The sequence below is a fragment of the Notechis scutatus genome, chromosome 1 (genome assembly GCF_049901735.1).
Source record: "Notechis scutatus isolate UNSWTSFEM ecotype Mainland chromosome 1, rNotScu1.2, whole genome shotgun sequence".
NCBI lineage: Eukaryota > Metazoa > Chordata > Lepidosauria > Squamata > Elapidae > Notechis > Notechis scutatus.
Window position 1 is genome coordinate 162,074,539 of NC_142009.1, and position 282,540 is coordinate 162,357,078.

At 39.0% G+C, this 282,540-nt stretch overlaps 1 protein-coding gene across 1 annotated transcript; it reads left to right on the forward strand.

Annotated features, from left to right (window-relative positions):
- Positions 1-62,544: 62,544 nt before the first annotated feature.
- COL6A3 (collagen type VI alpha 3 chain) lies at positions 62,545-174,689 on the forward strand. The gene is made up of 45 exons (XM_087949339.1): positions 62,545-62,943; positions 84,508-84,642; positions 86,515-87,132; positions 91,290-91,889; positions 95,091-95,693; positions 99,301-99,897; positions 100,620-101,183; positions 104,742-105,338; positions 105,837-106,436; positions 110,767-111,369; positions 112,745-113,091; positions 113,570-113,648; positions 115,273-115,418; positions 116,934-117,026; positions 118,372-118,425; positions 119,778-119,849; positions 120,561-120,587; positions 120,724-120,768; positions 120,893-120,946; positions 121,318-121,380; positions 122,101-122,166; positions 123,100-123,153; positions 125,436-125,471; positions 126,557-126,619; positions 130,429-130,491; positions 133,084-133,146; positions 134,616-134,678; positions 135,008-135,058; positions 138,269-138,304; positions 138,398-138,460; positions 140,842-140,904; positions 142,263-142,295; positions 142,385-142,421; positions 142,528-142,539; positions 142,723-143,216; positions 145,168-145,264; positions 146,223-146,918; positions 148,333-148,426; positions 153,717-153,769; positions 154,530-154,796; positions 156,024-156,131; positions 160,435-160,605; positions 160,720-160,770; positions 172,622-172,792; positions 173,830-174,689. Exons 2-45 carry the CDS (start codon positions 84,555-84,557, stop codon positions 173,868-173,870), a joined length of 8,796 nt encoding a protein of 2,931 aa, XP_087805465.1. The 5' UTR covers positions 62,545-62,943; positions 84,508-84,554; the 3' UTR covers positions 173,871-174,689.
- Positions 174,690-282,540: the final 107,851 nt, after the last annotated feature.

Below are 282,540 nucleotides of genomic sequence, written 5' to 3' on the forward strand. Positions count from 1 at the left end.
CTTTGTAGACTCAAAACATATAAACATACCCTGAAGTCTAAATTAAATGTTATCAACCTTGGCAATTTTAACGTGCTGGGAGATGAAGTCCACAAAATTAAATTTGACAAGTCTGAAAAACATTGTCTTAATTGATCTGAAAATAGTAAGAATGGACCAGATAAATCTCAATCTGCATATTAAATAGGTGCCAAGGCTCTGACTAATGAACCCAAGCAAACCAGAACTCTAAGACTTGATTCTTTCTCAAAGGTCTTTTTTAATGAGTACATCGTATCGGCACAGCTTCAGTGGAAAACCAAATCTAAATTAAACTAGGAAATAACCCCATCCCCAAGTGTCACAGGTCCCATTGGCCAATTGGTGGGCTCTTCAGGCACTCCTTCTGCAACCTTATCTGTTGCCGGTAGAGATGACCTGCTGGTTCTCATGAGAAAGTGCTTTGTTGTGTCTAGTAATGCATTCCAACCTCCTTCTCCCCTTCCCATCTGTGTGGCAACTGAGAAAAAGAAAGATGGCTGCGACCAGGTTCAGTCCGAAGTTGATGATAGGGTTCATAAGAGTGAGAAAGGCTGATCATTGGAACGCTTCTCAAATTGTTATGGTTTGAAGGAATTTAAAAATGAAATAACCCAGCATAGAAGTCTGGAACATTCAAGACAATGTGGAACACCTGGTTTGTTTTAAATTTTAGAGCACTGCACGCCAGAACAACTAGACACAAGAACAGTTTTTCCCCGAAAGCCATCACTCTGCTAAACAAATAATTCCCTCAACACTGTTCAACTATTTACAAAGTGTACACTACTATTACTGTTAATCTTCTCACCACTCCTTATCACCTATCCCCTCCCACTTGTGATTGTAGGACTGTAACTTTGTTGCTTGTATCCATACGATTTATATTGACTGTTTCCTAGTATGATTTTGATTGTTGATTGTACCCTATGACTATTATTAAGTGTTGTACGTTATGATTCTTGGTTCTTAATGAATGTACCTTTTCTTTATGTATATTGAGAGTATTTACACCAAGACAAATTCCTTGTGTGTCCAATCACACTTGGCCAATAAAGTTTTCTATTCTATTCTATTCTATTCTATTCTATTCTATTCTATTCTATTCTATTCTATTCTATTCTATTCTAAACTTTAGACCAGGAGTGTCAAACTCGCATCATCACATTATTGTTACATTACATATCATGACTTTTTGCCCTCCACTAAATCGGGGGTGGGCGTGGCCAGCGCATCCAGCCCATGGGCTGCTAATTTAACACCACTGCTTTAGACTATACTTAAAAACACTGGATGTTCCGAACTCTTAAAACAACCACCCAATTTACTTTGAACCTACTAGCATTTAAGGTGCAATTGGCTTTAAATGTGGAAATAATCTTCAGCCACTAACACTAGAGGTTGTTGATACTCCTTTCTTCTATTAACTTTTTTATTGTCAGCTTTTAAAGTAATTTGTGGAGAAAATATGGATAAAAGCAAAGTTTTATATTTAGGAAGAAAAATGGAAGAAGATCACATCACTAAACCGGCTTCTACTAGCATCCTCAAGATTATTTGCCCTGAGAATAGAATGTTACCAGTTTCATGCTTCAGAGTTTCTCAAAACATCGACTCAGCATCACATTGGCTGGCTAGGGGACTGGTCATGGGGGGAGGTATTGGGAATTGGAAAGAATAGCTTTGTGTTTTGTATGGGAACACCAGATTCCCGTCAGATTGTGCTGCAACCAGTTTCTTTCACTAAAAGTTTCATTGCTTCAGCTAAATGGAGTCATGAGTCCTACTTTCCTGAGAGAGCAAACTGGGCAGGCCTGACAGCTATTACTCCAGGAAGAGGTTTGATAAATAAGAGGAGAACAGATCCTTTTTACTTATGGCATCAACCCTCTGGAATACCTTCCTTAAGGCATACCTACATTTTATTTTACCCAGGACTTTGAAGAAATCTTCAAAAAAGACTGAACCAAGGGTTATTTATCCCCCTGCCAATAAACTGGTGTTTGCATTTGTTTATTTGCTCTGGTGCTTTGTTGTTTAAATCTGTTTTACTAGCCATTTTGAATTCCCAATAAAATATTTTAACATAAATGTAAAATAATTAGTAGGGAAATATATATTATGCAATAATGCAAGTGCTCCTAGCAAAGTCACCTAAGGAGAATCCAATTTCTGTTTCCAAATGTGTGGGTAGTTGATCATTGATCTGCCCGTCAAGTTTCCATTTATCTGGCCTGTGTCTGGAAACAAGCTGTTTTTTTGGCTACTACAGCTTTTCCGTTGCTCAGTTTGCTGGAACTGCTATGCTACTGGCTGAAGATGAGCAAGGTTACTTAGCAATAAGGTATAAATCTAACAAATACAATAAAGTAGTAAAGAAAGATATTTTTCATTAGTTCTTCCCTTTACTGCAGGATCTGATAAATTCAGATATTTATTTAGATATAATAATATGTATCTAATATATATCAATGTTTCTCAACCTTGACAACTTTAAGAGATGTAGACTTAATAATTCATAGGGTTAAGTTATTTGGTGCAATAAATAGCATTAAATCTCTAGAGTTCTGGAGGTCAAAGATAGGTAGGTCCGTGTGGAATGCAGACTTGCTCTGCTGGTTCTGCAGGAATCAGAGGTGGTGGTGAGAGTTCCCTTGGTTTGGGACATTCTAAGACAGGAGGGGCGGGAAGGTCAGTTATGTTTTGGACTGTTTTCAGACACTCAAAACAAAATCAACTCTCTTCTGAAAAAAGGAGGAGACTGGTCATGCTAATTTCTGCTTTCTGAGCATGTCTTTGTAAATATAAAATGTATTTATCTTAACAACAAAAACAGTGGCAAAAATGAGGCAAAACAGAGTATGAGAAAAACAACAACCTTCCCCAACAACAACCAATTTAACAAAACCAATACAAATATAAAATTGTATCAATACATCTGCAGGAAACAATCTGTGACTTCAGTTCTTTCCTTTTCATGCAAAATTTAATCCAATTAATAAAAAACCCCTTAAGAGTTCTTGTTACTTAAGACAAGAACATTAAAACAAATCTTGCTTAGATTTATAGTATTGGGCTCCTTTTCAGGTTTATTTTAAGGCAGTTCTTGTTATGTGTCTTTGTAGTTCTTCGGGGTCTTGTGAGAGGAGAACATCATTTGCAAATGTAAATGATTTAAAAAGGCACAATTGATTTTTATTCCATTTTTTCCCTAGCATAGTTTGCCAAATGCTTCTTCAAGGCAGGCTGAGAAAAGGATAGATAATATTGTTTCACCTTGTTGTAAACCTCATTTAGTTGATTTCCACTTTAAGATCATTAAAGCAAATTGTGCCATTGTTTTTTCATCTATTGATTGTAATAAGTTTGTGTAAGCAGTGTGTACGCCTTGGTTGAGCAATACATTATTGCTTGCTGGAATACTGAGTCAAACACATTTTTGTAAATGAAAGACATTGGTGTACTCATTGTGTCTTTCAATGACTTACTGAACAACCTGGATGTGATCCATTGTATTGAAGCCATTGCTGAACCCTGCCTGCTCCTTTGGCTGTACATCGTCTAATGTTCTCAATATTCTTTTTGCTATTACCTTGGTGAAAAACTTGTAGATGACTGAAAAAGGGCTTATTGGGCGATAGTTCTTTAAATCATCTTGGGCCCCTTTCTTATGTATAAGAATCTCTTCAGCATTTTTTTCATGCATCAGGATTTTTTTCTGAGTTATCTCAAGTATAGTTTTGCTAATATCTTGTGTATAGTATAAACTGTGACTGCCAGATTTCAGCATTTCACCCATAACACGGTCATTTCCTGAAGCTTTATTATTTTTCATTGATTTTATGGTACTTGATGCTTCCTCCACTAAGATATGTGGCATTTCCTCTTTCCTGGGTGTTGTTACTTTTGAGTGATCTTGATCTATGTGTAGCTCTGAATAGAATTTTTCAATTATGTTTAACATTTCCTATCTTGTTCTACCCACAGAACTATCTTCATGTTTTAATGCAGAAATCTTTTTTGTATTTAATAAGCTTCTATTTTGCTCTATTAATCCCTTTATTTTCTTCAATTGCCTTTTTTACAAGCTTCATGTTAAATTGATGTATTTCTTCTTAAATAATGTTTTCTTATGGTGTTTCAAAGTTCAATGTATTCCACTTTATTAGTGAAACTCCACCATTTTTCATTGTCCATCATTTTTTATTAAAGCAATAGTTTCATCAGAGATTTTTGACTGTAGAAAGTGTTTTTCCAGAAGTGCTATAGATGTAGCAGATTCAAGGATATTTTTGATTATTTATTCATTTTAGTCCATAGTGTTAATCTCTTCCAAATCTTGCAATAGATAGACTAACTCAAAATTCTAACAGCTTATCACTATTTTTATTTTTTATTAGGTCTTTATCATTTTTATATGCTCTTTTCAACAGTTCATACCATTCTATGATTACTTTCAAACGATTGATGACTATACAATTGCAGAACATGGTTTTATCACTTGACATGATGTAGTCAATTTCGCTTGTGTACTCAGATGGACTATTCAATGTCTATTTTCTACTAGTTTTATTCCTTGTAAAATAGTTCATGATATAAAGTTTCTATCTTTCATTCACCACTTCCATATGGGTCAGTCACTTTTTTCCAGGTATTTTTCTTCCTATTCTTGCATTAAAGTCACCCATTAGTATTTTGTATCGGCATTTTTCTTTGTCTTGAAGATGGTCCACACCATTGTAAAACTCTTCAACCTTCTCATCACTATAACTTATTGTTGGCGCATAACCTTGGATGATTTGAAGCATGTATTGTTTGTTCAGTTGTATGATGCATTGGGCTACTCTGTCTGATATACTTTCAAATTTTACTACAGAGTCTTTCAGCTTTTAATTGATGAAAAAACCCAACTCTGCCACATAGTCCATCTTTGGTACCTCTAGTGTAAAGTAGATGCCTAGTCCAACCAAGTTTAACTAATTTTTTATTTTTTTGTTGTGTTTCACATAATCCAATGATATCCCAATGTATATTGTTGAGTTGAATAAGCAATTGTTCTAGTCGAGCATCCATTTTCATTGACTGACCGTTCCTAAGTCCAAAGGCAGCCTGATTTAACCCAGTGATTCTTAGCCCCTTCTCCCTTGGACTGTGATGACAAACCTATGGCACGTGTGTGTGTGTGCGCACTTTTGGCACGTGATGACCAAAAGGTTAGCCATCACTGCCGTAGGGCCTCTTAGGAACGAGAACTGTTTTTGAGCTCAAAATCTGTTTTAAAATGCTCTCTCTGTGAGAGAAATTGGCAGAGCTGGGGAGAGGGGGAGGAGTCAAAGAGGGAGTTAGTGTAGAATCTTTATATAGAAGAGAGCAAGGTCTGACCCTCCTCTCCCCCCATCCTTGCAAATGCTGTTGAACCTTATCTAATCTAGCCCGGGTGCAAACTGCCAGTCTGGGAAGATTCTTCTGAAATAGGCATTGAGTAATATGAAGTAGCTAATTTGAATTCTTCACATATGTGTCTGGTTGTTTGACATCGCCTCATTTTATTCCATGGTATTTACATTGGGGGAGTTAAAAATTATGGTTAAGTCAATACATTTAAGTGTTTTATTTGTTTAAGGGATACTCAGATTTTTTTAAACTTTGTGATAAAAACAACATGACTATGGAAAAAGACCGGAGGCATACGTATCAAAAGAAAGGGTTCTGACTAAATTCAAAGTTTAAAATTCAGTCTGTTTTGTCATATGCTACAGAGTTAGGATTGGCATCTCTATTCACTGACAAGCTCTCTCTCTCTCTTTCTAGGAAGTACTCATTCTCTTATCCAGACTTGAGAGAGTAAGCCTACTTATTGAATTTGGCTAGGGGAGGTGAGTAAAAAGTTCATTAAAAAGTATTTTCCACATTTCTAATATTTTCGTATAAAGGAAGTAGAAAAAAAAGATTTGAGATGGGGAACGACCAAAACTGAAAGGTTCATGAATTACTAGATAAAACAACTTCTCAATACAAATCCATTATTGAAAACTGTATCCTACTCCAAATTCAATACTTTCTGATTGCATTAGGTAATGCCTCATTTTTCCCAGCCTGGATTTGATGATTAACTACTACTGGTATGGAATTATGTAACAGATGGTGTTTGCCCAAAGGAAAGATTCAGGATTAACCATTTTAATCTCCAAACTCACATCATTGGCATCATTCCTTTCATTAAAGTGTAAGTAACTAGAAAGCTCAGGACTATATTGGTTGGAAACATGCAGAAAAGACCTTCATCCTGTAGTGGATAGACAATGGCTAAGATGATGATGATGATGATGATGATGATGATGATGATGATGATGAAATTATTCCTGTCATTTTTTTCATCTGTATCATTCTACTGTTTGTATTAAAAGTAGAACATGCCAAAAGTGAAATACAGAAATACAAAATGTAATTTTAATAATACCATTTCCTGCCTACATAGTGTACAGATGTGTGGCTAGAAGAGATTCAGCCCTTCTTTGGGAGTTAGACCAATCCCCTAAAAGATAAATAAAAATAAAGCTCTTTTTTTTTTAAAAAAGGAAGAAAATGTAACATATAAAAGTCTTCTAAGATTATGAAAATGTATGGTATAAGTGGGCAGCCAAGCCATCCCCTCATATTTACTTACAGACAGCAATACATCGCAGATATGACCTTGTTGATGATCCTCACTCTGTCAAGGACCTTGGAGTTCTCATATCGAATGACCTAAGCACCAAAGCTCACTGCAACAGTATTGCCAAAAAGGCTTTAAGAGTTGTAAATTTAATTTTACGAAGCTTCTCCTCTGGTAATACTGATTTGCAAACTAGGGCATTCAAAACTTTTGCTAGACCAATACTTGAATTCAGCTCTGCTGTCTGGAATCCGCACTATATATCAGACATAAATACAATTGAGCGAGTCCAGAAGTATTTTACCAGAAGAGTACTATATTCCTCTGTTTGCAGCAGAATACCCTACACCACCAGACTTGAGATTCTAGGCTTAGACAACCTTGAACTACGCCGGTTAAGATTGGACTTAAGCATAGTACATAAAATCATATGTTACGTCTTACCAGTTAATGAATATTTCAGCTTTAGCCACAACAACACAAGAGCACACAACAGATATAAACTTAATGTAAACCACTCAAAACTTGATTGCAGGAAGTACGATTTCAGCAACAGAGTGGTCAATATCTGGAACTCACTACCCGATTCTGTTGTTACTTGCTCAAACCCCCACTCCTTTACCCTCAAACCCTCTATTGACCGCACCCCATTCCTAAGAGGTCTGTAAGGGGCGTGCATAAGTGTACAATCATGTCTACCATCCCTGTCCTATTGTCCCCAATTGTTAGTTCCTATTTCTTATATTTAAACTTATGTTTATTCTTATTTCTATTGTAAGCTTTTGACAAAATAAATAAATAAACATAAATAAATAATACAAGTTCCCCACTTACAACCATTCATTTAGAGACTATTCCAAGTTAGAGTGGCACTGAAAAAAGTGACTATGACCATTTTTTAAACTTACAACTGTTGTAGCATCCCCTTGGTCATGTGATCAAAAAGCAGACACTTGGCAATTGGCTTATATTTATGACAGCTGCATTGTCCCGAGATTATGATACGATCACCTTTTGTGACCTTTTGACAAGTAAAATCAATGGGGAATCCAGATTCTTTTGCTACTGTGCTACTAACACCTACAGTGATTCACTTAACAATTGTGGCAAGAAAGATGGTAAAATGGGGCAAAATTCCCTTAACAACTGTCTTGCTTAGCAACAGAAAGTTTCGGCTCATTTGTCATAATTTGAGGACTATCTGTATTTGCCTTTCAGTACATGCTCTTTTGACTGAGATAGAGTATAGATCCCCATGTACTCTGAGATTTAAAATACTGCTCAAGAGAAAAATGGTTTTTTTTAATTGTCTCTATTTAATGGGGCTGACAATTGAGAACCAAAGTTGAGAAGAGAAACAAGATCTACTCCATCTCCCCAGCACTGCCAGAATTAACTAGGTAGTTGGAATCATTAGGGATCTGGAGAGGAAATCCAAGATTAGTTGAGGCAAAGGAAAATATTTTCAAGAAAACAGCTGTATTTGAAAGTGAAGACAAAATAATGTTTTGTTAGATTCATTTTTATTTTGACTACTTGTGTTTAAACTCTTAATGTTTACCTCTGCTATTTATGTTCTGTGTAGAATCTAAGTAACTGTATGCTTTATGCAACTGGTAATGTTTTTACAGCAGAATTTCTATATTAGTAACAGGCAGGTATATGGGTTTTCTTGAAGTTTTTCTTTTTCTTTTGTAGGAGAGGTCCTTTTAAATTACAACCCATGGTATGAAAAAAAAACCCTATAGGTTTTATCTTCTTTGCTGGAAGATATGTGCTTGCTTATGAATACTTACATCCCAAAAGGAATTTTTCAAATCCTTAATTGACTTTAAAAAATACATTGGATTTTATTTAATCTCTTATGGAATTATTATATTTCCCAAAATATAGAAAGTAGATTTCCTTTTTTAAAATTTTTATTCATAAACATTTTGAATACAGTGTATTGTCAGGGCATATTACAAATAAGCTAACATAAAGATAAATTTTCTTAAAATTATTCTGTTGCATCATTGCTATTGTTATTAGTATAGGTATTACTATTTCTTCCCCCCCACCCCTTGTTTTTCCTCTGTAAGCGATATGCCCTGAAGATTGATTTCCTAATCACACCTCTCAGAACTATAGAATAATGAAGAGTGCTACAGAATTTATTTAAATTTTCCCCATTTTTGGTAACCTGCCCCCATCTATTTCCTGCCTCCCGAGTCCCAGCTAATTGGCTGGGTCATCTTTCGTTGCCCTGCACAGGAGAACGGAGCTGGAAAGCAGATTAGTGAGGTGGGGAGGGAATGGGATATTGCAGTAATGCCACACCCACCAAAACACACCCACAGAACCGGTAGTAAAAAATTTTGAATCCCACCACTGCATGAAACCCACATATTGTATATATATACAATTTCCATCAGCCTTGGGCAGCATGATCTAAGGTCAAAGATGATGGGAGAGACAGTAAAATGGCATCTAGGAAACAACAGTTTATGGAAGGCTGGTCTAACAGCTTTCAAAAACTATGTTGTTATTGAGGCTCTCACGCTCACTCTTCCTGAAGTCACATCTGACCTGCTTTCTTCAGCATCAGTATAGAGGATTTATCAAAATGGTCATCAAGATAGTATTGTGGGTCTGTTAAGATGACTGCATGTGGGGGAAAATGTTATTGCCACTGAAAGCAACGCCATCCCTACCACTACCCAAAATCTAAATATGCCCTAGTGAGTATTTAGCACCTGAATACTTAAAATAAAATGTGCCTCATCAATCTGTTTGTTTGCTGGGCAATATTAGGAAAGCTCACTGAACAGTAGATAACACATGCAAGTTGTCAAGTTATTACTTTACCCATTACTTGGTATAGCATCGGGTAGAAGCCCTTGACATCACACCCATTATCACACAAATATTGTGGATTATGGAGTCCTTGTTGTTCTCTGAATTCAGTTATTTGCTTGCAAGCATTTCATTACATGACTAGGTATCCTCATCAGTACTTTGATGGTGAGCAGTATACTGATTATGTTATCTAGTCTAGTAACAAAACTTCTGCAAGCATACAACCGAGTTCAGAGACTAAGGACTTCACTGTTCAGCTCTGAGCTAGAGATATTCGCTTCTATTGTAATCTGTAATATCATTTGATTGATGATGTTAGAAAGTGGTCAAATCATTTTTGCCTCCTTGATCCCGGTATGCACACATATTCATATAGTTGGATTTAGTTTGCACTGTGCAACTCCAGGGCACCAAGCCTCAACTTGTTTTCAAAAAATGAGTCAGTGATTTCCCTTGTTTCTTATATAGGAAATATAAAGTACATAGTTCATTTGGACCTATGGGGGCCTTAACTAAAACCCAGAAAATAAGAAGCCTTATAAACATCAAAATACTGTGTAATACATCTCTTATTGTTCTGGGAAGCATCATCATAAATCATTATGATTTACTTTTCCTGATGATGAAGCTCTGCAGCTGTGGAAATGTTTTTTTCTTAATCCACTAAGGATGGGATTCACTATCTTCCACAAATGTAAGGATATTCTTTGTTTATACAAATAGGAATAAAATTTGCAAGCATTGAGAAGCCCACTTAGTCACATCTTATTTCCTTTTTCATCCTCCAGTTTGCTATGTAAAAACAAGGCATGATTGATTTACTGATTCATGATACCTTTGTGATAACGGGCTTAATAGTAATGATGCTACTGGTACTAAATAACAGAATATTTACCGTACCCACACAGAAAGATATTATTCTTTGGGTGTTAGTAGATATCCAGATCTATTATGTTCTATGGAGGGAACAGAGATTCTCAATTTCAAGGCTCCATCAACATCTATCAAGACAAATATTATTCCTGCCAGCCTTTAGTGGCATTTATTCAACTGAGAAGTCATCAACAATGGATGGATTAGTAGCTGAAATGGACCCAAATACTTGAAAAGGGTGGCACTAAGGTCTTTTCTATAATAGATGCCTAATCAATTAGAAACTAGATTTCTATTTACATCAACTTTTATATATAAAAATGTTTGTCCCAGAAAGACACTGAACCCAACTTTTGGGTCATGGAGAGTGGGATAATAATAGCTATGAAGGTTTTCCTTCCATCTATCTTTTTGCTGTTTTTAATGTTATTAATTTCTGTTCAAATAATTGTAAATAAAACAATACTGTAATGCAAGTATTAAGACGTTTCTTCCCCAGCTGAAATTCAGCCTTATTTCACTGGACCAAGGATTTCGTGATGCTTAGGAGAATAGATCCCCCTCTCTTTTAGTGAAAAAATATATTTGGTGAAAAAATACTACAAACTACAAAAGGTGTGCTTTTGCCTGAGTTATATGCAAATGATATAAATAACCATCAAAGAGATCAAATGTTGTTCTTTTAAAAACTGTATTATGTTTCCAACCTAAATGGACTCAGTTTTTCTGTTGAAATCAGGATTTCTTTGTAGTAGTTTTCTTAACCCAAATGCAGCTCTGCTTTGTCTCATTGAACAAAATAGCAAGAATAACTTTGCCAGAAAGAGGCATTTCTTTTACTATAGGTTGTGTAATACTCCATTAAAATAGGAGGAAACTGTACAAAGCTTTCTTCTAATGGCATAATCAGGCAAGGAGGAATTAATGTGAGTCCCAGGAGCCAAATTGAAAACATCTGTCTTTAGTCTCTAGGTTTTCTTGAATAGGCCAAGTTCTTAGGACAGCTGCTCAGAGCTTGAGGCATTTATTTCATAAACTATGACTATGAGAAAATTAGCTTTTCAAATATCTTTTAAACCCATTTCTTCTTCCTCTGACATACATACTGTACGTTGTTTGCTCTTTTTGTAGCTGTTTTAATTCAAGATTCAAAAAAGAGATCTACATAACAGATGGAAGTCATCACCCATTTAATTTTCCATATACTCAATAGAGAGTTGTTTCACACAAGTATTACAGCAACATGGAGTGCTTAGTTGACCCCGAATAGGTATGTCATTCCCATGACAGAGTCTATAAGTCATGTTTAAATTATAGTTATGGGTTTTCTATCACAATTTTTATGTACATCCAGTTTCACTCTGTAAAACCACCCAAGTGTTCCCCGAAGCTGTTTTCCTTCCCAAAGGGGATTCCAGTGAGTTCACTGAAATGTTTATATTGCTATTTAGCTTTGCAAGTCCTTACTTTCATTTCTACCCTCTAAAAAACAAAACAAAAAAACCCCACATGGTTGTAAGATGCTGAAGCTGAAAACTTCAGCTATTCATTGATTAATCAACTTAAATGCAGGGCTTGTTTGGGAGTGAGGTAAGGGAGATAATTTTACATACAATTGTAGTAGTTCTACAAAATGTAGAAACTAGCATTTCATTTAGCAGAATTGGGAATATGTTGTAAAATTCATAATTATGAACTAATTTTCTTTTAATATCAGAAACCAGATTTCCATTTCATTGTGATGGTGAATCTTCATTTCCATGTACATCTTCTTGTTTTTCTTTCTGAGGAAAGATCAGTGCAATTCAAAATTAATAAAAACAATTTTGCAATTTGTTATTTCAGTTAGTTTATCTGGACTATTTAACATGCAGAGAAAAGAGGATCTAGTAAATGTAAAATTGATTCTCTGTCTCCCTATATGAGGAAATCGCCCTATAAAGGTTAGATTTTGCAAATACAGTAAAACTGTTTTATATTTAATGGCTTAAATGGGATTAGAAAGATGTTCTTTCTCTTTGCCTTATGAATACCATAGTATCATTTGCATTTATTCTAATAATTATGTTAGAACCAGAATAGGAATAGACATTCAGTCTGCTTTATAGTGGGAAAAACTCAGCCTTTCATAAATTTTTAGAAAACTTGCATTCACTGAAATGCTTGCTAATATTTGGTAATTTCCATGCTTTATTTCTCCACAAAAAAACAAATGAAATATCAGTTGTGTAATTTAGTTGGCAACAGACTCATTTCAAGCATGAATTTTGATTTAAATCAGTTTTTTTCTGTCTTTTTTACTTTTTCTGATGACCATTGTAATCTACCAAAGCTAAAGTAAGTTATATAATGCTTTCCCCAATGGAATTAGCCCAGTTTCAGTGTTCATATCAAATCATAAGCTTTTCTGACTGGTCAGCAAATAATAGAAGAATCTGAAAGTAGCATGTAAACATTCCTCAGAACTTGATGATGAGGGACAAAGATGTGCCTGTCCAGATTATATGAACACAGGAAATGTAGCACAGCTCTATGCTTCTATGTAAGCAGTACACAATGTTTATATAACAATGTAGATAAATCATATAAAGAATGTGATCTGGGAGAAGATTCATTACTGTATTGCTCTTTCCATGAACTATTAGAATATGCTCTTGCTTATAATCTGGAGAGTGCATTTTAATGGAGAACAGGAGCGCTCGTCAAATTCAGATGAATCCAAACCAAAACAAGTTTCAGACTGATTTAAAAACAACCAACAGCTACCTAAATAAAAGCGAAGCATTGTTTATGAATCCATCTCAAACTTTATGAGTGATTCAGTGGGACCCAAAATGCATCTGCAGAAATAGACACATTTTGTCACTCTCTTCAGGGAAACAACATACTCTCTAATAAACAATTTGGTTTCAGAAAAAAACTATCCTGTAATCTGCAACTCTTACACTGCAAAAACATATGGACTACACAACTCGATCAGGGTAAAGCAATAGACGCAATCTACATAGACTTCTGTAAAGCCTTTGATTCAGTGGTACATGATAAACTACTAATAAAACTAAAATCTCATGGTATCTCTGGACACCTACATAATTGGATAGAAGCATTCCTGTCAAACAGACAACAAATGGTCAAAATTGGGAGCGCCCTATCAAATTCTGTACTTGTCAACAGTGGTGTCCCCCAAGGCACTGTTCTAGGATCAACTCTTTTCATACTCTACATAAATGACCTCTGTGATCATATTAAGAGCAACTGCGTTCTCTTTGCTGACGATGTAAAGCTATTCAACACCACAGACAATACTACTACCCTCCAAAAAGACCTTGACTATGTATCAGAATGGTCAATCAAATGGCAACTTCAAATCTCAACATAAAAATGCGCTGTCTTATATATTGGCAAAAAAATATATATCAGAAAATAAAATACAAGCTAAATAATCAAGACCTAAATAATCAAGATCCAAACTTTGTCAAGGACCTTGGAGTACTCATCTCTAATGATCTAAGTGCTAGAGCCCACTGTGACTACATAGCCAAAAAGGCATTAAGAGTTGTTAATCTAATCCTATGTAGCTTCTTCTCTAGTAATATCACACTACTAACTAGAGCATACAAAACATTTGCTAGACCTATACTTGAATACAGCTCATCAGTCTGGAACCCATATCATATATCTAATATTAACACAATTGAAAAAGACCACAAATATTTCACAAGAAGAGTTTTCTACCCCTCTACTCATTGCAGAATACCTTATGCCACCAGACTTGAAAATCTAGACCTAGAAAATCTAGAACTACGCCGCCTCCGGTCCGATCTAAATATAGTATATAAAATCATACATTGCAATGTCCTCCCTGCAAATGAATACTTCAGCTTCAACCATAACAACACAAGAGCACACAATAGATACAAACTCAAGGTTAACCGCACCAAACTTGATTGCAGGAAATACGACTTCAGCAACAGAGTGGTCAATGTTTGGAATACTCTACCTGAGTCTGTGGTTTCTTCCCCAAACCCCAAAAACTTTAACCTTAGACTGTCTACTATTGACCTCATCCCCTTCCTAAGAGGCATTTGCCTACCGTCCCTGTCCTATTATTTCTTTTTATTTTTATTTTTCTTATAAGTATCTATCTCATGTATTCAAAACTATGTTTATTCTTATACCTGTATATTGTAAGCGATTGACAAATCAAATAAATACTAAAAAAAAATACTAAATTTCCAGAACAACAATATATTGTTTAGAGACGGATAACTTTAGTTTTGAAGTAGCAATAGCTATGTTGTCCAGGAGAAAAAGAACATCTAATTTTTTTTGGGGGGGGGGGGGAAACGGTCAACTTAATTTTTTTAAAATAGTGACAAGCTTTCAGATTTCTAAGAAGATCTTTGAAGAAGTTTAGAAGAAGAACACTGTACTATGCTAGTCCTATTCTAGATCAGAAATGAACTTTCCTTAGGTATTTAGAACCCTTGCCTTGAGGGAGAGCAAAGACCTAAATGCTTACTTGGTTCTTGCTCCCAATTTAGAAGGCGGCAGCCTTCCATATCTAGCCCTCTGGTAACTAGATGCACATTCATCAGCCTTTAAAAAAAATCAAGGAATGTTTTCATAATTGTCACATATTCTCCTGGATTTTAATACAAAAATAAAGGAAGATTCTTCTCAGTGAAGACATTGAATCTATTTTTTTTCTGGAAAAATATATTCCATAATGGGTAAGAATCATATACTGTACCTGGTTTGCAATGATCAGGAGCTATGAAATATACACAGCCCAATATTTTTGCTGCAGTTCTCAAGTTCTCAGTGCAGGAAGGAGCTTTTCCTTTTTCAGGAGTTAAGAATATTTTTCCAGAGGTAGAGCATTCTCTATTATAGTGTTGGAAGAAATATCCTTCTGGGTTCAGTTCCACGTGGTGAAAAAGACACTGGAATCATGGAAGTTGCTGGGAAAGAAAGCTTATTGATGAACAGGATCACATGCCTTGGAGATTTTGGGCGAAGAAAAAAATGGGAAGAGATACTGAAAGTGCCTGGGTTTTATGCCCTCTTGGGGCTTTGAACTTCCTGGGGCACAGGAAGAGTATCCTGATTGGTTGCTGTCAGAGGTCATAGCTAACTTTGTAGGTTGTCTGTGTGCTAAGTTTGGTTGAAACCTGGTGGATGGTGCAATGAAGCGCAATTAAACGGCTCTGCCTGAAGGAGGTAGATGTTTGTTATGTAGAATAGACTGGCCCGGGCCTTAATGGCCCATTAACAAAGAGGGGTGGGCTGAGTTTCTGCCTCTCTTGAGTTTCTACTTCTCTTTTAGGGGAAATATTCTGCCTTTTTAGTATATCCTAAAATACTTCATTTTTCTAGGAGAGGTTTTAACTTCCAACAACAGTCACTTAACAGAAGGGCAATATCTTGGCATGAAGCTAGTATATTTGTTTCTGTCCTCTCAAGTGATGAGTTGTCTTTCCTGACAGCTGCCATTGAATGGTGTGAGAGGAAAGTGGAGATGCATTTGTTGGCAATGTCTGATCTGTTAGGATTCCTTCATCCAGCTCTACTACCTGCCATGGGTGGAAGGAGAAACTAGCAGAAGCACTAAATAAAAGGAAGACTCTACTGTTTTCCAAACAGGACTTTGCCTTCTAGGATGTGGAGGGCAGTGGAAGCAGGCAATTGAAAGGCAGGGTTGATAACCCACTCCTTGCCCCATGATGAGTAGGATGCATGAACATGGGTGGGTAAACTTTTCTGGTTCAAAAATATCCATCTATCACTGCTTAGCTGAATTATTTTAACTAGATTGCTTTCCTAAGCACATATGTTCATATTTGTGTTACCAAAGGCCATGCAAGGCTTCCTGAGGGAAAGACAAAAAAATATTGAAAAGAAAATAAATGACAACTAGCTTGCAAATAGTTTTTACTTGTTTTTTTTCCAGCTAGGCAGAGATGGAGTGAGTGGGAGTCTCCAAGTGCACCAATGGAGCCAAATTAAAATGGGACCCTCTTTCCTTTTATTTTTGGTGGTTTAAAATGTGATGGGCTGGATCTGTCTACAGCTTCTGGGAGCAGAAAAAAAAACACATATATCAAATATCCACAACAACTCTATTATAAAATCCCCAGTGTGTTTATTAGCTCATGAGCTTAGGCTGAGTGTTTAGCTGCACAGAGGATAATCTGCTGTCAGTGAGACTTCCACATCACAGTTGCTATTATTTTGAAAGCCATTACTTCTGTGCAAATATAGTATCTACATATGCACAGTCCCTACCTCTTTCTTTCATTAAAGTCCTGAGGAGGTAAAACAATTGGTTTATTCAAAAGAGAAGGAGGGAGGGAGGGGGGAGAGAGAGGGAGAGAAAGAGAGAGATGAACAGGAGGAAATCTACCCAGTGAGTAGGTTTGGAAGGTGTATCTTTTTCTTCCTTCATGTAGCCCTACTTCTATACCCATTCACCCCAATAATGATTACTTCAAATTTTATAAATAGAATGATTTAGAATATCACTTAAAGGATGAAAATTAAGCCCCTTTTCTAATCCAGTGTATTTGTATGCAATAGAGAAAAAGGAAGTCTCAGCCATTATTGATCATGGCTGAATTCACTGAAAATGAAAACAGTGGACCTTCCAGAAACTTAGTGTGATAGCATCACCCTGTGGAGAAATTTTACCGTGCTATCATGTCATGGAAAACAAGTGTAGTATGTATCGTGTAGAGATGGCTAGTGAGCCATTTCTGGGTCTGCCATTGACAATTTCTGCAATAGATTCAGCATGAGGCACATTTACCTTTTTAGTAATGTATCACAGCTTTGTTGATGTACTTTACTTATTGCGTATATTTTATTTGGGGAATACTTTTGGCTAAGATGTTTGTCCAGATGTTTCATGTTGACATTTTTATTTCTGCAGAGTGAAATTAATGATATAGTACTGAAATGTATAGATCAGCTGAGAAATTGACAGCATATCGTTAGAGACGATACTGCCATGAGAGGAACAACTGTACAAGACGTACTCTACTGCCTACATTGTTGCACGTCGATTCAGTCTTCCCAGAAGGAATTCACATAAGCAATATTTTCTTGCTCTAATGCAGCATATTTTCCTGATTCCAGAAAAAAAACTTGCCTGTTTCCAATTACTTCATTTACTAGAAATAAAATAACCATAAGAAGAAAATGACATCTGAATTGTGCAGAATGAGGCCCATTATACTGTGTGTAACCTCAGAATAGAAGATTCATATTTAAATAAAAACATTTAGATTAGATTAACAAAGTTGGAAGGGACCTTGTAGGTCATCTAGTCCAACCCCCACCCCAAGCAAAAGACCCTACACCATTTCTGACCAATGGCAGTCCAATCTCTTCTTGAAAGTTTCCAATGATGAAGCTCCCACAACATACATTTTGCCTCTCAAAATAGAAAATTTTTACTATTTACAAAATATAACAAAATATAAAGTTTTTATTATTTTGCTTTCTAAATCTGGTTTTTATCAACAAGCTGATAGGATGTTTGTGGGAACAACCTGTTAATTTGGAGCAATGACTTTTTAATTTGTTGTTCTATATGCAAAAAGACAAGATTAAAAGAGAGAGTTCTCACACCACCACCCCCCACATCTAATATACTCAAGAAAACCATTCTTACATATACATATCTAGTTATATATTATTAATATTTATTAGTATTTAACTCTATTGAAAACTAAAAAATAAATGGGACATTAAACATAGAAGCTGGTGCTATGTTTTGCAATCCAGATATTGCCAATCTGATTTGGGATTCAACTTTGGATTTTGCAAACCTATTATTTAGCATAATTGGGTCAGAATTGTTTTTTTGCACCCTCTTTTGTGTTTACTTTCTTAATATACTAAGTAAGTGCATTTAAGTTGCAAACAACCTCAATAATTGCTCATTTTTAACCCATTTTTAATTGAATGATGTAAGGTAGGTAGTTGGAGTAGGATTCTCAGTTTGTTCCTGGCCATAAAAAGGCACTAAATGGTGCTTGACAATTGACTGCTGAAGAGTTTCAAAAGTTTCACAATATTTATTTCCTGACCAAAATAAGTATATTCAAAATGCAAGCATAATTTTCTAATAGAAATATGAATGATGAAATCCAAGCTTGATTCCAGAAAAAAATAGTTTAAGAAATCTGACAAAAATTATTTTAGGGAAGCAATGACTGCCGTACAAATTAAGTACAGTTGAACTTAACCAATATTTGAAAAACAAATCAAGATGTACCTCGTAATATGCCTAAAGCTATTCTTCATTTGGAGCCTGCCTTCACTTCTGTTGAATCTCGAGATATTGGCTAAAACTAAAGCTAAAGCTAGATATTGGGAGCAGGTCCCATGTTCAGTCCATCCCTGTTGGACTGAATATATTTGTCTTCTCTTTCGTACAAGAACTGGGGTGCTTTTATCTTAGCAAGTTTAGCATCCCTTAAGATTTTTGAAGGAAGGTGTCCCTCCGTTCTCTTCCTCTGAAATCTTATATCCTTATTTGGATGAAACCTAAGGGATTAAATGAAATTTAAGGGATTAAAACATCTGCTGCTGTAATATAGTCTCCAACTATCTGTCTGTCGGTATGTCTGTTGATTAGATTTTTATCTGGCCTTTATTACTTTATAAGTTACTCAAGGCAAAAAACATTGTACATTATTTATTGATTGATTTGTATTACTTTTTACAAATAACTCAAGGTGGCAAATGTATCCAACAGACCTTCCTCCTCCTAATTTCCTCAACAAGCCTGCGAGGTGAGTTGGGCTAACAGAATCACTGGCCTGACATCACCCAGCTGGCTTTCATGACTAAGGCAGGACTTGACTTTATAATCTTCTACTGTCTAGCCTGGTGCCTTAATCACTCATTAAACCAAACTGGCCCTCTATAATACTCCTCTCTCCTTCTGTTTTCCCCACAACAGCAATCCTGTGAGATGGGCTGAGAGAGAAGAGGGAGTCAGCCTATTCTCTGGGGCTGGAGGCAATGGATGGAGACTAATTGGGGAGAGAACCAACCTAGCACTGGGGAGAAATTTCCTGACAGTTTGAACAATTAATCAGCGGAATAACTTGCCTCCAGAAGTTGTGAATGCTCCAACACTGGAAGTTTTAAAGAAGATATTGGACACCCATTTGTCTGAAATGGTATAGGGTTGTAGGGGTTGGACTAGAAGACCTCCAAGGTTCCTTCCAACTCTGTCATTCTGTATTCAGAATGACTGGCTCAAGATTACTCAGCCAGCTTTCATGCCTTAGGCAGGGCTAGAACTCATGGTCTCCTTGTTTCCAGGCCAGCATCTTATCCATTGGACCAAACTGATTTTCAATGGTTCTTTGCCATAGAGGACTAGAATTCTGTTAATGCACAAGCCCTTTTCCTCTGGCAACACAACTCAAAAGCAACAACATGGTAATATTATTAGCAGAGACAAAATGGCTGCAAGATAGGGGAGTTCTCCATGCATATAGGAACATACATTTGCTTGCTTGCTGTAAAGATTATTTCAAAACAAATTAATTTATTCTGTAAGTTACTGATGGTATTAGAGAACATAGAAAAACACACACCAACAAAAATGGAGCTGCTTTTGGTTTACTAATTTAAGATTATTAGATCAAATGGTTTAAGTAATTTCTCTATGCCTGAGGAAATAATTCTCCAAAGGCATGAATTTCGTAGAAAACAAATAATCAGTGGAACAGCTTCCCTTCAGAAGTTGTGGGTGCTCCATCCCTGGAGGCTTTTAAGATGAAACTGGACAGTCACTTGCCTGGAATGATATAGGGTTTCCATCTTGAGCAGGGAATTGGACTGGAAGACCTCCAAGGTTTCTTCCAAGTCTGTCATTCTATTACATACATACAGATAAATTAAGAATAATAACTATGCAGAGCCGCCTTAAAGCAATCTAGACAGAAATTGCATTCTTCAGTTTGGGACAGAGGTGGTATTCAGCAGGTTCTGACCAGTTCTGGAGAACCGATAGCGGACTTTTTGAGTAGTTCGGAATACTACCTCTGACTGGCCCCGCCCCCATCTATTCTCTGCCTCTCGAGTCCCAGCTGATTGGCTGGGTCTTCTTTTGTTGCCCTGCACAGGAGAACAGAGCTGGAAAGCAGGTTAGTTGGGTGGGGAGAGAATGGGGATTTTACAATATCCTTCCCCTGCCACACCCACCAAGCCACGCCCATGCCCAGAATAGGTAGTAAAAATTTTTGAATCCCACCACTGGTTTGGGAGCAACAAGAAGGTGGCCCTCCTGTTGTTTTGATAAATAAGTCTTTGAAAAGAAGAAGTTTTAAAAAGAGACTAGTATCCAAAGACGATCTAAGGTCATCTTGAATGTGATCTCTGTGGCATCTACTTTTTTTCAAAACAATATATCAGTTGCTAAAAATCCTTTAGCAAGTCTTTTCTCTGTGATCGAAACATCCTGAATCTTCACAATGAATGTCCTCATCCATGAGCAAGTTTGGATGAGGACTGAACTGATTGTCTCTTTTTCTGTACTTACATGTGCAGGGCATGTTGGATTTTAAGGCAAGGCATGAATTTTAGTTCATAGTCAATATGCTTAGAAATAGGCTTTTGAATCATTTTCCAGTTGCACCTAGGTAGTCATGCACAGTGTTGTAATGTTGAACTTTTTCCTAGGTAGGTTTGTGCAAGAAGCTGTAGTTGCTTTTGGGGGCTCCCTGAGATGTATCCTTGAGTGCCTACCACTGGCATCTACCGTATTTGCCGGCGTATAAGATGACTTTTTTGCCCCAAAAAACATGCCTCCAAGTGGGGGGTCGTCTTATACGCCGGTATATCCACTGCCGGCTTTCGGAGGCTTGTTGGACGCAGCGAAGGCGCCTCTGGCTTCCTGGATCCCCTGCGTCGCTTCCGCTTCATCCCGCTCGCCTCGCTCCACCCGAGGCTGCAGCCTTACTGCTCTTCCCACGGCCCCTGGCACTCTGCCCTGCCGCTGCAGCCCGGGGATTTCTGGAGGCGTTTCCGGTGGTGGTGGGGGTCGTCTTATACGCCGGGTCGTCTTATACGCCGGCAAATACGGTATTTTTTTTATCACAACTGAAATGCATCCCTGAAGACGATGACCAACATTTGCATTTTGATCCCCTGTGCTTGAAACAGGTGTTCCACTCTTGCCTTAAACTTTATCAGAAAACCTTCAATATCGGCATAGGGATTTAAATGCAATCCATTGCAATGCTCACTGCTGCATTTGTGCCAATTGAAGCTTCTGATTACAGAAGAATAGTCTCAATAGTAGCCTCCTGTGGAGGAATATTACAGTAGTCTAATTGGGACATGTAAGTACAAGGGCTGCCAACTCTGGCTAGCTCAGAAATAATACAGTTGACTCACTAGAAGTAATTTGCAAATATGTTCCTCAAAATGGCTGCCAGCTAAAAGTTCAGACAGTGAATAATCAAGGAATGTTCCCAGACCACAGAGCTGCTGATTCAGGAGGAGGATAATCCCACCTAGAACCAATTGGTTTAAGTTTGGTCCTTTCTGAGAAGCAGCACCTACATCTCATCTGGATTTAATTTCAACTTGTTAATGTTTACAAGCTCATTTAATCTGGACAGTGATTAAAATTGAAAACAACAACAACAATTAAGCTGGCTATTAGCAATGTATTGGCAGTTCCACTCACTTGAAAGTCCAGAAGACATCTCTCATTGGTTTTGTGTAAATATTAAACAGAGATTGGGAAAATGGGACTTTGGCAGAGTACAAAAACTAGTACCCAATTGCATCCTGTATCTCGTTCCCCATAAGGTAGATGACTATTGTCTTTTAACTTTGGAGGATGGGTGAAGAAGATTCAAGAGCATGGATTTTTTAAAGTTTACATGTGCTTCAGACACTTACAGATAGTTCTCAACTTTCAATAGTTCATGTGATGACCCCGGGGCTGGGCACGGAAGCATCGCAGCCGGAACAAAGGCTCCTTTATTGCTCCAATTTCCCCCCAAAAGTCCCACTGTTCACGGCAAGTCCAGGAGCCAGCCTCTAAACCAGGGGTCTTCAAACTTGACAGCTTCAAGACTTATGGACTTCAACTCCCAGAATTCCTCCTCTAATCATGTTAGCTCAGGAATTCTGGGAATTGAAGTCCACAAGTCTTAAACTTGCCAAGTTTGAAGACCCTTGCTCTAAACACGCACCACCAATAGGTCTTGGCTGCTATTAGTCCAGAGGAGCAGCACAGTTCTAAGAGCAGCCACAGTTCAGGGAATTTGGTTCCAGGGAGTCCTCGTCAGAGGAAGAGTTCCCTGGGACTGCAGCACCACCTGGAGCAAAACGTTGTCGATTCAACTCGCACATAGCCAGGCCAGGCAAGCAAGACAAGGCAAGCAGGGCAAGGCACAGCAGAGTATCTAGATGTCGATATCGACACGTGAGACTGGAAAAAGGCAATGCTTGTTTCCAACAAGCACCCCTCCCAACAGCGTCTCTTTCAATCTCATTCCCCCGGTGAGCCTTGTGAAGAGGGGCAGGGTGCCCTCCTCCCGAGTCGTTGGGTCAGCCTGCACTGATCCCACCCCTCTCCATTCTCTGTGCTCTAGGACTGGGGGGAGGTAATTGTTCATCACTGGAGCTGCGTCGTTCCTCTGCTCCGCTGCCTGCCCGCTCTCCTTTGCTGGTGACCATTCCCAAGCCTGAGTAATCTGGGACTGCCTCGTCCTGCTCCTCCAGTCATTCCTCTGTTGGCCTTAACTCCATTTCATCCTCCTCCTCGGACCCAGGCTCTGAAGGGGCCATGACAGTTCATTTAGTGACGACTTGAAGTTACAACGGCACTGAGAAAAATTACTTATGACCATTTTTCACACTTATGATTGTCACATGATTTACATTCAGATCAGAGGTGGTATTCAGCAGGTTCTGACCAGTTCTGGAGAACCGGTAGTGGAAATCTTGAGTAGTTTGGAGAACCGGCAAATACCATCTCTGACTGGCCCCGCTCCCATCTATTCTCTGCCTCCTAAATCCCAGCTGATTGGCTGGGTCTTCTTTTGTTGCCCTGCACAGGAGAACGGAGCTGGAAAGCAGGTTAGTGGGGTGGGGAGGGAATGCAGTATCCTTCCTCTGCCATGCCCACCAAGCCACGCCCACCAAGCCAAGCCACGCCCACCAAGCCACACCCATAGAACCGTTAGTAAAAACTTTTGAATCCGACCACTGATTCAGATGCTTGACAACTGACTCATATTTACAATGGTTGCCATGTCCCGGGGTCACGTGATCCCCTTTTGTGACCTTCTGAGAACCAAAGTCAATGGGGAAGCCAGGTTCACTTAACAACTGTGTTACTAATTTAAGAACTGTTGTTCACTTAACAACACTGGCAAGTAAGGTCATAAAATGGGGGGAAAATCAATTAATTTTCTCACTTAGCAACATATATTTTGGGCTCAATTGTGGTCATAAGTTGAGGAATACTTGTACTTGTTTCTTCAAATTCCTGAATCCCAGTCCCCCTCCCCAAAAAAAGACATGGCCTTACATCACATGTAGTGCTTTACATTCCTCACAAAGTGTGGTGTGACCCTTGAGCCAAAAGAGTTTGTACATTGTTAGGAGTTTTTGAATTTTCATTCTCTTCATTTGCCAATTGACTGCTTATGCTATACCTCTGGGTTTTGTAACAGGGCCTGGTGAAGTCTGAAATATTAAGCTGCATGTGCTCAGGAGGATAAATGTTGAATTTTTTCTTGTAGGTATAAAAAGCCAGACACCCAGAGTTTGCAAAATTGCAAGGAAGCCTGCTGCTAGATCAGAAAACAGGCAAGAGTTTGGGAGTGGGTTGGGCCAATGAACCAGCTAAAGCAGTGGTCACCAACCAGTGGGCTGTGGCCCACTGGTGGTTTGCGAGAAAATTTTGGTGGGCCGCAGAGAAATGTCGCACCCAGAGCATCCCCCAAAGCAATTCAGGCTGCACGGGAACACAAGGCTACGCAGCTCACATGGCCTGCGGGAACCCTCCCTGCCCACTCACTCCTTACCTGGTAAACTTGCTATTTTTCCTTTTTTTTTTCTTTTTCTGACCATTAGCTGTTCTGCTGTGCCGGGAGATTTAGATTAGCTAAAAAGCAGGAAACTATTGGATTTCTTGCTTTCTAGCTAATCTTTAACTCAATCTACCTGCCTGCTTTGCCTGATTTTAGGTAAAAGTTGTTTTTTTTTTAAATAAAAAAATTCAATATTTACATAAATATTTATAATATTTACATACAAGCCATGCCCAGCCAGTCACATGACCACCAAACCACACCCACAACTAAGGCCACGCCCACAGAGCTGGTGGTTAAGAAATTTAAATCCCACTCCAGATCTCTCCCCCCCCACCCCCGTCAGTAAGCCACTGTCAGTCAAAATTCATATTAGTGGTCCCCGGGATTTAAAATTATGAGTTTGGTGGTCCCTGAGGTCCAAAAGTTTGGCGACCCCTGAGCTAAAGCACATTTTTTTCAGAAGTTGGATGGTGGCACCGGAGATCAAACCCTGGATGAGAGGCCCACATTAGACAGAGGACTGGGATCCAGATCCAGGGAATATGGTACTGGTAGCCTGGACATTATGAAAAGAAAATATTTTCTTTCTGAGCTTCATATGCCAAAGTTCCCCCATCATTCTTATGCTCCAAGCACGTGCCCACCCTCTTCACCAATCAGCAACTTTGCTTCTCCACACCTTTACCTGCCAATTGTATGACATCCTCTGGGTGATTGCCAAGTTGATCAGCTGGGCATGGGAGCAGGAATTTTAGAAACATTCTTGAAACATTAACCTCTGTTCCTTGTACTTTCTTTCATTTTACATGTATTATGGTTTGGGATTATGCCGCTTATATGAAATTGCTTGCATAACGCATATGTGAATCACTGAAAGGAGCTCATGAAATGTTTGTTTTCTGCATTTGCAACACAGGTCTAAGAAGTTAATAAATTGGGGAAGTTTTCTCACGGTCTCTACATGTATGTGTCAGTTGAAAAATGAAATGAAATTTAAAAAAATACAACTGCCAATCTTTAACGGAAATACAGGAAGAGATGAAATCTAATGAACCCTAAAGATAAGAAAATGTTTGGGCAACTTCCACTCCTGTTACTTTGACAGAGGAACAAGGACTGTTTTCCATTTTAGCCTTTTGGCTGAGTCAGTGAAGAAACAATGACTATCGATTGATTGCAAATGTATTGCCATCCAATTCCAACAACTCTGGGAAGTTTTAACATTTAAAACAGTAAAAAAAAAAAAAATCAAAATAAAATCCCAAACATGGCATCATTGGAGGGGAACAACAATTAATTTTCCTTCCCCATCTACAAAGATTAAAAACCTTCATGGCCTGGATAGCATCACTAGTGTAGCAGATGAACAGGCTGAGCCTGAGGGAGGGATCAATTACACCATAAGTTACAAGTCCTTGCACATCTGCAAGAGATCGCTAGTCCAGCCCCCCTTGAATGACTCTCTTATCTCCCACACATTTCCCTTGGCTGCTAGTTGGTCAGATTTTTGTAGAGAGCTTAAGCTTGCAATAAATCTTTGTACTCATTTGAACTGCCCGAAACTCCTGGTTTCCCTGGATCTGGATGGGATTTCCTGTGATTAAAATTCCTACAGTAATTTTTCTATTGTGGAAGTAAATGATTTCTGCAATAAAGAACTTTAGGTAAACATTTAAGAAAAATCTTCATTCTTGGTTGTTGTTTAAATAGCTTTGTGGAAAATTTATGTAAGGGTTTTTGTTTTCTCTGAGAAACTTTCTTCAGATCGATTTCACTGATAGGGTCAGAATTGCTATAGCTTGCTCCACTGGGACTTGATAATAGTCTTGTGTAGATGACGATAAAAAAAATAAATGAACACGAAGAGAGAGAATCCTGTGTTGGTCTTTATCTCCATGTGTCCAACTGACTTTCTGAATACTGTAGGGGAAGGTAATTTATAACTTTACTAAATTGCAACACCCAGCACCCCTCATAGCAGGCATGCTGATAGAGACTGCTTGGGAATGGTCTATTTAGAGCTACATGGAATATCACAGACTGTCTACCATTCCCCTGGATTTTATGCAGCTAGAAAAATAAATCATAAAAAGAAAATGTCGACATAGTTTTGCAAGCATAGCTCTGTGCAAAAAACCAATACTGTAAGTGTATAGAGGTCAATCAAATTTGCTATAAGTCGAGCAAATCTGGAATGGATTTGTTTTTGGCTCTGTGCGAGGCAGAAATATTTGCATATTTATTTCAGAATATTGTGCAGTTTGAAATATGTATAAGTTTGTAATTTTTAACTGCTTCGACTGGAGGTTTTGCTTATGTTTTTGAAATTTTGAAATTCTTTATTATATATTGTGAAGTCGTGCATCTTGAGACTGAGATGCAATTGTTAACCAATTGATGATGAAGGATCTTGTGAGATGATAAGAATCCAAAGAAATCTACAGATGAGAGGAGAAGACTTCCACTTAAATGAATAAGAGAACTCATTCTCGCTATGCAGAACATATGACTAGTGACTTCTCATCTCCTGAACGATTCAACCTTTTGTATAGCAGAGAAAGAAAGAAAAACAGATACTATTTTAAAAGGAATAAATAGCTTCTAGAACCATGATGGTGAACTTATGGCATGTGTGCCAGATGTGGCACGCAGAGCCCTCTCTGTAGGCACATGTGCAGTCGCTCCAGCCCAGCTCCAATTGCCTTTCTCCATCATGTTTCATTCAATCAATTCCAACTTCTCATGAAAGAAAAAGATCTTGCAAAGTTGGAATTGATTGAGTGAACTTTTTCACTCATGCACTTCACAATGGGGGAGACAGGGTCCAGTCATCCTCCTGAAGCCCATTATGAGGCAGAGCCACAATGCGACCCTGGGTCGGCTCAGCTGGAGAAAAAAAAAGCCATTTCTTTTCCTGCAGAGCTGTTTGTGTTGGGATACCTTGCCTCCCCACTGGTCAGCTGAGCTTGTTCATGCTGCTCCTGAGTTATCGGCCTACAGACGTCAGATTCTCACCACCCAGCACCACTTCAGGGGTTCCTTCCACCACCACCCCCCAAAGAGAAAAACAGAAGGAGGGAAAGAGAGAGAGAAAGAGAGAGGGAGGGAGGGAGGGAGGGAAAGAAATGATATTACAAAAGAGAGGATTCTAATTGACATTCATCTTTTCAGTACTAATGGATTAATTAGAAAAATGAACCTTACTGGAGAAAACACTGGTGGATGAAGTATCCAACAAACACTGTCGTATTGATTTCAAGGCAGTAAATGATACAACAATTGATATATCTGCCTGTCATGTCCCTGGTGGAGACTGACTCTGAGGGAGAGGAGGAACAGCCAACAGGGAGTGGAAGTGTGGCTCTGGAGGTTGTGGTGGAGGGTGGGGAAGGGCAGAGGCCGGCTGAGCAGTCAGAGGAGGACCCAGGCCCATCCCCTATCCATCCTAGGGCATGCAGGGAGGAGAGGATCAGGGAAAAACATGGTCTACTCGGGAGGGGCCATGATATTGATCATGGGTTGCAGGTGTGAGATCTGCATAAGAGTTTGGACCTGTGTGCTAAAAACCGCTGGAGACAAATTAGTATTTTATTCCTAGATGAGGTTTATCTTGGTTGGCATTCTTCCAATGGACTGTACCTGGTTATCTTCCTGAAGTTTGTAATTATTTATCCTGGTCTGTCGTGGAACTTTATTCAGTGTGGTTTGTTTTTGGTTTTTCCTTTGTTATCTGCTCTTTGAATTTGAACTGTGTTTCTTTCGTTTGGAATGTTATTTTGAAAATAGTTTAATCTTCAACTGTGAACAATTGAACAGTGAAGCCAAGTTGAAGGCATTAAAGGACCTTTATTTATGTTTTGGTTTTTGTTATATTTTTGATACACTCCGGGTCATCACACTGCCATTCTTCTATTATTTCCTGATTTTAGCTAAAATATAAATGTTGCATTTCTATGGTAATCTTATGCACAGGGGAGAGATTAAGGCAGCACTCTGAATTTGCAGAGGAAAGGATGAATTAGAGTGTAAATGAGCCCAGGAAAGCCCAGAAGCTCCTTTAAAAACACTAATGCCCACATATATTTTATTTATTTAGAAAAATTATATCGCCAACTATTTGCATATGGCGACTCAAGGCAGGTTACAGGATATAATAAATAGCACAATATACTGTAAAAGAAATAAAAATAATAAAAAAGAAAAATAATAAAATAATAAGCCTCATCCCAACCCTAGGGACAACAAACATTCATACCAGCCATTTAATGGGCTCCATCCCACTCTGGTTTTCTCAGGCCCATTGGCAGAACCACGTCTTCAGGGCCTTCCGAAAGAGTGTCAGAGTGGGGGCCAGACTGATTTCTGGCAGGATGATGTTCCAGAGGGAGGGAGCCACCATGGAGAAGGTCCTTCCCCTGTGTCCTGTCACTAGAGCCTCCCCACTCTAATGGATTGGGTAGATATGACTGGCAAGAGATAGTCCCTCAGATAACCTGGTCCCAAGCCATGAAGGGCTTTAAAGGTGACAACCAGCACCTTGAATTGCACCTGGAAGCAAATCAGCAACCAATGCAGCTCCTCCAGGAGAGGTAACACATGTGCACACCGAGGTCTGCGCAAAACCATGCGGGCCGCTGCATTTTGCACCAACTGGAGCTTCTGGATGTAGAGTACATCACAATAGTCAAGACAGGAAGTGACTAGGGTGTGAGTGACCATGAGTAGGCATTGTTGGTCCAGGAAAGGGCATAACTGGTGCACAAACCACCATTGTTTATTGTTTATTTTATAAAACAGTGTAGATTTGGAACAAACAAATATAAAAGTTAAAAGTTGAGAATAAAATCTTGTTTTAAAACAACTTATGGAAATGCAAAGGAAGCACTAATGAATGAAATCTCAGTTGGTTATTATATTAGATTGGGATTCTTTGGCATATATAAGTGGCCAAAATGTGCTGGCAAATTTATTTCTAATGAGTAATTGCTGAAATATTATTGAGATAATTGATTTATATTCATATTATGCTAGTGTTTTTCATATATTAGGCCATGGCAACTAATTCTGTTTCAAATAAAGTAACCATAGCACCAGTATATCTATCACCAAATGTTCAAAAACAAAAATCTGTACCCTCTTCTTTCTAAATAAAGTTTATATTAACATGTTTTTAAATAATACAGTTATTTAAACTTATAAATTCAAAACACTGATATAACATTTGTGTACTGCATTGTTTTCTATATTTTATTATACCTCCCCCAAATATAGTATTTATGCAACCTTACAATCTATGTCTTCTAAGGAGGAGTACATATTTTATTTTTATGCAAACAGAAAAAGATTAAGGAAAGAAAGAAAGAAAGAAAAAGAAAGAAAAGTAGAAAATAAAACAAGAAAAATGCAAAAGAAAAAGAAAGCAAGCAAGAATGTTCTAGTATGCATACTCCCAGAGAGTTCTGCCTCATACAAGTTGACAACTATCAATACTATTGATGATTGTCAAGATTAATATGCAGCAGATTCTTTATGTCTTTTTATGAAAGTATTGAATAAAGGGAATAATTATTCTTCTGCAATATGCTGACTCTGTAAACTGCTTAGAGGGCTGTAAAGCACTGTGAAACGGTAGAGAAGTCTAAGTGCTTTTGCTGGTGCTATACTATGACACACACCCTTGTCTCTGTCCGTCTGTTTTTCATTCTTCCTGATTATTTCCTTAATTTTATCTTTGTTACCTCTCTTTCCCTCTTTACTCAGTAATGTAATTAACTACATTACTTGGTAAACAAGCTTCTCTCTTCTCAGCTTGTTGGAAGAAAATTCTGGTTCGGTTCTCATTCCAAGCTGGGAGAAAGATGCAGAAGAACTGAACTGTAGGCAGACTGCATTTTGGAAAGGAGGTCTCTATTTATTTGGTAGTCAGAGACTACAATGATAGCAACATGTTTCTAGGATGGCTGACAAAATGGGGTTCAGAGTAGGTGGGCTTTTATACATTCTTTGAGGCTTTGTGATTGAGTTGCCTGTTCTTGTTCAAATATGTCCTTTAATATTTTAATGGCTGTGGCCAGATTCTTATAGGGTCATGTAGGGGTCATGTCTGGCTGTACAGGCAAAAGGGGAAATACAAATCCTAGGTGTTTTGTTTGAGCTAATCTTGTCAGTTTTAGCTCTTTGCCTTTTGTGTTGCTTATTCAGAGTTTCTGGCTGCTTTTTGTTTATGAATAGAGTGTCCCAGTTTTCTGAATGGATATAAAATATTCAGGCTATTCAGGCTTCTGCTTGAGGCTATTTTCCTATGGCAGAAAGACCGGGGCTGCTTTCTACCTTTAAAATGTTTCTCCTCTTCTTTTTTAAGAGAAACACAATATTTTGCCTGTCAGATTGGCCCCAGCTACTCCTTAGGAAAGAACAACCTTTGATTCCATAGGTTTTAGAGAAAAGATAATTTTACTAGAAATGCTGAGTGCAGCATCGATAAGGCAAGCTCTGAGGAAAAACCGTGCAAAATTGTACATTGAAAGCAATCCCCAACCAAAAACCCTTTCCTCCCAAGAGAGCAGCCCAATGTTTTGGGAACTCAATGCCTCAGGTGCCAATGTAAATTCCTTTCCCAGGGCTAGCGTCCTTGAAGCTCAGCAGATGGCTCAGTTTGGCACCTCTGATTCCTGTTAGTGTCCATACTCCTCAATTTCCCATTGGATTTTTTCACATCTCCAGCATGTTTCCCCTTCCCAATGCCCCTTCCTCCCTAGTTATGGCAGTTGCTAGCAGGCTTCAAAGAAAGCAAGGATGAGCAGCTGACACTACCTCTTTAATATTAAGAATAAAGAAAAATAAAGAAAAAGGACCTTGGAATACTCACCTCTAATGATCGAAGTGTTAGAGCTCACTGTAACTACATAGCCAAAAAGGCATTAAGAGTTGTTAACCTAATCCTACATAGCTTTTTCTCTGGTAACATCACACTACTAACTAGAGCATACAAAACATTTGCTAGACCTATACTTGATTACAGCTCATCAGTCTGGAACCCACATTACGTATCTGATATTAGCACAGTTGAGAAAGTCCAGAAATATTTCACAAGAAGAGTTCTCCACTCCTCTACTTGTTGTAGAATACCTTATGCCAGGTATAGAAAACCTTGAATTATGCCATCTTCGGTGTGATCTAAGTATGGTATATAAAATCATACATTGCAATGACTTACCTGTCAATGAATACTTCAGCTTCAACCATAACAACACAAGAGCACACAATAGATACAAACTCAAGGTTAACCGCACCAAACTTGATTGCAGGAAATACGACTTCAGCAACAGAGTGGTCAGTGTTTGGAATACTCTACCTGACTGTGGTTTCTTCCCCAAACCCCAAAAACTTTAACCTTAGATTGTGACGGCAGGGGATAACGAAGCAGCCGGGTCCCTATCTTCCCCCCTCACTCCCCCACTCTCTGTGTCTGTGTGTGTGTGTTTGTGTGTGTGTGTGTGTGTGTCCCTCAAAGCCACAGCTGGGCTTTCCTTGGTGCTCTTCACTACTTTCTTTTTGGAATCCAGACTGGTTGAACAAGGATCGCCAGCCGCGCTGGAAGCGTCCCTTCAGGCGACCCTCCTCCTTCTTCTCGTGTGTGCAGGCCACCCTCCCGGACCCGCCACAGCCGCCAGTTGTGAGAGGAGGAGGAGAAGGGTCGCCCGAAGGGACTGGCTGAACAAGGATCGCCAGCCGTGCTGGAAGCGTCCCTTCAGGCGACCCTCCTCCTCGTGTGTGCAGGCCACCCTCCCGGACCCGCCACAGCCGCCAGTTGTGAGAGGAGGAGGAGAAGGGTCGCCCGAAGGGACTGGTTGAACAAGGATCGCCAGCCGCGCTGGAAGCGTCCCTTCAGGCGACCCTCCTCCTCGTGTGTGCAGGTCACCCTCCCGGACCCGCCACAGCCGCCAGTTGTGAGAGGAGGAGGATAAGGGTCGCCCGAAGGGACTGGCTGAACAAGGATCGCCAGCCGCCCTGGAAGCATCCCTTTGGGCGACCCTTCTCCCCCCCACCCTCCTCTTGCGGCCGGCGGCCGTGGCAGGTCTGGGAGAGTGGCATGCACATGTAAGGAGGAGAAGGAGGAGAAGGGTCACCTGAAGGGATGCTTCCAGTGCAGCTGGCGATCCTTGTTCAGCCAGTCTGGATTCCAAAAAGAAGAAATGAAAGTAGCGAAGAGCGCTTGGCCCAGCCATGGCTTTGAGATAGAGAGACAGAGACAGAGACAGAGAGAGAGACATACAGACACACACACACACACACACACACACACACACACACACACAAAGAGACAGAGAGTGGGGGAGAGAGGGGGGAAGATAGGGAGAGAGGCAGAGAGAGAGGCAGAGAGAGACAGAGATACAGAGATACAGAGGGGGAGAGAGAGCCATAGAGAGAGACACACAGAATGGGGGAGCTAGAGAGGGATAGAGAAAAAGAGAGGGAAAGAGAGAAAAAGAGGGAATGAGAGAGGAAGGGAGAGAGACAAGGAAGAAAAGAGAAGAAAGAAAGAAAAGGAGAAAGGAAGCGAAATGAAGAAAAGGGATAGACAAAGAAAGGGAAAGATGGAAGGAAGGGACAAAGAAAGAAAAAGAAAGAAAGTGAGGGAGGGAGGAGAAAGTGAATGAGATATATGGATGGATAGATAAATACATGGAAGGAAGGAGGGAGGGAAGGAGGGAGAAAAAAGGGAGAGGAAGGAAGGACACAAACCCTGGCTTCAGAAGACTCTTTGAAGCAGCACAGCAATCTAGGACTGGCCTGCAAGGGATCTCAGAGGTCATCTAGTCCAACTCCCTCCTCCAGCAGGAGGAGGGATCATAGAATAGCAGGGTTAGAAGTGTGTGTGTGTGGGGGGCTGTCAAAACTCCAAAAACAGGTCAAGTAGCTCTGGGGAGATCAGTCATAAATTAGAACACTTGCTAAGCAATTGGCCATTAAATGATGACCACTTGTATTTGGTTTGCCAGTCACATGGTCACCTGGCCACGCCCACCCAGTCACATGGCCACAAAGCCACGCCCATCTGGTCATGTAACCACAAAGTCATGTCATCTGGTCATGTGACCAACCCATGCCCACCCAGTCACATAACCACCAAGCCATACCCACAAATTAAGCCATGCCCACAGAACCAGTAGTAAAAAAAATTGAATCTCACCACTGCTGGGTAGGTACAAAAATTACAAATCATTTTTAGTCAATGGGCAAGAAAACTGTGTCTATGAAGTCAACAAGAACTTGACAAAATTTTCTTCTAAAACATCTAAATTTACATGTTATGGTTTCAAGTAATGCTTCCAATCAATTCAAGACTCTTGAGGCCATGGCTTCTTCAAAAATCCTGTTTATTGGGTACATCATATCGGCATGGTAAAATGTGAAACCAACACTGAATAATTCCCACACTTTGGTATAATTAAAGAATAGATATTGCCCACCCACCCCTTGTGTCACAGGTCACATTATCCAACCAAGCAGGTGATGAACTTCTCAGCACTACCTCCTACCATTGCTAAGGCACATTGATCTGGCCTTGGTTCTCAGGAACCTTATAATTGTTATGTCTGGTACATTGGAGGAAAACACTCTACATTCCATAAATCCCCCCCTCAAATAAGTATGGCAACTAAGAAACGAAGCAAGAAAAATATGGTTTCAGCTACAGTCGTTTCAAGAGTTGACATTACATTTGGCAAAAGTGGAATCAGATTGTAACCTAATCCCTTTCTCCCATATGCTGATCACCCAAAATTTAAACCCTTTCTCCCATATGCTGATCACTCAAATTTTAAACTTGCAGATAAATATGATTATGGCAAGGAATGGAAAAACAGATTTTTACTTTTATTTTACTCTATGAAGTAAAATTGCTAAGGGGGAATCTACCACTGCTGAGTTAATTTATTTATTTTTGAATTTTCGAACCTGTTCCTGGTTTTAAATGAACGCAATTCAGTCCTTTGTTCTTTAGGTGATTCAATCTTACCTATATTGATTTTATATACATTTAAGACCAATATATAAAAATACGGAACAAAATATATCTCCAACCCAACTTCTTCTAGATATGTCTTTACAGGCTTTTACAGTGGGACTACACTGCATTTTGTCTATAAAAAGAACCAGAATACCTGTGCAGTATCAGAAGAGTATAGATCTGCTTTCTAGTTATGTCCATAATACTTTGAATTTGAATGTTTGTTTTCCACAGAAGACTAGAAAACAAAGATATATCTAGCGCTAAAGCTAAAAATCCAGGAAATTAAACCCTTCTTCATCTTATGAAAGCTAAATTAAATGAAATAAACTTAGATAAAGAAAATCTGGGTGCCGTACATTTTTAATTGGATCAATAGTATTTAAAAATGTGGAAAAGAATACTTGCTGAAAAAATTAACACAACAAAAATTGTGGAAAATCTGTGTTATGTTCACATTCTGGGCTCCATTTTTATTCATATCAAAGTATTTTAATGGAGTATATCTTTTAAAAAGTATTTTATTAGTACTATAATGCTAATTATTTGTACAAAAGTAACAAAAAGCAAAAAAACCATTTTTATCTCAGTCATTTACACCCATCATAGCAGTTCTTTCTTTCTACATGACGAGGGAATGTTTTATGATATGTTTATAATGGAGAAATGCCCTGGCCTTAATTTTTTTTCCACTGGAAATTATTCACAAAGGACATTGAATTCTAGTAGGAAAAGAGCAATAGTCAATATGGGCAAAGGCAAGTTATTCATCGTTCTCGGGAATCCTGCCTGAAATGGTTTGAGAGTCATATTTGTCATTTGAATGATGTTGGGTGGTGGTTGCCTTGAAAGGCAGGCAGGGATGGAAGGGGACAAATGTACAGTGTTCTGATGCTGTTGGGTGCCACACCTTTGATATGCATCCCTTCCTCCTGAATAAATTTATGGTAGGTCTTGTACATATGATTTTGTTGTGTTTTATGGTGAAAGCTGAGGTTCTTTTTCCATTGCTTTGACCATAGAGGGTGGGAAAGGTTGGGAAATAGTAACAGTAACCATGTAATGCTGCCCTACCTCTTCCTTGTTCAGAACAGGTCGGTCTTGCATGACAGAGTACACCTCAAAAAAACAAACCAACACCCTTTAATGAAGTGGTTAACTGGAGTCTGTCTGACTCCATGTAGAATATTCCAACAAATCTAGTTGCTCACTTTGGGCAACAATCATATTTCTGTGCAAAGGGCTAGCCTAAGATGCTAGGACGTCATTTGCTCATTGTTCCTTTAAGACTTGGTCACATTAAGGATACGTGGGTGGCCTTTGAAAATTCTCAAGGAGGCAGAGGATTCTTCACAGTTTTCTGTCCAGTTATTAGTTGTGCATTTTATCACCTAATGCCAACCCACAGTATAAACATGAAAAATCCAACACTCCACCAAAAGGAAAGAATGTCTAGCAAGGCAGGAATAATGTGCCAACAAAAATTGTAAGCCAAGGTTTCATTAAAAAAAAAAATATCTTCAAAAGCTCCATAGTGATGGAATGTAAAGTAATGGTTGGACAAGAACATGGAATAGATGGAGATGTAGAAGGAATGACTGATTGAAATTTTGGCTGGAAATCTCTGTAGGAGAAAAAACATGTTGTCCAAAATCTACTATTTTATACTTGGGCATATATGAACCAAATTCCAATTCAGATTTGAGAGTGGCATGATTCCATTCAGATTGTGATTCAAAGGCAATATATTTTGAGTTGAACCAATTCAAGAGTCAAGATTTCATGATAATTTATATTGGGGAAGTATCAACACATTTTGTTGGTTACCTCTCTTGCAACTTCTGCTTAGGGATATGACTTTCAGGAATTCTTTACTTCTCCAGCTAGATGAAGTTGTATGAAAGATGCATAAATAGATGTTTAAGTTCTACATGAAACCACTAGAAGAGGTCATCTGATAGTTCGGGGGAAGGAGGAGGAGGAGAGGACGGGGAGGGGAGGAGGAGTAGTGGGAAGGGGGACAGGGAGGAGGAGAAGGTTTGCAAAAATTGGGGTGGGAAGCAAGGAGTTCTAAATAGAATGTTTTATTTCAAAAGGTCCCAGAGAAGAGCTTGATTTTCGGTGTTTTAACTTTCATTATTCCAGGAATGTTAATTGTCTACTTGATTGTTGTTTATATAATTGAGTTGCACAAATTAATAATTTAACTATTTAACTATTTTTATAATTCTATAACAGCTATAAATGTAGTTCATACAATTTAGAAAAGCCTGAAGCTTCAGAAGGTGGCCAAGGTAACAGCAAGGTGGAGAAAATGGTAGCAGAGGAGCAAACAGTTTGCAAAAGTTATAAGATTCTGTAAGGAAAGGAACCTTGACAGAAACCATTGGAACCATTCTAAGAGCTGAATTGAACCGTAGGACACCAATTTAAATTAGTGCTGTAAGGGAGTTTTTGTTGCTTCTAATCTTGGTAATACAGTACATAATAGAGCAGTTACTGTTCTATATTAACATTCTCCAAATCCTGAACTCTGATTAGTCCTCACGGACCGCAACCTGATTGGCTGACTAGACAACCGTGATTGGTGCGCTAAGAGTCTACCGCAATTGGCCGAGCCGATCATGGGAGATTCAAAGCGTTGTCATTGGCTGCCGAGCCGCCGGCCAGCGCTATAAGAAAAGCCGCGCGGCTCGCAGTTTTTGTTCTGAACTAAATATTAGATAAAGAGCTGACTGTTCACTGTGAGTCTCGCGTCTCAATGAACCCGATCTAACAGTTACTTCTGCAGTGGAGATTGTTGGGGAGGGATGATGGGTTCTGTAAGCAGACATGAGCAATTGACCAATAAAAGTAATCATCTCAGTAAATTCTCTGATTCTCAGAACCATTTTATTATGAGTTGTGTTCTTGCTTTTTCCTGCTCCTATGCTTTTTCTCACTCTCTGTTAGAATTGGTTTCCTTCTGTCGCGGCTTTGTTTCAAAAGCAGAGGTGGTATTCAGCAGGTTCTGACCAGTTCTGGAGAACCGATAGCGGAAATTTTGAGTAGTTTGGAATACCACCTCTGACTGGCCCTACCCCCATCTTTTCTCTGCCTCCCGAGATCCTGATCAGCTGGGTCTTCTTTTGTTGCCTGCACAGGAGAATGGAGCTGGAAAGCAGGTTAGTGGGGTGGGGAGAGAATGGAGATTTTATAGTATCCTTCCCCTGGAGTGGGGTGGGAATGGAGATTTTACAGTATCCTTCCCCTGCGATGCCCACCAAGCCATGCCCACAGAACCAGTAGTAAAACATTTTGAATCCCACCACTGTTCAAAAGAGCCTGAGAAAGACAAATATTCAATGGTTGCCTCTTTGCTGGGTCTGTCCATTTGCAGGATCTACCATTACGGTTGAAAAACATCTATCTTTTTTCTGTGCCTACCTTGTCATAATGATCCAGCTGGATTGTTGAGTGCAAGAGTACAAGAAATGGGTTTTTACTTCTCTCATACCTGCCAAGGCCCACTTCCTGTAAACAGATTCAGTTTGTGCAATCATGAACTTGACTTGGCACTGTCTCTTTCTTCACCAGGCTGCCCATTTCTGCTAGCTTCACTGCCTGGCTTCCCTGTTTCCACCCACCCACCTTCCTGCAGTTCCACTATCTTCCAATTGCCAGCCAATTGCTTCTACTAGCCCCACTTGCTTATCTGGCACATTTCTCTCAATTCTGAATTCATATTGCATGACCACTATACATGCTTGGGTTAGTTATGGTGATCAGGCAAGGTGAAGAAAATTGGCACAAGTAGATAATGCCAATTAGAATTAAGAGATGGTGCCAGCCACAGTTGACAGGCTGACGCAGGGGGAACAAGTAGTGACACATCTTTCCATTGATAGGATAATCAAAGTTGACTGCTCAGCTCTCTGGGCTGATAATTAAACATTTCAAACCAAATTTTGAATTGTAAAGAAATCCCCTACCCAGAGTAGAATATCTCCTCAAGGACAATTTCTCAAAAGAGAAGAAAATCCTCTAAGAATAGGCAGAAAACCACTCCCCACCCAACTTACCAGTTGTCCCGGTTCAGATGTTATCCACCTCTTTCTTCCCTCCTGCACAAATCTTAGTCCAGCTGAGTCGTCCTCTTCGGGGTGGCCATTTTAGACCACCGCTGCAGTCGTCTTCGGGAGGAAAAAAAACCAAGCCCAGAGGGGGGAGATGCGGCTCCCCACAATCAGGCTTGCTGCTTCCTCTTACTCCGCTGCCCCTCCAAGGCAGTTTCAGCCCCTAATCAAAATGATTGGGGCTCTCCGACGAAAGAGCACGGACGATAGCCGCAGAGAGTCGCGATCTATCGTCCGTCGGCGAGGAGGCTTCGCCTTCTTCCTCCAAAACTTTCACTTCTTAACTTCCTCCTGCACTTTCTTTTCCAGATGAGTGCTTCTTTGAGGCGGCCATTTCTGACCGCCGCTCTTACCGCCTTCGGGAAAGGGAGTTTAGCCAGCTGAGGAGGAAAGATGCGGCTTTCCTCGACCCTGCTGGAATCTCCCCCCTCTTCACCACCTCTATGGGGTGGCTTAGCCCCGAAGCCAGCTGGCTCGGGGCACTCCAGCGGCGAGCCCAGGCAGAAACCGCGCACGATCATGGATTCCTGCCTGCCGCCGAAGCCCTGCAAACCGGAAGACTATGTGGTGTTTTTTTGTAGTGTTTTTTCTAACTCCTTAAGAGTATGTAGTAGTTTAGATTGTTCTCCTTTTTTTCCCTTGTATCTACGTGTATTATATGAAATTGCTAGGCCCCTGATGTATGCTTTAGTCGTGTCCCATAGGTTTGGAATTGATGTTTGTTGTTTTCCTTCAGAAAGAGCTCCAATTCTTTTTCCATCATCTTAACATTCTTTTTCTTTTAGGATCTCCTTGTTTAGCATCCATCTTCTGTTTTTTTTTCAATCTTTCCAAATTATTTTAATGGGATTATGGTCTGCCCATATGTTAGATTCAATTTCTATTTCTTTTATATTACGTTCGATTTCCCCATTTGTCCATAACATATCCAATCTTGACCATTATGTGTGTGGTGCTGAATAGTAAGTATACAGTTTTTTGTCTGGATTTCTTTCTCTCCATATGTCTTTTAATCCTAATTCTTCCGCCATTTGATAAAATACTTTTGGTAATGTTTTCCTTTTCCTTTTCCCTCCTGGATTTTCATTATTGTAATCTTTTCCTAAATTTTCTATTGCATTGAAATCACCTAGCAGACATATGTTCTCATATTCCTGTTCTACTAATTTTCTGTATAGTTTGGTATAAATTTTTTCTTGTTTCTTGTTCGCCGTATATATCACTGTCAATAACATTTTCTTATAATTTATATAAATTCTAACATCAAAATCCTACCCTCCTTGTCTGCATATACCTGTTTTGCTTGTAAATGTTTCCTAATATATATTGCTATTCCCCTCTTTTTTTGTTGGGCTAGAGATACATATGAATTTCCTAACTTTGGTGCTTCTAACAGTTTACTTTGATGTTTCTGGATATGTGTTCCTTGAAGGCATATAATATCTAAGCTCAATTTCTGTAGTTTATCATTTTTTTCCTCTTAATTTGTGAATTTAAACCATTGATGTTAATGGAAATCAATTTGATTTCTTCTGCCATCTTACTCTGTAGTTGTTTCTTGTTGAAGCTTGTTTGCTCTCGTTTGGTGTCTCGTTCTTACGTCTTCTCTTTCCACTTCTTCCTGCTCTCTTTCCTCTTGTTCTGTTTCTCTTTCCTCCACCCGATATTCTTCTTGGCTCCTACTTTCCATGTCCACTTTGCTGTTCTGGTCTTCTCCTGATACCACATACAGTTCAGATAATTCCCTCGCTTTTTCTATATTGTCTATTTTAAATTTTTTATCCTTCCATGATATTAACATTCCCTCTGGGATGAGCCATTTGAACAGGATGTTATTCTTATTCAGTTGGGCGGCCAGGCTTTCAATTAGCATGAGTGGCTGCTCTTAGTTTTCATCTCAGCTACTGCATTTGATTTGGGGGTGACTTTTTTTTAAAAAAGGGGAATGGCTGTTTTAAGTTTTCTGCATTGTTTTAGTGGTTCCCGACACTGTTCTTCTGGGGTGTACTTCCCTCACTCTTTTTGAAAGCCTCTAGTGATGGAGCCCCCACAACTTCTGAATACAAGCTATTCCACTGGTTGATTGGTCTCACCCTTAGGAAATTTCTCCTTAGTCCTAGGTTGCTTCCCTCTTTCGTTAATATCCATTCATTCTTTCTTGTTGTGCCTTTTGGTGCTTTGGAAAATAGATTGACTCCCTCATTTTTGTAGGACCCCTCAAATTTCTTGACAGAACAATTATTCAGTGGAACAAATTGCTTCCAGAAGTTGCAAATGCTCCCACATTAGAAGTTTTAAAGAAGAGATTGGATAACCATTTGTCTGAAGTGGTGTAGGGTTTCCTGCCTAAGCAGGGAGTTGGACTAGAAGACTTCCATGGTTCCTTCCAACTCTGTTATTCTATTCTATTCTAAATATTGGGACAGTGCTATTTTATTGTGTTATTTTATTGTGAGTTGGACTAAGGAGAAATTTCCTAAGGGTGAGACCAATCAAGTTGGCCACACCCACCCAGTCACATGACCACCCAACCATGCCCACCCAGCCACGCCCACCCAGTCATTAGGGCAGATAATCGGTTGTTAAATTATTTGAATCCCACCACTGGAGACTGTGTTTCATTTAAAAGGATACAATGCTTGCCCATAAAACTAGACTCTCATTCAGAAAATACAGCTAAAGTGACCTCTGAATACACAGGCCAATTGGATAAAGGGCTGAAATTGATTATGCAGGCTAGGTCCCAGAAAAAACTGGGGGTTATAACTGTAGATCTGCTGTGCAGTCCAGCTGTACGCTTGGTCACTGTTTGGAATAGGAAGGTGACCAAGGGTCTGGATAGGATTGCGCACATGTGACCTCTCCTCACCTGTAGATCTCTCTGTCCTCTGTGGTATACAGAGGAACTGAGGGGAATGAAATGAATGAAGAGACGTCCACAACACCCCTGGTGGAAGACAAGGGATGAACTCAGTCAAACATGGGTAAGAATTGCTATTAAGGCCTACTTCGTGATTTGTGCAATGAAGTGTAAATACTTCTCTACAGTAATTCCATCTGCAGATAATCAACCAGCAACCGTCTTTAAGGTGAACTGTCTCCTCCTGGAGATTGAGGTCTATCAGAGTTTGCAGTAATCCAACCAGCACACAAGTAAATAATTCAGCAGGATTCATTTATGTAAGAAACTTCTTTATATACAATACCCTACAGCAGAATCCAGAATCAGAACACAGAATCCAGAAATACAGAAGCAATAATCACAGAAGCAACATAAACACAGAAACAGGATATTACAGAGGCGCGCACAGAGAGAGAGAGAGAGAGAGAGAGATCAGTGAACCTAAGCCAGGCACACGCTCCAAGCTGTCTGGGTCACCAAACAGTCCCCATTGGCTGACCTGTTACCATGTCTATTCCAATTTATGAACCTTACATACTGACAAGGTCCGCCTGAAGGGGCACGCCGATGAATTTGCAGATTTTCTGGAAGACAAAATTGCTCAACTTTGTCCCCAGTTAGATGCCGACATGGTGGCTAGTTTGGTGGAGGTGCCTGTGACAGGTTCTTGCCTTGTTATCTGGGAACAGTTTGACCCCTGTTGCTCCTGAGGAAGTGGACAGGATCCTTGGGAGTATGCACGGAAGCAGCGGTGTTTTAGACCCATTACCCTCCTGACTTGTGAAAGCTTCCCAGAAGGGAATAGGCTGGTGGACTCTGGCAGTGATTAATGCTTCCCTACAGAAGTGGGTATCTACTCGCACTTTAAGAAAGCTGTGGTCTCTTTTCAAGAAGCTATCATTGGATTGCACCCTGTTGGATAATTTCCAACCTATCTCCAATCTTCCTTTTGGGGGGAAAGTTGTTGAGAAGGTGGTTGAGTGGCAGCTCCAGAGGTTTCTGGATGAAACAGATTATTTATACCCCTACTATTCAGGATTAAGGCATGGATATGGGAAAGAAATGGCATTGGTCATGCTTATTGATGATCTCTGGCAGGAGCAGGATGGGGCTAGTGCATCCATCCTTGCTCTACGTGACCTCTTGGCAGCTTCCAATACCATTGACCATGGTCTTCTTCTAGAGCGACTTTGGGGGTTGGGAGTGGACGAGCTCTGTGGTATCCAGGTTCACTTCCTTCTTTGGTGACTGCTTCCAGTCCGTATTAATAGGAAATGAGAGATCCAGCCCTTGCCCACTGCTTTGTGGGGTCCCACAAGCCTCGGTACTCTCTCTGCTCCTATTCAACATCTACATGAAATGGTTGGGTGAGATCATCCATCACCATGGACTGAGATATCATCAATATGCTGATGATAGCTGTATATTTTAGTCCATGTGAGCAAGTGATTGAAACTGGACCTTGGCAAAACTAGTGGCTCTGGGTTTGGGGTTCTTTGGCCCATGGAGAATTGCCACCTTTAGTCTTGGATAGGGTGGCACTGCCCCAAAAAGACCCTGTGTGTAATCTGGGGGTCCTCCTGACTCACAATTCCTGCTCAAAGAGCAGGTGACAGTTGGGCTAGAAAGGTCTTTGCACAATTGCAGGTTGTGTGCCAGTTATGCCCTTTCCTGGACCAACAGTTGGATGGACATAGATGGATCTTGACAGACTAGAACACTGGGCCGTGTCATACTAAATGAAATTCAATGTAGAGTAAAGTAAAGTCCTACACTTAGGCAAGAAAAACCAAAAGTGAGAGGGATCTTGGAGTCTTAGTGGACAACCAGCTAAATATGAGCCAGCAGTGTACAGCAGCAGCCAAAAAAGCTAATGTAATCCTAAATTGCATTAACAGAGGGATACAATCGAGATCAAGTGAGGAAACTACTCTATAAAGCCTTAGTAAGATCACATCCTGGAGTACTGCATCCAGTTTTGGTCACCACATTATAAAAAAGATGTTTAGAGTCTAGAAAAAGTAGAGAGAAGAGCAACCAGGATGATTAGGGGACTGGAGACTAAAACATATGAAGAATGGTTACAGGAACTGGGCATGGTTAGTCTAGTGAAGAGAAAGACTAGGTGTTGTGGTTAGCCAGCAGCAGGTGCAGACGGTTGAGGAGAGCGAGGACTCAGATGAGGAGCCAAGACCATTAGGGAGTGGACTGCTGCCTTCAGAGATTGTGGGGGCTGGCAGCAGCGATGAGGAGGTTCCTGAGGAGCCTGTGCCAAGTGTGCGTATGCGCAGGGCTGCTCACAGGGAAGAGCAGCTGCAGCAGCACAGGCGACTCAGGAATAAGGCTGCAAGATAATGGCCCCTCCTTCAAGAAGATAAAAGCCAGCTGTGAATTGGACGTTCTTTGTTTTTTGCAAAGATGTTTTGAAACTCGAGTCTCGTGGACATTGCAGTATCTTAAGTTGGTATTTGAAAACTCTTGTGTTGTAAAATATTTCTAGGTAACCTTATCTTGGCAGCCTCACAGTTTTGGCGAGGCTTGTGCTTATCAAAGTTAATTAGTTTGCAAAAGCCTTTTAACCGGGGATTCGTAAAAATCATTAAAAGGTTTCTGTTCCCTTTGGTTCGTGTTTGTTTTATTGGAAAAGGGTTTGCGTCAGAAAACTAGGGGAGACATGATAGCAGTCTTCCAGTATTTGAGGGGCTGCCACAGAGAGGAAGGGGTCAAGCTATTTTCTTTTTTTAAAATAACGTTTATTAAATTTTCACCTTTAAAAACAAATTCTATATACATTTTTTGCAATTATTTGTGACATCAGTTATACCATTCTCCTATACATACATATGTACATTATTTACAATTATACTTGAAAGCACATTATAAACGTTTGCATTATATTTTCTTTCTATTTTCTAACCACACATATCATTTTCCCCAGGCCATATAGAATTCTTTATCCTCCCTCTCCTGCAATTCCATTGTGAATTTGTTCATTTTTGCGCAATCCATTACTTTTTTTTTATAATCATGTCATCTGTGGGTGTACCATCTAATTTCCAAGTTTGAGCATATATTATCCTAGCCGCTGTTAAGATCTGTATCATCAGACATTCATTCTCTTTCATATATTCTCCTTTGGTTATCCCTAATAAAAACATTTCAGATTTGGGTACTATCTTTAGACTTGTTATTTCCTGTAGCCAGATCTGTATTTTATTCCAGAATTCTTTCGCTTTTGGGGCAAGTCCACCACATGTGAAAGAATGTAACAGGTTTCTTTTTGCATTTCCAACCCTCTGGTTTTAAATTTGGATGGATTTTAGCCAATCTCGCTGGTGCCAGATGCCAACGATAGAACATTTTATATAAATTTTCTTTATATGAGGTTGCCAATGTTAATTTATAATTTTTAGTCCATAGTCTTTTCCAATCTTCCAATTGTATGCGGTATCCAAAAATTTTTCATCCAAGTTATCATGGTTGGTTTTACTACCTCCTCTTCTCTATCAAATTTTAAAAGATAATTATACATTTTGGTTATAAATTTTTCCTCTGATCCTAATAATATTTTGTCTAGTTGTTGTGGCGTTTTTTCTATATACCGAATTCTTCTACGTCTTTTTTATATTTTGTTTGCAATTGTAGGTAGGGCCACCAATCTATCACTATGCCTTCCTCTTTTAATTTTTGATTTGGTTTCAACATCCCTTGATCATCTAATAATTGATTGTATCTCATCATTTTATTTATATCTAAATTATTGGGGTATATCATGGCTTCCATGATAGAAACCAACCTGATATTTTAATATAATTTTTTCCTAATTCTGTTCCAGATCTCCAGTAGTGCCTCTCTTATTCAGTGGTTTAAAAAGTGAGAACTTGTCTTATTTCTCTTCTCCCACATAGCAGCATGCCAACCAATTTGTAGATCGTGTCCTTCAAGAGTTAATAGCCTCTTATTACTCAAGATGATCCATTCTTTGATCCAAATTAGCGCTGCTGCATGTTGGTACAATTCCCAGTCCGGGAGTCCAAAGCCACCTCTATATAGGTCTGTGAAAAAGCAAAATGGTTGGCAAATGTTGTAAGTGCTCAGAATGGAATGCAGTACTTGAAGTAACATTGTCCAGTGCAAAATAAAATAGAATGGTTGTTTCTGATTTCTGAATGTCTGTGGAGATTCTCAGTCATCCAAGTCATATTTGTCTCAAATGTGCTTTATGCAAAAGGCAACTGGAAACTGTTTTTTTTCCCCTTGTGGAAGAAGAACAAAACATTTTGTTTCTCATTCAAGAAATTTCATCAATTCCGCTGGTGAGGGATATGGAAAGATAGGTACTGACACTTGAAACCAGATGGTGGGGGGATGGAAGGATAGGAAGGATGGTGGTGGTGGTGGGAGTGGAAGGGTTGTACATCTTTGCAGTCATCTGGTCATTAGCACTCTCCCTGAGACCTCTTGAGGCCACTTGGGGTTTATCTTTGCCCCAAGATAATCAGAGTACAATTGGTTATGGAACTGCTGCAAGGGCTGTGTCGTAAACTAGAGAAAAGTGGTGTTTTATCCCTTCCTGTCTGTTAAGAGAGGGTAGTGGTGGGGTTCAATTTTTTTTACTACTGGTTTTGTGGGTGAGGCTTAGTGGGCATGGCATGGCTTGGTGGGCGTGGCAGGGGGAGGATACTGTAAAATCCCCATTCCCTCCCCACTCCTGGGGGAAAGTTACTGCAAAATCCCCATTCCCTCTCCACCCCACTAACCTACTTTCCAGCTCCATTCTCCTGTGCAGGGCAACAAAAGAAGACCCAGCCAACCAGCTGGGACTCGGGAGGCAGAGAATAGATGGGGGTAGGGCCAGTCAGAGCTGGTATTTGCCAGTTCTCCGAACTACTCAAAATTTCTGCTACTGGTTCTCCAGAACCGGTCACCTCTGGGCTGCTCAATGTTAACATAAATGGCCTCTTTTACCCCTCTTTCAAACCAATGATCAATGGATAAATCAAACCTTTCAAATTTTTTGATTTCTGAATTACACTACATATAGTCCTCGACTTACAACAGTTAATTTAGTGAGCAAAGTTATAACGGCACTGAAAAAAGTGACTTATGACCGTTTTTCACACTTATGACCATTGCAGCATCTCCATGGTCACATGATCAAAATTTAGACACCTGGCCATTGACTCATATTTATGACAATTGCAGTGTCCTGGTGTCACGTGATTACCTTTTGCGACCTTTTGACAAGCAAAGTGAATGGGAAAGCCAGATTCCTTTAACAACCGTTTTACTAACTTAACAATTGGAATGATTCACTTAAGAACTGTGGCAAGAAAGGTCATAAAATAGGACAAAATTCACTTAACAACTGTCTCAGCAACAGAAACTTTAGGTTCAACTGTGGTTGTAAGTCGAGGATTACCTGTATTGTTGATACTTCAAAAACTTGATTTTTTTTATTGTATTGGATTTTATTTTTTGCAGCCATATTACACTATTGAGTCATAAATGGCCTGCAACCAATGATAGTTTGAGATCTTTTTTTCAGATATGATTGGCAAGCCAGAATCCTTATTTGGTGCCAAGGTTTTTAATTTCTGCACTAAGGGATGAACTCATTTTTAATTTCATTTTGTTATTTTCATGCCATTTCTGCAAACTGAAAACTAGATTTTTGTTTTATTTCTATCCTACACAATTATGTATCATTTGTACATCTGATGACCATTTTCTCTATCACATAACTCAGATCATTCATGAAAATGTTAAAGAATGCTGGCTTCAGAATTCATTCTTGTGGCCTACCACTAAATACCTTGTTCCAGTTTAATGGGAAATCTTTGAGAAATGCTGTATAATTTTCAGGCCCTCTGTATATCAATTTAATGTCATACCCTCCAGCCCAAATCTAGTTTTCTAATCAGGAAGTCATGAGATTCTTTGTCAAATGCTTTGCTGAAAAACATTTGTTACATTGTCTGCAGCATTTTGAAAACAATGAAAAAAAGAGATAACTTGGTTTAAAAAGAAAAAAAGAAAGATTCACTTGCCAAATCCATGTCCATTTCTGGTAATTGAAAACGCTAAGATCAATTCTCTTTTTAATTGAGCTTCAAATCTGGTGACTACAAAAATATCCATATCCAGGCAATTTTCCTGGCAACAGTACAAAAATGCCCTTTTCAAGACTCTCTTTTATCTTCTCATTCTTTATTCCAGCCCTGGAATCTTTTAGTACTCTCAAGCCTTAACAACCTCCAGTTCAACTTAGCTTTTGAAGATCAGCCAAGGTCTGCTGGATGTTCTTTCTCCCAGTTGTTTCTCCTGACATTTATTATGCTCTAAGTTTATTTAAAGCAAATATCAGTAGGTTGGGGCAGGCAGGATTGAGCTAGAGAAACTTCAAGTTCCCTTCCAAACTTTTCATTGCATGATTTTGTGAATGCTGCTTTCTTGAAGCATTTGAAGCAAATACACACATTTGAATCAATTTTAATTTCTCTTACATTCAAAATTTTCAGCACCCCATTATCAGTTTTTCAGTTTATGCCACAGTGCTTTCATTTTCTTGCTTAAACCATCTCTATTAGTTAGCCTGAGATTAAGGATAATTGCTCTTCCTGTGCTTTCTACCACAGACTCCCAGTTGATATTGAGGAATTAAATTATCCTTTATCAATACATCTACTATTACTCCTAGTAATAAAAGCAGGATAAATAACAAGAACAACATAATTGAAACAAAGAATAACTGAGCATCTAGAAAAGCACAAAAACATCAGAATAAAGCTGTTTGCATTGAAGCTAGTTCTAAAGAAACAGCTAGCACAAGCATTAAAAGATACAAATACTGCAATATCAAGTATAAGCACCAACTCACTGTAAACAGCAAACTAACTAATGTACAGCATAGATGCAGTTATAATTGAATACCTGGGATGCAAAAACAAGAAGGAAAGAAAGAAAAACCAAACAGTGCACTACAAAAATAGAAGATTAGACTGGAAAATAAGACCAGCAAGTTGAGATCAGACACAAGCAAGCTAGAACAGATGAAAGAAAATAAGCTGAAGTACAAGAAGACCAAAGCATACCTAATCAAGAAATACCACTTAGAAACAAGGAAGATTGAGGATGCACTGGAAATAATAAAGCAGCAAATAACAGTTATAGCTAAGAAGATCAGCAGATGTGAAGTTCGAATTGCAAATTGTAGACAGAGCCTCCACTTTCAATCCAATCAGAAATGTTTCTATCAATACATCAATGGAAGAAACCGCGCAGTTCTGGGCGCAGATATGGGATAACCCAAAGAAATACAACAAGGACGCAGCTTGGTTAAAAGAGGTGGATAAGAATAAAAACGAAGTTGAAATGAAAGAATCAGTAATTGTGGTGGTCTCTCATGGAAAAAAGACACAACGCAAGGTTGTCCCGGGATGAGAGCTCAGAGCAAACTCCGAAACCCTCTTTTATTAGAAGCAATCTTTGTTAATGTAGCAATTTTTGTTAACGTCCTATCACAAATGCATTACATCACACAACATGCTCTGATCATTCGCATAAGCATACAAGGCTGCAAAGTTTAGTTTGCTACAGTTCTGGTTAGAAATGGCAACAATTTGTCCTTGCTCCTTGCCTCGTGTTCCAGCCAACCACCAGAAGGCTCCGTTGTCCTAGCACGTACACAAAGAACAAAGAATAATTCCCACATCTCCCCTGTTTTTGTTTTTTCATGCCGACGTAGTCCTCGGTAGGTTTTTGCAGACAATAGGAACTGATCCCTTGAGGGTTTTGTCACGTCTCTACATGTCGTTAGCAGTCCAGGGAGACATAGAATACAGCAATAAAGGAAAATGAAACATACAGCAACAATTATAATGCCTATAATCATAGATCGAAGCCAAGCAGAGTTAGGAAGCCAGGACCAAAAGAATGCCCAAAAATCAGAAGGGACCCCATAATTCAGCAAAGGATTCTCTCTAATGGATTCCTCCATGTGTTGTATAGTGGCCGTGATGTTAGGGGATGAATCAGTAATATACATGCAGCAGTGTGCATGTATCACAGCACAAACCCCTCCTTGTGCACAACAGCCACAAATCCTGACTGATGATATTTACAGTCTTGTTGTCCTGGGAGAAAATAGGCTGAGCAAGTCCCGAAATCATGTTGCAAAGAAACGGGTTGCCTCCCGTGGTTACACTTGTTGGACAGTCATTCTGTATCCGAGGGCAATTCCCAGTGACTAGCGCAGCACAGTCATGTCCAGTAAAGTTGTGCGCAAATACATTAAGAGCGTTATTTAAAAATGTGTTATTGCGCGTTGTATTCTGTATTGTCAATGTGTAATTACAATGGGGATAACGACCAAGATCTGTTAAATTTCCATGGCCGATGTTATGAGTCCAACATACCCCAGCAGTTTCTTGTATACAGCTGCCCAATGGAATCATGGTCATGTTCTCATCCGCAGCTTGTAACACCTGATAACTAGAAAAATCAATGTTCTTCCATTGCGACTCGTTCAAAGGAACAGCTACCAATGGCAATCCTGCGGTTTTATGTGTAGGCATATGCATACATACCCAGCAATCAGTTTTGTTCTCCAGTTGAGCAATTCGAGACACATCCTTAACATAAGAGGTTTTTCCCCACATCCCATGGTTCTTCCCTTTACACTTCTGGCTTGTGATAAGGGCGGACATGACGACCAGGAACCCAAACGACTTCATTCTTGTCTTCAACTGCTGCATAGCCACGACCCCACGTTATCAAGGAAGCTGGCCCCCTCCAAGTGGGGTCAGGTAGTTTTCTGTATAACACCAGTGGCCTCGCGCCTCCTGCAGAAGGGAAAGAAGAAAAATGCCTGCTGGCCACCATAGTGGCTGGTGTACCAGTCAAGTTGAGAAAATTTAAAGTATATAATGCAATATTTAAGGTATTTTGTAACCCTGGCAATCCGTGCCCCATGTCCCCTATTTTTGTTTTTTGATTGTCCAATGCGCGCTTGAGAGTCTGATTAGCGCGCTCCACAATAGCTTGACCTGTGGAATTGTAAGGAATGCCAAATTTATGCACTATGTTCCAGGTGGAACAAAAGGTGGCAAAAGCCGAACTAGTGTATGCAGACCCATTATCAGTCTTCAGCTCCTGAGGGGAGCCCAAAATAGTAAAGGTACGCAAACAATGATTAATAACATGCTTTGTGGCTTCACCCCTTTGAGGGGTAGCCATTATGAAACCTGAATAAGTGTCAATTGAGACATGTAAATATTTCCAGGGGGAAAACCCAGGATACTGGGTGACATCCATTTGCCACAGCTGGCAGCATTGCGTCCCTCTAGGATTGACACCCTTAGGGAGAGCAGCTGCTTGTAAGCTGCACGTAGGACATTGTTGTATAATAGCTGCAGCCTCCTCCGCAGGAAGGCGAAACTGTTTGATAAGGGCCTTTTTATTCTGATGAAAGTAACTATGACTATCCCATGGGGTTAAGGTTGCCATGGTTAAGCTTTTGAGCTGTGCTTGACACAGGAGTGCTTAAGACTCCAGTAATACAAACAATGTAACTGAAAATGCAACTGGTTTGGGAGTTTAGAAGGAATAGAAATGTTTAAAAGAAAGCATCTGAACAATAGTTCAGCAACAACTGAAGAAATATCAGCTGACATAAATGTGGTATTTATATTAGGAGACATTGTCAAAACAGTGAAAACCAAATAAATCCAACAGTTACGATCACTGATGGTGGAGAATGCAGGCAATTTCTCAGTGGTTAAAGGCCATTGGTCCACCCACACAGGAACCTCGGACAATAAAGTTAATTTTAGCATCTCAATCCTGCAAAAAGTTATGGTAGCTCCAAATTGAGAAAGCAAATCACGGCCCCATAAATTGACATGCAAAGGCATTACCAGTGGCTGAATTACAGCCTGAATTGCCCCTGGCCTCCTGTATTCATGGGTAACCACAAGCCATTTAACACTACTTTTAGCAAATTGCATACCTCCTACCCCCCTTACAGCTGGAGAATCTTCCGTAGGCCACTCTTTGGGCCATTCTTCTTGCCGAATTACTGAAACATCTACAACACCGGAAAACAATTTCCCTTCTATAAGAAAATTCAACTTGGGCTGAGATGGCTTAATGTTTTTCACTAAAGCCAATAGCTCTGAACAACATTCTGTAGAGCCAAAAACCCCTATCCGAGGCTTCCCTACCAACGGATTAATTGGAGTATAGGGTAACACTATCAATTGTGCAATGGAGTCTCCAGCTGCAAGATTAGCAGGTACATCTGAATAAAATTGAATTTTTATAATATCTGTATAATCCTGATCAATAACCCCTGGAATCACAAAAAACCCTTTCTTAGAAGCTGAGGAACGAGGCAAGACCAACTCTTCCAAAAAAGAGCAGCACCTCCTCCTGGGGCCCGGCATTGGGCTTTGAAATGCCCAGGCTTCCCACAGTTGAAGCAATTCCCAGTAGGTTTAAGACCCTTTTGCAAAGCTACAGCCAAGGTCTCCATGTTATAAAATTGCGAACTTACTACAGCACAAGCTTTAATCAAATCTGCCAAGGTTGCTTCCCCCCGCGCGACCAAAGGCTGCAAAACCTGCTTACAATCTGTATTTGCATTTTCCACTGCCAATTTCATCAAAAGTTCTTTTGCAGCTTCAGGATTAGAAATTTGCCAAGAATGGCATTTTGGAGCTTCTCAATGAAATCTGCATATGGCTCTGTAGCTGCTTGTTTGATTTATGAAAAAGATTTAGTAGGCACTCCTGCCTCCTCCGCTCGCCTCAGCGCTCCCATAACAGCAGTCATAACAACCGGGAAGCAGTGATCAGGCAAATTTGTTGCCTGCTGCTCCACAGTTGCAAACTGCCCTGCCCCATAGATTTGATCAGGTATATACAAACCCCCTGAATTATTTCCTCTGTTAATTGCTTCTCTTTGATATTCTGCATCAAATACCACGTATTGTGTTCCGTTCAGAATCATTCTCATTAAGTCTTTCCAATCTTGTGGAATCATCTTTTGAGCTTGCCCCAGACTGTGAAGCAAACCCTGGACATATGGACTTTGTATGCCAAACTCCTTCACAGATTTCTTTACTTCCCGTAAAAGAGATAAAGGCAGTGGATTCCAGACAGCCTGTAAATTTCCTGCATTATCAACTTGTCTCTGAACGGGAAACAATTGCATGGAGTCAATCTCCTCCCCCTCCAGTTGTCCTGCTTGAAAAGCTGCTTGCATAGCTGCTTGAACTCTCCCAGCATGGGGTGTATTTATTTTAGGATTTTCCACCTTGACATCTCCTGATGGATTTTTAGGAGCTGTCGGGGGAGATACCACATCTTCCAATCTCGAGACAGGCGGATACAAAACTACCTTATTTTGATACGGAGGTGGATCCAATAATGGTTTCAATAACAGCTGTTGCTGGGCTTTTAAAGCAGTAATAACCATCTTACAATAAGTTAAAACTTCTGAATCAGCCCGAGGCTCATCGTGGAGAACATTGCCAATCTGTCTCCACGTTTCCAATTTTAAGGAACCTCGTTCAGGGTACCATGGACATTGTATCCATACAGTATGCATTAACAATTTAACATTGGATCGTGACAAACAGATTTTTTCCCTACCAGAAGAACTAAAGATAAAGAAATTGGTTCTGACTAACTTCAACAACTCTGTAATATGCATCTCCTGATGTTGTGACAGTTTTCCTCCCATACTTACGAAGATAATCGTCGCCTGCGACAGTTATCAATTATGGTGCGCACCTTTGCCTCTTCCAGGCGATAAGTACAGAAGAGCAGAACACCTATCTGCCCACAGCAGATCACGTCGGGGTCACCAGTTGTGGTGGTCTCTCATGGAAAAAAGACACAACGCGAGGTTGTCCCGGGATGAGAGCTCAGAGCAAACTCCGAAACCCTCTTTTATTAGAAGCAATCTTTGTTAACGTAGCAATTTTTGTTAACGTCCTATCACAAACGCATTACATCGCACAACATGCTCTGATCATTCGCATAAGCATACAAGGCTGTAAAGTTTAAGTTTGCTACAGTCCTGGTTTAGAAATGGCAACAATTTGTCCTTGCTCCTTGCTTCGTGTTCCAGCCAACCACCAGAAGGCTCCGTTGTCCTAGCACGTACACAAAGAACAAAGAATAATTCCCACAAGTAATAGCAGCAGAAATGGTAGAGAAAATAACAAGGAAGATCAATAATTGGTTAGCACCAGGTGAAGATGAACTGCATGGTTTTTGGTTGAAACATTTAACTGATATGTACCCACTCGTTGCTAAGCAGTTTAACAACAACAGGAGATGAAATTGAAGAGTGGCTAACATCTGGGAAAACCTACCTGATAATGAAAGATCCAGCAAAAAGGGCAATTTTATTCTTTAATATTGTAAGCTGCCCAGAGTTACCATGTGGCAAGATGGGCAGCTAATAAATTTTACAAGGCTCCTGGGCTTTGGAATTTCAGTCTGAAAAGTGACTTTGGATTGAATAAAAACCATTGGACAATTGGACAGAAAGAAATAGAATAAATAAAAACAAAGATGAGCAGAATTTGTAAAGAAATTGTGGTGGAACTTCAAGAGATAAAAGACATTATGAGTAGAAGATTTGAGGACATTTTGACTAAAATACAGAACATGGCAGAGGATATGGAAATGGAGACGCAAATAATAGAAAGAAAACCGGAGACACAGGAAGAGGAGAAGCCATTTGGAGGAGCAACTAGAAAAATAGAACAAATGGAACAACAAATAAAAAGAAATGATAAAAAGGAAATAAAATTAAAAATGACAATGACTGATATAATAAACCAAAGGGAGAATATTTTAAGGAAGATGCAAAAGAGAATGGGATTTCAGGGAGAATTTCTTGGGAGAAAGACAGGGGTAAGAGTAGATAATTTGAAAATGAAACAATGGAACGTAATAGAAAAGGGAGGAATGACTAAGAGGAATGGTAAAAAAATCTTAGATAAAGATGACAATTTAAAAGAGGAACATTGGAGACAAGCTAGGAAGCGATCAATTAAAGCTTTAATGAGAGAGAGAGAGAGAGACGATGGCTAAAAGGGAAAAAAGATTATGATTTCACATAAATGCATGTACTATTACTTAAGATATATAATTGTTAACTGTAATAAACATGAAAATTGATAAATTTATTGTAGAAAAAGAAATGATATGTGGAATCTGATGGACATAAAAATATGGTGAAATATAGCATAAGATAAAAATAACTAAAGTATTAATAGAATTGCATAATTTGTTAAACATAAATAAGATGAATATTATTTTGTTTGTACTAAAATGTGACTAAAAAGGGATTAATTTAATAAAATATGTGTACTAATATTAAATATTAGCTTTAAATATAATAGTGGCACAACCAAGAATTAAAAAGGGGATAAATAATGGAAAAGGTAAATTAATATGAATTTTTGAATGAATATTAGAATTATATAATTTGTTAAACATTGCAAATATGACTATTAATATAGTATTTATAATAAAAGAAGTAATGTTAAGAATATAGAGATTGACACCAAAATAACATATGGTAATATTGAATAATTAAGATTGATAACTTAATATCAGAAGTATACTAATACCAAATTATATAAGAATCTCAACAGTATTAAATATGAAATTATTGTCATGTTTGTTCTAAAATGTAAAACACTCTGGAACTAAACTGTTCACACGATATGATTGTTGAAACAAAAAAATAAAAAATGTATTTAAAAAAAAGATAATTACTAGGATCTCTGTATAAACCCAATTATATCCGTCAGTAGTTTTAGGATGAAACTAATAGTAAGTTATAATGCATAGTACTTACATTAAATTTATCTTAGTTTATTGTATTGGTTTAATCTGCCATTTATTTTATATGTATGTGTGTGTGTGTGTGTGTGATTTTTAAATAGTGCAAGGCTGTAGAAAAACATAATTATTTGAGTCACTCTATAGATTTGCTGTTTTAATTATCACTTTGCTCAAAGAGATTTAGTAAATAATGCTTGCCACATATAATTTCAAACAAGGAATGCAATACTGTAAGAATGTTATCAGCTTCTGTTTATCTATCATGAGTAGGCCTGAAATTCAACATATTTTTATATAATACTACAAACCTTTGTTTATCTCAGGCACCAGATATTTCCAATTGAAAACCTCATTAGACTTATATTTCTCCACAAAAGCAGTGGAATGGAGGTCTATGAAACATTTCTGCTGACTCTCAGTCATAGTTTGGTCTCATGATGTTGACTTTCCTCCTCAGCTTTTCCATGGTATTGAAAAGGCATTGATAAATTCTTAATAGTGACAAATAGGAGTTGGACTCCATTTTCCATTGATTTTATTGTAGCATTTATTTAGGCAAAAAAAAACAAAAACCCAAATGCACAAGTATGGAATAGATGGTATCTGGTTCAATTGTAATAACTTATACCTGTTATCTTATAATCGCTTGACAAAATAAAATAAATAAATAAATAAAACATAGAAAGGGATCTTGGATTCCTAGTGGACAATCACTTAAATATGAGCCAGCAGAGTGCTACAGCTTTGAAAAAAAGCCAATGAAGTCCAAGGCTGCATTAACAAAGGGATAGAATCAAGATCAGATTAAGTGTTAATACCACTTTATAATGCCTTGATAAGACCACACTTGGAATATTGCATCCAGTTTTGGTTGTCAGGATATAAAAAAGATGTTGAGACTCTAGAGAGAGTGCAGAGAAGAACAACAAAGATGATTAGGGGACCAGAGGCTAAAATATATGAAAAACGGTTTCAGAAGTTGGACGTCTCTAATTTAATGAAAAGATAAAGTAGAGGAGACAGGATAACCGTGTTCCAATGTCTAAGGAGCTGACACAAAGAAGAGGGGGACAACTTGTTCTCCAAAGCATCAGAGGGCAGGATGGATGGAAACTAATCAAAGAGAGAAGCAACCTGGAACTAAGGATAAATTTTCTGACAGTTAGAACAATTAAATAGTGGAAGAATTTGCCTCCAGAAATTGTGGATGCTCCAACACGGGAAGTTTTTAAGAAGGTATTGGACCACTATTTGTCCAAAATGTACAGGATCTCCTGCTTGAACAGGGAGTTGGACTAGAAGACCTCCAAGGTCCCTTCCAGCTCTGTTATTCTGTTCTGTTCTGTTATGCAAAGATACCTCTAGTGTAGAGTCTTGATGGACACATGTGAGTTCTGTGTTTCTGCACTGCCCTATTCAAAATATTGCAGGGCCAAACGTCCCTCTGGCAGGAGCCCTGTCTGTCCACAGGAGGCTATGCTTAATAGGCAGCGTTGCTTTCTTCCTTGGTTCACGTTTTAATGGTACATGGTTGAGAGATTTATCTTCAATCTTTCTTACAACAGACTACTTTGTTTTTCTTTCCCCCTTCTTTGATTTTGATTTTGTCATTCTGTTCTTTCATATTTTTAATTTTCTTTGATTCCAGGGTTTTAATGCCTTAGAGACCACATTGGTTAGGAAATACATTTATTTATTTATTTATTTATTTATTTATTTGATTTGCCAATTGTTTACAAGATAATAAGTATAAGTGTATACATAGTTGTGAATACATGAAATGGGTACATATAAGAAAAATAAAAGAAGAATAAGAGAAACAATAGGACAGGGACGGTAGGCACGTTGGTGCGCTTATGCACGCCCCCTACAGACCTCTTAGGAAAGGGGTGAGGTCAATAGTAGACAGTCTAAGGTTAAAGTTTTTGGGGTTTGGGGAAGAAACTACAGAGTCGGGTAGAGTATTCCAGACATTGACCACTCTATTGCTGAAGTCATATTTCCTGCAATCAAGTTTGGTGCGGTTAACATTGAGTTTGTATCTATTGTGTGCTCTTGTGTTGTTATGGTTGAAGCTGAAGTATTCATTGACAGGTAGGACATTGCAATGTATGATTTTATATACCATGCTTAAATCAGACCGAAGACGGCGTAATTCAAGGTTTTCTAGTTCTAGAATTTCAAGTCTGGTGGCATAAGGTATTCTACAATGAGTAGAGGAGTGGAGAACTCTTCTTGTGAAATATTTCTGGACTTTCTCAATTGTGCTAATATCAGATATGTAATGTGGTTTCCAGACTGATGAACTGTATTCGAGTATTGGTCTAGCAAATGTTTTGTATGCTCTGGTTAGTAGTGTGATATTACCAGAGAAAAAGCTACGTAGGATTAGGTTAACAACTCTTAATGCCTTTTTGGTTATGTAGTTGCAGTGGGCTCTAGCACTTAGATCATTAGAGGTGAGTATTCCAAGGTCCTTTACAGAGCTTGGGTCATCAACAAGATCTTGACTATTCAGCTTGTATTTTATTTTCTGATTTTTTTTGCCAATATGTGAGACAGAGCATTTATTTGTTGAGATTTGAAGTTGCCATTTGTTTGACCATTCTGATACATAGTCGAGATCTTTTTGTAGGGTAGCAGTATTGTCTGTGGTATTGAACAGCTTTACATCATCAGCGAAAAGAACGCAATTGCTCTTAATATGATCACAGAGGTCATTTATGTAGAGTATGAAGAGAGTTGGTCCTAGTACACTGCCTTGGTGGACACCACTATTGACAGGTACAGAATTTGATAGGACGCTCCCAATTTTGACCATTTATTGTCTGTTTGCCAGGAATGCTTCTATCCAGTTATTCAGTTGTCCAGAGATACCATAGGATTTTATTTTTAGGAGTAGTTTGTCGTGTACCACTGAATCGAAGGCTTTATAGAAGTCTATGTAGATTGCGTCTATTGCTTTGCCCTGGTCGAGTTGTGTCGTCCATATGTTTTTGCAGTGTAGGAGTTGCAGATTACAGGATAGTTTTTTTCTGAAACCAAATTGTTTATTGGAGAGTAGGTTGTTTGTCTCTAAGTGGAGGATGATGGATTGGTTAATAATTGATTCCATGACTTTACAGGTGACGCAGCATAAGGAGATTGGTCTGTAATTTTCAACTAGGCTTGGGTCTCCCTTTTTGAAGATGGGGATGACTGTGGCTTGTGACCATAGGTTAGGCAAGGAGCTGGTCCTGAAAGATTTTTCAAAGATTATGCTTAGAGGTTTGGCTATGGCAGTGGATAGCTTTTTTAAGAAGTAGGCACATATTCCATCCGGTCCAATAGATAGAGATGGTTTTAGATTGCGTAGTGCTTTTTCAACATTGTCTTCTGTAAAATCGATATGTATTAGATCATTGTTGTTATCTGTGGTACGGCTAGGAAATACTGGGCATGATCCATTGCTGTTTACAAATACATACATTTAAAAAGCCTATTTTAAATGTGCTGCAGTGTGGGCAGAGCTCCCTCTTTGAATGACCATTCTCTATGTCAAGCTTGCGTAGGGGAAGCCCAGTTTCTTCACATTTTCTGAAAGATATTTCCCTTTAGCCACAAGTGTTCTAGGGGCAGATTGCATGCCAAAATGGTTGATGTTCTGTTTATCCATTGCACAATAATCTCCCTTCACTTCCAAAGAGAGTGAAAGAATTCTGTTTCTCTGTTATCATAATGAGATCACTTTCTGGTTAATGTTTGATTTATTAGATTTATAGGCCATTCCAACCTGTATGACTCCAAGTGGCTTGCAAAAGTAATAACAAAAGACAACAGGGTCAAAAATAACCCTGCAGAACCTATTATCCAAAAGGAACTGCAAAAAGAATTGATATCCAAAGCGGGGTCTGTCACTCAGGGCCTGGGGAAAGAGCCAAGTTTTAAGAGCTTGCTGGAACAGGGACAGGATTGGGCCATATGAATCTCAGGGAATGTGTTTCCAGGGGGCAGAGAAGGTCTACTTCCTGGGTCTTGTTATGGGGAAAAATAATATGCTGGCTTGAGATCTTGTATCAAAGTTGGGGTAAGAAAGAAAGGAAAAAAAGAAGCATTATAATTTCATACCTAGCAGGGATTTATTATAATTTCATGCCTAGCAGGATTTATATGGAGAAGATTTGCAATGATATATAGATAATTTACAAGGAGAGAAGGAAATTGGATGACTTGGGCACCAAGACAGCAATGTTAGTATACAGGTAGTCTTCAAGATACAGCCATAATGGATCCTACCTATTATAGTCACATGTTGCAACAGTTGTTAGGTGAAGCATCTCACCTAACAATCCCCCCTATCCCTGTTGTCCCCAATGAATCATTAAATGAATGCCTGGGGAGCTTCTGGGAGAGAGAAGGTCCTTGAAGGTCTAGCACAGGCCCAGGCCCACTTGCCCTGGCCATCCCCCACCCCAAGACTCCCTGTGCAATGCTCCCCCACCCCCCCTTGGGTCCCCATAGGTCTTTTCCCATTCCCACTGGTCCCACCACAACAGGCCAAATACCTTTCTCCTCACTAACTTTCGAAGAGCTCCAAGGCCTTCCAAAAATACTGGAATGGATTGCTGCTTTGTGAGGCTGCATAATGCAGTTCTGGAAATGGACAACATTTTGTCCTACCCACAAAATGGTAGCTTTCAGGTTGCTGCTGTGTAACCCAGGAACAAACTGCTTTGTTTTGCTGCCTTAACAAGGTCTGCACAGCTTTGCAGAAGCTTTCTTGACTTTTCACAGCCTGGCACATTCAGCTCTAGCTGATTGCTATTGAAATAGCACTGGTTCTCCAAGCATCATCAAAATCCTCTATAAAGAAATCACACAATTCCTCAAGTGGACATTTTCCAGGGCTGTGAAAAAATTGAACCAGAGAGAAATAGATGCTTCTAATTCCATTATTTAGGTGCTGTGGAAATGCTTTTTTCCCAACTCAGTTCATCGGGATCAAAACAATGGAATTCAACAACATCTAAATTGATTTTCTAAAAACTATATGTGAATTTGTTAATTTTTCTAAATGATTTCATAATTTTTCTAAATGATTTCATAATTTGAATTGAAAAACCAGATTTTTGTTTGATTCATACAGGCATATATCAAGAACATTTTGACTAAAATGACTAAGTCCAGTTGCCTCTTGAAAAAGCACCTTTGGTACAGGAGTCTCTTGCATTGCTTCGGAGTGGCCAAGGCACATGATTGCTCACTGATAGTAAGTGGATCCTCCTTCCAATTTGTTTTAGTTTTCTCTCATAATAATAAGACTTAGTAACATGGCACCAATTGTAGAAAGTTAGCACCCACCCCTCTCCTAGAAGAATGAAATTTTTTGAGAAATATTAAAAAGGAAGAATATATTTCCCTGAATGAGAAATGAAGAAACATGTTTTCTTATAGGGAGAAAGCAACCCCCATCTTTCTTAAGAGCACACAGCAGATGTCAGCACTTAAGAGATAAAGAGATAGATAGCTCTATTCATAGGCAAAAATTCCCTGCAGCAAGGTCTAAACAAAGGCAGAATGGGATTAGCCCTCACTCAAGATCCAAAACAGGAGGAAAGATATTAAGACACAATAGGAATTGCCAACACCCTTGCAGAACACAAGCCTCTTCATTATATCATCTCAGAGAGTCCAAACTTCAACCAAATGGTCTCAGACAACCTACAGAGCAAGCTACATGGCCCCATGGGAGTCTTGACAACAACCAATAGAATACATGTTCTTGCACAAGAACAGGAAGCTCAAGTTCAAAGCCTAAGAGAAGGTATAATACCCCTCACTCTCAACTCCATGTGGTCAGATGCAGCAGAACCACCCATGTGGTTCTGCTTCATCATTAAACCATCTTTCCAATCAGCCTCTACGTTTCCAGTGTCTTTCTTCCAGCTTGGAACTGAACCAGATGGATATTTCATGTACTAATTTTATTGTGATCCTGACAAGCCTGGGAGGGCAGAGAGTTGAACCTGGGTCTCCTATATACTTTGTTAATTTGTCTCTTTAGCTTGGCATTTTGTAGCCCAAGTATGCCCACCCACTTTCTGGAGAGCTTAAATGACCTCTTTGCTAAAGGGTTACACTTTATGAGCAAGACTTGGCTGCTGATAATTATCATTGCACTTTAACTATTTTAATTCCTCAAGGTACTCTGGCAGCCTGCTTGATTTGTAACTCTGGGTTGCAGGTATTGCTGATGAAAAGGAAGGTATTCAGACAGAATGGTTTAGGTTTCCATGATGGCTGTGACTGTCATTGATCTTCAGTGTGTATTCCCCCATTTCTAATCTAATGATTGGTATTTAGGACAGCTTTTTGCAAGCAAAGAAGCTTTTTGTATTTTTATACAGGTAATCATTGACTTACAACAATTCATTTAGTGACCATTCAAAGTTACAATGGCACTGAAAAAAGTGACTTATGACCATTTTTCACACTTACGACCATGGCAGCATCTCCATGGTCATAAGAGACTGGGGGAGGCGAAGCGCCCCTCAATGTGAGTTGGCCACGTCCACCCAGTCACATGCCCACCCAGCCACGCCTACCCAGTTGGTCATTAGGGCAGAGAACCGGTTGTTAAATTATTTGAATCCCACCACTGGAATAAGAGGTTTGTTTATATAATTGTAATGTTATTTCAATCATTTAATCTGTATATTTTTATATTATGTTTTTGTGTTTTTGTTTTAACTTCAAATAAGAGGTTACTTTACTATATATTTATACCGGTACCTGTGCTGAAGAAAGTCAGAAGATTGTTCCTTTTTTGACCACTTTTTAACTTTTTCCGTTTTTTATCCTCTCTCCCCCATTTTACTTCTTTTTGTTATTTTGTATTTTATATATTTTTTGAAATTCATTTTTTTCAAACAGGAGAGCAGGTAGAGGGTTCACTTCCAATGTTATCAATATAAAATTCAGATAGGATTAGGACGGTGTTATTTGAGTGTCATAAACAGAGACTCCAGAATTTACAGTTAAGTAAACAGTTCAGAACTAACATTTAAACAGTGATAAATATAAAAACTAATTGCATTTCTCATTTTTTACTCCCCCAGAACAACTGATGCATCATCTTGTGGCAGTGTGTAAAACAGAAAATGTTAGTTCTCAAAGGTGACTGGGAGGAGGTCCTTCATGCAGAAAGCTCATGTAAAACTAGAACGGAGGCAATGCTAAACTGTGACATCATCTTGCACACAGGGGCCAGCAGAAACAACCATTTGCTCTTTGAGCAAATCTGCTTTTCATTTACAGTTTGGGTCAGTGAGTGAGGAGGCCTTGATTGTAATATTAGAGACAATCCCGTTTTGAGCTTCTTCCACCAAAAGGCAGTTCAGTTCTTCACGGCGTCTATCCAGTTAGAGGAATTTGTCTTTAAAAAAAAAGAATACTATTCAGAATCCCAACTTCCTCTCCTGCACTGTGGAGAAAAGCACCAGAGGGAATCAGGAACGTTTAGCAAAATGAGAAGTTGAGTTTAATGTGCAAATAATTCCTTCAATAAGGTCCTGGAATTCTTAATTCTACATTTACTCAGGGGTAAGTACTTTGTTTTCTTTTGTTGTAGAAAGGGTTTTTATCTAAGAATCTCGGTCAATTTGAATTGAATTCTATGGTTATTATCTAGATGGAGCACATTGAAGTAGTAGGGGCAACCGGGAGAGAATGACTGGGGGGTAGGGGGTTGGACAGTTCTATCTATTGAGTTGACAGGAGGCAGTCAACTTCAACCCAGTCTCAGTGGGCACTCAAGATGGTAGTTAATTGTTGTGAGGCGGAGGGAAGGTGCACATTGAAGACTTTGAGGGGAGGGAGACAGAGAAAATCCTTACATCTGCATTGAAATGTACCTCTTTTCTCCTGTTTATGAACGTATTGGTTTGGATCTTCTCTTTTGAAATGTGGTTTTATTCCTGTTTTAAGGGGTCAATACTGTTTGTGGTGAAGTTACACCATCCTTTCCAGAAAAAGCCATAACGTTCCTTCATTTTACTAGTTGTTCTGCTTTGAAAAGTTCTGTTTGAATGATGAGGAGTGGGCAGAAAGCAGGGGTGTGAGCTGATGAGGAACGATAGGATTGACTTCAGAGACACAGCAAACAAACCTAGGGATGGTGGAGTTAAATTGTTGTTTCTCATTCTCCTTGTATTTTTTCTAAATGACTGGGACTAAAAGGAGTGAAGGGAGATGATTCTCAGACGGGACATTGCCAGATTCAGTACTGAAAAGTTCCTGTAAACAAGTGTGTAGCTTGATACCTCAGAAAATGGTAACTCCATATTTTTTTTGGGGGGAGGAAAGCTATTAAATCTTGAAACAATGCTGCGCCCTCCCCCAATGTTTTACTGGGGGAAGAAAATACAGGGGGTATGCAGATGGAGTAAACCTAGTAAAAACTAAGGTGAAACAGTATTTTGCCTTTCTGGGAAAGCTTGCTTGGTTTCAATCAGGGAGAGTTGGGGAATGCAAAGTAAACATGTATCCAGGAATTACTTTGGTCGCTGTGGAGTGTTTTCTGAGTATTGGGCAGCCACCTGGGCAGATGAAACTATGCCCAATTATCTTTCTGCACAGCTTTTTTTTTAAACTCTGCTGTCCTACCTCCATATGCTTCCAGTTGAACCACAAATGCATGTTTATTTCAAAGGGTAGATACTTATAAACATAGCCAATGTCCAACTTAAACAATAACAGTCTCATGATGGGCTGCTGGGAAAAGGCTTCCTATGCAAATCTTTCATGTCATACACCAATATACCTCTTTTGTTGCAAAAGGAAGAGACCAGGCTGTTCTGCAGGGATTACTAAGTAAAGATCTTCAAGAGGAGCAGGAGGAAGAGACTGATAAGAGTCCCCAAGACCAACAGTATGAATTCTTGTTTCTCTTGTGAAGTAATTCTAGTTGGAAAGTTTAATTAAGCAAATTGGTATCTCTGGAAATAGTTGCAATTATACTGAAAGGAATCTGAAATGTGGTTTTCAAGGGTGCTATTGTAGATCAATTTCTATTTTATCATTCTTGTTAAAAATGCTTAATGTTTCAACTGAAGCTGCAGAGAGTTTTACATTTTTTAAATAAAGGATTTAAAACTTGCAAGTTCAACTAAATTTATATTCTCCAAAGCAGACATTTTTGGAAAGGAGATGTTAGTAATTCAGTGGCGAAACTTGAAGTTGAAGTGGGTAGGGAAGTAACAAAAATATATAGCCATATTTTTTTAAAAAAGTAATGAGTTAAATATGGAATTTTTATTTTTCAATGTACAAATATAAGAAATATTTAATGTGCAAATATAAATAACATTTAATTATTTGATAACAAACTCATTTATATTTTTGTATGGACCTAGATAGGCTTTTCCTTCTCTGCCAGCTTCAGCCCATTCTACAGGATGGAGATAATACTGTCTGACCTAAAGTGGCTGCTATGGATGACTGAAACTATGTATTTAAAAATATATATATAATGCTATGACTTCTTGGGAGAGAGAAATTGACCCAGAAGATAATAAGCAGAAAAAGGCTGTGCTTTTTATGTTCCTGCATGACTTTCTGCTGTATTCCACTTTGTAAACAAGTGACAATTATGGTATAGAATTGTGGTGATGTTGTGGGAAACGTTGGTGAATGTGCTTCTTTTGCCCATTTGGGAAGTAAAAAACATGTTTTGGTGATAGGACTTAAGCCTCAACTTCTTTGTTCCTGCTATGATTTCATGGTTCAAAGCCAGTGTTTTCATGATCTTGCACAAAGGATGCTCTTGAGGACCTAGTACATTCTTACAAACAGGCCCATCTGGTTTATAAGACCTAGAACAAAATCCTTTGGCTTCCTCCCAAATTGTTCTCTCTGTTTTCTATTTTCTGCTGCTCTGGTGTCAAATGTCTATGGAGGATTTTTACTGCTGTTTAAAACAGACCTGACTGGCAGGATCAATTCTTATTTATCTATCACAAAGTATGGTCAAGGGAAGGAGAAGCCAATGTTCTAGCAACTACTGCCAGAATTAACAGAACAGAATAACAGAGGTGCAAGTGGCTGTCCAGTTTCTTCTTAGAAACCTCCAGTGATGGAGCACTTTCAATTTTTCAAAATATCAAATTTTTCAAATTTCAAAAATTTCACATTTTTAAAGAGAGAAAGTCGGGGTGTGGGAGAAATAGTGTTTTTATGACAGTGAACAGAAACATAAACAGAGGAAAGATGAAGCTTTCCAAGAGTAGAGATTGAGGGATGCTATTTTGCCTTCTATTGTGAGGGCAACACTGTCGTCACTGAAGCTAGGCCCTGGTATAATTGTGCCTAGAAGTGGAAATGGGAATCGGAACCCTTCAACTAAACTCTGTGCCTCCCTATTGATTGGGGTGTCAATTACATTTATTTATTTATTTATTTATTTATTTATTTATTTATTTATTTATTTATTTTCCATTTCTATAGTCATGCATCTAAATCCAGTTGATCCTGGGTGCCAAACAATACTACAATTAAAACCATAAAAACACAAATAAGCAACAAAGAATTATCATAATTTCATAAAAATTCAGTTCAACTACTATGGCCTCTGACATTTTCAGGGTTCCAGGTCTTTAGAGCAGAGGTTTCCAAATTTGGCAACTTTAAGACTTGTGGATTTCAACTCCCAGAATTCCTCAGCTAGCCATGCTGGCTGGGAAATTCTGGGAGTTGAAATTCACAAGTGTTAAAGTTTCCAAGTTTGGAGACCCTTGCTTTAGAGAAGGAGTGTCAAACTCACACTGGTAGTGTCACATGATGTATCAGGACTTTCCCCCCTTTGTTAAACCGGGTGTGGGTGTGGGCGTGGCCAACGCATGACGCATGGGCCAGGAGTTTGACAGCCCTGCTTTAGAGCATTATGAAAGGCTAATGGGGTTTGGGTCATTTTCAAAGGAAAACTGTTCCAGAGGAAAGGGTTTACTGCTAAGGAGACATGTTGCCTGAGCTAATATTCCTTCGTTGACAGGGCCCTCGGTATCCCCAATCTACTCAACTGAATTGGATGGGGAGGAACTATTAGCACTTAGCAATAGCACTTAGACTTATATACTGCTTTGCAGTGCTTTATAGCCTTCTCTAAACGGTTTATAGAGTCAGCATATTGGCCCCAACAATTTGGGCCCTCATTTTAGCCACCTCAGAAGGATGGAAGGCTGAGTCAACCTTGAGCCTGTTGGGATTTGAATTGCCAAATTGCAGTCAGTCAGCAGAAATAGCCTGCAGTACTGCACTCTAACCATTGTGCCACCAAGGCTGTTCAAAAAAGATGGCTGCTTAGATAACCTGCTTTCAAATTCCATCTTTGTGAGTAATATAACTGTATTACTAATCTGAATATCAGGAGGGGTTGTTGGAAAGGAAAGGAGCCATTGCTAATGATGTCCTGCAACAGTCCCTGTAGTTGGCATTCCTTTGATCTTTGTACCCTCAATTACCTTTTTCATTCTGATTTCACTGGAAAGGCAGATTCAACCCGGAGAAGGTAACCTCAGAAATAATCAGGCCCTGAGCTTTAAAGATAGCAAGCGCCATCTTGAATTGCACCTTGAAGATAACTGGCACCCCATATGTTAAACGAGCAACCAACATCACTGCTAATGAGTGACCATGGCTGTAACTGACATACAAGTTAAAATTGTGCAAAGGCTTGTCTCCATATGCTGTTCAAAAAGAATCTGTGAGTCCGGGAGGACCTCTGACTGTAAGCAAGCTGTATCTGGAGAAATATCAAATGTTATTTTCATTTGAGAACATTGAAAGCTGTTTCTTGAGATTAAAATTAGATCCAGGTGGATGCAGGAATCCTGTTTCTCTCATGCCAATGGATAACAGTTTCCTTTGCATAAGTAAGACTAGTTTTATTGAAGCTTAGTTAGACAACGAAAGAGGTAAAGCATCAAAGCCATGTATAATTTTAGTGAACCAACTGTGTGTTATAGAAAGAATCATAAAATACAAACTTAAGAGTGAAGAAGAATCTGTGAATAGTGTGGAAAGCTTTTCCATGGGGAGATGTCTGTGATGACTAATCTTTGAGAAACCAGGCCAAATGCTTTGAGGTTTTCTCTTGTACTCTCTTCCTGATCAGTTGCCTGGGTGAGAAATGTCTTCCTGGCCAAAAATCGTTTCCTAGCTATATGTCCAATTGCTCCTGACCAAAATTGGAATGGCTCAAGTCATTCCACTGGTTTCAGTGGGATTTTTCAATTAGGACAGAGTTTCTGCCATCCATGTGCTGTTCTTTTCTTCATGGTGATTCAAAGACTCCTTACAAACATTTAGGCCTGAGAAAGAAGAAGAGTCATCCCTACAATTTCCTTGCACTTAACTCCCAGGAATGGTTCCCATCAAGTCACCCTCATTCTCAGTTGGATCTCAACACCCTAATCCTCCATCGCTGCCCCAAGGGGATAAAAAATACCTCCCAAGATCTATGCCTGAACCTCCTGCTATCCTTGGTCAGATCCTGTCTGGAACTACTTATGATCTTAGCACGGTTGCCACATTTAATCAGATGCCTTTATCCCTTGTCTGGAAACTATTAAGAATCCTCTGCTTTGTTTGAGGGATGTCTTTTTTCTATTTTTAGCAAGTATTTTAGATTTCCTATTGGAATCCACTTTCTGGAATTAACTATTTTGATTTAGTTTTTTCTTTTCTTTTGATAAACTATGTATCTGTTTAAATATGATGGTGAGTATTGTTTATTCATATTTAACCTAGAATAATGAAAGTCAGCAATTTCAAGACTAAACTTCTTGGCTTAGTTTATAGGGATAGATTTAATGACTGTCATTCTCATCCTTTAATTCCTCTGTATGTTCTGGTAGAATTGGAGAAAGGGTGGGAAAGGAGATATCATGTCACATGATGTCTCAAAAGAGCCATAAATCTCCAGCAACTGTTGAATTCTGTAAAATGTGGCAATGTGACCCATTTCTCCACCCCCAAGTTATGTATTTATAATGTTCATTTGGTTTTATTCCCAGAACTCTTTTCCTTACTCCAATTCCTTTGGTGGTGGTATTTTTATTATTAATACTACTATCCATTGATTCAGTAAAAGCCATAGAATAGAATAGAATAGAATAGAATAGAATAGAATAGAATAGAATAGAATAGAATTTTTTATTGGCCGTGTGATTGGACACACAAGGAATTTGTCTTGGTGCAAATGCTTTCAGTGTACATAAAAGAAACGATATATTCGTCAAGAGTCAAGAATCATCATGACATACCTATCTGCGTGGGTAATCCAAAGATAAGATATAAGAGTTCATAGTCTAACAAATTAGGGAGGGGATATCAAATGTAGTTTACGCATATGTCTGCACCGTTCTTTTCTCATCAGCTAGAGCAGCTTTCTAGTCCTATGCTCTGCATTATCTCCATCTGGATTTAGGCATAAAGGAGCAAGAAAAAGATCACATAGGATAAGTGGAAATAGACGTAAGGAGCAGAGTTAAACTTCTAATTTCTTGGGTTTCTGAAGCTCAGGTCTATGCATGGGTGTGATAACTTTAATTCTGGTTTTAAGCCAATGGTTTTTTTTAAAAAAAAGTTTATTAATTAAAACAAATAAGATTAATTCATTAAGTGTAGGAAAAATAGGAAGTCAAGCTAGCTTTGAAAAGGCCCTTATATTATCTTCTAATCTTATTCCTCATGGAAAAGTGATACATAATTTTGCTCATCTTGTCTTTGGACTACTGTGCTGATTGACACCATCCCATAAATAGGAGCTGAGACCAGGACAATAATTAAATTTTTATTTATTTACTTTACTTTAAGTCAATTAAACAGTTAATATGGTGAATTTCCAGTCATACATACAGACATACATATATATATATATATAAAAATAAATATTCTCTCTTCTTGCAACATTATAATTTAACAGTATATTTTTGGCTCTTTGGAGGCCTCAATCAAACCTTCTTGAGCTCCCTTTAGCATAATGGCCTTATGTGTCCTTCTCATCATGTCCCCCTTCTGATAAATGAAATTCATCAGATTGACCAAGATCAATTATGTCCTAAAATCAGATCGGAGCAAAGCTGGGAATGAATCTAGATATTAAGACGGTAGATAGGTAGCAATATGCATTTGTTTAATAAAAATAACCATCTCCAGGAGTAGTTGTAATGGGGATGACACCATCACTGTGACCTGAAGGAGATACTCTTTTATACAATGTTTCATTCACTAATCATTGGACTCACATCCTCAGTCCCCTTTAGCTAATTTGTATTAACCATAATGGAGAAGGGTCATGATCCTGGGGTAACAGGAGTTGCCACAAGCATCTTACCCATGAGGTGGATCCCACAAAAATGATAGGACAAGATGGAGAATTAAACTCCTAATCTATATCTGTAAAATTTTTAGCAAATACCCACAACATTCAGGAATTTCTCATATTCCACACGACTCGATGTAACCCATCTCAATGGGCTCCAGAGCGGTGGTGGTAGTATAGATTGCAAAAAATCAAACTTCACTGGAAAATAATATCATATCTACCCAGCTCCTGAGCTATGAATTGGCCCAGTAATTGAGATAACATGTGGTTATTATAAAAATCATGAAATCTTAAACTGGCTCATGAATATTGAAATCATACTTTCCATGGGATTTACCAAGAGACAACCTCCTGGTCAGGGAGGCTGTTAAATAGCAGGTGTCAGCTGTCCCAACTTGGTCAGTTAGAAAACAAGAGTATTAGGCCTATGGTTAGCCAAAAGCATACTTTACTAAGCCAAGCAGTTACAAAGAAGCAAAGCTGGATCTGAGGGTTTCCCGCCCAAAGTATATGGTTAACCTTTGCATGTTCCCCTCCACCCCTCTGGTTATCACGAAGTGTCCAATTAGGTGCTAACAAATTGTTTTGGGAAACAGTCCCTGTCTGTGCAGCTGGCATTCCTTTCTTGTCCTTGAAGTACCCAGAGTTTCTCATTGGACCGTCTGAGGCTTCCACATGGTACCCTGGCAACCCTCTCTCTCATTATACGCAATTCCCTCCCCCTCCCATTTTAATGGCAGGCTACCAGCAGCAAGCAATGTAGTGTATCGTAAAACGGCAGCCCTTACAGCAGTATGATAGCAGAACCTATCATCAATGTCTCCAGTTTGCTGCTGTGGCTTAAATGAAGATACAGACCTGCAGATTTCAAAGATTTTTCAGTCTTGGACCAGCACAAAAAATTAAACATTAAAATAAAGTAGAACTGAACAGGCCATAGTAATATATTACAATTGATGGTGAAATCATCAGTGGGTAACCAAGTTTTGCCTAATTTTATAGACAATGTAACAAGACTCAGCTATGTTCAGAGAAACTGAATCATACTGATCTGACAATAGTAGTTGCACATATAACAGATCACAGTTTCTGGTATATTTAATCCAGAAACAGATGTAATCATCTGTTATGAGTCTGTGGGTCCCCAATAAGATAAAGGTTCCCCTCGCGCATACGTGCTAGTAATTTCCAACTCTAAGGGCGGTGCTCATCTCCGTTACAAAGCTGAAGAGCTAGCACTGTCCAAAAACATCTCCGTGGTCATGTGGCCAGCATGACTAAATGCCAAAGGTGCACGGAAGGCTGTTACCTTCCCACCAAAGTGGTCCCTATTTTTCTACTTGCATTTTTACATGCTTTTGAACGGCTAGTTTGGCAGAAGCTGGGACAAGTAACGGGAGCTCCCTCCATTACGCGGTGCTAGACATTCGAACTACCGAACTGCCAACCTTTCTGGTTGACAAGCTCAGCGTCTTAGTCACTGAGTCACTGCGTCCCTTCTATAGGGTCCCCTATAGAGGGGGCAATAAAACAGGATAGGAGCTGTAATTTCAATGACCCCTTGTCCACATGGGTACAGTCTCATCACATATGGAATTTTTTTTTTATATTGGCCCTCCAGATCTGCTGTGGGCAGAACATTACAACAGGAATGAATACCCCAGTGGTACGTTTCAAAATTTTTTTACCACCGGTTTGGTGGGTATAGCTTGGTGGGTACACTTTCTGCAAACGCACACACTTTCCAACTCGCCTCCTGCAATCCTGCACTGTCCCTGTCACTTCAGCAGCTGCCGCCCGGCAATCTGCACAAAGCAGCTGCGCTTCAAAAGCAGGACATAAAGGTTAGTATGGGAGACCGGGCGGGCAGGTGGGCCCAACAGCAGAGGGTCGGAAAGAACTGGTTCGGTCTCTGCTGTTCATCGCTGCTACTGGCTCGGCAGAACCGGGCCAAACCGGTAGAATACCACCACTGGAACACCCTCTGAAATTTTGAGAGAGTTACATGATATAAATATCTCGCTGGTTTGGGGAGTTGAGTTGACCCAAAAAATGTTATTGGGTAAAGCAGACAAGTCCTGTTGAACATCCTGATCTTTAATACGTTGTTTAAATGCCCTAAGAGCATAGCACACTCATAACCCATCATTTAGAACTCCTCCTTAGAGATTTAATAAAATATTTGTAATCTGTGTTGTTTTGTAGTTACCCTCCATAAAAAAAAGGGCTCAGACCTGTGGGGAAGAACAGTAGTTTCAGCCAATGTGTAATAATGCAGCTCCATGCTCCAGTTTTGACCTTGAACAACCCCCACCCCAGTGGTGGGATTCAAATATTTTTACTACCGGTTCTGTGGGCGTGGCTTGGTGGGCGTGGCAGGGGAAGGATACTGTAAAATCTCCAGTCAGAGGTGGTATTTGCTGGATCTACGAACTACTCAAAATTTCCGCTACCGCTGAATACCACCTCTGGTTGCGGGAGTTGTCAACATGTTTTTACAAAATTGCAAAGCTGGCATTGTCCAAGTGCTTACAGCTGCTACCAATCCTTTACATCTTTTCTCATCCATATATAAATAAAGCAGAATCAGAACAGTGGTGGGATTCCATTTTTTTTTTTACTACCAGTTCTGTGGGTGTGACTTGGTGGGCGTGGAGGGGGAAGGTTACTGCAAAATCCCCATTCCCTCCCCACCCCACTAACCTGCTTTCCACCTCTGTTCTCCTGTGCAGGGCAACAAAAGAAGACCCAGCCAATCAGCTAGGACTTGGGAGGCAGAGAATAGATGGGGGTGGGGCCAGTCTGAACTACTCAAAATTTCCACTACTGGTTCTCTAGAACTGCTCAGAACCTGCTGAATACCACCTCTGCCCCACCCCTCACCCCCTTAGACCTATATTAGAAACACAAGGGCTACTTGCAACATGACACTTAGAAAGTTAGGCTGAACGTTTTTGAGAGAGGCAAAAAAGGGACAGAGTCCTAGGTAGGCACTGAAAAAGTAGTTGTGCATAAGCCTTAGCTCAAAATAACTTTGGTACTACTGGTATATACTGTGCTTTTCTAGAGAAATGGAAAGATTGGATTTCAGCCACTATTTCTGAGCATTTGATGTGCACCACATTTTGTTGAACTATGAAAATTCATGCCCAAATATTTAAAGATTTTAACTTGTTTTATATTCTGGCCATTTATCCTCAATGCATGTTTAGGTCTCTACAAAAATCAGAATATTGGTTTTACTATGATTGATTTTGAAAGCATCCTCTAAGCAATACATGGTAAAGGCATTCAGGACTCTTTGAATTCAATAGATATTTGTGACAGAAGTGTATGTCATCTGCATATAACAAAGAAACAATATGCTTGTTTGCTAATTGTGGTGGGTGATATTCTAATTCAGGGGTCTTCAAACTTGATAGCTTTAAGACTTGTGGACTTCAACTCCCAGAATTCCTCCTCCAGTCATGTTAGCTCAGGAATTCTGGAAGTTGAAATCCACAAGTCTTAAACTTGCCAAGTGTGAAGATCCTTATTTTAATTGGTTCATTTTGGCAGCAACTGAATTTATATATTAATTAACAGAGGAAGGGCCAAGAAATATCCTCACTTACTCCTTTGTGAGTTGGAATTCAATAGCTAGTGGCCCTTCATACTGCAATGGACTTTGAATCTGGAGTTCTTATAGAGCACAGGTGTCAAATGATTGTGTCATGCAGTGGTGGTATTCAAATTTTTTTACTACGGGTTCTGTGGGCTTGGCTTGGTGGGCATGGTGTGGCTTGGTGGATGTGGCAGGGGAAGGATACTGTAAAATCCCATTCCCTCCCCACCTCACTAACCTGCTTTCCAGTTCTGTTCTCCTGTTCAGGGCAACAAAAGAAGACCCAGACGATCAGCTGGGACTCGGGAGGCAGAGAATAGATGGGGGTGGGGTCAGTCAGAGGTGGTATTTGCCGGTTCTCCGAACTACTCAAAATTTCCGCTACCGGTTCTCCAGAACTGGTCAGAACTGGCTGAATACCATCTCTGGTGTCATGTGATGTATCATGACGTATCCTTTGCGTTGTCAGGTGGGCGTGACCTGCATGTGATTTATCCAGGCTGCGGGCCACCAATTTGACACTACTACTATAGAGGCTACGCATGAGCAAAAGTAACTGTCCATCAAAGAAGCCTTGCTCTGGAAACTAGATCAAATGCAGATGTAAAATCAATAAATGCAGTAAACAGCATAGAGCCTACTTTAGATGTAAATTTTTCACCAGACATTGAAAAATAAGGGCATGACCATATATAGAGTATCCAGACTGAAAAGCTTGATTGCATATCAGCCAGTATATGCTCTGAATCAATCCAATCAATTAGTGTATAGATGTTTAGATAGAGTTTGCTTATTATGCTTAACAGGCCAATAGGCTGTAATTTGCAGGCAAATCTTATAGGCCCTGTTTGTATATGGGCAACAGACCTGCGTGGCCTACACCAGAGAAAGAAGATTTCTGGTAAAGAAAGTGTATCCTAGCCGCTTGTTTTCCTGGCCCTCTGATGCAAATCAGAATGGCCAAGTTTATATAATCAACCTAGTCAGCCCATCTATGCAAGTCTTCATGGACCAGGGCCTCGGTTATGACTTAAACCACAGATAACATGGAATTAATGATGCCAAAATTAATTAAATCAAATTAAAAACACTTTATTCTCAAAATTAATATTTAAATGATAAATTCCCTTCTCCTCAGTGCAATAAGGCATTTCCTAAGGCATTTCCTAAGGCATTTCAGTGTAGGGGAGGGGAGGCTTGATAAGTGTTTTTCATCATTTTTATCTTAAGTCTGAAAATGGTATTCCTTCAGAGCTACTAGTGAAATCAACCATGAAGCAGGAGCATTTTAACAATTAAGGAGCAACTATTCAATGTGAATAATTTTGCATATAGATTTGAAAAGTTTTATAATCAGAGATGCGATTCAAAAATCTCAGCAACCGGTTCGCTGCCCAGTTGCTGGGTGGTTGTGGCCATGGTGGGTGTGGCCTACTGTAACTTCCTGTTTCCGGCTTCCGGTGGGCCTCCAGAGACCATGGGAGGCCATTTTCGTTCTCCCGAGGGTTCAGAGGCCTCCCCTGGGCCTTTGGGAGGGGGAAACCATCTCCCCAGGCCTCTGGAGGCCCACCAGAAGCTGGAAATAGGCCCGTTTTGCCACTTCCACTTTTTCTGAGAAGGCTGTTTTTTGCCCTCCCAAGGGTCCAGAGATCTTCCCTCTGTGAGGGTGAAAACAGCTTCTGGAGAGCCATTGGAAGCCAGAAACAGGCCCATTTCCGGACTTCCGGAAGGCCCATTTTCCCCCCTCCCAGAGTCTCCGCATGGACCCTGCACTTACCTCCATCAAAAATGGGCCGCGTGGAGACTCCTGGGAGGGGAGGGGCAGGAGGGATGGGGCCAGCCAGTCATTTGAAATACCGGTTCAGCGAACCAGCTGTTACTTTAACATCTGGTTTGCCTAAACTGCTCCGAACCGGTAGAATCCCACCCCTGTTTATAATGTTGTCTTCTGATAATGATTATCAATCTGGTTTCACTCAGGTTTTCATATTCACAACCATACATTAATTTCAGCTGATAAACAAAACTTCTTCATCAAAATTTATTTCCATTCTACACACTGTACATATTTCTGAATGAATTGTCTCTCAGAACATTGGTCGAAATTTTTCTCTAGTAGGTTGGAAAAAATAGAAATCATAAATGAAAATGTTGGAAAAATGGAAGGATTCAGGCATAGATGTTGTAACTGGAAATATATTAAAATATGGCTGTGGTTTACTTATGGAGTGAGTATCTGACTAGTTCCATGTGTATGAAAACTCCATCTGTGCCTGATGACAGAAAGAATGCCATTATTGTTGAGCAGGAACACTTGTAGAGACATTAAAGATGTGTTGTTGAGGATATGAATGTACTCTTGCATGCAGATGATGGTATAGTATTGGCTATAGTTCTCTGCTTCTGGGAAGTGTTTATTTTTTATCCCTCTTTCCTGTTTTTAATTTTTCCTCAACGCCATCTCCCTCCTCCATCCCTCTCTCACACAATAATCATTGTCAGTAATCATTGTCACCCATCCAGCAACCGTTAGGAGAATGAGTGCACTAAGGGAAACATAGTGAGAGTGATGTTGAATAACGCACGACCAGCATACAGATACACTGAATAGTAAAATGTAGGTTTTACTTCCAGTAAATGGGTAAACAAAGTCCAACAAACAGTCCAAATCATACACGGTTAAAGCAGTTAATATCAGTCCAGGGATAATCCAAAAACGAAGTCAAGTATCATAAACAAAGTTCAGTAAACGGAGTTTGCTAACAGTTGCAAGACTCACAGCAATCCAAGCAGAATGACAATCAGGAAATACGGTAACACAGGACATAGAAGAAGAAACAAACCAGGTTTCTGGCTCCATCTTATGGCCGTTGGAGGAACCTCAGCCAATCACAATTACAGTATTTTCTTAAAGATACAGTATTAAATTACTATCCTGGTTTATATATTGCCAACCCAACTGTTAGGTGACTATCATTCCTAACAAGTGCAAAGTGACACGCCCTGACACTCAAATGCTTGAACTTTTATTCACAATATTAATGGAATCTTAATAGGTAGTAAGAAAAGAAGAAAATGATGAAGAAAAGATTTTTTGGCTTTTATAAAAAGATACCAAAATAAAAATGTAAATGCACTTGCTTTTTAAAAAAGGCATACCTTCAAAGTTATATGAGATGGAAAAAATGCAATAAAGGCTATCTTCTCCCATTACTAGGCCAATCATTTCCTTGACTTTTTTTCTTGATTTTTACATGTTGTAAGAAACTTAATAAGACAACGACAGTCATGTGCCAAAAGAAGGAGAAAGAAAGGAAAAGTGAAGAGCCTCGGTGGCACAGTGGTTAGAATCCTGTACTACAGGCCACTTCTGCTGACTATCGGCTGCCTGCAATATGGCAGTTCAAATCCCACCAGGCTCAAGGCTGACTCAGCCTTCCATCCAGGAGTGAGATTCAATTTTTTTTAACAACTGGTTCTGTGGACGTGGCTAGCTGGGCGTGGCTACCTGGCCATGGCCATGTGACTGGGTGGGTGTGGCTTCTTTTGTTGCAGCAAAAAAACCAACCCCATTTTTTAGACCTTCTGGGCCTCAGGAAAGTCTCCTAAGGGGCATTTTTGCTCCCAGAAGGCTTCCCTGGGGCTGGGGCTCAGGAAGGAAAAAAATGGCACCCAGCACCCTCCATGCTCCATTTTGGGGCCTTCTGGGCCTCAGGGAAGCCTCCTCCATTTTTTGCCTTCCTGGGCCTCAGGGAAGCCTCCTGGGCGAAGCAGTAAGACAGCGAGGAGAATCCCGGCACAGCTGATTGTAGGAACAGCTGATTGTCAGGAGGGGAAAAAAGAAATACCTTAAGGAGTGACTAGGCAGGGGAGAATGCAGTCAGTGATGTCGGGCATGCACATGATGTGCAAAAAACGATAAGGACTGATTAGGCGGGGAGGGGAGGGGTGGGTGGAGAGGGGCGGGGCCAGCCAGGTGCACAATTTGCCGGTTTTCCAAACTGCGCAGAATCATCACAACCAGTTCTATAGCTTCCATCCTTCCGAGGTGGGTAAAATGAGGACCCAGATTGTTGGGGGCAATAGGCTGACTCTGTAAAACTGCTTAGAGAGGACTATAAAGCACTATAAAGCAGTATCTAAGTCTAAGTGCTATTGCTATTGCTATTCTCAATGCTGTCTTAGCAGGCCCAGCATCAAATTACTTCTCTTAGAGTGACTTCAAACTCAGCAAAGTTCCCAAGTCTATTATACAAAATTCAAAAAAGGGATGGAAGGAGGGATAGATAATGATTTTTTATTTTGTTGCCTCTGTCAAAGAGACATTGGTTTAACCAATAAGAGACAGGTCACGCCTTTCTTGTTCTAATACTACTTTTTCAGAGCAGTCCTTTTATACTAGTGCTGTGGAAAATTACAAGTAAATAGAGAAGGGAGGATAATTTTTTTAAAAAAATCCTAGCGGTTCTGTCATACAAAAGGTGTATGTGTAATTTTTTAAAAATAAATCTTATTTATAAGTAAGCTTCTGATACAGTAGTTTAAGCTCACAAGAGGAAAATGAATGTTTTGGGAGAAAATAAGAAACCTTTCAGAACTCAATAAGCTTTTGTATGTAATAAAGTATGTTACCAACCACACGTTCTCCACCCATGCCACTCTTATGAAATAGAGACTTCTAGGGTAAGGGGAAAATGATGGAATTCTACTGCTGATCTTCTGAATTACAAACAGGTAACAGAAGTCAATTCAGTAGAAAACTCCCAGGACTTGGCTCCAGCACAATTTGTACAATGGCACTAAGAATGATAGATGAATGACTCAAAAGAAGACCCTTCTGCACAAGTCCAATTGAAATACATCTGTAGATCAAGCTAATAGACCATTTAGCCCAGCATTCTATGTCCCATAGTAACCAACTGGATTGTCCAGGAAGGTGACTGTTTGGACAAGAAAGCAACAACCTCTTTTCATTGTCATTTAAGATATGCTAGCTGTGATTCAACAGGTAATGAACAGTTAGCAACATCAGTACCTACACATAGTTTAATTCTCTCTAAATTTATTTTTTTACAACTAATTCCCACAACACTGTCAAGCTATCTAAAAAGGTAGTATTACCATCATGATTTTCATCTTCCCTATTACCTATCTCCTTATGTTGACTATAATTTTGTTGCTTATCACTATTGTTGTATGTACATTTGTTTTCATTGCACTGAAAACAAATTTCTTGTGTGTCTAATCACACCGGCCAATAAAGAATTATATTTCGTTCTGTTCTAGTCTACTCTAATTTAGTCTAATCTACTCTAGTCTATTTGTTTCCTTTCTTACAACAATCAAAATGAATTGCCGTTATCCCCTCTGGGCACAGGAAACCCTGTGTTCATTGATTATGTTTTATACTGAACAGGGTTTCCTCTTATTGATCCCGGTTCTTCACTTGTTTTAATTTTATGAAAGAACAAGTGTTTTAACATTGTGTGACAGAAAGAAAAACTTATGTTTTCATACTTGGTACAATTTTATATACCTGTGTCCTGTGTACTCAGCCACATACACTGTAAGCTAAAAGATTCAAAATAATATTTCCTGACTGGGATTGGCTTAGCTACCAATCACTCTTGATACTTTCTAGTTATTACTAGAAGCCAATATGGGTGTTAAAACATATATATTATGCCAGACAAACTTATTGCATTCTTTAACAAAGTGACTTAATTACTTAGACTTCAGCAGTCCTAGGCTGCATCAACAGAGGGATAGTATCAAGACCATGTGAAGTCATAGTACTGTTTTATTCTGTACTGGGAAGATCACATTTGGAATACTATCTCCAGTTCTGGTCACAATAATACAAAAAAGATGGAGAGACTCTACAAACAGTGCAGAAAATGGTAACAAAGATGATTAGGAGACTGGAGGCTAAATCATTCAATGAATGGTTAAAAGAATTAGATATGTTTAGTCTAACCAAGAAAAGGAGTATAGGTGACATGATAACAGTCTTCCAATTCCATTTGTCTGGAATGTTATACGGTCTCCTGGTTGAGAAGGGTGTTGGAGTAGAAGACCTCCAAGGTCTGTTCCAGTTTTGTTATTCTAAGTTTGGATTTGCAAATGAGCACGCTTATGGATAATCTTTAAACCCCAAAGACCAATTAAAGTGTGAACTACACCAAAACTAGCGTGATGATACAAATCTAAAGAAGCTTCACTTTTTCAACATAAATTTTCTTAAACTAAGCTCTCTTTTAAATTACAATTACTGCTCTTTGCAGCCAATTCTCCAGTATATCTTTCTAGATATGTTATTTGTACATACTTGATTGGGAAAGTTAATGGGCAGAGAGCCTAGTCTGATGAGAACATTCACCCCATTGCACAAATTGATTGAAACACAATGCTCACATTCACTTCCAGAAAACTTTCTGGCAGAATTTGATTTATTATCACATATGTAGAACAGACAAGGACAACATTGATTATAGCATATTAATTTATTGCCCATAGCAACATATTTAAAAGTTAATTTCCGATCCCAGCAGAGGATTTTATTAAAACATCTTAAACAGTTCTTGAAAGTGTGTTTAATTTATTTCCCTCCCCCTTTTCTTCTTGGAAAAAAACTGCAATCAAATGGCAGCAGAGATGAAAATCTGACTATTGCTGATTGGCTAATGCACACTCCAAGACTCTATGGCAGTGATGGCTAACCTTTTCCATGTTGTGTACCAAAAGTGTGGTTGCATGCCTGCACCCATGATGCAATGCGCACGCAACTCCCCCCACTCCCTGTGCATGCATGTGCGCCCCCCTGCATGCACACTACGTGCCTTGCACATGCATGCGTGACCAGGGGTGGGATTCAAAATTTTTAACAACCAGTTCTGTGGGCGTGGCTTAGTTGGTGGTCATGTGACTGGCTAGGTGTGGTCTACTCAACATCACTCACATCGAGGCACACATCTCCTTGCCATGATTGTGGAGATGCTGCAACAGTCGTAAATGTGAAAAATGGTCATAAGTCACTTTTTTCAGTGCCATTGTAACTTTGAATGGTCACTCCACACAAGCAAAGTACCAGCAAAGGAGGGGGAAAAAATTCCAGAGAAGTTCCTGAGACAGGAAGTCTAGTCCTGCCAAGAATGTAATAAGGGTTAACGGAGAGGCAGTTTCTGTAAGCAACACCAGAATGTTTCCTTCCTGCCTTCCTTACAGGATTAGGCCAGTAATTTCTTCTAACAAACAGTTCTCCGAACTGCTTAGAATGTTAACAACCAGTTGTAGCTAATAGGTGCGAACTGGTAGAATCCCACCCCTGTGTGTGACCCCCCCAGCACTGCACGCCTCTGCACACGCCTCCCATGTGCATGTTTCCCCCACACATACACGGCAGATACCCGACAACCAGCTGGCTGGTGGGGAGCGCACGCGCATGCGCAGTGGGGCTCTTCCGGGTGACCTCTCTTGTACTGGCACAAGTAGCTCTGTGTGCCACTTCTAGCACGCGTGTCATAGGTTCGGCATCATGGCTGTAAGGCTTGGATTTTGGGTTTTTTTCATATAAAAAAGAAGCCAGTCATGTTAAAATATCCACAATATGTTTTGTTCAAACTTTAGAACACCTGAAACAATCATGTTGGTATCAAATTCTAACTACCCAGGTAAATCAGGCAGGAAACATGACTAGATCAACTAAAGTTACTTTATTGTAAGGCTACATTAACAGAATCTTGCAAGACTTCCCACTGCCTTTTTAAACTGCTTGATCCCTTAAGATGGGTCTTTCCTAAGTTTCTTTCTCTGACTTTTAAGCCACTCCTGCCAGTCTTGTTTGATTGTTTCCTAGGCAGCATCTCTCCCCCTCTTTCCGCAACGTCATTCATACACCCCAAGTATCCAATTACTCAGCTTGTGTAGAGAGCACGAATTTGTCATAGATTATTGATAGATTGAAAATGCTATTATCAGGCTCTTCGGTTAAAATGGTCTTCTGAGTGATTTACTTTAAAAATCAGTCCTTCTCTATGAACTTGCACTCTAAAAGTCATGACACAAAATGGATAGGGGAAAAGAGAAAGAGGAGAGGAGATCGCACCAGTTCCCAAAATAAAACAGTCATTCTGTAATTGCTAGTCAATATAGTTCAGGAAAAGAAGAGATTTGAAGTTGGTCTTTCAGCAGCAGAAGTTAGTCTTTCTCTCTGATTTCAATTTCATCTCGTCTGGTTTAAATCCAGACAATCTGGTGACACAAAAGACCCTATTTGTCCTGGAAAAGAGAACACTAAATAGAAGATAATGTAATATAATTAGTATCAGTATCTGTATTATTATTAGAAGAGAAGAGACAACAGACTCCTGGCATGGGGAATATAATAAGGGAAGAGGAAGGAAAAAAGGGTAATTGGATAGGACAGGAAAAGAACTTGTTCTCTGCATATAGAGACTATCTGAAATGAGGAAGGGGAGAGTAAAAGCAGTCCTTGAGCTTCCTTTACTATAAGAATTAACAGAGGGATTTGCTTCTGCTTGAATTCAGTTCAACCCAGTCTGTCCCTCTCGCTATTTGCAGAGAGTCCTGCAAAAGCTTAGGCAGCTGGCTCAAACAGTAATTCCATGTAAGCTTTCTGCTGGGTTCAACCCCCACCAGAGGCCCTGAGCAGTCTTAGAGCGTTCTTTCCCTATGAAACGCCACTTTCATCACTTTGCACATCTGAGCTTATTGGCACTGCAGCAGTGCGTGTGTTTGTGAAATATATTTTTCTGCTACATTCTTGGAACTTGATATTAGAACATCTGAACTTCCTCTACTCTGAGCGCTGTTCTTTGGAGGAAATGGCTTTCCTTGAATTGCATGTGCATTCTCCTTCAAAGGAGAAAACGGCTGTCCTTGCCATATTTGTATAATTAAAGAAACAATGTGTTTGCTTAGATTACAGATCCTTTCAGATATTTATGCATGTATGTAAGCATAGGAAGAGCTGCACATGAAATAGTTGGCTGGCTTGCCTCAAATACAGTGGGTTTAGGCAGAAAAGATTCCCATAGTGCTGGAAAAGACAGCCTTACTTTTGTATTGTAGAAGGAGAGTTCTTCAAACATTCAGTTTAACCTCTAACCCTATTTCTTGGTATTCACATGAATCCCAAGTTTCTTCATCAGTTTCTTCATCATAATCCTCATCCATCCATCCACATATGAAAATAGTTTTCCAACAGCAAAATTCTATATGCCCTGACAGAGAAATATGCATTTTTGCATATTCTGTTTTGCCAGGATAACAATTTCCTCTTGACCTCAATGTAACTCTGTTTCCAAGGTGGTAAAGAAGTAGCACATCTGGATTCAAATTGACCATCATATTCAATTTCTCCTATTTGAACTGAATCTAATGTTCATGCTTGTAACATAAGTATACAGAAGGCCTAAACCTTCCTATTTATCGAATCATGGTCAGTCTCATGGTCAGGATTTAGCACCTTGTTTTATTTCTGTTCCCAACAAAAGAACTTTCAAATGTTTTCTAAAAGAAATCATCAATGGAATTTTAGCCTTGATTATGATCATATACTTTGTATCAATTAACTTCTCAGATGATACTCAGTTTCTGACTGTGTCATGATTGGTGTATCTTTGACAGTTTATTTTTTTTACAAACCTGGGGCAGAATTTCATTAATAAGCTCAGAATTTGAAATGAAGTAAACTGAATTGAAATTATAAAACTCTCAGTTAATTGTAAAGAGATAATTCCATTTGCAAGTAGTCCTCGTGTTCCAACCATAATTGGGATAAGCAGCTCTGTTGCTAAGGCCACAGTGGTAAAGTGAAATGTCATGTGACCATACCAACTTATGACATAAGTTCTAGTTGCAGTCATTAAGTGAATCACCCACAGTTGTTAAGCATGACATTTTGCAACCGTGACTTGTGACTTTGAGCTGGCTTCCCCATTGACTTGGTGATGGTCATAAGTGGTGATCACATAACTGTGGGATACTATGACTATTGTAAATGAGCACCAGTTGCCAAGTGCTCAATTCACAATTAGGTGATTGCAGAGATACTGCAGTGACTGCAAGTTTGAGGATTGCTCATAAATCTCCTTTTTTTTTTTTTTTTGGCACTGTCCTAAATATGGTCACTGAAGTAATGGTCAGTAAACAAGGATTTCCTGTATGTGCATTTTGGGGAGAGGAAGCTCATGAAGTACTGAATACAGAATGCAGGTGGCCAAATGCTTCCTTAATTCTAAACAGAAAACTTTGAATTGAATATTCTAAGCCACTAGTTAAACTTGCATGGCATTGAGGTTACAACATTGGGAACTTTTTCAAAGGTGTGTCTCACTTAGCCAAGTCCAAGGGCAGAATTATTTTGGGAGAGGTGAGGGAAAGAATAGGAGATCCCGCTTGGCCCAAATTTGGTAATTGGTTTCATTGGAAGATACCTGAATGTCAGTAAAACACTGCAGTAAATTGTTTCTCAGCTAGCATTAACTGGTACCAGAAAAGGTAAGAAAAAAAGTCTTCTTATGAACATCAGTGAGATATTTTATAATGAAGAAATTACACCATTTTGCTACATAAAGACAAAAACAAAGTCAGTATTATGATGATGATATATTTCATGGATGGGATTCAAATTTTTTAACAACCGGTTCTGTGGGTGTGGCTTAGTTGGTGGGCATGGCTTGGTGGTCATGTTATTGGCTGGGTGTGGCCAACTCAATATCACTCACATTGAGGCACGCATCTCCTCGCCTGGCCTCTCATGACTGCAGGGATGCTGCAACAGTCATAAGTGTGAAAAATGGTCATAAGTCACTTTTTTCAGTGCCATTGTAACTTTGGATGGTCACTCCACACAAGCAAAGTACCAGGAAAGGAGGGGGAAAAACTCCAGAGAAGTTCCTGAGACAGGAAGTCTAGTCCTGCCAAGAATGTAATAAGGGTTAACGGAGAGGCAGTTTCTGTAAGCAACACCAGAATGTTTCCTTCCTGCCTTCCTTACAGGATTAGGCCAGTAATTTCTTCTAACAAACAGTTCTCTGAACTGCTTAGAATGTTAACAACTGGTTCTAGCGAACAGGTGCAAACTGGTAGAATCCCACTCCTGATATATTTTTGGTTTCAGGAACATTTAACTGACAATATTTCCATTTCTTTTCAGATCTAAAACTGATGCTTTGAAAAGCTAACAACTCATAACCAAACATAATGAGGAAGTACTGCCATTTGATTTTTGCAACAATCTGTTGTCTTTTACTCTTAGGCAATCATGAGGCTGATGCACAGGTTAAAAATAGTAAGTGTCTTCTATTTTTTTAATGATTCAGTATTGAAAAATGAAATTTATCCCAGGTTTTCCTTGGAAATTTTGAAGGGAAAAATATATTGCTATTGTATATTGCTGTAGTACCGATTGCCAATGTCTATCTTTGAATCTTTGCCATGCGTACATAGACATATTTAATATATGTATCACATCTCTTGCATGCCTGCCTTGGTGAACAAGCAGTTGCCTCTGCTATATCTACCTTTTTCGTCTTTATAAAATGAGTCTCCTGGAATAGATAAATGTCATTTATGGTATAGACACAGCATAAAAAAAATGGAGATATTTTTGTGAAAGGCAGCCAACTTTCATACGTTACATTTCTAAAGAGATAAGTGTTCTTTTTCCAGTGATACAGATGATTGATTTTATGCTCGATTCTTCTTTTTTGCAGTAAAGAATTAAATAATATTACAAAATATTTGGGAAATATTGTGCATTGGTACAATTTTCAATTAATTTTAATTTGACTTTTCTTCTGTCTGATGAACAAAGACAACATCACGTTCTTATAATATTGGTACTATACGAAGATATTTAATATGAACCAGAGTAAGAAAATGTGGAACTAGTGCTGTAACAACTTATTTCAGAACAACCTTTTTAAAATAAATCTGAAAATTCCCACAAAAAGCCTTTTCCTTTCAGCTGCCCCTGAATGCTCTCCATTTGCAACTCTCTCCCCCCACACCAGACCCCCACTTTTCCCTTTTTAGTATCTGCCTTTTAGTATTTCCCTTTTAGTATCTTTTAGTATGGAGTAGAGAAGGAAATATGTGCCTTCATTTCTTTCTTCTTTGTTTCACTGACTTGCTGGATAGCAATTAAAACACAAATTCCAGGGAACAGAGGGAGGGACTTTTCTCCAAAAAGGAATTGGACTGCTGAGTATCATGGTGAAAATCAATTACTGATTATGCTAAAACAACTGAGTTCTCATAAAATGCTAAGCCATAAACTATGGTTTATAACCCACATTGGTTAGTTGCATGCACTAAACCAAAACTAATGACTTTACAGCAGGGGTTCCCAACTCCCAGGATGTGGCCTGCTACCAGGATGTGGCCCGTTTGTAACAGGGCTGCATGAACGATGAGCCAGCACACACAAACACGTGTGTGCTGCTCCACTTGTGCAAGCAGTGGGCCAGCTTGCACATGTGCATGTGAATGCCTGGGCTGGTTCCTCTCTCCCCCAGCCAGACTGCCAAGCCATAAAAGTGGGGAACCGCTATTTTACAGGATATGTGAACTAGGGGAGAGAGAGAGAGTGAAAGAGATGGAAGAGAAGCAGAAAATCTCCTGCCACTCATTTAAGAAATGGGTGATCCTGCTCAATGGAAACTCATGTATGGAACTTCAGATGGCCTTATTAAGTGCAGATTTACCCCCTTTCAATACCTCTTGTCTCCTGGATTAGTCTCAGTATTCATCAATGAACTATTGAGTCAATATATTTTTAATATACTCCATAATTTGTGAAATCCCTGTAGAAGGAGAAACCAAGTATATAAAGAGCGCACTTGTTTTTCTTACCTAGGCAAGGAAATCACACTAAAATCATACCATAAGCAGAAACTATTGCAGTGGAAACCTTTCTAGCATAATTTAGCAAGAAAAATGCATTCCTGCAAGCTGCTTTAGAAGTTTAAAATGGCCATATCACTCAATGTTTGTTAAACAAGAATAATTTCCAGGATTTGAATAGTTTCCATCTGCCCCAGTGTAAATGAACTCAGTGTTGTTGGTGATATAAAAGAAGAGCCTGGCTATTAATGTAGGGCAAGATTTTCCTCCCCACCATGACCTCTGGAAAATCATAAATCAATGTGTTTTTTTAAAGATGTCAAAATCGGTGCTGCTGCTGATATAATATTTCTAGTGGATTCCTCTTGGAGCATTGGAAACGAACATTTCCAACTTGTTCGGGAGTTTTTGTATGATGTTGTAAAACAATTAGATGTGGGTGAAAATGATTTTCGGTTTGGTCTGGTCCAGTTCAGCGGAAGCCCACATTCAGAGTTCCAGTTAAACACCTATCATACTTTGCAAGATGTCCTCTTCCATATTTCACACATGCCTTACATGGGGGGAGGAACCAAGACTGGACAAGGATTAGAGTTCCTAATTCGGAACCATCTAACTAAAGCTGCTGGAAGCAGAGCAAGCAATGGCATTCCGCAGATTATTATAGTGTTAACCGATGGACGATCCCAAGATGATGTGGCTCTACCATCATCTATACTTAAAACTGCTGAGGTAAACATGTTTGCCATTGGAGTGCAGGATGCAGTGGAATGGGAATTAAAGGAAATAGCAAGCGACCCCCTTGATACACACCTATTCAACCTAGAGAACTTTACTGCTCTCCACGGCATTATAGGAGACTTAGTTGCCAGCATTCGCTCATCCATGACTCCAGAAATGGCTGGAGTAGAAGGAGGGATTAAAGACATCACAGGTAACACAATCTGCTCTGCCGTTGCAATATTTGTGTCTGAGGGAATTATTTGCTACTTTTCCATCATTTTAAGCATTTTAATACATAGCGCAAGGGCATTTCAAGGTAACAATAATTAACTTTACTTCTAGTGCTATATTAACATTTTCTGTTTGTATGATGTGTGGCTAATACTAAAATAGCATGCAGTGTAGAGAAGGAATGCAAGCAAAATGATAAGAGGAAAAGATGCTGAACAGAATATTGTTGCAAATATTTTCATTACTGTCAGGTTTACTGCATGAGTTATTCCATGCTTGGATGCTTGAATGCTCCTTCCAGGGAGTGTGTAATATTCAGACAAATAAAATTCTACAATCACAGCACTTACAATACACAGTATTTTAAGATTTTACAAAATGACATAGACTATACAAAGAGTAAGACATCTGTGTTTATCTGACTAATGTTACTGGTAGCTAGAAGAGAAGCTCCTTTTCCCCACAATGTTTCACAATTCATTAATTGTGAGATGTTTAGCCTCTCCTTAACTGTAAGAGTTTGCCTGGAAAAGCCCTAAAATGCACATTCAAAGGGTTCAAAACAAAGTCATACCCACCCCCAACAATATAATGGTTTTCTGCCATTACAGTAATTTCCCTGCCAGTCTCCTCAGGCTGTGCTTCTCTCCAGCTTTCTAATTATCTCTGTCCTCCTGGACATACAAATGGACAAAGAGAAGAAAGGGCACCAGAAGTCATTGCCTCCCATCTGGATAGCAGAATTAAAGTGGAAATCTCCTGTAAATCCCGCCTCTACATTAAGCAGAAGAAGAGGGGAGGAAATAATTTGACTGGAATAAAAACTTTATTTTATTTAATTAGTAAAAATGATGAAATAGAGCAGCAAATCTTATTGATTTAAATGTATCAATGATTATTCCGCAATCCTGCATTCTTAGACCTTTGTTTTTATACCTTAAAATGCATGGAAGGAATTATGTTGCAAAAAAAAATCCCAATAGCCCCAAAAGCTTTATAATATTTGCCTTGTTTTATTAACTTTATTCACTTCGGCTCAATCATGGTTCTGCATGATTCGCAGCCAAATGTTTTCATGAATAGAGCAAATAATGAGAGTCCTAGAGGAAGTACTCCTCTCTGCTATGCGATTTAATTTTATCATTTTATTTATTTATTAGATTTATATGCTGCCCATCACGCTATCTATATTTAAGTATAACTTTTTAAAAAAGTCTATCTGAGAAATCTGTACCTCCAGGGAAGATTATCCATTGAACTAGATTTCAATGTTTTAAAAAAATCACATTGCAAAAAAGATGAGGTGAATGGAAGATGCATTATTTTGAATATCCTTAGAGAATTATGGGGGCCAAGATGGGAAAGAGTTATTATTGCATGAATGGAAACTTCCCTTTCCTGCAATTACTTTCCTGATAGCTACTTTCATCCCTCTGGGACTCTGCTATCTGGCAGTTGGTCTCTCCCCTCAATGAACTAGGGTTCTGGGAGCTTCATAAGATGCCGAACAGGACTTCCTAGTTAGCCTTTATTAACAGAAGACTCTTGAACCTTGAGGCAATAACTTATCAAGAGTTCATAAGCACACATACTACTCTGCGGGCAGAGCTTGGTATCAATGCTTAAGGTGATAATTTTGTATTGGGTAAAAATATAATAACTGAAAGTTATTTTTGTTCTAAAAATGGATGTTTCTTTTTACATGCGTTCAGATATGATGCTGGTTACTTGTGTCCAACAATAAAGTGAAAAAGTATTTTTCTCTAACAATAATTAGGTGTTTCAAAAATTTAACAGGTTGGCTAATTAATTAATCTTCTTTGCATGAGTTCAAATGACACCCTTATGAATTTAACAATGCCCCCATATTAAATACTTCAAGCATCCATTTTCAAATGCACAGTGGAAGAGATGTTCACTATTCTAGCAACTGCAAGTGTTTACTCTTCAACAATATGCTCTGTGTAATTGGAAACTTCAAAATTGAAATTGCCTTGGTATATATTACACACTACCTTAGTTACTGCTTCCTTTTCAAGCCATCGGTTCTTTGCTGTTCTGAAACTCTGGAAAGCATGCTTTAATCTGCTTTTCACCCATACTTCAACTCTTCATTGTATTCGTTTGTATAAAGCTTCTTCAACAGTGACTAATTATCCAACTATTACACATACTGTCTTCCTGTTTCTTTGCAATTTGCAGTATTTAACAGAAAGTTTATACATTTAAAAAAAAATCTAAACAATTTTAAAGTTAATCCAATTTGATTTTTTTCAAACTTTCTGAGTTTCCAAGAAATCTTCATCACAAACAGTAGTCAAAAAGGGATAAGGAGATGTGCCTGCTCTTTGAGCTATACCTTTACCAGATAATATGCTTAGAAGGAATGAGAGTCATTGTATATTCAAACTGGCTCTTACGAGGTATATTTTAAAGTTAGCTTATATAACAAGCTGTCCCAAAAGTTGCCAGAAAGAAGGAACATAACTTTATAAGTCCTAATTTTAGGAATGTAGTACTAGTACTGATTATAGCCATATGGCTAAGAATCTGATTACTAAAATAATAAACAGGAAATTCTGAACAAAGCTTAAATTTATACACACACACACACACACACACACACACACACACACAAATTATATATGTATATAATATTATATATAATATATTCTTTTGATTGAAATGTCTGAGAGTAGTTAACTGAGGATTAGATGATGGTAAAAGAGAAAGTTTAGGCTACTAGAATATGTGAACTGTTCCATGTATCTCCTTCCATAAACACAGCTAGGTTTTTCATTGTTCTGAGTGATGGGTGCAGAGACTTGTGCAGGCGGAGGAAGAAACAAATTCAGCACTATGTATATTTATTTCACCAGCAAGCAGAAATATATAACTCTAAAAATTCTACTCAACTATGAGAGGCTTGAAAATATATTCTACATGATCATAATAATGTCAACAATCCATCTTCTCAGTTGAAAAATACATTCTCCATGCAATTATTAGGGTCACTATTGTGGATCCAGAAACAGGCATAGCGTATGTGGTTGGATAATTGTTATGACTGGATTTACCGCTTTAACACGATTCTGCATTACTTGATTGAATATCCAGTGGTAATATGTGAACAATTAAATCAGAAGTACATTTTTGTAGTAATGTTAACATTATATTCCCATAAATTCAAGGATACTTATATATGCTTACTTTCTTTTCTTTTGCACTTTGGTTTTATGTAGTTTATAATTAAAAAATATGGAGATAAATATAATCTAATGATCTAATAATCCTTAGATACAGAAGTATACACTCACATACAAACATTCTGCTTTTGAATGAAGAATACTTAATTTAATTCTTTAATAAATTGAAACACACATTTTATAAGTATGTTTCCCAGTTCCCCCAAAATCCTTTATTTATTGTGTTGCATTTTTAACACGATAGGCCTTTAAAATCTTTTCTGAGCTTTAAAAATATTTTTCTTAACTCCTATAATTTTATTATTATTCTATTGCATTTATTATCATTAGCCACTTGACTCAAATTTGTATTTTGAAAACAAATGCATGATTGCCTCTTTTGCCATGCAATTCCATGTATTTTTCTCTAATTTAAGACCCTTTGAAGTAAATATATGGAGAATTCCCAATTAAACTGTTTCTTATTTCTGATCCGTGTTAAATCTCAAAATGGAAACATTTTCCACTTATATTTTGCCACATCTTATGGGTGTAGGAAGTAAAACCTGGAGCATAAGAAGGCATTGTATATAGAAAAAAGCTTCTCCCTCATGTACAAAGCTCACATTTCTTTGATGATGAAGTTGTTTTAGAGCCTCATTCTATTTTAATGTGAGAGTGGCCCATCTGTGATTGCAAAATATAGTAATTTGCAAGAATATATAATACAAAAACTGTCCTTGTGGCAATTTTCCCAAAGACTGATCATTCATATTCAATCAGAATGCAGAACTGGCAGGAAAGTTTCATTGACTTTGATCACCACATGTTTTTCCCCCTCCATAATCGTGTTTCTTGCTGTTTTTCAAAGAAACATGTCAGAACACTATTCAACTTGCATGGATTCACTTGGTTTAATGCTTTCACCTGTTGCATTTCTCTTTTTTTCAAGCACAAGAATCTGCTGACATTATTTTCCTTATTGACGGATCAAAGAACGGCGCTGTCACTTTCTCAGCCATTCGTGATTTCATTGCAAATTTAATTGAAAGACTCTCAGTTGGATCTGAGCTCATACGCATTGGGGTGGTTATGTTTAGTGATGAACCCAGAACTGGATTCTCCTTGAACAGCTACACCCAAAAAGTTGATATTCTAGAGGCAGTGAAGGCCCTTAGCATTCTTGGTGGCGAGGAAGCTAATATTGGAGACGCTCTTGATTTTGTCATGCAAAACCACTTCACCCACTCAGGAGGCAGCAGAATAGAGGAAGGTGTGCCACAGATTTTAGTGCTCATAAGTAACATTGAGTCTAGTGATGACATAAGAGAAGGAGTTTTAGCCATGAAGCAAGCTAGTATATTCTCATTTTGCATTGGGGTCCAAAATGCTGACAATGCAGAGCTTCAGCAAATTGCTACTGATGAAAGCTTCGTATTTACTGCCCTGGATACACGTAACCTTGGTGAACTTCAAGAACTCTTACTGCCAAACATTGTTGGAGTGGCCCAAAGGCTCATTTTGTTAGATGCCCCAACCATTCTTACAGAAGGTATGTATTTTTCAATGAACTGTTATCTTGCATTTAGTTATTTTTGCTCTTATATCAAATGTTATTTGTTTGATAGTAGCCTGAGGATTGAGAATGATGGGATTGAGGGTAGATGCTTATGTGTAACTGCATAAACATAGATACTGTACTGCTGTGACTATACACCAAGGCACATGGAATGCTGCTATCTTCCCACCAAAGTAGTACTTACTTATGTACTTTGCCATTTAAAAAATGCACTAAGAAGTAGGAGTGATGTTACTATTATTGACCCTATTAAGACCACAATCGTGAACAGGGCTTCTGAAATTCCAAATGGCATTGCCAATTTTAAAAGTTTTGCCTGAAATTTAAGAACTCACCTGTCTTCTTAGTTTTTTCAGGAAAAGAATAAACATCATGGAAAAGATGAGAACCAAGGGGGAAATCTTTGCTTGTAATAGTGGCAAATATCTGTAGCTCGGGTGTAGGACGAGGGTGGAGATTCGTTCTCCAAGCTTGTGGGTTGGTTTCCAAATGTTTCGTTACCAGGCTAGGTAACATCTTCAGTGAATGTCAGTGTCAAATTTCCTCTGTTTATAACGGCTCCAGGTGTGGGTGTGTCAAGTGAGGGTCTTGTGACAGGACTTGTGATGGATCAGCTGTGAGTCATCAGTGAGTCTTGTGATGGGTCTTGATGGGTCAACTGTAACCAGTGTAACCAATTCTACATGGGATAAACATCATGTCAATTAAAAACCAGGATCCACAAACACCATCTGGCAGTCAAATCCCACAATTCCAAATCTTTAATCTCTACCCACACCGATACCAAACAGCACCGGTTTGATTGGAGCAACGCACAAAAATCATTGGTCATACTACAGCTGCCATGCTTGTGAGTGCATCGAAGCCTGGCACTCCACAAACAATTCCATCAACAGACACATTGACCTACAACCAGCCTAGGAACCCCTCAGAATCCAAATCAGCCACACAGTCAACCAGAGAGAGCATCGACCCTCAATCAACCCATGCAATTCCTCCCCCTCCAGCAGTTCACCTCCCAACAACTCTGACCTGACCACAAGACCCATTACAAGACTCACTGAGAACTCACAACTGAATGAAATAAAGATTCTACTGCAATTTAAAATGTGCTCACTCTACATCTGATCTGCTATGGAGCACCAGGATCTGAAAGATAAAAGCAGCTCCTAGAGTGAAACTCTTAGTAATCATTCCAGTCACTCAGATTCCAGATTGAAAAATGGCAAGGCATCAGTGTCCTGGTGATGGGTCAAGTAACCTATTTTTCAGTCTGAAATCTCTAGGCATAAATCTGTCTCTCTATTTTTGTGAGTTGAATGTTGCAATTCTGGAGAGAATAAAAATGAGATCCAGCCCAAGCCCTGTTTCCAACCCTGTTTCAAACTTTAAAAAATCCTAGGAGCAAAGTGGGGTGGGGAGGTTGAAAAGGCAAGTGGGGCTACATTTTTACCTGGGTGGCCTTGGAGAATGTTAATGCTTTCCGCCTGGAAGTCTGGATTAGAATAATAGAATTGGCTTGTCTTTATGATTTAGTATAATTTACAATGGATTATGTGTGAAATCCATGCTGTCTCTGTCCCATAACCAAACTTGAAAATGACTGGAGAGGGCAATCTGCTTTATCTAGGGTACTTTGTAGTAGGATACTTCCTCAAAAGATGGCTGGAGGCCAAGTGCTATTTATTTAGGACCCCACTCCCAAATCCATAACTTTGACTGGCCCTGCCCCCATCTATTCTCTGCCTCCCAAGTCCCAGCTGATTGGCTGGGTCTTCTTTTGTAAAGGAGAACGGAGCTGGAAAGCAGGTTAGTGGGGTAGGGAGGGAATGGGATTTTGCAGTAACCTTCCCCCAGGAGTAGGGAGGGAATGGAGATTTTACAGTATCCTTCCCCTGCCATGCCCACCAAGCCATACCATGCCCACCAAGTCATGCCCACAGAGCCAGTAGTAAAAAATGTTGAATCCCACCACTGGACTTCTTTTACATCCAGAGTAATAGATCTTTAGAGCTAAAAGTGATTGATGAGAATTTCACATTTAAGTCAGAATCATGTTTGCCGTAAGATCTATTACCTGCCACGTCACCATTTTTGGACTGAAGAGGATTCAAATGATCTGCTTCATCTAGGATACTCAGTAATTGACTTGCTGCAACTATCTCAACAACTTCCTTAATAACTTGCTGAGTTATTCTTCTATTGGGATTAAATATGTATAGTCTGAAACACACATGTATATTACTTATTTCTTATTGATGCCAATAGGTAATTAGTTTACTTCCACTCAGAGCTGAGTTTGCTCTGTATTCATTCATTCATTCATTCATTCATTCCTTTACATGCTGACAACCTATCTACTGGCTTAAGGTAGCATACAAATGCCTATTTACAGTAAAATTCAATATAGCAATTAAAACTATTTTAACTGTCCCAAAATATTTTCAGCCCCATCCTAAAGTATAACAGGGAAGGAGGGTGATGAATCAGATTAACCTACCACAGCACATTGTTCCATATTTGAGGAAAAGTGGAAATTATGGTTGAAGTTAACTGTGTCTGTGGCAGACTGGGCAAAAGGATTCCTGTGGAAACTCTTTGGGACAGTTTGTATAGCAGTACATGATCTTGCAATAATAAAGCTTTCATCACAATTCCATATGAGAACCATTACCATGTCATTTCAAAACGATAAGTTAATTTATTTTTAATAGGAATATCATCAAGGTAATATCAAATCCCTTTAACTTGTTCTTGGAATTGTGTGCTCATTCATAAATCTGTTCACTTACTGATGTTGGTTTTCTGTAGGTTTTGGACCTAGGTATGTTTTGCTGTTATAAAGCTGTTTATAACAGCTTCTCTTGGTCTTTCTATGTATGGAAGTGGGAAGGGAGGCAGAATCTTACAGTCTTTGATGTTATTTTACGGTAAAGCCAGAAAAATGTAGTTGCATGAATATTACCCACGAATTTTAAGCAGAAATACTGAAGTGCAAAAAAATCACAAGCATAAAGATTGAATATATTTGAATATACTGTAACTCAACAATTAAAGTAAATATCTTGTACAAGAAATATGAATGTTTATCTAATAATACTTGTACCAATTCAGAATGTATAAGTGTTCTTCAATGAATAAGCACACTGACTGCTTATATATTGTTGCTTACAGTTGTTGAAGTCAATAAGAGAGACATAGTCTTCCTGATAGATGGTTCTACTGCATTGGGAACTGCCCCCTTTAATGCAATTCGTGATTTCGTGATCAAAATCATCGGCAAAATGGAAGTTGGACCAGATCTCACTCAAGTTGCAGTGGCACAATATGCAGATACTGTAAGACCAGAATTTTATTTAAATAGCTTCCAGTTAAGAAAAGATATCACCGCCACTGTTAGGAAAATGAAACCAATGGGTGGTGCCACACTTAATACAGGCTCAGCACTGCAGTTTGTTAAAAACAACTTCTTCACCAGTGCCGCTGGAGCCAGGATTGATGAAGGTGTGCTTCCCATGTTGATTCTGATCACTGGGGGTGTGTCCAGAGATGATGTTCTCCAACCAGCACAAGAAATTAAAAGGAACGGCATCGTGGTCCTTGCTGTGGGAGCCCGAAATGTTGATCGTACCGAACTTGAACAAATTGCCTATGCACCAAGCATAGTTTTCATCCCCACAGAATTCCGCACAATTGTACTAACAAACTTCATTTCTGATGTTGTGTCATCTATAAAGTCACCCCCTATAAGAATTGTGGAAATACCATCACCAGAAGGTAATTTCTGTTCATTTTACTTAGCACTTAAAAAAAAAGATGTATGTATGCATGCATGTATGTATGTATGTGTGTATTTATATTGCTGTTTGATTCCTGTCACCAGCAGGTACATACAGGTAGACCTCTTTTAGCAACCACAGTTGGGGCTAGCAACTTGGTCATTGCAAAATAGTCACTAAGTGAAATTGCAACTGTACTTATTTTACTTCAGCTTTCTTTTACATTACTAACCTGTAAAAGTCATAAATGAGAGGAATGGTTATTAAGTTACTTTTTCATCACTATCGTAACTAAGGCAGTCACTAAACAAGAACTGCCTATAGAGTCTATTCATTGCTTGAAATTATTTATGGATAGGTTTTTATTGTTTGTATTTAACTAATTTAATTTAATTTTGGCAATTAAGTCGGTATAGAAAATATTGCATGCGTTGTAGCTAACATTTGAAAACATTGTGAGATATATTTTTCCATATATTTCTTTTGCCTTACATGTAAAAGTGGCAGATTCAAAATTATTAGCATTGTCCATTTATCCATTGATCACCATGATGTTTCAGCTAAATTGAGTTAGCTGGAATTAGGTATCACTTATTCAGTTGCCGTACTATTTAATTATTCAGTTATTATTTACAGCTATTAGTTCTTTATTAATATCCATAAGATGTTAGTAGAGAAATGCATAGATTCATTGTTTTTTCTAAAGACTTGTATATCCTCCTCCAAAATAATAGAAATACTTTTTCTCTCCCATCAATGTTATAATTAGATAATAATCAGTTCATTAAAAAATTAGCAATATGTAATTTATTTTAAGATTGAGGGTAGGAGATTTTTTAAATAGGAAATTTAATCCCTGATGGTCAATCTACTTTCTTCTCCATCCATCTGGCAATGTAACTGTTCACTCTAATCTTATCATAGAATACACAAGGAAGGTGAAAATATTTATTATAACCACAAAATGTTAGTTTTCTAAATGGCCTCTCCAATAATGTTGAATATTCATAACCACTTTGAAGTTACAGTACATCATCATTAATTTGCTAACTTTCCAGATAGCATTTAATTACCCTTAAGTTAGAATATAGTAAAATCTGCAACTTAAACCTTTTTCAAAGTGTACATTTCTTACTAATATTTTCTTGCATGGTACATATCACTGATGACATTTTTATTTTAGAGCTGAAATTAAAAATGCTCTTAAATGTTGCCTTATTTGTGAAGATACATTTTCTTCCTCTCCCCTTTTCTCTTTGTAAATATGTAATATGAATGTACATTCCTCCTTTTAAAGAAATGTTCACTTCTGTGATTAGGTTAATCCAATTTTGCGTGGAAACCAATTGCCCCATCCCACATCCCCAATCTTTTCAAATCTCTTCAATGGATTGGGGTTTTATAGGGTAACAATAGGTACTAATGGGGAACATTGGATAATAGGCAGCAAAATATTTTACTTTCACTTTTTCCTTTTTCTAAATATTGTATTTCTAACATTTATAAACAAGTTCTCCATTTATGCAGACATTCCTGGAGTTTTGATTGAAGAGCATGCAATTCTCTGTATCTATATATTACTATCTCTCATGTCTGTCTGTAACCATCAATTGGCCAAAATGCTGCATCAAAGGACAACAATTTTTCAACCCAGGACTAAATTACAGAATGCTGGCATCCATTACTCCCTTGGGAAGGAAATTTGGAAAGGTTGTGGCCACTGCACTCCTGCAGCCAGATGTCATCATATGATTATCATTTCAAATCCTCTCTGCCAGTTTCTCACAAGTCAATGGAGAAGCCAGCACTTGATCAAAATTGCAAAGAAAATATTTACTTGTGGGAAGCTGGTAGGGAGTGCTAGGCAATCAAGAAACTGGCAGGGAAGATCATAAATTTCTTGGATAAGTGTCCCCCAGCTGTGCAACCTGCTAATCTGCACTCATACTACACTAGCCACTCGACCACCCAGTAGACACCCATGCACTGATCCCTGACCCATACAGCACCTTTTCCACAACCTCACTCATCCCCACACATCTTTCCCAACTCATTTGACACTTCTCATGCACCGGCTATTCATCCTTCCTGACTTCTATTGCACCACCACATGCCTTCCTTGAGTGTGCAGCACCTCTGATATAATCTTCCTGACCCATGCTGCACTCAATCCCCACATGCCCTCCCCAACCCTTGCTACATCCAAATTCTGTACCAGTGTGGCACTTCTTATGCACTTTGCACATCCCATGCACCCTTCCTGAATTGTGCTGCATTCTCATGCATCCTCTGCAACCTGCTCGAAATCTCTTGCATATCCCCCACACCCTTCTTAATCTGCAACATGCCTTACATTCCTCCCCATTGGAGATGGTGTGTGTGAGTATGCAGAGGTGTGCAAGGAGTGCCACGCAGATTAGGATGGTGCATGGGATTGTGTGAAAGTTTCCATGCAGATTGGGGAGGCTATACAATAGTATGCAAAGGGTGCCATATGAGTCAGGGATTTTGCATAGGTGTGTGTGAAAGGTACAAGTCAAGGGGTGTGGTGTGGGTTGGGGAAGGTGCATGTGAGTGCACAGGGGTGCACAAGGCTGTGACAGTTGTGGTGAAGGTCAGGGAAATTGCATGGGAGAGTGCAACTGCTAAGTAAGTTTCGTCTCTGAAGTGATGGCCCAATGTGTTATGATTAATCTCATCTAAAACTCATCTGTTAAAATTGGATTAATTGCAGATTGTATTCTTTGACTTTCTATGCCATGGTCCATGCTTAGTAACATTGTGATCTAAAGATTTCTAGATAAAATTCAAATTTTCAACTAGTAAAAGGGTATAAATAGTCCCAGTTCATGGCAGGAAATTTTGCTCTTTGATACATTAAGTGGCCAAAACAGAGCACTCCACCCTGAAAAAATCATGATGCCAATGTACATGTTTTTTTTTCCAAATCATGTCTGATTTTCAGAGGTTGCCTGGATAAGTCCCTGCAATTTTCCTGGCAAGATTTTTCAGAAGTGGTTTGCCATTGCTCCTTCTTAGAGCTGAGATAAAGTGATTGCCCAAAGTCATCCAGCTGGCTTTGTGCCTAAGGCAGAACTAGAACTCAAGTTTCCCAATTTGTAGCCTGATGCCTTAACTACCTATATCAAGCTGAATCTAACATACAGGTGAAGATTTTCCAATTGACCTTATTTGACCAGATGATCAGAGTCTTTGGAAACTTTCTAGCCCACTTGCATTGTCCATTGAATTCAGTGGAATAGAATCTTAATATCAGATAATCTATCCACAGTTCCACATGCTCACATGCAGTCAGCAATCATTACTTGCAAATGGAAATCTGACAAATATCACATTTTAAAATGTAGTTGGTGTGTTTTGATTAATCGTGTGGCAAATGGCTCTTGATACTCCTCTCGTTTCTTCTTTTCATGCCTGCCCTTTCTTGTCCTGTCCTGTCCTGTCCTATCCTGTCCTGTCCTGTCCTGTCCTGTCGTCTCTTGAATGAGGTATACATGTGTGTACCGCAGTTGCAAATGCACACATGACCAATACTGGTGTGTTTTTCTATGAAGTCTCATGTTATTTTCTGTGCTCTACTGCAGTTGTAACCAAAAGAGATATCGTCTTTCTTTTGGATGGATCAGCCAACGTTGGAAATACCAACTTCCCATATGTCCGTGACTTTCTTGTGAACCTAGTTAATTCTCTTGTTGTTGGAATTGATGATGTACGAATCGGCGTAGTACAATTTAGTGAGAACCCCAAAACAGAATTCTTTTTAAACTCCTTCCTAACCAAGGCAGATGTCCTTTCTCGTCTGAGGCAGTTGAGACTGCAAGGAGGGTCAATTCTGAATTCAGGAGCTGCACTAGATTTTGTGCGTTCCAATCACTTCACTGAAGCAGGCGGGAGCAGGAAAGATGAGAATGTCCCTCAAGTGCTAGTCTTCCTTGCGGCAGGGCCATCTGCTGATGCCTTCCAAGATGCCGCCAATGCCTTAGCTCGTGAGAGAGTGCTCACCTTTTGTGTTGGGGTTAGGAACGCCAAACTAGCAGAACTTCAGCAGATTGCATTTAATCCACAAATAGTATATTTTAAGGATGAATTCAGCTCTCTGCCAGCTTTACCACAGGAAATTATTAGTCCACTAACAACATATGTTAGTGGAGATGTGGAAGAAGTTCCAAGCACATCAACAGGTAATTTGCTTTTTTTCATATTACATTGACTTTTCTTTTATCACAGAGATATGTCTTGAGTGACATGCTAATTTTATGAACTGTTAATTGTATCTTATTATATCTGACATTTTATATCTTATATGTTATATTAACAACTAGAGGCACTGCCATGGCTATGGTGCTGAGCCAGGAGTGGGATAGCCAGGCTCTGCCCTGCCTTTAGGCATAGATGGCACAGTGGATGACTTTGGGCCAGTCCCTGACTCTCAACTGTGGTCCAGGAAATTGAAAAGTACCACCCACTGGTCCAGCATCATATAATTTTTATTATTGTTATTATATACATACACCCCCACAAGAGGGAGAGTGGTTGGGGACTCTTTTTTAGCAGAGAGAAGTGGGGGGCCCAATAGCAGAAGGGTCCAGTGGGAGAACACAACAGTCTGTTGCCCAGACTGAATATCTCGCATGCCATTACCAAAATGTGTCAGTCCAGAAAGTTTTTTCTTAAACCATCTCAGCATCAAGCCTTTTGAGCAAGTGACAGGAGCAGCTTAAATTGTAAATATAGGAATGCCAATAATCTTTCCATTTCCTATCAGAATTGTAGAAAGCGATCACCTGAGTCAAATTATATTTCTAACTAATCAAATGTGATTTGGATTTCTTGTCACTTATATATACATAAATTCTGTAATAAAATGATACATACTGAATATTTTTACCTCACTTCATTCCAGAAAACAAGATTGATATTTTATTTTTGATTGATGGCTCATTGAATGTGGCTGGCCAGTTTCCTGCTATTCGAGAGTTTCTGCTCCAAATTATTTCTGACCTGAATGTGGGGCCAGATACTATACGAGTAGCTGTAGCACAATTTAGCGACAATGTAAACGTGGAGTTCAACTTTGACACCCCATCCAAGATAGAAATCCTTCAGAAAGTGAGAAAGATGAGGATGAAAGGAGGAAAGCTACTAAACATTGGAGCTGCACTAGATTATGCTGTAAAAGACATCTTTGTAAGACGTGCTGGGAGCAGGATTGAAGAAGGCGTGCCACAATTCCTGGTTCTTCTTGTGGCTGGGACATCAGATGACACTGTGGATGAAAGCGCTGATACCGTGATACGAACTGGTGTGATTACTTTTGTTATCCAAACCAAGACCTCTGATCCAGCTGAATTAGAAAGGATAGTTTATGCCCCTCAGTTCATTCTAAAGGTTGATACCCTTTCTCAAATTGGAGACATACAACACGAAATAGTCAATCTATTGAAAACCATAGAACTTAAACCTCAAGGTATATTTCTTTATTTTTATTTTATCACTTGATGTTCATTATTTTTTTAAAATATTCAGACTGATTGATTGGGGTGTTACCCCACTGCAATCAAACAGACGTTCTGTGTTATGAAAGATCTGATTTTCTACAGCCTACTAAAATCAGTCAGGATTAGAATTAGATTTCTTTATTGGCCAAGTGTGATTGGATACACAAGGAAGGTGACACATAGACAATCAGATATATTTATGAAGCCAATGCACTTTGGCAAATTTGCAAACATATTCTTCAGCTGAAAACTGACAAACCATTATAAGCTGAATCCAAATTTAGAACAAGGTACAGGACCATTTTTCATGGTCGATAAAGTTGGAATGGGAAAAGCTAGCTAGTTCTTCTTTTAGGAATTTTATTCTGGGAAATTTCCAGGGACATGTTTTGCTACTGAAAAGCATTACCCATGAAACCCCTAATAATCCCACCTCGAAATAATAGATTCAATCAGGGCTTCACAATATCGTAGAAAAAAACCCGTTGCCAATAAGTGCAAGAAGTGAAAACCAATGTGAATAAAGATTCTAGTGACTCTAGGAATCTGAGAACTTAAAGATTTTTTCAGCCCTGAAACTTGTCTCTAGTGTTAATTTATTTGTCAGGGCTGTAGAAATACAAAATCATTTGGGGGAAGGGAATCTCATTACCAACTCTCCCAAGGACTCTTTGTAAATAAGCGGCTTTACTCTGATCCTTGTAATGGAAAAGCAACATTCCTTAGGAAGTATTTTAGGGTAGAAATGTACCAGCTCTACTCTCTTTGTAATTCTGCTGCAGATGGCATCAGGAAAGCAACAATCCAGAACATGATCATTGGGAAGTGACTATGCTATGTAGAAAGCTGCAAAAAGAAACTTTGAAAATATCAAAAATCAGTTGTATTATGAAAGACACAATGTTATTTCAAGTCAAATAATTTATTCAAGTTCAATAGCAGAAGATTCCTCTGAGAAGCTACTAGGTCTCATACTCTCTATCTGGCCTATCAGCAAATTCTGAAACAAACATTTTTGGGTTTCATGTCATTGTTCCTTTATGATGCCTTTTCTTTCATAGTTTTCCCAGGTTTTTTTAAAACTCTGTTAGTAGAACAAGCAAAGTTAATTTTAATTTAAAAGATAAAAATGAACACATTCTAAGAAATGATTGATATGAAGATGAATCTCATTTTTTCCTTCTGAATCTGTGAATCTGAAGTTCAGAAGAAGAATGATGTATTTCTGATAGATGGTTCAGATGACTGCAGAAGTAGTTCTACAGGATTTAATACTTTTGTACAAAGAATTGCTGATAGCCTGGATATTGGTCCTGATAAAGTTCAGGTTGATGTGGTCCAGCACAGTATCAGCCTAGAGTTCCTTCTGAATGAATATTCTGTGACAAGATTGAGATGATCAGTGTCATTCAGAGATTATCTCCTATGATCTCCTCTTCATTTAACACAGGGGCAGCCTTTAATTAACTTGCTAGAGATGTGTTCCTGAGCCCACCTGGAAGCAGGATATCTGAATGTGTCCCACAGTTCTTGATTTTGCTGTCAGCTAAAAAGACAAGAGATTATGTCAAAAAAGCTTCCTTGGATCTGAAAATGATCCTTTTAGCATTGGCATTGAAAATGCAAATGTCACTGAGCTGCAGACAAATTCTTTTGTTTCTGAATTTGCTGTCCTTGTTTCTGGCATTAGTGAATACCTTATACATTAGTGAACTGAATAAGGCTTACAGAAACTCCTTTCAGTGTTGTCTAACTCAGGGATCCCCAACCTTCGGCGCGGACGGTCCGGTTCTGGCGTCAGCTGGCGCCGCTGGTTGCTGGCGAAAAATCACTCCACATCACCGGAAAAGTGATTTTCATCAAAAAGATGGCGGTGTAGCGCTCGGTGAGCTTTTCCGGTAGAAATGGCTTTCTACCCGAAAAGCTCACTCGAAGCGCTGAGCTGCCGCCATCTTTTCGTGAAAATTGCTTTTTTACCAAAAAGATGGCGGCGCCAGCAACCAGCGGAACCGGGTAAGGCTTGTTCCACGGCCCGGTACCGGTCCGCGGACCGGCGGTTGGGGACCCCTGGTCTAACTGACCAGGGCAGAAATAGAAGCCTCGGCCCCTGAGCTGATTTTTTCACCATTTGGCTCAGGGGATTTTTAAAAAAATTATACTGTAATTTGCAACTTAAAACAAAGCATATAATGAACACAGGGTGACCAAAATTAATTGCTGCTACTTTTCAAAAAGCATTGTTTTCAACAGCCTGCTCGCTGTTGAAAATTCTGGATAAGACAATCACATTTCTACAACCATATAATTAGTAAAGCCAGAAGATATCTTTATGAACATTTCTTGAGATTTTGTTTTTCTCAATCCCCCCCCACTTTCAATTTCCATAAATAAGGCCAGTAAAGATTTTTCCTTTTTCTTTTTACAATCACTAATTCTTGCCCTAATGCACAGAAAGGATAACAGTCATTATGAAAAATGATTACTGGCAGCCAGGTGTCCACCCAATTGATGTTCTTCCAAATGCAGTGGGACAGAATGAAAGAAGAGAGTTGAAGGGAGGGAGGAAGAAAACAAGGAAATAATTTTACCACTTGAATAGCGATCGGTGAACTCCATCCACAAAATATTGGATAACTTCTTCTGTTCCTGGATAAATTTACTGAAAGATTCCCCCCTCCCCCCCATTTCCCTGCTTATAAATGGGGCAGAAAATGTTGAATAAGCAGTGCATAATCAAATCATTGGAGTGACTAAATAATTCTAGGTTACGTTCCTAGGTCACATTTTATTTTCTAAATATTTTTTGTACAGGGAGTAGGGCATGCATTTATAGATAATAAAAAATATGCCTATAACATCTGTGTTACTTTACTAGTGATCTGACTTCCCATGCATATTGACATAGAAAAATAGGCAAATATCCTTTATAATGATGATAGTCTTCTATACAATATATTGGATATGATAGTCTCCTGCATATAGCAGTAGAATAGCTGATACTATGTGGTATTCCAGTTCAGAAGGAGTCTAGGCTAACTGGAGTTGCACAGCACCACAAACCATTATTTATTGTTCTAAATATAGATGAGAATTTCCAGATTTGTAGGATTCAAGTCATCACATCGATTTTTGTTAATATTTTATTCAATCAGTATTTTTATTTCCATGATTTAAATGTTCTAAAAATGTTCTTACATACATTCAATTCTAATAAACATACATTACACTATTCAACAATTGCATACCTTAGTAAAGCAAATAGTGTATATGGGTACCCTCTATGTCTCCCCCTGAGAATTTTATGGAAGAAATAGGCAATAGAAAAGTAAAATTAATAAACATCATTTATCAATTTAATCAGAAACGCTATTTTCCAATCAGATTTTCAGTGTGTATTTTCTATAGCTTTTTAACAATATTTTGTACTGTGTGGCTGTTAGTATTAGCTAATTAACTACTTTAATCATGTTGAATTTATTTGCTAGTATAATTTTGACTGCCATCTAATATCATTCTTTGTTCTACAGCTACAAAGAAAGACGTCGTTTTCCTTATTGATGGCTCTCAGTTTGCAATTTCTGAGTTCCCTTCAATTAGTGAATTTATCGAACGGCTCGTAAACAATATGAATGTGGGTTCAGATGCTACTCGAGTAGCTGTAATTCAATTCAGTGATAGTCCCAAAGTTGAATTTTTGCTGAATGCACATTCTACTAAGGAGGAGGTGCTAGCTGCAGTGAGAAGACTAACTCCCAAAGGTGGGAGGCAAGTGAATCTTGGTTCTGCCTTAGAATATGTGTCAAAGAATATCTTTACAAGGCCTTCTGGGAGCCGCATAGAGGAAGGAGCACCTCAGTTTTTAATCCTTATTTATTCTCACCGACCTCATGATGATACAGAAAACCCGGTACACCTGATCAAACAGATTGGTGTGGCTCCGCTTCCTATTGGAAAGAATGTGGATCCTGAGGAAATTACCAAAATAGCACTTAGTTCTGATTATGTGTTTCAAGTGGCAAGTTACCAAGATCTACCTAGTTTGGAACAGAAAATGTTAACCCCTCTTACAACATTAACTACCCAACAGATACGAAAAATCATTGCTGATACAAGTCGCCCTACAGGTAAGGTGATTTGTAGGATTGTCTGAGTAGAACATTGCCCCATCATCTGCCTGTCTTTCCTGCTTCCTTTTTGCAGTGACTAGCATAGAGGTACATCATTCTCGGCATTTGGCAAGACAGAGCTGTAGTATTTCTCTAGGTCCAAGCCAAATTTTATTTCTATATTGGGACCAGGATGACAACCCTCTCGCTTGAGAGCCAGGGTTGCCACATTTTCAGGGATCCAAAGCACCAAGCAGAATTGTAAGATGTGTTTTTGATTTAAAAAAAAAGCAGAGGAAAATAAAGTGTAAGTTCAGCATTTGACCACTGGTCCTTTTGGACCAGCCTTACCTCAACTGACAGGACTTTAAATTGTCTACTGCTGCTTCCCCAGATTCTCTTCACTGAGACAGGGACTAGCCAGGGGTTGAAGCTGCATATTAGACATGAACTCCTTTCTGTGAGAAAAAAGCTGGTCTCATTCTGTTTTCCCATTCACCCCACCCCTCATTGTAGACATTGACAGTGAAGCCATGGACATCGTCTTCCTTGTTGATAGCTCTGATGATGTCAGACCAGATGGACTTGCTCATATTCGTGATTTCATTTACCGGATTGTCCAAAAGCTAGATATCCAACCAAACAAAGTGAGAATTGCTGTTGTCCAGTTTAGCAATGAAGTGTTTCCCGAGTTCGACTTAAAAACCTACCGGACCAAAGAGAGTGTACTACAAAGCATACGGCGCTTAAGGCACAAAGGTGGTTCTCCCCTGAATGTTGGGAAAGCTCTGGACCATGTCATGAAGACACTCTTCATCAGATCAGCAGGAAGTAGGCGAGAAGATGGAATCCCCCAGCATTTAATCCTCTTGCTTGGAGGGAGATCCCAGGATGATATCAGCAGGCCTACTATTCTGGTGCAGAACTCTGGGATTCGTATTCTGGGAATTGGAACAAGACAAGTAGACAGTGTGGAATTGCAAAGGATCACCAACAATCCCCAAACTGCAATTATTGTGAGAGATTTTACTGAGCTCCCAGCAATAGAAAAACGGGTCCGTGCAGCAATTGATACAGTACAACCACCAACTGAACTACCCACTGAAGTTATCTCTGGTCAGTCTTTCTTTTTTTAAATTAAAATGCGGAGTTGGAATAATATTCAGGGGGATTTAAAGAAATAAGTTTATGAAAATGAAAATTGATTTCTGTTTTCACTTCAATAGTACCTATAGCTGGGGTCAACACGCTGCTTTGTATAAAATAAAATAGAGTTTGCAACAGAGCTATTGCATGAAAAGGCACCATTAAAATTTAGCTTTCGATTTTCTTTACAATATTCAAAGATTAGTGTAGTTTTTACATTGTACTTTTTTTTGCATGTTTAATAAGAGGTTCAGTTTGGAACGTGCTTTTCTGTAAACAAGTTAGAATGAAACTACCCACCTCTAATCAACAAATCTAGACCTTTTGGGTAATTCTGCCTTCCAGGCTAAGCTGCTTGTTTCTGATAGAGCTCCAGGTGACTCTCAAGCCAAGTTCAGAATTTCCAGTCTAAATTTCAGTGGGTTGGCAACAGGGCCAGAATGTTCTCAGCCTAACTTACTTATATGACCTAATTGGTCACACTACTGCTTCTGGCCCTTCTCATGCATACCAGAAAGGCAAGCCTTGGTGCTTGGTAATTGTGTAGCTGAGTCTGCTTCTGCCTGCCTTTTCCTTTTATGGTTTTTTTTTTTTCTAATGAGCTCCTTTCCTTTTGTTTCCCAGACTTTTGCCCACACAAACACCTTCATCCCTGTTTCCCATAATATTTCCTCTGTAATCAACACAAAACCCTTTCTTTTTCCCTTTTATGATATCATTATACCCTCCCATGCTACCATAATTAAAGCAATAGCAAGTGAGTTTGTTCCTATGCCCCTTTACTGGTCCATACAAACTTTGCTAATAAGGAAGAAGTGATTGTTCAGCTTCATAAACATAAAGGAGCAACCTTTAAAATAAAAGGTGTTTAAAAATTAAAGATGTTTTTAAAAAGAATAGTAAGGGAATCTTTGTAGTACTGTGGGCAGAGGATGGAAAAGTAAGGAAGCGTGCTTCACCCATTCTGGGCAGAAGTCAAAATGGTGAATGGGTCGAATGGAACATGAAGTTTGAGAGGTGAGGATAATTCATTGACTGAATGAGCCATTGATGGGTCAACTGAAAGATTGATAGAAAAAAGGTGGAGAACATATTGAGTGTTCTCAATTCAAGACTGCTTTGCTTGGGGAAATAAATAGCTTTGAATTGTGTTTAGAAAACAGGTAGGGCTAAATCTGCAATGGGCTAGGAAGGCAAGAGGACGGCATTATCTGTCCCTGCAGTTAAAAAGAGGCCAGTGACCTGCACGGATGGCGAGCCAAGCAAAAAGTAGGGATCTGCACCTTGGTTATACACCAATTTCATCTTGTGTTATATTGCAGTTTCATCTGCAGAAATTGAAATCTATGTACAGTACTTGGGAAGGTGGACTGAGCTGTGTTAAGATAGAATCAATAGGTTTTAAGCAAGGAATTTTTCAGAAGGTAAAATTATTAAAACAAAAACTGTTTCATTTATTTATTAACAATGCAACAACAGACAGCCATTGCACTGGAATAGAATGGAAAGAAAACAACTCTTTCCCCACAATCTCAAACTCTCTCATATCTACTTGTCTTCCTTCTTCTTTCTGTACCATCTGTGGATAACAAACCACTCCCAGGCTTACTTCCTCAGAACTGGACTTGATCTGTTGCCTTAAATGGAATGTGGATCCTGAAAATTTGGGAAATTTATCCTTTATTTAAAATAGTATAGAATGAAATGGAATGGAACGGAAGGGAATAAAAACATTATTGTCACTTTAAATGTACACTGATCAGCATACATTAAAATGAAATTTCATTGCATTCAGCTTTCAAAAAATAACCATTATGCATATAAACACATACATACAAGTATACGACACAGAGAAACATCACAGTCTAGTTTGAATGTATACATATACAGTACATGGTGGGGGAAAAAAAGAAACTTGCAAGTTTACAAGATGGATGGCATAAGGAACAAAGCTGTTATGAAATCTAGTAGTCCTGCTACAGATACTTTGAAACCTCCCAGAAGGGAGCAACAAAAACAGACCATGAAGTGGGTGTGTGGGGTCTCTAACAACGCTTCGAGCTCTAAGCACATAGTGCTTATAAGCAATATCCTGAATAACAGGAAGCGAGCTTCCTATAATTTTCTCAGCTATCCTTACCACTCTGTATGGATTTTCTATCAGAGGCACTGCTTCCACCAAACCAGTGATGCAGTTTGTTAAAACATTCTCAATTGTAATAAGAGGTCAGGACAGAAGGAGAAAGATGTGTTTCAGAATAGTATTGGAATGGAATGGAATGGAATAGAATAGAATAGAATAGAATAGAATAGAATAGAATAGAATAGAATAGAATAGAATAGAATAGACTTGGAGCTCTTCTAGTCCAATCTCCTATACCATTTCAGACAAATGATTATTCAATCTCTTTTTAAAAACTTCCAGTGTTGGAACATTCACAACTTCTGGAGCAAGTTGTTCCACTGATTAATTGTTCTCACTGTCAGGAAATTTCTTCTTAGTTCTAGGTTATTTCTGTCCTTGATTAGTTTCCATCCATTGCTTCTTGTCCTGTCCTCAGGTGCTTTGGAGAATAGCTTGACTCCCGCTTCTTTGTGGCAACCCCTGAGATATTGGACCACTGATATCATGTAACCCCTACTTCTTTTCATTAAACTAAACATACCCAATTCCAGCAACTATTCTTTATATGTTTTAACCTCCAGTCTTTGTTGCTCTTCTCTGCACTCTTTCTAGAGTTTCAACATCTTTTTTACATCATGGCAACCAACACTGGATGCAGTATTCCAAGTGTGGTCTTACCAAAGCATTATAAAGTGGTGTTAATACTTCACTTCAGGGCTGTCAAACTGGCGGCCTGCAGGCCAGATACAGCTCACGCAGGCCATGGCCACCCCGGCTCAGAAAAGGCAAAAAACATCATGATACATCACGAACTGGCCGGGATACAATTGAGGTTCACACCCCTGCTTCACATGATCTTGATTCTATCCCTTTATTTATGCAGCCTAGAACTGTTCTGGCTTTTTTGTAAGCTGCAGCACATTGCGGTCTCATATTTAAAAGATTGTCCACTAGGACTCCAAGATCCCTCTCACAGTTATTACTATTGAGCAAGTACCACCTATACTGTACCTGTGCATTTTGTTTTTCTTGCCTAAATATAGAACCTTACTTTTTTCACCACTGAATTTCATTTTGTTAGATAGCGCCCAATGTTCAAGTCTGTCAAGATCCTTCTGTATCTTAAGCCTATCTTCTGGAGTGTTGGCTATTCCTGCCAGCTTGGTGTTGCTGGCAGATTTGATAAGTTCCCCATCTATTCCTTTGTCCAAATGATTGATGAAGATGGGCCTAAAACAGAGCCTTGGGGGCCCCACTGCATACTTCCCTGCATGTAGATGCAGTTCCATTGAGGACTACATATTGAGTGCAGTTGGTCAGCCAGTTATGAGTCAATTTGGTGGTGATGCAGTCTAGCCTACATTTTACTATCTTATCAAGTAGTAGGTTGTAGTCTACTTTATCAAATGCCTTATTGAAGTCCAAGTAATGCTCTTCTCATCCAACACAGGAAATGCAAACATTGGTTTGCACGTTTCACTAAAGATAACGAATGAAGAGAGTAAATTAGATTATCTGCACCCCCAGATACTTAATACTATTGACTACCTCCAGAGCTGCAGCCTTGATGCAAAATAGAGTATGACTATGCCGGCTCTTTCTAAAATTATCAATGATCTCCTTTGTTTTGTTAACATTCAAAACCAGGTTGTTTTTATTGCATCAGTCCACCATAGCCTGTAATTTGTAAATTACCGGGCTTATTCTAAGGGGGGCAAGAGGCATTTCTCTACATTTTCCTTTTCCTTTTCTCTGCCTGATCTTCTCTGCCTGATCTTGAACTGCTGTAGCTTATTACTTTTTTCTGGATTTAATTTATGTACTTGATCATCTTGATGTAATGTCTTAAAAATGGGATTCAAGGAACTTTTGAACTGTAGGAGGCTACTATCTCCTTTTCTACTGGGAGTGCAGAGAATTGGTACCTTGAAATACAGCTTTAGCTTATTCACCAATAAGATATCAAAAGCTGAGTGTCAGGAAAAGTGCTATTCACTGTGAAAGTGCTTATTCAGAAAATACATTATGATTGCTCTCAATAACAATGACTAGAATTATATTTGATGAATTCTGTGAATACAGAAATCATGCACATTTCTAAACATAATAATTAAAGCAAAATGCCTTAAAATGAACTATCTAACACCTGTTTTTTTTTTCTTTTAAAATTTTTAGTTGATAAGAAACAAGGTGATATTGTCTTCTTGCTGGATAGCTCTATCAATTTTGGGAGAGACAATTTCCACCATGTTGTTGAATTTATACATGACTTAATCGATGCTATTTATGATGAAGGCGATTCCATTCGAGTTGGTTTAGTGCAATACAACTCTGATGTGAGTGATGAATTCTTTCTGAAGGATTTCTCTGACAAGGAACGTATCTTAGAAGCAGTGAAAAGGATAGCCTACAAAGGAGGCAGAATTGCCAACACAGGAGCAGGTGTCAAGCATATCCAAGCAAAACATTTTGTGAAGGAGGCTGGCAGCAGGAAAGACCAGAATGTCCCTCAGATTGCTGTCATTGTAACAGCAGGCAAGCCAGAAGATGATGGGGAGACAGCAGTCTTAGGGCTGTCCCGGTCGGGTGTCAGGGTCTTCGCAGTTGGTGTGAGAAACATTGTTATGAATGAAATTACGAAGCTCTCCAGTGACAGCACAACAGCTTTTAGGGCTCCAACTCCCCAGGTCCTCTCAGAGCTCAATGAGGCTGTTCTGGTGACCCTGAATGATGTCATGAGAGAACAGTTATGTCGTGGTGTGGTGGAAGTCTCCAAAGGTAAAGAAAATCTTATTTCAATTTTGTGTTTCTGTGGGTTTGTTTTTTTTTTTGCTTTATTTTAAATTTAAAGATTTACACAATACTGTACTGTAACTTATATGTGCAACAATCATTTGCTGTTGTTTCTCTTATTTTAATATTCAATTTCATAATAGCAAGTATAGGTGGTGTTTTTGTTTATTTGTTTTTAAGAAAATTTATATGGCCACCCAACTCACTCTGACTGACTCTGGGTGGCTTACAAAGGTATATATGTAAGCCACCCAGAGTCAGTCAGAGTGAGTGAGTATATAAATTATATATATTTTTATATATATATATATATATATATATATATATATATATATATATATATATATATATATATATATATATATATATATATATATATATATATATATATATATATATATATATAAAGAAAACATATATAATTTAATATATATATAAAATAAAAGGCAATAACCACCACCTGGTGACAACAATTAGTCAATCAAAAAATGACTTGATGGGATCCATCCCACTCTGGATTTCCGAGGCTTGTTGTCAAAACCAGATTTTCAGGGCCTTGTGAAAGAGTGTCAAAATGGGGGCCAATCTTCTCTCTGTGAGATGATGTTCCACAATGAGGGAACCAAAACAGAGAAAGCCCTTCTTCGTGGTCCTTGACACTATGATCACAGTTGATTCCAAAATTGATGTTGTCAAGCAAGACAAGTTAAGTGAGTTATACTCCATTTTACAATCTTTATTGCTGCAATTGTTAAGTTAATAACATGATTTTTAAGTGAATGTGGCTCCTTCATTGACTTTGCTTGTCAGAAGGTCACAAAAGGCAATCACATGACCTCAGGAAATTGGAACTGTCATAAATATGTTCCAGTTGCCAAGCAACCAAATTTTGATCACATGACCATGGGGATGCTGTAATGGTTGTAAATATGAAAAAAAACCCACCATAAATGAATTTTTTCAGTGCCATTGTAACTTCCCACAGTCACTAACAAACTGTTGTAAGTCAAGGACTACATGTATGTTCTGTAGTCCAGTTTTAAGTAGCTGTTTATTAACACCCAAAGGTCTGTGATAATACAAGTTTGGGAAAAAAAATAACACAACATGGTCAAATTGTCTGGTTTTTCATAGAAAGCTGATCATAGTGTGATGTTTGGGATATTGGATCAAGTGATGTACTACTGGATATTAATAAACAATGCAAACAGAGCAGCTATTCTTGACCAGAAATCCAGAAATCACTTTTAGATACTTCTTATTTGTACACACAGTACAATTGAACAATTGGTTCTCTAGCTATCATGCCACTTTCCCTTGACTATATGAATGATATATTTGCCATTTTTTTCTATGTTAGATTGCAATCTGGATGTTATACTTGGATTTGATGTTTCAAATACTATACAAGGGCAAAACATATTCGGTGTACAAACCATGCTGGAATCAACGGTTGAAGATATTCTGAACAGGATCAGTCAAATGCCGAAAATCAGCTGCACTCCCAACCAAGCACCCACAGTGCGTGTAGCACTTCTGGCACAGACTCCCTCTGGAGTTGTAGAAGCCTTTGATTTCTCAGAGTATCAGCCAGAGTTGTTTGAAAAGTTCCAAGCCTTGCGAAATGGCGGACCGTATGTGCTCACAGCAGACACCCTCAAGTCTTACCAGAATAAATTTAAAACAGCTCCTACTGGAAGTACAAAGGTAAATGTTGACTCCATTGCCATTTTTGGAAAAAAACATCCTTTTGCTGCATCAAAATATTATTCTACGGACACCCCCTTCCCCCCATGATTGCTGTGTAGTGTGCGTGTATGTCCTGCTTGGAATAGTGAAAGTAAAACAAACAGTTGTGATTATCTAGGCTACACTGATGCATATACATCTGCAGGCCCAGACCAGCCAAACTGACCAGCTGAACTGATCTACTGGAATCACAGAAGAAAAGGGGAGGGTATATGAAAATATATAGAGTATAATAATTTGCAGCAAGTGTATTTAAAGGACTGGGCTTAGTATATTGCCTTGCAAAATGTAATTGTGTCAGCAGTACATAACTGCCGACTTCTAAGAGTCCTGAGCCTCAGGCCATTCCTGAATATCAACTCAGTGGCTAGCTAATATTTTCACTGAGGAGCACTTCACAACTCATCTTTATTAATATGAAGCTCTTCTTCCATAGGTGGTGATCCATCTAACTGATGGTATTGAGGGTGCTATGGGACCACTGGCAGCTGCATCAGCTAATCTAAAGAAAGAAGGTATGTTTTATAAGGCTTTATTTTCATGCTGACATAAAAATTCATTTTAGTTGGGATTTCTGAGATTACATACATATATTCACACTGATCAAGTCTTTCAGATAAATAAACAACCAATAACACCATGTGACTCTTCAGCATTTTATCCTTTCATTGAAATATTAAGGCCAGAGCCTTCCTTATAACCATGTTCATTAACATTGACAGAAGTATATATATTTTCTTTTGCAGTTGTTTTATCACCAACATGTCCACAAGATATTTGTCCAATTTCGTTGTTAAGACATTCTTGATAGTTTAAAACAGCACTTATGAATGTCCCTTTCTTTTCTTTCTTGAGGCAGCCCTAAACTATTGCAAAATTTCTTCTTCCTACAAATAGAATGGGGGGATTTTATTGGATTACTTGTTCTTTTGGCAAGCAAATGCTGTTGTTCCTGAACTAGGTTTTCAGTCCAAGATGTTCTAAGAAATAGGCTCAGACAGTGAAAGAAAAGCACAGAATAATGAAATGTTGCTATAAAAAGAGTGGTATCCCTCATATAGCAAATACTCAATTTATAAAGACCTCCAAGATCATTGCTGTGGTTGAGTAAGAGGAGAAACTGCCCCTGATGATAGAAGCAAGAAGAATGTACTCCTAAACTGTTTTACATTTTAGAAATATTTGAAATTGCACTAGTAATTTGATGCAAACTGTCTCAAACCAGGACCAACCTTGGAAATAAACATTTGAATCAAAATGTAATATTAGCTGCAATCATCTACATATTAATGGCACCATATTTGTCTGTGGTTTCATTCAAAGGCCTAATATAGGTTAAAGATGAAGATGTGCATTTTAATGTGACTTTACTTAAACTGTAATACCTTTGAACAAATATTTTTACCATGGGTCCTAGTGGAATGAATATAGCAATAATGAAACTCAGCTGGGGCATTCCTTCTTTTGGGGTGTAGGTGGACAAAATAGGTGAAGAGAGAGAGGTTTGCACATTTTAAAATTCACAACTTGTATGGAATTCTTATTTTAAATCTTAAAAAGCTTTGGCTAGAAGAGTAGGGACCTCTTCCACTAAACTTCACTGGAATAAGCATATATTCACATAGAGTCACATAGTAATCTCAGGAAGTATTAAGTGAATCACTGCAATTATGAAATTGTAACATGGTTGTTAAGTGAATCGGGTTTTCCCATTGATTTTGTTTGTCAGAAGGTCCCAAAAGTTGATCACTTGAGCCTGGGACAATGCCGCAATGACTGTAAGTGTGAAAAATGGTGATAAGTCACTTTTTTCAGTGCTGTAGTAACTTTGAACAGTCACTAAAAATGGTTGTAAGTCAAGGACTACCTGTAATATAGACTCAGTTACTTTTTTAAAAAGCGTAAATTAAGTGAATAATGTCGACTGCTTTAAAAAGGTGACCTTTTGGAGATTATAGAATAAAACAGATTTAAGATTGAGAAAATGAGGAGGGAAAGAGAAGCTAAATAGAACCAGCTTCTCTAATCTTTTCTCAGATAGAAAACAGGATAGAATCCTATAGGATGAACATTATCCTTCAGAGATTATGAAGAATAATTCAAGTTGGATTTCCCTCCCTCCACCCCAATGTTCTCTAGGTGTCAAGGCTCTTATTCTTATTGGGTTGGACCAAGTATCTAATTTTAAAGAAGCAATGAAACTGGAATTTGGACGCGGCTTTACTTACAATAGGCCTCTCCAAGTGAATCAGATGGATTTAGATTTTGAAGTGACAGAACAATTGGTAAATAACAAAGTCTATACTTTATTCTTAATGACATTAAAATAATGTTAATGGATATATATTTGCAAGGACCTATTATGTAACAATATTGCATTTTTTGAAGAAATGTAACCATGGTTTTTTTTTAATGATACCTAATGTGAATTTTGTCCATAAAAATGTAACTTCTGTGATGTTTGAGAGATGAAAAAGTAAAAAATTACAAAGCAGTTGCCCTCAAGGAGGAAGGGGCCTTTATCTATAAGCCATGTTATTTGTTCTTCTCATATAACATTTTCTATATTTGTGAATGGCCTGATCAATTACCACCCAGATACTGTTTAAACAGCCTCTACTGGGCCTGTCACATTCTTTTTTTCTGGGCATTGCTAAGGCTATTTATGGCTGCTTTCCTTGAATGAATCATGATGAAAAGTTCATCCCTTGTCTTGAATTGGGAACCTGCTGCGCCAAATCAATATCCCAGATGGATCAAGCAATAAAGCTAATTTGAAGCTTACTATACAGCAGACTGAATTCTGCTTAATTCCTGAATTTGACCCATATTAGAACTGAGACATTTTGTATATTCCTATAAATCACTGTTGTTATCTCCATAATACAGTTGAAGAAAAGGGACATTAAAATTAAGATAGATGCTTGCTAAAGGCTACCTGGTGAGACTGTGGTAGAGGTAAAATATGAACCAGCAGTTTTCTGATTTGTATGTCAATCTTCCCTTTTTCATGCTGCAAGAGCTCTCTGTGATATACAGTAGTTTTATCAGCAATGACTGCAACTTATCTAACTACCTACATAAGGATTACATAGTATTTCATATACTAGGGTTGCATAGTATTTCAAATTTGAAGGTGAAAACATGCTTTGGAGCTACTTGGCGTCTCCATGTTCTCTGCAAGACCTTTGACCCTTCCAAGCAGAAGTGTGCACAGCTCCACTAAATATTCCAGGGGTCTAAGGTTTCTTGTATTCCTGACTTTCCCCTCAATCTTCCCACACAATGCATTCTAGATTAGGGTGTATCCATTCTTGAAAGATTGATATTGGCCATTTGCGGTAAACTGGAGAAAAATCACAGCCTGAGCCAATTCTTCTTTATTATAAATCTACATTATCAGACTCTTCCAAGTATGAAAGTACAATCACCGCCCCCCTCCCCACATCTCCTTTGTAACCAGAAAAAGTATGAAGCATCTCTTCTCAGTCTCCTGCCCTGCCCATTAGGGTTTTGTGGAAGAGTCCTTAATTGGCTTCATATATTTATCTTTCAGCCTGTTTTAGCACTGTTGTCTTTGAGAAATGTATTTGTTTTTCAACATTACATTCAATTACTATATATATTCATAATGTTTGTCCTCCTTCTTGTTTTCAGTGGGTTTTTTTCCCCGTTCTCCACACTATTATTTCAGTTAAAGCTCAATATTGCACACATGTAACTGTGGACAATATCAAGTGTACATATGTGCATTTTAATAATCTATTTTTTTTACTTAATTAGTGGTCTGTTTTATTCAGGACAACATTGCAGAAAGATCATGTTGTGAAATCCCATGCAAATGTTCTGGAGAACGGGGAGACAATGGATTTCCAGGCATAGTTGGACAAAAGGTGAGGTGTTTAACATGTGTTTTACAGTTTATAATAAGGCATCTATGGGAAACAGGTGGACTTACTCCAAGGAGAAATACAAAAGATGCCCAAGGTTTTAAACTCACTTGCAGTGGATCTCTGGATCCCAGCAGTTCTTGTCTCTATATTGTATTCATGATGTCTTATCTAGAAAGCATATTTTCATCTATGATGTCCATCTTATGTATTGTATTTAAATTTCCAGTGATAAAATTGATACAAATGTCATTTCGGCACCCTATTTAACAAAAGCTTTTGGCTCAAAATTTGGAGCTTCTATATAATTTTGATATTCTGTGTCACATTTCACCCATGCTTGACAGTACTTGATGAAAGATTTAAAAAATAGAATACAAACTCTATGGAAGGCTTTGCTACGTAGGTGAAACTCTATAAACAAATTATATATTGATCTGTGCATTAGGGATATAATTTTAAGTGAATGAGATAACGTGAGTGCTCTCAATATATATATATAATTGATACCAGTGCCTGGAAAGGGTTAGATTTAAAAGATAGCACCGAGGCACTGATAATAGCAGCATGAGCCTCGATGATGCAGTGGTTAGAGTGCAGTACTGCAGGCTACTTCTGCTGACAGCCAGATGCCTGTAAGTTGGCAGATCGAATCTCACAAGGCTCAAGGTTGACTCAGCCTTCCATCCTTCCGAGGTTGGTAAAATGAAGACCCAGATTGTTGGGGCCAATAGGCTGACCCTGTAAGCCTATTGCCGTGTAAGCCTATTGACTATGCAGAGGGATCCCAGAGACAGTCCGATATCATACTGGCAGGATGTAAGATGCAGGCAGGAACAGCATACACTAAATGGCACAACCAAGTTGCTGCATTGTGTACAAGAACTTCTGCACAGTGTATGAGCTTAGACTCCAAACCCAAACAGGAGATCCCACAGAAGGTCATGGAGAATGACAGGGCTAAGATCTTGTGGGACTTCCAGATCCAGATGGACAGGTGGGTACTAGCTAATCAACCAGCGCTATTATGGTAGTAGACAAGGAGCAGAAGATAGTGGCAGTAATAGATGTAGCAGTGTCAAGTGACAGCAACACCAGAAAGAAATAATATGAGAAGCTGAAGAGGTTCCAGGGACTGAAGGAGGAACTGGGGAGGATGTGGAAAGTAAAGCCAAAGTGGTCCCAGTGGTGGTAGGAGCGCTTGGGGCTGTGACTCCTAAGATATTTATTGCAATGACTTACTATATTTTCTTTATAAAAAGGCAGAATTGAGCTTAAAGATAAAATATAGGATGTTCAGAATACCATCTCAACTTTATGTATAAATATGTGTCTCTGTGTTTTAAAGGGAATTCCAGGGGAAAATGGCTATCGAGGCTATCCAGGAGATGAAGGTGGACTGGTGAGTAAAAGTTTCTCAATAGCTGAACTTCTACTTACAGTAGAAAAGAAATAGAAGAAAATCATCAATATTTTTGCTGTGAAGATGGATGGATGGATGGATGGAGGAGGAGGAGGAGGAAGAAGAAGAAGAATACGATACCACAACTTTAGTGCTGCAACAGTCTTTGGTTCATGATGAGCAGAATGTTAGCAATATTTTGTCCTCCCCCCCGCCCATGCTAGATATAGATTAAAACACAGGCCATCTTTTCTTACCTTCTATGCACAATAACAAAAAACCCAAACCTTATCAAGAGTTTTCACATGCCATTTATGTTCCATGTGAATCTGGAATCATGTATTGCCAATAAACATATAGAGATACACACACAAAGATAGACATACAGACACACACAGATACACACACACATGCCCAGATTAAATGTGCCATTAAGAGACATATCTCTATTTACAGTTTCTTAACAATGACAAACAGCAGGGCATTAGGGTGTCATATAAAACATTGTTACACTACTATCCAATGCTGAAAAGCTAATGTTAAATTAAACAAACTTCTTCTTATGGAAATCAAGTGGAGATGACTAAGGAGGCAATAATCCTATTCTTTTGCATCTAGAGCACAAGGTACTTCCCTAAAAAAGAAATGGACGAAGAGGAATTGGGTGTGGGTAAATTCCCAAACTCCCTCCATCCTGCTCTATGTAATCAAGGACTAGGGGGCCTCTTTGTGGGGATTTTTTGAGGCACACGTTGGGCAGATTGTGATTGCGTAGATGTTAGGAGGAGAACTAAATATCCTCTCTGAAGTCTGTATCAAAAATCCTCACTGCAATCAGGCTTTAAAATTTCAATTTGTGCACACAGACATCTTTCTAAAGGTTATTGCTAGTTGGGAAACATTTTTAAATAATAAATAATTTTACATGTTGCATTGCCATGCTGGAGTCCAATCGAATTTTGAGCAGGCAAGTAGGTGCGTGTTTGGATAAAGGATTTTAAAAGAGAATTTGCCTCCATGAAAGAAAGTTAGACCCTATGGCCATTGCAAGTAACTGGGATCCCAATGGCCTGGATCAAATATGATCTTTGGACTGAAATTCCTTGCAATCACCTGTTTTGCATTATAAAAATTGTATACTTTTAGTTGACAGGATTGCCTGAATATAGCATGATGGAAATGTTCCGTATTCTAATAACGTCCCATGTAATATTCTTGTTACAGAATTTGACATCTGCTTTCCTGTCTAGTATTCATGTGCCCATTTTCTTTCACTGTCCTCACTCAGAAATATGTTTGTGACCGAAGGGGGATCCATGCTGACTCCGGTACTTCTTTCTTTTTTATCAAAGGGTGAACGTGGACCTCCCGGGATAAATGGAACTCAAGGTTTCCAAGGCTGCCCTGGTGAAAGGGGAATGAAGGTAAAGGAAGAGGATTGGTCTCTACAGAAGAAGAATACATACTGTATAGACTAGGGGTCCCCAACCTAGGCAACTTTAAGACTTGTGGACTTCAACTCCCAGAAAAGTTGAAGTCCACAAGTCTTAAAGTTGCCAAGGTTGGAGACCCCTGGTATAGACTTTTCAATAGATATCAACCCAGTTTGCACTAGTTCACCACAGTCACATTGTAGCATCTGATAGAAAATTAGTCAATATTAAAATGTCCAAATACTTTTTGGGGTGGGGTGGGGAACTGGTGGGTGAAGGCAAGCTCTGAGAAGAACAGGAGAGTAAGAAAAAAAAGTTTCCAGAAGTTAGAAACAAAATACATTTATTGAAATTACCTTAACCAATCATAGCCTGCACACCTTCCCTAAACGTGAGATTTCAGTGGATTTGTTTTAAAAAAATAAAATTTATGCATCAAACTGTAAATTTACAGGTAAATTGAGACTTTCTTACTCATTGAGAACAATATTTTTTGCTCTTTTTGTTGTGTATTTATTTTTGTCTTCTATTTATTTTGAGGCCATTCCAACTTTTCCTTAATTTTATAGAAAAATGGAAACAATTCTAACTGTGATGGTTATTTGAATATTTTTTGACTACTCGTTTTCCTCTGTAGCCGTAGGTTTTGAGAAATTGAATAAACTTTTAATTAGATAAATGATATTTCTTTCTTTTTTGCAGGGGGGCCGTGGATTCCCAGGAGAAAAGGTACTTAAATTTCTCAATATAACAGGAGAAAAAAGAATACACATTTCCCTGTGTTATATTTTTTTTCATTGTCAATTTCACCACAGGTTTTTTTTTTGTTGATTAGAATAATTAATTGCTTTCTTTGATTCTGTAGGGTGAAATAGGGGAAAACGGGCTTGATGGAATAGATGGAGAAGAGGTGAGTCATTTGAGTTACTTTTGGACTACTAAAGAACATGAAATAACATTTCTTTTCTGGTTAGAACTCATTTCAGTAACACACTTTGATTAATAAATGCAATTAATTTGATTGCTTTTGCCAGGGAGAGAGAGGCTTTCCAGGTGTTCCTGGGGAGAGGGGGAGCCATGGTAGACAGGTAAGTGTGATTTTTTTTTATTATTATTCCAAAATTTCAAAATTGAAAAGAAAAAACTCCAAGCAACCAAATAATGTTTCGCTTGTTATAGAGCTACAAGAGATCAACAAAGATCTCAGATATTTTTGCTTTCTTCAGTGAAGCCCTAGCTGGAGAGGCAAATCACAGAAGCATTATAAGATGCAGCCCAGTTGTATCTCTGAGTAGACTATTCACTGAAGAAAAATAATGGAGACACTGGTCTAATATCCTTTCTGCCGGTTATTCTCTTGCTAGAAATATCAGCCAGGGCAAGGTGAAAGTCACATTAATTACAGGGTTCCATTGTTATGGGCAATGGTCTTGATATTATGAAAATAATTTCTTCATAGGGTGGCAGAGGAAGCAAAGGAGAAATAGGAGACTCAGGTGACCATGGACTTCGAGGCGATCCGGTAAATATGTTGAAAAATACTGAGATGTCTATACTTTAAATTTCTAATTCCAGGAACAAAGAAAAGAAAAAAGGGAGAGATATTTGTTTTCTTTATCTCTTTTTTCCTTTCCTTTCTCTTTCATGTTTACTATGTTTTTAAATGTGCTTATTATATATGTAAAAATCTTTTAGTAATAACTATTTTTAAAAAATATTTAAAATTGCCACAGATTTAAGATGTTAACTATCAGAATGGGCAGGCTTGACACTTGCAACAATTACTTTAGTCTTATTGAAATCTTGAGGTCTATGAAGTAAAAGGTTGTAAAATCAGGGATCAGGAGAGCAGTACTTCAAAGCATATGCTGAGGCTAGGAAATAGTTTTCAGAACTGAGCTACCAGTCCACTTCTGTTTTTTTTTCTCAGTCTCGTCTGTTTCAGAATCTATTGGCTATTTAGTAAAGACCAATCCCAGTAATGAGAAGCTGGGCAGGATGAAGCATCTGCAAAGATGCATGCTATTGATTTTTAAACTTGTAAATATGCAGCCAGGCGCTTAGAAAAGTTAGAGAAATGAAGAAGGCCCAGGGTTACCACATGAGCTTTGTGGATATGTGTCAAGATTGAAAACAGTCTTTCTCTGAACTGTTATCCATCACTATGTTATAAACAGTGTAATAAACATTTTATAACTTTTGTCTCACTGTGCTTGCTTTTCATTGCTCGGGCTGCTTCCAGGGTACTTTTGGAACCGATAGCACTGACAGAGGACCCAAAGGCGAAAAGGGAGAACTTGGACCAGCGGTAAAATATCAATTCTTGGATTTGTAGAAGGGTTAGAGAGAGATGCTAGCTGGCTTGGGAAGCTGTCCCAGAACCTCCAAAATCCAATCAAGATTGCTTGGGAGAATTTAATGCAATCTAATGACTGGACTAATTGCCTTACCAACAAGAAAAGTAAAGCTGCATGTGACTATGAGACAATTATCCAGTGGAACGGCTCGCTTTCAGAAGTTTTGGGTGCTCCATCACTGGAGGTTTTTAAGAAAAGACTGGACATCCATAAGTCTCAAATAGTATACAGTCTCCTGGTTGAGGAGGGGGTTGGACTAAAAGACCTCCAGGATCCCTTCCAACTCTGTTGTTCTGTTAAAGACATTTTTGGTTATCTCATAATAGAAATGGGAGGGGTGAAGAATAAAAGTTAATCAATTAAAGATGAAATCAATCATTAGGTCAGATCAACTGGTCAGATCAATCCAGAAAACAACATAATATAATCACTTAGAATAAGAAACCATCAGTAAGGAGATAGATTATTCTGGGTGAAATATAAAACTAATACTTTCTCCATCTCAAGTTTTTTCACCCTATAAAACACTCTGTTTGAACTAATGATGGCATGAGCCGTAAAATCTCTCTAGTTTGAGAGAAAACCTAAAGCAGTATTTGAAAATCAATATAAATCCTACCTTGTTTCCTCATTGTAGTGATTTATGGCATTAGAGTTTTGTTGAGTTCTTGAGTTGTTGAGAACTGGAATGAAGTGAGGTCAGAATCTTTCTCAATTATCCCATTCTAAGATCCATTCATATCCAAAACACAGACCTAATTTAAAAGAAGAAAAGAGAAATTTTCAGAAATACTGTCTACTAACATGTTTTTATTAACCTGTTTGTGACTTACATTTGTCTCTTATTAAGTGATAAACAATTCCAATGTTTTGTATTCTTACAGGGAGAACTTGGAAGAAATGGACCACGAGGTGACGCAGGAGGAGCTGGAAGAGATGTGTGTATAATTCTTTCTGCTATTTGATTTGCTAATAACATAGTTTCTACAATAATAGACGTGTGTGTATGCATGTATGCATGTATGTATGTTTTACAAATATTTGAATATGCATTATCAAATTTAGTTCCTGGATGATTTAGAATAATATAGGAACGCTTTAGGCAAGATCCCATAATTGTATGGGATTTGTGCTGAGATTTACAATTTAAAAATTGGTATATTTGTTTAATTTCTAATATTTTGATATTTACTAAACCAAACTGAGGTAGGTAGTGGGGAGAAGAGGAAAATAATCAATGGAAAAAGAACTCAGTAAAGATTCATTATTGTGTTGCACTTTTGTCAATAGAGTTGCATTACTCAGGAGAAGCTCATGTAGCATCCCTCGATTAAGTGTCTGAATATGAAATATTGACTAATTCATTGGCTTTGATTTTATGTGAATTAATGTCATACAAAACTTTGATCTGGACAGAGAACTAGGAAAAATAGAATAGTGGCATTAATAGTTTTGTCCCTGTGATAAAAGAGAGAAAGGACCCTTACTTTCACAAGTAACAATCTCAGATGAAGAGGGGAAGATATATATCTTGATTCCAGAAGGGAACTGGGGAAGAAGGGAAGAAGGATGCTGGTTGGGATGGAGCGATGTGCAGTTGCGCCAAAATTATGTTTAAGGAGTAATGATAATCAAAGTAGGAAGATTCTCCCAGTGCTTTGCATCATGTTGAGAAATAGACCTTTAGGGTCAGGATGTGCACAAAACATCTATCACAAAATATACTGACTTTGCAATGGAAACAAGACATTTCTTTTGAGTCTTTGTTTCAAAGTCAACTCAGCAAAACACTCTTTTTTGTATGTTCTGACTGTTTTGACAACTGGGATCAGTCATGTCTTTGCTGTTGTTGATTTAGACTCAGTGGGATGTTATACCAGTGGAGCATTGAGGCAAACATAGAAGTTAAACATATTGAACAACAACTGAATGAAAAACTTCTGGTGACCTTCTACCACTGCACCATAGAGAGTTTCTTAATTTACTTCACCTGTGTATGGTTTACCAATTGCACAGTGGCAGATAGGACAGCACTCCAGAGGGTTAATGTTATTGCCCAGAAGATCATTGGCTGCCCTCTCCCCACTTGGGAGGAGCTTTATAGCTCCCGCTGCCTTAAGAAAGTTCAAAACATTCTCAAAGATCCATCTCATCCTGGGCATCCTTTGTTTGAACTATTACCATCTGGCGTACAGTACAGGATAATAAAAACAAGGAAATATAGGCTGAAAAACAGCTTCTATCCCAGGGCAGTAACTCTATTGAATTTTACTGTATACCATTGAAGATGGTATTTAATTTCGTTGTCTGATGTGCAATGACAATAAAGTAAACTAAACTAAACTAAATTTCTTCCCATTGTAGTCACAAGATACTGAACTTGATTCTATGATGTCTTTTATCACTATCTTTATAAGACAGAAGAAGATTGCTTGACTGTCTGCAGCTGGCTTAGGAACTTACTGCTCCTTTGTGTGTGCACGTGTCTTTCTGATTGTTATGGGAAGTTATAGTTAATGTGAGCAGATGGATAAGCTGTATATATACTTTGCTTTGTTTATTCTAAAAGTTCTGTTATGACATTTATGTTGATAGTGTTTTTACTTATATGGTGTTCGTTTATCTGTTTAGCATCTGTATATATTATCTGTTACTAATATTGAGCTCATGTTATATTTAAAAAATACAAAGATTCTAAGTTGGGTTAGAATGAAGAAATTCATTCAACTTTGGTATGTGGGTGCTTTCTGGACATACCTCGGTATCTTGTGTTAATGTTTGTTTTATTAATACAATTAAAAAGAACTAGCAGGCCATTTATTGTTACCAGGAATCACTCTTTTGTGTAAACAAAGACATCTGCCAAGACAGAATCAGTTTCTGAGCTTTCATCTAACTAGTTAAGATGAGGGGGAAGAAACAGCAAATCTCTTGCTTGGTCTTGCTAAATAGAAGTTAGTGTTTACGAAGATAAAATAATACAAAAATAAACCTAAGTAAGAATTTTAAAATCTTAAGAATTAAGACACCTTGAAGTCTGAATCTTCTGTTTTCTATAGCATTTCGCTGTTGAAAAATATACATTTTCAGTTCGAATATCCACAAGGAAAAAAACCCTCAGAGAATAAAAAGCTGTAGGTAATGACCAAGATAGAAAAAAAGTATTTTTCTAGTGATATTGCTGCATAACAATTAATGGATATGCTGTATTTATTTCAAGGGAGCACTTGGCAGAAGAGGACCACCTGGGATTAAAGTAAGTCTTTATTATGTTTTTTCATGATGGATGTTATCTGCTATATGTCTCTTATAAATATTGGATATACATATAGTAGAGGAAGTGAGGATAGCCAAATCTAAGTAATATCTTTATAAAAGTTGAAAAAATGAAAAATATAGAATATTGCTTTTTTCTTTTTAATTCTCAGTTGTTAAATAACTTCGCATTTAGGAGAATTTGTTGAGAAGAGTATACTTACGCAGCCTACCAGTGTGCTTCAGATAGACAACCATTTTAGAATCCTTTCTGGGACAAATTATGTATTATTTTTCAGGTATAAACATGCATGCACAGAACAGATATATTGCACAAACATTTATTTGAAAAACTGCTTATGAAATTGTAATAATCAAGACCTTTACTCTAGTAGGGCAACTTGCTTGTAAATCTTTACTTATTTATCATATTTGTATGGCTTCACATTTTACAACAGTGTGACTTTGGGCAGCATACAACAATGAATTAAAATAAAAAACCCAATAAATTCATAAAAACAGTTATCACTGAAAACAATAAAGAACAAGGAAAAGCCGCAGGAAGGGAGTCATTGCAATATCTCTTTGATCCCCATCTTTATACTACCTTTCTGCCATAAAACTTCATTATAGTACTATAGATATACAGTACATAGTTTTTGTGTGCACTGTATCCTCATAGCAACTTTATAAATTAGGTTAATATAGAATGATTGAAATTCTGACTGGCCCACATCTGTCCATGAGTTTTGTAAATATAAATGTTTAAGGAGGCTGAGATTTTTATGGTAGCATCTGGAAGATGTTCCATCCACTCACAAAACCTAATTCCATTTGACCTTCATGACCAAAGGAAATGCAAAGAAAAATGCAGCTTTTAACTGAATTCATACAAACATAAGAAAAAGCCAACCTGCCTTATTAAGCAGTAGCTATATAAAAGTTTCTCTCTCTTTCTCTCTCCTTCTCTATCTATCTATCTATCTATCTATCTATCTATCTATCTATCTATCTATCTATCTATCTATATCATTTATCTGTCTATGATCTCATTACATTCTCCATTCAATTGTTTTCATTTCTTAGGGAAATAAAGGTGCCCCTGGCTCACCAGGATTTAATGGGGAACAAGGAATTAAAGGTCCCCAGGTGAGTTTTTGCAGCTCATTTTCAAAAGTAGGGAAATGACAGAAAACTCATTGCAGGAAAACCAACAACAATTTCAACAGTAATTTATTGGTTAAATTTCTAATTAATTTATTGCTATCAATTTAATTGCAAAAGGCTTTTGTAGATTATTTCTGATTATATCAAAACTATCCAGTATTACCTTAACTTGTCAAATAATATAGTTTATGGTGGTATTAATTTATGTCCAGATCTCCCCCCAAAAAGCAGACTATAAAAGGAGATTATAGATAATATTTGTCAGGTCCCATAGATCTCTATCAGAACCTTGCCATTCTGGTGGGAGGGGAGAGGGCCCACTTGCTTGGGGCTTTCTTTGTTCCTTTCCACTGCTTCGATGTGCCTTTGGGGATGTTGGGAAGTGGGGAAAGAATGTGTCACCTTCTCAGCCCGAAGTTCTCACAAAATCTTTGTACCTTGGGAATGGCTAAAAGATGAACTGGATATTGGGAGGGGCCTTGAAAGGAGCGGTTTAACCTAATGCTCCAGTGTGTGAAATCCAGATTCTGCTTACACTCTCTCTGCTATCACTGACTTCCAATAAAAGTTCCTTTTGAAATGCTGTTCGTTTCAAGAGTTCTGCTTTCTTGAGAAGGCTGGCAAGGTGGGACCTTACATTAGGCAGAATCTGCAAAGTGGTCAACCTGGAGAGGCTCCAGATCTACTGTGGGGACTGTGCAAAAATGTCCAACCAGGGCATCGGTCAAGAGGAAGCCAAATGCAGGGAGGAAGACCCTGTTGAGGCTCAACCCGATGAAATCCCCAGCATGTGGATGAAGGATGTTATCATTCTGGGTGATTCCACAAGACCGAGGTGATCCAACGGTGTGGGGAAGAAGGAGGACTGGAATGGGAGAACCCAAAGAATCACCTTCACCTGGGGAAGCTGACAGCAGGGGTGGAAATGTGAGCTGGAAACCCTTTATGATGACTATGAAATAAAGGAAGCCTTGGGTTGATCTTACCAACTCATAAAGCAAGCAATGCATCTCATGAGGGAAACCCTCCAGGGCATGAGGATCTGAGACACCGGGGCCTGCACCACTGGAGAAATGAGAAGGCGAGAGGGGACCACTGTCTCCAGCCCCTAGGACATCCGCAGATATCATTGAGAATGCCAATCAACCCATTGCCACCCCAGCAAACTCACCTCAAAGAGACCTGGGCTGAGTGCAAGTTCCTCATGCTGGTGAGAGGAGATACCCACAACTAGAACAGAAGGCACTTCCCCGGGCATAAAATTCAATAGGGACCCATGCAAGAGTATGGGAGGGATCTCCTAACCAAGGGGGTGAGGGTCAGGGTTGTCACCCTGGCCTAGAGGGGACTGGAGCATGCTGGATGGTGACCTTCCCCAAAGTGGATGCCCCTGAGCTCTGAAACTTTAACCGCTTCACGACAGCCCTGTGATGCAGGTTTGAGGACATCCTAGCTGACCAAAAAGCCAGGGACTGTATCAAAACCATAAAGCAAGGCTGCTGGCCGGTAACCAAATACACAGAGGAGTTTAGAGAACTGGCCTACCATGTGGACTTGCCAGAAGAAATACTGGTGAGCTGTTTCAAGGACAGGCTGTATGATGACCTGTAGTATCACCAGAGGAGCCCCAGCTCACCTGCATGAATGGTACATTTTGGCAGAAGAAGCCAAAATCGACCAAGCCTGAAACCAATTCTGCTAGAGCAGAACCTGGAAGAGGTCACCACCCAAGAGGAAGAGAGAGGTGGCCAAGCCTCAGTCCAGTCTACCACACTCAACAGCCTGATTCAAGTGTAGAAAGGAAGGCCATGGCAGAATCTTATGCAAAGACCCCGACCAGAAAGGGAGACCGACAATTTTGGGGGAAGCCAGCAAAACCTTCCCAATGCTCCAGGGAAACCTCCCTGAAGAGTGGTGAGGTCGTGGAGTTCCAGTCCTCCCGCAAGCAAGGGACCTAGAACTCCAACCCACAAGAAGAAGAGGCGAGCCCGTTGGACAGTGACTATGACAATGACCCCATGTCAATAGCAATAGCACTTAGACTATATACTGCTTCATAGTGCTTTACAGCCCTGTAAAAGTGGAAGGATGGAAGGCTGAGTCAACCTTGAGCCTGGTGGGATTTGAACTGCCAAATTGCAGGCAGCCGGCAGTCGGCAGAAGTAGCCTGCAGTACTGCATTCTAACCACTGTGCCACTGATTGTCACTATCCCAGTGAGACAATCAAGTCCATCACTGTGCCCATAGAACTGCTAATCCCAAGCATGGGACAGAAGGTGGTGCTGGTGGCCCTACTAGACCTAGGGTGCACCAAGTGCCTAATAAGTCCAACCCTAGTGGGAAAGCTGAGGACCTGCCTAAGACAGTTAAAAAATCCCATAGCATTTTGCCAGCTTGATGGGTCCATCATGGGAGGAGTGTTCATGCAGCTGATAAATGAGATGCTGCATGAACACCTATACAAGGGTGTTTTGATGTACCTTGATGACATTCTGATCAGTAGTGGGATTCAAATTTGTTTATTACCGGTTCTGTGGGTGTGGCTTGGTGGGCGTGGAAGGGGAAGAATATGTAAAATCTCCAGTCAGAGGTGGTATTTGCCGGTTTCCAACCTACTCAAAATTTCTGCTATCGGTTCCCCAGAACTGGTCAGAACCTGCTGAATACCACCTCTGATTCTGATATATACCGAAACAAAAGCTGAACATATCAAGCTGGTCCGGGCAGTCCTGAAAAAATTCTGAGCTGCCAAATTATATGCTAAGCTCTCAAAATGGAAATTCCACAAAGATAAAATAGACTATCTGGGATACAGGATCTCACACTAGGGGGTGGATATGGATCCATTAAAAAGTGTGAGTGGTGTTAGATTGGGAAGCCCCACGCACCTGAAAATAGTTACAAAGTTTCCTAGGCTTTGCAAATTTCTATAGGCAATTTCATCCCATCATTTGCCCAAATCACCCTCCCTTTCATTAACTTTCTGAGAACCAAGGAAGTAGATAAGCCTAAACCCAACCAGCCACTAAAGTGGAACATGGAACGCCAAGCAGCCTTCAAGAAGCTAAAAAAGCTCTTCTCATCCGAGCCAGTGTTAAAGCATCCGGACCCACTGAACAGGAGCCAACGAGGGCAGCTGTGTGTAGAAACTGAGGGGGGTCAACTACAGCCCTGTTCATACACATCAAAAAAAAAAACTAACTGAAACCAAACAGCATTGGGCAATATGGGAAAAGGAAGCATTTGCAGTCAGATGGGCTCTCCTTACTTGGCAGCACTTCCTGGAAGAGAATAAAATTCCTTTCCAGGTATGGACCGACCACAAGAATCTGGAAGCTCTAAAGACCCCAAGGAAAATGTCTCCCAAGCAACCCTGTTGGGCCCAATACTTTTAGTGATTTAACTTCAACCACTGATATTTACATGGCAGATGCTTTGTCCAGGCTGCCCCAGTATAACAGCATGAAAACAGAAGTAGTTAAGCCCATGCTCCCTGCACCACAGTTACCAGCATGGGTCACCACAAGATCGAAAGAAAAATGGACAATGTGATCACTGTAGCCTTTAAGCAGGTTCTAGAGAATGATGCGTGGTTCCTTAAACACAAAAATACTTGCTCCATGCAAGATGGACTACTATGGGTGGGAGGTAAACTCTATGTCCCAGCGATAGCATAGTACTGTGGCTTTGGGAGTTGATCTCATATCTAAACCTTCTAATATTTCAAGAATGTACAATTTTGTATTAGAATTTTTCTGCTTCAATTATTTAATTTTGCTTATTTATACAGGGACCATCTGGCACAACTGGAATCCCTGGCATTCAAGGAGACTCCGGCCTCCCTGGTCAAAGGGTAAAATTAGTTTTTTCTGTCATCAAGGATGTTCTTAAAGAGCAAATTATAAACACTCTTAGATGGGGAAAACTCAGTGATTATTGTCTGTTTCTAGTCATCATCAGAAGTGTGATTGAAGTGCGGTTTAATATTAGACAGCTGTGGGACTAGGAGTAGAAAATAATTTTATTATGGATCCTGTTGGGAGTCAATTTCTTTTCATCCTGGCAGGAAAGAAGTCCAAATAACACTTCTCATTAAAAAGAGCTGCAGAATCATTTCATAATCCTAGCATGCACTTTTATGGCCCTATGACCACCCCAGGAAGCACATTGAAAAGCAGTATCTTCATAGGCCTTTGTGGCTATGAGGTTGTCAGGCGTCTTTCCTGGTAAAACAGAAGATTAGGACACAATCTCAGATATCTTGATCACTTATAAAATTAGATCAGCCCCAAATGGCCCAGTGGTTTTGTTTTTCTTTGAGATTTTAAGATAATTTGTTCTGCAAGTGAGCAATAACAAGGACCAGCATTTGGAGGCCTCCTGTCCCCAAGCCAGAAGTGATAAAATTTCCTCCAATCCTCTTTTAAAGCCATCAAATTAACAGCCATTGCCTTGCTTTTGGCAAGAATTGAATAATGCCCTGAGTAATTAACTACTTCCTTTTTGTGAAATAAAAAAACTAGTTCCTATTGTGAATTTTTATTCATTGGAGGACTTCTGGGCCTCATGTCTGGCAAGAGGGAGAAGACCTCCTACTGCACTTTTACTATACCGCATGGGATTTCATCAGGCGTGGGATTCAAAAATCCCAGCAACCGGTTTGCTGCCCGGTTTGCTGCCCGGTTGCTGGGTGGGCATACCATGATGGGCATGGCCTGCCGGAACTTCCTGTTTCTGGCTTCTGGTGGGTCTCCAGAGCACGGGAAGGCCGTTTTCACCCTCCCAAGGGTCCATAGGCTTCCCCTGGGCCTCTGGGAAGGCAAAAGTGGCCTCCCCGGGCTCTGGAGGCCCACTGGAAGCCAGAAACAGGCCCATTTTGTGACTTCCAGTACTTCCGGGAAAGCCATTTTTCGTCCTCCCAAGGGTTCGGAAACCTCCCCTGGGCCTCTGGAAGGGTGAAAACAGCCTCCCCTGGGCTCTGGAAGCCGGAAACAGGCCCATTTTTGGACTTCCGGAAGGCCCATTTTTCCCCCTCCCAGAGCCTCCACACAGACCCTGCACTTACCTGCATCACATGGAGACTCCTGGGAGGGGAGGGGTGGGGTGGGCGGGGCCAGCCAGTCAGTTGAAATACCAGTTCGGCGAACCAAATGTAACTTTAACATCCGGTTCGCCTGACCCGGTCCGAACCAGTAGAATCCCACCCCTGGGTTTCATAGACTTTGATCAAGTCTTGTCATAGTCACCTGTTTTCTAAGCCAATGTTTCAGATACCCTGACAATTTTTCTTGTTCTATATATCCTTTCTAGCTGTATTATTCCAGCTGCAGACTTTTTCTGCAGTGACTCCTGCTCTATTGGAACATCCTGCCTTTTGTAAGGGCCTGAAAACCTGGCTATGTTCCCAAGCCTAGGGTACTGAATGTATCAAGGGCCCTGTTTCCTGGCTGTATTGTTAACTGACCAAGTATTTTGTCCGCTGTGTATACTGTGTATATTTATTTTATTGTTTTAAATGTTTTTAGTGATATATTTTTTAATTGTAAGCTGTCTGGAGTCATTTACTGAGATCAGCAGCTATAGACCTTGAATAAATAATGAGTAAGGTTATATGTGACAATGTGCAGCTATAGACATTGAATAAATAATAAGGTTATATGTGACAATAGGAACTGTATACAGTATTCCAGATGAGAATGCATCATGCATTTGTATAAGGGCATTACAATGTTGGCAGTTTATTTTCAGTCTCTTTCTTGATTATCACTTGTGTGGAGCTTGCCTTTTTCATGGCAGCTGCACATTGAGTCAACCTCTTGAGGTACTATTATGTACTCAAGATCCCTTTTATGGTTACTTACAAGCAGATCTGATAACTGTGGACATGAAGGTTTTGTTGCCTAGTTCAAACTGATTTTGATTTGCTATAAACTCAACAATTCACATATTTAACAAGTTATTTTGAAACCTTTACCATTTGTTTTGTTCCTCACTACCTTAAACAGTTTGGCTTCCCCAGCCAGTATCATTTATGAAAGACCTTGCTTTTTATTTTCTGCAATGAAAAAAAAAAAAGCCTGTTCATTCCTATTTTTTGCATGTCATTTTTAATCATTCAACAATACATAAAAGGACAAGCATCTTTATTCCATGAAAACAAAGTTTACAGAAGAATCTTTGTTAAGTGACTTTGTCAAAGCTTTTTTGAAAATCTATACAAATCGATACGGGCTTGCTTCCATTCACAGGCCTATTGTGGGAATCTCAGAAAACTTTAGAAGGCTGATGAGGCAAGATTTACCTTTGCAGAATCCACGCTGATTTTTCACAGCAAGGCTTGTTCCTCTATATGTTTAGGTTCCCCCCAACCCTTTAATGATAATTTCCATCCATTTTTCTGGAACAGTTACTAATATGCCCATACTATAATTTCTTGTTTCTGTAGGGTTCTAGTGGTCCAGGTGGAACCGTTGGGGAGCGTGGTAGGTCTGGTCCTCTTGGTAAAAAGGTCAGTATTTTTTAAATAGCTCTAATAATTATTAGTTAAATGACAGAAATGGTGGCAGTTGAAATAAGCCTTGTTTTCACTATCTTCTATATATCTTTCCAGTCTTAACCACAACATCAAACTGGCTTACAAAAATACGTCTATAGAAACTAAGGATATTGTTAAAATCTTCAAATACTTGATTTGAGATTGCAATATCATTAAACTTTCCCACTGGAATGTTAAAAAGCGTATTGTATCTAGTTTAATTTTAAAAGTGCACGGGGAAACACAAGTTTCATGGTTGAGATTTACTCAAAGAACACTGGATTCTTTATCGCTCCTATTATAGCAGTTTGGAAGTTCTCCTGAACTCAAGAGTTCTGCTTGAAGGAGCAGCTAAAGCTGATGCTTCTGTTTTTCTATGAATGCGAAGCTTTGGTGACAATAACTCACTGAAATTGGATTACTGTAGTACACATATTACTTGGGCTGCCTTTGAAGACTACCCAGAAATTACAGTGGGTGCAAAATGTGGTAGCTTGCTTGCTGACAGGTGAAAGTTGCCTTAGCAGGATAACACTTTTGTTGCAGATACTATATTGGCTCTCAGTAGGCATTTGACTGCAATGCCTTTAAAGTTTTGAATGGCTCAAGGCCCTGTTACCTATAGAACCATCTTCTCTGAGTAGGACCATCTTCTGCGCTTAATCCAAGAATGGTCCCTTTGGATTCTTCCCTGTGGTCTATCAGGAGGGGGGAGTCCAGAGACAGGCTTACTCAGTGGCTCCCCATTTCTGTGGAATAGCTTTCCCCTTGAGGTCCTTCACTACTGACTTTGAGGAAGTGCTTTATTGCTGCCCCTTTGGGACTGCTTTCTCCCTGGACTACTATTATTTTATATTTGGTTGTTAAGATTTTTAAATATTAGTTTAACATTGACATTGTTGGAGGTAATATGCTGACTCTGTAAACCAGGGGTCCCCAACGCGCCGGTCCAGCGGACCGTACGGGCCGCTGAACAAGCCTTACCGGGCGCTGGTTGCTGGGCGCCGCCATCTTTTTTTTGGTAAAAAAGCAATTTTCGTCAAAAAGATGGCGGCGCCAGCGTTGGTGAGCTTTTGGGTAGAAAGCCATTTCTACCCGAAAAAGCTCACCAGAAGCGCTGGCGCCGCCATTTTTGACGAAAATCACTCGTGACGCCACCGGAAGTGATTTTTCGCTCAAAAAGATGGCGGCGCCCAGCTGACGCCGAACCGGTCGCGGCGCCCAGCTGATGCCGGAACCGGGCCGCGGCGCCCAGCTGACGCCGGAACCGGGCGCGGCGTCAAAAGGTTGGGGATCCCTGCTGTAAACCACTTATAGAGGACTGTAACACACTATGAAGTGGTACATAAATCTAAGTGCTATTGCTATTGCTAAAACTATTATTCTCTAAGCACCATGTCTGTGTGTATATCTTACATGATACATTCAAATAAATCTTTCAGGGTGAAGCTGGTGAGTCTGGTCCAAAGGGGCCCATTGGTCCTCCTGGTCCCCGAGGAGAAATGGTGAGTGTTTCTAGGAACCAGTATTACTCAGTGCTCAAAGAGTGAGTATTAACAGATTCAAGGGATAATCAACATTTTCTTGTTAAAGCATCGAGAACACTGTCCACGTGTTTCTTGTTTGGAAATCTTGATTGTTCCCTGCAGGTCAGTCCAGATGGTTTACAAACCATTTCATAGGGTTTCATCTAACTCCTCTAGTTGAAAGAACATCCTTAGCACTGAATTGTTTAGAATTTAATGACCATTATGGTACAGCAAAGATGCAAAGAGACTTTTCAGGATCCCAGTGTCTGTTGCTTATTTTGATTTGTTGCCTTTGCATCTTGTAGGGAGATGATGGACGAGATGGAGCTGGCAACGAAGGACTGAGAGGCAGAACGGTATGTCTAGGATCATTTTTGGACTTATAAATATATCTGAAAGTTCCTTAATCCATACATCATGGCTTGGGCAACAGCAGTATTTGCAGCAAGGGAACCAAAGGTCTATTGCCCTCTAACACAAGACTGCCTGTTTTCTTTTGTTCTTCCTTCGCAATAAGAACTCCCACCCTCCCACACCCAATTTTGACAATATCTCTGATTTTCTTCCAAGCTTTTTTGTGTCTATGTCTCACCTTTCCTTGGCCTTTCTTTCTCTTCCCCATACCTGTTCAGCATGCAAAATAAATGAAATACAAAATCTGTAGTCTGCAGGAAAGAAGGTGGAGCCTCCTCGCTGATGGACCGTAGATCGCAACTCTCTGCGGCTATGGTCCGTGCTCTTTCATTGGGGAGCCCCGATCATTACGATTAGGGGCTGAAGCTACCTTGGAGGGGCGGTGGAGTAAGGGGAAGGACTCAGCTGGATTAAGCCAGGTTGAGGGGAGCCGCATCTCCCCTCCTGGGCTTGGTCTTTTCCCCCCCGAAGACGACTGCAGCGGTGGTTTAAAATGGCCACCCCGAAGAGGAGGACTCAGCTGGATTAAGATTTGTGCAGGAGGGAAGAAAGAGGTGGATAACATCTGAACCGGGACAATTGGGCGATACAACTAAACAAAAGTACCCCGGGATTAAGGTAACATGGAATTTTTAAGAAAAGAAAAGTGAGCGGCGAAATTACAAAGGGACAGGAAAAAAAAAAATATTTTTGACAGCTAAGCGGGACTTCGAACTGGGAAAGGAAGAAGCCAGAACTAAAGATTTAACTAAATTGGACTAAAATATTTTGGCAATAAACAGGCATAAAATAAAGCTGGGCTTAAGATTGTCAAAAAATAATAATAATAAAGTTTACAAATTGGAGATTGGACTGTGCTGGAATATTGAGGTTCGAAAAACCCTAAATAAAAAAATAGGGGAAAAAGGTGAAGACTTTGTATAATGGAGAGTGCCACCTTTTGACAAAAACTTGAGCTCAAACAAAAGGGAAAGCATCCTGTTTCTGAATGAACTTGTGTGGATATAAGAAGAAATATTGAAACAAAGTAAGAATCTCAGAAAGTGAAAGCAGAACCAGAATAAAGAAAAAAGCAAGGAAAGACTGACTGTGGGATTGATTGATGTTTTTGGTATAGACCCTGGGCTGGAATAATTGAGAACTTTAGAAAATTGAAAGAAGAAAGAAGGAAAGTAAAAGTGTTTTTTTGTACACTTTAACGATCATAAAATACAAGAGTATGTAATGATGATATCTCTTCAGGAATTAAAAATGGAACTTAAAAATATGAGAGAATTACTACAGGAAAGAGGCGAATCACTTTGTTCTGTGTTAGAAAAAATGGAAATGGCGATTGAAGAACAAGAAGAAAGAGCTTCAGAGGAGGAGGAGGAGTCGACTCAAGGAGAAGACATTTTAAATAGACAATTAACACAAAGAATGCTACAAAGAAGTGGGGAAAGAAGGAAGGTTAAAAAGTTGAGATTTAAGAAGGCAATCAAAAGGGGGAATACCTGTGAAGTCAGGAAAGGCAGAAAGACCCAGCAGAAAAGGGGAAAGGAAGATATTAAGAAAGAGAGGGATATAAACTGGAATGAGAAAAGATATGGGGAAAAGAGGGGGAGGAGAAGCAGTAAGAAACAGGTGCATGACATAAAGAAATATAGAAATAGTAAAATGTTGAAAAGAAATTGTTTTTTCAGAGATAATGGTTGGTGAATTAAAAAGGAGATTCTGCAGGGTGATAAGGGGTAATAAGAATAAGGGGGAAAATATGCTGCAGAATTCAAATGAAAAGATGTAATGATTATTATTGTAACTTCTTAAAAATAATGGTTTATTGGGAATCAAGATGAGGTATATTTTAACCATTGAGGTGTCACATTCAAAGCAGTAAAAGGGGGGAAACCTATACTTGTTTTTTCTTTAGTGTTAAAATTTGTATTACTTTAGAATTTATAAAAAGAATGTGTAATGGAAAGGGAATATGACAGACTAAAGAACCAACTAAATTAATAAGTTAATATAGACTATTAAAAGCAAGGAGAGACACTGGTAACATTATTATTATTATTATTATTATTATTATTATTATTATTATTATTATTATTATTATTATTATTATTATTAGGCAAACACATATTGTTTATCTGTATTATTAAAGTAAATATTAAAGGATTATATTTGAAATAATTGAAATGAAACAAAAAGATGTTTCCATTGAGATTAATGAAAGAGGCTAGAATTAATGTGTTTGTTTCTCTCCTTACTGAAAATTTGGAATGGAAAAGGTAATAATAGAATTAAGTATGCATATATGCATGTATAATTGCTGTCATATTTGTATGTAAAGGTGATGACCCGGAAATATGTTGTCCACCAAAAAGGGATTTTTGTTTTTATGTGAAAAACTGAATAAAATTTGTTTAAAAAAAAAAATCTGTGTAGTCTGCAAGCTGCTCTTCTGGTTTTTAACTCTTTATAAGCAAAGATTTCTTCTCCACAGAGCCTTCCTGATTTGCACAATTAAATTGTATGTTTGATTTTTTATTGATGCCAGTAAAGGTAGTTTTTTTATCACACTCATATAAGAAAGTTTTAAGTATTTGGAACAATTAGCTTGTGGAAAGGATTAAACTTTATTACAAGGACTGTAGTCTGAGTTGAGTTATGCTCGCTGTGTTTGTGTCAATGTAACATACTGCTGGGATTTGTGATTCCCTTTTTGAAAGCTCCCTGAATTTAACTGCACAGAATCCCCATGCAGGCTTTATTATTATATTCAGTGACTCTTCCAAGTGTTACATTGATCAGTTGGGTTTTACAGCATAACAAACACTCCTTAATAGTGCCTGTGTTGATACTTATAATCTCTAGAAAAGAGATTGGGGAGGACTCTGTGGTTTCTTCCCCAAACCCCCAAAACTTTAACCTTAGACTGTCTACTTTTGATCTCACCCCTTTCCAAAGAGGTCTGTAGGGGGCGTGCATAAGCGCACCAACATGCCTACCATCCCTGTCCTATTGTTTCTTTTTATTTTTCTTATGTGTATCCATGTATTCATAACTATGTTTTTACTTATACCTATTAACTTGTAAGCAATTGATGAAAATAAATAAATAAAACAAATAAACTCCTCTGATTCTAAGACTTCAATTTCTTTTCTCCACAGGGACAACCCGGTTTCCCAGGATACCCAGGATCACGGGTATTTAAAGCACTTTTTAGTTTTTGTAGAGCACTTTAACTTCTATGTGATCTTTATTAGAGAGTAAATGCTCTGCTTCTCATTTTGGATTAGGGTGTACCTGGAGATCATGGTGATGATGGTAAATCTGGCCCCAAAGGAAGCAGCGGTGAACGGGTAATGCCATTTCATCCTCTGACTCCAATAAGACTCCCTTCCTGCATCTTTCTCCCCAATGATTTTCTTTGTTCTAAATGTCATTTTGTAGCACTTGCTGGCAGAGCTATGGTATACTTAATTAGAAGAAAGATAGCATCATGGTACTTATTTAAATATCATTGCCGAGTTGGTATTGCTATTTTATTGTACATATTAGAAAGATCCCCTACCTGGAGAGCTAGAAGGCATTGATTTCATTCACTTGTAATTGGCTGGAGAAGGTGCTTTACACTGCCTGTACACATACTATGATATGTAATTCATTAAAGATAGTATATATATTAGTGTATAACAGAATAACAGAGTTGGAAGGGATCTTGTAGGTCATCTATTCCAACCCCCTGCCCAAGCAGGAGACTCTATATCATTTCTGACAGATGACAGTCTTCTTGAAAGATTCTAGTGATTAAGCTTCCACAACTTCTGAAGGCAATCTGGTCCATTGGTTGATTGTTCTGTCAGAAAAATTATCCTTATTTTTAGGTTGAATCTCTCCTTGATCAGTTTCCATCCATTATTCTTTGTCTGGCCTTCAGGTGTTTTGGAAAATAGGTTGACCCACTCCTCTCTGTAGCAGCCCCTCAGATATGGAATTCCAGCAAGCATTCTTCAAATATTTTATCCTCCAGTCCCCTAATCATCTTTGTTGCTCTTCTCTGCATTCTTTCTAGAGTCTCAACAACTTTTTATACTATGGTGACCAAAACTGGATGCAGTATTCTAGGTGTGGTCTTACTAAGGCTTTATAGAGTGGTATTAATACCTCATGGGATGCTGATTAAATCCCTCTGTTAATGCATTTTAGGATTGCATTGCCTTTTATAGCTGCAGTTGTAGACTGTTGGCTCGTATTTAATTGGTTGGCTATTAAGACTCCAAGAACCCTCTCACAGTTACTGCTAATTAAGCCTGGTTTCTCCCAATCTATATGCGTAGTACTGGTTTTTCTTGCATAAGTGTAAGACTTTACATTTTCTCTACATTGAATTTCATTCAATATATTGTTGTTGCAGGTTTTTAATATACAAAATTTCATAATGATTTATTTATTTTACTGCAATTTAATTCATTTGCATTTTAATACTGGAATTCTAAGGAAGTATTGTGGTGTTGTTTACTTCAAATTAAGCCAATTCCCCAGTTAATTAGCATTATGTGTAAATCATGTGACTCTGACCACATCCTAGTTTTTTCCTTCAATAATCTGATTAAGGCATTCGTATTAGTTAGGTGTAAGATCCTATACCATGTTCTTTATCAGCCATGGAGATTCAAAATGAATCAGTGAAGTTAGTCAAAGTTTCAAAGAGAAACTTTGAATTATGTTCTTATTAGCCAGGAGCCAACTGTAGGTAAAAAGAAAGTAGCATTTCATAAAATTGGAACCAAATATGTTTGTTAAGTACCTTCTGGTCATAGAATAATGTTAGAACTGTGAACATTATGTAAGCATTGTCAAATTAAACGCAGTGATACTCATTTGCTTGTGTAAAGAAGCTAAAACATTGCTATAAGTTGAAATGAAGAGTATTGTAATACTATGAATAATCTTATATACCCATCTGCAAATACTTATCATATGTTTTTTTAGACTTACTGAATTAGAGATAGCAATCATTTTTAGCCAAGGATAGTGCTCCACACTTTTTAAATAGGAGAAAGGCTTTAAAGACAGACTGACAACTGGTATACTTACGTATATGTATGGGTGCATGTGTGCATGTAGGAAAAAATATAATACCCATGGGTGAACCAGGATTTTCTTGAATTGGATGAGTTAAATTATGTTAGAATTTTAGGAGGCTTACAGTTTTTGTATGTTTTTTTTTTCACTCTACAAAACAAGTTGAAAACTATGTTTTGGGTTTTTTGGTAGCTGCCTCCCCCAAAAACAATCTTAGTGGTTCACTTCTAATCTCTACATCATTCAATAAATTATTTTTCTTATTTATAATATGCTTTTAACTTGACCCTCAAGAATTATTTTAAAAAATATAATGATATATAACCCAAATCCTTTTCATACAACTAAGACTGAATTACAATAAATAAAAGAGATGTGAAAAATAAATGATTGCTAATTTAAGCAAACTTTCTAGATTAAAGTAATGGTGACAACTGTTGGGTATGTTAGATGCCTAGTGAATATGGGATGAAGGTGGAGAATGTATGGAGTAGGAGCAATGGAGAATACTGCAACGGATTCTTCAATGTAATACTAGGGAATAGATACAGAAACCTGAACAACGAGGACACATTTAATTAACTTGAAAGAGTTGTGATAAATAATATGAAAAATATTTATGATCTGAATCAAATGCCTAGTTTTCCCTTTTTAGGGACCTTCAGGGGACCCTGGCCAAAGTGGACAGAAAGGAGAGAGTGGCTATCCAGGACCATCTGTAAGTTTTTGCTATGCTGGTTATTGCTTTAGTAACTACACTTTTCTAGTACACTTTTGCCCTTTCTTTTCATACAATTTGAAAACAAGCTCACATGCTCGATATTTATCTTCAGTTGTAAAGTTAAATTAAAATTCATTCTCTTAATTAAACTCATATGAACCACAAAAATTGAGATGTGGCTTTAATATGTTTACTCTACACATTCTTGACTTGCTTGCATCATTTAAAAGTATTCTAGATTGTACATAGATTAAGTAAAATTGTAGGAACTGATAACAGTTACTGAACTGATTATGGTTAGCTTATGTGGGAATTCTGCCAAAAGCCTGTTCAGAATACCAATTTACTGCCTGCATTTTTTTTCAACCACACTTACAATAGCTAAAGACCTACGTTTTACTGAGCTACAATAAAGGAAAGTACAGTTGTAAAAATTCAGAAGTTATAAAGTTTGAACCTTCAGTTTCAAAATTTCCCACTTTGGATTTTGAGATAAAAACTTCGTAAATATTTCAGGTTTTGCATTACATTTCCCTCATTTTGTGGCACACAGAGCCATCTCTCCGGGCATGCCAGCCATTGCTCTTCCGGGTTCTGGCACACACACATGCACCAGCCCGCTGGTCTTCGCATGCGCATGCGTGCCAGAAACTGGAAGACCAGGTGGCCAGTGGTGTCAGAAACTGGAAGCTCAGCTTCCCGGCGCATGCATACACACCAGGGAGCTACTCTTCTGGTTTCCAGCACTCCCCCCACATGTGGTCCCATTTCGGCACTCGGTGCCAAAAAGGTTCACCAACACTGATCTATATATTTAATGTACATTAAACGTAGAAATCTAATGTAGTAAACCAGCAGGATTTTTATGCATACAGATAAGGAACAGATAGCAATAGTGCACCTAAGATTTTTTTCTGCCATCAGTTTTCCATGTTTCTGTGTTTCTATCTGAATTCATTATATGCATTAGACATTGCAAGATATCCCAATCTGTAAAATGAAAGAGGAGGCATCCTTTAAAAAAACATGCAGGAGAGCCTTTCAGTTTGTGTTCCATTTCCATTAAGGAGATGTGACAGTGAAACTGGTTGAAACTTGATGTACAGTATTATTTTGGAAAAACGCTCTACTTGTTCCATGAGTGGCTTCCTTCTGGGTCAGCCTGCACAGAATCAGCCTCTCTGATTTTTTGTGCTCTTGGCAACTCGTGGATAAGACTTTCTCCCCCAGTCTCTGGACTTTGTTCTCCCATATGATTAATTAAGTGTCTGACCTTGTCAAGTCAATTTTAAACAAGCACAGTTAAGTCTATTCACAGTAAATTATATCTACATTTTTTAAATCTTTTCTTTCAGGGACTTATGGGTAACAAAGGAGAGTCTAGAGATGTAAGTCAACCATTAGTTTGTGGTACCAGATCTTTTGTATTTCTTCATGTTGGAAAACTTTTTTCACTGTCTCTCTCTTTACTTTAAAGCACTGCACGCTGATACGCAACATCAAAGATAAATGCCGTAAGTCTATTTCTTTTTCCCCTGGTCTTGATGTAGTAGGCTTTTTGGTATAGATTATAAAGTAATTTCTTTCTTTTCCTTCTTTCTCTCTTATTATTATTCACAGCCTGCTGTTATGGTAAGTTCCTTTTAAATTACTCAATATCTGCAATCAGATGAAAAAACGACATACACAACTTCTTTGAAAGACAAGCATTGAATTATTCACTGGTAAACTCTGCCCCTTCCTTTGGGGGTGGGGTGTAGAACTAATACCTTTTTTCTCATAATATTTATTTTTTAATGTCCCTGGTTTCTGCAGGTCCAAAAGAATGTCCTGTTTATCCAACTGAATTGGCCTTTGCTCTTGATACTGCCGCTGGTGGAAATGCAGACACTTTCAATAGAATGAAGGACACAGTAATGTCAATTGTTAACAATATCACAATTACAGAAAGCAACTGCCCCAGAGGTGCCCGGGTAGCACTGGTTACATACAACAATGAAGTTACCACTGAGATACGTTTTGCTGACAGCAGAAAGAAGAAGGATTTGATAAAACAAATCGAGGACCTCCAATTTGTTCAGACCTCCAAACAACGTAGCTTAGAAACAGCCATGGCATTTGTGGCCAGGAATACTTTCAAGCGTGCACGTAGCGGCTTCCTTATGAGGAAAGTTGCTGTGTTCTTCACCAATGGGCCAACAAGAGCATCTCCAGCGTTGAATGAAGCAGTACTAAGACTCTACAATGCTGGAGTTGTACCTGTATTCCTTACAAACAGAGAGGACAGGGTCCTTACCAACGCATTACAGGTCTGCTTCCTTTTGGTTTTCTTCCCCCTGCACAATCTTTCCAGGATTCAATCAATCAATCAATTATAGGACTCAGGAATTCACTTCTGTCTTTCAGGAGCACTCAACAAAATGGCTTAATTTTGTTATTTTTTTATATTGATTACTGTCCCTGGATCACTGAGCATACAATATTTTGGATTTGAAAAGGAAAAGGTTGCTTCAGAGTATTTGTAGCCATGTGTAGAGCACTTGTGGCCACTCCCTAAACTAAATGCATCTTTTCCCCAAATTATGCTACAGCTATGAGCAACAACCATTTAATCCTGGGAAAAGATGCTGCTGCATAGGGAGTTCATATATGAATGAATCAAACTTACACCTGTCAGCCTGAAAGTGTTGTGGTTTATCAGCAATAGCTGCAGATAATGTAGATGCTTTTGCATATAGTTCTTTTTGCCCAAGAAATGCTTACAAAACTTCCCTCAAAGGTGTTGTCTGAGCAAGGTAAAATAAAATAATCAAGATGGCAGCCACAATTGTGCAATTGAAGCTCTGCACTGATGTGACCATCATCTTCATTTTTTAAAAATCATATGCTATGGATGCCCATAAGACCATCCACAACAGGAGATTGTGACTGTCTTCAGAAAAGAGTAAAGGGCTGCCAATTACTGTAGCAGCTTTCTGTTTTTGTTTGTTTGTTTCCTAAGTTCAAAATAATAATTTGACTCTAGAGATCTACTGTATATTTGATATTCTATGTATCCAGTGAGACTTAATTTCTTCCTCCTGTATCTGTTAGTAATTTTAAAAAAAACCAGTCCTAAAGATTAAGAAAAAGCATATCATGTGGTGGTGGGGAATACCCTGAGGATGGGGAAGTTGGCAGAAATGACTGTGTATCCAAGCAGGAGCATCTGGCTTCTGATCATATAAACAGTTCTTTGGATATAAGCCATAAAGTCCATTAATAGTGTATGGCTGCTTCTTTACCAGTTGAAGCTGTCAGATCAGTATATACTGTGGATGAAAGAAGAGACTAAGGAGATGGCAATTATTATGTCATTGTTTTGAAAACGATGGCCTTGCACTCAGATTAATTAAAACATACAAAAACTTCTTTGCCACTGTGTGGCAACCTTTATTTTTGAAACTATCCTTAGAAGGATTAAAAGAAAAATTCTCAGACAATGATGGGAAACCTACATAGGACAGTAATTTGCTGAAATAGCTTCCTAATTTGAATAGCATCAAGTTAAGCACTCTTTTTCAGAGATGCATGGTGTCCTAGTTAAAATTGTCCTACACAGGTTGTTCATTTCATAGTGCAGTCACATTAATTGGATTTTGTGCATGATCCAGTTTTTAAGATGTCGTTGCTGGCATCTCTCCCCCCTCCCTCATATTCTCTTCTGTGACTTCTACTAGGGCTCAAGATAACAATACATAATTCCTTCTCCATTTTATCATCACAATAGTTTTAGAAACTAGTTGGGTTTGGACTTAATTCAAAGCCACTTCATGAGTTTTGTGGCTAAGTATATATTGTTAGTTTTTCACATCACATTTCTTGTGAGTAAGTTAATATGGGTGGTGGATAAGCCAAGAAGTTGTGATAGTTCATATTCAAGTCCTGGTCCACATGTTGTGAGTCCTATCCTCAGGTGTTCTGGGGGTAAAGTAGGAGATAAAGAATGGACAACCTGTTTGTTGCATCAAGTCTGAATTGGACCTTATGACAAATGCACATTCATGTTGAATCTTTCTCTCAATGATGCAGAAAAGTAGGCTTTGAATCTAAAAGGTAAATATATAGAACAATTTACAGAAATGTACTGAGAGCTGTATCTATGTTCAAGTGGAATTAAGAAAAGCTAGTCCCTTTCTTGCTACATTTTAGAGACCCTGGACAATTTAACAAACTCTTTTCAGAATTCCATTCACTACATGCTTCTCTTCTTGTTTTTAGATAAATAACACCGGTGGACAAGCTTTTGCATTTACTGGTGGCGCTGCTCAATTGGCCGCAACTCTTAGAAAAGTGTTCACATGCCATATTTGTCTAGGTAAAATATGCGACTTTTTTTTTTTGCTTGAAATATTTGTGTACTATGACAAAATCAATTTGTAACCAGTCTGCTTGAAGATTTTTGACAAAATTGGAGGGAACCAGGAAATTTGAGTGGGTTTTTTGTTGGTTTTAAGCTCTGTCATGGAAGGGCTGTGTTGTAGGACCATGGATGGACCTGCCTTCTTTTCAACTTTGGACTTGATCAGAATGCCTTATGATGTCATGGTCATAAACCTTTCTGGAACCAGCTGTTCAGTCCAAGCAGGCTTTAAGAAACTTGTGAACAATTGTATTTGTTTTTTGACTGTTACTAAGGCTTCTTCTGTTTCTAATAGTGCTATATAAGGGACATTTTGTTTTTACATTTCCGTTCTCATGATTATTCCCTATTGGTGTTGCTTTGGTAGTGATGAAATTTAAACCTACAGTTAGCCTCGTTAAAGCAATACTACAATCTGCTCATAAGGCAGTCATTCAATTGGTCCCCATTGTAATGGAAAATTTTATGGTGGAAAAGAGCTGTGGTGGCGCAGTGGTTAGAATGCAGTACTGCAGGCTACTTCTGCTGATCACCGGCTACCAGCAGTTTGGCAGATCGAATCCCACCAGGCTCAAGGTTGACTTAGCCTTCCATCCTTCCAAGGTGGGTAAAATGAGAACCCAGATTGTTAGGGGCAATAGGCTGACTCTAGAGAGGGCTGTAAAGCACCGTGAAGCGGTATATAAGTGCTACTGCTATTGCTATTATGGGCCAATCAAGGATTTCTAGACTCACTCTAAACAAATCCCTAAATATCTAAAACATTTTTAAATGCATAATTGGAAGGTACTAGATGCTTTGGTTTTTGGCACAAATGAAGATTTGTATATCTTGCTGTTTATGTCCAATTGAAAGACAAAAAAGGGGCACTGCAAATATTAATTATGTAACAATTATATATTTATTAATCTAGATGTATGTGATCCTGATCCCAGCTGTGGTATCCAGAGGGCTGGCTTTGGAAGAGACAGACGGGCAGTTCCTACAGATGTTGACATTGATATAGCATTCATCCTGGATAGCTCTGAGAGTACCACTCAAATGCAGTTCAAAGAAATTAAGAGCTACATTTCATATATTGTAAACCAACTGGAAATTAGTTCTGATCCCAAGGTATCACAACATCATGCTAGGGTTGCCATTATCCAACATGCTCCTTTTGAATTTCAATCAAACTCAAGCATATCTCCTGTCAAAGTTGAATTGTCACTCACAGATTATGGCCCAAGGGACAAATTAACAGATTTCATTCAGAACCAAATGTCACAATTGTATGGAACACGGGCTGTGGCGACTGCAGTAGACTATACAATGAGGCATATTTTTGAGAGTGCACCAAATCCCAGAGATCACAAAGTCATTGTTTTGATGATGACAGGAGGCATTGAAAAGGAAGAACTTGAACACCTTCAGAATGTTATTGTAGAAGCTAAATGTAAGGGATATTTTGTTGTCATTATTGGCATTGGTAGGAATATTAATATTCCAAGTATCTACAGCTTGGCAAGTGAGCCTAATGATGTCTTCTTCAAATATGCTGATATGGCGTCAGAACTTCATGAAGAGCCATTGCTACGTTTTGGAAACCTCTTACCATCCTTCATCAATAGTAAGTAGATGCTTAACCTGTCAGTGATTAAGGAAAATTTGAACCTGGGAAGGGAAACTTCCTTTTATCATTTTATAGTTTAGGATGCAAGAGTCTACAGCAAAGAACAAGGTTGCAAAATAAACCTAAAACCATATGCTTGACTGAGTACTTCAATCAGTGTCTGTCTGTCTGTCTGTCTGTCTGTCTGTCTGTCTGTCTGTCTGTCCATCCGTCCGTCCACCCATCCACCCATCCATCCATCCATCCATCCTTCCACCCACCCATCCATCCAACTTAGAAATTACCCACTTCCTCCACAGAAGGAGTCTGGGTGGAATACAAAATATTAAACCATAAAAATTATATATAAAATTTAAAAAGAGGCAAAGATAGTTAACGTTCAATGTTAAAAATAAATTAAAAGATGGGGGGAGGGCCTTCAGGGCACTAAGCAGCCCCATAGCTGTGTGTTCCTTTGTGAGCCCCAAGCAAAACAGCAGAGCCTGAAATGAGAAGTTTGGCTTGGATTAAGAGGATTACATGGATATTTAAATAAAACGTTTGTCAGCCAAATTGGATGCTTTGATCCTAGAATTGCAGGATCAGACAGATTTCTCTGAAAGGATTCCTAGATTTTGTACTGATTAAAATAATTATTGTCAAACTTGGAATCATTAATCATTCTGAGTAAACACAACTTGCATGCATCTTAGATATCTCTTAATTCCTAGTTTCTCTGTTATAGATATTAAATTTGGAAAAAAAATGCATCAGTGTATCTTTAAAGTATCCTGTTTCCTATTTAAACAAATAGCAAAGCCTTTAATTCTACCTAAAGAAAAGGCCTATGCTTCCTCAATTTCTATCTCTGTTTTCTTTTTTGCTTTAAAAATTATTAACAAGTAGCATTTAAAAATAGTAAGAAAATGACCATGCAGCTGTCTATCCAGACATATAATTTGAAACAGCAGAACAAAAAGCAGCACTTTAGTTCTTGATAGATTGATACCAAAAGAGAGCTCATGTAAGCTACTGCTATATATCTCTATATTAATAAAAGAGAAGACATTGGGATACACCCAGCCAGGCAACCTGGGGCGGGGGGGGGGGGGCAGCGGGGAGGGGGCTGCTGAATTCTTATGTGGCTGCAACGGATCTAGAATTAACACCCCCATCCCAGCCCCTTAAGCTACACAGAGCTGTTATCTATTTGTTACCAGGCTGAGGATGAGAAATTCCTGTATAATGGGCAGAATATAATAAAGCAGCAAGCTTGAACTCTACACATGTGGGTCTGATTGCTTATGACTGACAGAATATTGCTAATTCTAAATAAGTGTAAGAATGTTTAAATAAAGACATGGTTTCAATTCCCATAATACGTTTGGAAAATGAGAAAATATTTATGCAAAAATTCTCCCTTATATTTTAGGTGAAAATACCTTTTACTTATCTCCAGATATCAGGAAAAAATGTGATTTGTTCCAGGGTGACCAGCCAATCAAAAAATTTGGCCAAAAACAACTGTAAGTCTTTATCATAATTTATCTTCATTGTCAGAAAGTAATTTTTCCTCCAGATACCAAGTTATCTATGAGAGAATGAGACCCCTCTCTTCATTATGCTTGTCATGTTATCTCTATTTTTCAATTGTATTGATTGTGTTGTAGTTTATTTGCTTGATTGTTGTGAGCCACCCAGTCATTGTGAATTGTGGCATACAAATTTAATAAAGTATTAAATTATTATTATTCATCGCACAGTCAGCCAGATGTTCAGACTGGGTTTGGCATTTTTGTCTACCTATCAAGTCCTTACCAAGGACCTGGGATAGGCAAATCTGGATACTTAATGTTGTTACACATATCACCGCAGGATGGAAGCTGTTTCAAGTAAAGCTGCCTTCTGCAATTGACTAATGGCAAATTTGTCAATGCCTATGGTGTTCAAGTGGTGCTCCAGTTGTTTTGGGACTGCACCCAAGGCACGTATTACTATTGGTACTACCCTTGCTTGCCTTTGCCATAGTTGTTCTATTTCTATTTGTAGGTCTTTGTATTTTGTTATTTTCTCCAATTCTTTCTCTTCTATTCTGTTGTCTTCCGGTACTGCCACATTGACTATCCAGACTAATAATAATAATATAATAATAATAATAATAATAATAATAATAATAATAATAATAATAATAATAATAATATCTGGGGATTGAAGGGGCAATAAATATGGGTTTAGAGCAATATAAACTTGTTTCTTATATGTGTAGAAAGCAGTATCCCCATTTGACCCTGTCCTTGTCTCATCGCCAACTCTTAAGGCAGGGGTCTTCCAACTTGACAGCTTTAAGACTTGTGGACTACAACTCCCAGAATTCCTCCTCTAGTCATGTTAGCTCAGGAATTCTGGGAGTTGAAGTCCACAAGTCTTAAACTTGCCAAGTTTAAAGACCTTTGTCTTCAAACAGTTGTCTTTAAGTTATCTTTAATTGTACAGTATTTAGATGTCCTGGGTTTAAAGCATTGTTTTTCTTTTCAAGCCAATAGCATTCAGTGATGGCTGCAAGTTCTATAAAAGCTACTATGTTCTATAAGCACTCTATCGAAGACTAAATCTGGTGACTAATAATACATGAGAGTTCTTATTCTTCCTTATAAGCTGATGTAGGCTTGCCTTTCTCCCTGTCTCTTGTCTATGTAAAGAAAGAAAAAAGAAGGACAGTAAATTCCTAAACATAACCAATGCTTGTGAAATTGGCAACCTTTGTGATGCTGATCTTTTTTTTTCCTAACACCCCCCACCCCTCCCCACTCAAGTATTCAGCTTGGATATGGCAGAATGGGTCATAGGAAGGAATGGTTGGATAGAGTCCTGGAATCTGGCTCTCCCCATCCCTGATGCTGTGCTTGAATTGTGGATATTTTACTTGTGTGGCTGATGATTTGCTGAAAAGGGAGAGCAGCACATTCCCAAGAGTCAAGCAGATGTTTTGTCCCTTGCACACTGCACAGGCATGATGAGGACAGTCCCATTTAGCATTGGGTCAGAATAGACTAATAGTGGTGGGATTCAGCCAGTTCGCACCACTTCGGGAGAACCGGTTGTTAACTTTCTGAGCAGTTTGGTGAACTGGTTGTTGGAAGAAATCATCAGGGCAGAGAATCGGTTGTTAAATTATTTGAATCCCACCACTGGAATAAAGGGACATGAGGTGGAGCAGCAAGATAGTTTGGCAGGATGACTGGAGAACTCTTTTTTTTTTTTTAATTTTTATTGGTTTTTAAAACAAACATAAACAAACAAAACATAAAAATATCAAATCATCTTCCATATATGTACATACAGTGTGCCGGTTTGTTTACAAATCGTTTTGTGCTTCCATTTCATAGTCTTCAATTATAATTACATTGTATATAATCTCGTATTTTCAATCAATATATTAAATACATTAATATCATTATTAATCAATCATTTGACTATACTTTTATTCATTCATATTTTCCAAAATGATCATATTTTACTTAATTTGTTTTATGACAATTCAGATTATCATCCCAGATCTATCCTAGAATCATTTTGTAGATATAATAAGAAAAGAATACATCTTTATATATTTATTATTTTCTAAAAGTCTACATATTTCATTACTATATTTTATTGTCTAACCATTGATAGAATAGATCCCAAATTTTATAAAATTGTTTATCATCTTGTTCTCTAATTTCAAATGTCAATCTACTCATTTCGGCACATTCCAATATTTTCCTAATGATTTCCTCCTGTGATGGTATTTTCTCATTTTTCCAGTTTTTAGCTAATACAATCCTAGCCGCTGTTAATACATTTACAATCAGGTATTTCAAGTCTTTACTATATATTTCAGGTAAAATTCCCAATAAAAATATTTCTGGTTTCAAATCTATATGCTTTTTTGTCATTTTTTCCAACCACATGTGGATTTTAGTCCAATATTTTTAGCATCCACACAAGTCCACCACATATGGTAATATGAGCCAGATGTCTGATGACATTTCCAACATTTTTCGGATTTATTCTTGAACATTCTTGCTATTCTTGTTGGGGGAAAGTGCCACCTGTAAAACATCTTATACAAATTTTCTTTATATCCTGTTGACATTGTCATTTTATAATTTTGAGACCACAATTTTTGCCATTTCTCTAGATCGATCCCATATCCAAAATTCTTTCCCCAAGCAATCATAGTTTCTTTAACTTGTTCTTCTTCTAGTTTAATTTCTAATAAATATCCATACAATTTTTTAATCACCTTTTCATCAGTACCTGTCAAAATCTTATCTAACTCAGTCAATTTATCATAGAAACCTTCTGTTTTAGAATCTTTATCATACCTTGAATGTATTTGCATATGAAAACCAATTCATCTTTATACCTTGTTCCTCTAGTTTTTGTATAGATTTAAGTTCACCCTTTTCATTCAATATTTCACCATATCTAACTGTTTGTTCCTTTTTATATATTATAGGATAAGAAAATGCTTCAATAGTCAATAGCCAAACTGGAATTTTCAAATAACATTGTCTTTTAATCTTCTCCCAATTTAACCACAGAGACTCCCGTATATAATGTCTTCTAAAAGTACCCCTGTGTTTTAGTTCCTTTATACCATAAAAAGCATGCCACCCCTACAACAGGTCATGTCCTTCTAATGTCAACAATCTAGTATTTCTTAATGTTATCCATTCCTTAACCCACATCAAATTTGTAGCTTGGTAATACAACTCCCAATTAGGCAAACCAAATCCTCCTCTTATTCTAGCATCTTGCAAAAGTTTTAACTTTATTCTCGCTTTCTTACCTTGCCGTATATATTTCAACACAATTTTATTTAAATCTTCAAAGTAGTCTTTTCCAAGCCTAATTGGAATTGTTTGAAACAAATTCTGGGTAATATTCATCTTGATTGTTGATATTCTCCCTATTAATGACAGTGGTAAATTTTCCCATTTCGCCAAATCTAGCGCTATCTGCTGTTTAAGATTGATATAATTATTCTCTTTTAGTGTACTGCATCTTGCTGTCAAGTATATCCCCAAGTACTTGATCTTATTCGTGACCTGAATTTTCAATAGGTCTGCCAATTCTTCCTTTTGTCTTGATAGCATATTCTTTGTCAAGATCTTTGTCTTATCTTTATTTATTTTCAAACCAGCCACCTTTCCACATGTCTCTATCTTTTCTATCAATTTTGGTGCTGTTTCTAGTGGGTCTTCTAAGATAAAAACCAGATCATCTGCAAATGCTTGCAACTTAAATTTTTCCTTTTTAATTTTCATCCCTTTTATATTCTTTTCATCTCTAATATTTCTGTTTAGCACTTCCAAAGTTAACACAAACAACAAAGGTGATAGTGGGCACCCTTGTCTTGTTCCTTTTCTTATATCGTTAGATTCTGTCAGTTCTCCCTCTATCATAACCTTTGCCGTCTGCTTATGATATATAGCTTCTATTGCTTGAATAAATTTTCTAGCAAAGCCTATCTGTTCCAACAGTAATAACATGAATCACTAATTCACATTATCAAATGCCTTCTGTGCATCTAGAAATATCAAAGCCATTTGTTTTTCAGGATGTGCCTCGTAGTATTCCAAAGTGTCCAAGATTACTCTCATATTGTCTTTGATTTGTCTCTTTGGCAGAAATCCATTTTGGTCAGGATGGATAAAATTATTTAAATATTTTTGAAGTCTTTCTGCCAATATTGAAGAAAAGTTTTTATAATCTGCATTTAGTAGGGAGATAGGTCTATAATTCTTGATTTGTAATGGATCAGTCTCCTCTTTTGGAACAAGTGTGATATAAGCTTCTGACCATGATTTAGGTGTCCTCTTCTTTAACATAACTTCATTCATAACTTCTAGCAGTGGAAAATTCAATGATTCTTGTAATGTTTTGTAAAATTCTGCCGCTGGCAAAAAGAGCTTCTCCTGGATCTACCAGGGACTTTGCGATATTCCTGGGATCGACAGGATGCACTCTTTACATCCACCGGCTCTTCGGGACGGTTTGGATCCAGTTGGACCGTCCAGGAGCAAAGATATCGGCTGCAATCTCAGATCTCCAAGATCGCATGCCATATCATCGCGACGCCAGCTCCGCCCTCTCCCTGACTGGAGAACTCTTTAACTCAAGGGTCTCTAACCTTGGGCACTTTAAGACTTGTGGACTTCAACTTCCAGAATGGGAGCTGAAGTCCACAAGTCTTAAAGTGCCTAAGGTTGGAGATCCCTGCTTATTCATCAACAGGAAAAAGCTTATTTGGTAGTCTTGATTACTTCAGCTTTAGAATTTCTCCTCTGGTGGTCAATTGAATCAACAGGAGACACTTCCACGGGTCTGTTTGGGAAGCTATCACAGATAGCTTTTAATCAGAACAATCACTTCACCAACTGTTGGAAGTACAGTATCTTTAAGATGATCACTTGTTCTTTCAGATTTGAAGATGTATTCATATATTAGAAAATACTCATATATACCTATACTAGGAAATGTCCCCATCTAGAAAATCCCATATACTTTTCTGACCAAATTTACTTTTCAAGAATAGGTATTAATACTAGGGGCATCTTAATAAAATTACTAAATTTCGGATAAAGTGGTGCAATAAATTTGCTAAAAACTGTAAAATATTTTTGTTCGAAAAGGAACATTAGATTTTTTTTAAAAAGCGGCTATCCTAAATATCTCTACCAAACAAGTGCAAAAGAGTGCTGATGCAGATTTTGAAACAAAGACTTGATTATTTACAGTGTGCATAACTGTTTCTGTTTCTTCAATCAGAAATATTCCAAATAATGTTACTGTCACACCTGTTGTAACAGAAAAATTGGAAGGTAGGTACATTTTCCTGCCTAAATATTTTACTTTACAATAATTTGCTATTTGCTGTTTTGTTTACAAAAGATTACTGGGTTTAACTTCAAATACCATATCTTTGCTTCAGTAAAAGAGAGATGTATGAAAAGAAGCCCTGCAGATTATATTTAAAAATAATAATTGAAAAAGCCACAAGCAGCGGGAATGGATAATATTTTTTTACAGAGGAAAACAGCTGGAAGTGGAAAAAGTTGAGGTTTCCTCAGCAACTCTTTTCAGTGATTACAGCTTCAGGAGGCTTTTTTTCCATTAAAACAAAATAAAAAGAAATTGTGGGTTTGCTTACATATAATCTTAAATATAGTTTGTATTTAATGCATTTAATTACAGCCTCTTTTTGTGTTTTCGAACATGAAATGTGATCTGTTCATTTTCTATGCCTATTAGCAGGCAGGTCTTAAGTAAAAGATTTACAAAATAAGTGTATGTTAGACTTCCTGTCAAAGGGCCCTGGAAATGTTTGCAATCTTTTTTACATTGCAAATAGTACACAGTTCCACATGCAATTAAAGGTTCTAGCACATTGGGATATTCTTAGCTTATTCTAGAGATTTGTTTCCACTTTCCCTGTTGAGGGATTTTTGTATTACTTACTCTAGGATCAAGTAACTTTTTTTTAATGAATGATATCTTTTTTAATATGACTTGTCCTGAACCTCCTTAAAATTCCAAATCTATTAATTTTGTTCTTTTACTAGTTTTTTTTTTCTTCAACAGTGATTAAAAATAATGGAGAAGTCAAGATAACTGATATAACTGAAAACAGTGCTAAGCTGCATTGGATGATTCCTGAGCCTCAGAAAGTCTATACCTATCACATCACAGTCACCTCAGCACATGACCACTCCTTAGTTGTGAAGCTTAATTTAACTAGCAATGAAAGAGTCATTGGAGGTCTTCAGAGTGGAGAAAAGTATGATGTTACTATCACAGGCTACCATAATGCCCAGGCCAAAGCTACTTATAGGGGAACATTTAATACAAGTAAGTTATCTTGGATATTGGAATTAAGTGCACTGTTTTTTCTAACAATTTCAGATTTTGGACATATGAAGAAGCAAATCGGTACATTGTCCTAATAATAATGCACATAACTCAATTAATGCTATGTATTTGGTTCTAGTTTTTTTAAGCAACACTATATGCTATAGATTTTATACAGTAGGAGAAAAAGATAGTATTGTAACAATTTGATGAATATTGATCTGTGACTTCTGAGAGTCTACTCAGAAGGAATAATGCTCTCTTCCTGCATTTTTACATTGCTGGAGCATGATTTCTAGTGAGAAATATATTTCTGAATGAAGTGCCTGATTTGAGCACCACCTTTGTTAAGAACCGTTTTATATTTCAGGCAAGTTTGCTCAAAACATCTTTTAAAAAGGGAGCTCATAATAACTAATCATAACTGGATTACTGGATATAGTCAGGTGTTACATAATATTCAAAATATACACCCAGGGGTGGGATTCTACCAGTTCGCACCTATTCGGTAGAACCGGTTGTTAACATTCTAAGCAGTTCGGAGAACCGGTTGTTAGAAGAAATTACTGGCCTAATCCTGTAAGGAAGGCAGGAAGGAAACATTCTGGTGTTGCTTACAGAAACTGCCTCTCCGTTAACCCTTATTACATTCTTGGCAGGACTAGACTTCCTGTCTCAGGAACTTCTCTGAAGTTTTTTCCCCTCCTTTGCTGGTACTTTGTTTGTGTGGAGTGACCATTCAAAGTTACAATGGCACTGAAAAAAGTGACTTATGACCATTTTTCACACTTATGACTATTGCAACATCCCCACAGTCATGAGAAGCCAGGCGAGGAGATGCGTGCCTCGATGTGAGTGATATTGAGTTGGCCACGCCCAGCCAATAACATGACCACCAAGCCATGTCCACCCAGTCACATGACCACCAAGCCATGCCCACCACCTAAGCCACGCCCACAGAACCGGTTGTTAAAAATTTGAATCCCACACCTGTATATTATTATAATATTTCCCTGATTTTAATTGATTCCTAGGCACTGTGCTTTCTAAAATTGTAATATTAAAACACACAATAGCTTTCTTGTTCTTTATGTATCATTATATACAAAGCTGAAGAAGTGTTGTGTGCAATGCCTCAATCAGAATGGACGTAAGTAAAAAAGTTTATTGCTGTGATTTGAGTCCTCCTGAGCCCACCCTCACAATTGCTTGGCTTGCTTTCTACAGAGAGCATGCCAGGAGCCAAGATCCCTTCAGCAGGAACAGCAGCAGCAGCAGCAGCAGCAGCAACCAATGTAATGGTGAACACTGAACCTTTGGAAGTCCCTGAAAAAGGTGAGTCCAAGCTATGAAAGACGTCAAAGGTGTGAGAAATGAAAGTTTGGATGGATTAAACCAGCAGTCCCAAAACTTTTGGGTGCCAGGGACCAATTTGATGCAGAGAGGTTTTTCTGTAGACAAGAGGGGGCGTGGTTTTGCATGCTGCCTGCACCCGGCAGATAGGGCTGTTGGCCCAGACCGGTTTCTGGCATGTTGCAGACCTGTGCCAGTCCACAGACCAGGGGTTGGGGACTCCTGGATTAAACTGTGTTCTAGACAGAACATCTAAAGTGGCACCAACATGATATACTACCTGAAACAAAGGATACTGGTTGATTTTTGTGGAACAGTAAAATATGTAAACTAAATGGTAAAGATTATGAACCAGGGAACTTTTTATCCCAAAGTAAGTGGCAAATAGATTCATGATTATGAACCCCAGATGCCCCACGCTTTATACCAGTTTTCATTAGCTAAAGTCAGCAAGTAGTAGTATTATTGTTGATTCTCAGTGAAGCATGACAGGATTGTAGAAATTAAAGCTGGATTCTAATACTGGGTGATTTTGAAAATTCCAAAAGAGCTAAGAGGATGCTCAAATGAAAGGTACCATATTGTACATCTCTTCTGTAGTGAGATGCATTAGTTCCTTGTATGTATGTATGTATGTATGTATGTATGTATGTATGTAAGCTTTTTATATTGCATGAAGGCATGTGAAAAGGAAGAATACCTGGTTTTGCACAACCCTACAATAGTTTTTCAGGAAAAATACCCACAATTGCACTGTTTACCAATTCTTTGACACTAGTAATGGTAGGATGTTCTTCAGCATTGCAAAGTTTAAAGCTTTAGGAAACTTGTAAATAAAAAAATCCAAGGAACACATTGCATTTCTCCAGTGATTACAGCTAGGGAGACTTGCTCTGCTGTCTTAACAATCTTTTTCCCAAAAGAAGGCCTATCACTACTGTTCTAGTAATACTGCCCATTTGCATTTTGAAAGGCAAATATTGGTTCATTCACTCCATCAGCAGACAATGATTTAGCTTCATATCCTGCAACTGTGCAGCACTTTGGTTTCTTTCCAAAAAGATGCTTTAGAGTGCACATTGGTATGAATGTATCCGTATCTGCAGTTCTTTCAAAGTAGCCATGTCTTACCTTATGCTATGTCAATTGGTAGTTGCATAGGGCAGCTGTGTGACAGACATCTGTTTTAAAGAGTTGCAGTCATGTGCTGTGTTCATGTATCAAGGGTTCGTTTTTAAATTATTTCCAAAGCCCTGCCAGCCCTAATAGGCCATCACCCTAGTCATCCTAGCATAAAATGTTTCTGGGGGTAATGGAAAATATATTTTCTTATGGCTCATTGGAAAAGTCTGAGTTACATGATGTTGTGTCACTGTAAAATCCTGTGCTCATTTCTTTGCCATGTGTCTTAGCTCAAGTATTTATTTATTTTTGTAACAAACCATTAACAAATCACTGTGCTAAATCAGTTATTAACAATATGTAGATAATTCAAATTTGTTCTGAATGTATGATTGTTGTGTTAATTTTTTGTTATAATAATTTTATGTTAATATGACAAGTTTTGTTTGGTGCCACTCTGATTTGCCTGCTCATAAGATTTTTAATAACTATAGTAAATAATATAATTTTACAAAACTAAGGTGTGTTGAATTGATACTGGATTTTTTATTTTTCAAACTCCGATGTTATCTTTATTGCTTACAGTATTTGAACATCCTTGTACACTGTCCATTAACAGGAAAGATATGCGCCACATAATTCTTTCAAATTTCAGATTCAAACATGTAGTTTATCTTGCTTTGTTTTAGCTTCCCACAATTTATTGTTTCTGGGTTTTTTTTCTGTTTTTTTTTCTATTGCATATTATGAATTCTGGCCTGAATTGCCATGCCAGACATTTCTAATAATGTTCATGATTGGGGTAGAACTCAAATTTTTTAAAATCTGCAAACTTCTGCAAGACCATATGAAAAAAATTACTAGGATTTTCTTTCATTCAAAATTACAACTGAAGGTTTGGTGAAAGGTACTAGATATATATCTTCATACAGGCTACCCAGCAGTGCTGTTTTGAATATGCTATTCCCTTTTATGAAGTTAATCATAGAAAAATGTAGAAAACTAAATCCTTATAAGAGATAAATTTTGAAAGACAGTTTTGAAAATGTTGAGCTTTGCAAAGCTTTAGTTGGAAATTGGTGGAGATATCTTGCCCCCAGATATGGTCGATTTTACATATTTGCATTACAGACTAATTTCTTTAATCGTTTTCATCTTTGTCTAATTCATCATTCTTGTCTTGTTAATGTGTATAATTGCACTTATTTTCTGTTACCAATTTTCAGCCTTTATGACACAGTTGTTGCAGCACTGAACTGGTTCTTCAAAATCTCTTGTCCTCGTCTAGTTTAACGTCTTTTCAACTATTCTTTTGCAAGAGAGCCATGTAAATTTTATGTAATAATGGCAACCCTTTTCTTTCGGACTTCTATTCACCTACAATGGTGAAAATCCCCTGTAGTCACATCATATTGTTTCTGAAGATGCCATGACATGATTTTGGGTTGGAGGCAGTAGGAAACGGTGTGCATTTGTGTGTGTCTGTGTGCTCATGTGTACTCTTCCAAATGGCTATGGGGACTGCTTCGCTGAATAGCCTATGTTTTTGAGACATGATAATGCTTTATTATGCAACCAAGAGGAAGGAATAAACTTCAGTGCAGATGTAGAAAGCAAAATATAAAGTAAAGGATACAAACATGTCAAGTTACAGATAGTCCTTGACTTACAACCATTTGTTTAATGACATTCAAAATTACTATGATCCTGAAAAAAGTGACGGGACCTTTTTCACACTTACGACTGTTGCAGTATCCCCATGGTCACGTGGTCAAAATTGGAGCACTTGGCAACTGGCATGTATTTAGGACGCTTGCACAGTCCCAGGATCATGTGATCACCATTTGTAACCTTCCCAGCCAGCTTCCGAAAAGCAAAGTTAATGGGAGGGAAGCCAGGTTCACTTAATGACTGCATGATCCACTTAACAACTGCAGTGATTTGCTTAAAACTGTGGCAAAAGGGACGCAAAATGGGCCAAAATTCACTAAAAAGCTGCCTTGCTTAGCAATAGAGATTTTGGACTCAATTTTTATTACAAGTCGAAGACTAGCGGTAAGGTGAATAAAATGATTTTAAAAATTCTATGACCAACTTCATTGAAAGAGCTGTTTTCTGTACAATATATCAACCGCTAATTAATTATTCTGTTATTTTTGTTTTTAAAAATCTCTTTTTTCCTCTGAACTTAGATTTAGGTTACACCATTGTCTAATTCTAACACAATGAAGGTCTTAGTCAAATAATCCTTTCCAACCTTAATCCGCCAAACAACAGCTACTTTTGCTTTTTGTTTTGAGAAGAGCCTGGGAGACTCAGCTCTTGCCAACCCATAAGACTTTAGGATTGTAAATTCAGTTTCCTTCTCCTGGCAAGTACTTTAAAAGTGTGATAGTGCCACCGAAAGCACTTCAGGCAACAGCAGACAAATTCACAGTGTAGCTTAATGGTCAACTTCCTTGCAAGCTCTGAGTTCACAGACATGCCCCTTCTAGGTGGCCGGTTTGTCCTCAGTCGAGCAGTATAGCGAATGCTGACATCACTACACTACTAGCCCTTAATCGAGAAGGCCCACAAATTGAACTAAGTGGACAGGAAGTAGCATAAAGGCTCCACAGGAAAAGATGTGTTGAAATTCACTTTCCAAAACTAAGAAGGCCACAGGTCTTGTAAGAAGGGTATTATTTGTACTAAGGGTAGGATTGGCCCATTGGTGATAAAATAAGAACAGTGTAATTTGAGGAAACAACCATACAGTTCCAGTGGCTTGTGAGATTTGTGACTATGCCCTTTTTGCATTTTCCCCACTCTGCCTTTTATATTTCTGACTGCTACTCTGCAGTGGATTTGGCTAATGACTTAACCGAGGCATGCAGAAATGTAGCACTTTTACAGTCCATCCACATAAGACATGAGCCAATGGAGTATTTACACTCATGCACAAGCTGCCTGGCATATCTGTGATTTTATTAGGAGTGCAAGGTTATTATTTTCCATATAGTTTCTGTAAAAATTATTAGTGAAAGTTTGTATTCTACATTCTTTTCGTTTGTTGAAAATGTTTTTTGTTTTTGTTTTGTTGGCATCTTGTGCCTTTTTCTGAAGCTTTTAATATTTTCAGGATCATTTAACCTTTGCACATGTTGAAATTCAAATTTAACAGATCCTTGCTTACTGGACCTTGACATGGGCACGCAGTGCAAGGAGTATCAGGTTAAGTGGTTCTTTGACTACAAAAACGAGATCTGCACCCAGGTTTGGTATGGTGGGTGTGGCGGTAATGCCAATAGATTTGAGACAGAAGCTGACTGCATTAGCAGATGTGTGAAGCCATGTAAGTACTCCAATAGGATTAACCCATTTTGTACTTTCAATATTGTGAAACAAAGTTTCCAAGCAGATGGGAAAAATAGTTTAAACACAAATTCCACACACTTTTTCTCTACAGCAGATGAGAAAGACATGCAGCTTCCTGTTCTTGAGAAAAGTCATTTGTCAGGTAAAGTCAGAAATGTACTTCTGACTATTTGTCCTAAAACTGTGTCTTGAATGCTTGTCATGGCCACTGGCCAAAGATAACCATACAGTGTGCCTTCATGTTGCTTTTTCACAATAATCATCCCAAATTTTCTCTGTCTCTGTTTGCATGCAACCTTAATATCTAAAAAGAAATCCCAATGTTGGTGTAAAAATATTATAGAATGGAGCTACAATTTATTTATTTCCCAAATGGGAAATTATCTGGCAGTCTCAGTTGCCAAAAAGTACTTCCTTAAGAATGGCAGACAAATGTATAATGTAGCTTTATCTTTGTGGCAGGAAATAGTACCTGCATCTGGGGTGCAAAAATCCAGATGACCACAAAGTTGTACCAAGAATACAGGGATTTTTTTTTCCAGACCAAATACAGTTACCCTAGTTAATAGGAACATTTTGATTTTTATTTTATTTTTAATTGACACTTCTTTCAGTTCTTTTTATTGACTACCTATAGACTTAGAAGAGATATTCCCTTGTTTTGGTAGACAGTGTAGCTATTCCTTTACCATCAAAACACTCACTTAAAATGATGCCATGGAAGTTTTCTCCATCCTGCCCTGCATTGATAACCCGATGCCAGCAGGAGTTTTACAAACCCAAATACTTTCTTCCTAGAGTAAAATTTCTAAAGAAGTCAGGATTTGGGCCAAAGGGAAAGTTCTTTAAAGAAATTTAAGAAGCAGATCCTGTAAGGTTTTTTGTTTGTTTGTTTGTTTTTGCCATCCTTACATCCTAGTTGGTTTTAGAAGGAAAATCTGAATGGGAGAACTAATAATCTCTGGCTCTAACAAAATAAAAGCAGCTAAGAATAGAATGAAATGATTCTAGAAATGTTTTTTGTAAAAAAAAACTTGGACAGTCAGTTTAGAGAATACAGAGCTGGATGGGTTAATGATCTGGTTAAATGTAAGGCAACTTCCCACACTGTATCCTAATAACAAACTTTATCATTTGGTACATCGGAACATTTGACTTCACAGCTGGTTTGTGAGCCTGCATTATTAGTTCTTTGAAGCCCTCTATTTAGAAATTCTCATAGATAAACAATTTTAGAAATCTATGGCATAGAGGGGACCAGAAAACAACATATCTTTGGATCTTACATCCAAGCTGCATATTTAGATGGGTTTCTAGAACCTGTGCAGACTGTCCAAGTCACTGTACCTGCATATTCTTCTACTGCTAGTTAGTGCTCTCTTTATGCTAATCTGCAAAACAAACCCGAGACATTTCCAAACACTGCCTTTTGGATATTGACAAAGAAGAAATAAAATGTTCATAATATGAGCATTATTTCATTTTTCATGTTTCCAGAAGAATATCTTCCATCTCTCCATTAGGAGCATTTTGCTCTAAGGTCATGTGAAGATGGTAGATAGAACCTATAAGTAAATGCAATTGATTAGATGACAGAAAAGGTTTTATTTCCTGTATAGCATTGAGTTAAAACTTTAATTTAATGGACGAGAGGAATATTTACGTTATCTGAAGGTACATCAAATATGAATGTACATTATTGTTATAATCAATAGCATTTGCATACTTAAATCATTCACAGAATTGTTGTAAATTGACATCATAATGATATAAATGGAAGCAAATGACACAAAATAAGTCAAATGTCCAATAAGTTTTGTGTGAATAGATCAGGCTTCAGATGATCTTTTTTAGGAACATCCAAAAATGCAGCCCATCCCCAAAGTTATATAATCTTTTGTTGGCTGATGCTGAAGTTCTGTATGCCTAACCAGTAAAGGAAGCCTATTTATGTTTGCTTGAAAATCTCTTAGGACTGAGGGTGGAGGTGGGAGGTGCAGTGATAGGACTTCACAAATATTAAACCACTTACAGTAAGCAAGCAAGCAGAATTTGGAGAAATTAATGCCAAGATATACATATATTACTTTATAACCCTTCTTAGTTATCTACTAAATATAAAATATAGAACAGCTGCTTTCGTCTCTTGGGTTATCCACTGTTTCTTGGATTGTTACCATTAGGTACGGTGATATAGTAATGAATGTTATTCTCTCTTGCTTAGGCTTTCTTCTAAACATCTGAAAATTGCCAGCGTATATTGTGACATTAGGTTAATTAGGTTAATCCCTGTCTAGGACAGGGACTATCTAGGAATGGGATATGATGCAGAATTCCACAGAGTTCACTTAATTCTCCATCATTTTTTATTCCTAAATAGTGACTCTAGGAATACCAATCTCTCCATCTTTCCACCCACCCATACCTACCTGTCTGATCCTGTAGGAATTCCTGCCATGGCATAATGCTAGCATAATGCTAGTGAAGGGATGAAATAGCATAGTAGCTAGGTAGCGCATTTAGCATCACTGCCATCTCTGATCTAAAACCTGAAATAATTGACAAAGTTACCCTGAAATTACTCACTTTATATAACAATATCTTTGCATTTTCTCAGATTTTTTTTCTGAGCACATGTCCTAGATGTGGAAGGCCACCGCAAGGTCAATTATCATCAGCAAATGGGGCTAGGAAAAAATTCCAGCTTGAAATCCTGAAGCTCTTACATATCAGGGTCAATACTACTAAACTAGCACAGGTTATCAAAGTAACCAAGATTTAGAAGAGCCCATTACAAAGATAAAATGAACATTAAATGTTTAAATGCTAAATATTAAAGAGATAAAAGTATACTTAGATAATTCATTGTTTACAACAAAAAAGTAAAGAAAATGGATAGGTTTGTGTTTGTTTGCCATAGTAAAATAAGAAGCTGAAAAGTGTGTGGGAGAACAAGAGGACTTAAGGTGAATGGAAACTTTGAGAAGTTCATGAAAAATAATAACATTTCAGTGATCCCAAAGATCAGAATAGTTAAACAACCACTTTTTTAGAAGTAATATAAATTACTGAAGTGGGCATGGCAAAAAAAAATGGACCTGAAGATAGTTACTAAGTATCAGAGGCAACACTACAAACCAATCAATTGGTCATAGAAACAATAAAGACCAATTGCCGTATTGAAGCCTTTTAAAAACTTAAAACAAGCAGAAACACACATTTAATGCATCTTGTGCAAATGAATGAAGAACTTGAAAAAATAACTATATTTGGGGAGTTTGAGGAAAGATGAGGAGGAATATATCAGTGAGATGATCCCTTGAATGACTTTGGAAAAACTATGGATTGTCATTTGCTCAACACAGGTTGAGAAAGCTTAATAGCAGTAACTGTGAGAGGGAGTCTTAGGGGATAAACAATTAAATATGAGCCAGCAGTGTGTGGTGGTAGCCAAAAAAACCAATGCAATCCTAAACTGCATTAACAGAGGGATTCAATCAAGATCATGTGAGGTATTAATACCATTCTATAAAGCCTTAGTAAAGTCACACCTAGTATATTGCATCCAGTTTTGGTCACCACAGTATAAAAAAGATGTTGAGACTCTAGAAAGAATGCAGAGAAGAGCAACCAAGATGATAAGAGCTGCATTTGTGCAGTGGTTAGAGTCAGCAGTACTGCAGGCTACTTCTGCTGACTGCCGGCTGCCAGCAATTTGGCAGTTCAAATCCCACCAGGCTCAAGGTTGACTCAGCCTTCCATCCTTCTGAGGTGGGTAAAATGAGGACCCAGATTGTTGGGGGCAATATGCTGACTCTGTAAACTGCTTAGAAAGAGCTGTAAAGCACTGTAGAGCGGTATATAAGTCTAAGTGCTATTGCTAAGGGGACTGGAGGCTAAAGCATATGAAGAATGGTTGCTGGAGTTGGGTATCTCTATTTTAATGAAAACAGGGGCCATGGGTGACATGATAGCAGTGTTCCAGTATTTGAAGGGCTGCCCCATAGAGGAGTGGGTCAACCTATTTTCCAAAGCACTTGAACGCCAGACAAGAAATATTGGATGGAAACTGATCAAGGAGAGATTCAACCTAGAAATAAGGAGACTTTTTCTGACAATGAGAACAATCAACCAATGGAACAACTTGCCTTCAGAAGTTGTGGGAGTTTTATCACTGGAAGCTTTCAAAAAGAGATTGGATAGCCATCTGTCAAATGGTATAACGTCTCCTGCTTGAGCAGGCGGTTGAACTAGATGACCTACAAAGTGCCTTCCAACTCTGCTATTTTAAGTACAAAACATGATTTGTCCATAGAGTTCCCAGAATCTAGAACTCTAACTAATTAGATCTTTCAATAGGGAGACATATTTCTAATGTGCACTATCCTAATTGGGTTTTTCTGATCTTAATTCTGCCTGAAGTATTTTTCAAGCAAGGTGAAAATATAAACTAGTTAATTACTGAGCCACACCCACTAGTACAGCAACAAGGGATAGTTATTTTTAAAAAATCCATGTTTCTTCCATGAAACAGATGGAAAGGAGCCTGCAAATAAACCCTATTGAATCATTGTCCATTTTGTCTGAAAATATATGGATACAAATTTTCATTGTAAGTTTATGAAACTTACTCTTGATAAATATTCTTTTAGTCTGCTTGCTGTTGGTTTCAGAAATATATTTAATAACATTTAATTAATTAATTAAGAGTCTGTAGTGAATAGTGTTAACTATTTCACTGATATCCAATATTTTATACAAGATCATTTCCAGTAAGAACTAATCACAGACTTCATTCTTATCACAATACCACCCTGTTGAATGTGGGATTCTTTAGCTGTTCAGTTAAAATTGGTGAAATAATAGGTATACCATTGTCCTTGTCTCTTCTCCATAATATTAGAAGTAAATAATAATAGGACCCAAAATCTTGTTAATAACAAACCCACAAGAAATCACAATGATACACCCTTTGGCTGTATGACAAACAATAATTTGCTCCACAATCTGTGAGGATACTTGATTGTTTATAGATTTTTTATTTGTGTAGGAGAAAAATGTGAGGAGAAAATGAAGCACTGAAGAACTGTTGCATCTTTTTAAGAAGACACTATACAATAATAACATGCAGGATTAAATTTAGTTAACATTTATTTCCATCCAGGGTCTAGGTTGTGCATGCTCCTCATAGGCATCACAACCACAGTAACATAACTGGTCTCAACATTTACAGGACAGAAAGTGCACATGAAGAATTTACCCAGGAGGAAATTTCCAAGAAGGAAATTAAGAAGCAGAGCAAAAAAGGTAGCAAGAGAAGGTATGAGTAAAAGAAAAGAAATCTGAAATTAATTGGATCAGGGGAAATGTGTGTATTGAAAGGTGATAGTTAGTGATCATACCTAAAACAAAAACAGGCAAAGAGGTAACTGAATAAAATTAGGTTAGTAATAAAGTTTCTGCTTGTCAAAGAAGTCCTGAGTGCCGTTCTAATCAGAGTAAAAGATTCTCCACTGGATATGTGGACATTTGAGCTTACTATGATCCAGCTTAATAATCTTGTCAAACATTTTAAGTGAACTATTTTGTAATATAATAAAATATAATTAAAAAGTAAAGAGTTCACAATATTAATGTATGCAGAATAACAAAAATCCACAACGAGCTCTCCCTAAGGAGATTAAAATAACAAAGCAATATCACAAAAATATAATTGTAAATGCTATTAACAAGCAAAGAATAATAATAAATATCTGCCCTTTTTGAGTTTCTATCACATCTCCCATTTGTCAAGATTTCTCAAAGATCAAGGTTCAGCCAGGCCATCAAGGTTCAGCCAGGCCATCAGAAAATTTCTTTAGTTTCTTAGAATGTAGCTCATTTGATTACTTGAATTTATTCAGGGTAAATAGGTATTTCCCTTACTATGTTTCATTTATTTATTTTGCATATTTATATGATGTCCTTTCTTAAATAGCTTTAACCAGTTTATAATATAACCATATAAATGTTAAAAGCCATACTGTAAGTATTTTAACATCATCAGAATACATCCCTAAAACTACCATTTGCCGGCGTATAAGACGACTTTTGCCCTGAAAAAGATGACTCCAATTGGGGTCGTCTTATATGCCGGGTCGCCTTATACGCCGGCAAATAGTAATTGGGAAGCACTGCGGCTGCCCGCAGCTGAGGCACTTTGCGCACCGTGGAAGCGAATCCCGTGAAGCCGAAAGGAGCAGCCAGCCTTTTCCCAGCTCCCAAGGAAACGAGGCTCGCACCGCCCGAGCTCCGCTGAGGTATCCGGCTGGGGCTGTCAGGAGTTGTTACCGCTGGCGCGGCTCCGCGCGGCTCCAGTCCCGCTTGCCTCGGGAAGGGAAAGGCAAAAGCCGCGGCTCTTCCTTTTTGCCTTTCCCTTCCCGAGGCAACGCAGGACTGGAGCCGTGCGGAGCGCCGCCAGCGTAACAACTCCTGACAGCCCCAGCCGGATACCTCAGCGGAGCCCGGGCGGTGCGAGCCTCGTTCCTTGGGAGCTGGGAGAAGGCTGGCTGCTCCTTTCGGCTTCACGGATGTTTCCACGGTAGACAAAGTGCCTAAAAAAAAAAAAATGCAAAAGTGGAAGGCATGCGGAAGAGGGGCGAGTATATAACAAACTATATTTTGAGTGGAAATGTTGGGGGTCGGTCTTATACGCGGGTCGTCTTATACGCCGGCATATACGGTAAATATCCTTTAAGGGATTAAATATTCTTTCGGCTTTAAGCAAAGACTTTAAATTTCTTCTTCAACTAAAATATACTTGTCTTGCTGCTAGTGGCAATTTGTTTCATAACATTCTCCATGGTGGGAGGGGGAATAGACTAATCTCCATGTTATATATGTTCAAGATGGAATTTACAAAAGGTGGAAAAGTGTGTAGCTCATTATATGGGACTGGATGATCTTAGGTTCAGGCCTAAGCCATGGAGAAGATGTGCTAATGTGCTGATTCTGGGCCAGTTGCAACTTCTAAAGCATCTTATAAGGTTGTTCCATAACAAATATATGCAGTCATCTAAATTTACACTATTTAGTCAGTGTCAGTACTAGATTCAGGAAGACTCTCAGGTATGAACCTGAACTCTTACTTCAACAGTAGCTAAGTCACTTCAACAATGAGATGGGCAGCATATATATTAAATCAATAAATTTATAGATAAATTGAAATGTAACCTCATCCAGAATAACACCAAAATCCTGAAGTGGACGCACAGAATCAGCAGTAATTTAATCTTGTCTGAATTTTGCTCCAGATGGTCTTTCTGATCTCCTATATCTTGGAAATAGGGGAAAGAAAGGAGAAATAGTCTATATCTAGTAATAATTGGAATACTAGTAATAACTGCTTGAAATTGCCTCCCAGTGGCTTCATGGTGATTTTAGATAGCAGGCAAGACAAATTGGAACCTTGTGAGATCTCTCAGAACAATGTCCAAGTGATCAAGCAATTTTCTTCCAAAGATAACTTCTGATAATTTAAAAAAAAGGTAAGAGCCATGTCATCACAGGACAGTAGATTACCTCTTTTAAAAATACTACAGCCACTGGGATCAAAAGCAGCTAAAAGATCCAAAGCTCAACAGGGTCACACATTTCTCTCTCCCAGTCAAGATTAAGACCATCTCTACATGCTAGAAAGTCTCTAGAGTTCCTGAAGTGACAAAAGCTGCCTTATTACCAAGGTTTAAATATGAAATGTTGAATACTGGCTTGTAGTTATAAAAACAGATGGCATCTTGAACAAGGCTTCTATCAGTTTTAAATTTAAATCCTGCTCCTTCATGCTGCCCTTCATCTCTTTCTGGTGGAATACTTTCTGAGAAGACCTCATGAGCCAAAACAGAAGTTGAGTTGTGAAATTTCCTTGTTATCTGACAATACAGCCACTTTTATTAAGCATTAGCACTTTCGGAGCAGTTAGTATACAGTTTCTTTTTCTTTTCTTTGCACAAATTGGAAGAAGTCCTTTCTTGTCCTTCTTGACTCCAGGGATTTCACCATTAATAGAGTTACTTTTAGGTACCGTTCTCTTTCAACCTCATATTTGGGTCCTCTTTTTGTTTTCAGAATTCAGTAAAGTCTTTGTGCAGCTATATTGGCTGCTTGTGTTGTCATGTCTCCATTCTGACGCCACACCCCCAACCCAAGTTGTTTACAATTTTTCATTTGTTTTCCTCTTTTTTAAACTGCTGTCCTTCATGGGCTCCTCTTCCCAATTAGCTTTTCCTTTTGAAGAAGCCTACTTAGTATTAATCTTACTATTAAAATCTTTTTCCAGAATTCCAAGATCTGTGTGATTCCATTTAGCTTTAATTTTCTTGAAAATGTAAGATTGTTTTTCCCCACATTCCATGTAAAAAAAGGAAAAAGCATTTGGTGGCGCAAGAAGTGGAAACACAAATATTTTGCTGATTTATTTAGCAGGATGTAGAATATCTCAGACGATTCAGCAGAAGGCTGAATACGCATGTGAGGAAAAAATACCTTTTTACCAACTGTTATTTAAAGATTTTTTAAATAATATTTTTATTAAAAAATTAAGTACAACAACAAAAGCTAATACAAAATAAAAAGAAAAATAAACTTTAAAGGCATGAGAAAGAAAGAAAAAGTAACAGAAAATAGATTTCTAAAGAATGTTGCTCTTCATGTTCAAAAGGAAGTTCACAGATACACTTTCTGTGCTGGCTGGAGTGGATATTTAGTTTAGGAATGAGAGCTGCCCCCTTAAGGGAGTGCTTCATGGGAAATGTAGTTAATGCTTCATGGGAAATGTAGTTTATGTCACGTGGTCATATCCATACTCCTGATTGGCCACTGGGTTAATCTCTGGTTGGGCAGGGGAGTTTATGCTTTCCTGGATGGATTCCAGCATCGAGCGGGAGATTTCTTTTGCTCTTGCATGATGGGCTAAAGATCACCTTCTTTCACACTATGGATAGAGAGCAGATTAAGCCTATCGGAGCTTTCCACTTGGATAATTGCAGCTAGTCCTCAGTTAACAATCACTTCTTTAGTGATGGTTCAAAGTTATGACAGTGCTGAACAAGGAGTCTTGCAGCCCGTCCTTGAAGTTGCAGCTGTTGCAGTATCCCTGTGGTCATATGACAACCAGATTGCAATTAATGGCATTGCAGCATCCTGGGGCCACGTAATTGCTATTTGTGACCTTCAATGCCAGCTTCTCACAAGCAAACTCAGAAAGGCAGTAGGGGGTCTCAAATAGTGATAAAGTGGTGTACCTGGTGACCACAAATGGGACTGCTACAACTGCTGTCTTAAGTTGGCATGGTCATGTGTTGCGCTTCATAATTGTGTCACGTAGCAACATAATTCCCAATCCCAATCACTGTCATTAACCAAGGGATACCTGTACTCCACCCAACTAACATAATTGAATTTTCTCTCAGAATTGCACATACATTCATTTTTTAAAAAAGAAAGAATTAAAAGCCTGTTTTGCTTATTTTCATATCAATAGCCTGCCCTCTCCAAATCACTTCAAATTTTGAAATGCCTTTATTCCCATCAAATATTTTTAGCCACCCATTTTCCTATATAACTGCTTTAAATAAACAAGGGAGTCGGTTCGTCTTTCAGTCTCCAGAAAGTATTCTTCCATTAGATAATATACCTGCTTGTGTTATATATTTTGCAGGCTGTGCCCCACTACGAAATCAGGAGCCAAAAGGTGCTGTAAAGCACATGGGATGTGAAAATAGCAGCACCTGTTAGGATGCCTTTTTCTAGCATTACATCTCTGTCGCTGCCAAGCTATGCTGGGAAAACTGTCTTTGGTTATGAAGTTACCGAGAGCTCTAACATTAGTGTCTTTTTGCCTTCAAACCGGGAGCTGTAATATTCTGATTTATTTTTTAAGGGAATAAATAGGAAGTGTAAACTATTCCTGGTTTCATGGATGTCTTCTGAATCAAGGAAAATGCCCCACCATAGACTAGGATTATGTCTATGAGTTAGACTCTTCTTTGTTGAATAGAATATATCTTGCCAGGGATTTTTTTTAAATTAAGAAATATATGTCCTGATTCATGCAATGTTAGCAACCTAATGGAATTTAGATGCTGTTGGTGCATCATGCAGATGCAAGGAAGTCATTCTACTTTGAATGATATGCCTACATGTTCTTTTTTTTAAAAAAAACATCAGACTTTGGATCATTTCAGATTTTATTTATCTGATTTGCATGTATTTGCTCAAAATTTATTTGAAAGTTCTTCAAAATTCCCCCCCCCCCCCTTCAGATTAAAAATACATGACAAATGAGAGATTTAATCTAAGTTTCTCTTCATATGAAAAATAAACAATTCATTTTAGATTTCAATGATATATGAGTATAACAAATAAAAATATGGCCCTAAATCTATTTAGGTACTTTAAAACAATCACATGTGAGACTCAGAGGTAATATTGTGTGTATGAAGAAACTGGGCCATTTTTGAAATGTATGTGTTAATTAGGCTCAAAGGAACACCAAATTGGGCAGGCCGTTAAAAAGATCAGCAGTTTATGATGATGACAATATTATTAAAGCACCATCACAATTTTCAACCATGACATTATTTCTAGAAATATTATCATGACATCATAAGCAATTGGCACAAATGCTTCAAATGGCCTCTTTTTTCCCCATCATTTCAAAATTTAACCCAGACAGCTGAAAATTAGAATGATGCAAATAATTATTTAATGAAATAGTTGTTTGACCTACCTTTCAGAGATTAAGTAATTCTTAGATTTAAGAAAACACAGGCCTACATCATTTATCTTATTATTAAAAAACTAAAAAGGTATTTAAAACAAACATAGAATAGGAAGGCAATGTGTGTAACTTGTTTGATTAATTATGTTTGATCTGGATACCATTGTACTGTACCACACGTGTGCATACATACCCACACAGAGCCTTCCTGGATTCGAGCACAATTTCTGGCAGCTGTAGAGGCATGTCCATGTAGTTTTCTTGGCAGCTATGTAAAAATGCTTTGCTGTATACCATTGCCTTCTTCTAAGTTACTGTATTTCTTTGACTTTCCAGTCTCTCTGAGATTTTCTGATCATCTTTCAACTAAAGACTAAGCAAATAAGACCCTCTTGGATTCCCCCCGATTAGCCAAGATCCTGGTGGCTATTACCCATTCATCCAGTTGCATAAACATATATCACATATTTATGGGTGATATTTATAAAACAATACACTGAATTTATTGTGCTTAATATACAAACAATGTGTTGGTTCTGATATTGCTCAAGCTTTAGAAATTAATGAAGCAATATCAGAACTAATAACATTTCTCTCTCCTCACACTTTGTTGATTGGGATAATGGGATATATACATCTGCAAAATGCCCAGTTACTGACAAATCTTAACCTCATTCCCACATTCTAGGGGCCCATGCAATTGTAGCTTCCAGATATTCTTCAAAGGCAGTCCCATGTAGAATGGATACTTGCAAAATCATGGTTATCAGGAGCATATTGTATATTTCTGAAGTTTGGGCTTTTTAAATTGAACTGGTCTATGTCTATTTTTACTTGAAATTTCTATATAGTCTAATTCCATAACTCTTCGTAACTCTATCAGTGTTTAAAGGTATGACAAAGTTCTCTTCTTTCTAAGATACCTTCCAGGAATTCCATTGACCTTAACCTGTATTACTTCCTCATTTGAGGGTGATTTCTCTCCTTTACAACAAATCATCCTTTATTTTCTTTTAATTCTGCATGCTGTGTGTATAATAAAGCTGAATACTACTTTATATGTGGGTGTATTACTGTTCCTGAAGGAAGCATGCTCATTGTCACTGGAAATGCTTTATCGTCATGTTCAGGTGAATGTGTGTGAACTTTATGGTGAAGAACATTCACATAGAGTGTTCTTTCTTTTTTTTATTACACAAAGTGATGTACTGATTCTTTGTCTCTTGGTTTGCAGTCACAGATATCTGTCAGTTGAAGAAAAAAGATGGTCCTTGCAGGAAATTTGTTCTAAAATGGTATTTTGATCCAAAGACTGCAAGTTGTGCTAGATTCTGGTATGGTGGCTGTGATGGAAATGAAAATAGATTTGACACACAAAAAGACTGTGAAAACGTCTGTCTTTCAGGTAACAGATGGATAATTGTTTAATTGCATGTTTTTATTTGTAAGAGCAAGTAATTAATAGGTCTGTAAAACAATTACGGTATATTTCTTTGTTACATGGCATTGTTTATATGGTAATATGCAGATAGAAGTCATAGACATTGTATTGCCAAGTCCTAAAGTGTAGCGCCAAAATGGTTCTAGTTGTTTGCTGTATTAAACTTGAATCATAGATAAGAAAATAATTTTTAAAGGATAGTACTCCTGTAAGCATGTTTGGCGGCATAAAGTCGCTCAGCTTTCCATAGTGTATTTTAATATAGTTTTTGAGGTCTTTGTGAATATGTAGATTTAGATAAACAAGAAAGGAAAGCCTGCCCAGGGTTGCATGTATAGAAGTCATCTTCTAGAACAGTGGTCCCCAACCTTTTTTGTACCATGACCCGGTACAAAATGTACAAAATGATCCACGGACCGGTACCGGCATCAGCATGCACGACCAAGGCAAGGCGAGCTGAGCAACCGGCCAGCCAGCCGTCCCCCGCTTCTCCCTGCCACCTTCAATTCCTCCTTTGTACCTTCTCATGGTCGATGGGCTTTTTGGGCTCTTTCTTAATCTCCTCCTGAGTAACGCGAGACTCCATCACCAACTAAGGCGCGAGGATTCCTTCAGCACCCAAACTCCGCTTTCCAACTGACGACCGACAAGCTCACCCGGAAGCACTTTCTCAAGCGCCGTCGAAACAAGATGGCAGCGCCCAAGCAAAATAGGCAGCCCGGTACAAAATGATCCACGGACCGGTCCCGGTCCGGGGCCCGGTGGTTGGGGACCCCTGTTCTAGAAGATTACAATAGACTCTTCAAGATTGAGGGTGGGATGGCATCCCTCACCACAGCTTACTTTATGCGGTCAGCCCTGGACTTGCTTTAGAAAACGGCAATTGTTGCCTACTTCAAAATTCTTGCTTACCTTTATGTATTCTGTAAAATGCATCAGACAATATTTTCATGAAAATATTTCCGAAGTGAAATTTTAATAAAACATTGTTTATTTTCTAGCTCACATCAAGTCTGGTGTTGTGACAATGATTGGAACTTAATTACAGCAAAATATCAACAGATACCTCTAAGAAAACCAGGAGTCAGCCATTGCCAGCATACCCCATGTAGAAGCTAAGGGTATAAGGCTCCCTTGCACTGTGCTATGTCTGCTTTACTTTCTGCGCAAACCTTGAAGAAAGTATTTTGCTGCACGATTTTATCAATATGGTGCTAAAGTGTTTGTGGATTGAATGCTCATTGTGCCTGGGATATACTCTATAATTTCAACAGTATGTACTATTTTACCCACCACCAATTTTATTTTGTTTCAACAAATTAGAGGGTTTTTTTGGATTCTACCAGCATACCTATTTTGGCTATTGTAAGAATTCTAAAAGAATGTGGGGAAAAACACTGCCATTATTATAGATTTACTTTTATCATTGTCATAACTGAACATAACATTAAATGTCTGTTAAATGGCTTATGTCTGTTCTGAAAAAAAGGGATTCAACTTTTCATTCTACTTTTACTCTTGCTGGATTAGACTTTATATCAATTTTCCTTTATGTATGTGTGATGAATCACACTAGTAACAAATGCAGCATTTGCTGGTACTGATAACACTGCTGGGATTACAACAATGTTCAAAAGTTTTTAAAATATGGTGTAGAAGGTTTCTAACAATCTTCTAATGTAGTGTGTTTTATAATTTTTAATATTTTTTGCTGGGGTGGAAATTCTTTTTTATTTTGTTTCTAGGAAATCTTTACAAAAGAACTTTTAAATAAAGTTTAAGTGAGATTTTGAAAGTTTTTGCATTTCATTGTGTACATGGTGGTGCTTTTTACAATAAAACATGATTCTATAAAAATGGACTTTGCCATCTGGTCTTGTTTATTACACATCAAATGAAACTTAAGGCAGTAGCCAGAGCTTTGGAAGCTTAAAACAGCTTCCTGCTTTTTTGCCTGCCTTATACAGTTAGATAATATTCATTTAGACAATCTGGGAGCAAAGGGTGTAAAGCAATTGGAAATATTATAAGGCACAAGACATATATAAGCTAAAGAGGAATAGAATAACTCACTAAAGCACATTAGAACTCCTCTTTCCTGCCTCCCTCACAGGATTAACCCCTAGGATAGGAAAAAACAAAAGATCTTGGACCAGGATTAACCCAGTAAAGCAGGAAAAAAAAATCCAGGGCAATCACTTCAAGTTAGACTAGAGGCCAGGGGTGCGATTCTACCAATTCGCACCTATTCGCTAGAACCAGTTGTTAACATTTTAAGCAGTTCGGAGAACCGGTTGTTAGAAGAAATTACTGGCCTAATCCTGTAAGGAAGGCAGGAAGGAAACATTCTGGTGTTGCTTACAGAAACTGCCTCTCCGTTAACCCTTATTACATTCTTGGCAGGACTAGACTTCCTGTCTCAGGAACCTCTCTGGAGTTTTTTTCCCCTCCTTTCCTGGTACTTTGCTTATGTGGAGTGACCATTCAAAGTTACAATGGCATTGAAAAAAGTGACTTATGACCATTTTTCACACTTACGACTGTTGCAGCATCCCCATAGTCATGAGAAGCCAGGCGAGGAGATGCGTTTCTCGATGTGAGTGGTATTGAGTTGGCCACACCCAGTCAATAACATGACCACCAAGCCACGTCCACCCAGTCACATGACCACCAAGCCATGCCCACCACCTAAGCCACGACTAGAGAACCGGTTGCTAAAAAATTCCATTGGTAAATTTTTATTTATTAATCAAATTTGTATAGCTGACCATTTCACAAAAAGCAACTTCTTTCTCCCCAACTCCCTTGAAGGCAGAGAGATTGATTTAACAAGCTTTCCCTTCCTAAGCTGCTTTTTATCACAGCTTGCTGCTTGAAAATGACCAGACTTTAATCAGTTTCACATTGAAGGCTTTTGTTGGCAGGCACATTTGGTCATAAATGTGCACATTAGTTAGAAATTGCATCCTGTGGTTGTTTTGCCAAGGAGGGAGGTAATAGAGAAAAACATATTTATGCTCTCCAGAAATGGTTGCCTTGCTTATTCTTGGAAACAGGGCAAACAGACAATGTAGATAAGCCCTTGGGGAATTGCCTTGAGCCAAAATGAACCTTTTCCCAGGTGCAAATCACACAGAAGGCAATTCTACACTTGCCATTTAAGCTGCTCCTGTCCTATATTCCTTCCAACTTAAGAAAAACCTGTCCAGACTGAGACATTTTGGCAACAGCTTGCAAACTATTCAGTCCAAATGCAGATCACCATCTCTTCCCATTGGACAATTTCTCTGCTGTGGTGTCTTTCCAGTTTTGTGTGGGAAAGGGTCAAGGCTGGGAAGCTGCACCCATGAGCCTTATTGAAGCAAATTACAGTGCTTCCTTACCTCTGCGAGAATTGTTTTTTCCTCCAGAATGCCAAGAACTGTGTTGGAGCAAAGCTAATGTTCCAAAATTTGTGCACCACATATCTGCTATGTTAAAGTGAACTCCTCAAAGTAGAGTTGGGATGCTACTGGCCTCTTGTTGAGAAAAGAGTATTTTAAGGGTTGTATTAATGAGGTATTCCCTTTTATATTTTATGTAAGATGCAATCTTGAATTGTAATTTTCACTCACCCAAATAACCCATATTTCAAGACACACATTGGTAATGAACACAAAATAAGGCAGAAGGAAGATGTTTTTGTGGAACTGCCATCCCCACTTGGTCTGAAGCCTGTTTGGCATTAAAGCAGGATCATCACTGCTTACAAGCTGAGATCCAACTGAGAGCATAGCAATGTGTTTTAACCCAGCATCAGTCTCTTGGGATGGGTGGACTACTTGGCACTCAGACCAGGGACAAATTTGGGGTTCTATTAGTGTATGCCCACTCAATGCCTAATCCAATCCTTGATCAAATTGTCAAACAGGAGTGAGATTCTACCGGTTTGGACCGGTTCTATAGAACTGGTTGTTATGATTCTGCCAGTTTGGAAAACTGGCAAATCGTGCCCCTGGCTGGCCCTGCCCCTCTCCACCCGCCCCTCCCCACCCAGTCAGTCATTATTGTGCATGTGCAACATTGCACATGTGACCGACATCGCTGACTGCGTTCTTCCCCACTCAGTCACTCCTTAAGGTATTTTTTCTCTCCCAACGATCAGCTGTTTCTATGATCAGCTGTGCCGGGATTCCCCTCGCTTACTTACTGCTTCGCTCAGGAGGCTTCTCTGAGGTCCAGGAAGGCAAAAAATGGAGGGGGATGCAGCACCCGCCACCCCCTCCATTTTTTGCCTCCCTGGGCCCCAGAGAAGCCTTCTGGGAGCAAAAACGCCCCCCAGGAGGCTTCCCTGAGGTCCAGAAGGCCCCAAAATAGAGCTCAAAGGGGTGAGCTGTGCCCCCCCCATGCTCCAATTTTTTCCTTCCTGAGCCCCAGAGAAACCTTCTGGGAGTAAAAATGCCCCCAGAAGGCTCCCCTGAGGCCCAGGAGGCCCCAAAATAGAGCACAGGGGTGGTGCTGCTGCGCCCCCCATGCTCTGTTTTTTCCCTTCCAGGGTCCCAGGGACGTCTTCTGGAAGCAAAATCGCCCCCCAGAAGGCTTCCCTGAGGCCCAGTAGGCACAAAAAATGGGAGGGGTTGCTGCAAAAAAGAAGCCACGCCCACCCAGTCACATGGCCACACTCACCTAGCCACGCCCACAAAACCAATTGTAACAAAATTTGAATCCCACCCCTGCTGTCAAATACTCTTACACTTTCTGGGTTGGGGATTACAATGTGCTTTTGGAGCATGGAGCAGCTCAGTTCATAGCAACCACGCAAGCTTTTTCATCCTCTGCCAACACCTGAAGTACAGGGCTGTCAAACTCCTGGCCCATGGGCCAGACGCATCACGGGCTGGTCCCGCCCACACCCAATTTAGCAAAGGGGGAAAAGTCCCAATATGTCACGTGATGCCGCCATGACAACGTGAGGTTGACACCCTGCTGAAGCAGATCACCCAGTGAGGTTAGTATTTTCATTTGATCAAGGAGCAATGAACACCTCATGTTTTCTCACTGGCAAGATAAAACTGATAACTGGTTAAAGTTAGATTCATGGCTACACCATATAGAGCAGGGCTGTCAAACTCACGCCCCTTGGGGCAGATGCATCATGCACTGGCCATGCCCACATCAATGGGGGGATTCAATTTTTTTTTACTAACGGTTCTGTGGGCATGGCTTGGTGGGCGTGGCAGGGGAAGGAGACTGTAAAATCTCCAGTCAGAGGTGGTATTTGCTGCTTCTCCAAACTACTCAAAATTTCCACTAGTAGTTCTCCAGAATTGGTCAGAACCTGCTGAATACCACCTCCGGTTTAGTGAAGGGGGGGAAAGTCATGATATGGTCACATAACAACGCCGTGACGATGCAAGTTTCACACCCCTGATATAGAGGCAATGAAGCTACTTTACTAGTCTTCTTGAAAATGAAATTGACTCCAAGAAGCCTTGAAAGAATTTATGGTTGGCATAATCAGCTGATGCCTAGAATGGTATTGGAAGAAGGAACTTTCTCAATTGGTTGACATAATTTCTTCTCAGTGTCCTTTCTGACCTGCCTTATGGTTTAAACTTGAACTGCGGGAAGCTGAAGAAGTTCAGATTAAAGAATGGACTCAAATTTTATAAGGTCCATCATAAAGGCTGTTTACAGGTTTATCCTGTGGAAATAAATGAAGCAGAGAGGCATTGAGTTGCTTCAAATTTTAAAAGGATGATTTATAGCCCCAGTTGCTTCTTCTTGAGTTTTTATAGAACATTCAAAGGCTTTTAGATATTATTTCTTTGAGTTTCCAAAAGTTTTTGTGTAAGATACAATCTTGTTTAGAGAAGACAATTGTTAGACCATTACTGTATGAAAAAGCCTGTCCCTCAGTCATGTGCAATTAAAGGCCAGTTTCTTCTTATTGTTTTATGAGGGATGGCTTCTCAGCTGTATGTAGTCCTGGAAGAAACATATTTACTTGACCCATTTTACAGAGGTTTCAGGATGGATTTGAAATAGAAATTGTTTTGATTAAACAGTATTGAATTTCTTTTGGGAGAGACTGACAGAGCAACGTGAGTCTGTTGGTTCTTCTTGACCAAGAATATTAATGAACCTGGACTGAGGCTGTTGGTAAATTCCAGGTCTGTTCATAGTAAGAAAAACTTGTTTGTTCTTGATTTCGTCATGAATTTGTGAGTGCACCTGATATGTATTATTGAAATATGATTGAGTAAAGGTAAAAATGTTGTTTGCATGAGATACTTCTTCTTGAGTTTTGGGTTCCTCAACAGCAGCAATCTCAAGAAAGGGTATAAAAAATGATGATAATCATTAGAGACAACTGTGATCTACATGTGATAGATTTGAATGCCTATGTGTAAAGTTGGGCTGAAATGGCAATTTGGGAATGCTGTTTGTGTACCATCAATCTTGCCACAGGTCAAAGCCTTATTCCAAGCTCCTGGTTTTTACTGCAGTGTAGGGAATGGCCTTGAAGCACAGGGAGGAGATCTGTTACCTTAATAACAATTAGGTTCTTTTCTTATTCACATGAAGATAAAATGAGGAAGAAGGAAACACATTGGGACTTACAAGATTCTGTTGCTATAGCTGTTCTAAAAAAGTAGTTTTAGACCTCTATGGCTCAGTTTGTCATATCAGCCACCCATATAGGCTAACAGTTGGTGTTGTAATCTTCCTAGTTATTAGTACTGAAGAACTTTCAATCAGAATAGAGCTGAAAAGGGACATTGAAGTCTACCAGTCCAACCTTCTGCTCAAGCAGGATATCCTATATAATTTGAGACAAGTGGATGTCCAGTCTCCTCTTAAAAACCTCCAGTGATGAAGCACCCACAACTTCCAAAGCTACTGGTTAATTGTTCTCACTGTTATGAAGTTTCTCCTTAATTCCAGGTTGCTTGTCTCCTTGATTAGTTTCCATCCATTGTTTCTAGTCTTGCCTTCTAGTGTTTTGGAAAATAAATTGACCCCCTCATTTTTGTGGCATTCCTTCAAATACTGGAATACTGCTGTCATGTCACCCTTAGTCCTTCTTTTCTCTAAATTATCCATATCCTGTTTCTGCAACTGTTCTTCATATGTTTTAGTCTCTATGACTTTAATTATCCTAGTTGCTCTTCTCTGCACTTTTTCCAAAGTCTCAGGCTTAGTATCATCTGCAAATTTGATGGGTTCCCCTTCTATTCCTGCATCTAAGTAATTTATGAAGATATTGAAGAATACTGGGCTTAAGATGGAATCTTGTGGTACCCCATTGTTTACTTCGCTCCATGTAGATGTAGTACCATTAAGGACTACTTACTGAGTATGGTTTGTCATCCACTTAAAAATCCATCTGGTGGTGATGTGTTCTATCCCACATTTTTCTAGTTTACCAAGAAGTATATTGTGTTCTACTTTGTTGAATATCTTACTGAAATATAAATATATTATGTCCACAGCATTTGGCTGGTCTACTAATTTAGTCACTAGGTTGAAGAATGAAATAAGAATGGTTTGGCATGATCTATTTTTAACAAATCTATGCTGGCTCCTAGTTATAACTTTATTTGTTTCTAGATGTTCACAGATCCGTTTTATGATTATCTTTTCCAGGATCTTCCCAGGTTAGTATTAACCTTCCCATTGGCATGTAGAGCAAAAGAAACTCCTGGGACAGTTTTTTTAAAAAAACCAGGAGTTTAACTTTACTGACAGATCCATATAGGTACAGAAGACCCAAAGCCAGTTCTAAGGTTTTGACATGAAATGCAGCATAGTGAAAAACCCTTTATCTTCCTCGGGCCACCCAGTGTCCACTGTCTACCAATCCAGATTAAGCATTTTATTTTGGGAAAACAGTCTGCACCTTTCAAAAGTCTTCCGCTTCTGATCTTTGGGTTGCAAGATTTTCTCAGACTGCAAACTGCTCACGTAAATTATTTTTCTTCCTCCCAGCTCCCCATATATCCCAATCATATCCATTTCACCTCCCTAGCTTCTTTGTCAAGTTGCAAGTGGAAAGAAGCACCTTGCGAATGAACCCTGACATTTAGGTCGATTGGTCTGAAGTTTCACATCAGGTCTTTTCCAATCCTCAGTTCCTTGGTGCTCCAAGATTTTGAAATATATGGTACAATGGTTCTGGGATAACATCTGCCAGCTCCTTCAGAACATGACCCAGTGATTTATATTCACAATATCAGACAGGTGTTCTCTTACCATTTTTTGTTTATTTTAATCTTAATTTCTAGTCCTTATGGTTATGTTTTTGGTAGGTTGGGCTATAATTGCAAAGAATGAGTTATGCAGCTCTGCTTTCTCTCTATTGCCTGTTATTTCCTTGCCATCTTCTCTTTTTAATGGACCTACTTATTCCTTGACTTTTTTCTTCTTATTTATATGTTGAAAGAAACTTTTTAAAAATTATCTTTTACTTTTGTTGCAAAGTCTTTGGTCAACTTCCTCATGCTCCTGGGAATGGAATCTACAAGGGAATTAATGCTTCCAATCATGGTCTTTCTAGGTAATATTAGGCTAGCTCTCAATAGTTGATCACATCTTATATCTAGTCTTCAGAGGGATTGCAGTCTGTAGCTGGAGCAAGTTGTAATAACTTTTTTGCCACAGTGAGCATAGGCAGAACTTGGGTCTTTCCTTTCCATGAAGATATTTAGCCACAGCCACTATATCTCCATCATCAATATACCTCCATCAAGGAACTGAATGACTACAGCTCTGACATCTGTAGTCATGAAAACCTTCAAAAGGTTTATACTGCACAATTGAAAATCATCATGCATCCACTGCTAGATCCCTTGCAATTTATCTACCAAGCAAAAAAAAAATCAGTAGATGATGCTGTTCATATGGCACTGAACTACATCTTACAACATCTTGAATCTTCCAGGACCTATATAAGGTGATTTTTGTAGACTTCAGCTCAGCATTCAATACCATAATTCCAGAAATTCTTCTTTCTAAATTGACTCAGCTGGCTGTGCCTGACCACTATTATTGCTGGATTATAAGCAGCGGGTGGAACTAGATAAAATCATATCAGATAGCTGTACAATTAGCACAAGTGCCCCGCTGTGCTTTCTCCATTATTCTTTTCTCTCTATACCAATGACTGTATCTCAAACGATACAGTCTGTTAAAGTACAGAAGTTTGCAGATGATACAACAGTCGTTGGTTTCATTCAAGACAATGATGAATCTGCATAAAGATGGAAGATAGATCAACTGGCCTTGTGGTGCAGCCAGAACAATCTGGAGCTGAACACACTTAAAACTATAGAGATGAAAGCAGATTTTTAGCAGGAGCTCTTTTATTCTACCATCTCTTACAATATTAGACAACACAGTATTTGCAGTAGAGACCTTTTCAGAATATGAAATGGACACCTAACATTAGAAACATCATTAAAAAGGCAAACAAAGGGAGTTCTTCCTGTGTCAACTCAGAAAGCTCAGACTGTCCCAGGAGCTTCTGATACAGTTCTACAGAGGAATTATTGAGCCTGTCATTTGTATTTCTATAACAACTGTTTGGTACAGCAACCAAAGAGGACAGGTACAGACTTCATTAGATAGGACTGCAGAAAAAATCATTGCAACCAGCCTGCTTCCATTGAAAACCTGTATACTACACAGGTCAGAAAGAGGGCTGAGAAAATATTTACAGACCCCTTATGTTCTGGACATAAACTGTTTCAAGGCCTCTCCTCAGGATGTGGCTATAGAGCATTGCATGCCAAAACAACCATATACAGTATACTCTGCTGAACTCCCAAAGCATTGTCTCATTTCTCATCTTCTCTTACCTTCTCATCTTTCTACTGTCTTCTCCTATTGTTTTCTTATGATTTATCAGTTGTTGTTTGTAACTTATGATTAATTGTAACTATGACTTATGACCTATGACCTATTATTTGCTGTTTATATGTACACTGTGAGCTTATACACCGGAGACAAATTCCTTGTGTGTCCAATCACACTTGGCCATAAAGAATTCTATATTAAAAGGAAGGAACTTGGAACAAATGAGAAAATGTCACCTTAAGGTTGATTTCCTAACCTATGTAGCTATCTCCTCTTCTTTCGTATATTCTCATTTAAGGCAATATTGTATTTTCTGTATGCAGTTTGAGCATAGAGTTTTAAGAGCCAGCCATACCTCCCACACAATAACAAACTGCTATCATCATCATTTGCAGCTTTGTCTTCTCAGGCCTTTTAAGGAAGCAGGTAGCGATGCCAGAAAACGTTCAGCAATTGCATTCCAGTACAGATATGGAAACAATTGCCATTTCATTAGAAGAGAGTTTGCTACTGTGGCTGCAGACAGAAGACCAAAAAGAAGTTTCTGTCCGGCTTAGCTTTGTCTATCATGCCTTCACCTTTGCTTGAAAGGACAAAAACCTCACCATCCGCAGAGTAATTTCATTATCTCCTGATACATTTCACTTTTCAGTCACAACAGCTTCTCCTGTCATCAAATGACAGATTTCATGTGGAACCATAAAGCTTGCCAGAATTTTTTAAAAAACACTAAACTGTGCTTTTAACTGTTGATTGGTCATCAGTTTAAACAATGTAAGTAATGTAAGTAAAAGAAATAAAACCTTTCTCCTTTCATCAAGATACAGGGCAAACAGCAGCATTATACGAATTAAATGTAATGAATGGATTATAGCAGAATAATCATACTAAAAACTGAATATATTTTTTTCCAGAAAACCAAGATTCATTAGTGCTGATCTTCCCTTCCCCTTTCTTTGCAATTCACTTTTTAATCCACAAAGACTGATCTGTAGCCTGGCAAAGCCAGAGTGCTGAGTGGGAGCTGATTGGAGAGGTTTGCCTCAGCAGGGGTGAGGTGGGGCCAGCCCGGGGGGAGCAGCTCTAGAGCCAGCAGCTCTGGCCCTCCTCCATCATTTCAGTGGAGGCATGGGGATCATCAAACTGGGGAAAGAATGGGTGTTCTTTTGCTGCCTCCTCTCCCTCCACTTTTCCACCTCTGGAAAAGCAGCAGAGAACGGGAGAGAAGCATCTTTGCAGTTGCTTGAAAGCCAAGGAGTCAAAGGGAGGCAGGGAAAGGCTGGGGGTGCAATCCCCTTCTCTACCTGGTGGAAACTGCCTGCACTTTCAAGTGAACACCTAAGGAGTCTTTGATGTTGAAGCAGAAAGTGAAGTGTATCAGTCCTTTTCTTTTTGAACTATCCCTTTATAAGCTACAGAACAAGTTGCATATTCAGTGTAGAAACGCAGCTTGATTGAACATGAAAACTTAACCTAGAGAACTGGGACAAAAAGAAGCCTCAAAGTCAAATTAACTAACAAAATAATAATGGATAAAGGTTAACTTTTGGAGGTTTTGCTTTTGTTCCCTGTCTGATGGTCTCCAAAAAGAACACCCAGAAGTACTTTCACTGTAGTGGATGGGACTTTCTTCTTTCTGGGACAATTGAGGCTCTTAAGGACAGAGGTGGGCAGCTATTTCTTCTCTTACAAATCCTCTTCCCCCACTAAGCCAAATTTCCCCATTCTGAGGAGTTTTTAAGGAGCAAAATGAGTACACTAAAGCTAAAGCAACAGTCTTGCCCTTCAAAATCCTCAACTCAAACATGGACCCACATTTTAAATTTAAATTTAAAGGTTTTAGACCTTGCCTTTGCATCCCAAAAGCCAAGTGTGTTCTGCTAGGTTGAAAAGTGTGTCTGAATATGTATATGAATGTTTTTTTTAAAATACATGAAGTAAGCCATTCTTTTTCTTCTCAAACTCTTTTTTATGCATTCATAAGATAATTTTTTCCTTTATTTTCACAGCAGAATAACCCTTTGTGCTAGGGTTTTAATTTCTTGTTTGTTCTGTTAACTTTCATGTTTATTATTTCTCTGTACATTTTCATATAGGTTCATCAGAGCTATTTTTGAGCTACCAGTTTTGTTTACCCTAAAGAAGGCCAAGACTTCTACTTTCTTGTCCAAGAATGCCAGAAACAGATATAAATTATAGGAATGTTTTGAATGTTGGATGTTTTGCAAGTGGTAGTAAAAGCAGCTTTGCAGTAGTACACTTTCAGATGGAGCTAATGGGCTCCATCTAGGATGCTTTCATGCATTGAGAAGAAGCTTTGGGTTTGATCCGCTAAATGACTTTTGTATTTTTGTCATTCATGAATATTTGAAATGATATGCGTCATGCATTCAAAAATGTATGTTTTGAAAAAATGTTTGGCATTATAAAGATCCTTTACCCCACAGGCATCACACTTTTTCTGCTTTTTTTTAAATTAGGTTTTTAAAGGCTTTCCCACTCTGCTGTGCACGGAGGTAGATTTTGGGGCTAAGGCTCTATGTCTGATGCAAAGCATTTCTCCTGTTTCAGATCTTGCTTTGCATTTGCACTTATTAAAGCTACAGTTCTCAGTAGGGTTTTTTGTTTTTTTTTGCCACATTGTGTCTGGAACAAGTAGTATCTGGACTGAACCTCATTAGACTAACAAAGGGAAGGGAGAATGTATTTTTGTTACAAATTCTTAAAGGCATCATGCAGGTAGAAAGCCAGCATATTTTCTGCTATGTATTTCATTGCTTTTTTATAAGTAGCATTTAAAAATGGTTCTTCTCAGATGAATTTCAAAAGTGCAGACTATTCTGCCATTTCAGAACTTCATGGTTTTGTTATAATTCTCTGTTCCTGTATCCACAAAATACAGGAAAGTGGTTCCTGACCACTTTCTCACAATTGACTTCAAGTGGTATACATCCATCCTTGTATTGGCACAAATCCATTATAAAATTCTTTGCTATACTGCCAATTCCTATACTGCTTCTTTTGGAACTCACAGGCAAATTCTGTTATAAGCAAATAGACCAGTGATGGGATTCAAAAATTTTTCCTACCGGTTCTGTGGGCGTAGCTTGGTGGCCATGGCATGGTTTGGTCAGCGGGGCTTGGTGGGCATGGCAGGGAAAGGATACTGCAAAATCCCCATTCCTTCCCCACTCCAGGGGGAAGGTTACTGCAAAATCCCATTCCCTCCCCACCCCACTAACCTGCTTTCCAGCTCTGTTCTCCTATGCAGGGCAACAAAAGAAGATCAGCTGGGACTCGGGAGGCAGAGAATAGATGGGAGCAGGGGCAGTCAGAGGTGGTATTTGCTGGTTCTCTGAACTACTCAAGTTTTCCACTACCGGTTCTCTAGAACTGGTCAGAACTTGCTGAATACCACCTCTGAAGTAGACTCATTTCCCCCCTCTCCCCCGGTTTGTGGTCATCCACCTTTGCTTTTTACAGCTGGAGGAAAACTTCTATCTGTTGCAACACCAGAGTATGATGTAGCTGACATTATTGTGCAGTTGACATCTTTGGAACTCCAAGTTGGCTTTGGCTTCTCTAGGCCTCTCCCACACTGCACTTAAAGTTCAAGTATAAAATGAGAAAAGATGAAACTTAATGGAGATAGTTCCTAACTGTATGTTTGTGTCTAGTGATGGAACAACTGTTGGGCCAGCATATAAATCCAGTCAAATAGTAACAGATTATAATTTGCATAATATAAACATACAGATTGAAAAAAAAATAAAGTGGAAATAACTCCATGAGGAAGAGATGGGCCCTGCCGTTAGGTTCTATTGAAGTGGATCACTGCATCTGACTAATTGCTAGGCAGCCGGGCCTCCTGGGGAATGGATGAAGCAAGGACCCTTAATAAGAAAAGTCCAGTTCAAGGTCACATATTATTTTTAGGATATAACAATGAGGAAGGCAAAGATTCTACAATAGTTGTCCACTATTGTGCACAACCCTATTACCCTTTTCCTCCTCAAATAACACAGTGGAATCTGTTTTCCTTTTCCTTCCTTAGTTGGGAAAGGAGCAGAGGTGGTAATCAGCAGGTTCTGACCAGTTCTAGAGAACCGGTAGTGGAAATTTTGAGTAGTTCAGAGAACCAGCAAATACCACCTCTGACTGGAAATTTTACAGTATCCTTCCCCTGCCACACCCAGCAAGCCACGCCCACAGAACCGGTAGTAAAAAAAAAATTAAATCCCACCACTGGAAAGGAGGTCTTCAAAAAGATAGGATGGTGTAGGTGACAGCTATGAAAGGAACTTGGGAAGCAAAGAAAGGAAAATGGCTCCAGTAGATGCTGACGAGTAAGAAGCATGAGAGTCCTGTTTCTTAACACACCCAGAATTCACCCTTGGTCCCACTCTCCAAAGGTCATTTGACTTTGCCTCCAAGATAGGTGTGTCAAAGTGTCATGAAGATGCCCACACCTAACTTTTAAAATCATGGGCTGCCAACCCTTTGATCAGGGCAGAAAACTGTGGTTGTTAAGGCAAAGTGGTGTTGTTGTAAACTGTAATGACATTATTATTTTCCTCTTCTGCCATGGTATTAAACATTGCAATTCAGCACCAATCTTTGTCAGTTTTCAAGCACTGCACATTGAGTGTCCATTAAATCTCACCACTGGAAGGAGGTCTTCAAAAAGATAGGATGGCGTAGGTGACTGCTATGAAAGGAATTTAAGTCTGCATCGCTATTCCAAAGTGGGAGGTGATGAAGTCCCCAGCACTGTGAGTGTGGTTTGTGAGTAGGAGTCAACTAGTGGTCCAATGATGTAATTTGTTAAGTGTTCAGTATTGATATGGCAATTCAGATGTTTTCCTTTCTGTATTTCCTTTCCCCTTCTTGTTCACCACCTAGAATTGCTCATGAGGCAGACTCTAAATATGATATATGAATAAATTTAAAAATGTATATTGCATTCTAATAGTACTCACTATTCTGATTATTCTGTTGAAGGGGAAGCCATTGTCCTTTAAAAATATATATATCCAGTAATGCATAAACGATCTCAAAATATAATAAGGCTTGAACTGAATTCATCTTTTTGAAATCTGTTGCATGGGTGTGCTCCCAGCAATCAGCCATGACCTGATTCCAGATGTCTTGTAATCTGTCAGGGAAGGACAGGAAGTTCTTCTTCTTCCTCAACTGACACAGCTTGGGAAGATCCAAAACAGATGTTGCACTCTTATCTGAACATCTGCAGAAACAAAAGGAGCACAGCAGGGTAAGCAAGAGAAGAGTAGTGGAGTAATGGAAGCCTATAAGATTCTTCCAAAAGTAGGAGAGGAGAGAAGATTTCACTTCAATTAAGGCAATAATAACTTGCATTCAAATTTGCAACCATTACTTCAACACAAAAGAAGCCATTCCTAATGAGCTCACTTTATGATTAATAGTTATGCTCCTGGAATTTTGCAAAGTCTAAGAATACAAATGTTGAAAGGAAAATGCATTTTTACCAGTTAAAACTTTTAACAATAATACAGCATTTGCAGATACAGTATATTAATTGTCCTGTTTTAAAAGGTGCATTAGCAGCCCTGCCCTTGTTTTATTATTTTTAGTCTTACTATAATCTTTGTATTTTATGCAAAACAAAATTATTGTGGGAAGCCAACCCCTCTTAGAAAAATGAAATAAGGCAGAATATTATATTTCCCCAAAGGAAGAAATGGAGAAACATGTTTTTTTAGAGGCAGAAAGCAATCCCCACTTTCCTTAATAGTCCACAGCAGATGTCAGCACTTAAGAGATTAAAAAAAGACAAGTATCTAGATAGCTCTATTCATAAAAAAAATACCCTCACCCAAGGGTGGGATTCAACTGGTGTTACTACAGGTTCAGTGATTACATTTTGCTAAGAAGAAATTTTCTAACAGTGAGAACAATTTACAATTAATCAGTGGAATGTCTTACCTCCAGAAGTTGTGAATATTTTATTACTGGAGATTTTAAGATGAGATTGGACAGCCATTTGTCTGGAATGATATAGGGTCTCCTGCTTGAGGAGGGGGTTGGACTAGAAGACCTCCAAAGTCCCTTCCAACTCAGTTATTCTGTATTTTTTCTGTAAGTCATTGTGTGAAGGAATCCTCACACAATCTTTCAAATAGTGAAAGGGAGAAATATGAAATATAAACAAACAAACAAACAACTTCTGCAGCTGTCCAGTTCTGTTAGTGGCTAATGTAAACTTTGTCTGCTTTGTTGTCTTGGCTGCTTCATAACTTATGAGATGATAAAAGCAATGATCTGGTTAGATTTGTCTAATTGGTTCCATTAGTTTTAATTAGACTTAGACCTCTGTCTAAGTCAACCTCTGCCATCAACTTCAATAGCTTTTTGTTCTCTACTACGCCCAGCCTCATCTCCTTACATCTGTCCATAGCTTGTGCTATATGTACTCTTTCTGCCTCTTTTCTGCCTGTATTTCTGTACGTGAGCTCCTTTTGTTCAGCTCCACTATCTTTAGTCATTTGAGATGTTCTCTTCCTCCCTGAAATGTCTCCTTTGCATTTCACCTTTGATTTACCTTCTTCAGAGAAGACCTTTCCTTAACATGTATTCTGTGATACCTTCCTCTTCTCTAATTTTACTTTTGTTCTCTGAAATTTTTTTGGTTTAGTAATAAAGGTTTAATTTGGTCAGACTTGATTTAGCTTAGTCTCTAAATCTTGGAGAATGTCCATATATGTAACAGGATCTTCACATATGCTTTCCTTTTTATCCGTGATGTCCTTTTAGCATTTTAGCATTTAGCATTTGTAAATTCCTTTGGAACTGTTGGAAGAAATGTCCACCTGGGTTCAGTTCCAAGTGGGGAGAAAGACACTGGAAACATGGGAGGGTGTTTGGAAAGATGGTTTAATGATGGACAAGACCACGTGGTTTGAGGTCCTGGCCAATTGAGTACATGGGTATACACACACACACACACACACACACACACAGAGAGAGAGAAATATCACAATTAAGAAATATGCATTAAACTGTTATCCACAGTGACTTTTAGCTGTATTAGCATAGTAAATAAACTTTATAAAGAAGTGCAAGACTGCAAAGCTTGTCTTCTTTTCTCTGAAGGTTTATCCAACTGCTCTGACATTATTTTCCCAGTTCTCATTTACATTTCCACTGTTTTCCAAACATATCCTATTTTAAATAGATGATTCAGCTAAATTATTTCCAAATCTGATGTGACAGTGTTATTTCAGCAGATTACACCAATTTCTAATATAAAAAGAATGTTTCTTAGCAGATGGGTCTGTGAATAAGTGTAGATATATTTTCAGTATGACTTCCTTTGACATTCTGAAATTAATTCTTTGTTCTGCAGTGAACTCATATTATGAACACATTTAAAATATTTATCATATACAATCAACTCATACACCAAAAGGTTATTCAAATCATAAACTGTTGATGTGCAGAATGTTTCTTTCTTTCTTTTTAGCCCTGTACAACATTTGATCTACATGCTTTATATACCTCCAAGTTCTTGCAACCCCTAGCACTAATTCTATAACTCAATAATTAGAATAAATTAATAAAAATATATTGCTACTCATGACATGCAGCAAAATGGTGTATGCAGCTATCAAATTCAAGTAATTCAGACCTATCCAAGGATAGCAAGAAAATGTTACAATGATAGGACACATCTAAATAGGCTCAAAGATTTATTCTAGGTTTGCTATTTCTTTGATAAGTTTCCATCCATTACTTCTTGTCTTGCTCTGAGGCACTTTGGCAAATTATTTATCCCCTTCTTAGAAAAATGCCACCTTTTCTTCCAATGCAGGTTCTGCATTGCCAAATATACAAATAGGCAAAGAACCATGTTTGGAGAACAAAAAAGGATAACATTGCCATCTATGAATTCTCAATCACTGTTAAAGTGGCCTAAACTTTTATATGTGATAGTATAACTCTTTAAATGCTCCTGTCCATTTTAAATAAAATGCTTCAGTTTGTTGCAGGCCAACTCCACAATTCAATGGAGTATCACTCTAGGTGAGGCAATACTCTCTAAAACTTTAAAACTGCCTTTTTAAAATCATGAATTAAGATCATTAATCCAGTAATAATAAGACAATAGTTATAACACTTAGTCTTATAAACAGGAATTTGCTGGTTAAAAGGGTAACAGAAATGTTGTTGCTGCTGTTATTCCCATTGTTCTTCCTTTCAGCTTCTTTCAGCTTTTTGCTTTTAGTATAGTAGTGTTCATTCTTATTTTCAGCTGTCAAATAGTCCTTATTTGTTTCTTTTATTTTCTGTTGTAAGTCTAAATTTATTATTCAGCAAAATGCAGTGGTGAGAAAAGTAAGTTCCTGCGCTTAGGCAGGAAAAACAAAATGCAAAGGTATAGAATAGGCAGCACCTGGCTCAACAGTAGTTCCTGTGAAAGGGATCTTGCTGTTCTGGTGGAACACTGCTTAAGTGTGAGATGGCAGAGGGCTACAGCCACCAAAGAAGACAATGCATCCCTAGGCTGCATCAACAGGGACAGCAGCAAGATTGTGAGAAGTGATAATACTGCTTTAGAGTGCACTAAAGAGGCCACACTTGGAACACTGCATCCAGTTCTGGTCACCACGGTACCAAAAATGCTGAGACCCTAGAAAGTATTCAGAGAAAAGCAACAAGGATGATTTGAGTGGGGGTGGGAGTGGAGGCTAAACCATATTATGAATGGTTGAGGTTGTTAGGTATGCCCAGCCTATTGAGGAGAAGGATTGGGAGGACATGATGTCTGACTTCCAATACCCGAGGGACTGTCACAGTGAAGAGAGGAGATTGACTTATTCTCCAAAGCACCGGAGGGCAGAGCAATAAGCAATGGATGGAAGATTATCACAGAGAAATCCAACCTAGAAGTAAGGAATTTTTTTTTCTGATGGTGAGAACAATCAATCAATTAATCAATAGAGCTTGCTTCTTGGAGTTGTTTGTGCTCCATCACTGGAGGTTTTATAAAATACATTGGACAACCATTTGATCAGGGTAGTATAAGGTTTCCTGCCTTGAGCACAGGGTTGCATTAGAAGACCCTTGAAATTCCCTCCAGCCCTATGATTCTATGTTATATGTTTAGTGCTTTAGCCATTTTTAATGAATATATTAGATACTTGCTAGTACTGTACAGTCCTTGGTAAAAATACTCATCGATCATTATCTTAGCCTAGTTGAATTTTCCCTATACATTCCACAGCTGTTTTCTAAGCTGCCCTGCATTTCTTCTCATGACAGAGCTGTGTTTTTGTACTTCTTGTATGTGCTTTCTAAAAATTTCCCAATCTGTCTGCCTTCCTTTTGATCTGAGGATTTGTCTCCTTGGGAACTTGTCTGGTACAAGTTTTCTAAGCTTGTTGAAATGGGCTTTTTTGAAACCTAGTGTCTGTGTACCTAATGGTCCAATTTCCTTCTTTGTAGTATATTGAAATCAAGGATGATGGTTTGTTTTTTTCCTCTCAAGATTCCCATTGCTTTTACCTTTGATAAAAAGCTGGAATTTCAGGAGAATTGCTGAGAATTAACGCAACAGTCTATTTTGTACAAAACCTTTCCCATTTTTTCTAGGTTTGAATTGTTTTCCATCATTACAAAATTATCCTACAAGCTATCATCAATGAACAATGTGCTATCACTGCAGAACATATCCTGAGTTTCAGGGTACTGTCACACCAAGCTCTCCCATCCAGCCGATAATCTTGGAGGAAAGCCCAGTTTGTGGGCATTATATAGATTAGGTCTAATGAATAAAGGCACACTCACAGGATTTGCTGAACTTCACTGTGAATATCGTCCATATCTATTGTACTTAAAACAATTCAGACAAAAGGCAAAGCAGCATAACTTTTCTATTCATTATATCTCTATGCAAAAAAAGTGTCTCTTTCACAGTAATGAAAGTTTCACAATAATGTACATTATTTGTTGTATGGTTTCTCTTCCATTCAGTTCTATGCAGAAGGTAGAAAGAGTTGCCAGTGATATATTATAAATAGAGACACTGGTTGGAGAACCAAAAATGTCCTGATAGCAACTATTTTTGGTTATTAAGACACCAACTACTCCAACCTACCCAATCTCGCCTAGTTTTAATATTATTGCCAAACTGGGAGGAAAGCAGCTTTCATAACAACAGATTGGTAGACAACCAAGTTGTGTGAGAAATTCCAAATTTTATGGCTCTAGTTGGAACATATGAACATGAATGTAGTCATGTAGTTATTTCATGTTTTGTATTTACAATCCACGTGAAAAGCCAGTTTGGTTTAGTGGTTAAGGCATTGGCTAGAAACAGGAACACCATGACTTCTAATCCCACTTTAGGATTAGATGGGTAACCTTGGGCCAGTCACTTTCTCTCAGCTCTGGGAAGCAGGCAAGAGTAAACTACTTCTGAAATCTTTCTTAAAAAACTGCAGGGATTACTTGCCAGGAGTCAACACTAACTCAGAGACATTAAAAAAAATCAATGTGCAAAGGCCAAATACTTTCACAATTTAAAAATCAAGAGGATAAAGTGTAAAGTCATGAGTTTGTAGACTGGATATGTGGAAGCATTTTTAAGCACGGCCAAATTGAAGCAGAGGGTAAGTGTTACATAGAAAGAGAATATCTAAACCAAATAATTTCTAAAGGTTTTGTTGATTTTCATGTGCTTTGCAAACTTTGTTTTCTGATTGTACAGATCAAGATACTTGCTTATGATATTGGCATGCATCTCTGTGAATATGCCCATAATGGACATCCCAGATGTGGATTTAGTTCAATTCTCTTCATTGGCTTTTTGTCTTCTGCCAAAATATTCTTTTTTAAAATCCCAATGGACTCTTTCAGGCAGCATCTGACTTAATTGAGGGCTGTCATCCAAAATCTAAGTGTCAGCGGACTTTCTCCAAGAATTTGTTCTTTTTTGTTCCAGGGTATAATGTATGTGATTCTTTCCCAAATGTGAATGGCAGGCATCATTCTTCAAAAGGAATTCTTAAATTTGGTAAAAACAATGCTTCCCATTTTATAGGAAACCACCTTTTGAGGTGTTGACAAAAAACAAGTATAAAAAGGTGGAAAGAGGGGCACATAACTAAAACAGAATACCTACATGTATCCTGAATCTGCAAAGATGAAGTCAGGAAAGATGAGATTCAAACTAAACCAACGCTTGCAACAAATGTCAAAAAACAATTTTAAAAGCTTATTTCAATATGTAAAAAACAAGAAAAAGATCAAGGAAACAATTGCTCAATAAATGGAAGAAAATGGCAAAAATATGATGAGTAGTTGGAAAAAAGTGGAACTTAACGTTTTATATTTCATATTATATTTTGCCACTTAATAATGCCTTGGTAAGACCACAGTTGGAATATTGCATAGAATTTTGTTCACCACGATATAAAAAGATGTTGAGATTCTAGAAAGAGTGCAGAGAAGACCAACAAAGATGATTAGGGACTAATCAGCTTCTAGCCTGAGTAACTAACATGGAGGAGAAAGTGCAACATGGTGAGATTGATTTGAAACCATATTACTTCCTTCGGACACAGATTAAGAAATCAATGGTTTTCTACCAATCCTGCTGCCTACTAAGCTGTTCCTTTTCTTCCTCCTTTTACTCCTTGCCAAGTATTTGTCTGGAAATTCTTGAACTGCAAAAACCCTATGAAATATCTCAGTTTTTCACATATAGGTTTTTGCAGTGATTCATTGCACAATTACTTGTGCTGGCAGCTAGAAGGGATAGCCCACTCCTTCTAAGGGTTAGGAGATTTGGGGTTTGGGAAAAAGCATTTCAAAATCTGAAATTTATCCAAAATCTTCTGAGTTGGACATCAAGCTGGAAATCTTATGACACCAAGTTCTTCTCATGAGACTGCTGCTCTTTCCCAGCTGTAATGTCCTGGGAATAACTCCAGATGTCTGTTCTGGATTTTGAATTAACCACAAAAAGACCGCCCACAAAAACCTAGTCTACAATTTTTTACTTAGATATGATGGTGGTGTGTGCAGCAAGAGGGGTTAGTTTTTTTATTTATGACTTTGTGGCACTCTCTCCAGCAGTTCCGAAAGAGCAAAACTTCAACTAGAAAGATCACCCCTAGGAACAGGGGCCAACTTCCCTGACAAAATCTCAGAAGGTTGAAAGAAGCCAGGGAGAAATGATTCATAAAACCAATAGACTGTAAAAGTCACAATATTACTCATATTCGTAACATTAATATAGACTGCATACGTTTTTACATTCCACAAATCTCACATTCAAAAACACTGAGAATTATTTAGCTAAATTGGAGTTACCAGTTTTAGAGTCATCATGCTATCAGAATTAATAGCATTTTTATTAATAGCAATTAATAGCATTTTAATAGCACTGCTCAGTCTGTTCTGTCTGAATTGACTTCCGAGACTTCTGGGGTCCCTTATGCTGATGGAGGTGGCCTGAATGGCCAGACACATTCTCTGCCTCATCATTCTTCAACAGATCATTGAGAGGATGGGCTATCTTTGCAAACCCTTTGATAAACCTCCAATAGTATGAGCAGAACCCTAGAAATGATTGCAGTTCAGCCACATTTTGAGGTCTTGGGCAGGAAGTGAGAGTCTCAAGCTTTGTGGACTCAGTTGATATCCCTTCTGCAGAGACAACATGATCAAGGTATGTGACAGATGGTTGGTAAAATTGGCATTTCTCTAGTGACAGCTTCAACCCTTCTTCATGGAGCCTGTTTGGAACCTTCTCCAAGCACTACTCATATTGTTCAAGAGTCTCACCAAAAACAATAATATCATCTAAGTACACTGGCACCTCTATCAAGTTTAGGTCTCTCACTGTCCATGAGTTTCTGAAAAGTCACCAGGGCCCCTGGTAACCCTCGAGGCATCCAATTGAATTCAAAGAACCACAAGGGGCAGGTGAAAGCAGTTTTTCTCTATCATCTGGATGCATGGAAATCTGGTGGTAGCCACTTCTCAAATCCAGCACACTAAACCACTTTGCTCCTAATAACCAATACAATGCGTCTTCAATTCAAGGAGTAGTATACTGATCCGGAATTATTCTCTGATTGAGGGTGCGGTAATCTCTGCACATTCTCAGAGACCCATTCTTCTTCTGGACTACTACTATGGGAAAGGTATAGAGACTTCGAGTTCTAGGATTATCCCAGTCCTCTTCAATTCTGCTAGATGTTCTCTAAGATCATCCAAGTCACTTAAGGGAATCCACTGAGACGTCTCTCAGAAAGGCTTATCTTCCTGTAGATGGAGTAGATGATGAGCACTCCTAACACACCCCACCTCAAATTTATCTTTTGAGAACAGGTGATGCCACCTCCAAAGTTAGCCTTATCCCACCATTCTTGGGAAAGCTGTGTGTTCTTCGGGTAGAATTGTTCTGTTGAAACCTCATCCTCAGTCTTTTCCCTTGTATCAGGCAATACAATTGGGTGGCTAGGCTTACTTGTTCCTACAATATCTGGTCTTCAACCTCACAGGGAAGTTGATAACATTCCAGACTGACTGAAATCCATCCTCTGGCCTGCCACAGGGCTTTTGTGGAGACCACCTCTGGGATTACCTCTACTCCAACGTTCTATCTTCTGGAATCAGATTCAAGGATGAGTAGGGGCCAGGCTACTCACAATCCAATGTGACAGAGGCCCGTAGACACTCCACCTCCCCTGATTGTAATATTCTCTTTGCTTGGTCCAATTTCCACAGTTGTCCCATACCCTCTGTGGGGCTTGTTGCTCTCACACCAGGTATTGGTATATTGCCTGCAGTGCAGAATGAACATACCCCATCACTGAGTCATTTCCTGTTAGAATAATCAGGGGGAGAAGACATTTAACTAAGTTGGTGTTTGTCCCCAGAATCAGTGAGCCCTGGCTAGCTCCTAGCATATTCAACAACTGGGGGCCTAAATGTTAGCTGGATAGGTAGATACCTGTTGTACAGGAACTTCTCTGTTCCAATGCCCCAAATCTTCAAATCACCCAAATTTTATATGGGTATGTGCTTCAGGTGCCTGTCATAAAAATCCTGGTACAGTAATGTCACTTGCGCACCTGAATCCAAGAGAGCCCACATGTCATGACCCAGGGTGTGGCAAGAAAGCAACACAGCCAGAGAACAGGTCTAACTTCCCTTTATTGCTCTAACTTTCCCCCCAAACGTCCCCATGTTTACTACAAGTCCTGGAGCAAAGCTCTCACATGCACCTTTGACAACCTTTTGCTGAGAGCAGCCCAGTAAGCAAGGTAACCAAGGCCAGAAGTCCAGGAAGCAAGATTTGCAAAACAGTAACCAGAGCAAGATGTTTAGTGAAGCAGGCAAACTTGGCAAGCCCTACAAGACCGAGCACAGTAATCTCCAGGCATAGGCAAACGTACACAAGGCTTCACAGATTCAACACTTGTTCCCAACAAATGCCCCTTCCATTGGCATCTCCTTACATATCAGTCCCTAGATGTGCCTTGTGAAGGGGGCGGGGCAATCTCCTCCCTTGTTGCCAGCTCAGTCTGTGTTGTTCTCACCTTTTCTCTTCTCTTCGTGCTCTAGGATCAGGAGGGGGTGGTCCTTGCCCATTGCCTGAGCTCTGTCTCTTATGTTCATCTTGCCCCTGTTCCTCCCTGTCTATAAACTTCTAATCCTGAAATGCCTTGGCCTGATTGGCTCTGTCCTTCCCCAGTTTCCTCCAAAGCCAATGGAGCTGCCCCCTAGATCTCTGTTGGCTCTTGTTCTGGCTCATCTTCCCCCGCAGATTCAGGCTCCAATAGGGGCGTGACACCTCGTGTAAATGCCTTCTATTTGTATCAGCACCATTGGAGAAGGGTCCACAAACTGTTTAGGGATCTTGGCAGTGAGAGACACTGCATCTGGCCTGGCAGTCCATGTTTGAGTGATCCTGTGAGTCTCTGAAAACTATTGCCAGAGTCTCATCACTTTGACCTTGGTAGGCCCTTGTGCATGGGAGTCCCTCACTATGGGAGATGTTCCCATTATTCCTGTCAATGAGGGGGGCTTTGGGGGAGCTCTGCTCATGAAAGGTGACACCCAAGGCTGCCCTCGGCCATTCCTTTGATTGGAGCTAGCTAGTATCACTGGGGATCCAGTTGGCTCCCTCATTGGGCCCTCTGTAGTTTCCCAACTGGGCCAAATTTTGTGGTTTCTGCAGCTTTGTATAAGTACACCTGTAATGCCCTGCACCCCCAGAGTTATAACAGATCACTGGCCTCACCAACTTCTCAGCTGAAGCAGAAGAGCCCACTCCCCCATTCAGCTAGATCTCTGTTCAAGGATGAACCACCCATTGCCATCATCTCAGTTAAATAGGATATTTGAGCTTGCATAGTGGTGAGCCAGGCATCACCACCTCCTGTTTTCCTCATTCCTGAGCCTGGGGGCCATCCCAGTGGTAAATCGTCAGTGGCCTCTTTGGCTTCTTCCACCACTTCTGTTGCCCCAACTCTCCATATTCCCTGGTGTTCCCTTCAGCCTGAGTTTTTATTTGATTCCAGACTGGGTCTGAGAATATTTATTCACCCAAACCATATTTGGTATCAATGTTATACCTAACATACTCCCCTTTTGGGTGATATAAATATATAATACCTTTACAATCTTATCCCATATTTTTCACAACTCTCCTGGTGCTTACTGGCACCTTGGGCTTTAGTAAAATTATCAGCTAAATTGTCCTCCGACATACAGTACTCTAGCTGAATCATCTTACTTCTTACAGATTGTCTCACGTTTAGGTATCTTAGATCTGTATGCTTGCTCCTTGTTTTTACTCCAATATTTGTGGCCATTTGAATTGCTGCCTGATTATCTTCATGTATAATTATAGGATAATCTACAGTTATACCTATATCAATTAACATTTGTTTATACATTATTAACTCTGTACATAACAATGATAAACAGGAGAATTCTGCCTCCATAGTAGACAAACTTATATGCTGTTGTCTTATTGACTTCCAGCCTATTAATGTATTACCCAGCATTATGGCTGTTCCTGAAGTCGACTTTCTAGTGTCTCTTTCTGATGCAAAACTAGCATCTGCATAAGCACTCAAAATTAAATCACCCTTTGGTTCTAAATACAATGAATAATTCATTGTCTTTTTAAGATATCTTAATATCCTCTTAGCTGCAATCCAGTGTCTTTCACATGGTGCAGAATTGAATCTAGCCAACTGATTCACGCAGTACGATATATCTGGTCTAGACCAATTACTTATATAACTCAAACTACCAATTAAAGATTGATAAATCACCTTATCAAACTCAGGACTTTGTTCATCAGTGTTGCTAAACTCCTGACTCATTGGAGTCTTAGCTGGCTTACAAAGCTCCATCTTGTAATCTTTTAGCAATTTGCTTATCTTATCTTCCTGAGATATCTTAAAACCTTTCCGTGTTTTCTTTATATTCAAACCGAGATACTTCTTTATCTCCCCTAATTGCTTGATCTTTATTCTCTTTCCTAATGATGCTATTATTTTATTTGCTTCATCATTAGTTTCAGTTATCAATGCAATGTCATCTGTGAATAGTAATAATAATGATACTTTCCCATTTGTCTCCCTCTTAAACAGACATGGATCGGCTAAACCAGCTTTAAATCCTATATTGTCTAGTTCCTTTACAATATACTGGTTCCATTCATAGCCTGATTGTTTAAGACCATAGAGACTTTTCTTTAACAACCAACAATCATTATTATCCTTATTTTCACTTTTAATACCAACAGGTTTTTTCATATAAATAATATGTTTTAATGGGGCGTGCAAGTAAGCAGTTTCCACATCTAAATGGTTAACTATATAGTTTTTACTAGCTGCCCACACTAAAGCTGCCCTCAAGGTTGCTGCCTTAAGACTAGGTGCAAACACCTCATCATAGTCATTAGCATTCTGCCTAAAACCTTGGGCTACTAACCTTGCCTTATGGATTAAATTACCATCTTTATCAGTTTTTACCTTAAATATCCATTTGCAGCCAATGGATTTCTTTCCTACAGGTAATTTGGCATTCTCATACACCTTCATATCTCTTAATGAATTCAGTTCCTTATTCATTGCTGCATACCATCTTTCTTATTCCTTATTAGGATACTTTTAATTTCTTCAACAGAATTAGGAACTTGATTAATCTGGCACACTGTGTTAGCCTGGTACCTATCAGGCGGTCTAGATATACGTGTAGTTCTTCTGGGAATTATAGGGCTTACAGGAGGACTTTCTTGAACTACTACCTGTTCATCTTCCTCATCCTGTTCAGCTATTGAATCTGTTTCTTCCTTTATGGGCACTATCTCATCCTGTATTTGTCTCTTTACTTTATTTTTAAAGTTACAGGGATAACTAATGGGATTTCTATAGGATTCAATAATTACATCTTTATTGGCATCCTGTTCTAATTTCTCCCATCCTTCATGTTCTAGAAATTGGGCACTAGCACTACATAACACTTTAGATGTGCCTTTCTCCCAAAATCTATATGCCCTATGGTTTGCCTGATAACCAACGAAGAAAATCTTTTAGCTCTATGTTGCCCTTTTTTCCTGAGTTGTGCAGGAATATGCACCCATGCTGGTGCACCAAATGTGTGCAGGTAACTTAGATCAGGTTTCCTGCCATGCCATCTGGTAAATGGTATTTCACCTGTCGTTGTATTAACAACGTTGTTCAATATGTTATTAGCACACATTGTAGCCTCCCCCCACAAAGAATCAGGTAACCCAGAATCATTTAACATTGTTCTAACCATTGCCTGTAGTGTTTGGCCTCTTCTTTCAATAAAAGCATTATGTTCTGGCCTGTATGGAGCAGACTTCTTATGCTCTATTCCAGCTACCTTAAGTCTGTTCTGGAATTTGTTATTAACAAATTCCGTGCCATTATCTGTCACCAGGGTTATCAGTTGTCGTTTAGACTTTCTTTCAGCAAACCTAAGCCAATTGAAAAATTTTGATATGTTTCAGTTTTGCTTTTCATTAAATAGCAAAACCCATATCTAGAATAATGATCCATAATGCTCAGTATATATCTAGCACCCCCATACTGGGTTTCTTTGGACCTATTATGTCTGCAAATACTACTTCTAAAGGCTCTTTTGTTTTGAAACCATTTAGCCTATTTGCAGGCAATACTTTGCTCTTATCTTCACAGCAAACATTACAACGCAAATATTTATCACAAGATTTTTAACCTTATTCCTTCAGATAACTCAACTGTACGCTTTAGCATTTTAAAATTTACATGCCCCAAACGCCTATGCAATAAATGGATACATTCATCATGAGGCTTTATATTATTAAATACAGTTTGAGCCTCCCTTTCTTACTATTATCTAAGACATATAATGTTCCATTTAAAGCTGCAGTTACCCTTTTGTTATCTTTTTCAATTATGCAATTATTATCCTTAAAAGTAATTACATAACCTAATTTATCTAATACCCTTACTGAAAGCAAATTAAACTTTAAGTTGTGGTACATACAACATTTTTATATCCTGGTTTATGTATGGACAACGTGCAAAACCTTGACCTTTGCTTTCAGGTTCCAGCCGTTAGCAAGAGATATATGTTGAGAACTTGTAGACATTTTTATAAATTTTGTCTTATCTCTTGTGATGCAGTGGGATGCGCCACTGTCAACCACCCATAAATTATTCTTCACATCAGAGTTGCTAAACATGGCTAGTTCAAATGCTTTCTTTGGCTTTTTACATTCTGGCTTTTTCTCTTTTTGCAGAACCTTGCCAAATGTCCTTCTGCTTCCACAATTAAAACACTTTTTAATTGTGTATGCTGTTGAAGATAAATTCTCTTCTTCCAGGTGCTTTACTTTGCTTTGCTGGTTTCTTTCAAACTTTGAAGATAATTTCTCTTCTTTCTTATCTTCTCTCAGCTCGTCACGCTCACGCCTTCTTCTGGCTTCTTCTAGTAGCCTGCCTGTTATGTCGGTTAATGAGAGGCTTTCTTTTGGCAATACTTCTAACGAAGTCACATAGTCATCATAGCTTTGATCTAATGAAGATAATATTATGTAGACTTGTTGCAGTTCATTAAATATAAGCTCTTTTTCTTGCAAATCTTGAAAAATGCTCTTCATACAGTTTAAATGAACTAACATATCTCCATTCCTCTGAAGATGCGTTCGAAAAAGCTTCCGTGTAAGATTTATATGTGCTCCTACACTGTCCCGAACATAAATCTTCCTGAGGTTCTCCCAGCAGTTTGCAGCATTTTCTTCTCCACGAATATGGACAAGCTGCTGATCACAGAGAGTCAGTCCTATGATGCATAAAGCCTGCTCATTCTTCAGTTTAAAGTCTTGTAACTTTTCTTTATCATCATCATCAGCAGGATCCCAGCTACTCACATCTGGTGGGTTTGCTATAATGTCCCACAAACCTTCTCTGCGTGAAGTAAACTACATTTCATTGACCATGAAACATAGTTTGTTCCGTCCAGCCTGGATATCATGGACAGTTGTGACAAATTTACTTGTGCCATTGCTCTTCAGATATTTTGACTATTTTAAACTAATTAAAACAGTTTGTTTTTACAGTAATGTGCAACTCACACCAACTCTCTCTGCTATATCCTGGTTAGTTAGACTATGCTGCTGGGCCCATAACCAATGTTAGGGTTTGAGGATTAACCCCTAGCAGAGTATTGCAGCAGTAGTCAAGCCAGGCAGCCAAAGGAGAGCGGAAGGGCCCCAGAGTATACACACACTGAACACAAACACTGTTTGTAGTTTAAATAGTTTTTAATCCAGTTAGAGTTTAAGCATTGTCATTCAGTCCATTAAATCATTCACAGTATTTCCATCCAGTAAGACTCACTAGTATAGTCCAAGTTAAGAGTCCTTGCAATATCTTTATCAGCCGATAAAGATATCTTCTCCTCCTCCGGTTTCACTCTCCAGAGAAACAAACGCTGGATATTCAGTAGAATTACGCAGTAAATCAGCAAACAGTAGCAAACAATAACAGTTCAGTCACAGGCACTCACAGTCAGTAATCTCAGTTAGTCGCAGCAGCACACAGTTACAGACAGACAGTAGTAGCACACAGTTACAGACAGCAGACAGTAAGCTTTCCAGCTTCTAATGCTTCCTTATATTGTAACTTCTAACCGCACCCTTAATCGGCTAATTGCCTGCTGCATTGTGCTTAAAGTGATAAGCACTTAAACCATAATATCTAAGTTTTATATATTTATTCACCCAAACCATATTTGGTATCAATGTTATACCTAACAAGCACCTCATGAAAGTTGCTCCTCCATACTTCAGCTAGATCCATCCCTTTCCTTTCCACAATCTGACATAGTAACTTGTTCAATCTTCTTATGCACTTAGACAGCCTTTCATCTCTCTTCTGGTAAATTTGCTCAAACTGAAACAGCAGGCTAGAAACAGTTTTGGCAGGTCTGAATTCATTATGCAGTAAACAGAGGTAATCACACATGGTAAATTGCCTTTGGCTGAGTGTTAAGTTTGTAATGGCTTCCACAGTGGGACCCTTTAGACTCTCTCTGATCCTCTGCTTCTTTTAAGGGTCTGGTACATCCCACTCTTCAACTGCCTGCACTGCCTGCTCCATCCAGGTTTCATATTCTTCCTCCCTCTCTGGCACTGTTTGTATCCCTGAAAAGATATGTAGTTTCTTGTACTCAGCTCCCACACAGTAGTTGTCAGTCAGGATCTGAATGGATGTCAGGCTCTTCATGGCCTGGGCAGAATCTGTCTCTGCTGCCCCTATGGTGACCAAGGTGTGTGTCTCCTCTTGGGACCCAATGTTTTTATTGAAGGTGTGGCCCATGCGGTCAGGTGTATCACACTTGCCCTGGTATCCTCAGTCAATTGAAGGTTCTCAACCCCAAAGCACTCTGAGACACTTCTCTTCCACTCCAATAGCATATAAGAGTGAGAGGAATCCCAGTCCACCTTTGTACCTACCATGTATACCCTTTGATTTGGAGCAAGGGTCCTCATTACCTATAAAATTTGCTCTTTTGGCCAAGCATCCCCAGGGATGTCAATTGCTATGCTAATCTTTATCTTGCTGTTCTGGTTCTCATACCGCTTAGTGATGACAGTGGAATCCATTTTGCTAACTTGGCTCATACCCCTGGATGTAATCACCCCTCCTTGAGTGATGATGGAGTGATGATCAGTCTCCTCTCAGCAGGCAGGTTGTGGGGTAATGGTCATCTTTTCCCGGCAGGCAGGTCACATGATGAGATGATATTCAGCTGGCTGGTTGGCCCTTCTCTCTCTCTCTCCCTCTCTCACCTCTCTCTCTCTCTCTTTTGCATTGTCTGCTGGGCTCTCCTTCCACATCCTCTGCTCCTTCATTGATTCCTCTGCTTGCTTCCCTTTCATTCAAACTTTTCTCTCCCTCAGGCTTGCTCCACTTGTCTCTCCTCTTTCCTCAAGAAGGCAGAACTCTTGAAACAAGTAACATTTCAAAAGGAACCTTTAAGTGGGAGATAGTGATAGCAACAAGAGTAAGGCAGGATCTGAAACTCCAGCTCAGAACAGTTAGATTAAATGTTGCAGAAACCCCTTCCCTATGACCAGTCTGAGCTGAGCCAATCCACAGGTGTGAAGTTGTTGTGAGAACTCAGGCTGAGAAGGTGACAAGAAGTTGTTCTCAGGCACTGCTTTGCCTGTTCCTTCAGAACTGAAACAAAACAGGTGGCCTCAGGCCTATCCCTCCCCTTCCCTTTCTTAAGAAGGCACATAAAAGTGACAGAAAGACCAGAATCCATATTCTCTCCTCGCACACTGCATTCAGACCCCTATAGTCAATGCACACGTGCAGGGGCCCATCTTTCTTTTCTCAGAACAGAAGTGGGGCTGTCACTTTGGGTCGAGCTGGTTGAAGGAGGCCCCAGGCTAGGTTTTTGTCTATGAAGGTATGTAATTCTTCTGGCTCCTTAGGGGTCATGGAGTAAAGCTTTGGCTTTGGTAGTTTAGTGTCAGGGAGGATTTCAACAACACAGTCTGTGGGTTGATGAGGGAGCAGCTCATCTGAGCCTTCTTCACTGAAAACCCCAGCCAGGTCCCTGTATTTTGGGGGGATGTCTTGCAGTGGCAAGACCCTACACCATTTTTGACAGATGGCAGTCTAGTCTCTTCTTGAAAGCTTCCAGTGATGAAGCTGCCACAACTTCTGAAGGCAAGCTGTCAGAAAATTTCTCCTTATTTTCAGGTTGAAACTCTCCTTGATCATTTTCCATCCATTATTCCTTGTCTGGCCTTCAGATGCTTTGGACAATAGCTTGACCTCTTCCTCTCTGTGGCAGCCCCTTAAATATTGGAACACTGCTATCATGTCTTCTCTTCACTAGACTAGCCATGCCCACTTCCAGCAACCACTCATCATATGTTTTAGCCTCCCGTCCCCTCATCATTTTGGTTGCTCTTTCTTCTCTGCACTCTTTCTAGAGTCTCAACATCTTTTTTTATAAGTTGTTTTGAGAACTTGATCTGAGAAAGGTGATAAGAAATTGTTGTCAGATGGCTGCTTCTTTGGAGCTGAGACAAAACAGATCTCCCTTTCCCAAGCAAGTATATCAAAGCAACAGGAAAGCCAGAAACAGGAAAGGGGTTGTAAACAGAGCATACATCCCTCCCCACTGGAATGGCAGTGTCCTGATAGGGATCTATGGGACATGATATGTTTTCTGTCCAGTCCACAGGACAGGACAGGCCTCAAAACTCTTCGATATTTTCTTTCTTTCCTAAGAGGTCTGTAGGGGATGTGCATAAGTGCACCAACATGCCTATCGTCCCTGTCTTATTGTTTCTTTTTATTTTTCTCATATGTATCCATTTCATGTATTCATAACTATGTATATACTTATACCTGTTATATTATAATCACTTGACAAAATAAATAAATTAAAAGAAAGAAAGAAAGAAAGAAAGAAAGAAAGAAAGAAAGAAAGAAAGAAAGAAAGAAAGAAAGAAAGAAAGAAAGATTCCACCAATGGCTGGCAGCCTTGCCTCACCATTTTGGTGCTGTCTTGGGCTTTTTGGTCAGTTAAGGGGTCCTTGAATCAGTAGTGAAGAGTGATCAAACTTCTGGAGCTCTGGGGCATTCACATTGTGAAGGGTCACCATCCACCTCACAGCTGCTCCTTCTAGGGCCTTCAAAGGCCAGGGTGACAATTCGGACCTGGGCTTGCTAAATTGGGAAATCTCACTCACATTCTTTCAGGTAAGTGAGGACATAGGCAAGGAAGAAGTCCAATTGCTGGAGATCTCCATCAAACTTGATGCCTTCTGTTCTGGGTGAGGAATTCTCCCAGCCCTTGCCCCGGACATGTTCACTGGCTCCGGGACTTGGCACGGAGGGTTTGTGGGGGTCGCTGCTACCCCGTTCGCTCCATCAGGGTTGTCCACGTCTCCCGGTGAGGGAGAGTTCTCTCTTCCTCCGTTGGCTTCACCTTATTTCTTTCCCCTTCCATCTCGGTGGTCCAGGGTACCTCGAGCTCTCAGGTCTTGGAAAGCCTCTAGTACAAAGTACATGTTGTGCTTCTTGAGGTGATTGTTTCAGACTGGCTCCTCATCCAGGTCATCCTGGTTGGGCAGGGCTTCCAGCTTGCTCCTTCATCCTTGCTGCCTACTACGATGAGTGAGGGTGACTCCTTTGGTTCTTCCCTTTCAGCTATTTTTCTTCCCCATGCCAACGGACCATCTTAGCTTTGTGGAGTCTTCCAGGGTGGCCAGTTCCTCAACAAGCATCCAGAGGCTGTATCAGTGTGTGTCATGATGGAGTCTTCCCCCCAACACTCACCTTCTCCCTCCCCAGTTCACTGCCATGGTCGAACATGGTTTTCAGGGTCCCTTCAGTAGAGCAAAGATTCTCTGGGTAAGGACTTTCTCTCTTCAGGAAAGCAGAATTCTTGAAACAGGCATTATTTCAAAGATAGATGAAAATAAGGAGAAATTTCTTCCCAGAGTTATGGGTGCTCCATTGCTGGTGGTTTTCAAGAAAATATTGGACAACCATATATCCAGGATGGTATAAGGTCCCCTGTCTTAGTCCTTTCCAGTCATATGCTTGTATTCTATTTTATTGTTGAGAAATCAGAAAACCTCCACAAAGCTGGAAAAAAATGCACTTATAAAAACACAAAGGTTGCATTTTGAAACACTACCAAATGGTTTAGATTTTTAAAATTCTTTATTCCCAAATTGATTCATATCGTGCAGGGTCCTAAGATTACCTTAGAGTCCCAAAGTACTAATGCTATCAAATGAAGTTCCTGTATCAGTCAAGATAGCTAAACAGAATATGTAGATTCACAGATAATTTATTTGTGAACATAAGAATGTTCTTGGCCTCTGTAACGATTTCCTATATTCTACTGTAGCTCAAGAGCTCTGAAATCAAACACATACTAAGACTGAATTATTCATCTAAGTTTTGTCATACAATGGCTTATCTGGTAGACCTGATTAAAGTCTTTATCATTCTTTCTGTAACATAATTGGAACAGTGAGATGTCTCTGCTAAAAGGCTCATTTTGATTTATACTAGATTCCATAAAATTCAGCAAAACATTAGAAACTTAATTAAAACCATGCAGTAAGAGGTCAATATGCTCTTGTTTAGACCAACCTCTTTTCTTTTTTCTTTAAATTTTTATTAGTTTATCCGAGTATAAAATACAAAGAAAAAAATGACATGAAAAACTAAGAAAAGGGGGAGGGGAAAAAGATAAAAAGTAAACTCAAGCTTTTCTTGTTCTTCCTATTTTCTCCTTTGCTCAATAAATACCTTTTATAACTATACATTAGTTTTTGAAAACTCATTTCTCCTCAAACCTCTATTGGGAAATCTATATAATGATAACAAAGAGGAGAGCTAAAAGATTCTTGAGTAAAAAGGGAAAGTTTTGCAAGGGAGGTCAAGGGGAAGCACTTTTCTTTGCCTTTCTTTTCTCCTTTCTTCCATTCCCATTTTCAGTCCAAATTAATTGTCTCCCAGAGGGGTCAGCATCTTGGATTTTGTGACCAAAGCAAATGGACAAATGAGCAACTGGAATTTTGGCTAGGGGAATTGGCAGAAAAGGTTTTAACATTGATAGTGAGGAAAACATCCAGGTGGCTTGCAAAATTTTTATAACATTTGTCTTCCTGTCTGAAGAAAAATCAAGCTACATCATATGCAAATGCATACTTGTTTTCTTATTGGAAGAGAAAGCGAAGAGGCTAGAAAAGAGAGTTGATAAACCTAAATGGGATGTCTAAAAGGATATTCTCAAGGAGGAAAAGAGGAATCCAAAGAACAGGAAAACTCCCTTTGGTAGAGACAAACATATGGAGTCACATGGTCCACAGAATTGGAGTATCAAGGGGCACTTTGTGCCAGTGACCTCAGGAATTGGTACCAGCCTTGGCAGAATAACAGTTGGAAGGGATCTTAGAGGTTTTCTAGTCCCCTGCTTAAGCAGAAGTTGCTATACCATTTCAAACAAATAGCTGTCCAATCTCTTTCTAAAAACCTCCCGTTTTGGAGGCAAACTATCCCGCTGGTTAATAATCCTGTCAGGAAATTTATCCTTAGTTCTAGGTTGGTTCTGCTTTTCATAAGCTTCCTTCTGTTATTTCTTGTCCTGCCTCCAGGTGCAACCGTACTTCATATTTTCACCTTCCAGTCCCCTAATCATTTTTATTGCTCTTCTCTGCACTCTTTCTAGAGTCTCAACATATTTTTGGTATAATGGTGACCCAAACCGGATGCAATATTTCATGTCTGGTCTTAGCAAATAGCAAAACTATTAAATAGCTTTAGTAATTAAAGACAGGTACCATTAGTTTCACAGTACTAAACCAAACCAAAATTCAGTTCAGCATAACTTGTATGAATAATCATTGTTTCATTTCTAACAGTCATCCTCGTTTTTCAACAATTTGTCATTTGTCACCCTCATTTTTCAACAAATTTCTCTCTAACCTTCAGATTTTTCTATCTCTATTTTCCATATGTGACCAAAGTGGTGTAGCTGGAATAAATGGGGAAGGTTAAGTTATATAAGTCAAATATCCCTAAACTGCAAGGTTTTTTTTTTTTTTTTTTTTTGGCCTTCATTGTGCCATTTAATATTTTTCTCCTTACCAGATTTCCTCTAGTAAGGAAAAAAAAAAGGAACGGCGAATGAGGTAACGTGAAAGGGTATTATATGCAGTGGAAAGCAATGTCATCAAGAGTCACATAAAATTGTAAGAATAAGGATGGTGATTGATCCATTTGGATATCTTAGGTTTCCAAGGTACCGTGAGCTCTAAACACAAACTGAGTCACTGGGATTGAGAATTCTTTGCCAAGTTCTTAGGAAAAAGCAGCACCAAGCCACGTATTAATTTATCCCTTTGGCTAGGAAGAAACCCCATTAATCTACAGAGCTGCCAGGAAGTACATTTCTGAAGCCAACATTTTCTGCTTTGGCTTCTTCCTCTTCTAAAGCAGGAAATCCCAGTAATTCAGATTGTTATGAACTAAAGATCATGTTAATTGGTTGTTGATTAAATCAAATAATTCCACAAACCCTTTTGCCAATGATCTTTACTTCAGCATTTCTTAATGTCTCATCATCCTTTGAGAGGAAGAGTTCTGCTGTAAAATCAGAACCCAGCTCATGAGACCAAGACCCACCAGGATCCAGGGTGTCTTCTACATGAACGCAATATAGCTTGCTTGTATTCAGTCCATAACCCTAGTGGTTCTACTTGCAATTTAAAGTACACTCATGCTTGCATGTGGGAGAGTCTACAAAGATGGGCAGTGCAAGGCTATTTTCAAATCACAAGACTTCAGAAACATTTCAAAACATTCTCTATCAGTGGTCCTGCAAAGAGGATAATAGAGAGTGGGCTACTTTATATCCATGGGGGTCTTTATGTCCTGTGAGTTATGGAAGCCTCACATAGAATACAGAAGAAAAATTATGTGTCCGTGGCAAGATCCTCCCTCCTTGTCTTCAACATTGACAGAGGAGAGAAGGGTGGGCCTTCACAAAGTGCATCAAACCAGTTCTGAAGTGTCCAAAAGGAGGCCTGGCTCACAGAGCCAAGTGAGAAGAAAGTGAGAAGAAAGCGAACAAAACATCTTGGGCAGTGAGAGAAAGAAGAAAAACTAACTAGAGGATTTACAGAATGTGTTGCACATTTGTCTGTCCTCTAAAATTCTGAACCACTGAACCAGAACCGGCTCCAAAGACTATACAGGTATTCTGTGAATAGATAAACTGGAACATATGCAACTCTGATATTTAAAAACCACCCCACTCCCTCAAACAGCAATTCTTGGCTATAATATTCCTGGGTGAGTTTCCCAACCAACATACCTACCAGAATAAAATGTGGTGCCATCCCACATTGGCACTGCCTGAAGGAAGTGTAAAGGAAAAATGATGGTCTACAAAATAAATAAATTGAATTAATTAAATTGAATATTTAATTGTAACCAATAATTGCAACCTTTTGCCACCACAGGGCAGGAGGGAGAGTATAGATCTTGGCATGCTCCTGAAATGATAATGGTGCTTTGAGACAATCAAAATTGTGCATTCTTACGTTTCTCACCAAAATCCTTAATTTTTTAATCTACATTCCACCAAAGGAACTTCCCTCCAATCAGTGGGTCTTACTCCCTGAACATTTTTATCCCAAGTAACATACTTATATGATCCATGTCTTCAAACTTCTTATCTCCTCAATCCACAAACTTGTTATGTTTAGCAGAAATGAGAAGACATTTTCCTTACTATACTTATTGTTATTTCAATATATTAGCAAAAATGTCACTTCAGTCAGGAAATCTGATGATAACTGGTTTTTAAGGGGTTACAGAGAAGGCACTTAAGGAACCCCTCTTTTTCTCTTTATGAAAGCTATCTCGTGCACCTTAATACACAGTGAGCTGTCTGTCTTCATTCCACACTGTGTCCCATCATAGCTTTCATTGGTGCATTGGTATGAGATGACAAAAGTTTTCACATCAGAAAATCATTATAGGCAAATGTCTTCCTACATGTAGACAAATGAATATGTCAGGAATTCATCAATATCACTATTTTTCCATGCAGCAAATTCCAGTGTCCATTTGTATAATCAATACCCAAAACTGTTAAGGAGTAAATTTTTATGTAATTAATCTTATTTATTAAATACAGATAGTCACGGAGAAACTCTTCCATGTGATCACTAAAGAAGCATGTATGATGGGCAATCATATGAAAAATTTGAATACAGATTCTATTCTGACTCCAGAAACGTTTTTAAAAGTTTAGGAAATATTTCTTAAATTGAAGAAGGATGGTAATTGATCTTGACAAGTACTGCAGTTTTTATGAACTGTATTAATATTTATAATCATCACCACACCCTATTAAGTCTTACAAAATTGCAGACCTTGGCTGACTGACTATTTCATGAGTTGCATCCTTCCTCTCCTCTGCATAGACTGTGTATGTACTATGTAGTCACATACATGTACACAGGAAGAGAGCCTCAAATTAATCTTTCTCTTAATACAATGTTATGAATCGGAATTGAAAAGAAAAAAAATCTAGATGTTGAGACGTTGGCAGGTTAATAATAATAAAGTTCAGGTATATTATATCCTGCTGATATTGTCAGTTCTAGTTGGCTTAGGAAAGCTTTTGTCTTGGATAAAGTGTTTTCATTAGTCCCAAAACTTATGGCTAAAGACTTCATACTTCTTGCTTAATGAATAATCCCCATACACTTTCTCTTTCTTTCTGTCACCTCCTTTCACTCCAGAATATCACTAGCTACCATTGCATCAAAATCACCAGACAAAGTCAGGAATTTGGGATTTATTCCTATTTCTTCTAACTAGTCCAAAAGCAAATTCGTCTCTTCTATATTTTCCCCTAAGTATTGCAAGGCTACTGTTTGCAAACACCTTGCAGAAGTTTTCTCAAATTTTTCCCCAATTGTTCTAAATTCTAATTCTAAATAGTTTGTTCTTCTTTCTTTTTTCACCTTGTTCTATAGGGCTACATATAGAATTTCTAACAAGAATACTTAGATTTACTTCCTGCTCTGTTTTCTGTAACTCTGTGGTCTATGAAAGACATAACTCTCTTTTTATTTTGTCCTTCAGTGCCTCCGCTTTTTAAAATCAGCTACTTATGTACCATTTCTAGAAATGTTAAAAAGACCTTTTCTAAAATGCTCTCAACAAATGCATCACATTACATCAATTTGATTTTTCTGCATGATTGCCCTTTTCATGTTTATTGAATTTTATGTAAGTTTCTACTGTGGGAAGAAATATCCATCTGGTTCAGTTCCAAGCAGGGAGAAAGACACTATAAACATGGAGGCTGGTTGGAAAGATGGTTTATTGATGGACAGGACCACATGGGTTTGAGATCCTGGGCAGCTGACCACATGGACTGGAGAGTGAGGGTTATTTATACCCTCTCATGGGCCTTACCCTTGAGCCTCCTGTTCCCATGCAAGAAATGTATTCAATTGGCTGCTGTCAGACTCCCATGGGGCCATGTGGGGTCATGTTTGCCTGAATCAAGTTTGGTTGAACCTTGGGCTGATGCAATGTCCTTAGATTTTGCAATGCAGTGAGCCCTGCTGCTAGGTAATTCTATCATGTCCTGGAGGGTCATGTCTTAATCCCATCACCCTGGAGCTGAAGGTCTTTTGTTATGTAGATAGGATGGCCCAGTCCTAACAAAGGTGGGGGTTGCTTTCTCCCACTCCCTTCCTCCTTCTATCTATCATCTATCTTTCTATCCATCCATCCATCTATATCTCATTCACTTTCCCTTCTCTCTCTCCCTCCCTCCCACCCATCCACCCTCCTTCCTTCCTTCCTTTTTTATTTCCCTTCCCTGCTTCTTTCTTTCTTCTCTCTCTCTCTTTTCTTTCTTGTCTCCCTTCTCTCTCTCTTTCTCTCTCTCTCCTTTTCTCTTCCTTCCCTTCAGCTTCTTGCAGCCATCCACCCCCTCTCCTTCCTTCCTAACAAGCACCTGAGGCTGTTTTGCTGCTGCACTTCCTTCATAGCCACCCAACCCTTGTGATAGCATGTTGGCAGGCAGAAGAAGTGTGGCCTCTGTGTGCCACCTGATTGGCTGGCGGCTAACTGTCCCATGTGGCCAGTGGTGGGATTAAAATTTTTTTACTACTGGTTCTGTGGGCGTAGCTTGGTGGGCATGATGTGACTTGGTGGGCGTGGCTTGGTGGGCGTGGCAGGGGAAGGATACTGCAAAATCTCAATTCCCTCCCCAGCCCACTAACCTGCTTTCCAGCTCCGTTCTCCTGTGCAGGACAACAAAAGAAGACCCAGCCGATCAGCTGGGACTCGGTAGGCAGAGAACAGATGGGGGCGGGGCCAGTCAGAGCTGGTATTTTCCGGTTCTCCAAACTACTCAAAATTTCCACTACTGGTTCTCCAGAACTGGTCAGAACCTGCTGAACACCACCTCTGTGTGTGGCCAAAATCCCGGGACAAATGGTGTTTTGGCAAATGGGCCATGCTGAAGGGTGGAGGCCTTATGGGCAGGGCCTATTCAGCTAGGGGAGGGGCAGCAGAGGAGGAAAGCTAGAGATTAATGCGTGGAGGCAGGAGCCTGGAGGAGAAGGAGGCGTGGCCAAGGGTAGGAGTCTGAAAGTCCTAGACTTGCTGGTCCCGCTCATTTCTAAGTCTCCATGTCCATACCTGGTCTTATGCTTCTGTGGCTCTCTGGTTTTCAGTCACAAAGCAACCAAATGGCTAAAATGGGCTTTGGCATCAATTGTCTCAAAAAATCATTTATGGATTTAATATTATTGAAAAATAAGTAGGTATAATAGGAATAAATATCCTATACCTCTCCAAAATTAACACTTTCTTCCCAACGTTTTTAGAAATTAGGTGAAGTTACCTTTTCTTAAGGAATATTGGAAGCTGAGGCTCAAGATGCTTGGTCAGCATCTACCATATTCTTAGTTCTCTTTAGTGGATCTTCCAAAGCTACAGAAAACTAGAGCCTAAAATCTTTAAATGTTCACTCCTATCATTTAGAACAGGGGTCTTCAAACTTGGCAGCTTTAAGACTTCAACTCCCAGAATTCTTCCTTCAATCATGTTAACTCAGGAATTTGGGAGTTGAAGTCCACAAGTCTTAAACTTGTCAAGTTTGAAGACCTTTGATATAGAACATAGAAGAACAAGGTTGGCCAGTCTTCTAGTCCAACAGAAAAGTGGACAGAATCTTGGGCCCCATAGACTGAACATACCTAAGGGCCACCCTGAGGGAAAAAAATGGTCAGTGATTCCCTTTGAAGGAGAACCAAGGTATCTGTGTGCAAATCTAACATGATGCTGCAGAAGTGTTGTATTCTATGCGCCCATATAAAAAACACCATAACTATTCTGTTTTCCTGATCCATGAGAGGGTTGATGATTCTGCTTGAAAAAACCTTGGAAGAATCTATGGGGACTGCAGACCTTAGCTAGCAAAGTGAAGGAACTGGATGCACTAGTAGTTTCCCAATCAATCTTCCACTTGAGAATCCTTGAGTTCTCACAAGAAGAGAAAAGAGAGTCCTAGAAAATGACTTTTGTCTTGTTTCTTGTTTCTTACACATTGAAAGAAACTTTTAAAAGTTTATTTTGGCATTTGTTGCAAGTCTTATAGTTTTCTAATGGTTTTCTGTTGGTTTTACAATCTACAGTACTACACAGTTTCATCTTCAAACTAGAAGATGGAGGCTGATAGCTTACTCATTGCAGCAAGTCCTTTTATAGTATCTGGCTGGAATAATAATGCAAAACCTAAGCTTATTTTAGATTGTTAGTGATAACATTTCTATACTGGCTGTTATGAACCTAAAGTTCCACAGTCTTAGTCTGTAAATACTCCTGTAAAGCCATTTTATCTCAAAATCTTTCCTCTTAAGAGTCATCCCAGCTTGGAAATAGTAATAGTTATGAGCTGCATTTAGAAAAAATGCTGCTATAACAATCATACCACAGTAATATTTTATTTGTCTGAAGACTGTAAAGCACTATGCAAAGGAGAGCTATTTTAAAGTTGCTGCACTAGACCTAAGATCTATCTGAACATCATTCATTGTAGAAACCACCAAATTTGCAAACATTGTTCTGTCACTGGGATTGTTATGACCCAGGGTGGGGCACGTAAGCAACACTGGTGATGCGAAGGATGGAATCACCTTTTATTGAACCAACCTTCCCCAAAATCCTCATAGTAAGCCCAAGAGCAAGGCTCTAACATGTGTATACACCTCAAGCAATTCCTTGAAGAGAGATGCAAGAGAGAATGAGAGCAGCACAGTTCTGAGAGCAAAAACAGTTCAGGATGCTTGGCCACGTGTTTCTTCACAGAGAGTTCACCAGGGCCATGGCACAAACCAGAGCCAAGCAGGGATGTTATTTTCTTTTTGTCCCTTTATCACAACTGTAGCTTAAGTGTTATGAACTAATAAAAACTATTTAATAAAAGCTTGTCAACCTTATGAAAAAGCAGGCTCGTAATCCTGCACTTTTGATTGGCCCATGGATAGCGAGCTGGGATTGGTCCTTACGGAGCAACCTGATTGGCTATTAGCTGAACATCTCTCATTGGGTACAATTTAAACGTTTGAACGCATATCATTGGTTAACGGATCAGCAGCCAGTTCTATAAAAGAGCTGCTGCTGCCCAGGGTTTTTGCTCTGTTCTTAATCGTTAATAAAGAGTTGAAGTTCACTAGTTCTCTGCCTCATCTCCGTTCCTTGCGCCCATGCTCAGAATATAACATTAAGTTTGTGGAATGAGGAAAATATACGTCTTCTAACTGTATGAATACGCAGGAAGACTAATAACTCTTGCTAAGGTTAGATTCACTGGATACAACTTGAACTACGTTTGCTTAATTTAGCTAAGGTTTTGTAATTTTTTTTCCCGTTCAGAACTCTGGGATGTAATCCATCAGGTCCTGGTGATTTATAGTGATCAAAGTCAGACACGTGTTCTCTTACCATTTTTTTTTTTTTGCTTATTTTAATTTTTATTTATTTTATTTCTATCTTGTACAGTTATGTTTTTGGTAGCTTGGGCTATAGTTTCTTTTTGTGTGAAGACTGATGCAAAGAATGAGGAGAGCGGAGCTGGCGTTGTGACGATACGGCATGCGAACTTGGAGGTCTGAGATCGCTGCCGATATCTTTGCTCCTGGACGGTCCAAACGGATCTAAACCGTCCCGAAGAGACGGTGAATGTAAAGAGCGCATCATGTCGATCCCAGGGATACCGCAAAGTCCCTGGTAGATCCAGGAGAAGCTCTTTTTGCACAGCGGCAAAGAGGCAGCCATTAAAGCTGCTGAAGTTGGGACATCTCCGAAACGAAAGAGAACGGAAAGAGAAAGTGTGCCGGTTTGGTGAGAATTTTTTCTTTACTTTAAGATTTGAAAGGACACCCTAAGGAAAAGAAAGAATATGTAAAAGTTTTGACAGAAATGATTAAGCGGCGATTTTAAACAGGAAGTCAATGTAATATTTTTTTTTCTCATTGCTGGATTTTCTATACATGATTTTATATTTTGAAACTGGACTGGTTTTTGTTTTTTTCTCCACCTATTCTTTCTCTCCTTTTTGACTTTATAATGTTTTGGGCTACAGACTCCCTTCTAGTCATCTTTTTAAATATCCTTTTCCCTTTTTAATTAATTTTTATTATATCTTGTTTGGAAAAGGAGGGGGAAAGTGAAAGCAGAAGAAACTTTGTAACACTGCCAACTAGAGGCTTGAAAATATTCTACCTCTTTTTTTTCTTGACCAGACAAAGCTGAGAAAGAACTGAGACTTCTTTTCAAGGACATTGCCTGTTTGATAAGATAGAGGGAAGAGCATGGGAGAGTATTATTACAGGTGCTCTTCTGGGTCTCTATCAATATCTGGAGTCTGGTGTTGAAGTTTATAGAAAAAAAAGGTGATAAGACTCTGGAGAAGAGAGTTATAAATTTTAACAAAAGCCTTGGATAACCAAACAAGGTGCAGTGTGCTCTTTTTACTTTTTTTAAGCTGGGCTATTTCTTACTTTAACAAACCCCCTCCTTACTAGTTTAAGATCGAGATGGACGTTAAATAATACTATATGAAAGGAAAAAGACTTCATACAGAGGATGGAGAAAGAACTGGCTTTCTTCTTTAGAGAAAATAAAAAAGAAGATACATCAATGCAGAACGTATGGGATACAATGAAGGCATATGCCAGAGGCTTGATAATAGACTATAAAAGGAAAAGAAATACCATGAAAAGACTAGCCTCTAAGGCATTAGAGGATGAGTATAAAGGACTGGAAAAAGAGCTACAGAAAATGCCACAGAAAAGGGACATTAAGTTAAAAATGGATATAACCAAACATAAAATGGGTCTAATAGAAAAAGAAGAATTAGCACAAAAAATCAGAGGTGCGAAACAGAACTACTTTGAAGATGCAAATAAACCAGGTAGATGGTTAGCATATAAATTGAGAAAGGAGAAAGAATCAAGGAAAATATTGAAATTAATAGATGACCAAGGCCAAGTTTGCTATGGTAGTAAAGAGAAGAAGGAAATCATTCGAGACTATTATGGGAAACTATACACACAAGAGAATATTGATGAGGAAACAGTTAAACAGTATTTACAGAATGCTAATCTACCCCAGATACCTAAAGAGATTGAAACAATGTTAGAAAGCAACATAACGATGATGGAGTTAACTGAAGCACTTAAGAAGCAAAACAATGGAAAGGCACCAGGCCCAGATGGACTTCTGGCAGAATTTTATAAAACACTACAAGAATCGTTGAACGTTCCATTGCTAGAAGTTATGAATAAAGTTATGTTAAAGAAGAAGATACCCAAATCATGGTCAGAAGCTTATATTACACTTGTCCCAAAAGAGGAGGCCGATCCATTACAAATCAAGAACTATAGACCTATTTCCTTACTAAACTCAGATTATAAAATTTTTGCTTCAATATTGGCAGAAAGACTTAAAAAATACTTAAATAATTTTATCCATCCTGATCAAAATGGATTTCTGCCAAAGAGACAAATTAAAGACAATAAGAGAGTAATCTTGGACGCTTTGGAATACTACGAGGCACATCCTGAAAAACAAATGGCTTTGATATTTCTAGATGCACAGAAGGCATTTGATAATGTGAATTGGGGATTCATGTTATTACAGCTGGAACAGATGGGCTTTGGTAAAAAATTTATTCAAGCAATAGAAGTTATATATCATAGCCAAATGGCAAAGGTAATGATAGAGGGAGAACTGACAGACTCTATTGATATAAGAAAAGGAACAAGACAAGGGTGCCCACTATCACCTTTGTTGTTTGTGTTAACCTTGGAAGTGTTAAACAGAAATATTAGAGAAGGAAAGGATATAAAATGGATGAAAATTAAAAAGGAAATATTTAAGTTGCAAGCATTCGCAGATGATCTGGTTTTCGTGTTAGAAGACCCACTAGAAACAGCACCAAAATTGATAGAAAAGATAGAGGTATATGGAAAGGTGGCTGGTTTGAAAATAAATAAAGATAAAACAAAGATTTTGACAAAGAATATGCTATCAAGACAAAAGGAAGAACTGGCTGGTGTATTGAAAATTCAGGTCACGAATAAGATCAAGTACTTGGGGATACATTTGACAGCAAGATGTAGTACACTAAAAGAGAATAATTATATCAAACTTAAACAGCAGATAGCGCTAGATTTGGCGAAATGGGAAAATTTACAACTGTCATTAATAGGGAGAATATCAACAATCAAGATGAATATACCACCCAGAATTTTATATTTGTTCCAAACAATTCCAATTAGGCTTGGAAAAGACTACTTTGAAGATTTGAATTTAAATCTATGCAAAAATTAGAGGAACAAGGTGTAAAGATGAATTGGTTTTCATATGCGCAAATACATTCAAGGTATGACAAAGATTCTAAAATGGAAGGTTTCTATGATAAACTGACTGATTTAGATAAGATTTTGACAGGTACTGATGAAAAGGTGATTAAAAAATTGTATGGATATTTATTAGAAATTAAACTAGAAGAAGAACAAGTTAAAGAAATTATGATTGCTTGGGGGAAGAATTTTGGATATGGGATTGATCTAGAGAAATGGCAAAAACTGTGGTCTCAAAATTTTAAAATGACAATGTCAACAGCATATAAAGAAAATTTGTATAAGATGTTTTACAGGTGGCATTTTCCCCCGACAAAAATAGCAAGAATGTTCAAGAACAAATCTGAAAAATGTTTGAAATGTCATCAGATTACCATATGTGGTGGACTTGTGCAGATGCCAAAAAATATTGAAATATTGAACGTGGTTGGAAAAAATGACAAAAAAGCATATAGACTTGAAACCAGAGACATTTTTATTGGGAATTTTACCTGAAATATATAGTAAAGAATTGAAATATGTGATTGTAAATGTATTAACAGCGGCTAGGAATGTATTTGCCAAAAACTGGAAAAATGAGAAAATACCATTGCAGGAGGAAATCATTAAGAAATTATTGGAATGTACTGAAATGAGTAGATTGACATTTGAAATCAGAGAACAAGATGATAAACAATTTTATAAAATTTGGGATCTATTCTATCAATGGTTAGACTATAAAACATGGTAATGAAATATGTAGATTCTTAAAAAATAATAAAAATATAAAGATGTATTTTTTTCTTATATCTACAAAATGATTGTAGGATAGATTTGAGATGAAAATATGAACTGTCATAAAACAAATTAAGTAAAATATGAATTATTTCGTAAAACATGAATGAATAAAAGTACTGTCAAATGATTAACAATGATATTAATGTATTTAATATTTGATTGAAAATATGAGAATATATACAATGTAATTGTAATTGAAGATTATGAAATGGAAGCACAAAACAATTTGTAAACCAACCAACACACTGTATGTATATATATGGAAGATGGCTTGAAGTTTTTATGTTTTGTTTGTCTATGTTTGTCTTAAAAACCAATAAAAAATTTATATATATAAAAAAAGAATGAGCAAGAAAATTGTAAGAGAATGTGTGTCTGACTTTGATCACTAAAAAGCCAACACAGTCCTAGGCTGCATAAACAGAGGGATAGAATCAAGAGCACGTGGAGGGTTAATACCACTTTATAATGCCTTAGTAAGGCCACACTTGGAATACTGCATCCAGTTTTGGTCACCACAGTGTAAAAAAAGATGTTGAAACTCTAGAAAGAGTGCAGAGAACAGCAACAAAGATGATTAGGGAACTGGAGGCTAAAACATATAAAGAAAGGTTGCAGGAACTGGGTATGTCCAGTCTAATGAAAAGAAGGACTAGGGGTGACATGATTCCAATATCTCAAGGGCTGCACAAAGAAGAGGGAGTCAAGCTATTCTCCAAAGCGCTTGAGGGCAGGATAAGAAGCAATGGGTCGAAACTAATCAAGGTAAGAAGCAATCTAGAACTAAGGAGAAATTTACTGACAGTTAGAACAATTAATCAGTGGAACAACTTGCCTTCTATATATATTTGTTAATTGATTAGCAAAGAGTACATCTATTTCTTCTGCTTGGTTGGGTGGCCTGTGGTATATATCTATAGTAATGTCATTATTTTTTTCCTTTTATAGTGACCCATATGGATTCTAGAAGTTTTTCATCCTTGGTTTTGTGCATTTCTGTAGAAATGTAATGATCTTTTATATGTAATGCAACTCCACCTCCTCTTTTGTTAGGTCTGTTTCTTTTGAATAGTTTATATCCTTCCATCAGTACATTCCAGTCATGAGTTTCATCTCACCAAGTTTCAGAAATGGCAACTATATCATATCTGTCTTCATATACTAATACTTCAAGTTCACCGTGTTTGTTCCCTAAATTTTGTGTGTTAGTATATAGGCATTTGTGTCCTTTATTGGTCTTGGGTATGTTTCTTATATCTCCTACTTTGTAACTGAGATTTCCATCCTTTCCATGACTCTCTATTTCTTTATGTTGTTCTTTTTTCCTTTTTTTTTTTTTGCTATCTCTTTACTATCTTCCTCCTTATGTGATTGGTTACCTAGAGGTTTTTGGTTGGAATTAGGTTCTAAAAATCATGAAGATTGGCCCCTCCCCATCAAATTTAGTTAAAAGCCCTTTGACTAAGATGAGCCAGTTGTTTTCTGAATGTATTATTTCCAGTTCCTGTGAGGTACAATCCATCCCTTGCCAGTAGCCCTTCATCTAGGTAATACAGACCATTTTCTAGGAAGTCAATGTTCTATTGATGATACCAGTTTTTAAGCCAGTAGTTCATTTCTGAAATCTTTGACTCCCTCATGGGATGTTGGCCTTTTCTTGGAAGTATAGATGAAAACACCACTTGTGCTCCTAATTCTTTAACTTTCTTCCTAGCTTTTTGTAATCTCTTGTTATTGTTTTCAGATTCATTCTTGTGTCATTGGCCCCCACATGTAGGAGAAAAGAGGGGTCATAATTATGGGGTAATTACTCAGCAAAATGCTCTGTTCCTGGGAGATCTCTTCTAAGAATCAAGGGGGTTGAGGAATAACTATAAGAGCTATTAGAGTTTCAGCTGTGCAGTATGAGACAAGCTGTGATGACAGCAGAACTCTATGAGGTTTCCTCTTTTTTATTTGTTTTATACTTGCCCCTGTTTATGAAAGAAAAGACCACAAAAGTATGCGTTTAGAGCACAGCAAGATTGCACATATGTTAAGGCCTCAAGAACAGAAACAGTTCTACTGCCTCAAAAACCACAGTCAGGATTAGAAAATTCAAGAGAATTCCATCTCTCTAAAATGCTATAATTGTTAAATGGCTTTATTCTTCCAAATCATAGAATAGAATGGAATGGGATGGGATGGGATGGAATGGAATGGAATAGAATAGAATAGAATAGAATAGAATAGAATAGAATAGAATAGAATAGAATAGAATAGAATAGAATAGAATAGAATAGAATAGAGCTGGAAGGGACCTTGGAGGCCTTCTAGTCCAGCCCCCTGCTCAAGCGGGAGAACCTATACAATTTCTGATAAGTGACTGTCTAGTAATCTTTTCTTAAAAACCTGCAGTGATGGAGTGCCCACAATTTCTGAAGGCAAGCTATTCCACTGGTTAATTGTCCTGTTAGAAAGTTTCCCCTTAATTCCAGGTTGCTTCTCTCTTTGATTCATTTCCAACCATTGTTTCTTGTCCTGCCCTCTGGTGCTTTGTAGAATAATGTAGAAAAAAAAACATGTTCTTTTTTGTGCCCCTCAAATACTGGAATACTGCTATCATGTCACCCCTAATTCTTTGTTTCCTTAGACTAGCCAAGCCCAAATCCTGCAGCTGTTCTTCATAGGTTTTAGTCTCCAGGCCTTTGAACATCTTAGTTGCTCTTCTATGAACTTTTCCCAAGGTCTCAAAATCTTTTTTGTAGTATGGTGGCCAAAATTGATTGCAGTATTCCAGGTGTGGTCTTACTAGGTTCTATAAAGCAGTAATAATATTTCATGTGATCTTGATTCTATGCCTCTGTTTATACAAACCAGGATTGTATTAGCTTTTTTGGATGCTGCTGCACACTGCTGGCTCATATTCAAGTGATTGACCACTAGGTCTCCAAGATCCCTCTCACAGTTACTGTTTCTGAGTTAATCTGTACTTATACCTTTGATTTTTCCTGCCTAAATGTAAAACTTTGCTTTTCTCCACATTAAAATTCATTTTGTTGGATAGGTTCCATTGTTCAAGTCTATCATGATCGTTTTGGATCCTGAGCTTGTCTTCAGGGGTGCTGCCAGTTTAGTGTCATCTACAAATTTGATGAGTTTAGAATAATGGTTTAATCTAATGAGTTAATACTAGCAATGTTCCAATATTTGAGGATCTGCCACAAAGAAGAAGGGGTCAGCCTATTTTGCTAAGCACCAGAAGGTCACCACATTATAAAAAAGATGTTGAGACTCTAGAAAAAGTAGAGAGAAGAGCAACCAGGATGATTAGGGGACTGGAGACTGAAACATAATATGAAGAACGGTTACAGGAACTGGGCATGACTAGTCTAGTGAAGAGAAGGACCAGGAGAGACATGAGAGCAGTCTTCCAATATTTGAGGGGCTGCCACAGAGTGGAAGGGGTCAAGCTATTTTCTTTTTTTTTTAATAAAGTTTTATTTGGGTTTTCACACATACAAAATACAAGTAAAACATCTTTTTTGAAAATAGCATGATCCCGGGTTGAACTTCTTTACACAGACACAAAACTCAATTTCATGCTCCTTTTTGTGTTCTATTCCATATCTTATACTATTCTACATTTTCTATATCGTTTTTCCCCTTTTAATTTTCTCAATTTTACTTTGATTATCTTATCTCAATTCAAATCATTACATTTATACTTTAGTCTGTTCTGTTTCAATTTCATATTATCTTTTCTCATTAAACAAATTTTCTCCTGTAGTTACTAATTGGAGTATGACACCTTTATATCTTTTAAGTACATCCATTCAACTCTTATTTAAACTTCAATATATACCTTAAGGTTATGACCTTCAATATAATACATAATACATAACTTCCAATCGAATTCTGCTTGGTACATTCTTATAATACACACTATATTCTTTAAAAAAAATTATAAATATATGTAATTATAAACTCTCATTCCATTCCAATTCAGTTCTATAATCATTAAATAATCATTAAAATCTTAGCATCTTTAACATTTCTTTTCAATTAAATATCATACTTCCTTAAAGACACATATAATCTCCATAAATAATTTTTCCCTTATTTCTCTTCACATATGTTTTATAAATCATTAAATATTCATTTTGTTACATTTATTTATTGACAAGCATTCCACTGTATTACGATAACTATTTTATCAAACATTTTAATCATACATTGTTTCATATTTTCTAAAATTATTTCTATTTCTAATATAACAATACTATCTTGTGTACCTTTGCAGAATCCCTTTTTCCATTAAATTTTCACCCATTATCTCTAAATAGGCCCTGTTTCTCTATATTTTGTTTCTATCCTTTATAATTTATTTTCCTTTCTTTCTTCCCTCTCATCTTCTCCCTCCCCTTTTTACCCCCTTGTCTCTCTACTTCTAATTCTCTCTTCTGCATTTCCCTCTTTCGTTGCTTTCTGATTTTATACTTATTTTTCACTCTGTTCTTTGGGGGGGTTGTTTTTCCCAATCTTAAACTTTCCATTCTCTTTCCCTCCTTTCCTCCCCCACCCCCCCACCTAAGATTACTTGTTCATTAAAGATAACTTCTTCTTTGTCGCAATCTTTTTGTTCTGCAGGCATTTCTTGTTGCTTCTCACAGTTCCAAATCTCCATTTCTAAAAACTGAAATATGAAGCCAAAAGAACCTCTCCCTTCTTGTGCATCTTCTTTGTACTTTTAAGTTCCATTTTCAGTTCTTCTAAAAGTGGAGCCATTTTAAACAGTTTTAAACAACCACCCGATTGATTTTAGTCATTCAAATACAGTAACCAAAAATCCAGAGATCATCAAGTAATCCAAATAGTCCCAAGCTGTTTCTTCTTATTTCTTTTTCCACTTTCTCTTCCTGGGGTTTTTGTTGCAATGTTTCAGTTAAAATGTATCTTTTGGAAGTCTTGTTGAGATTTTGCTGTAAGTTCTTTTTAATTCCAGGCAGTCTCCTCCCTTCCAGATCCTGCCCTTTTATTCTTTTTCTCCTATTTCCTGTTTTCAAAAGCTTTTAATTATCCAGAAATCTTTATTATCCCTTTGACTTTTTATTTTCAGCATTAAATGCCTATTAATGTCAAAGTGGATTTTTTTTCCAATTTCTTGCTTAAGTCTCTTAGCTGTCAGTATAGGAAAAGGAGGAAAAAACCCCAAATCTTTTCCCTTTTCTCTCTCCTTCGCAGCTTAAAAATCTTCTTAGGGAACAATGTTATTGTTTTTTAATAGTTTCAATTCCAGGGTACCTTATTTGTTGCTTTTGACCTGGTCAACCAAAACTTTATCTTCTTATCTTCCTCCTGCACATTCTTTTCCGGTCGAGTTCTTCTTTGTGGCGGCCATTTCTCACCATTTCTACAACTGCCTTTGGGAAAGGGAGTAATGGCCAGCTGGGGAGGAGAGATGCAGCTCTCCTCAACCCTGCAGGTAGTCTCCCCCTTCTTCACCATCTCTATGAAACCAGCCGGCTCGGGGAGCTCCAGCGGTGAGCACGGACCGAAGCCTCGCAGAGACAATGTTTCGGTCTGTCACCGAAGAAACTGAAACCGGAAGTCCTGGTCAAGCTATTTTCTAAAGTGCCTGTAGGCCAGAAAGGAATAATGGATGGAAACTGAACAAGGAGAGGTTTAACCTGGAAATAAGGAGAAACTTTCTTACAGTGAGAACAATCAACCAATGGAACAGCTTGCCCTCAGAAGTTGTGGGAGCGTCATCACTTGAGACTTTCAAGAAGAGATTGGACTGCCATTTGTCTCCCGCTTGGATGGGGGGTTGGACTAGATGACCTACAAGGTCCCTTCCAACTCTGATTATCTGTTACCTGTAAGACAAGAAACAACAAAGGGAAAGTAATCAAAGAGAGAAGCAACTTAAAACTAAGGAGAAATTTTTTAATGGTGAGAAAAATTAACCAGAAGAATGGTTTACCTTGTATTCCAGTTGTGGTCTGCACAACTGGAGCTTTTAAGAAGAGACTGGACAGCAATTTTTTGAAATGGCATTCCGCTTGAGCAGGGAGTTGGATTAGATCTCTAATGTCCATTCCAACTCTGTTATTCTGAGTTTTCTGCATTTATTTTTATTGAAACAGAGCTAGAAATACTCAAATGTCTTTCCTCAGAATGACAGGATCTGAAAATACAAAGACATGAGAGCTAAGGGAGACCATTATGAATACCACTTTCTAACTGTGTCAGTTAGGACAGCATATGTTTTTGAAAAGAGTTTATGGAACAGGGCCTAGAACATGTTCAGCTAGACAATGCCAGATTGCCAAGATTGTATCCTAGTAAAAATGACAGGACAAATATTTTTTTGAATAAGTGTTTCAAAATGTACAGGAGTTTTTGGGACGTTGATTTTGGAGAAAATTTAAGATTTCATAATAGGAAGCCTGGATTATTTCATTGATACGAAATGCATTCTCATAATTAAAAGGATAACATTATCAAAATTAAAATGATAAAATAGAGCAGTTGATTCCATTCCAGTTGGGTTAATAACTTGATCCTAAGCCTGGCTGGAATCATTCACACCAAGTAGAGCAGTGTTCTGATAACCTAGCTCCTCAAAACGCATAAACTGTACATTTGTGGAGTATCATCTTAACTAGTCATCCATGCATGACTGAAACAGTTCTATGTTATTTGTATTTCTTTAGCAACACTTTGAGCAGTTAAACACCATTTGTAGACTTAGTGTTTTAGAAAACAGTGTGCTACCTATTCCTGATCCAGTTAGATTTGGCAACAGTTACCCATGCCTTAGGTAAATTGTGAAGAATCTCCAAAACCTCTAATATAATGCTGCTCACCATAAATAGTATAATGCTTTTGATAGACTTGCACTAATTTTCTATTGTTTTCTGGGTACAGTTTGGTGTGGGTTTTACTTATTTGTTTATTTACCATATTTATGTGTCTGATGTACATTGGAGAAACAAAACAACCACTTCATAAATGCATGGTACAACATAGGAGAACAAACACATCAGGACTAGATTCAGCATTTAAAAGACACAGGCCACTCTTTTGAAGACAGCAAAGTCCACATTTTGGCAGAGAGGACTGCTGGTTTGAAAGAAGGGTCAGAGAGGCTATCTATGTCAAAATTGAACAGCCCTCTCTCAACAGAGGGGGAGGGATACAACATCATCTATTTCCAGTCTACAACACAGTCCTTTCAACAGTTCCAAGAAGGCTCCACACCAATTTGCACCAATCAGGTGACCCTGATGACATAGATATTGCACCTCCAGGTGACCTTAATGACCCAGTAAAATAATGCAAATGACCAGCTGTCTGCAATGAGTATAAATCCTTCTATTCCCCACCATCCAATCAGAGGTGAAGAAGCTTCTTGGATGAGAAGTGAAACATCTTCAAGGAAAAATCAGAAAGTCCAGTTGCCTCTTGAGAGAAAAAAAAGCATTATGGAATTGGTATAAGCTGAAAACTATAAAGATGCCCAATCAGTACTGGAAGCAGCAAAGTTAGAAGATCAAACTTAATTTTCACTAGCTAATGGATAAGCCTCCACTTTATATGCGTAAAACAACGTGTTAGGAGGATGGAAATATAAAACATAAAAAATGTGTTATGTACTCCCTCCCAAATATAAGAAAATATTATATTCCCAATTCCAAAAAGCAAATGGAAAAGACTCAAAACAGCTGTGCTAAGCATTGGACATTCAAAACAAAATAATAATTCCATAAGAGAAAATACTGTTTTGCAATAGATGTACTGTAGTTGAAGGTATATACTATATTCTCCTCCATGGAGTAGTTCATGTGCAACTACAAGGCACAGTGTGAGAATTTAGCTTTAAGATGTCATTGTTTAAAGATTTGTCATTTTTTTTGAATCAGCCTAATGATGCTTAAGCTAACTTTCACATTTAGATAACGTTAGCTTATTTAAGCTGAGTAAAAGTTGAGAAAGTTTTTTTTTTTACACGATTTTTACAGAACCATTTAGTTTTACACAAAATGTGTTTAAAAGAAAAACAGACGCATTTAGTCATAATCTATTTTCTTCTCGGTAAAAATCATTATGGGAGAATTCATCTAATAGGAAACAATGACATTTAAAAAATACAGTGAGTGTTTGTTTTAGTCTGAAGTTGAAATCAAGAAATTCAGTAAAATGTGCTAAAAGGTTGCTATATTTATATATACTATAATAGTGCTTCTACTTAGTTTCAAGAATAAATATCCATACCAAGCTGAAATTTCAGCTCCTGATTCAGGGATTACTGTATAGAATCTTTATATCTAAAATCTGCCATTTTGTATTTCAAAGATTCAGCAACAGAAGAATATGGTTCTTATGCTTCTTGCACAGAAATAATAGCCGACTGTCAGTTAAAGGGTAAGCTCTCAGCCTGGGACTCTTTTTCTGGCAAGACTTGCATCTTTTGTTCTTCAAATGCACCATACTCAGGAGAGGGCAGGACACAGACTTTGACTTGTTATGTTTGGCCAAGTAGAAGGCACAAGTATCCCAAATTCACATGGGTTTCTTAAAGTATTCTAACAGTTCAAATGCTCAGGAGACTCCAGTACAGAGACTTTGATTTGTGTCCCAAGCTCCACTGGATTCTTAAAGTATTCCAGTCCCACCCCGTATATCAGCAGGACATCTTCACAACGAGTTTTGTTTACATTAACATTATATGTCTGCACAGGAAATATAAAGCACCTCTTCCTCTAAAATGAGCAAATAGAAAAAAATAGATTTTTTTGAAAATGGAAGTAGGGTGGATTTTCACCCCTAAACATTTTCTGGTTATTTTCTGTGCACTTTATCTACAGTATGGAGTCCAACAATTCCCCAATTTGTATTCTTTATTTTAGGGATTTTCATTGACTATACAAGGTAAATAATCAGGTTTGTTGTTTGTGGGAACTGTTTAGTATAGGAGGTTGGAAAATTACAGGATGGAACTTGAGGAAACTTTGGAGGAAGAAGAGTTGCCAAGAGGAGGCAATCATGTGGTGATAGCCCAATAACACCAGAACATAACAAAATGGGAAAATGAGCAGAAGAGATAAATCCTGGGAGGAATAAAGATTAACAAATTATTATGGCAAATGTTCATGGATCAGCAACTTCAGAAGTGTAACTAGAAAGAGACGAGGGATGTTACGGGATTTGACTTACATTGCGTTTCTGCCATGTTGAACTATGATGGAGATTTTCCCCTCAATCAATCTTCTGTCAAGGGGAGAGGACACCCAATATTCAAGAAATAACATATTATATTGTATCGCTTTTAACGATATATGGCATTTAAAACCCAAACCAAAAAGGCTGATGTGGGCAGTCATGGGAAGTGGTTTTCTTTCAGCAGTCCCTGCATAAGCAAGAAATGAAAGTCAACATGTCTTGTAAATGGTTTTTGAGGTTCTTTAATTAGGATTTTATTCCTCCATATAATTTAAAATTCCTTCTGATTCATATAACAGTCATTATGATGTGGTGTGGTCAGTTCCACTTCTGTTAAGGAATGGCTGTCATTATCAAAAATTAATCTTGCTTTTTAATTCATACTATTTTCTATTCTATTGTTTATATAAGGTTTTCATGCGGTACTTGTTTGCTGTCTTACTGTGATGACCCAGAGTGTAACACAAATGTAACAAAATCCAAAACGTAAATAAATGTCCTTTAATGCCTCCACCTTGGCCCCACTGTTCAATAATACTCAGTTGGAGATAAAACATACTCAAAAATAGTCTTCAAAAGAAAGCAATACAGTCTGAATTTAATGAGCAGATAGAGGTGAAATAAAAAAAAAAACTACAATGATGAAATTTCCACAACGGAACAGAAGTATTTACCAAATTCAAGGAGATAACAAGGCACAGTCTGTTGGAAGGACGCCAACCAAGATAAACTTCAGACCAAAATAAAACACGCTTTGCTTCTGGCAACCTGTGTTTTAACCGTCTCTCTTATATACTCATCTCCCCAGCTGCAACAATGAGGAGGATCATGGCCACCACCTCTCTCGCAAGCCAAGTTGTTGCCTTCTCCGTTCCTCCCTGCGTGTCCTAGGATGCAGAGGGGATGGGCCTGGTTCTTCCTCTGACTGCCCAGCCGGCCTCTGCCCTTCCCCAGCCTCCTCCACAATCTCCGGAGCCACACCTCCACTCCCTGTCGGCTGTTCCTCCTCTCCCTCAGAGTCTGACTCTACCAAGGGCATGACACTTACCCTACTTGTCATATTTGTGATGCACAAACTCATTTGGTTTTCCCTCCCCCCAGCATAATGCATGGAAGCAAAACTATGTAATCACCAGGATATTCCAAAGATGGCACACCAACCTCCATAGCTTGCTATGGCAAAAAAAAAAAGTGGTGGGGGGAGGATGAGTGACCCATGGGATCTGACTGATTTGCATTTAGTTGTCAAATGTCTGGAAAATAAGGCATGAAGTAAAATCTATCTGTTCCCAGGAGTGAGCTTGGGTCCTGTATGATCTGGTTTAGGGCCAGAGAAAAGTCGTAACAGTCTGGAAATTGCTAGAGAGTCCAAGGCAAACAACAGAAACAGCCCTCATATCTTTACCCTATAAGTTGTGTTTTGATACTTTTTAAAGTGTGAACAAGAAAGAGAAAGAAAAAGGAAGGAGCAGAAGAGAGCTTATTATTGCATCTATATTTGTCAAACCCAGGAACACATTGACAGGAAAATGGACACTTGTGGTTCTTTTTCTAGGACCCTATAAACCCTGTTAGCAGGAGACCTATTCTCGGCCAATGTTCCCGTTAACCCAATTTTCATTTAATAATTTGATAAATTTTCATTTAATTCATTTAATAGTCTAGGCAACTGTGATGACACAGGTTGTAAAGTCAGGGCTATGTTCTAATTGTGTCCATGCATGCCAGGGGCGCCACATTGGAGACTAAATTATTTGGTTGAAGAAGATTAGAGAAGGGCAGTTTCCTTCCCTCCTAGCCTTTGAGGTGGGAGACATTTGAATAGGAACAGGCTGGTCCTCATAAACAAGGCAACTAAGAACATCAGAGACGCTTTACATGATGTGCTTGTTCTTTTTGATACCTCAGGGACTTCCTCCTCCAGCTATCACACATTAAAGTGCTAGTGATGAGATGAGAAAAATCATGTGAATGAACTAAAATAAGCATATTAATTTTAGCAGTGGCTCTGCTGATTATGGTTATGGACAGTTGTTTTAATATTTAGTCTTGGAAATCAATGCAAAAACACAATTTGGGATAGACGTGATAGGATTAGCAGAACTCTGTGCCTGGAAAAGACATATTGACCTATTAATAGTAGCAAGGGTAAAACAGAAATGGTAAAAGACATTATGGCAGAGTTAATGTAAACAGGCAGGATAACAAAATATGTTTGCTTTTTCAGAGTTGAGGTCTATCAAACTTTTATTTAATTGTAACCTAGTGTACATGATGAAGAACAACAAAATGTTTCCAGAAACTCAGACTAATACATGGACATTAGTGTGAGTTTAGTGTGCTTTTGGCTTCTGATGCTTAAAGATAGACATAGAGAATCTATTCAGACAGCAAAGTTACTGTTGGTAGGTCTAAATTCTATTAATTCTCTGCTGAAGTCATAGTCATGTCATATTGGAAAAGCCCACATAGGATATTGAGTGCAAGTGTTCAGTGAAAAAATTCAAAATATGGTTTAGTCTCCAGGCCCTTGATAATCTTAGTTTCTCTTCCCTGAACATTTTTGTGGTATGGGTTGCCATATTCCAGTTGTGGTCTTACTAGGGTTTTGTAAAGCGGCATTATTACTTCTTTGCATAATCTGCAAAGACAAAGTCAGGAAAGCAAAGGCTCAGAATATCAAAAAAAAGGCAAAGATAATAAAAAATGTTTCTTCCAACATATAAATAACAAGAAAAAAAATCAAGGAAACAGTTGGTCCACTAAAGAGAGAAGACAGCAAGGAAGTAACAAGCAAAAGAGAGAAAGCAGAGCTGCTTAACTTATTCTTTGCATTGGTCTTCATGCAAAAAGAAACCATAGCCCAACCTACCAAAAACATAACTGTAAAGGACAGGCTAGAAATAAAAGTTAAAATAAGCAAAAAAAATTAGTAAGAGTAATAGTAATCAGATACCTGTCTGATCTTGATGAATACAGATCATCGGTGTTAAGTTTGGAGAATAAGGAGACCAGACATCTGACCAGTGACTTCAACTCTTTAATAATAACAGGAATCAGAATGGAACAGAGCAATGCTATGGGCAGCAGTAACCCTTTTATAGGGTTAGCTGCTGCCTTATTAACCAATGAAAATGTGCAACAGGTTCCAACTACTGACCAATAAGGACAGTCCCAAAAGTGGCCAATCAGGGACTGGTTCTGGTCCAATCCCAAGTTGTTGTATAAGGACCAATCAAGTGTGCAGGTTTTCAACCCTAATTTGCATTTAGGTTATTCACTTTTATTGATTCACAACACCCTCCCCTTGGGTTCCGTTTGAGGGGAGCTGTGATAAAATCTCAAGATAGGCAGGCCGCTTGGTCTGCCTGGATGATTTCGAGGCTCCACCGGTTTTGTCCAATGTCCGGTTCCGTGGAGCGTTTGGATAACCATTGTTAAGTTCTATTTCGCTGCACGACGATTCCGTGCTGCATTCACTGTGGTTGTCTCTGCTGCTGCGTGTTTCTTCGGGTTTTGCAGTTCATTTTCCCCGTATTAAAGTTCCCTGAAGACATCAAATCCCTCCCGCTTCACGCTCCGGTGCTTCGCTGGGCTGTAGGGCTCCGGCTGACCTGCTATTAGTTGTATCAAAGTCAATTCCCTCAATACTCCCTCCCCTTGAGTTGTTGAACCGGGAAGTCATGGCCGCTGGGTGGTAATCTCGATTGGAGTTGGTCTATGTGGCGTTTCCACACCCTCCCATCGCCTGTTAGCAGGCGGTAAGATCTAGGCCCGGTGAGGTGGGTAACGGTTGCGGGTATCCATAACGGGTCGCCGCAAAGTTTTTGGCAAAGATTAAATCGCCTACCTTAAATTCCCGGCATTTGCTGCTGGAGCCGAAAGGTTTTTCTGGTGCAAAAGCGGGTGGAGCCGGTCGAGGTGCGATCGTATTTTCCGCCCCATAAGAAGTTCAGCGGGTGTTTTGTTGGTCACGCTGTGGGCGTGATGTGCTGCAATAAGAGGATTCGATTGATTTTCTCGCCGATGTTGCCAAATTCCATTTTATGCAGGGTCTTTTTCACAAATGGTACCATGCGTTCTGCACGTCCATTCGCCGCAGGGTGCGTGGGCGAGGTCAGCGCATGGCGGATGCCCCGATCAGCCAGATATTGTTCAAAGGGCAATGCAGTGAACTGCGGGCCGTTGTCCGAGACCAACACGTCCGGAAACCCGTGCGTGGCAAATAGTCTGTTTAATTTATTAATAACTGAGTCAGTTGTAGTTGTGTGCATTCGATCAATCTCGAGCCAGTTAGAATAGGCGTCGACAGTAATCAGGAAAGTGTGACCTTTGGTAGGCCCCGCAAAGTCAATATGAATACGGGACCACGGTCCCCTCGGAGTTTTCCATTCGGTTGGGCTTGCTTTCGGGGGGCGTTGCTGACGCCCTGGCAACGCTGGCACGTAGCGACCCAGGCCTCGATTCTTTTGTCGATTCCCTGCCACCAAGCGTAGCTGCGTGGCGAGTGATTTCATCCGCACAATGCCCGGATGTCCTCATGCAATACCGCCAACACAGTCTGTTGCAATTTGCCAGGGATTACGACTCGATCACCCCACAAGATACAGCCTTTTTGGGAAAACAGCTCGGTTTGGCGGGCTTTGAAGGGCGCCATTCAGGTGCAATTTGGTCCGTCGGCCACCCCCGCTCAACCCAGCGTAGTATGTGTTTCAGAACTGGGTCACGTTTCGTTTCAAAAGCAATGTCTCTAGCCGTCAAGGGTGGTGCCTGTAGAGTTTCAATCTGTAGTGTTGAGAGGGTTGGGGCTGGATCCACAACAGCGTCTGGGAGCGGTGTTCTGCTCAATGCATCGGGCGTGGAGAATCGATTTCCCGGGCGGTGCTGCAAGGTGTAGTTGTAGGTCACAGGAATTCAGACCAACGGGTCATTCTGGGGGACAATATATACGGGTTGGTTTATTACCCGCAATGATCCCCAGTAGCGGTTTATGATCAGTGATTATTGTAAACGCACGGCCATAAACATATTCGTGAAATCTTTAACTGCAGCAACAATAGCTAAAGCTTCTTTGTCCAGCTGACTATAATTTCGTTCAGCTTTAGCTAAGGTTCACGAAAAAACGCGATGGGGGCTTCTGTTCCGTTTGGTAACACGTGGGCCAGAATTGCCCCAACCCCAAAAGGTGATGCATCACACGTGATAGTGAGCGGCAGAGTCTCGTTGTACTGCATAAGTACTGAATCAGAAGTTAGCAATTTCTTTACTTGTTGGAAAGCATGTTGTTCCCGTTGTCCCCAAACCCACGTTGCTTTTTTGTCTAATAGTCTATGCAATGGTTCAGCTACTGTTGCTTTGTGGGGTAAAAACACATTATAGAAATTGATAAGTCCAAGGAACGCCTGTAGGTCTGCCTTGTTCCTAGGAGTGGGTGCCTTTTTAATTGCTCGTAATTTGTCTTCGTGGGATGAATTCCTTGGCTGTCCAGGAGGTATCCCAAAAATTCTACTTTTTCGGTACATAAGTGGCATTTATCTTTTTTACTCTGAGGCCTGCATTTTGGAATCTTCGTAAAACCTCTCTGAGTCATTTTTCTAGGATGTCTTTGTTAGGTGCGCATGAGTACATTATGGAAATATGGGACAACGCCTTTTATCCCTTGTAACAACCTTTCCATTAAGCTCTGGAAGATTCCAGGGCGATGCTTACTCCGAATTGGAGCCGGTTGCATTTAAATGCGCCCCTATGTGTTACGATCGCTTGCGCCTCGGCTGTGGTTGGGTCTACAGGCAATTGTTGATACGCCTGGGCTAAATCTAGTTTGGCAAAACTTTCCTGCCGCCCAGAGAATGGAGTAAGTGTTGCACTACCGGTACTGGATAAGCACTTTGCTGCAGTGCGTGGTTTAATGTGGCCCGGTAGTCTCCGCAAATTCTTAGGGACCCATCAGGCTTGATAGGCGTTACTATTGGGGTTTCCCAACGGGCGTGGTCGGTAGGTTCCAGTACGCCCTGCGCTATCAGCTTATCGAGTTGTTCGTCGATTTTAGGCTTTAGGCGAACGGCACCCGACGCGCGCTTAAGGCCGATGGGTGCTATTTCAGGGTTCAAGTTAAACGAGATTGGGGTCCCTTATACTTGCCTTAGTCCGTTCGCAAAACGTCTTGGAATTCTTGCACGAGTGCTTCCTCCCAATCGACGCTTTCGGCCTTGTGGACTCCGGCTACAGTGATTCCGAGCTGCCTGAACCATTGCAGGCCTAGAAGACTAGGCCTGTCTCGATCCACGACAGTCAGTGGTAGTGCGACGGTGCGGTTCTTGAATGAGACCTGAATCTGCAGGACCCGACGACGGGAATTCGGTTGCCCTGATAGTCTTTGAGTATAACCCTCTGAGGGTTAAGGTCTTGGCGGCGAATCGTTGGAAGGAGCTGTTGGAGCGTTTCCCATGACACCATCGAGAGGGAAGATCCCGAGTCTACCTCCATCACGCAAGGTTTGTTTTCGATGGTGACCTTTACTCGGATTTTCCCGGCATCAAGGAATGTAGCGTGGCCTATGGTGATTGTTTGGTGGGTCTCTTCCGCCTGGTTTCTTCACGCCTGGTGGAAGTGGTGGACGGCTTGTTTCTGTAGGAGTGGTTCAATTTTTCTCGGTGTGTGCCAAGAATCCTGAAGACTGGAATTCGCCTGTCGGGGTTTGGAGTTCTGTTTGCTCCTGCAAACCTTTGCGATGTGACCGCGTCTCCCGCAATGGCGGCAAAGTGCGTCAAGGAATTTGCAGCCGGATCGTGGGTGATTTGCTCCACAGCCGGCACACGGTCGAAATGAGTGTTGTGAGGGCTGGTCTCTCTCCGTTCAAGTCGGTTGACCTCTTCCTCATCGCTGTCGGACGGGGACTCTAGGTCTTCGTGGTGAGTTGATACCGGGTGTCTCTCTGAGCGAGGCGAGGTATCAGTGGCGAGTTTACGTAGCGGTGCGTTGGTGCGGCGCATTTGGGCTGCCGACTTCTTTGTCGCCTCTGCTGCCGAGGCTTCTTTAAGGGCATCGGTGAGGCTGATGTCCCCTTAGCCATAATTTTGCTCTGGATAGTGCCATCTTCTAGGCCCAGAACCAGGCGGTCCCGGAGGGCTTCTTCCAAGTCGGCGAACCATGCAGAGGCCTCCTAGGTTCCGGAGGTCCACGATGTAATTGGCAAGGCTTTCGCCCTTCCGTTGATCCCTCTGGTAATATTCGTGTCTTCTTACTAGGGTTGGTACAGAGGGCGCGTAGTGAGCCCGTAGTAACGGCTCGAGGACGTCCCAGTCCATTTCTTTTACCTCTGCTGGCTTGGCAAGCGACTTTGCCATTTTAAACACGGTTGGTCCAAAATGCGTTAGAAAGATAGCTCTTTTTTTGCCGGTTGTTGCATCTTTCAAATTGTTAGTTTCCAGAAACATCTGGAACCGATCCATGTAGGCCTCCCAGTCTTCGGTCTCTGGATTGAATGGAGCGGGTGGTACGGCACTGCTGGCCATGTTGCCGTTGATGGTGTGTGTTCGACCACGTTCTCTGTTAGTGCTCTGTAGATTAGTCAGCTCTTCGGTCTCCGTATCCCATCCTCGTCGCCAGTGTTAAGTTTGGAGAATAAGGAGACCAGACATCTGACCAGTGACTTCAACTCTTTAATAATAACAGGAATCAGAATGGAACAGAGCAATGCTATGGGCAGCAGTAACCCTTTTATAGGGTTAGCTGCTGCCTTATTAACCAATGAAAATGTGCAACAGGTTCCAACTACTGACCAATAAGGACAGTCCCAAAAGTGGCCAATCAGGGACTGGTTCTGGTCCAATCCCAAGTTGTTGTATAAGGACCAATCAAGTGTGCAGGTTTTCAACCCCTAATTTGCATTTAGGTTATTCACTTTTATTGATTCACAACAATCGGGACCTGATGGGTTACATCCCAGAATTTTAAAGGAGCTGGCAGAGATCATCTCAGAACCACTGTACCACATCTTTCAAAAATACTGGAGCACCGGGGAATTACCAGAGGATTGGAAAAGAGCTGATGTGGTTCCCATCTTCAAAAAAGTGGGGGGAAACCAGACCCAGAAAACTACAGACCAATCAGCCTAACATACATACCCAGGAAGATACTGGAAAAGATAATAAAAAAAACAGATCTGCCAACATCTAGAAATGAATTAAGTAATAGCTAGCAGTCATCATGTGTTTGTTAAAAACAGATTATGCCAAACCAATCTTATTTTATTCTTCAACATAGTGACTAAATTAGTAGACCAGCAAAATATTGTGGACATAATATACTTAGACTTCAGCAAGGCATTTGACAAGTAGACCAGAACCTACTTCTTGGTAAGCTAGAAAAAAGTGGGATAGATAGCATCGCCACTAGATAGATTCATAACTGGCTAACAAACTGTACTCAACGAGTAGTCCTTTATGGGTTTATGTTTACACAGAGGGAAGTAACCATCTTAGGCCCAGCACTCTTCAATATTTTCATAAATGACTTAGATGAGGGAATAGAAGGGGAATTTACCAAATTTGCAGTTGATACTAAGCTGGCAGGAATAGCTAACACCCTAGAAGATAGACTCAAGATTCAGATGGATCTTGACAGACTTGAACACTGGGCCCTATCTAACAAAATGAAATTCAGTGTAGAGAAAAGTAAAGTCTTACATTTAAACAAGAAAAACCAAAAGGACACATGTAGACTGGGTGAAACCAGGCTTAATAGCAGTAACTGTGAGAGGGATCTTGGAGTCTTAGTGGACAACCAATTGAATGTGAGTCAGCAGTGTGCAGCAGCACTCAAAAAAGCCAATGCAATCTTAAATTTAACAGGGATACAATCAAGATCTAGTGAGGTACTAATACCACTTTATAAAGCCTTAGTAAGACCACACCTAGAGTACTGCATCCAGTTTTGATCACCACACTATAAAAAAGATGTTGAGACTCTAGAAAAAGTGCAGAGAAGAGCAATCAGGATGATTATGGACCTGGAGACTAAAATATGAAAACAGTTGCAGGAACTGGGCTTGGCTAGTCTAGTGAAGAGAAGGACCAGGGGAGGCATGATAGCAGTCTTCCAATATTTGAGGGGCTGCCACTGAGAGGAAGGGGTCAAGCTATTTTCTAAAGCGCCTGTAGGCCAGACAAGGAACAATGGATGGAAGTTGAACAAGGAGAGATTTAACCTGGAAATATGAAGAAACTTTCTGACAGTGAGAATGATCAACCAATGGAACAGCTTGCCCTTGGAAGTTGTGGGAGCTTTATCACTGGAGGCTTTCAAGAAGAGATTGAACTGCCATATGTCAGAAATGGTGTGGGGTCTCCCGCTTGGGCAGGGGGTTGGACAAGATGACCTCCAAGGTCCCTTCCAACTCTGTTAATCTAATCTAATAAAATAGAAACTCACCCTAGAACTAAGGAGAAATTTCCTGACAGTGAGATCACTCAGTGGAATGGTTTGCCTCCAGAATTGTGGGTGCTGCATTGCTGGAAGTTTTTAAGAAGAAATTGGACAGTCATTTAACTGGAATGGTATAGGGTTGAGCTTGAGTAGGGAGTTAGACTAAGATCTCCAAGGTCCCTTTCAACTTCATTATTCTGTTACTATTTCTTTAGCTGATGCAATACAAAATTTATCAGCACAAGCCACATCCCTGCTAGATGTTTTCCATATAGATGCCATTAGGAACAAAGCACATTCAGAAGGAAAAAGGCATTTAAAGGCCTGAGGCAAGGAATCTAGTATACCCTAATGCAGGGGTGTCAAACTGGTGGCTCACGGGCCAGATGTGTCATGCACAGGCCACGGCCACCTCAGCTCCGTGAATGGGAAAAATATCGCAAAAGGTCACATGATGGCAATGTGATCCTGCAAGTTTGACAGCCATGCCCTAATTCAAGTACTACCGTGTAATAGGGATGGCACTGAGATCAGAGAAATAAAGAAGTGGTTTCTGATTTTTATTGGGCCTGAGTGGAAAGATTAAACTTGTGGATTTCATATTTTTTCAAGTCCATGCCCTGCTGACAATGGGCACATCCTACATGGACTCTACATAGGATAGGATGGCCCTTGTGGCAAATAAACAGAGTGAAGCAAATCACTTAGCTAGACTTCTCCCTCTTGTCATGCAAATTCAAATGACAATCCCAAGGTTCAGACATCTGCAAAGCTTTCTCATAATAGAAACCCTCTGAAAGCCACTTAATGGTAAAATTTCAGAAAATGCTACAGCCTCTTTTGATTTACAAGTGTCACTCAGGCTTTTTGTTTTTCGTTTTTGTACCACTCCCATCAAAGCTCCTTCATGGCAGAAATATTTATTTTATTTCCTGACAACTGGAAGTAATTAATGACTTCAGAGTGGCGGATATGAAAAGCCAGATGTTCTTGCCCTACTTAGAAAAGCCAAGAAAATGTGCAGCACCTGTGCCCGGTTGTATCTACAGTCACCCAGCGGTCCAGAGGGACCCATGTTTGCTGAGGAAGTTTATACACTCTCTCTCTCTCTCACACACACACACAGAGCAAACTACTTGGTTTGAATTTGTTCCATCTAGCTGGTGGTCCTGTAACACCTGGAATTTTAAAAAATGGAAATGTCCCTGAGGAGATTGGTAATTTGAAAAATAAAACCAAGACATTAATTTAAGGATACTAATTAAAATACATTTGGCTCAGTACTAATTGAAATACATTTGGGTCAACAAAACAAACAATTTTCATGGCTTACACTCCAACACACTCAAAGTAAAGCAATTTGCGAGAACATTAGTGATATATAGTCTGTTATGTCAAAAGAGCCAAATTAGCTTTAGGACCAAATAGATTTACATCAAGATAGAACTAATCAAAAGGGCACTGAGAAAGGCTACCTTTATCATGCAAAATCTTTTTCTGAGGGGGTCATTGTTTGATACATTGATTTCAAGTAAAATGGGAAAACTTTTAAGAGTGGCATTTTGAAATGTCTGCTTTCTGAAATGTTGGTGATACCATCTGTAAGGCAAGCCTTGTTCTAAGGAATTGATTTCACTGAACCAAATTACATATCATGGTTCCTTGTCATTGGCAGTAAAATGGTGGTGGTGCTATTAGGACCTATCATAGCTATCAAGCTGTCTGCTTGCCAGCTGCGAAGCCCTCAGTAGGTCACCTTATGACCAACACAATATCACTATACAGTGCTTCCATTTATACATGTGCTTCAAAGCTCCTGGAACAGAAGTGGTATTCATCAGGTTCTGACCAGTTCTGGAGAACAAGTAGCGGAAATTTTGAGTAGTTCGGAGAACCAGCAAATACCACCTCTGACTGGAGATTTTACAGTATCCTTCCCCTGCCACGCCCACCATGCTACGCCCACAGAACCAGTAGTAAAAAAATTTGAATCCCACCACTGTCCTGGAAGTATAAATAGAGCACATAAACTCACCATGCCACTTTCTAGGATTGCGCAGCAATTGTAGAGGTCAGTCACATGATCCCAGGAAAATTGAGTAATGATCCCAGGAAAGTTGGAGTAATTTGAAGGTGTTGGAAACAGATATTAGATTTACTCTCCCATGTGCACAAAAGCACTTTTGTAGACCAAATCCAAAATATTGTAGAACCATACAATTCATGATCAGCAAACCCCTTTCCTGGGCTTTTATAGAATGATTCCTGTATTTTGTGTACTAACATTTCAAGATCTCTGAGAATCCCCTCCAAAATTCCATGTGAACTATTTGAATAAGAAAATGCCAAGACAAATAAGACTGAACTATGAGCATATCTCAGGAGTGTTCTTTCTTTTTTTCCCAGACTACCTTTTTTTTTCTTCTCTTTCCCAGACAAGAAAGGTAAATCACCAACTAGCTTTCTGAAAGTTCCTGTCACATTTTGGATGAATTCAGGCTCTCTCAAATTTCTCTTTACTACAAAGCCTTTTTCTAACCAAGCCTGAAGCAAAGTCACAAACTGCATCTCTGTATTTCTTCTCAGATTATGTGCAGATTATTCTCGCTATAGCTGACCAAGTTTCTACTCGATTCCAGAAGTGGAAAAAATAAAATAAATGGGGAAAAGTTGATGAAGAAATGTAAAAATAAGAACTCTTATGTTTTAATTCTGTAATAATGTGCAAAAAAGACAGAATTCTCTTTAAAATGGATACGGCTGCTTTAAAAATCAGAATAGTTTTCTGATTTTGGTGCAAACAAATCTTTCCTTTATTGTGCTATTTATTATTTCATATCTATGAACAAAGAAAAAGAACTTATAAAAAGTATGACTTATAGAAAATATTCTACGAACTGTACAGCCCAATGTCATATAAATTGGAAAATAGCTATCTAGGATAACAACGATGTGAAGTTACTAGGTTGGACTTGCGGTAGCTTAGCATGTAATATATCTTCAGTACAAGGAAAAAGACACTTTCTATGCTGCTTTTAGAAAATTTATGAATTACAAAAAGGGAGAACTAGGAGTATTGAACACCCCACTTTTTGAAAACCTGCCACACCTCTATAAGCTTTTTGGATAGCCATAAAACTGGCCATGGAGCTTAATAAAGAAGTCCAAAGGATCTGTCTTCTGACCTCAGTGAAGAAAACTACTCCTATGGCTCCTGAAACACTGCCTTAGAGGTCATGAGATTACACTATAAAATACCGAGGATAATGCTACGATTGCACTATTAATTAATCCTGGTTCCCATTAAAGTCAAGATTTCAAGAAGTGAAGATTTCGATGAATAAGAATAATTCAACTAAGCTAGGGATAAAATGGCACATTTATTTTCCTATACTGTTCTGGCTTTTACAACCATTAGCTGATTATAGGGCAGACAGATTAAACTCCACAAAGGCATCTTTACAAAGTCTCTATTGGTTCATCAGGCATCCTCAAATATAACTCACGGTTATGTTGAGATTCATCTCAATGTCCAATTCTCTGCATAGCTGACTTTATGGTGTAAAAGGATAGTTCTCTTTTCATTCCTATAATGATGGAGCAATGGGATGAGGCACCAGCATGCTGCTGGGGTCCAGGCAAGAGTGAAGAAACCTCCCCCAATCCACCAAGGGTCAATTCAGTGACCAATCAGGATTACAGATGTGGTTACATGCCATGGACTACATTTCCCAGGATACCTTAACTACATTTACCATGATGCATTCCCTTAAGGGGACAGCTCCCAATTCCTAACTAACTATCCCAATTCCCAATTAACTATAAACTGTCTGGACAGCACATATACAGTAGCTCCAAACTGACTCCTTAGAGCTAATAACAGAACAGAGAACATATGCAGTGGCAACTACTGAATCCTATGTATTTTGGGTTGATGATTTCTATTTTTCTACCAAAATTGCTAACCACATTGTTTCTACTGCTACTGCAGCTATGTAATAATACAAATTATGTGCAGAATTCTTTTTTTAATGATACATTCAATATTCTCTTTTTATGTCACGTCCTATTGCAAACAACAACTGCTAAAAGACTCCTTATATTCCACAGAACAAGAATTACCAAAAGTTTCACATATTGTAGATAGATTAGCATAGATTAGCTTCAGACCTTGCATCATAAATTATCTCTGTGTTTGTTTGTCCTAATAACATCTGCAGACATTGGATGGAACCCAAAGTTTTAAATCAGATTTGAATGAGTTGAATGAATTTTTAAGCATTTTAATATGTCGGGCCAACTCTGTTAGTGTCAAATACAGAACTTGGAGAGAACTTGCTGAGAAAAAAAACGTGTTTTCTATCATTGTTTTCTTTAAAAACAATGATAGAGTATATCAAGAACATACAGATACAGATTAACAGAGTTGGAAGGGACATTATAGGTCATCTAGTCCAACCCCCCACCCAAGCAGACTCTACATCACTTTTGACAGATGGCAGTCCAGTCTCTTCTTGAAAGATTCCAGTGATGAAGCTCCCACAACTTTTGAAAGCAAGCTGTTCCATTGGTTGATTGTTCTCACTGTCAGAAAGTTTCTCCTAATTTCCAGGTTGAATCTCTCCTTCATCAGTTTCCATCCATTATTCCTTGTCAAGACTTCATGTACTTTGGAGCTTGACCCCCTCCTCTCTGTGGAAGCCCCTCAAATATTGGAAGACTGCTATCATGTCTCCACTGGTCCTTCTCTTTACTAGACTAGCCATGCCCAGTTCCTGCAATGTTTCATATGTTTTAGCCTTCAGTCTTCTAATCCTTGGTTGTTGTTCTCTGCATTCTTTCTAGAGTCTCAACATATTTTTAATAGTATGGTGACCAAAACTCGATGCAGTACTTTTGGTGTGGTCTTATTAAGGCTTTATAGAGTGGTATTAATGCCTTATTTGATCTTGATTATATCCCTATGTTAATGAAATTTAAGATTGCATTGCCTTTTTTGACTGCTGCCGCATACTGCTGACTCACATTTAATTGGTTGTCCACAAAGACTGCAAGATCTCCCTCACAGTTACTGCCTGGTTTCACCCAGTCTTTATGTGTACTTTTGGTTTTTCTTGCCTAAGTGTAGGACATTACTTTTCTCTATATTGAATTTCATTTTATTAGATAGGGCCCAGTGTTCAAGTCTGTCAAGATCCATCTGGATCTTGAGTCTATCTTCTAGGGTGTTAGCTATTCCTGCCAGCTTAGTATCATCTGCAAATTTGGTAAGTTCCCCTTCTATTCCCTCATCTAAGTTGTTAATGAAGATATTGAAGAGCACTGGGCCTAAGACGGGATCTTGTGATACCCCAGTGCTTACTTTCCTCCATGTACATGAAGGCCCATTAAGGACTACTCATTGAGTATGGTTTGTCAGCCAGTTATGAATACATCTGATGGTGATGCTATCTAGTCCACTTTTTTCTAGCTTACCAAGAAGTAGGTTGTGGTCTACTTGTCAAATGCCTTGCTGAAATCTAAGTATATTATGTCCATAGTATTTCGCTGGTCTGCTAATTTATTCCATTTTTGTTAATGGTCTGTGCCCAAATAAAACAAATAGATGAAGGTAATAAACCACTGCTTTAGAAAGTAGGTTTAAGATCCAGAAAGATTTTGACAGATTTGAACACTGAGCCCTATCCAACAACATAAATTTTCTGGGGAGAAAAGCAAGGTTTTACATTTAGATATGAAAAAACTAATGCACTGATATAGAATACGTGATACCTGCTCAATAGGAGTAACTGTGAAAGGGATTTAGGAGTCCTAGTGGACAACCACTTAATTATGACCCAGCAGTATGTTGTAACTGCCAAAAAAGCCAATGCAGTTTCGAGAATGCATCAACAAAGGGATAATATCATGATCATGTGAAGTGATACTACTGCTTTAGTAAGATCACTTGGAATACTGCATCCAGTTTTGGTCTCCATGGTACAAAAATGACGTTGAGGCTTTAGAAAGAGTGCAGACAAGAGCAAATAAAATGATTAGTGGGCTGGAAGCTAAGACACACCATTGCAGGAACTGGATATGTCTAGTCTAAAGAAGAGAAGGGCTAGAGGTGACATGATAGTCTTCCAGTATTTCAGGAGCTTTCACAGAAAAGAGGGTCAGCCTCATCTCCAAAGCAACCGAAGGCAAGACAAGAAATCATCAATGGAAACTTATCAAGGAAAGATCCAATCTAGAACTAAGAATAAATTTCCTGACAGCGAGAACAGTTAATCCAGAAATTGTGAGTGCTCCACCACTGGAGGTTTTAAAGGGATTGGACAGCCATTTTTCTGGAATGATGTAGGGTCTCTCGCATTGACTGGCCGCAGGCAAAACTGGCCAGGCAATCATAGGGGGTGGACTAGAAGACCTTTAAGGACATTTCCAATTCTATTATTCTGTTGTTTTGTCATTTACTCTATTATCTGATCCAACTTTTCTAACTTGTCACGACTGGGTAGTGTCACTCAACATGAGATATCATGCATATATGCATATAAAAAAGGAGAGAAGTAATACAAGTCAATAAAAGTAAGGTGACTTTTATTACTTCTCTCCTTTTTTATTGCACTTTCTTGCAGCTAATAAGTAGATCTTAGCAAAATATTGTTTTCCTTCAATCCTACTGGTGCGTTTTCTTCCTTGCACTATTTTTCACTGTGGTCAGCAGATTCAATGGGAACTAACATATCCAAGTAAATTGTGGGAGGGCTGTACCTTTTTGCAAATGCAAAATGTTCTTCAAATTCCCCATGTCTTCCCCAATAACTCTCACCTGTCAAATTTGCTTTTGTTAATAGATCCCATAACAACAATTTAGTAGATGAGGCTTACAAAGATTCCCTTTAAGTGAGTCATTTGATGATATAGTTGGCAAGAGATTACAGCAATTTGCCCAGCCTGTTGCAGTTTCTAATTAATATAATGCAAGCAAAGTTTCTGCTGGGGTAACAGAGTACAAGGTGTAAGATCTTCAGTCTCCTGCATCCCCTTATCCCTATACCTTATACAGAGAAAAATATGGAAAATCTCTGTGTGTTTCTAGACATAGTTGAAGGGCATTCTGACAATTCCTTTGCAATCAAATCAACAGATCAACCACCTTTTTAGCTTTCTATATTTGGTTTAGAGGGCTTTGTTATAACAGAAGAGACAGGAGTAAGCAAATACTGTGTCCTTCTTAGGCAAAATTATATTAAAGTACTCAATGTAAGTAGATTCAAAAAGAAGTTAATACCAGGAAAAATTTAAGCAAAGGCTTCAGAAATTCCTTGGCTGCTTTGGTTGCTGGAGAGAACAACAGTGACATCTACTGAGTATCAGGTGATTTTAGGCTTTCTCCACTAAGATTCCTGGTGGGCAATATATTATTACTACTTTCTTTAAGGGAATTAAGGGAATCTTCTTTTAAAACTAAAAAAAGGTCACAAGAATTTAAAAATCATCTTGCTGTATCCAGCCCCCTTTTTTATCTAACTCTTTCTCACAGTGGCCATCCAGATGATATATACAGAGGCCAGAACAGAATACAAGCAAATAGCTTTAATCTGCAAGGAAGGAGTCAGAAAGACTAAGGTGCAGAATGAACTAAGGTTTGCAATAAATGGCAAAAAAAATTTAAAGGGTTTATTTTGATGTAAGAAAAAAAAGAAAGTCAAATAAATGATCAGTCAACTAATGATCAGTCAAGAAGGTGGCAAGAAAGTGGTAGGAAACAGGAAGAAAGCAAAACTACTTAATTCCTTCTCTGTCCTTATGCAAAATGAAAGAATAGTCCAACTATAAAAAGCAGCAGTATGGGTGACAGAATGTGTTTGCAGTCAAAATAGGCAAGAAATTATTAAGAGACATTTATTCAAACTCAGAAAGAACTTGGAAAAGATTCCTTGGATGAAAATCCTAAATTCAAGAAGCTTGGGAAATGCTGAAAAATATGATCATAAAAGCCCAGTCCAGCACAATACCACTGAAAAAGAAAAACAAGAAATCCAAGAAGAAACCAGCCTAACTGCACAAAGATCTCTCTGACAAATTGAAAGACAAAAAGGACAAGTATAAAAAATCAAAAGAAGCACACATATCTAAGGCAGAATATCAGCAGATAGCCAGAATCTGCAGAGACAAAGTTAGGAAAGCAAAGCCTCAGAATGAACAAAGACTTGCAACAAAAGTCAAAGATAATTTTTAAAAAGTTTCTTCCAACATATAAATCAAGAAAAAAATCAAGGAAGCAGTTGTTCCACTAAAGAGAGAAGATGGCAAGGAAGTAACAGGCAACAGAGAAAAAGCAGAGCTTCTTAACTCATTCTTTGCATCAATCTTCATGCAAAAAGAAACTATAGCCCAACCTACCAAAAACATAACTGTAAAGGACAAATTAGAAATAAAAGTTAAAATAAGCAAATAATAATAATAAGAGTAAGAGTAATAGTAATAAGACACCTCTCTGATCTTGATGAATACAAATCACTGGGACCTGACAGAATACATCCCAGAGTTCTAAAGGAGCTGGCAGAGGTAATCTCAGAACCACTGTACCACATCTTTCAAAAATCCTGGAGCACCAGGGAACAGGACTAATTTGGCCCCCATCCATGCCAATCCATCTCTAACCGTACAATTATTTGAGTGAGCCAGGAGCCAATCATCAGATTTTAGAGCCTCTTTTAATTGTGCAGATAAATCATTTGATAAATCAACTTCCTTCTTTTTCTGGGCTCTGGAGCCGCCAACTGTTTGGTTAGGACAATAGGCTGTACCACTTCTTGGCAAGCACTATTATATTGAGGTAATCTAGATAAAGCATCCGCCATGAAGTTCTTCCCCCCTGGAATGTACTTCAATGAAAAATTAAAGTGTTTAAAGTACTGCGCCCAGCGAACTTGCTTGGGAGACAGCTTCCGAGGCATTTTCAAAGCCTCCAAATTTTTATGATCGGTCCACACCTCAAATGGGTGTTTTGCCCCTTCTAGGAAATGCTTCCAGGTTAACAGAGCCCAGCGAACTGCAAAAGCTTCTTTTTCCTAGATGGCCCATCTTCTTTCGGTTTCAGTTAGTTTACGGGAAGTATATGTACACGGTTGCAGAGTCCCCGTCTCATTTGCTTGTAGTAGCACCACCCCGACTGCTGCGTCACTCGCATCGGCTTGGATTACAAGAGGGGTGTCCATGTCTGGGTGCTTGAGTACTGCAGCAAACAGTCATTTCAGCTTCTCAAAAGCAGCTTAGCACTCCATGGACCACTCCAGTGGTTTACTAGGCTTCGGTTTCACCTCCCCTTTGGTGTTTAGGAGATTTGTGATAGGCATTACAATCTTCGCAAAAGCAGGAATAAATTGACAGTAAAAATTAGCAAATCCCAAGAAACTTAGAAGTTGTTTCCTGGTGCGGGGAGGGGCCCATTCCAAAACGGCACGAACTTTCCCTGGATCCATTTCTATGCCATCATGTGATATGTGATAGCCTAAATAGTCAATTTTTTCTGAGTGGAATTCACACTTGGACAACTTTGCGTACAGTTCAGCAGCTTGAAGTTTTTCCAGAACTGACCGCACTAGTTTCACATGTTCATCACAAGTCTCCATGTAGATAAGAATATCATCAAGATAAATCAACACCCCCTTGTATAAATGTTCATGCAACACCTGCTTTATCATTTGCATGAATACTGCAGGGGCCCCCTGTAGGCCAAACGGAAGAATGTTGAATTGGAAACAGCCCATTGGGCAGTTAAGAGCAGTTTTCCATTCATCCCCTTCCTTAATTCGAACTCGGTAGTATGCTTCTCTCAGGTCGAGTTTTGTAAAAAATTTCCCTTTGGCCAAGTGGGCCAACATATCCTTCATCAAGGGGAAGGGGTACACGTTCTCCACCAAAAAGGCGTTGATGTTCCTATAGTCAATACACCAACACAAAGAGTCAACTTTCTTCTCACGGAATAATACTGGGACCACTACCTGGGGCCTAGCAGGCTGGATGAAACCACATTCCAAATTTTTATCAATAAATGACTGCAGCTCTTCTAGCTCCCGTGGTGTCATCGAGTACAGTTTCAGTTTTGGGAGTTTCACTCCTGGCAAAATTTCAATACTGCAATCTGTTGAGCGATGCAGGGGAGGCCTTTTTATTGAATACCTCCTTTAAGTCCCAATATTCCTCTGGAATTTTCTCCTCCCCCCTCAGATTCTCTGTGCCAGTGGAGGCCAGCTCTGTGGGATTCTTGGGTTTCGGTTGAGATTGCCCCTCCCCTTCTGGGGGTTGTTCAATATGTATGTGCAATGATCCCCTCCTCCAGTGGACGTGGGGGTTCCATTTCCAGAGCCAGGGCAAACCCAGTATTAGGGGGCGCTCCATCCCAGGAGCCACAATAAAACACAAAGTCTCTCTATGCTTCCCCATCATCATTTCTACTGGTTCCATTATGAAATGTACAGAGCCGCCCCCAGTTACTGATCCATCCAGTTGGCAAAAGGCTATGGGTGTTTTTAAAGTCCTTAGCCTTAAGCCCATTTTCTCTACTACCTCCGAGCTGATTACGCATCTTGTGCACCCAGAGTCTAACAAGGCCAACATTTCCCCTTCAGCTCCCAATGTGGGTATCCTTAATCTCACTGGAATGGTCATAGGGCCCTTGTTTGGACTTACCAGTAAGTTGTCTTCTGATTCGGATTCACTCTCTTCAGAAGAGGTTGGAGTTCCCAGCTCCTCTCCTTTCGGAAAGGCAATTTTCTCATATTCAGAATAATGTCAGATGGTACTCCATTCAAAGTCCAAGAAAGAAATACCTAGACTCCATTAATTAGAGAAAAGATATCTTTTACTGGAAGTCAAGTGGTAGCAACAAAAGAATTCTGAATCTGAGAAAATGAGCGCGTAAATCACATATACAAAGTGATGGCAATGTTCCCACCTCCAATAGTTCAATTGGCTCATCCAATTAAAAGTTGTGTATAGCATCATGTGGGCACCTCCAGGTGGTGATGAAACCTCTGTCCGTTGACCTCGACATATTTTGATAAAGAGTTGCAGCTGCGCATAGCACAGGATAGAAGCCTAAGCACCCCCCCCCAACTTATACAGTTCTGTTTTGTAACACCTCCAGCTTGCTTCCCATAACCATTCCCCCCTCCTCCCCCTGTAACTTATGACAGCTGAAAGATGCAAAGCAAAGGAAGAAAATCTTGAAGGCTGACAACCGGTTTGTTAAAAACAGATCATGCCAAACCAAACTTATTTCATTCTTCAACATAGTGATTAAATTAGCAGACTAGTGAAATACTGTGGACATAATATACTTAGACTTCAGCAAGGCATTCAACAAAGTAGACCACAGCCTACTTCTTGGAAAGCTAGAAAAAAGTGGGATAGATAGCATCACCACCAGATGGATTCATAACTGGCTGGCAAACTGTACTCAAAGAGTAGTCCTTAATGAGGCTAAGTCTATATGGAAGAAAGTAAGCAGTGGGGTGCCACAAGGCTCTGTCTTAGGCCCAGCACTCTTCAATATCTTCATAAATGACTTAGATGAGGGAATAGAAGGGGAATTTACCAAATTTGCAGTTGATACTAAGCTAACACCCTAGAAGATAGGCTTAAGATCCAGATGGATCTTGACAGACTAGAACAAGGAGTTGAAGTCCTCCAGGCTTCAAGTGGCCAAGGTTGGAGACCCCTGGACTAGAACACTGGGCCCTATCTAACAAAATGAAATTCAATGTAGAAAAAAGTAAGGCCTTATATTTAGGCAAGAAAAAACAAAAGTACACATATAGTCTGGGTGAAATCAGGCTTAATATCAGTAACTATGAGAGAGATATTGGAGTCTTAGTGGACAACCAGTTAAATATGAGCCAGCAGTGCGCAGCAGCAGCCCAAAAAGCCAACATAATCTTAAATTGCATTAACAGAGGGATACACTCAAGATCGTGAGGTATTAATACTACTCTATAAAGACTTAGTAAGACCACACCTAGAGCACTGCATCCAGTTTTGGTCATCACACTATAAAAAAGATGTTGAAACTTTAGAAAAAGTGCAATCAGGGTGGTTAAGGGACTGGAGACTAAAACATTAAGAACAGTTACAGGAACACGGCATGGCTAGTCTAGTGAAAAGAAGGACTAGGGGAGACATGAGAGCAGTGTTACAGTATCTGAGGGGCTGCCACAGAGAGGAAAGGGTTAAGCTATTTTCCAAGGCACCTGAAGGCCAAACAGGGAATATTGGATGGAAACTGATGGAAAGATTCAACCTAGAAATAAGGAGACATTTTCTGACAGTGAGAACAATCAACTAATGGAACAGCTTGCCTTCAGAAGCTACAGGAGCTTCATCATTGGAGGCTTTCAAGAAGAGATTGTAGTGCCATTATCAGAAATGGTATAGGGTCTGCTGCTTGGGTGGGGTGTTGGACTACATGATTTACAAAATCCCTTCCAACTCTGTTAATCTGTTAAATCTGTTAGAACAATAAGGGATAGACAAACCACCATCATATAGATTTGCAGTTGGCTGGCCAGCCACACTCAATCATCTGGCCTTCAATGGAGCTATATTTATGTGGAAGGAAACATCCAGTATGGTAGTTCAAAGTCCTGACTTGGGCCCCAGTACTTTTCAACATCTTCATGAATAACCTAGATGAGAGGCTTGAAAGAGCATTCATCAAATTTGCGGATGACCCCAAGCTGACACTTTGGAAGATAGAGTCAAAATTCAGAAGGATATTGACAGAGTTGAACACAGCCCTATCCAACAAGATGCAACTGAGCGCTGAGAAAAGAAAGGTATTGCACATAGATAGGGATAGCATCAAGAACACATGCTGTGATAGTACCTCTCCATACTGCACTAGTAAGGACACACCTGGAATATTGCATCCAGTTCTAATCACAACAATATAAAAGATATGCTGAGGCCAGTGGTGGGATTCAGCCAGTTCGCGCTGGTTTGGCTGAACCTGTTGTTAATTTTTTGCGTAGTTCAGCAAACCAGTTGATCTCACCATTGGCTGGCCCCGCCCTGCCCACCAGGGTTGCCATTCAGGGTGGGGAGGTTGCAGGGGCATGACTGGGAGCCACGCTGATCAGCTGGGAGGCTGCCCCCCCTGCAGCCCGTTTTTGGCCTAGATGGCCTTCTGCAAAATCCTGCAGCATCCACCATTCCCTCACTAACATGCTTTCCAGCTCCATTCTCTGGCATGCAGGCAACAAAAGAAGACCACATGACTACCAGTTTTAAAAAAGTTCAACCTTCCAACTTCGTGAGATCTTCCCCCCTCCCCCGAGAAGTTGGAAGGTTTGACTGAACATTTTTTTAAACTGGTAGTCACATGGTCTTCTTTTGTTGCCCTGTACGCAGGGGAACGGAGCTGAAAAGCAGGCTAGTGAGGGAATGGTGTTTGCTCTGGGATGGGGTAGAAGTGAGGATTGCGCATTATCATTGCTCTGGGATGGGATGGAAGTGCGGATTTTGCATTATCATTGCTCATGGAATGAAAAAATCCCTATCTATAGATCAGCGTTTTTCAGTCTTGGTAAGTTTAAGATGGGCAAACTTCATGATGCCTGGGGATTTCTGGGAATTGAAGTCCATGCACCTTAAATTTGCCAAAGTTGAGAAGCATGGGTTTACACTAGAGCTTAGGATTTTCCGTTCCTGTTTTATTTAGAGTTTGGTCAATTAAATAAATCAGTTGTGGTTTCCTTAACAAATAGGGATTAAAGTGATATGAACTATTACTGGACGTTTTGTGAGAAATTAAAAGTTGATCTGGGGCTTTGATGATTAGATATGGGATTGTGGAAATAATGTATAAAAAGGTTAATCTTAGAGTAAGAGTTTGATATATTTTTACTTATATTTGTAGCAAAGAAAGTTGGAAGTCATTCTTTTTCGATTTTCCTTCTTTTCCTTCTTTCTTTCTTACACTTTCACTCTTTTTCTTTCCTGAGCCTTTTCTTTTTTCAAAACTGTTTTTTATTTGTAGCTCTGTATTTTTTTTTGATGTATGAAGGATCAAATACTCAGCCATTATAATTCTACATTCCTTATTTACAGAAATCATATCAAACTTTAGAATGAAGTCCACTGGGAGCCACCTCATATAAGGCAGGCTCTGAGTCCCTCTAACCAAAAAGTGTTTATCGACAGAAGAGAATATTTGTAGCTCAGGATTGAACTTGGTGCTCTCTGAGCTTGATGGTTTTCTTGCAGATGTTTCATTACCAAACTAGGTAACATCATCAGTACTAAAAGGGAGTGGAGTTTGCTCTTATTTTCATATACTAGTGGCTTACCCTGTTAGTGTTGATCAGTTGCTTCACAAACAGTGTTTTGATTGGTGCTGAGTCTCTAGACCCTCAGGCAGAGAAGGGCTATTCTGTACCCCTCCCTCAAATGTTCTTTAAAACAGTGGTCCCAACCTTTTTTGTACCAGGGACCAGTTTCAAGCACAAACACTTTTTCAAGGACCGGGGGGAAGAATCGAGTTTGGTGGTTTGCTTGCAGACGTTTCATTACCTGACTAGGTAACATCTGATGTTGTTACTTAGTCGGGTAATAAAACGTCTGCCAGCAAACCACCAAGTTCAGGGAGTGCCTCGACCCTGCCTCCTCAGCCCCATCCCTCAGGTGTCTCCCCTCCCTCAGGTGTCTGCCTTGTTCTCTCTCAGTCTCTCTCTTGCTGCTCCACCAGCCCAGGAAGAAACTGCTTCAAAGAAGGTGGCTTTTCCTGTCACCGCAGCTCCTCCGGCGCCCGTTTACCCCCACCCGCCCGCCCGCTGCAGCAGTTCAACCCAGTGCTCCGTTCTGCCTGCCTGCCTGCCTGCCTGCCTTCATTTTGGAGCAGCTTCGGCTGATAAAAGAGGCGAATAGTTATTATTCTCAGCCGAGCTGCTCCCAAACAACCAGGCAGGCAGGCAGAACGGAGCACTGAATTGAAGCACGCGGGGCGGGCGGGTGGGGGTGACCAGGCGCTCGGAGGAGCTGAGGGGACAGGAAAAGCCACCCCCGGCTTCTTTGAAGCAGTTTCTTCCTGGGCTGGTGGAGCAGCGAGAGAGCGACTGAGAGAGGAACGAGGCGGGAGGAAACCGAAGCTGCTGAGCCAGAGAGCAGGACAGGCTTCGGTTGCTTCCTCCTCCCCTTCTTTCATTTGTGTCCTTGATCCCTGATCCCAGCAGCATTCACCGAAGGCGAAGAAAGCCGCCATTTTTTTTATTTTTTTATTTGCGGCCCGGTACAGAGTGCTCCACGGACCGGTACCGGTCCGCGGCCCAGTGGTTGAGGACCCCTGCTTTAAAATACAGAGTTTCCCAGCATTCATTTAGGAACCTCCAACATGCAAACTGTGGTTACTCATCCTAAAACGAATCCTCTTTACCTGGAGCTTCAAAATTTGCTGTTTGCTTGGAAGGTGTGTAGCTAAAAGTCAGTCTACATTTAGTGTACATCTGACTTTGGGGATATTTCTTCATAACCAAACAAAGTGTACTTTCTGTGCAGTTCACACCCTTTGCCTGCTGGATCTGGATGTCAAAAAGCAAAGCACATCTTGTAATTTACCCCCGCATCCCGTTTTGGCTGGCAGAGTACTGCAGGAGGCTGAGTGCTGTCATGCCTCCTGGTCATGCCCACCCAGTTGGTCATTAGGTCAGAGAACCGGTTGTTAAATTATTTGAATCCCACCCCTGTCTGAACCCTTAGAAAGAGTGCGGTAAAGAGCAACAAGGATAAGACCACTAGAGGCTAAACCATACAATGAATGGCTAAGGAAACTAATTTGTTTAGCCTACCTAACAGGTGACATGATAGCCATTTTCCAATACTTGAAGAACTATCATGAGGAAGAGGGATTAATTTATTCTCCAAACCACCTAGAGGCAGGACAAGAAGCAATGGGTGGAAACTGGTCAAAGAGAGATCCATCCTCGAATTAAGGAGAAATTTCCTGACAGTGAGAACAATTATAATGAATGGAACAGCTTCCCTCCCATCAGTGGGTACTCCATCACTGGAGATTCTCTAGAAAAAATTGGAGAGCCATTTGTTTGGAATGACATAAGATCTCCTGCCTTGCGCTAGGATTTGGACTAGAAAACCCCCAAGGTCCCTTTCAGCCCTATGATTCTAGCAATTATATCTGAAAATGATAATATTTCACTGAACCATTTCTCTGGAACTGGCTAATTTTATGGTTGTGCAGAAATAGAGTAGAGTGGAGTAGAGTAGAGTAGAGTAGAGTAGAGTAGAATAGAATAGAATAGAATAGAATAGAATAGAATAGAACAGAACAGACAGACAGACAGAACAGAACAGAATAGAATAGAATAGAATAGAATAGAATAGAATAGAATAGAATTCTTTATTGGCCAAGTTTGGTTGGACACACAATGAATTTGTCTTGGTGTATATACTCTCAGTATACATAAAAGAAAAGATACATTCGTCAAGAATCACAAGGTACAATACTTAATGATAGTCATAAGCAATCAAATCATACTAGGAAACAGTCAATATAGATTGTAAGGATACAAGCAACAAAGTTACCGTCATACAGTCACGTGGGAGGGGATGGGTGATAAGGAGTGATGAGAAGATTAACAGTAATAGTAGTGCAGACTTTGTAATAGTTGAACAGTGTTGAGGGAATTATTTGTTTAGCAGAGTGATGGCTTTTGGAGGAAAACTGTCCTTGTGTCTAGCTGTTCTGTGTGCAGTGCTCTATAGCATCGTTTTGAGGGAAGGAGTTGAATCAGTTTGTGTCCGGGATGTGAGGGGTCTGTAAATATTTTCCCAGCCCTCTTTTCGACTCGTGCAGTGTACAGGTCCTTGATAGAAGGCAGGAGGGTAGTAATTGTTTTTTCTGCAGTCCTAATTATCCTCTGAAGTATGTGTCTGTCCTGTTGGGTTGCAGAACCAAACCAGATGATAGACTCAATAATTCCTCTGTAGAACTGAATCAGCAGCTCCTTGGGCAGTTTGAGCTTTCTTGGTTGGTGCAGAAAGAACATTCTTTGTTGTGCTTTTTTGATGATGTTTTTGATGTTGGGTGTCCATTTTAGGTCATGTGATATAGTAGAACCTAGAAATTTGAAGGTCTCTACTGTTGATACTGTGTTGTCTAGTATTGTAAGAGGTGATAGTATGGGAGGGTTTCTTCTAAAGTCTACCACCATTTCTATGGTTTTGAGTGTGTTCAGTTCCAGATTGTTCCAGTTACACCACGAGGCAAGTTGTATAACCTCCTGTCTGTATGAGGATTCGTCGTTGTCTCGAATGAGACCAATCACTGTTGTGTCATCTGCAAGCTTTAGTATTTTAACAGATGGATCATTTGAGATGCAGTCATTGGTATATAGGGAGAAGAGAAGTGGAGAAAGCATACAGCCTTGGTGGGGGGGTGCTAATTGTACAGGTATCAGGTGTGATTCTGCCTAGCTTCACTTCCTGTCTGTTAGGAAGCTTATGATCCACTTACAAGTGTAAGTGGATCATAAGTTGGTTTAATTTACTTAGAAGAATGTCTGGAATGATGGTATTGAATGCTGAACTGAAGTCTACAAAGAGGACCCTTGCGTAAGTATTTGGAGATTCAAGGTGTTGAAGGATGTAATGCAGAGCCATATTAACAGCATCATCTGTTGATCTATTTGCTCGATATGCAAACTGCATGGGATCTAACAGCAGATCCATGATGGTTTTCAGATGGGACAGCACAAGCCTTTCAAAGATGTTCATAACTAATTTTCATAAGATGTTAGAGCATCTGCTCTGTAGTCATTCAGTTCCTTGATGGAGGGCTTCTTTGGCACTGGGATGATAGTAGAGATTTGAAGCAGGAAGGAACATAGCACATCTCTAGTGATCTATTGAAGATTCAGGTGGAAGATGGGGGCCAGACTTTTAAGCAAGAAAAAAAATACATTGCACTATATATTGATTTATTCATGGGGATTTGTATTAATACTCTGTTTTTTCGTGGTATAATCATATATTCTGAGGTCTACAGTCTCACTTGTAATGCAATGTGTGAGCTGTTGGCATCTGCAGGCACTTCTGGGATGTAATTGGTATATTTTATTTATTTATTTTATTTATTTGATTTGTCAATCACTTACAAGATAATAGGTATAAGTATAAACATGAGTAAGAATACAGGAAATAGGTACAAATAAATGGGGACAATAGGACAGGGATGGCAGGCACAATGGTGCACTTATGCACACCCCTTACAGACCTCTTAGGAATGGGGTGAGGTCAATAGTGGATAGTTTGAGGTTAAAGGAGTGGGGGTTAGCAGATGTAACAACAGAGTCAGGTAGTGCATTCCAGGCATTGACCACTCTGTTGCTGAAGTCGTACTTTCTGAAATCAAGTTTGGAGTGGTTAACATTGAGTTTGTATCTGTTGTGTGCTCTTGTATTGTTGTGGTTGAAGCTGAGGTAGTCATTGACTGGTAGGACATTGTAGCAGATAATTTTGTGTGCTATGCTTAAGTCTAACCTTGGCGGTGTAGTTCAAGGTTGTCCAAGCCCAATATGTCAAGCCTGGTGATATAGGGTATTCTGTTGCGAGCAGAGGAGTGTAGTACTCTTCTTGTGAAATACTTCTGGACTCGCTCGATTGTATTAATGTCCGATATGTAGTGTGGATTCCAGACTGATGAGCTATATTCGAGTATTGGTCTGGCAAAAGTTTTGTATGCTCTAGTTAGCAATTCGATATTTCCAGAGGAGAAGCTTTGTAAGATTATATTTACAACTCTTAATGCCTTTTTGGCAATGCTGTTACAGTGAGCTCTGGTGCTTAGGTCTTTTGATATGAGAACTCCAAGGTCCTTGACAGAGTGAGGATGATCAACGAGGTCATATCCACCTAGTTTGTATTTGGTGTACTGCTTTTTCTTACCAATGTGTAGGACAGAGCATTTGTTGGTCGAGATTTGGAGTTGCCAGATGTTTGACCATTCTGGCAACTCCAATTATTAATTTCATTAATTAATATTAATTATATATTAATAATTAATGTTAGTTGTTAATATCAATAATTGTCTCTGCTCCCATCTACATGGAAGGTAGGCTTCCACCCTACTCCACCATGTTTCCTTCAGGGTCTAGCTTTCTTTAAAGTGTCTTTGTCTGGAAAAAGAAAAAAGAAGGTTGTTGTTCTTTCCTTCTTTTCTATAGCACCAAAGCAATTAGGAGTGTCAGGCTACTTCCCTAAACAGAATGAATGTATCACATACAAAGTATAGCAAGACAATCTGGCATGAAAAAGAGAATGGGGAGAGATAAAAAGAAATTAGGATTCCTTCCAGGAGCAACCCACCTTTTTCTAAAAAATTACCAGGTAGATTTCAGTCCCTAGTAGGCTAATTTGTCTAAAGCTATTTATTCTCTTTCTATGCTCTAACAGAAGTATTTTCTAATATGTTTAGATCTCAGTTAAAAGGCAGTATTCCTTTTTTCCTCACTTTAGGATGTTTAGTTGTCTAGTTTAGACTTCAGAAATTCCCTCATTTCATTTAAAAAACAACAACAATTCCTTGAGGACCTGCTCCCTTGTGTCGGGAAGCCACCACAATGCCACTGTGGTGCTTGAATGCACTGCATGTACATTGCACACTTGTTCAGCATAAACGCGTTGCTTCTGTTTGGTGCTTCCCTCTCTTCTGACAAAGTTGTGACTCAAATGTTCTGTACCAAGTGTACTTGGATGCAGCTTAAATACTATTCTGAACATAATGTCCATCATCAAATTACTTTATATTTAATGGAGTTCTCTACATTCTGAATCATTCCCTGTGCAGCCAAGAACAATTTGTGAAACTTTTAAATACAAACTTATTGGATTTAAAAGCTAGTTTTAACTTCCCTGTATGGCAGGGATGTTAAACTCAATTTCACTGAGGGCCACATCAGGGTTGTGTTTGACCTCAAGGGGGGAGGGGGAGGGAGTGTGTGGCCAGGGTGGGCATGACCAACTCAACGTCACTATGTCAGGGGCACTGTGGTGGCCAAGTTCTAAGGCAGGACTTCCCTCAGACCCACCCTCATTATAATCTCCTTCCTTCCTTCCTTCCTTCCTTCCTTCCTTCCTTCCTTCCTTCCTTCCTTCCTTCCTTCCTTCCTTCCTTCCTTCCTTCCTTCCTTTTCTTCTTTTTCCTCCCCTCTTCATTCTCCTTTCTTCTTCCTTCTCCTCTTTCCTTATTTTTACTTCCTTGCTCTCTTCCCATCTTCCCTTCTTTTTCTTTATCTTGCCTTTTCCCCTTTCTCCTTTCCTGTCCCTTCTTGCATGTTCAAATGCAAAAGGGGAAACATTTCTACTTTTGTTTTGGTTTTACTTTGTTTTGCTAGCCCTCTGTCAGCGAAAACGGAGCCCCCGGGCCCGTTTTCAGCTGCAATGGCCTCCTGCAGCCCTCCGCCAGAGAAAACAGGCTCCATTTTCGCTGGTAGAGGACTTCAGGAGGCCATTGCAGTCAAAACAAGGCCTGGGAGCTCCGTTTTTGCTGGCAGAGGCACCGTCAGTGCTTTGCCATTCCCAGGGTGGCCCTGTAGACCAGATATAAGTATTCCATGGGCCGGATCCAGCTTTGAGTTTGACACCCCTGCTGTATGTTGAAGCCTGCACCAAGACTCCCCTTCTTTTTCCCTTTCAAGACAGATTGCTAAGATATAAGAACTTGATATGAAGTTTCATTCTGAGAATCTTTCTTGACAAGGACACTGGGTGTTCCTTCCATTTCAATCAGCTCCATTTATTTATTCATTTGTTTATTAAATCTACTGTATTTGTTGCCCAACTTGCCACAAGGCTAGTCTGGATGGCTTACAAAATTAAAAACAATACAATTACCGTGTTTCTCCAACAATACGGCCTCCACCAATAGGAAGCCCCACCATGTTTTATTGGCATAAAATCAAATTAAGCCCCTCCCCCCAAATTAAGCCCCATATTAAACATGCGAAATGGGGGAGAGCGGGGGCTTGCCGTTAAGTAAGTACTTTTGTTGCATGCCCGGATATGGTGCTGCCTGCATTGGTGGGGCACTTCATATCGGGAGACCTTCCACTGTTGCTTCTCCCTTCTCCTTGCTGCCCTTCTCCCTTGCTGCCGCGGCGTTTGGGCGCAGCCACGTGCGGCCAGTCAGGGCTCCTCCCTGCAACCGGAGCCCTGAGGAGACACTTGGCTTCAGCGCTCCCGTCTTCCCTTTGCTTCGAAGGTAAAGCGGTTATTTTACAAAGCCTCCCCTGCCCGAGAGGGCATCCCAGCCCCACGTGGGAGGCTAATTTCCCAGGGCCTCTTCCGTTCCTCCCGACCTCCCTCGCTGCGCGCCTCTGACGCCGCCCTCCCTTCAGCCCAGCGAGCTCTTCCACCTGAAAGAAAGGCCAGGCGGGCTGCAGGACAGCAGCAGCGGGTCTGAGCCGCTCGCAGCGAAACAGCCACCACCCGTAGCCCGACGGGGAGAGAGCGAGTTGGCGCCCGCCAGCCGGGGCGAGATTTGGGAACGAGGGGCAGGGAGGCACGCACACACCCGCGCTCACTTTCCCAGCTTTGCCCAGCCCTTACAGCTCTGGCGCGGCCCTGGCAGGATGAGCGGAGGGTCCGGCGGGAGGCGCTCGCTGCCCGCCAGGGCCGCGCCAGAGCCGTAAGGGCTGGGCAAAGCTGGGAAAGTGAGCCGCGGGTGTGTGCGTGCCTCCTCCTGCCCCTCGTTCCCAAATCTCGCCCGGGCTGGCAGGCGCTAAGCTCGCTTGTTCTCCCGCGGGGGCTACGGGTGGTGGCTGTTCCCGCTGCGGCGGCTCAGACCCGCTGCTGCTGTTCCGCAGCCGCCCGCCTGGCCTTTCTTTGAGGTGGAAGAGCTCGCTGGGCTGAAGGGAGCGGCGGCAGAGGCGCGCAGCGTAGGAGGTCGGGGAGGAACGGAAGAGGCCCCGGGAGATTAGCCTCCCAAGTGGGTTGGGCTGCCCTCTCGGGCAGGGAGGCTTTGTAAAATAATTCACTTTACCTTCAAAGCAAAGGGAAGACGGGAGCGCCTGAAGCCAAGTGTCTCCTCAGGGCTCCGGTTGCAGGGAGGAGCCCTGACTGGCCGCATGTGGCTGCGCCAAACGCCGCGGCAGCAAGGGAGAAGGGAAAGCAACGGTGGCCCGAACCCGAAGGTCTCCCGAATATCAAGCTGTCACCGCCCGCCCACCCACCCAAGGATGCAAGGGGAGAATTAAGTCACCCCCGAAAAGACGTCCTAGCCGTTTTTTGGGGTCAAAAAAATAAGGCCCGGCCTTATTATGTGAGAAACACGGTATACACACACACACACACACACACACACACACACACACATATATATATATATATTTGTAGATTTTCACGGGTACAGGTATGCAGGTCTTGGCATGTTCGGGTCTTTTCCCATGTAAGATTGAGAGTATCTTGGCAATGTTTCGGCGAGGTCCCACTCACCATCTCCAGGCTGGTGCTTTCGGCTTCGTGCCAGTGCAAGCAGTGTGTGATCGGAGCTGCCGTCTCTCTATAAATACTGGTGGTGGGGGCTGGTGTGCTGTGCTGGTTGGCTGTGCTGCTGCCTCTTGATGGGTTGATGGAGTTGATGTTGGTATAATGGACTGTGTGATGGCCTTGTGAGTTTTGTTGTGGAGATAACCTGGATCTTGTGCTGTAATCTCCTGGGTCGTTTGTTTTGTAGTGATCTTTTTTCCATTAGGCTCTCGTGTTTTAACGGCTTGGGTAATGGGTTGTGTGATGGGCTTGCAAGTTCTTTTGTTGTGGTATCCTGGGTCCTGCGTTGTAATCTCCTGGGTCGTTTGTGTTTTGATCTCTTTTCCATTAGCCTCCTGTGTAGTAACGGCTTGGGTAATGGGTTGTGTGATGACCTTGTGAGACTTATTACTGTGGTATCCTTGGTCTTGTGCTGTGATATCCTGGGTCATTTGCTGTGTTGCAACTTCTTGAGTTCTTGTGGTGTAATATTCTGAGTTCTCTGATGTGATATCCTGAGCGGGTGGCCGTGATGTAGCATTCTTAGTCTGGCTTCAAGTTTGGGGTCTGGGTCTGTGTTCTTGGTGTGTGTCAGCTTGTTTGATTTTGGGGTCAGGGTGTGTGACAGCTGGCGAAGCAGCCGTGGTCTGGTTTCTGGATGGTGGTTGTCCTTCGTTTATAGGATGGGCTTGGGCCTGGGTCTGATGAGGGGGATTGGCGGTGGTGTCCTGTGTTGTTTTGGGTCTGGTGTTGGTTTTCGTGGCTGGGACTCATTTGTTGGTGGGGGGTAGCTTCCAGATGTCTGGTAGGTGGGAAGTGTCGTCCCGTCTATTCATGTTATAGGGGTGTTTCTCTATCTCGATGGCTTCCCTGATTATTCTCTTGCTGGAGTGTTCAGTGTTGGATATTAATTTGGTTCCTTCGCCAACCCTCATTGTGTACAATAAGGTAAGGAAAGAGTTGAGTTCTTATGGCACATGATTTATGTCAGGGAAGCTACAAGCCTTTTATTCAACTCAATTCAATTCAGTTCAGTTTATTACAGTCATAGACCAAAGACCAAGCCCCTTATCCAAAGGTGTCTTAGAGATACTGGGAATGCAAAAATCATTGGAAAGATCAATGATATCCTAAAGTTTTATCTATTATTACAATGCCTTTGCCTCAGTGTTGACTCCTGACAACTAGTCTTGGCAGTTTTCTTGGCAAACTTTTTGGAAGTAATTTGACATTGCCTTCTTCCTAGGCCTGAAAGAAAGTGACTGGCCCATCACAGCCTAGTTGATGTTGTATCCAAGGCAGGACTCAAATACACAATCTCCCAATTTCTAGCCCGTTGCCTTAACCACTACATAAAACTGTCTCTCCCTGTATTATTATATTATTCTTCATATTTTCTAATCTAATCTGTGCTTCTGTCACTGCTGTTGTCAAGAGTTGTAGAATGGAATTGTCTGGTAACCAAGGGAATTTAGCATCACTCCCCCTGCAAGCTAAGTGGTATCTAATTTTGTAAACATTCTTTAGTATGAGATTGGGCCAAAACAAACATCCAACAGACTATTGCTACTTGCTTCTGATCTTTGAACACCTGCTTAGTTATTGCAGCAAAAATCAAGTGAATGTCATGATGAGTAGCCAAATCCTTCTTAAAGGTATGCTTAATGACCATTTATTTTATATCATGCAAATACCAAAACAGATGCCTGACCTTTTCATCTTCTATATATCTTCTCTTCTGGTACTGTAGTTCATTTGTCTCCTTACAAATCCATTTAATCCAAGATCTGTGTTATATGTCTATATTTGGGCAATACTAGATAAAAAAAAGAGGATTATAACTTTCAATAATCTTATGTCAGGGAGTTGCCAGTTTAACTCAGGCATAATTTGTCAGAGAAAGTCTGTGAAGATTAAACATAATAGAGGGGCAGACATGGACTTCGTTATTTATAATTTTTCTTGGTGTTCCAGCCAAAGTGAATGTAACTGGATTTTCCATAGAAGGCTTGAAGAGAAGCAGTTCACAGAGTCCATAGAATTGTAGCTCCTGTTGCCCTCCTCTGACACCTGGGATCAATTGCAGAGTTCACCATTTAAGGCCACACTCCAAGGTGCATAAAAATATTTATTTATTTAGAAAATCTACATTGCCGCCTACTCACACATGGCAACTCAAGGCAGCTTACAAGGTCATAAAAACATAACATAAAAGAAATAAAAAGAAAAATAATAAAAAAGAAAAATAATAAAATAACCCCCTCACCGTCCACCCAGGCGACAACATGCACTCATATCAGCCATTTAATGGGCTCCATCCTTTTCTGGATTCCCCAGGCCCGCAGGTGGAACCACATCTTCAGGGCCTTCCAAAAGAGTGTCAGAATGGGAGCCAGTCTAATCTCTGGAGGGATGATGCTCCGAAGTGAAGGAGCCACCACAGAGAAGGCCCTTCTTCTGGGTCCCACCAAATGTATCCCTTTAGTGTATGGGACCCATAACATTCCTGTGTCACTAGAGCAGGGAGCACTCTAGTGGGTTGGGTAGATGTGACCGGCAAGAGACAGTCCCTTAGATCAGGGGTCGCCAACCTTTTGGACCTCAGGGACCACCAAACTCATAATTTTAGATCCCAGGGACCACTAACCGATTCTGTGGGCATGGCCTAATTTGTGGGTGTGGCTTGGTGGTCATGTGACTGGCTGGGCATGGCTTGTATGTAAATATTAATAAAAATATTTATAAAAATATTAAATATTTATAAAAATATTGAATTTTTTATAAAAAAAAGAGCAACTTTTACCCAAAATCAGGCAAAGCAGGCAGATTGAGTTGCTCACAGAATCATTCAGTGATCTATCTATCTGCCATCAGCTAGCTTAGTCTCTCAAATTTGCTTGCCATGAGTCTGCACTGAATTTGCTTGCAAGCAAGCCTTCAGTCCTAAGGGAGGTTCGGCTGTGCTGAGCCGAAGATCTAAAGACTAGCTAGAAAGAAGAAATCCAACCATTTCCTGCTTCCTAGCTCATCTAAATCTCCCGGAACAGCAGAACAGATGATGGTCGGAAAAAATAAAAATAGCAATTTAGCAGGCAAGTTTACCAGGTAAGGAGTGAGTGGGCGGGGAGGGTTTCCATGGGCCATGTGGGTGGTGCAGCCTTGTGTTTCTGCACAGCCTGGATTAATTGTTTTGTGGGGGTGCTCTGGGGGTGAGTTTTCTCTGCGGCCCACCAAAATTTTCTCACGGCCCACCAGTGGGACATGTCCCACTGGTTGGTGACTGCTGCCTTAAATAACCTGGTCCCAAGCCATGAAGGGCTTTAAAGGTGACAATCAGCACTTTGAATTGCACCTGGAAACAAATCAGCTCTCACCAGAGAGATGAAATGTGCACACCGTAGTCTGCACAAAACCATGCAGACTACTGCATTTTGCACCAACATTTGGTATTAATTTGGCATAAATACTAGTACTCTTGCCAGCTTTGCTATAATATCTCATTTATCTTTACAAGAATTCTGCACAGTTGTCCACAATAATTTCTATCTATTAGCTAAGGCTATCTATGTGAAGAACTGGAAAACCTACAATATTCAAGCTTTTGTCATATAAACATTTAACTAAAAAGTCAACATTCAGTTTTGCAGGCAAAAGCAGTGTCCTTTTTTATTTTGGTTTTTGTTGACCAGATTATTAAATAATACAATTGTAGGTATAGATTTCAATGTGAATCAAAACCATTTGAAAACACAGAAACCATTTTGATATTGTTAAAGTAAATAAACATTTTAATGTGAATAACAATGTGAATCACAGCTTCCTTCTGTTTTTTCATCATAATTATATGGTGATATTTGAACAACTTGATACAAATGTACTTGATACAATATAAATCTGGAAGTAAGGGGGTTTCACATTTTATTCTGCTGCATCCATTTTTATCATTTATTTTGATGCAATTTCCTAAAATACATAAAATCCACAAGAAAATATACATTTCTGTTCTTTCCTAGTGTAGTATTCTGTTTGCAACTCTCTATAAAATATATATTTAAAATTTCAACCAATGTAATACACATCTTTGGTGTACAACTTTTTCAAATATACCCTTTATGAAAATAATTAGATGGATAATGAATGACATTGGCAATTTATTTATTCATTTAATTAAATTTATATACTATCCATCTTGCTATTTGGGGCAACCTTAGGTGGCTTTAAACTTATCATTACCTTTTTGTGTTGAGATTGGTGTCAAGGTTCCAAGTAACACACCCCAATCTATTTTCACACTTCTATTTCATTTCTGTGGAAACCCATGGTAGACCCCATTTTTTACATTACAGTGCAAATATGAAGCAGTGCCAGAAAGTATATGTTTCCACAGTCTGTTTTTGTACAAGTATTCTACTTATGTGTTCATTTACTGTAGCAATGGCTATGGGCCAGGGGTGGGAATCTACCAGTTTGGACCAGTAGTTCCAATGAGCATTTGGCCTCTCCCATCCGGCCCTGCTCTTTCCTGTGCTTTATTTCATTGTTTTAGAGCACAGCGGATTCACGCGGCAGAGCGGTTTGCCACACCTCAAGTGTTTTATTCACAGGGGTTGCTGTTCGGTGAGTAAATATTAGACTGAAAATGGGCTTTTTAAAATATGGAGCATGCATACGTGTGCAAAGTGTGTGCTTATCGAACTGGTTATTACACCGGTTGAATCGCACCACTGCTATGGAGAGAGAATACATAGTACAAAATTATAGAGTTGGAAAGGATCTTGGAGGTCTTTTAGTCCAGTGGCCCTCAACCTTTTGGGCACCAGGGACCAGTTCTGTGAAGAGAGGTTTTTCTGTGGACCATGCAAACAGGGGTTCGCTTGTTTGCATGGCCCAGTTGCTGGCATGCCGTGGACTGGTGCCAGTCCACAGACTGGAGTTGGGAACTCCTGTTCTAATCCAACCTCCTGCTCAAGAAGGAGATTCTACACCATTCTGGACAAATGGCTGTCCAATCTTTTCTTAAACTGCTCCTGTGATGGAGCATCCACAACTTCAGAAAAGAAACGAATTACAGGTCTATTAGAGCCTCACAGTTATTTTTTTAGGGTTTAAAGAAAAAACTCCTATGGATATACTCATTGGTAGTATTCTCAACTGGTTTGCTAGATTCACATATTTTATTTAGAGGAAAGGAATGGTATAAGGGCAAAACCAAGAAGCTGATTTCAGGAGAGATTTAGCTAGTTAGGCAATTAAGTGTGGTGCATAAAAACTGGAATTTCAAAACTATACTTTCAGGACAAGGGATTTCCACATCTTGAGCTTGAAGAAACTGGTTATAAAAATGCTTACCTTATGCAAAACAACTTCATTTCCTTCTCAAAGTGCTGGGGGGAAGGGCTCTCTCTTTTTCTTCATGTGCCTAAATAAAGAATTTAAAGTTTAAATGGTAATGGTATTGCCTTGCATACCTATGGTACATAGATTTTTCATTTTTAAAGCATATAGAGCAGGGGTGTCAAACTCATGTTATCATGGCGGCATAATGTGAGTTTGACACCCCTGTTATAGAGGCATATTTCCATTGGAATAAGATTTAGTAGCAGTGTGTTTGACAAATAAACAGGGTTTATCTAAATATGTTTCTTTTTTTAAATACATTTTTTATTTCTATAAACACATCATTGTGTGAACAGTGTGCTTCCAGGGTGTTTTACATTTTAAAATAAACATGACAATAATTTCACATTAATATTATTAAATATGTTTCTGATGTGCTAATTTTCTATCTATAGAACCTGCTTTTGGAGTTGACAAAATTTGAACTTTGTAATAATTTTAGATAACAAAATGTAAATATGTCAGAATACATTCAAAATAATATATATACACGTTGTACCTAGCTTTAACAAAATGTGGGTAGAGCTTGCACACTGAATGAGAATAAACATTAAAATTAATTTCAGAATTCCAACATTAAAAACTGACTTCTAACAGAGTTGAATTTCAGAATTGAGGAACATTATCCTTTCAGGGCTCATTTTTGTTTTTTTGTTTTTGTTTTTTATAATTAATTTTATTAAGTTTTCAAATTTAAAAAAAGATAAAATAAAACTTTATACATTGTTATCAACATCAAGACATCTTTTGTATCTCCTTACATTTTTCAGTATATGTATTTACTTATTCCTTTACCATTACATCTTACTCTTGCTATAAATCAATATCTTTTATCCTTACACATCAATCTTCTCTATGGTATATTTACATATTCCCTCATTCTTTTCCTAATTGCCATTTTATTTTATTTTTATTTCTAAACCACTCATCCTAGGCATCCCAGGCCCTATAGTAAATTGAATCTTCTCTCTCTTTTATTTTCATCGTTAGCCTGTCCATCTCTATACAATCTTTGTTTTTTATTATTATAACCATGCCTTCCGGTGGAACCCCTTTTTCTTTCCAGAGTTGTGCGTACAAAATCCTTGCAGCTGTTAATATGTGTAACATGATACATCTATCTGTTTTATTGCATTTTTGTGTTATTATACCTAATAATAACCGGATTAAATTCAATTTTCTGAATTTTGATTATGAAACTTTGGGGAAGGGAGAAAGGAACAATTATTAAGACACTTAATTGGTACCACATTGCTAAGTATAGGAGTTCCTCATGAGGACTAGGTCTTGTATGAAAACCTCCTCATGGACATTCATTAGGGAGAAGAAAGCAGAAAAGAAGTGGTGGGTAGTTTCAAAGCAGGCAGGTCTACACTTTCTTCCAAAGGCTGTTGTTCTTCAAGGAAGAGTTCAGGTGAAACAACATAGAGATATGGCAGTGCAGAAAGAATGAGGTACTCTTGCTTCCTCCAATCATATTTCTGTTTCTGCAGAAAAGTAAGCAACGTTGATATACTTTTTCAGCGGGAGACTCAGTGTTGCCCTCTCTCCCTAGACAGAAGAGCTGTCTCAGAGTGCTCCACTCTGCCCAAAGACCCAAGGGTATGAAGAAGAAAGCTGTGGTAACTTCTCTCTTGGCGGAAAAGTTAGGAGCTACCCCATTTACTTTGGATGGGCAAGAGAGTACATGGTTCTATATGATACAGGCCTCAGCATAAATAAATTTAAACTGAAAGAGCAAGAGCAAAATGCATAAATGAACAGAATTAGCAAAGTTCACCTAGATAGAAACGTTTCATACTGCTATTAGGTGGGAGAGAGAATTGCTCAGAGAAACAGCCAGAATTCCTCAGTCTGGCTTAAGCCTGGCATTTGCTGGGAGGATTCAGGGAGCCCTGTGTCTGTATGGGAAATTCTTCAGTTTGTTCTTCTTTTCCCTAAGAAAGGCAAGCACTTTTCTGTCCTGAAGTGATTCAGTCTTTCCAGATGGAAAGAGCACACTCATCATGGTTTTGGCATCGGAGCCATCCAGCTCTGTCTTCAATGAATTGAACCCAAGTGTTTGCTTAACCACTTCAAGCAGCCACCATCCAGAGCTTCCAAAGTCAGGAGGAGGAAGAGAGAACAACAAGGACTCTTAAGGGTAGAAGACTGGCTGGCATGTGTAGAGGAGAGGAAACACGACTAGCAAATGCTACTAAGAAGAAACATTGGCGAATTCTTTAGGCCAGAAAAGGAGAAGCAAAATACAGCTATTCTCATTGTGTTTTGATCATCATAAGCTCTAAAGCTTGTTCTTTTGTTTGTGAGAGACTATTTTAATGAAAACATAGGCAGCATCCAAATGTTTCTGATGACAGCTCCCCTAACCTTTTGTCCTTGCTCTTGATGTGAACAGAAGTCCCAAATGCCTAGAGAGCAAAGACTGGCCAAGTAACGCTTTGACAAATTGTTATTAAGCTCATTGTGCTAAAAGTAAAATATGACATTCCGCTGAAGTTTTCATTTTTTTTTAAAGAAAAAGGCTCACATAGCTCAGAAAAGCATGAAAAAAAAAAACCCTAGTCCAACCCCTTGCTTAATTCAGGAATTCATCCTAAAGAATTCCAGATGGCTGTCTCCGTTCTATGTGAACAAAACCGGTGAAGGGGTGCTCACTGCTTTACTGGGTAATTGTTTCCACTGGTAAGCTGCTTTTGCCATTAAGAATTTCCCCCTAATATTCAAAATCTGGCTCATTATTTAAATCCATTATTCTATGACCTGCACTCTGGACTAAAGCAGGTTTTAATCTTCATATATGTGTCCTTTTCTCCCAGGTGTTCGAAGAGCATTTCTTTAACCACCTTTCCCCAAAATTAAGCATGCCTGGCTCCTTCAGTCTGTTTTCATAGACATAGTTTCTAATTTTTTTGATCATCTTGTTCATTCTTCTTTGAACCAGTTTCCTGAATCTTTCTTAAGTGTGGCAAACAGAATTAGATGTAGTACTTGTGGTCAGACAAATGTAGAATAAAGTGGAATTTCCCATGTCAATACCAAATCAGCTGTCCACATTTTATCAAACCTGAGTGCTTTTATTTTTGTTTCATAGACCAAAAAACACCTCCATGTCTTTTTAATTTTATTATATTACTTTCAACCCGTTTGTCAATACTACATTTACTTTCCATCTTCTAGGGTATTGGCTATCATGCTCAAAGTTACTTGGATCCAGAAGCAAATAGGTACCCATCCCATCAAGTCTCACAGGAAAGGCATGTGGTGGGTTTCATCTTCTAAGGAATTCCATGTGATGGGCCCATGAAGACAAGGTATTTCTGCCAGAGGCCTTGAAACATCATCCCACCACCCAAGATGAAATTATCGCTGGGCTTTCTGACTTTCTGGAAATCTCTTAAAAACTGGGGGGGGTGTGTTTCAACAGGCCTGGGGATCAACAGGAAGTTCACGTGATGGCTTCATCACATGTAAAATTCTGGTTCATTCTAGCTTGCAACCTTCTTTTCTTCTATATTTAATTATTTTAATTGGTTTGGGTAGAATGTTTTAATTGTTGGTTTTATTGTACATCACCCAGAATCACATTGTGTGAGGTCAGTGGCCATATAAATTTGATGGATAGAGGATGATAGATAGATGATAGATAGATAGATAGATAGATAGATAGATAGATAGATAGATAGATAGATAGATAGATCAGGGCCCTCTTAGATTCTATCTTAGATAACAGAACAAATTTTGATCAAAAAAATTAATGGATACAAATTTGACATCAGAATTCAAAACAAAGACAAAGTAATATCACAGCATTTAATCCCCAAAATACTTTACTGCAACTCAAAGTAACCATTTTGGAAAAAAAATACTTTTAACAGCATAACTGAACAAGAGATTGCTTGGTAGCCTTGTTAGCATTGGTTCACAGCTAAACTCAAACAGCTACGTTGTGCTAAAGAAGAATCCTACAGGAAAGGAGATAGAATGCTGAACAATCAGGCCAGACATATATTAACAAGGGAGATCAGAGCAGCAAAAAGAAGTTACTCCGAAAAGCTGATGAATCGACTATCAATAAAATGAACCAGCAAATGTGTGGAAAACTCTTTAAAATATCAGTGGTTACAGCAAACCACCTTTCCACCCTGAAGGGAATAGACAACTGGCAGATGACCTGAATGTGTTTTATTGTAGGTTTGAGAGGAAACCATTGTCAACTATTGCCCATCATCTCCATCACAGATACATCAACAACAGCCAAGCCTTTGGTGATCACAGAAAAAGATGTGCAAGATCTATTTCACAGACAAAAGGCTGGAAAAGCACCAGGCCCAGATAAGGTAACTCCTTCTTGCTTGAATGCTTGTATTGACCAGCTTCTCCTGCATATTTAATAAATCACTAGAGATTTGTTAAGTTCCTTCTTGCTTCAAATGCTTTATCATCCCAGTGCCACAGAAACCCTCCATCAAGGAGCTGAATGACTACAGACCAGTTGCTCTGACATCCATAGTTATGAGAACCTATGAAAAGTTAGTGTTGGCCCACCTGAAAACCATCACAGATCCACTGTTAGACCCCTTGCAACCAAACAAGATAGACACAGATTTCAATGGATAGTTATACAGGTCCTTCCATTGAGACCAATATACTGAAAGAGGACTATGAAAATATCTACAAACCCCTTACATCCTGGACATAAACAGTTTCGACAAACTTCCTCAAGACGACACTATAGGGCCGTGATGGCAAACCTATGGCGCTCATGCCGGAAGTGGCATGCCGAGCTATTTCTGCCGGCACGTGAGAGGTTGCCCGGAAGAGCCCCACTGTGCATGCGTGCCACCAGCCAGCTGATTGTTGGGTATCTGCCATGCATGCACAGGGGGAGATGTGCACGCAGGAGACACGTGGGCATGCGCAGGGGGTGGGGTGCACAGGGATCACATGCGCATACACAAAGGCGCACTGGGGGTTGTGCATGCGTGCACAGGGGACAGGGGATGCACATGTATTGCATCATGCTTGTAGGCGCATGCAATTTCAGCATGCAATGTGGAAAAGGTTAGTCATCACTGCTATAGGGCATTGCATGCCAAAACAACTAGACACAATGAGAGTATTTTCCCCCACGCCATAACTCTGCTAAACAACTAATTCCCACAACACTGTCAAACTACCTAGAAGGGCTGTATTACTACATCCTTCTCATCTTTTCTATTACCTATTTCCTTATCTTCTTATGACTATAACTTTGTTGTATCTTACAATTTATATTAATTGTTTTATTTAGCATCCTAGTATGATTTATGTTGATTGCTTATTTAGTACCCTATGACTATCACTGTTGTATCTTATGGATTTATGATGAATGTATTTTATGGTGATTATGACCATGATTTATCACTTGTTGCTTGTATGTACACTGAAAGGTTATGCTGCAGAGACAAATTCCTCCTGTCCAATCACACTTGGACAATAAAGAATTCTATTCCATTCTATCCTATCCTAAACTCACATACATGACTAGCATAAAAGATCTGAACAAACACAATGGGTTTTTAATACAGTACAATTGTTAGCTAATAAGGTTTTTATAAATCTGTCTCATGTATAACCTGGAATGTAAAACCAGCATGTCCTGACTTCCTTGATTGATCCCCATGTTTGATCCCAATTTCAGCCCTTCATAGACTGTATGTATCTGATGAAGTCAGTTGCACCCCAAAAAAGCTTTTTTTTCTTTTAATACAGTACATTAGTCAAAAAGGTACTACCAAATTCCTCTTGATTTTCTGAATCTATCCAAAACCGTTAAGGACTACTCTTTGAGTATGATTTGTCAGCCAGTTATGAATCCATCTGGTGGTGATGCTATCTATCCCACTTTTTTCTGGCTTACCAAGAAGTAGGTTGTGGTCTACTTCAGGGGTCACCAACCTTTTGGACCTCAGGGGCCACCAAACTCATAATTTTAAATCCCAGGGAGTACTAATATGAATTTGGACTGACGGTGGCTTGCTGACATTGGTGGGAGAGAGAGAGAGAGATCTGATATAACCTCCCCCACCCCACTCTCTCACACACATACATAAACACACAGGCAGGGATGAGATTCAAATTTCTTAACAACCGGTTCTTTGGGTGTGGCCTAATTTGTGGGTGTGGCTTGGTGGTCATGTGACTGGGTGGGCATGGCTTGTATGTAAATATTATAAATATTTATATAAATATTGAATTTTTTATAAATAAAGAGGAACTTTTACACAAAATCAGGCAAAGCAGGCAGGCAGATTGAGTTGCTCACAGAATCACAGATTTATTCAGATATTTATCTATCTGCCATTGGCTAGCTCAGTCTTTCGCATAAAATTTGCTAGCAAGAAAACTCACATAATTAACTCACAACACACCATGTATGTAAATATTGAACTTTTTTATAAAAGAAGAGCAACTTTTACCCAAAATCAGGCAGAGCACGCAGGCAGATTGAGTTGCTCACAGAATCACAGATTCACTTAGGGATCTGTGTTTCTGCCATCGGCGAGCTGAGTCTTCACTTCTTCAATCCTAAGGAAGGTTTGGCTCTGCTTAAAAGAGCCGAAGATCTAAAGATTAGCTAGAAAGTGAGAAATCCAATGATTTCCTGCTTTCTAGCTAATCTACATATCCCGGCACAGCAAAACAGCTGATGATCAGGGGGGAAAAAGGGAAAAATAGCAACTTAGCAGGCAAGTTTGCCAGGTAAGGAGTGAGTGGGCAGGGAGGGAGGGCCATGTGGGCAGCGCAGCCTTGTGTTCCTGCACAGCCTGGATTAATTGCTCTGGGGGTGACATTTCTCTGTGAACCACCAAAATTTTCTCATGGACCACCAGTGGGCTGCGGTCCACTGGTTGGCGACTGCTGGTCTACTTTGTCGAATGTCTTGCTGAAGTCTAAGTATATTATGTCTACAGTATTTTTCTGGTCTGCTAATTTAGTTACTATGTTGAAGAATGAAATAAGATTGGTTTGGCATGATCTATTTTTTAAAAACCCGTGCTGACTGCTAGTTATTACTTTACTCCCCTATCTCCAATTTTAAAATAGTAGCTTTTTAAAAAATTGTATCCAGAGCAAGCTGCTTTGTTTCTCTTCTGATCAGAGCTGAATAAACTTATTAGAATTTCCAAGTCAACATTGCTTCCAGATGGGTGATAAGTTGCTAGCATTGGTTCCGGATTGATTCCAGATGGGTGATAAGTTGCTAGCATTGTTTAAGGTAGTGTCATGCCCCTGTCAGAATCTGATTCAGAGGGGGAGGCTGAACAGCTGATAGGGAGTGGGAGTGTGGCTCCATTGGCTGTGGAAGAAACTGGGGAAGTCTGGCTGGGCAGAGCATGGGAGAGGTAGAGCAAGGGAGAGGGAATTCAGAGGAAGACTCCCTCTTCATCCTAGGACACACAGGGAGGAACGGAGAAGGGAGCAATGTGAGTTGCATGGCTTATGGGGGAGGAAAGGGCCCTGATTCCCTTCATTAGCTGCAACTGGGAACACAGTGTTTAAAAAAGGAAGCTGCATGCAGCAAGTTGTTGGGAGCAAATTGTGAATTTATCTGGTATTGTCATGGCTTATCTGTGTTCCTGGCGTCTTCCCAACTGTGAGTGTTGCCGTGCTTTCAAGTCTAAAAGTCTTTCTCCTGCCCTGTCAAGTTAATTACTGCAGCTTTGTTTGTTTGGATTTTTAGTTACAGTCTGTATGTACCTTGTTTTGGGACTGAATTTTCTACAGTTAAAGGCTGTTCCTGGGAGTTGAAGTCCACAAGTCTTAAAGTGGACAAGGTTGGAGACCCCTGTTCTGAAGAATACCTTCCAGAAAGAGAAGCACATGATGAACCATATGGTCTTTCTATACAGAAGCCACCTGGTGTCATCCCAGAAGCAGATGCCATTTTGGAAGCAGCCACAATTCTCATGATTCAAGAATTCCAGCTGCACCCTGCTCCAGATGACATGGTGGCCTTTGTATAGAATGGCTGTGAAGTGCATAACCTGCTCCATTAAAAAAAAAAAAGACAGTTTCCAAAGATCACCTTTTAGAAAGAGAATCAGCCAATGCAATGTGTGCCTCCCTGCAGAGGCCACCCCACATTGTTCTGGAAGTAACTGCCATTCTCATCTTTTAGAAGAGTGTGATTTTCCAAACTGTGAACATTTAAGGGTTAGAGTAGTCAAGCTTTGCTGGAAACAGTCTATTGAAGCATAGTCCTGTCCTCAGAGGTCTTTGGGCTTCAGAAAATGGACCAAATGTGTGATGATTTTAATTACACTGTTGACTGCTATGTACATTCTGGAGAACCTCTGTCTGAAATATTTAAACTGCTGGTTCTTCATTAGCGGTTTTATGGTGTGTGATTTCAGGAGGGTCAAGTCAGTTTATTTTCAGCCTTATATCAATTGGCAAAATGCAGCAGTTAATGTAAGAACACCAGGCCCTTACAAATCAACTAGTTGCCATGAATGCTATACTTTGCAAGCAAAAATAAATCAATTTACTATCCAATCATCTCCCACTATGGTGAATTGACATACCAATTCCCCCAAATTCGGTGGGAATTCAATAGAGCTTCCTGCTTTCCCGGAATAGTGTGATTTGTTTATACAGTCATCAACTAGGCATGTTTGGGACTTATGGTTGATTTGATGATAGATTCAGCCACAAAATCATTACTCTGTACTTGTTGGAGCAAATTCCACTGTTGGTCAACTTCCCAGGCTTCATGAGAGAAATGTGGTTAGTGTTTGAAGATCTCAAGCAATGGAGACATAAACAGATCTGAACTCTTAAGCAAAGCCAGAGTTTGTGATGGCATGTGTTCATGAGTTTTACTTAGCAGTGCAATATTTGATTTGGAATAAGATGGCTTTCATAAACTAGTTTCAGAAAGGACTTGTGGGTGCATGTTGCATGAGCTGATTAGCGTTGATGCCAGCCTAACCTACAAGCACCGAAACAACTACAGCTACACAGAAATGGGTACTTATAGGACTAGATTCAGAGGTGGGTATTCAGCAGGTTCTGGAGAACCGGTAGCGGAATTTTTGAGTAGTTCAGAGAACCGGCAAATACCACCTCTGACTGGAGATTTTACAGTATCCTTCCCCTTCCACACTCACCAAGCCACACCCACAAAACCGGTAGTAAAAAAATTTGAATCCCATCACTGACTAGACTCTCTTTCAAGGGATGTTTAAATACAGAAGTTGAATGGCCAATTTTTAAAAATGAGTTAGTACGGGATGCTTGCATAGTGGGAGGGGGAAGGGAAGGAAGGTTGGGGACACATACAATTCTAAAATGAGTCAATAAAAAATAGTTAAAGAATATTATGAAAAGTTATATGATACAGAAAAAAAAACTATGGAAAAAAATAATACAATATATGGAAGAAGCCAATTTACCCAAAGTCCCAGAAAATTTTGAAACTATATTAAATAGAAAAGTAACAACGTGGAGCTAACAGAAGTGATAAAAATACAGAAAAATGATAAAACTCCAGGCCCATTTGGGCTACCAGAAGAATTCTATAAATGCTTTTCAGACACATTAAGCTCGCCACTGAAGGAAGTTTGTAATGAGATATTATTAGAAGTCAAATTACCAAATACATGGATAGAAGCGAATATTATGCTAATACCAAAAGAGGATGTAGACCCGACACAGATAAAAAATTATAGACCAATATCTTTATTAAATGTTCAGCAATCATTTGAAATTAGAATGGCACTACAAAATGTTTGCTTCAATAATAGCAGACTGAATTTTTTTTTGACTGAATTTATCCACCCAGATCAAAATGGTTTCTTACCAAAAAAGACTAATAAAGCACAATTTAAGGATAATTTTAGATACATTAGAATACTTTGAAACACATCCAGGAAAACAAATGACACTAATCTTCCTAGATTCCCAGAAGGCTTTTGATAATGTAAATTATCAATTTATGATAAATTAATTAATGGCACTAATTTTCTTAGATTCCCAGAAGGCTTTTGATAATGTAAGTTATCAATTTTTGATACATTAATTAAACTTTATGGACTTTGGAAAAGAATGTATATGTCTAAGACTGTTATAAACTGACTTCTTATCTTATAAGCTTAAATTTAAGCTTAATTTAAGCATTTATGAAAGAAAGAAAGAAAGAAAGAAAGAAAGAAAGAAAGAAAGAAAGAAAGAAAGAAAGAAAGAAAGAAAGAAAGAACTCTCAGGGAGGGAGGGAGCAGAATAGTAACAATTAAACATCAACTGAAGAGTGTCATGACTAAGGGATTAGCTCCAGCTCTCTCCCTTCCCTTGTAGAAGGTGAGACATGATTCTCTGGTTTTTATTAATATTCTTTCAGCTGGAAAAAAGCTTCACAACCATTTTGGTACTGGTAGTAGTGGATTTGCTTTTCAAGATGACTCATTTTATTTCTTCCAAAGGACTACTCTCAGTTCAGTTGATTACACACTTTTATACCACACTGGGGTACAGAGATTTAGTCAAGCCTATGATCTCAGACTTATGGCTCTCAATTTACATCTATGTTTTGAAAGTGCTTTTCTATTTACTGGACATTTGTCATCCTCTGCAATCTAGTGAATAATCAGATAAGACAAATGCATTATTAGAATTTAAATTAAATTAGAATTCTTTTATTGGCCAAGTGTGATTGGACACACAAGGAATTTGTCTTGGTGCAAATGCTCTCATATACATAAAAGAAAAGATACATTCATCAAGAATCATAAGGTACGACACTTAAGTCATAGGGTACAATAAGCAATCAAATCATACTAGGAAACAGTCAATATAAATCGTAAGGATACAAGCGACAAATTTACAGTCATACAGTCACAAGTGGGAGAGGATGGGAGATAAGGAGTGATGAGAAGATTAATAGTAATAGGAGTGCAGACTTTGTAAAGAGTTGGACCGCGTTGAGGGAATTATTTGTCTAGCAGAGTTCAGGGAAAAAAACTGTCCTTGTGTCTAGCTGTTCTGGTGGGCAGTGCTCTATAGCGTCGTTTTGAGGGAAGGAGTTGAATCAGTTTGTGTCCGGGATGTGAGGGGTCTGTAAATATTTTCCCAGACCTCTTTTCGACTCATGCAGTATACAGGTCCTCAATGGAAGGCAGGTGGGTAGTAATTGTTTTTTCGGCAGTCCTAATTATCCTCTGAAGTCTGTGTCTGTCCTGTTGGGTTGCAGAACCAAACCAGACAGTTATAGAGGTGCGGATGATAGACTCAATAATTCCTCTGTAGAACTGTATCAGCAGCTCCTTGGGCAGTTTGAACTCTATTTGTGCTGCTATGTTTCTTATCAGCAAGACAATTAGACATATTGTCTCTTCTAGAATTTGTAACTTGCTGCATTCTTTCATTGGAACATTTGCCTTTCAAAGCTGCTTAAAACTCTCCGTCCAACATCTTGCCTTTCAGAGCTCCTGCCTCCATTACTCATCAGGCCTCAGATTTCCCCTGGGAGACAGGCTGGTTACCTTGTTTTAAAGTAGGGGCCTTCAAACTTGACAGCTTTAAGACTGATGGACTTCAACTCTCAGAATTCCTCCTTTAGTGATGTTAGCTCAGGAATCCTGGAAGTTTAAGTCCACAAGTCTTAAAACTGTCAAGTTGGAAGACCCTTGTTTTAAAGGGACAGTTAAGATTTGGCACAAGTATGGAGGGGCAAAATAACAGCAAGATTGTGGTGCCGTGTTTGATATGGCTTCCCACTGCATTTTCACCTTCTTCTCACCTACTTAAGCTGGACTTAATGTTTATTGGGCATTTCCATTACATATTATGTTAGCCCAGTGACGTTCTGGCTGCAGTTACCTGCTTCCATGAAGTATGAAATATGAAGTAATCCAGTATTTCATCAATCACTCCTTGTTCAAGAGGAAGCAACCTGTCCCTTGCATTTGCCACCTATTCCTCTTGGTTCTGTTGGATGTGGATCTCAGGATTTCAGTCTTGATCCAGAGAAAAATGCTTAGAATATCTCTAGAAGAGCTATCCTGAGCCAGAGAGATTGTGTGAGGATGTCCATGTACCACCCAACTTATCTGCCATCTGAAATTACCCAAGCATGACTTACAATATGGGTGGACTGGCTGTTAATCAGAATAGAGATGGAAGGGATCTCAGAGATCTTCTAGTAGTGCAATCCCCTGCTTAAGCAGAAGATCCTATGTCATTTCACACGAGTGGCTGTCCAGTCTTATTTTTAAAAAACCTCCAGTGATGAAGCACCCACAACTTCTGAAGGCAAGGCTGTTCCATTGGGTAATTGTTCATTTAAGAAGTTTCTCCTTCATCTCAGGTTGCTTCTCCCCTTGATTAGTTTCCATCCAGTTTCTTGTCTCGCCTTCTGTTGCTTTGAAAAATAAGTTGACCCCCTCTTCTTTGTGATAGCCCTCCCAATACTGGAACACTGCTGTCATCTCTAGTCCTTCTTTCTCTAGACTAGCCATACCCAGTCCCTGCAACCGTTCATGTTTTAGTCTCCAGGCCTTTAATAATCTATTTTATTCTCTGGCAGTTCTCTGGACTCATTTAATTTTTTCATTGTCTTTTCAAACTATAGAGCTCACAACTGAGTACCACACACAAAATGCAGTGGATTTCTAGTAAATTCCACCCTCTTCGTTTCAGCCCACCGCTCAAACCTGCATAGAATTTTTTTTACATATTCTTTTTCAGTCGCACTTACCAGGTTTGGATCAAGTTCAAACTTTTTGACTATCAGGAGACACTTCATCAGTGTGCTGAACTCCAGGCAGCCTATGACATTTCATAGATCTAGTAAGCAATTAGTAACTTTATCAGTGGAGGACTCAGTTAGTTTGGCATGTTTTGTTTATGACAAACTGACACTGGCTCCTGTTAACTGTAGCCTGTCTGTATTTGAAGATTTTACCCATAAAAAGAGCAAGCTAGCCGGTTTGTAATTTCCTTGGTCTTCTTCCTTCCCTTTTCTGTAGATGGAAATTAATCTGATCTCCCCCAATATCCTGGGACTCAAAGATTACTGCAATAATCTGTTAATTACTTCAGTTCTGCAATAATCTCTGCTAATTACTAAGTACTGTAGAATATAATCCCTTTGGTCAGAGAAACTTGAATTTAATACAACTTGTTAAGTTTTATCTTATCACATCCTTGTCTTCCCTAAACAGCAGCTTCCTCATTCTTCTATAACAATGCCCAGCTAAATTGATTGTCCTTCACAGAATAGATACAAAATCATTATCTATGGTCACTTCACCACCTCTTTCATCACTGACTTAAACTTTGGCTTTCTTTTTATTTCTAATATATCCAAAGATATATTTTGTTGTCTCTGGTATGTCTCACAAACCTTAATTTTCAACTTTAGTCTTTGCTCCCCACTGGAACCTGCTGCATTTTAATTGTGTTTTATGTGGCATTCTAATTCCAATAGTATAGGTTTGGAATTTGCATCAGAGTTTTAAAGCAGTTGCCCCTGGACTTACAGGGTTTTTTAGGCATCCATGATACAATGCCAAAGGATTCTACATTTATGTAGTAAGCATGAACTATTCAAATGAAGACATTTCATAACATAACATTGCATATAATGTGGTTTGAAATGAACAAAAGTAACTTATGAGTGAATTGGTCATACTATGCTACAAGCTCAGTGATTAAATAGCCCTTTCCTCTCTAGATAACTGTCTTATTTTATTAGAGAAGAGTACAGACGTAATTTACCAAAGAACAGCCCTAAAGAGTCTCTTAGTCTAATAAATGACAAATGTAATAGAAACTATATTAACTGTTAAGAGAATTTATGTCTAGTTATCTGGGAGACATTATATAGAAATCATATACATAATGCTTTCCATTCCATCTATACAGATAGTCTTTGACTCACAACTGTTCATTTAATGAGTTTTCAAAGTTAAAACAGCACTGAAAAAGTGACTTATGATCATTTTTCACTTTTATGATTGTTGTTTTTTTTTGTAAGTTTTATTTGAGTTTTCACAAAAAGAAAAGAAATACAAGTAAAACATCTTTTTTGAAAGCAGCATAATCCCAGGTTACATTTCTTCGTAGAGACACAAATTCAGGTTCATGCTCATTTTTATATTCTATTCCATATCTTATTACTATTTTACATTTTCTACATAGCTTCTCCCCTCTTTTAATTTTCTTAATTGTATTTATTTCATCTCAATTCTAATCATTATATATTTTTTTGTCTGTCCTGTTTCAATTGTCTATTATCTTTTCTCATTGAACAAAATTTCTCCTGTAGTTACTGATCGGAGTATGACGCCTTTATATCTTTCCCCTAAAATTATAACACTTAATATAATACATAACTTCCATTCGGATTCTGCTTGGTACATTCTAAAACTACACACTGTATTCTTGAAAGAAGAAAAAGTTATAAATGTATAATATAATTAAAACAACAATCCATTCCAATTCAGTTCTATCATTAATATTAATATTCATTTAAATCTTAACATTTTACACGTTATTTTTCAAATAAATATCATCCTTCTATGGGAACAATTATAAACTTTCCATGGTTAATTCCCCCCCTTCACTTATATTTTATAAAACATTGACTGATTAAAATGTTCCCATTCCTTCCTAATTCAATTTTCTCATTTATTTTATTTCATTTTATTCACAAACATTTCACTAAATTACACTATTTTATCCCTCTTTTTAATCATGTTGTTTCCAATTTTCTAGTTATTTCTATTACAAATATAACAATACAATCTTATGTACCTTTACAGAATCCCTTTTTTAGTTAGATTTTCACCCATTATCTCTAAATAGGTCCTGTTTCTTTGTACCTTGCTCCAAACCTTTGTAACTTCTTTTCCTTTCCTTCCTCCCTCTTCCTCTCTCCCATCTTTACCCCCCACCCCCGTCTCTCCACCTCTACTTCCCTCCTCTGCATTCCCCTTTTCTGTCGCCTTCCAACATTATATTTATTTTTCAAATTATTTTTCTTTTCTTTGGTTGTTTTTTCAAGTCTCAAATTCTCCACTCTCTTTCCCCCCTTTCCTCTTTCTTCCCCACATAGAGTTACTTGTTCATTAAAGATGGCTTCTTCTTTGTCCCAGTCTTCTTGTTTTGCAGTCTTTTCTTGTTGTTTCTTGTAGTTGCAGATCTCCATTTCTAAGAATTGAAAAACGAAGCCAAAAGAGCCCCTCCTTTCTTGTGCATCTTCTTTATATTTTTTAAGTTCCATTTTCAATTCATCCAGAAGTGATGCCATTGTAAAAATTTTAAACAACCACCCCATTGGTTTTAGTCATTCAAATATAATAACCAAAAATCCAAAAGTCACCAAGCAATCCAAATACACACAAGCTGATTCTTTTTACACTTTCTTTTTTTTTTTCACTTTCTCTTCCTGGGGTTACTATTTAGTTGCAAAGTTTCAGTTAAAATGTATCTTTTAGAAGTCTTATTGAAATTTTACTTTAGATTCTTTTGAAGTCCAGGCAGTCTCCTCCCTCCAGATCCTGCCCTTATTCTTTTCCTCTCCCTTCCTGCTTATAGAAGAAAAAGTTTTTAATGTCCAGAAATCTTTATTGTCCCTTTGGCATTTAGTTATATTTTCAGCTTAGTTGCCTATTGATGCCAAAGTGGATTTTTCCGATTTCTTATTCAGATCTCTTAGTTGTCAATGTAAGGAAGGAGAGAGAAGAAGAAAAAAACTTTCCCTTTTCACTTGCTTTTGCTGCTTCCGACTCTTCTTTGGGGGCGATGTTATCTTTTGTAAAATTTAAATTCCAGGGTACCTTAATTGTTGCTTTTCCGACTTAGCCTGGTCAGCCAAAACTTTCACTTCTTATCTTCCTCCTGCACTTTCTTTTCCGGTTGAGTTCTTCTTTGAGGTGGCCATTTCTGACCATTGCTCCTACCGCCTTCGGGAAAAGGAGTTTGGCCAGCTGAGGAGGAGAGATGCGGCTCTCCTCGACCCTGCTGATGATCAACTCTTCACCACCTCTACGGGGTGGCTTAGCCCCGAAACCAGCCGGCTCGGGGCGCTCCAGTGGCGAGCCCAGGCAGAAACCGCGCACAATCGTGGATTCCTGTCTGTCGCCGAAGCCCTTCAAACCGGAAGTCCCACTTTTATGATTGTTGTAGCATCCCCATGATCATGTGATCAAAATTCAATCACTTGACAGCTGACTCATATTTATGAAGGTTGCGGTGTCCCAGGCCACGTGATCATCCTTTGCAAACTTCTGATAAACAAGGTAAATGGGGAAGACAAGTTCTAACTTAACAATTGAAGTGATTCATTTAACTGTGTCAACAAAAGTCATAAAATAGGGCAAAACTCATTAAATAACTCTTGCTTATCAACACAAATTTTGGGCTCAACTGTGGTTGTAAATTATTTGTATCACTTTAATCCACTATGCATATTAAGACTATAAGATAAAAGTAAAGGTTCTCCTTGCACATATGTGCTGGT

Coding starts and splice junctions, on each gene's coding strand:
- COL6A3 (XM_087949339.1), top strand. CDS start 84,555: ATGAGGAAGTACTGCCATTTGATTTTTGCAACAATCTGTTGTCTTTTA. Junction 119,850..120,560: donor CTGGTGAAAGGGGAATGAAG/GTAAAGGAAGAG, acceptor TCTTTTTTGCAG/GGGGGCCGTGGATTCCCAGG. Junction 146,919..148,332: donor CTTACCATCCTTCATCAATA/GTAAGTAGATGC, acceptor CTTATATTTTAG/GTGAAAATACCTTTTACTTA.